The sequence below is a fragment of the Typopeltis vanoorti genome, chromosome 25 (assembly GCF_054136105.1).
Source record: "Typopeltis vanoorti isolate ZY-2024b chromosome 25, IOZ_Tvanoo_1.0, whole genome shotgun sequence".
NCBI lineage: Eukaryota > Metazoa > Arthropoda > Arachnida > Uropygi > Thelyphonidae > Typopeltis > Typopeltis vanoorti.
In genome coordinates this window covers 37,850,521-38,138,878 of record NC_143573.1, presented here as the reverse complement: position 1 = coordinate 38,138,878, position 288,358 = coordinate 37,850,521, and the positions used below count along the sequence as shown (strand labels likewise).

At 35.8% G+C, this 288,358-nt stretch overlaps 3 protein-coding genes across 15 annotated transcripts in view; 2 read left to right on the top strand and 1 right to left on the bottom strand.

Annotated features, from left to right (window-relative positions):
- Nucleotides 1-35,704, top strand: part of LOC150092673 (liprin-alpha-1-like) — a 778,236-nt gene extending 742,532 nt beyond the window's left edge. For 7 of the 10 annotated variants that reach the window (XM_090414522.1, XM_090414524.1, XM_090414523.1 and 4 more), the window contains 3 exons: nt 3,585-3,760; nt 20,007-20,075; nt 33,904-35,704. In XM_090414522.1, coding sequence (XP_090270648.1) covers nt 3,585-3,760; nt 20,007-20,075; nt 33,904-33,969 — 311 coding nt within the window. In that variant the 3' untranslated portion in view covers nt 33,970-35,704. Of the gene's footprint in view, nt 1-3,584; nt 3,761-20,006; nt 20,076-33,657 lie in introns of those variants that run through there. The other 3 variants (XM_090414518.1, XM_090414519.1, XM_090414526.1) reach the window with 3 other exon arrangements.
- Nucleotides 35,705-116,980: 81,276 nt separating this feature from the next.
- Nucleotides 116,981-171,286, bottom strand: LOC150092672 (FGFR1 oncogene partner 2 homolog). Of its 4 annotated transcripts, none has more exons than XM_090414501.1 (4): nt 171,135-171,286; nt 158,931-159,088; nt 137,606-137,854; nt 116,981-119,708 (listed from the first exon to the last, which is right to left on the bottom strand). In XM_090414501.1, the coding sequence occupies exons 2-4, from the start codon at nt 159,063-159,065 to the stop codon at nt 119,475-119,477; spliced, it is 618 nt and encodes a 205-aa protein (XP_090270627.1). In that variant the 5' UTR covers nt 159,066-159,088; nt 171,135-171,286; the 3' UTR covers nt 116,981-119,474. The 4 variants fall into 4 exon arrangements, with proteins under 4 accessions (XP_090270627.1, XP_090270629.1, XP_090270626.1 ...); XM_090414503.1 differs by having other exon boundaries at nt 158,931-159,085; nt 171,135-171,282; XM_090414500.1 differs by lacking the exon at nt 171,135-171,286 and adding an exon at nt 170,856-171,087.
- Nucleotides 171,287-179,534: 8,248 nt separating this feature from the next.
- LOC150092671 (nurim homolog) lies at nt 179,535-273,435 on the top strand. Its single transcript, XM_090414668.1, has 4 exons — nt 179,535-179,780; nt 206,225-206,385; nt 256,927-257,097; nt 273,116-273,435. The coding sequence occupies exons 1-4, from the start codon at nt 179,579-179,581 to the stop codon at nt 273,392-273,394; spliced, it is 813 nt and encodes a 270-aa protein (XP_090270794.1). The 5' UTR covers nt 179,535-179,578; the 3' UTR covers nt 273,395-273,435.
- The last annotated feature ends 14,923 nt before the right edge of the window (nt 273,436-288,358 follow it).

Genomic DNA, 288,358 nt, shown 5'->3' with positions numbered 1-288,358 from the left:
CTTGAGGGGTAACAATTTCCCAAACTTTAGGTATGGTAAAGCATTAGGATTAAGGTTTGGTCAATGAAGTAGGGCTTCAGCGTTTTCTTTGAATAAATATTCATACTTATACGTATTTCTTCATATTTATTTAGTAATAGTTTGATATTTTCCCATTAGATCCCATGACTAGTGTTTTCAATTTCATGTTGTGCGAGACCAGATTTCAGCAGTTTAATAAGTTGAATATGATCTTGATGTTTAGAAACATGTTTATTGACTGATCTTGTTTGTCTGTAGTAAAATAAGTTGCTGAACATATACTTGGTATTCACCAAGTAACATCATTGGCGAGTTAGTCCTTTGGAGAAGATAACAGATTGTGAATTTAGTTGGTGAGTTTATATATTTTCATAATCTTTTCCACATATCTAGAGATGCCTTTAATATGTAGGAATCTTGTAGATTTCTTTTTCTTCTCTGGGATGCTGTATACAAAAGGGTGGTTAATTGTTTTTTGTGTTATTCTTGGTATCCATTTAGTAAAGCTGTTTATTTGACCGTTTTCAGTTCTTATTTGAGTGATAATCCTTCTGAGAAACAAGTTTTATGTGTTCTAGACACTAATGGTTTTATAATACTGTACTTTTGAGATGGATAATGAGCTGATGTATTATCAATATAGCTGTAAAAGTTGGTTTTCAGTAGACAGAAGTAGAGAATGATCCATCAGGTTTCAGTTTGATTTTTACTTCTAGAAAGGAAATTCCTCTTGGCAATTGTTTTTCCTAATGTAAATTTAATTCAGAAATGTAAATTGTTGATTTTTATAGAAATGAATGAAGTTCATCTCTGTGTGATTCTAAAAAACATCATCTATGTAGTATAGCTAAATAGATAGGTCAAGAAAAAATATTATTTCCAGGTGTTTTAGAATCATCTAATCTAGCTAACTTTTATCTAGAACATCTGAAAAAAAAAGAATAATAAATAAAAAGAATCCTCTCTCTCTCTCTCTCTCTCTCTCAACTCAAACTGGTTATTTGACTATGGTACAGAAATGACATTTTTACAATTTAGAATCACATAGAGTTCTGACTCTATGTGATTTCAAATTGCAAAAATGCATCATCTGTGCAGCATAGCAAAATAGGCAGTTTGGGGTCGAGAGAGAGACAGAGAAAAGATTCTTTTTTTTTTTTTTTTTTTTTTTTCAGGGATTCTGGATAAAAGTTACTAGGTTAGATGATCTATTACACTTGGCAGAAAGAATCTTCTTTCTTGACTCAGAACTTCGTTCATTTTTACAAAACAAAATCAAGAAGAATAAATCCACAGGACTCCCCTTATATTAAAGGCATCTCTGGATATGTTCCAAAGATTATGAAAATATACAAACCCATTGCTTCCTTCAAACCCATCAACCAAATTCACAATCTTTCCTTCTTCAAATGACAAACTCACCAATGATGTTACTTGATGTGTGTACCAAATACAATGTGTGTGCAACTTGTCTTACTGCATACATACAGGAAGATCAATCAATAAATGCATTTCTGAACATGAAGACCATATCTGGCTTTTCAAACTGCACAAATCTGGCCTGGCACAACATGGAATTGAAAACATTAGCCATGAAATCAAGTGGGAAAACACCAAACTATTACGTATATCTATGTATAAATATTAACATTTATTCAAAGAAAGTGCTTGAAGCTTTACTTCATCAACCAAATAATCTGTGCATAGCAAAATAGGCAGTTTGGGATCGAGAGAGACGGAGAAGATTCTTTTTTTTTTTTTTTCAGGGATTCTGGATAAAAGTTACTAGGTTAGATGATCTATTACACTTGGCAGAAAGAATCTTCTTTCTCGACTCAGAACTTTATTCATTTGTACAAAACAAAATCAAGAAGAATAAATCCACAGGACTCCTCTCCCTTATATTAAAGGCATCTCTGGATATGTTCCAAAGATTATGAAAATATACAAACCCATCAACCAAATTCACAATCTTTCCTTCTTCAAATGACAAACTCACCAATGATGTTACTTGGTGTGTGTACCAAATACAATGTGTGTGCAACTTGTCTTACTGCAGACATACAGGAAGATCAATCAATAAATGCATTTCTGAACATGAAGACCATATCTGGCTTATCAAACTGCACAAATCTGGCCTGGCACAACATGGAATTGAAAACATTAGCCATGAAATCAAATGGGAAAACACCAAACTATTACATATATCTATGTATAATTTTAATTTTATTTTATTTTAGGCCCAATAGTGTGTTTAATTTAATGAATGCATGCACTCTATTGTTTCTTTTGTTAAAATTCCTCACTGATGATTTATTATGTGTAAGACGAAACATTATAGTATAATAAATTATTTTACTGTGGTAAATGTGTGATTTTGTAGTTATGGAAACTTTGCATGTCTTGTTATACAAAAAAAAATTTCTGATTTGTAGCTCTATTATCTAATATTGTTGGATAATTCATATACTGTTGTTTTATGTTTAACTTGGAATATTTAATAACTACTATAGTTGAGATCTAATGTCATCAAAAAATTGAAGGTTTCATCTCTTTTTATATGTACAAAAGAATTTTCAGTTGATTTTTGACCTCATGTATTTTGACTTCATTTACCATCACTTTCTGTCTAATAAGATAGTGATAAAATGTGGAATCTGGCATGATGCAATGCCTTTCATTTCCTGCAAACTTCTTTCAAGTCCACATGAATTAAAGAATAAAATCATTTTTGTTTTGTATTTGGTCACTTAAACATTAAAACTTGAGCTTTTTCTTGGTTTTATTTGTTGACCAGATATTTGTAAATGATATGCACGAATTGTCAACAAGTTTCACCAGCTATTCTGTCTGGCTTCTTCAGGATAAGTATAACAGTACACACTAACGTTTACTAGTAAAAAAGAAGAATGGAGTAACACAGTCAAATAAATTAAAACTGACGCGTAACATCATAAGCATGTAATGTGGTGTATCAGCTTACCAGAATTTCATTTCACTAAAAACTATATAACGCGCTCAATAAATAATGACTGATACTCCAAGTTCCATGCTTATGATGTTATGCATCAGTTTTAATTTATTTGACTGTGTTACTCCATTCTTCTTTTTTACTAGTAAACGTTAGTGTATGCTGTTATACTTGTCCCGAAGAAGCCAGACAGAATAGCTGGTTAAACTTGTTGACAATTCGTGCATATCATTTACAAATATCTGGTCAACGAATAAAACCAAGAAAAAGCTCAAGTTTTAAAGAATAAAATCATGGTTGTTAAAGTTTATTTTATGGAAGTTGAATTAGTACAGTTGTTGCATGATGTATACACAATTTTGCAGTTATTCTGAAGGAGTTACACACACTCTCTTTAGTATTCAAATTTATTAAAATGTGGAAGTAATAGTTTTATACAAAGTTTATTTCTTAAATAATGCAGAAAGTTATAAATTGTAATTTTATTTTTTTAAGAAAATAGTAAAAACTTTAATATGAAGAAATAAAATTGTCTCAGAATGTTCATAACTATGCAATTATTCTTTAATATATAAATTTTTAAATCTTGCAGATGTGCTGGTGTGGTCCAATGATAGGGTTATCAAATGGTTAGATGCAATAGGTTTAAAAGAATATTCAATTAATCTTCAAGAATCTGGAGTTCATGGTTCAGTCATTGCTCTAGATGAAAGTTTTGACCATAGTGCCATGGCTTTGGCCCTTCAAATACCAAATCAGAATACTCAGGTATGTATCAGTGTCTGAGCTATTATAGTACTTTTTTGGTAGCTTTTCTAATTTTAATAAATTCCTCCTTTTCTTTGGAATTATCTTTGTTACATGTTATGTGAGGGAAAGGGGATGTATATACTGGATGTGCAGTTCTTGTGCATGCATGTAATAAAGATAATTCCAAAGAAAAGTAGAAATTTATTAAAATGTCAGAATCTTACATCAACATCATTATCTCAGCATCTTATTATTATCATTCTAGGACCCCATGGAGTCAAAGACTCATCTAGAAGGTCCCTTTGTCACACACACACAGCTTATCCTACTGTGCCTTTAACACATTCAAATTCTCTGCAGATGCCATGCTCTCAGACAATGCATTCCAATTATTCACAACTCTCCATACATAAAACCTGCTTCTCAACCCTTGCTCACATCCTCTTTATACAGCTTCAGGGATGACCTCTTGTTCTATCCCAATCTCCCACCATTTTATGAAAAACCTCTTTCAACATTAATCCTGTAACAACCCCTTACTAACTTGTATGTCTCTATCATATCACCTCTTCCTCTGTCCATTAGACTCTGTAAATTGCATCTTTTCAACCTTTCTTTACATTCGACATTCCAGAGATCAGAAACTATTTTGTCAATTGCCTCTGGACCTTCTCCAACATCTCATCCTTGTGAAAACAAGGCGACCAAATCTGTGCACAGTAGTCCATATGTGGCCTTATACAATATAACCAGAATCTCCTTACTTTTAAAAGTCAGTCCTCTGCATCATTGTCAGAATTCATTGTGTTGCCCTCACAGTTATTGCAATATGTCCTCTAAATTTTAGATCCTTATCTACCATCACCCCAAGATCTCTTATTTTCTCCATCTCCAACAATATATCCCTACCAAGCATAAATTCTACATCCCATCTTTCTTTCCCAAATTTTAAAACCTTACATTTTTCAACATTGAACTGGCATCCTCACCCCTATACCCATTCACTCAGTTTATTCAAGTCTTCTTGTAAGGTCACATCTGATCTACTCCTCATAGTTCATCCCAACTTTGAATCATCTGCAAACAACTGTATATCACCATTCAGATCTTCTCCAATATCAACAACAGTAATGGCCCCAAAATAGACCCCCTGAGGTACACCACTAGTGACTTTCCTCTTCTTAGATATTGTCTTCCCCCCCCCCCATACACAACTTGCTGATACTATCAGATAGCCAATCTCCAATCTGATTCACTAGTCTAATATTCAACCCCATCCGCTTCCAGTCTAATTATCATGCAGTTATTGTAGGGGAGTTGAAAGGCAGGTTTTTTTTGTGCAGTGTTGTAAATGATTGGAATGCCTTGCCTGAGAGTGTGGTGTCTGCAGGGAGTTTGAATGTGTTCAAAGCATGGTATGCTGAGCTCTGTGTGTGTGTGTGTGTGTGTGTGTGTGTGTGTGTGTGTGTGTGTGTGTGTGTGTGTGTGTGTGTGTGTGTGTGTGTGTGTGTGTGTGTGATAAAAGGACCTCTCAGATGAGTCTTTGACTCCATGAGGTCTTGGGTAGTAATAATAATAATAATAATCTATCAAAAGCCTTTGCAAAATCTAAGAGTACTACAATGCATCCATCTCCCTTGTCCAATGAAGCTGTCACCTTATTGTAATAAATAAGCAGATTACTAAAACATGACCTCCCTTTAGAAAATCCATGCTGTCCATCAGAGATAATACCACTGTTATCAACCCAATTCTGGATTGTGGTTCTCACCAGCCTCTCCAACACTTTAACCACAACATCTGACACACAGATTGGCTTATAATTTGATGTTTGAGTTCTGTCACCTCTTTTATGAAGTGGGATGTAAGACTCATATTAAACATATTGACAATATCTGTCAAGGCAGATGTCAGTTCCCAGCACATTCCTTCAAAATATTCAGTGATATACAAGGTGGTATCAAAAAGTTTCGAGACTAGTTTTGTAACACACCAACAGATGGCAGCACAAGGCTGCATGCACAGTCACAGAGAGCACCGACCTTCATAAGTCAGTGTGCCAAAAGACATCGTCCTATGCACATCGGGAGCTGTGCAGCTGGTGCTATTCTGACCACGTGCATTACCACGTCTGCGATTTCATCATGGACAGCAAGTTAGAACAAAGAGTGAACATGAAATTCTGCGTGAAACTGGGCAAATCTGCCACAGAGACATTTGACATCATTCGGCAAGTTTACGGCAATTCTGCAATGAGTCGTTCGAGGTTTTTGAATGGCACACGTGCTTCAAGAGTGGAAAAACATCACTGGAAGATGATGAGAGATCAAGAAGACCTTCAACAAGCTCAATCCCTGAAAATGTCGAAACCATTTGGCAACTTGTGCATGAGGATCGTCGGAAAACACTCCACAACATTGCTGCTATTGTCAGTGTGTCATGCAGAACAGTCCAGGCAATCCTCATGTGTAATTTGGACATGTGCCATGTTGCTGCCAAGTTCATCCCCAGGCTGCTGTCCCAGGAGCAGAAGGAACACCACATTGAAGTCTGCCAAGAACTCCATCAGCATGCCGTGGATGACCCGTCCTTCATGTCGAGGATCATTACCAGTGACGAAACTTGGGTGTACTGGTACGACCCTGAGATGAAGCAACAGTCTTCACAGTGGAAGAGCCCATCATCTCCACGACCAAAAAAAGGGAGGCAGGTCTGCAGCTTGACCAAGTGCATGCTCATCGTCATTTTCAACATTCGCAACATTGTGCATCAAGAATTCATCCCCAGAGGCCAGACCATCAATAGCGAGTTCTACTTCCAAGTTTTAAGGCTTCTGAAGGAGGACATTCTGTGAAAGCGACCAGATCTATGGCACGCAAAAAACTGGATGTTCCACAACGAAAATGCACCCTGTCACTGAGCTCTCCTCACACATGAGTTTCTCACCAGAAACAACATCATCTCACTTCCGCACCCACCTACTCTCCAGATTTAGCTCCTGCGGACTTCACTCTCTTCCCGAAAATGAAGATCCAGCTCAAAAGTAGTTGTTTTGACACCATTGTGGCGATCCAGCGCGAATCGCAGAAGGTGCTTGACACACTTCGAAAAGAAGACTTCCAGGACACATTCCAGAAGTGGCAGGAAATGCTGGGAGCACTGTATTGCTATGCAATGGAACTGTTTTGAAGGTGATAGTGTGTAAACATAGATAAATAAAGTAATTTCTCGTAAACAGAGCTAGTCTCGAAACTTTTTGATACCACCTCGTATCATTAAGTCCCACAGCCTTATTAACATAAAGCTTACTCAAATTCCCATATACCTCATGCTCACTCATAGTCTCTCCTCCTCATCATCATCCACTCCTCTCATGTTCTCCATGATGTGATGGATGAAAAAAAGGTCATAAAGGTCTTGCACAAGGATGAAAGACCTTTATGACCTGCTCATTAAATATCTCAACTTTGTTCTCTGCAGCAGTTGTCCTTATACCATTTTTTCAAATCAATGTCATCCTACCATAATCTTTTTTTCTTTTTTTTTTTTGCTGGTTACATATCAAAAGAACTTCATAGAATTTTTCCTTTTTTGACTTCATTAGCTAACTGCTGCACTTTTGTTACCCACACCAACCAAGTCACCCTCCTAGCCTGTTCTTTGTACTCTTCATGGAATTGATTAATTACTACTCATCTTATATTTCATCCATAATGCCTTCATTTTTTGTATTGCATGCTTAATCTCTTCATTCTTCCATTTCACACCTACCTTATTTAACCTTCTGACCATTGAATACATTTAGATATTGCTTCTACTAGATAGTTCTTGAATATCACCCAAGCAGGATTGATCTCCTTTTCACCCAACTCCTCATTCCATACATACATTATTACTGTGAGTATTACTTACAGTATACAGTAATACTTATAGTATATAATATTCTTTAAGTATAGTAATACTTACAGAATATTATAATATATATAGTATTATAGTATAAATTAAAGATTCCAAGAAATTATTTGTAAGAAACAAAGTTTACACATGAAGTAACTTCATGACTAGGCATCTCGTATATAGAGGCTAATGACTTCACATCACTTGCCTTAGTATCCCATATTGCAAAGCATAATGCATAACCTTACGGACATGTATAATGCTATGCATTATGGAAGGGTCATTACCCAGACCAGTTTTGACCTATATTGAGGTCTCATGAGTGGGAACAAGAATACAATTTCTTGGCATCTTTAATTTAAAATATAATCAAATGGAAAAACTTTCAACATCTATATCTAACCAAGACTATTTTAGTATGACACCTTTTGGCTACTTGTATATGGAAATATGACTTCTGCATTATTTCAACCTTGGTATCATTTCTGGGTCTGGTTCCCACTAATGAAACCTCAACAAAGAAGTATGGAGGATTTGGGCTTCCAGTTTTAAAATTCTACTGTTTAAGCAATACAGTTTCAAAAATCTATAAAATATTGCTGACTAATCACACATGTGCAGACCTTCTCCTGTACTACCTAGGTTTTTCATCTTCCCCTGTTTGGAGTTAATGATTATAAAGTTCCAAAAGCTGAAATTGTTCCTGAATATTACATCACCTTGTGCTTAACTTTAAGACTGCTAAAACAATCTAGCATTGACATTCTTTCCATTAAAAAAAGTAAAATTCAGTATAAAGAAATCTTTCATCTCTTTCGCCACAAAATTCCACAGTTGGGTACTGACAACAATACTTTGTTTCACAATTTGTGGAAGTTCCAAGGATACCCTAACAGAAGGGAACTTACTTGGAGAATTGCATATGGCTGCCTTCCAGTCAACACCATCAAATGGAGATATTTCAACATTGGAGATCCAATCTGACATCTATTACCAGTTGGAAACAGTAAAACATGCATTCTACGGCTGCCCTCTTGCCCTGCGTATTTGGAACAGATTATGTAATGTATTGGGCATTTTCCATTACTTACAACAGAACAGGTTATTTTTTTGTAATATCCACCACCTGTAAGCAATGGGAAAAGAATTTTGATTTTTATAATTAATGAATTAAAATACCATTTATGGATGGTTAGAAAGAAATATGGATTTGAAAACCAGCAATATGACATCCAAATGCTTTATAATATTGTATTGTATTGTAGAAATTTTATTGTTCAGTCAGACAATTTTTGTATTTAGAAAGAAGCATTCTGGGAAATATCAAATTTATGACTAGATGGTGTAGACCACCCACATTATGCAATGTTCACGAATATTGCATAATGATAAAATTCTGAGAGGTTTTTTAAATAGTTCCATCTTCTTTACTCAATGTGGTCTTATAGTCAGTTGCAGGGATGACTGGAGAGAAATCCCAGACAGAGAAGGCCAACTCGAGGCAGTTAACTCAGATGGGGCTAACTACCTGGGTATCAGTTCATCCTTGCACTTTAGTTTCAATTAGTCTTTTTGTTGTTCATCTATATGAAATTGGTTATTTATTTATTTATTTTGTGTGTGAAATACAGAAAATGTATGATCATACATATAAATGATTAAAAGCATACATTTAAAGAAATATGCATTAAAAGAATATGGATTAAAAGCATACATTTAAAGAAATATGCATTAAAAGAATATGGATTAAAAGCATACATTTAAAGAACTAGACATTAAAAGAATATGGATTAAAAGCATACATTTAAAGAAATAGACATTAAAAGAATTTGGATTAAAAGCATACATTAAGAGACAAAAATGCCACTTGCATAAAATATTACACAAAAACATAAAATGTCAAATTTCACTCATCCAGTGATTATGGCCACATACAGGGTGGCCATAAAATAACTTTCCCTCTTTGGAGGCATCTGTAGCTAAAACCAATAAACGGAATGAGACCAAATTTTATATTGAGACTTTTGAGGGCATGGGGAGATGATTTCCACGAAAAAAGATTATTATTATTATTACCACCCCAAGACCTCATGGAGTCAAAGACTCATCTGGGAGGTCCTTTTATCACACATACATCTCATCATACCATGTCTTAAACACACTCCAACTCCTTGCAGACACCACACTCTCAGGCAAGGCATTCCAATCATTCACAACTCTGCACGAAAAAAACCTGCCTCTCACCCCCCTAATCATACCCTCTTTATACACTTTCCAGAGATGACCTCTGGTTCTCCCCTGATCTCCCACTATTCTCTGTAAAACTTCTCCAGCATTGATCCTATAACAACCCCTTACCAACTTGTAGGTCTCTATCATATCTCCCTCTTCCTCCTGTCCACCAGACTCTGTAAATTACATCTTTTCAATCTTTCCTCATACTCGACATTCCAGAGGTCAGAAACTACCTTAGTCAGTCTCCTTTGGACCCTTTCCAACATCTCTTCATCATTCTGAAAACCCAGTGACGAAATCTGGGCACAATAGTCCATGTGTGGCCTAATCAAAGCCTTATACAACGGAACAAGAATCTTCCTACTTCTACACGTCAGTGTCCTCTGCATCATTCCCAGAAGCCTTTGTGTTGTCTTCACAATTTTGGCGATGTGTCCCCTAAATTTTAGATCCTTATCCACTATCACCCCCAGATCTCTTATTTCCTCTACCTCCAACAATATATTCTCACCAAGCATAAATTCTGCATCCCATCTTTGTTTTCCAAATTTTAAAACCTTACATTTTGCAACATTGAACTCACATCCCCATTTCCGTGCCCAATCACTCAGTCTATTCAAGTCTTCCTGTAAGGCTGCAGCATCTTCACTACACTTCATGGTTCGTCCCAACTTTGCATCATCTGCAAACAACTGAATATCTCCATCCAAATCTTCACCTATATCATTAATATACAAGTTAAACTGCAATGGACCTAAAACAGATCCCTGAGGCACTCCACTAGTGACTTTCCTTTTCCTGGATATCGCTCCCCCAAAACAACTTGTTGATACCTATCGGATAGCCAGTCTCCAATCCAATGCACCAATCTAATATCCAACCCCATCTGCTCTAGTTTGACTGTCAACCTATCATGAGGTACTCTTTCAAAAGCCTTTGCGAAATCCAAGTATATTACTGTGTATCCTTTTCCTCTGTCCAAAGAAGCAGTCACTTTATTGTAATAAGTAAGAAGATTACTAAAACATGACCTCCCTTTAGCAAAGCCATGCTGTCCATCAAAGATTCCCAGAATTGTATCCAACCCCATCTGCTTTAGTGAGAACTAGGATCCAGAGTTGGGTTGATAACCATTGTTATCAACCCAACTCTGGATCCTAGTTCTCACAAGCTTCTCCAACAACTTAACCACAACACCTGCCATACAGATAGGCCTATAGTTCGATGCTTGAGTTCAATCACCTCCTTTATCAAGTGGTACAATCTTGCCCTCCTTCCGCTCCTTAGGAACTTGACCAAGTGCAAGACTCGTATTAAAAAAATATGTCAAGGCAGGTGTCAACTCTCTGGCACATTCTTTCAGAATACGTGGTGATATATTATCAAGTCCCACAGCCTTATTAACATCTAGTTTACTCAACTCCCCATACACCTCTTGCTCACCTACAGTCAATCTCTCCTCCCCATCATCAGCTGCTCTCAATCCCTCCATGAAGTCACATTCACAAGATTGAAAGATCTTTATGAACTGCTCATTAAGTATCTTTACCACACATTCTGCGTCAGCTGTCTTTATACCATTTTCTCCAATCAATGTCATCCTTCCATAATTATTCTTTCTTTTGCTGGCTACATATCGAAAGAACTCCTTAGGATTCTTTTTGGCTTTATTAGCCAACTGCTGTTCATACCTCTCTTTAGCTACCCTCACCAACCAAGTCACCCTCCTTGCTTGGTCTTTGTAGACCTCATGGAATTGGTTATTTCCACTTCTCTTATGCTGCTTCCACAATGCCCTTTTTCTCTGTATCGTATGCTTAATCTCTTTATTCATCCATCTCACACTCACCTTATTTAACCTTCTCACCCTTGGAATACATTTAGACATTGCATCGTACTAAATAGTTTTTGAAAATCCCCCAAGCTGCATTGATCTCTTTTTCCAGCTAACTCCTCATTCCATGCTACATCTGCAAGATGTCTCCTGAGCTTTTCATAATCCCCCCCCCCCCTTGTAGTTCCACATATACCCTTTTCTCACAGAGGTCCTCGCACTGCTGGCAATCACCCAAGTAATCACCTCATAGTCACTCTCACCAATTGGTGGATGATTTGACACCTCATTTACAATTACATCCTCTGATGAGATGACCAAATCCAAGACCCTCAATCCTCGTTAGTATCAAAGTCGCCAATAGGGGAAATTTTGGCGCTGGCAGAGCCGAAAACAAGCAGATAATTACATTAAAGGCAGATAAAATGGAATAATAACATTTCGACGGTGTGAGCGACAGCCACGTCGCTCATTCCAGCTGGATATGTGGCATGTTACAATGATAATAATAATAATAATTAAACTAAAACAACAACTTGCGAGAGAGACAGAAATTAATGAACTCACAGTAAATAATGTTTTATTCATCAGAATCAGGATCCCCTGGACCACATACACGATTTTCAATGTGCTGACCTTTCTTGTGTACAACAAATTGCATCCAGTGTGCGACATGCTCTACAGCTGAGTGTTTATTTATTTATTTATTCATATGGAGTTTCTTCCCTTTTTTCTTCCCCGTCCCTATTGGGGCGAGTTGAGCCCCCTCATGGGGGGGGGTTAAGTATTTATGGCTGTAGATCCATGTGTGTTCACGGGCCGGTTTGCCTGCTTGCAGGATGAAAAACGACAGATAAACTGGCTAAAAAACCCTACTGCCTGCACCCAAGACTGGCTAATTTGGCTATGGCTGAGGAAGGTCCTCAACGTCTTTGACGGGAATCGAACCTGGGACACTCCTTCCCCAGTCATATGGTTACGAAGCGCACAGCCACTAGGCTAACCGTGCAGACAGCTGAGCATAAGGAGTTGGATTGGATGTTCATAACAGCCTGTTTTTGTTCTCTTTCAAGACATGCAAGTTGGAAATGCCACCAGTATACACAATGGATTTCACATACACCCCCCCCCCCCCCAGTCAAAAGTCACATGGAGTGATGTCAGGGAATCGAGGCGGCCATGGTATAACACACTACTAGTTTCAGCTTTTGACAGCCTTCTTCAGGTGTTTTTTAAAAATGAAAAACAGCAATAAAAACACTGAAGCTTAAAAAAACTGAGAAACACAGGAAAAAATTGCAGTACATAATTAACATGAAAAAATGTTGTGGTTACATTTAAGTTGTTCTTTCAATCGCGGCGTTGTTTGGTGAATGCGTACTTGCAGTCTCTCGTGAATGCCAGTACTGAACAACAGCCGAATGGCTATCTGGGAGGTTGTAGCTCAAATTGTTATTTAAATGTTCATGATTAAGGATGATTTCTCTGGACTCCACAATTTTTCTTTCAAACTCATCATGGCAACGAAATATGTTTTTGGATCTATCCCAGCAGATTGAATGACCCTGGTGTTCATCATCAGGATTGTTCGAGAAAAGAACATGAGTAGACAAGGCACTGGCGTGTGTTCTTTTGTAAGAGATGTCTCTCCTATGCTCCTCTATACGTAATTCAATATATTAATTTGTTTGACTAAAATAAGGGATATTACAGTCACACCATATCTTGTACATATCTTATATATATATATATATATATTTTTTTTTTTATAAGTCAGCAATCTGAAGAGGAACAATTTACTCTTCCTGCTGTGGCTCAGCTTTATGTTGTTGTAGGCAAAAAAATGAGAGAATTGGGAAAGCATTTTATGTGAACCTTACAAAATACGGGATCCTAACCTTATTCTTTAATTTATTACAGTTCAAGTTCATTACACAAAATGCCTAACATCCTATTAGATTCATTTTGTCTGTCAATCTATCACTGCATATAAAACTAGCCATTGAACTATTGTCCTTACTATATTTCTCTCAGAATTGATTAAGGTCAACAGTCAACATATTCACCACCTGGAGACCCATCAGTTAATTAGTAAGCACTAGTATTAATTCAGTCACTCTGAGTATACAGATGGTCTCCTAACTGACATTACCCACTCTTGAAATACAGACTATGAAAAAGGTTTGAAGAAACTTCTATGGTTATTCTTGACAGAGAATTTGATTGGACCTGATATAGAGGTCAACTTAACCAGGCACCATCTGATGGTCAGTCTACCACTTTTTCAAATTGGATTGCTGAATTCCCTTCTGGGGAAACTGGTTATTTGTTGTATGTCTCCTTTCCTTAGATTTCTCCACCCTGGCTGTGAATTTATTGAATCTGGAGGTATTCCAGGTTCCATGGGCATCTGCAGAGGGGGCAAACGGGGCACTTTCCCCCACTGGGATCGAGTAAATAATTCCACAAATTATAATCGTAAAAGTGATTGAGATATGTAACCCTTACACCCTCAACAATGGGACACTTTGTCTGTCTTAAAATTTTATTACGAGTTGGCCGGTTTCAGCTGTTAGATCCTAAATGACGGAATCTTGGAAAGAAATCATTCATTTAGAACCTAACATATAAAACTTGCTGGCAAAGAGAAATACTTGCACATTAGTTGTAATTAAAAGTGAAACTTCTTCACTTTATGTAAAATTTGTATTCTTTATTTTAAGTACCTTATATTTAAGCTGATTATATTAAGATTTCATTTTAAAGTATGTCTAAAAAGAGAGATAATCTGATTTAAATTTAAGCCTCACTTAAGCTATGTAAAATTTACTGTGAGTCCTCTAAAAAGTTGCTAAGTAATAATTCCTGGAAGGCATAAAGCTACACGTGTACAGCGTAATGCTAGCGGCTATAGCTTACTCAGAAAATTACATTGCCATGTATTCTGTGAATCCAAGTATAACAGCGTCGTAAAAGCGAAGGATGAACCCAAAGGGAGGAAAGATAAGGGCCGTGTGCAAAAAGGGGACTGAGAAAAGAGGGCGCTCTATAGAAGAATATAAGGGATTGAGCCCATATCGGAAGACTCTCTCTGGTCGTAATGTTTTCCTGTTTTGGTGGTTCGGAAGTTAGCGGGCAGTTTCACGTAAGGGGGGGAGTGAAGTCTCTGATAAGATGTCGGACTGCAAGCGTTCTTGAAATGAAGTAGGATTCTATGCAAAGCTGAAGAAAAAATTACAGTCCTAGCAGAATCAAGCCGTCGCTGAAAAGTCCCATCGAGTTGTTCCTGAAACGCAAAGATTTGAGTCCGTTTTCAGCAGAAGGAATGAAGATAGCATAATCCCTACATTGGCATATGGACAGGCAATAGATGAGAAGTATCCAGATATACACGTGCAGAACGACCCGGAAAAAGCTCGGTAAGGTGCAGTTACTCTAATTTTGTGTGAAAGTTCATTAGAAGAGAGAAGACTGTTTACGAATGTCCTTTGAGGGTAAGAAGAATTGTTTGGAAGAGATCTTTTGTAATTTTGTGTGATAGGATTAACTTGATGCAATAAGAATAGTAGAATTTAGTATCTCAGTAACATTAGAATGTTTGTTAGTTTTCTCTTGCGAATAATACTACTGAAAGATATTTAGCTTAACTTCATATCATTTGCTATCTATCTTAATATGCAGTTACTGTGTTTAACATGCTTTATAGATTTAATTAATTTAGAAAGTGTTAACCTCTTAATTCGAGTTTTATTTAGTATTGAGCATGATTGAGTGTATGAATTTTGTATTGTGTTTTAGATATTCCAATAAACATCATATTTACCTGAACCTGAGTCATGCCTGATTACAATTCCAACTTACCACTTATAAAAATAGAACCTATTTTGGCGGGTAGGATTTTGAGAGTGAATATAATAATAGATTTATGTCACGACTGCAATAATCTGAATCTATACGGCAATTTAAATAAGATATTGTGTAGGAAAGCTAAGAATCTAGTATTGTCCCCCTGAGTAAGGATCTTTTCTACTATAGGATACTGGCTGGTGCAGCAAAATATAAATTTGCCAGTATCCGAAGAGGAAACAATCCTAGATATAAAAATAAGATTAAAGTAAGTGAATAAAGAGAAGAAAGAAAAAATAACAAAAAGTAAATATATAACAATAGAGCAGCTAATAGGATTTTGATTGTATAAGGCTTTAGGTAAGAAAGGATAGATTTAAGAAAACAACTAATTAAGCATAAACCATATAGAAACAACATTTTAACACAGCCCTTGGCAGGGTAACCATAGAACATGTGTTTCATCTATTGCAGCAGTAAAACACATGTTACTGTTTTTGGTTCATCTTTTTCTGATTTGTAAAAAAATGCTCATTACTTTTTTAGATTCTTTAATTTCATCCTTAAAATCAAGATTTTCCTTGGATAAAAGTAGCATTTTCAGTGTTTCAGTTTCAGCCCAAGAATATTCTAAAAATAGATAAAATAAAGTTCCAAAACAACATCAAAAGAGCAAGCAAAAAATACAATTTACAGTATTTAGAAATAGAGGCAACAAAGTGGTATGAAAAATGGACAAATTTTCCTTCGACTGATATTCCCCAAACTTTACCAGAAGTTTTGGAACATTGTGACTATTTCTCTTCTATTAATTCAGCAATAATTATTGGTATGACATTACCTGTTACGAACTGTACCATTGAAAGAAGTTTCAGCACCTTGAGATGTGTGAAAACTGGTTAAGGTCTACTATCTCAGAAACACGCTTATCAGGTTTATGTATGCACACTAATCAGGAAGAAACTAAAAGAGGAAGCAGTAAAGAAGAAATTTATTGAAAATGTCATCAATAGGTTGCAAGTGATAGACGGAGAATTCAATTCTTATACAATACATGATTATTGAAATTATCTATCTATCTATATATATGTATATATATATATATATATATATTAATTCTTGTTTCCTTTATATTGTAAATTTATATGCATTATGTATATGTTTTTGTATTGATGCAGTACTGTATTCTATAATCTACTTGTGAAAAAAAAACTTAAATAATTAAATAAAATTTATGAATATAATTATTTGTCTCCAAGCTTTGCCCCCCCCCCCTTTCCCCTGGAAAATTTTCTGCAGACGCCCATGCCAGGTTTCATACTTTCCTGTCTCTTCTTTTACATAAATGACTTTCTTTTATTCTTCTCAAATCTTATCCATTGTTTTATTGATATAGCATGCTCCATTTCTTTTTCTCCTTTGACAAACTCTATAGTGTGCAAACATTCCAAGCTTCCATAGATCTACCATAACATTAAACACAGATTTTGTTAGCATTTTTCCAGTGGATGAGGACAACTTCGTCAACTTCAGTGCTACCAAAGTTCAGTCATCCTATTTTTCACAAAAGTTTCAGTCTAAAAGATCTCAATTATAATATTAGATGCACGTTAACCATGATGATGAAAAGATGTATCATGGCATATTACAGAAAAGACCTGGCCCATAGAACCAGTGCTATTTAAGCTTACTATTGCAAACAGTAAAAGCACAAAATCTTCATGATCACAGATTGAATTTCCTCACAAATGGCATCACAAAATACAGCTGTTGGGAGTAATCCTATGTACTACATAAAATGTTCCCATTTCATATTAAAACCAGCAAATAAAAAACAGAGTAAACTATACTTGAAGTCAGTAAATAAAGGAAATGGCATGAAACAGAACAAAGGAAATGGCTGGAAATCATATACTGATAAGAGAAACAGAAAGGGCAGGAATCATAGATAAAGCACACAAAATGGTAACGGGGTGGGGGGATAAATGCAACCAATAATGGGAGACATAAGAAAAAATGGAACGAGAATGGTACAAAATTATAAAAATTAAAATCCAGAATTAATATTTTAGATAACTTAGTCCCGAAGGTGTGGAAAGAGGGGAAAATAGTTTCACTGCATAAAGGAGGATCCAAGACTATGGTTGCAAATCACCGACCGATCAGCATATCAGGCGTTATTGTCAAGGTCTTGGAGAAAGTAGTCAAGGGAAAAATACAGGAATGGATTGATGAAAATGAGATACTGTATGGGGGACAACATGGCTTTGTGAAGGCTGGATCATGCCTCAGTAACTTGCTCAAGTTTTATAACAAGGTGACGGCTGAACTAGATAAGGGTAATGGGTTTACAGTGATACTGCTGGACCTGGCAAAGGCATTTGACAGGATACCACATGGAATTCTAATCCATAAACTACAACATATGGGAATGGATAGAGGGTTGGTGAGATGGATAGGTGGGTGGTCGATGGAGAGATATCAGAGAGTAGTTTATTCAGGAGTAGAGTCCAAAAGATGGCCTGTGACTAGTGGTGTGCTGCAGGGTTCTGTTCTTGGACCACTGCTGTTTAATTTGTTCATTAACGACATAGGGAAGGATCCAAGAGGAACAGTTCATTTGTTCGCTGATGATGCAAAGTTAGGTAGGGCAATAGTGAATGCAGAAGATGTCAAAATCTTGCAGGATGACTTGGATAGATTGGAGTTCTGGGCTAAGGAGAATGGATGTCAATTTAATGTGATAAAATGTAAGGTGATGCATTTTGGGGTGAAAAGATTAGCAGCAGTATACCACATTGGTGGAACTGTACTCCAGGAGATTGATGAGGCCAGGAACTTGGGAGTGTTGGTGGATAGGAAGATGAAGTTTAGGGGACACATTGCAAAAGTGGCTAAATCAGCTCATCAACTCACTTGGTTGTTGAAAAATACCTTGACGAGCAGAGACAAGCAAGTTATTATACCTCTGTACAGAGCCTTGATAAGACCTCATCTCGACTACTGTGCCCAGATTTGGTCACCTAGGTTCTTTCTTGATGGGGAGGAGGTGGAGAGGATCCAGAGGTGAGTGACTAAGATGATACCAGGTCTATGGAATGAACCATATGAGAACAGGTTGAAGATTTGTGGATTGCAGAAACTAGTTGATAGGCAGAAAAGGGAAGATATGATTGAGCCATTCAAATTGTAAAAAGGGATTCTATAGGATTAATTCAGAGGATATTTTTGAGATCAGGACAGGTGGTGGGAGAACTAGGGGATACCTATGGAAGCTGGGCAAGAGTGTGGTTAGCAGGGGTGTTAGAGCTGGGTTCTTTACTTTTAGAGTGGCAAATAAGTGGAATAAGCTGCCAGAGTCTGTTGTGGGTGCTATGACGGTGAACGAGTTCAAGGCAAGGTATAATAGATACTGTGAGAATGTCGTATAGTTGTGTGGACATGATGTTTAGGGCCTCCCTCAATGAGTCTAAGGACTCCCTGGAGTTGCCCATAATAATAATAATTTCAAAATGTTACTTTAACTTAATGTTGCTTACTTGAAAACTACATAATGAACTAAATATGTGTAAATCAAAAATAACCAGAAAACATAAGCATTCAGTCAACTTTATTAATTGGTCACCTCCAGTTACAAAAATGAAACGGACACCAAGTGATGAATAGCTGGTCTGCATTATTCAACCTAATGGGTGAGAAAAAATGGTTGGCACAGCTGTTATGAAGAAGTGAACCTACTAATTGGAGACCTAATTTACCATTAGGTTGATCCCAAATCAGTTTTGATTAAGCATGATAACTAATTTAAGAGGGCAAAGAGAGATTACATGCAAGAAGAATAGAAGTGAGAGAAGGTCATGAAAATGAGAGGAGGCAAAAGAATTTTTGATTTAATAAATTATACCTTCATTATTCAGAAAAAAAATCACTTCTCTTTCCCCCTTACCCTATTTGGCTCAGTAACATATCAAACTAAGTTACTTTTCTTCATTTAAATCTAATTGGTGCTCATATAGGTAATCTCACTCTATGAAGAGTGAAATTATGCGTGGCGATTCAGAGTGTGCAGAGTTGAATCTTAATCTCCCAACCAGCTGAAATGGAAATGAAATACTCAGACTCGAAAGTTGCACCTGCGATTACAACACTCTAGCGGTCAAAACTATAAACGTGTTTGTTGCTTTTATTCTCTTGTAAAAAAATCAAAATCATTACTTAACAGACACACTGTATGTATTTGTCTTGTTCATCAATTTTAGAAATCATACAGGAACCCTATTATAAATTATCACTGCACATTTTGCAGTTTCATTTAAATCTTTTCAAGAATTTTCAAAAAATATGCTGTCATATCAAGGTCAATATTTTGGGATTAATAAATGTTTATAATATGAGAAGGAATTATGGTTTGTGGATTCTGCTTATAAATCAGTAATATCATGTATTTCATAGGCAAGGCAAATTCTAGAACGAGAATTTAACAATCTCCTTTTGAAGGGAACAGAAAGAAGACCAGATGAGGTAAGTATATAATCAACTATTTTTTTAAACCCTGAAGTAGAATTCAGATTAATGTTCAATCTTGGGACTGTCTACTGTGAGAATGTGCTCTCTCTCTCTCTCTCTCTCTCTCAGTTCATATTTATTTATTCATAAATGACAAAAACAGATAGCTTTTGATTGATTAACATTAACATGTTGACTGCCATCCACCAATGCCACACAGTTGTTAGCATTTTCTCCTCAAAATTTATGACTGTTCATACATTTTTCACTTTGTCACTGTAAGTTCAAACCGTTTTTTTGCAGTAAAAAAAAGTTTTCAGAGCTTATATGATTATGATGTTGGTTCTAAGATTCTAAGGAAGGGATTTTTGTATTGAATATTCTAATATTCAATACAAAAAATACAACACATCATCACATAGTTTGCAGTCAGTGTGTTAAACTGCTCCTTCAAAATTAATCACTTCTTTCCATCATACTTGTTTGTGAACATGCAATTAAAAAAAAAAAAGTTATGATTTTCATTGATATCTGAGTTAAGGGGAAAGATTATCTTATAACTATTAAGCTTTTTTTTTTTCCATTTTCAAATTTATTAATCTCAGAATCAAAGGTCAACAAATCACTGACCCTTTGATCTTGAGTTTCATAATAGTTCGTGGTTAGCAGGTTCGAATTCCACCATGAGCATGGATGTTTATGATTGTACTACTAACCAATTACATGTACTGCTGTGACCTCTGATGTCTTTGTGCCATAAAAAATCATAATAGTTCAGATAACTGGAAAGTTCACCTCTGTTTATGAAAGCAGAAGAATTTTGTATTGAACAGAAAATTCAATTACACAGTCAGGAAGTTAGAGAATTAAGAAACAGAAGATAAGTGTATATCTGATTTAATAAATGATACTGTCATTATTCAGAAGAAAAAAAAAAAAAATTGCTTTTCTTTCCCTCCTTACCATGTTTGACTCAATAACATATCTGAACCAAGTTACTTTTCTTCATTTAAACCTAATCGATACTCATATAGGACAGTTAATCCTGCCTGGATAATCTGCTATATCTGTCAATTTCATGTATTTTCGGGTCAGTTTGCCTGTTTTGCAGGCTGAACAACCCAAATTTTTGAGAGTGGAAAACCCTTCACCTTTTCATCTTCAGATGAAAAGCCCATGTAAAATTTCTTCATGTCCTAAGCAGGATTCCAATGGAGTCTTTTTAACCAAAGGGCATTATTGTTAAAACTGAGCTATGAAGAAGAAAAAAAAATTACTGTTGTTGCTGTTTACAGCACTAAGTTGTGAGAGACACTTTAGCCCATATCATCCCTTATCATGCCTCTCCAAGAAGTTATTTACTGAAGAATTCACCATACATGATGAGAAACACCTGTATCTCACATCCTTACCGCAATTTAACTCTGCCTTTAAGGATGACCTCTTGTTCTCTCTCAGTAATCCAGGTCAATCAACACTTGTATATCTCTATATGTATTCTCTTTCCTTTGTGTAGTTTACCAAACTTTGAAGTCTGCTTTCTTTCAACTAGTCCCTCATAATTAACATTCTATGAGGCCATTATTTTCTTCATTAGCTGTCTCCGAACCTTCTCCACTATCGTTTCGTCATCACAGAATCCAGGTAATCAAACAGACAGAGTAATATTTATTATTAATATTATTATTTTTGTTGTTGTTGTTGTACGGGCACCTCCATGAAGTCAGAACACTCATCAAAGGAAATCCAAACTCTTGCAATCCATTCAACTCATTCACTGCTCTCAGCAAAAAATCTAATCCTCACACCCCTACTAACCACACTTTTATTCAACAACTTCCAGGGATGACCCCTTGTTCTGGTCGCTCTAGCCAAGTACTAAAACATTTCCCTTGCATCTATCTTATAAAACCCTTTAAGCAACTTAAATGTTTCTATCATATTCCCTTTTTTTCTCCTATCAACCAACTTCTGCAATCCACACAACCTCAATCTATCTTCATAGGAAAATTTCCACAGACCACTCACCATCTTGATATCACTCACATCTGAATCTTCTCCATCACTTCCTCATTCCCAAGAAATCCAGGAGACCAGACTTGAGCACTGTAATCCAAATGTGAACATATCAAGGCCTTATAAAGAGGAATAACTTCCTTATGTCTACTTGTTAATGTGTTTTTCAATAGCCAAATAATCTTATGAGGTACCTTAGCAATATGTCCTCTAAACTTTAACTTTCTGTCTACCACCACCACTCCTAAATCTCTAGCTTCATCTATTTCCTGGAGTACAGTGCCATCAATGTGATACATGGCTTGTAATCTATTTATCCCAAAATGCATAACTTGACATTTTTTGACATTAAATTGACACCCATTAACTTTTGACCATACTGACAGCCTATTTAAATAATCCTGCAAGCTCTCCACATTGCCTTGATTAGCTATTACCCTAACTAATTTCACATCATCAGCAGACAATTGAATATTTCCTTTCTTATATCATTTATGTACAAATTAAACAGGCAATGGTCTCAGCACCGAACCTTGTGGCATATCACTAGTCACCTGTTTTCATCTCGATTCTGCCCCTCCATATACCACTTTTTGATATCTGTCTAGCAGCTACCCTCTTATCCCCTAACCAGTGTGATATCCATCCCCATTTGTTCTAATTTGCATAATGCAGTTTCATGTGGTATTCTATCAAATGCCTTTGCAAAATCCAGCAGAATCCATTTCTGTTATCCAACTTTCCTGTTAATTTACCATAAAAAGGCAGTAAATTACTAAGGCATGACTCTTCACAAAGCCATGTTGTCCCTCATATACAGTATCATATTTTTATCCACCTATTCTTGAATTATTTTTTTGACCAATTTTTTCAGTACTTTTACCACCATGCCTGAGATACTGATTGGTCTATAATTTGCTGCTGAAGTCCCTTATGCAAGGAAATTATTTTGGTCTCTTTCCACTCCCTTGTAACTCTACCAGAGCTGAGATTTAATTTAAACAGCCTAGTCAGAAGCATTACCAGTTCCCTTGCACATTTTCACAAAACCCCAACTGATATTCCATCTAATCCCATAGCTGTATTTACATTGAGATTCTGCAATATCCTAAGAACCTCCAATTCATCCACCTCTGTTCCTGCATCATTTGTACCAACCTAATCTCTTGCTGCTTCTGCAGTTTTTAAGTTTTGCACTTTGTCCTGTGTAGATAACATTCAAGTGCACTGTTTCTTTATTAATGTCGATTTTGTTCTCCTCTATTTTCGTGGCTGCACATTTAGCATTAATAACATTTTCTATCCTACCATCGGTACTGTCCACTCTAATAACATTTGCTGCATTATCACCACCTAATAGACACTCACTTTTGAAACATTTAGTACACACACAGGTTCACTTTCCTTCCACATATCCTTTAATTTTTCGACGAATACATTTCACACATACTGCACTGCACAATCATCAGATTCCTGCCATGTACCCTCGAGGGGGTACAGGATACGATAGTACTACATGAAAAATTTACATTGTTACTAACTTCCTATCTATAATTTTCCTCTAAATCAATCTGTTACCTGTCAAGACTCCAACATTATCAGATCTTATATTTCTATCTTCTAAGGCACTTTTTACTATATCAATCCACCTATATCTTGGTCTTCCTCTGGGTCTTTTTTCTGCCAACCTGGCAGAGAACACTTGTTTTGCCAGTGAATATCATATTTAAACAAAAAAAAAAAAAATACTAGGTTTGCTTACAAAATAAATAGCTCATTCAATCACACACTTTTTTAAAACAAAAACTACAATAACTTAACCTAATATTTTTAACTGAAATATGAAAAAGTTGGTCGTATCTACATTTCCATACGACCTGTAAGCAAGGTGATATGGATAGAGTATCCCCTCATTCATTCAAGTTGATATAAGAACTCTTCACTACAGTAATATACTGTGGTAAACCATTTCTTTTGTTGACAGTTTTCTCTTTAACATAAAATGTAAGCAGACTGCTAAGTCAAGACATATTCCTAACAAAGTAAAACTCTACTCTATAGAGTATCATATTCATTCATTCATTTTTGAATATAGGACTTGCAGTGACAGCACAATGGTAGGAAACATTCAATAGGAATGCAATCAATTTTCTACCTATAGTATATATTAATACTATAGGTAGAAAAGCCATGAATAATCTGATATGTGGAAATGTTCCTGGAGTAGATGATATTTAACCAGAAATGCTCACGTGTGGAAGTATTAAACTTTTACAGTGGCTATACTGCATAATTCAAGACAGCCTAGTTAGAGGGTTGAATTACAGATGATTGGAGTAGAACTCTCATAGTCCCCATCTCTAAAAAGAGAAATGAAACTAAATGTGAGAATGACAGAGGAATTTCCTTATTGTTACTGGTAAGATTTATGCAAGCATGCTTGAGAAAAGATTAAGAAAAATTGTAGAAAGGAAACTTAGAGAAAATTTTCTCTATTTGGCCTAAACTCGGTTTAGGCCAAATAGAGATGACCAGGATCAGATTTTCAACTTAACACAAATAGTTGAGAAATCATGGAAATATAATAAGGATCTGTGTTTAAGTTTTGTGCATATGGAAAAGACATATAACAAGGAACCAAGAGAAAAATTGTTCAAAACATTGCAAATTGTATAATGTAAGTGGGACGTTATTATTAAGCAAGTTTATATGTGACTTGTTAAGCCAGCAGTTACAATTGAAGTGTGTGTTGGGGGGGGGGGGGGATGTTAAATCAAGTATAAGATAAGGGCACACATTATCTCTACTGTTAGTCATCATATGCAGGGGCCTGGTTGGCCGAGTGGTTAGCGTATCCGCTCTCCAGCCAAAAGGCTACGAATTTGAATCCCGCTGTGGGCATGGATGTTTGTGATTGTCTATGAAAATACTAGTGGTAGTTGTGGTTGGCAGTAGATGACATTGATGTAAAAAATGTAGTTTGTGGATTGAGTTGTGAAGTGGGTGCCCTCCCTTGATGAATCTTTGGACTTCTTGGAGGTGTCACATAATAATAATAATATGTGGATCACGTTATGAAGGAAAGTGTCATTAAATTTGATATCAAAATTGGGGATGTTAATCTCAGCTCTTTACTTTATGTAGATAATGCTGTATTCTGAAATAAATCCAGTATAAGTCTGCAGGAATCCCTAACTAAATTGAAGAACTGCTGTTATAAATTTGGTAAAGACAAAGACTATGAAAATAAGCAGAAAGAATACTGAAAACATCAACTGCATCCTGAATGGAGAACCTGTAAAACATTTCAGCTATTTAGAAATATATGGCAAAATTAGCAAAGCTAGTATGGTAGGAAGTTAGTTGAAAAAAACTCTTGCTCATAGGAATAAGAAAGAAATTAGCCAGAACACTAAACTAGCAATATTGAAAGTCAGTTTTAAAGCACCATGCTTCCTGCAGTATCTAGAGCGCTCCTGTTGACCCATGAAAATGAGGGGGGGGGGATAATTTTCATGCCAGACCATACCCATATCCACAGCAGGTCTCCAAGGTGAACAATCTTTAGTTAATATAGTAATGGAGATGGATTTATAATCTCAGGACAAGAATTGGCTATGAGGACTATAATGGTTAGGCTGGGGTCCAAAGTGGGTATGGGCGTACCAGATGGCCTGTCTGGAACAAACCAGGGGAATCCGACCGTCTAATTAAAGCAAATCATTGCAATGGCCATTGAGAGCTGTTGACACCATGTGGTCCCTGCTCATTGTTGTGAATGCTTAAGTGAAAGCATATCGATCATAATCTTGATTGATATTTTTTATTGATTTTGAGAGTGAACATGACTCTCATTGAGGCAGATGTGCAAGAGACATTGGATGGAGCTCTGCTACTGTTGGTCAAATAAGATAGCCTGTGTTTAAAACTCCTGTTGGAAGGGCAAGTCTGGCACGCCTTTCTTTATATAGAGGTTCCCATAGAGAGAATGCTGAGTGCTACTCTTAGAAACGTGGAGTTGGTCACCTGTCCTGGAGTATCTGTGTGCTGATCACAAGAAGACTACTGTTGATGACATTGTTATAGTTGGAGAAGATGGGAGTGCCCATAAAGGCTCTCACCATGCCTCTACACATGCATTTGTAAAGATTTACTTTTTGACTCTCACTAATGATCGTGGACTCGATGGGATGACCAACTGTAATAATAGCTACCAGTTATACGTTGCAAATAAGATCCCAAATAGGGCTAGTCTGGGAACATAGTATTAGAAATAAGATAGTTTAAGTTAGATATAAGGCATATGTAAGTCAGAATAAGCTACGTTAAGGGATCAGTGACCATGTGCTTGGTCACATCAATAATCAGATAAAGGTGAGCATTTGACTGGCTGAATCTGTGGCAGCCTTGACCTGGCATAAGTAAGGTGTTGGACTCCATCACTGCACACATATGGCTGGATGGCCATACATTGGCTAGATGCATGGCTGTGTCATGCTTTGCATGCATTAAGCTGAATGTATTTTTAGGTCTTAACATAGAATTATGACTGAATGCCTCTGTCAGAATCTTATCTGGCCACTGCAGTGATACCATTCGTGCCTCACTTGTTGAAAGGCAATGCCAGCTGGAGTTGCTTTCATATTGCTATGATGTGATCATTCTAGTGATGAGGCTGCTAGAATTAGAGTACTGATTCTAGCAGCCTCAGAGCATCAGTACTCTGTTGAGACTATGTGGCCACTGCCTCCTATGCCACACCATTCAAGTGTGACATGCAGGCACCAAATCATTTAGAGATGACACACTGGTCTGGGTGTCATGCTTAGAAGAGTAACCAACATACTGTGATTTATTGAGACTCATCCTCTGACTGAGGATCCTGTTTTATTTCTAACCTATCTCTCAGAAGTTCTGAAAAGAATTAGGAGAGTAAACATATGGCATCAATGTCAGAATCATATTAAAAATGAGGATGTTAGGAAGGTATCTGACATTGTTAGTATTCTTCAGAAATGTGTGAACATATTTAATCTCAAGTGGTATAGTCACTATGGTCAACAGAATGTGAGAGGAAAGGTTAGCAAAACAAGTTTTTTTGCATTATGATAGCAGGAAAAAAGACCAATAGGAAGACCATAAGTGGATTGCAGTAAGAATTGTCTTAATGTAAAATCTGATAATATTGGAGTCCTAACAGGTAGATTAATTTGCAGAAAAATTGTCAATAGGAAGTTAGTAATGATGCTTTTCACATAGTACTATTATAATTTCCTACACATCCCAGAAGATACATATCAGGAATTTGGTGATGGTAATAAGGTCTTAGTAGCATCTTCAGTACTAATTGCATTGCATCTGTCTTACCTCTGTCCTTTTGGAGTAAAGCTTTCCTGAATTTCTTCTATTCCTTTTGGATTTTGTTAACACTTATATTCATGTCAGGCATATATTGTTAATTCTCTTGTTCACTCCTTTAACATTTGATTTGCAGTATTTTTAGCATCCATACTTTTCTTCCTGCTCATTTTTTTTCCTAGCACAATATCTTGAATATAACCATAATAGTTCAGCTTGCATTGTATATCCTGGCAAAATCACCAATAATAATATCACTGTTTCTACTGCAACTTTTCTGCATCAGTACTCATTGAAGTTATTCCTTCATTATCTTCCTTCCTTTTACTTGCCATATAGCCAAAGAATACTTCAGGATTTAATGGCTAACTTGTTTTCATATCAGACTTTATCTTCCTTACTATGAACTGTCTTCGTAGTTTGGGCTTTCTGCTACTCCTCTATCAACTCAACAATTCTTTTAAAATTCCTTACAAAATATTTTATTTTTAAGTAGCTCCTGCTTTATGATTTCACTCATCCATTTAACTTTTATGCATCTTCTCATCATAAATTAGGGAAAGCTTTAAAAAAATACTTTTTTTTAAGTTTCCACATCTAACATCTGAAGTTCTATTTTCATATTTCAGTTTGTTGTTAAATTCAGTCAAGTTTGCTAGGTGTAAAAGAATGAAAAGAAATACTTAAATTTTATTTCATTTTATTTTTATCTTTTTCAGGCATATAGTAAAATCATATTTCAAAAATTAATGCTAGACAGCAACATACTGATAAAATTTTAATTTGACATAAAATAGCATTTACATTACCTTACATTTTCTGTGTAAATTTCATCCATCACAGGTGTTCCATATTAGACAATTCAAAGTTTATTATACCATTCCTTAAACTGATTCACCATCTGCACATTTACCACCCTTTAAGGCAATGAATTCGTGGTCCACCCTTAACACAAAAAAGCTACTTATCACACTCCCACTCACCACTTCATTTTCATTTAACAACTTTCAGGAATGGCTTCTTGTCCATGTTCCTTCCCAGTATTACACATAATATGAAAAACAATCTCACTACTGTCAATCTTGTAAATACATCTCATCAGTTTAAATGTCTTCTATCCACCCCACTCTATAATTTGCATGCCCTCAGTCTATCCTCATAACTAACATTGTACAGTCTTGATATAGTTTTTTGTTATCTGATCTATACCTTTTCCAAGGTTAATTTATCCCGTTCATTTCCTGGTGACCAGATCTGAGTACAGTAATCCAGATGTGGTCTTAATTAGGGTTTTATAGTCCTTAATATTGCTTATGCAGCAATCTCTGGGTTACTTCACCATCTTCACAGTATGTGCTCTAAACTTCAAAGTTTTATTGACTGTAATGCCAAAATCTCTTGTCTCCTCCATTTCTTCTAGTATAGTTCCACCAATACAGTATGCAGCCTCCCACTGGTGAATTTCAAATTTCAAGATCTTACATTTATTTGCGTTAAACTCCATCCCAATTCATTTGCCATATGTCCAGCTTATTCAAATCCTCCTGTGAAGGGCAACTATATTGATTCTGTTACTAATAACCATTTCAAGCTTCACATCATATGCAAACAATTTAATATCTCTCTCTACAATTCATTGATAATATCATTATCATAAAGGTTGAAAAAAGCAAAGGTCTCAGTGCTGATCCTGGTGGAACCCCACTTGTGATCTTCCTTTTCCTTGATACTACTCTCCTGTACACAACTCTCTGTCAGCCAATACTTCATTTCACTAACTTGATGTCTAACGCCATGTTGTGCAACTCAAATATCAACTTACCATATTGAACCCTATTAAATGCCTTAAAAAAATGGTATTATATGCACATCTCACTAATTTTTCCAAAATGTTAACAATTTCAGAAGAAATACAAACTGGTCTATAGTTTGATGCATCATTCTACTACCACCTTTTTGTAATGGTACTGCGTTATCCTCCGTCCAGTCATTGGGTACTTTCCCAGTAGCTAGACTTTCAATGAATAGCTAGGTCAAACTAGGTGAAAATATAACCCCCCTTAGCACATTCTCTTAAAACATGTAGTGAAATCTATCCTGTCCCACTCTTTGACTTCCAAAGTACTTGGTATTTGAAACACATTCTCCTCATACACTTCTAAAATTTCTTTTCTTATGATGAAATGCATTGACTTTTTACTAGTTTAATTAGAGATATGTTACATAGTTTGAGTTGATGTGAATTTCTTAAAGTTTTCTGTACTCAGCATGCTACTGGTCTTTATGCCACACTTTAGCCTACACTAGTGTAATACTTTTGTATATGGAGTACAACCTTAATAATGTAGTCTCTTTCACCAAATTAAATATGAAATGGTAGAATAAAAATGAAAGATTAAAATTATTTACACGTTAGGTGAGCCAGTCATTTCAGAGCCAAAAAGACAGAATTTTCTGGAAAATATCACTTTTGGATATATATTTTTTAATCAGGGCATGTTTTTGGTGGTTCCAGCAAAAGAACTTAATACCATAATCATCATCACTTTCCTGTTATGTAACCTGAAGGGAGCATACAAATAGTATGATAGTATCACATAATTAAGTTGACATTATTGCCAGCTTCCTACCAATAATTTTCTTCCTAATTAATCTGTTATTCTTCAAATCTAAGATTATCAGATATTATGTTTCAGTCTTCTAAAGCTTACTAACTGCATCAACTCATCTAGATCTTGGTCTTCCTGTTTTTTTCCCTGCTATCCTAGCATCAAATACCTGTTCTTCTATTCTGTTTAAATAATCACACTGTCTCAAATTAGCTCTACTCACACATTCTTGAATGCTAACAAACAATGTGAAGTCCTTTTTTAATAGCTTCATTTTTAATATGAGTCTACCATTGATACCATCTGTTTTTTCCCCTAATTTTTTTCAACAGTATTATATCGATGGTCTCTGATCATCTATGGTAATCAATGTGGAGGATTTTGTTTGTTGCCATGCTGCTTGATGTTTTGTTTCTATTGTATGTGCTGTCAGCCCTGAATTGTATCCTGTTTTATTTCTAACCCAAGTTTCACATCTGTAAGTGAAAAGTTTAATGGTTTGACTAATTTCTCTCTTATTCCTTTGCTTATTCTGTTATCTATTTCCATATTTAATTTGCTATATGTGCTAAGAATTATGCCTAAATAGCAGAAATGTTTTATATTTTATAGGTTCTCTGTTGAGAATGCAGCTAATGTTTTTCTGTGTTCGTATTTTCATACTTATTTGTCTTTTTATTTTAAGTTCTTTTAAAACTTTCTTGCCCATAATTTTACACATGATATGGTGGTCTTACAAAACTTAAATAGAAATCCTTGTCATCTTCCTATGGTCTTCCAGTCTTAAAATTAAAATGTAGTCCTGTAAAGTCTCTTATGACCTGAACCCAGCTTATTCTTTTCAAAGTTCCTCTTCTAATTTTTCCTCCTCTTTTCAAGTATGCTTGAATAAAAAATGATGGAAGATTCTAGGAATATGTTATCCAGTATTTTTTTTTTACAAAATAAAAAAAAAATTCACAAAGAAACTATTTTTTATTTTCTCGACTAGTTTTGTGAAAATTCTTTTGTTTCACTTCCTCAAGATAATTACATGAATAAATTAGAAAACAGGTAATAACAGTTAACAACTCTAATGAAAATATTTGAACATGATTAAACAAAGGAAAGCATGCATTCGCTATTACTCTGGCTGCTGATTTGTGGGTTGCTGTATACTATTGGCAGATATGAGTATATCATGATGAATTAATGAAGACCAAACTTGATATAAAATCATCGCTTGTATTTCATTGCACTATAGAGGATGCCCCTTCATCATTTCAGCTACTCTTTGAATGCTCTTGAGAAAAAATGGTAATCTATGTGGAGTATTTTGTTTGTTGCCATGCTGCTTGCTGTTTTGTTTCTGTTATATGTGCTGTCAGCCCTGACTTGTGTCCTATTTTATTTTCAGCATCTATGAAGTGTTCCAATCGGCATACCTTTCCAGATCTGCCTGTCTCTCTCCTATGTAGTGTAAATCATAACTACAACTGATCTTGTAGACACCTAGTTTTTTAAGTGGTAGATGTGGAGATTTAGGAGGATTCAGGTGATTAGAAATCACCTTTAAAAAGCGGCCTTTAAGTTTTGTTGGTGAAGCAACATTGCTATTTTATCTGTGACTGATTATTTATATACATTTATATATATATACACACGTATATATACGGGGAAAATAACTGCTCCTGTAAAGTTTTGGTTTTCTTGTTTATCTGATTGTTTTGGAGATTGAAATTGAATTTTTCTTTTTTTATTAATGTTCTGTTGTAGCTCTTGGTTCCTTTTATCTATGTTGGTAGAAATTCTGTAGACCCTATCATGTAAGGAACAGATGTTGACTATTTTTTGTGCTGAATGGTGATGAGATGTGGCATGTAGGGAACATCCTGTGCTTGTTGGCTTTCTATAGACTGAGAAGTTAAGCGCATTTTTTTGAATACTTCAGCTAGTGTATCCAAAAATAGTCAAGACCTGTTTGTTTCCAATTCAACAGTGAATTTAATTTGAGGATGTATATTGTTGAAGTAGGTGATGAAATCTTTTAATTGGATAATAGTACAGGCCAGATAATAAAAATATCATCAACATATCTTCCCTAAATTTTTTGTTCTGTTGCTTGATACCGGAGGACTATTTTTTTTCAAACCATTCCATGAATAGGTTAGCTAACAACTGAGAGAGGAGCCTATTGCTGGTTCTTTTTTCTCTTCAAAATAATCTTGAAATTTAAAAAATGTATACTATTGATGTAGTGTTTAAAGAGATCCACTGTGTCTAGTGGCAGGATGTCTTGTAGTAGCTGTTGTATGGTTTCTGCTCTTGGAATGTTGGTTAAAAGATTTACTATGTCCAGGCTTGCAATTATATCATTAGGAACCATTGTGATGTCTTTGAAGTTTTCTATGAAGTGTATGGTGTTTTTTACATAAGAGGATGTTTGCCTGGTGTAAGGTCTTAGTAGGTTTGCTAGATATTTTGATAGCAAAGAAGTTGGAGAGTATCTTGTATCAACAATTGATTTCAATGGCAAGTCTTGTTTGTGCAGTTTAGGGACTCCATATATCATAGACGCATTTAAATTCAAGGAATTTTTTTGTTTCTTCAGACCACTTCAACATGTATTTTTATTAAGTTGTTGGTCTTGTTATGGAAATATCCTGTGGGGTTGTGATCCTACTTTTCATAGGTGCTGATGTCTTCTAGAGGTGATTTCATTTTTTCTATGTATTCTACTGGAGTAATTCCTTGTTTTTTTTTAAGGTTGCACCAGCAATTCACCATGAAACATGCTTCAACATTTTCATTGTACAGAGCTATAGCAGAAGAAAGATTTATAGGATTGATTTTAGTCAAACTACTAGAGGAACACTTTTTTCTAGGCTTTTTTTTTTCTCTCTCCAACTGGTTCTGAAGTTGTGCTAGTCAATCTCTAGCACAGTAAGTAGTTTTCCTGCCAAGACAAACTTGGATTTTTGACACAATAATCAGTCTTAGAAACCACAATATATGCACAGTAATGTTAGCCCAAATTAGAAAAATGAGATGGTATCAACTGTGTGCCATATTTTTGTGTCACTTTTCACCTAGCACACCAATGATGATTCATTGGCTACTAATTTCCAAAATATATGTCTAAAAGAGTGCTGTGCACCTGTTCTTAGCATGTTTACATCATATATTTGCATTTCAATAACTGTTTTACTTAAATGAATGAATAAATGTGTGAATGAGTTTTATGAAGTTGTTTTGCCATATATTTAATAAATTTTATTGTTGAATATTAACTTTGAATTAAAAGGTTCAAATAGATTTCTATTGCAAAATTTCTTATTTTATTATATTTCCTTTTATGTTAGCATTTTCCCAGCTAACTTGCTTATTTAACAGCTCTGCTCTGTACATGTAACACTTTTTTTTTTCCTTTTTCTTTCTTTTTTCTTTTTTTATAAGTAGCTTGTTATAGTATTAGTGCATACAATTCTTTTTAAACATTCCTTTGTGTTTAGCAAAAGAGTATGTATTTGTATAGAGATCTAAAATGCTTTTTTGTTTCATAAGCAATGTGTTTAAGCTGTTCTGTTTTCAAAATTCTCACTTCTGCATGGCCCATACATCTTTGGCTTTTCCAGGCAAGACGGTCCCCACACTCTTGATAGTTAATCTGCTGCTCTGTTCCTTGTGTGCCAGTGTTATCAAGTCACCCCTTTTTAGATGCAAGGGTCCTCTGCTGCCAGCCTGTATGCTGAATTTATTCGCTTAAGTCCCCTTACTTTTATTTTAGCCTTTTTTTAAAAATTTTAGTTTTTATACTACCCCATTGCATGACTAAAGAAGTCCTTGCTAATCAGACATGAAAGTGAAGTGTTGATTTTCAGGCTGTCAAGCACCCTGCTCATACTGTTGCTGCTCATCACAGTGTCCAGGGTGATCGACTGGTTTGAAGATAGTTATATCAGGAAACGTGGAGCAGCTACTGCAGGATCAGAACTAAGGAACAGCACCCTGCCACTCAGTTCTTACTGGGGCAGCAGTGCCGCCACTCTCCACAGAGCCAACTCAGGTGCCATGAACCGTAAGGTCAGATAGTCATCCACTTTAGGCTGAACCACTGGTGGCCAAGTTTAAAAGGAATCCAGATAAGAGGGAGGGAAGGAAGTAAGCCCAGTGATTTACTAAATTAAGTGATGCAAGAAAGTCTACACAAGTTGCCAAACCAAAGAAATGTAAAATAACTTCTTGTTTTACAGGCAAATATGCACATAGTTTTTGTTATGACTATGTTGTATGCTGTTAAAGCAAAAAAAAAAAAAAAAAAAAAAAAAAGTCCAGTTTGCCTGACATCATTGACTCAGCTGTATAAATACAAAGAAAAATGCCTTTTAGTATGTTTACAGCTTTATTATAATAACTGGATGCTATTTGTTATTACAAAATTGTTGGAAAGTTTAATGAAGATTTATTTGTAGAATAGTTAATTTTACTGGTGCTGCTATTTTAAGATTCATTTGTAAAATTTACAACTTCATAATTATTTGTCATTTAATTAGAGTACATAATTCCTATTTATAGAAGTTTATTATTATTATGTGTTTGTGTATAGTAAATGTCAAGAATTCAACTTTAACAAAGGTTTTACAAACCTACAGACTGGCTGTTGTTATTTTATGTCACCACAGATGTTATTTAATTTAACAAGAGATGCTTATGTGAAAAGATCCATCCTAGTACTTTAAATAAATTAATTTCAGTTTATTTAGTTACAAGTTTGCTATATTTGTTTGAAATGCATAAAAAATGTTCAGTTTGCTTTTCTGGAGATTTCAGCTAAAAAGCAAAAAATATTCATATCAGAAAATAAATCAAATTGTTATGTTTCAAAAAGAATAAAAAAAGAAAGCACCTGTTGCTGCTATTGTTACTCTGTTCGTTCATATGCCAGTATCAATATGTATATTAAGTAGTCATATTTGCTGTGGCATTCAAACCAAGCATAAACTAGCCACTGCCATTGTTTTCATGATCTGTCTCTCTGCTTGTATTGTGTGTGTGTGTATGTATGTATGTATGTATATATTCTGTAAAAATTTGACTGCGTTATTTAATTTGTGTTAAAGTTTGTGTGAACAATCAGTTGTAAACTAAAAAGTTTGTCCATATTTCTCTCTCTTTTTTTTTTTCTTTATAGTGGCATAATGTAGATACATCTAAGTCAGTGTGTGTTCACTAGCAGGGAGGGTTATGCTCAAATTCAGTAATTAGCTAAACATGTGGCACATTCTTTAAGATAATACCAACAAATTACTTGTGATCATGTGTGTGCATGCACACCAATATCCATAATTCTAGTTTCAGTATTTGAAAAGTTCCTCCCCGTCTCATATTTTCCTCGAACATTCACAAATGTTGGTACTTCTGATGTCTTCATTATTTAACTATATTATTTAAAGCACTATATTGAGATATAGATGAACTGAAAGAGATATTTATCTGTGAAAAATAGAAGACAGTGTTTCATATTACTATGTATTTACATAGTACATAATTTTAACTTAGTACTAAATTTGTGATTATGTTGGATATTGTAATAAATAATGTACAAAGTTTATTTTTTTAAATTACAAGTTTATTGTACTTTTGTAGTTAAATAAAGAAAAAATGTCATTTAAGAAAAAATTACCTCTTTGGTAATTGTGATTGACTAAACTTTAAATTTTGGGAATTCCATTTTAATTCCAAAATGATACAAGGGTATTAAACTGAGATTAAATAAAAAAATCTAAGAAGTAATTACGATTATCATCTTATATATATTTTTTGTAATTCTTTTTTTTCAAGAAAAAAATAAATGAAATAAGACAACTTAAAGTTATTCTGAAGAAACAAGAAATACTTTTATATTTGAATAATTAGATAAAGCACAAATAGTGCATGATGATAATGGATATGCCTATCTCAGAATCTGCTGCAAAAATTTTAACTATCAATTTGCATGTTTAGTTGCCTTTTTTGTACCTGGATTTCTTCATTTCTACACTAGGGTTCTTTTCATCTCCTTTTAGGTAACATAAAATAATTAATGGTAATACAAAAATAATATGAAATGAATTGAAGGAAAAGAAATACGGAGGTACTGAATACAACATTAAGAGAAGGTGAGGTTAGATTATATGAAACTAATACAAAATAATTAAAATAAGATAATTTAAAAGTAATAGGAAATAAATAATTTGAAATTACTAAAGTGGGGGAAGTCTGAAACTTCAGTGAAATTTTATTTCATTTTATCAATTCAAATTCCCACTTCCTTGTTCATTTTCTAGTGGTATTTTAAGTATTTGTCATCTGATCACTGTAAACAGTAACTTCTGTGCTATCATATTGAAGTTTAACAGAAAAAAAAAGTCTAGAGATAATTACTAACTAAATTTATTTAATAAATTACGTATGCCATTATTTCATCAGTTTACCCACACACAGCACCATCATGTCATAGATATTGGAACCTCTTGTGGTTGGGACTCATATAAAAAAAAAATAAAAAAATTCACTTTGGTCACCATGGCATCTTCGTAAGCACAAAGAAATAACCATGCAGGATCCTACAGGCCCAACTAGCACCCTCTAAGAGTATAGTGATGGATGTCTCTAAATTTGTTTGGATTTGGTGAATGCTGTAATGTTATGACAGATTCTAGAAATGACCTCTTCATTTTGTATCTGTTCTTATATAAAAGGGTGGTTTTTTCCTATTGGAACTGGTGATTTGATATCCATGGATGTCTCTAAATTTGTTTGGATTTGGTGAATGCTGTAATGTTATGACAGATTCTAGAAATAACCTCTTCATTTTGTATCTGTTCTTATATAAAAGAGTGGTTTTTTCCTATTGGAACTGGTGATTGATATCATTAATGGGCATGGTTTCTACGTTCAGACATTTCCGAATGTAGAAATGCATTACTGACTCTTCCAGGAATGCATAGCATTATACATCATATCTGTAAGGATATGTGCTTTACCATTATGGGATACCAAGGCAAGGTGGTTCATGGTTCTTCCTGTTTGTCCAAAACGAGAAAGTTTGCAGGAGTAAAGGATGCTGTATCCCAGGATGACTATAATATCAATATCTATAAGGATCAAGTCTGATGAGCAAGATTTGAAGTGCACAGAGTTTTTAATGTTGGAGGAAGAAGTGTGTCCTGTTAATGAAAGAGAGCTCTTTGGCTGTGTTTGGCTACTTTATAAGTAGGAAACCCAATATTGTCTACTATGAGTCCGAAGAGTGTGTTCTGTTTTTGTATTTTTGATTGTCCATAAATCTGGGGAGACCTGGGATTATAAGGTTTAAGTTGAAAGATTTCCACTTGGTTATAATATAAATTAAAAATGCAAAGAAATTATATTCTTGGTTTAATCCTTTATCCAAGTGTAGACAAAGTTTGCACATGAAGTAACTTCATGACTGGCAAACTCATATATAGAACTTAATGACTTCACATTACTTTCCTTAGTATCCCATAATGCTATGCATTTATGGGAAGGGTCACTACCCAGAACTGGTTTTGACCTTTATTGAGGTCTCATCAGTGGGAGCTAGACCCAGAAGTGATACCAAGGTTGAAGTAATGCAGAAGTCACACCTTATTACTAAAATACTCTGGACAAGTGGAAAAACTTTCAGCATCTATCTCTAATCCAGAGTATTTTGACTACTTGTATATGGAAAAATGACTTCTGCATTACTTCAGCCTTGGTATCACTTCTGGGTCTGGCTCCCACTGATGAGACCTCAATAAAGGTTGAAACCGGTCTGGGTAGTGACCCTTCCAGTAATGCATGGCATTATACATGTCTGTAAGGATGTGTGCTTTACATTATGGGATACTAAGGCAAGGTGAAGTCATTAGCCTCTATATACCAGTTGTGAAGTTGCTTCATGTGCAAACTTTGTTTGCTTACAATTGGATAAATTAAAGATGCTAAGAATGTAATTTCTTGGCATCTTTAATTTATAAGATTATAAATTAAACGTAGGCCAGGATATAACTTTTAGATGAAGTTATATACTGGCCTCCTGAAATCTAAGTTTTTGAGTGCTTTTGTGTGTGTGTGTGTGTGGTTAAACAGGAAGTAGATCAATCTCTGAGTAAGATCAATGTTTTTTGATCATATCCGGAGTGATTAAATACTACTATAGAATTGCCCTTATCAGCTTTGTTGATGATGGTATTCTGTACCATCATCACCAAAGCTGATAAGGGCAATACATCTGTTCTGATGTAGCTTTTTTTAGTGCAGTGAGCTCCACACAAATTCAGATCCTCTTTCCCTGATAGTAGCCTTATTCACTTTGACCATGAACTCTGGCTATCTTATGTGAAATGGAAAAACCTATGTGCAGATTGAAGGCACAGCTTCCCCTGTCCCTCTCTCCCTTCCTCTCACCAATCTTTCCATGGAACATCTTGAAAACAGAGTCCTAAACTCAGCCTTCTCTCAAAGCCACAATACGGCTATGCTACATGGATGATGTATTCTTCATTTGGCTACATAACAGGAATATGTTGGAAATGTTTTTAATACATTTCGACAGCCAATACCTGAAGATCTTTTTCACCATTGAAAAGGAAAACAGTAGTTCACGTGTTAAGGCTTAAGTGCTGGGAGAAATTCATGTTAGAAGTTTAATGGAGTGAAACAGCACTAGGAAAGGATTGAGAAGAAAGTTTGTCTTTAGTGGAGTGGATAAGGATAGCTATTTCTTTAAGATTCTGGCTATTTTTTTTGATGTGCCTCAGACATATGGGATGGTGATGGCATTAAATGCATGGAAAGGCTTATGTGTTGGTAGTATGTTAATTTATTTTCACGGTATTGATTACAACACAGAATGATAAGAAAATAATTAATATTTATTTACTTATTAGGTGATATTTCCTATTATATCCAGCATCTTCAGAGCACAAGAACAGTTTGTCACAGTACACGAAGCAATAACAATTTGTTATAACAGTTGGACTAGTTTAAAAAATTGTAACGGACAACACAAGGAACTCAAGTCCTAAATAGGTGCCATCTAAGTTGGAAAGAGAGAGAAAACAAGTATTAATTAGATCTTAAAATGACTGTCACCCAACTTTTTGATAAATTTATACAGCCATATTTGTTGAGGTTTGGAGTATATTTTAAAGCTTCTGTTGATTCCAAAAAGAAGACACAATGGCAGATAAAGAATTCATAAAAGTCAAAAACTGCAACAGAAAAAAATTTGAAATCCTCCAATTGTAGTGCTATGAAACAACCACACTTATAACAAGATTACACTGTGGATGTATTGTGAATTTATCATCGGTAGCCCTAATGGAGAAAGCTGTTAGTGTGTTAAGTCAAGGACATAACTTTGCCATTACTTCCAAACAAGTTCCAAAAGCCAAAATAATGACTTCCGTTGAACGGGGAATATACGACCTGCCTCCAGCAATAGCCAGTAACATTTGTTTTGATGCTTCCAACATCTTAATTCATTCCAAGCCTCCCAAAAAAGGAAATCAGTGCTTTAAAAGAGCTATACAATAATAACAATATTGTTATAACTAAAGCAAACAATGGTAATGCAGCTGTGGTGATGAATTGAGCTGAATATGAAAGCAAAATGCACATACTCTTACAATATCAGTGTACATATCAAATCACAGATCATGATCCTACTAACTCTCAAAAGAATCAAGTTTGCAAATTATTGAAAAAAGTCACTTCCTGGCCAAAAGAAACAGTTAACAAACTCAATCCTTTTCATGTTAAAACACTCAGAATATATATATGGACTACCTAAAATTCACAAACAAGGTACATCCCCAATGCCCTATTGTGGACAGTATAAACAGTCCCCCATACAAATTTGCTAAATCTTCATAAATAATTCTCCCGTCAAAATTCTGTTCACCTAAAAAGTATTTTAGAAAACCATATCTTAAAAAGTTCAGACATAATGATTAGTTTTGACATTACTTCACTATTCACCAATGTACCATTAATTGAAACCCTTGATTTGCTAAAGTCACATTTCCTCCAAGATATATTTGAACTATTTAAATTTACATGCTGGTTATTTTGCATGGAAAGGAAAGATATACAAACAACTAGATGGGACAGCAATGGGCTCTTCCCCCCTTTTTCCCCTTTAGCCAATTTCTACATAGAACACTTGGAAAAGCTAGCTATGAATATAGCCACTCTCAAACCGGTGGTTTGGCTACTCTATATTGATGATGTGTTTGTTAGTTTCCCACATGGTCCAGACACGTTAGATATATTTTTAGTGCATTTAAATAAACAGCACCTTAAAATCCACTTTACAATAGAACAGGAAGCTAATGACTGTCTGCCCTTCCTGGACGCACTAATCACACGGCTTACAGATGGTTCCTTATCTTTTTCTGTTTATAGAAGACCCCCACCATATCTACCTACATACAGGGAGATATTTGCACAGTCACACCATCATCCAGCTCAACAATATGGTATCCTAAAAACACTAATTCAGAGCTAGAGCAGTCTGTTCCGATGACAATGCTCTTACCACTGAACTCGCTCACTTGCATCACACTTTCTTAGCCAATGGCTATAATCCCCATAGGATAGAAAAAATACTAAATGCTCCCCAGAAATCCCCTCCATTGCCTATCACACAAGACTACTACAGCAAAACTGTTACCATCCCATACATTCAGAACACATCTCAAAAGATACTTAAATTATATGTCAAATTAGTAACTCTCATCCGTTGTAGCAAGTGGGACCTTGCCATAACAATAGTGCAGACCATGCCTTGCATACCCCTTCACACAGGATCAGATGTAAGAAAACAAAAGTGCTAACACAGAAGTCATAAGTAAGAAAGATTGTTTTTGGAATCAACAGTAGCTTTAAAACATACTCCAAGCCTCAACAAATATGGCTGCATAAATTTACCAAAAATCTTTGTTAAGTTTGTGACTGTATCTGTCTATGTGAGTAGGTTTCCTGTATACTGAAAAGGATAGATTACCATTAGGTAGGCAGGTGACCAAAGTGTCTAGAAAGACCAGACTATTATTAGTTTCCTTTTCCATTGTAAATTGGATTCTAGGGTGAAGACTATTGAGGTGACATAGAAAAGTATCTAATGTGTCTGGGCATGAGACTAAATAGAAAAGACATCATCTACATATCACAACCAGATAGAAGGTTTGAGAGGAGCTGAGTCAAGTGTATGTTTTTCAAAATCTTCCATAAAAAAAAAAATTGGCAAGAGGTGGTTAGAGGGGAGACCCCATAGACTGTATCTGTTTATAAATTTGTTCTTTCAAGAGAAATAACTAGAATGGATAGCAAAGTAAAGGAGGTCTATCAAGAGGAAAAACTTTTTTTAAAAGCAATGAGGTGTCATTTAAGGGAGTAGGATGTCAGTATCGTTAACAATTTGATTTTCAGTAGAACTTTTAAGATGGGAAGAGTTTTTTAATATATGATGTGATTATGACCAGTAATGGGGGGGGGGGGGGGTCAAGAGATTTCGTGCTAGTTGCTTGGATAATTAAGAGCAGGAAGAATTGCTATCTACTATGGGTCCTGGGAGTAATTGGGTTGTAAGCCATATATCTGGTGTGGGGGGGGGGGGAGAATGAGCAACTGAAGGGTTAAGTTTTTTATGATGTCAGAGGCCAGGAAAATACTTTTTTTGGCTTTTTAATTTCTCATTCAATTTCAATTTGTTATTTGGTGGGATCATAATCTAAAGGTCTGTAGGTGGAGCAGTCTCTAAGAATGATGTCCATTTTTTTATTGTATTCACTGGCATTAAGGATAATGGTAGCACTTTCCTTGTCAGCCCTGGTGATGACACAATGCAATCTGAGTGCATTGTGCTGGCAAGAGGATAGATTTCTTTTAGGAGCAGATCTAGAAAGTGAACATGCCAAGTCAAGCTTAGTGTTGTTGGTTATCTATGGAGCTAAGATGCCACATTCGATGTTGAGCATTAGGTCTAATGCTGGTACTTGTTTAGGTGCAATGGCAAAATTGTTGTGGCCGAGACTCGGGTTGCTAATGGCAGCTTCATTAAGCCTTTTTGACAACAGGTTAACTTCCGTATGAAGAGGTTGAACTTGAGAAATGGGTTTAGAATCAGCTACCCTTATCTGCTCCGTTAAAGACAAACTTCTTCCTCCTCTCTCAGTTCCAGGTGTGTGTGTGTGTGTGTGTGTGTGTGTGTGTGTGTGTGTGTGTGTGTGTGTGTGGAGAGAGAGAGAGAGAGAGAGAGAGAGAGAGAGTTTCTTGTTCTTGCAAGTTGGCTTACTATGGACAGACAGGAAAATCAACTACCATCTGCATGGAAGAACATAAAAAATACATCTGCAGTCATGAGTATGGTCAATCTAGCCTTGCAGACCATGCTTTGGATACAGCACACAGAATCAATTGAAAAAGAACCACCATGCTCCATCACAACAAATTTAGAAGAGAAAGACTGTTTATAGAATCTGCTGTTACTCTTAAACATCAGCCTAATTTGAATAATATGGTTGCATAAAACTTACCAAAATATGGAAAACACTAATACTTCGAGATCCCAGTTTACATTCTAGGCTGCCAATAGGTATCCATAGAGGGTGCCATTTTCTTATTATATTCACTGGCATTAAGGATAATGATAGCACTTCCTTGTCAGCCCTGGTGGTGATCATATTGTCTGTTATCTTTATGTCGTCTTTTGTCCACACATTTCCTTTAATTTTGTGTTGCCTTTGTGTGTATTCTTTGTATGTGATTGCATGTGTATCTGTTCATGTATAAAGGAACAGATATAAATTGGAGAGATTATTTCTAGAATCTTCCACATGGTCAACATTACAGCATTCACCAAATCTAAACAAATTTGGCTACCTCACTTTATCTAGAATATGGGAGACCATTATATTGAGACTTTCAGCAAGTTTCCTTCTGTACCCGTGAAGTTACCCATAGAGGATGCCAGTTAGGATTCTATAGGATTCTGCTTGCATGCATTTGCTTAGCTGTATTTCTTTGTGCCCATGAAGATACCTTAGTGACCAAAGTGAAATACTGGCATAGTAATTTATTAGCCAAATTACTAACTCAATTTACTTGGCTAATAAATTACTATGCCAGTATTTCACCTTGGTCACTAAGGTATCTTCATGGGCACAAAGAAATACAACCAAGCAAATGCATGAAAACACAGTTATTATGGCTAGATATGGTTTCCCCATTAATTTTCAGGCAGCACCATTTCAGTTGAACTACTTCAGTACAGTGATCTGTCTCAAGTTATCTAGCCTTCCATTAACCAACCTTTGAATGGATTAGTGTTTCAGTCGATGCTTCTGGTACAGAACTGTGTAATTCTTCAGTTATCCAACCACTAAATTGCTCTCTTGCTGCGATTGGATAATAGAAAGATTATTGTATGAATATATTTCGAATAAAGATATTATTTCTGGAAATTTTTCCATGTTAATGCTGTCAATATTCATTTTAAAATATATTTAAGCCATAAATTATCATGTAATGTATAACAGGGTCTAAATGTAACATCATTATGTAGATTACATATTTAATATCACTTCGAACATGCTATTTTATTTTTTTTTCCCCTAAGACTCAAGTATGGGGTATTTAGGCCAATCCATAAAGATTATGCATAAAGAAAAGATCTAAAATTTTCCTAAGATTATGTGATTTTAGTTTCTGATCTTGAAGGCTATCACCAACATAGACCAGTCTATTCCAATATCATACTTTATGGATTTGAGATGACCAGTTCTTGGTCTTGACACTAGCATGGAATCATTTATAAAGAGATAGAAGCCCCATGATTTCTCCTAGTTTGGTGATACAGTACCAAGTTTAGTATGAGAGCTGACTAACTTGCCAATCTTCTGTGACAAACTGGTCAGCTCTCATTTTCAGGTATGCCTACATGAGTTGATATCCACTGAAATGTGATCCCTTTGTTCTTATGCAAGCTTTTTAGTTTGAGATTGTGATGCTGAACCAGTTTTTGAGAGCAAGAAAGTAAGCTCCTGAATTAGAGAGGTCTGGAACAGAATGTTGATTTAGTGCTTCAAGAACAATGAATATTTCAGCTCATAGACTAAAAGAAACCCACAGGATTCATCTCAGTAACAATGAGGATCTGTCATCTTTGATATTAGAACTGGATTCATCGATGTTTTAGTTATGATTCCAGTAGGAAGAACATCTTCTTCCGGGCAAGGTGGTCCAGGTGTTGTTCGTGGATTGTAGGAATCTTTCTGGATCTGTGTAAAATACAGTAGACATCCACTTAATGTTATTCCACGTACCATACATCTGCATTACTGTGAGATTTCTTTTGGAATGCAGTAAAACAATCAGTCAAATCTGGTTGACTGTGGTTTTACAAGGCATGAGAATATTATTTTTTTTCATCTTATTTTTTCAGTTGAAACAAGTTTAGTTTCATACTGCCTATCAGCAGTATTGGAATAAAGTACTAAACTCACAAGATGTCATGCCATAAAATATTAATTTCATAATTATTGATGTATTTTTCCCATCCACCAAATTTTGAGCCACTTTTTGTGTATTTATTATTATTATTATATGGTATCTCCATGGAATCAAAAGACATCACAGGAAACCCATGCCTAACCATTATTCACACAATACCTATCCTTAAACTCATTCCCCATCAGGGCACTCACAACTACCTCTGGCAATTCATTTTACTCATTCATCACTCTCTAAGCAAAAAATCTAGTCTGCACATCCTTACTTAACCACACAACTTTCAAGGGTGACCTTTTGTTTTGTCATATATTGAAAATTTCTTTTAGGTTTCTATCATGTCCTCTCTCCTCTGCCTTTTAACTAAACTCTGCAACTCACACACACCTTCACATTTATGTAATAGACATCTGTTTTTGTTTCCAGTTAGTCAGAGAGAAAGAACATATCTGCAGTTTTTCATCTGGTCTCTTGCAAAATAAAAAAAATATATCATGGATAATACCAACATGAAGAAGAGATGCATAAAATATTCTAAGGTCATGCAACATTCTCAGTGAAATGATTCCATTCAGAGTACAAATAGACAGGTGGCATCAACTGTGAAACACATCATTGGTAATAAGGACTTGCAAAAGCATGCAGAAAACTCCATAAAAGTCGGTAAGCTTAGGAAGGAAATTTTACCACTATATGAAAAGAAACTTCTGAAATGATGTGCATAGACATGAAAAAGATACAGATGTCAAAAAAATTATTTGTGAGAAGAGAATAATTCATTTTGTGGTCACATATTGTACATTACAACATCAAAATTGCAAATAGGTGAGTGTTTTGGAATTCTGGAATATTTGAAGAATTTTTTATCTTTAAAAGTGAGCATGATATTGTGGCCCCAAATGTGTCTGACTTTTGAACACTTTGAACCTACTAAACAATAACAGAAAGAAATTGAAGAAGTGACATGACTTGAAGCAAATCTTGGCTTAAGGTGATATCAGAAGATATGGAGGAGTTTGTCCGGCTCATTTCAAAGATCTCTTTGAAGAAGAAATCCTTGACTTGATAAAGTTGCATCATAACCTGTATATGCAGAGACTAAAAAAAAAATTTTTGTACTCATGATGCCTCATCCATAATTTCCAATCTGATGAAATTACTGATAAGGCAAACAAACTGAAGTCATTTTATTGTCTTCATATGATCATGGCCATGACAGAGCATTCAAGACTTGTTTGGGGATTGATTCTTTTTTTTTAAGAAGAACATGCCTTAACTTAATCCTTCACACTTTCAGAAATATATGTCAATCTTTCCATTCCACATCAGGCATCCTTTTTTATTTTTTTTTTTTTATTGCACACCAATGGTCATGATAATATAAGAACAGGAAAACTCCCTATGTTTTCCTTCCAAAAATGAGAAGCAACTTTGACCCCCCCCCCCCGAAGCAATTATGAATGTGACCAAAGAACTTCGTCCAGTAAAACAAACTTCTCTCATAGGAATACTCATTTCCCAGCTCACCAAAGGTGCAGCACTGCTCACTGAGTTAATGAACTGATTTATTTGATGAGGTTTTGTTTCAGAATAGGTTTCCAAAGAAAATATATTTTCATTTAAATTTTTGTTATAATTTTCAAGTTTTTATTATTATTATTAAAATGTTATGGATAGTGTTCATGTATTAATTGTTTTTTGGGCAAAGAAAAAAATAAATAAACTTACTTGAAAATTTTTTGTTAAATATTTCCTGTTTTTATTTTAACAAATATTATTTTCTTGATAAAGGAAAGATCACAAAAGCATTTTTCTTTATTTAAACACCAGGGGCGCACCATTAGTGTCCGGCACCTGTGTGCAAAACTTTAGTTGGTGCCCCTATTCCCCCCCCCCAATAAAAAATCACTTTAAAAAAACATTTTTTTTTAAGTATTTCCTCCTCTTTGGCGCCTTTACTATCCTGGCGCCTGTGTGCATTGCACATGTTGCTGGCGCTCCCCTGTGAAACACCATCAGTATACTTTATTATTATAATTGCAACTTAATGCAACATTTTTAGATAATTTTATTGGGGGAGGGGGAGGGATCCCTATTACTTGCACATCATAAAATGCACTTACTGCTGTGTATTTTGGTCTCAATTAATCATGATAAGCAGACACCTACTGTATTATGTTTTTTGTTTATCTTGTATCTATTGACATGTAAAACAACAGAATGTGAAAAAGCACTCTAATGCTTTTTCATGGTTTGTGCATTTACTAAACCTCGTTCATATTAAAGAACATGCTTTCATGTTATTATATGTTTGTAATGTATGCTGATTATGTACTGTAGTGAACAGCCCAAACAAGCAATCTGACAATTTGTTGAGTTGCAAATGCTTACTGTTGCTTGTCGCTGAGTCTCATTATTTTGATGATATTATTGGACTTATATCGCTATTATCAGGATCTTTTAGTATTAGTACTGTTCCTAGACCTCTATGAAGTCACTGGACTCATTGTGACCCTCTACAGACCATAATACACTAGCTTTTAATTGATAACATTTAAAAAGGGTGAAATAGATGGCAAAATCAAATTACTCACATTATATCATCACTGGATTCAATTCTGAATATATATATTCAGAATTCTGTAATGTGTCAACCAGCAGATGAAGAACTCACAGAGATGTTAATTCATTCTAAGTAACCTCAACAAATGAAATATTCAAGCTGAATAAAATTTGAACTATATGAAATCAAATGTTTGATCATAGATTTATTTATTTATTTTATTTCATGCAGCACATGTTGTTATTAATGTGATGCATTGTGGCATAAATTCTTTATAATGTCCATGACCACTATCTTTGAGCTTTGCAGATCACCTGTTTTGGCTCCTCCTGCCATCCTAATGTGAAAGAAATGGTCCATCTTATTTTATTTGTTATAATATAAATAATTCACCACTCTAGCTTAAAGATGACTCAAATGTATTTCAAATGTATGATGAATACTAGAAATAAAATCCCAACTTTTTTCATTTTATGTGAATCCCTCCCATGAAAAGACGTAAACCTACTGGACATTAGTATCGTGTGAGCTTAGGATTCAGTGGCTCACCTTTTTCTTTGGGGGGAAGGACCCTGCCTCCCCCTCCCAAAAAAAAATGAAAGAAAAAGGGGAAAAAAAACACTAGAAAATTTTCCAAAAATCTTTTCCTAATTAAAATTCATTTTTTTATTTATGTTGTGTCATGTCTTCTATTTCTATACTGCTTATGAATTATCGATCATTGCAGATGCTCTGTCTTAGGTGGTATGTGATGCGTAGTGTGTATTCTCAAATCGTCTACTCAACTCGTTCCCCCCCACACACACACACAAACATTAAATCCTGAGTGCACTACTGTTAGGGTTAGATGATTCACTATGTCTTTGACAGGTTCCAGGCTAACACAAACAGTAATTTATACTGCTTTATTCACATAAATCTTGCTTTTATCCTCACTTATTTGCATGGAGTGGATTATGGCTGAAGCTACTAAGGCTAAGAGATAGGCATATTATATCTATTAATTGCATAATGAAAATTGCAGATTTCCAAATGGAAATTCCTACTACCTCAATATGAGAAGGGCTAACTCACCTTCAGATGAAAAACCCTTATAAAAGTTCATCCTGAACATTAACATTATTCATAGAGTTGATACTGATAGGTCTGCCTGTTGAAAATTGGAAAGGCCTGGGAAAGGAAGGATCAGTATGATGGTGAAAGAGCTTTTCAATAAAATAATGATGAATGTGGGAATAAGAAATGTATGCTGCAAAAGTTATGTGGACCCAAACATAAATGCATTATCAAAAAATGTAACAATTACAGGAATTAAGCTGATAAGTTACCCATGAAAACAGGAAAAGATTATTGACAGTTGAAGTGAATATAACATAAAATCAGTTTGGCTTTAGGCCAACAAGATTAATGACAGATGTAGTCTCCTTTAAAAAGATTTCTGGAAAAGTACATTATATAGGGTGTCATGAGAATTATTCTAGTGGATCCTGAAGATCTATTCACTTGTCTCCATTACATAAATGAAATGGAGACAAGTGAATGGAATAATATGTGACAGAGGAATGAATGCCTATGAAATTAAAAAGAACAATATAATCAGAATGCTGGAGACAGTAAAGAAATCACAAGAACAGAAGTTACATACAATGGAAATAGAATGTTATAGTGGATGAATGTAACAAGAAAAGAAATTAATGTTTTTCTATCAGTTGCATTCATCAAACAAAATTGAGAGACAGTAGAATAAGATGGTATTGACATATATGGAGGTGACCAGTTGGCTATGTTGTGAATAAAGTATTCGATATATTGAATACTTTATCTATTATCAGATATATCTATTACTGTAGTAATGGAAGAATAAAGACCAATAGAATGATCAAGCAATGGAAATGAAGTGATAATTGAGGACATAGCAAATCTTATCATTGATAGGATAGGCTGGAGAGAGAGAGAGAGAGATGTCTCAAAAAAGCAGACTCCATGTGAAAATGTAAATGCAAAGAATAAGTTAGTAACAGTATTATTTGCACAACCACTCATCTTCTACTATCTACTTACTTAGTATCTAAGTAAGTAGATAGTAGAAGATTGAATACTTTATCTATTATCAGATATATCTATTACTGTAGTAATGGAAGAATAAAGACCAATAGAATGATCAAGCAATGGAAATGAAGTGATAATTGAGGACATAGCAAATCTTATCATTGATAGGATAGGCTGGAGAGAGAGAGAGAGAGAGATGTCTCAAAAAAGCAGACTCCATGTGAAAATGTAAATGCAAAGAATAAGTTAGTAACAGTATTATTTGCACAACCACTCATCTTCTACTATCTACTTACTTAGTATCTTGGGATACTAAGGCAAGTGATGTGGTCATATACCACCTTTACCAATAGTTGTTCCAGTCCTGAAGATACTTCAGGTGCAAACTTTGTTTGCTTACACTTGGATAAAGGATTAAACCAAGTATATAATTTCTTGGTATCTTTAATTTATAGTATAACCAAGTGAAAAAACTTTCAAGAACATTTTGACTTACCAACCTTTAATAATAAAAAATAAATATAAATAATAAATGTATTAATAAAATGTATTTATTCTCCTTGAGTTCTGTTTATTATTCAAAAAGTTTAGAATTATTTTAGATCAGTACTTACCACATCAGGCAAAAAAAAAAAAAAAAAAAAACATTAGGATAATACAATCAAGTTTTGTGCATCTGCTGGTTAATAATATGCAGTAGTAGTAAAGCCATGTATGGTCTGAGAATGGCTTCCTTAATCATTGCTGTTTAATTATTTAGACACAACACACACACACACACACACACATACATATATATATATATATATATATATATATATATATATATATATATATATATATATATATATATATGAAATTTTGATACTGACCATGGTAAAAGCAAAGTATAGATAATTGCCATTGTTATTAGTTTGTGGTGTATTTTAAACTTCAGTTGGTCTTGGGTGTGTGACCTTGCTAGTTAAATTGGAAAAAAAAAAAAACTTCATAAGCCTTCCATTTTCAATTTTTTTTGTTTAACCATAATATTGGACACTGAAATCAACCAAAGATCAGCATCTGAATACTTTAGCAAACTGTGTTTTAGCTTTGCTGATCAAAGTGTGGTCATAGTTTAATTAGTCACAAATGTGGTTTTCTTATTTTGGGGAGATAGCAGAGAGAGAGAGAGAGAAAGAATATATCTTTTGATCTTTTCATTATCTGTTTCACAACCTACGATGAAATAAAAGTTTGGTAATAGTTTCTTTCATCATTACCATTCTTCTAGAAAGTAGTATCAAGGAGTCCAAGTTTTTTGGCTAATTTTTAGTTATGTTAATAAGATGGAAGGCTCAGACTCTTGTTGTTGTTATGATCCCTTGTTTTTAAGATTGATAATGATGGGACTGAGTATGTAAATATTTGTGGGTGTAGATTAGTTTCCTGTATGTTGTAATTTTTAGCCTCTTGAAAGTCTGAAATAGATTTAGATGTCTAGAAAGGTAAGGAAACCATGCATTTCCAATTCCATTGTAAACTTGATTTTAGATTGTTGGTTGTTCAGATGATTTCAAAACTCCTGGAAGATGTTCTGATCATAAGAAAACATAATCAATGTATACCTTTTCCAGAATATTGGTTGTAGTGGATAAGTCTTTGTGGTGCATTCTTCAAATGTTTCCATATAGATATTGGCAAGCACCAGAGATAGATCATCCCCTCTTGCTAGACCTATTTTGTGTATAGATAGTGCTTTTGTATATATAGATTCTCATCTGAATCTGAATTTATGCACTGCTTTGGGAGTGACATCATTCTTCTGGAGATTTTTCTCTCAATAGTGTTATCACTTCCTACTTTCTCAGTGGTAAAAAAAATAAATAAAAATAGCATAACATCAAAGTAGGCATGATTTCACTTTTTATGAGATCAAGGTCTCTCACCATGAATACAGAATGTGTCCATGGTATTTTAAATAGATGAGAAAAAGTTTCATGTTTTAAATATATGGGAAAAAAAAAAAGTTGAGCCTGTCAGTGCTTTTAATGGTTTAGCTAAATATTGAGACAACCTATAAGTAAGCAAGGCAATAGTTATGACGGTTGGTCACAGTGGAGTATTTTCATTATGAATTTTGATTATTCCATATAAATGAAGAATGAGTGAATGAAACAGCCTGAAAATTAGTCTTATTTCTCTTGTGATGCACTGAGTAGATTATTGTTACAATTTTGGGATTTGTGTGTAGGCACTCCTTCAACTCCTTCTTTTCAATAAGTGTTAATATGAAGTAATTGCATCATTTTACAGTTGTAGTCCTCTGTCAAGAATTACAATTGCATTCCATTTACCAGTGGAAGAACTCTATGTCTGTATTCTCTTGTAGCAATTCTTAAGTGCTCTTTGGTCTGCAGGGGTAATGTTATATATCAGTGATCTAGCAGACTATTATAAGAGCAAATACAAGCATAATAAGTTAGCCTCTTTGTTAGCAAAAAAACAGAATTACAGTCCATTCTGTTTTTTGCTAATAAATATTCTTTTGGTATTTTATTTATACAAATAAAAAATCAAATACTTTACTATATATCATCTAACAGAAGAAATGTCTTTTTCTTCTGTTAGGTGATATTTTGGTTTCTTGATCGTTAGTTTGCCCAGAGTTTATGTGCCCTGTGTTCTCTTTAAGTTTAAAATTCTCTAATTAATTTGTTTTTGTTCATGAGATAAGTCTGCCTAGTGTCTGGGTATTGCATGCTTTTAATAATATTATTAATATCCACCTTCCATGGAGTTAGAGACTCATTGTGGAAGGTACACATTATTGCACACAATTCTCATCCAACCATGCCTTAAACTGATTCAGTGTATCTACATTCACAACACACAGTCAGGCAATTCCACTCACCAACCACTCTCCATGCAAAGAACCTGTTCCTCACTTTTCACAACCTCTTTATACAATTTCCAGTGATGTCTTCTTGTTCTACATCCCCTCTTCCATTTTATGAAAAATCTCTTCCATGTCAACCTGATTACAACCCCTGACTAGCTCTCAATCATGTCTCAATCATATCCCCCCCTCCCTTTTCCTCCTATTCACAAGGCTTTGCAATTTACATTCTCTCAATCTGTCCTCATACTCCACATTCCAAAGACCACTGACAACCTTTGTGAATCTTCTCTGGACCCTTTCCAACATATCCTCATCAGCATGAAAACCCAGCGACCAGATCTGTGCACAATAATCCATATGCTGTCATATGTTTCTTAAAATATTTAGCTTTAAGAATTAGCCTTCAGTTATTTAACTGGCCTAATGTATGTTTGATTTTGTATAAGCATTTATTGAAAACCAGACCAGGCTAGTATGTTTTTAGCTCTTTGAATTTAGTTTAAAAACCAAGGAATTTAGAAATTAGTTCATTGGATTTAATTTGTTGATGCAAACTTTCTCAACTGTTAGAAATAGATTTTTGTGTCTATGGCTGATTAAATATATGTATATACAGTTTTTTTTTTTTTTTTTTTTTTTAAATATGTCTTACAGCATTGTCTGTAAGATTTGCAACCCACAAAATCCAAGCCCTTCCTCAAAAGAAAAGCCTTATACTAGGATTAATCCTATCCTCCTCCTCCTCAGTATTTTCTTCAGCATATCAGAATCTCTGCTGTTAGAAATTCCAGAATTACATATTAGTACTCTGAGATGTGATCTTTTTATACAAGGAAATAATTACATCTGTGTTCTACTGTAAAGTTACTACCATTCAGCAAATTCATTTGTAATGAAGAAACTAGATGTGGATAAGTAAACTAGCCACAATCAGCAATTGAGTGAATTAAACAAAACATGGGGAAAAATCTTGGGCAATAAATGGCATTGGTGGGTTGTGTGTAGTAGGAAAGTTAAGTATTAGGGGAGATGATGAGATGTTTGTAGCAGCATGGAATAGAGTGCCCTTCTACAATGAGTCACTGGATTCCTTGGAGCTGTCACATAATAATAATAATAAAATTTAAAAATAGATAGTTTTAGTTCATTGTGATTGCCTTTTGCTTTGCTACTCCTGATTACCTGAGATTTAAAGGTTGCTTTTAGCATATTAAAGGATATTATTGGATATAATGTATTCTTATTGGTTTCTTGCCATTTCCTCATAAATGACTATAATAATGGTAACTTCATGAAGTGTGATAATGATACTGTAATATACTTCAGATCAAAAACCATATTCAAATTAAATCTTACTATGCAGATAATTAAAAAAGATGGAGTGATCAGTTTTATTACTGATCATTGTTAAAGTACCTCATCTATAAGCACTAACAAAGTGAAAAATAAACTTTTGCAAATAATGGCTTATAAATGAAATTTGCCAATAGTTTATGATACAACAGCTATTATAGCTGTTGAAATTAAAAGCAATAAACTGTTATTAAAAAAACAAAAAAAGGGTATTTAAAAGTCATGCTAATATCAGTGCCAAGTTTTTAATCCTAAAATGCATAAAAATATTAATATTATTACCCGAGACCCCATGGAGTCAAAGAGTCGTCTAGGAGGTCCTTTTATGATGCACACAGCTCATTACTGCACTTTAAACACTCAAATTCTTGGCAGACACCACACTCTCAGGCAAGGCATTCCAATCATTCACAACTCTGCATGCAAAAAAACTGCTTCTCACTCCCCTGCTCACACCCTCTTTATACAGTTTCCAGGGATGACCTCTGATTCTCCCCTGATCTCCCACTGTTTTCTGTAGAACTTCTCCAACATTGATCCTATAACAACCCCTTACTAACTTGCAGGTCTCTATCTTATCTTCCCCTCTTCACTAGACTCTATAAATTGCATCTTCTCAATCTTTCCTCACATTCCAGAGGTCAGAAACTGCCTTAGTCAGTCACCTCTGGACAGCCTGGTTGGCCAAGTGGTTAGCATATCCGCTCTCCAGCCAAAAGGCTGCGGATTCAAATCCCGCTGTGGGCATAGATGTTTGTGATACTAGTGGTAGTGGTGGTTGACGGTATATGGCGTTGGTGTAGGTGATGAAGGTAGTTGCAGATGGTGGATTGATGGAGACTGAGAGTTGTAAAGTAGGTGCCCTCCCTCGATGAGTCTTTGGACTCGCTGGAGGTGTTACATAATAATAATAATAATATGACTAGACTAAATAAAGATTTTAGAGGTTGAGAAATCTAAAATCAGTTTTCATGACATATGGAACAGAATAAAATTAAAAACTAATTGGAAAAGAGAGTTTTCTAATTCTACTATCTATTTAAATGCTGTTATTGTCTTATTCAACATTAAAAAAGATGGCAATGCTAAATTTGAGTAGCAAGCATGATGCTTGCTACTTGCATTCTTGATGTTTACTATTGTATACAAACAGTTAAACATTTTGCAGTTTTTAGAGAATTCTATCTTGTAACATTCTCTTAAGTTGCAAGAAACAAATGAGCAGAACCTTCCATTTTAATTTAACTCCTAGTGGGTTGTAAAACAGCCTTTTATTCAAAGTTTTTTTTTCTTGCTGCACATGTTCACAAAATTCCAAGTCAGACTGTGATACTAGTACGTCATAACTTGAAGCTTCATGTTCTATGCACTGCTGCTCTCTGTAAATACAAGTTTCAACATGAATCAGATTATTGCATGTACAAGCATGGTACAAAGCATTTTCAAAGAAACTGGCAAGAAAGAGTGAGATAATGATAAAATTTTAAAAAATAAAATTTTTATACTGAAAAATGTCTGAAAATTTTATCTTTTTTTTTTTAGCCTAGTTGTCACAAAGAGACTGCTCCATTGCCAAAATAGCTTAGCTTTTTTTTTATCCAACTTAGAAAATTTGTATTTTAATTACATATTTCTTTGCATACTTTTGTATAAAATATAGTTTCATCGTTTAAATAAATATTTTTATGTTCTGTATAATACTTTTAACTGCACAAATTTAAAATTCCCATTTCACTTTCTGTTTTTTTTTTTTTTTTTCCCACTGCTTAATAAAATAAAGGCTGAGTTGTACACATTTGCTGTATTGGATAATGCCTTGGTCCTGTTTGATTCTTGATGAATCCATTTGTTGATTATATCGAGATATGTTTATTTAAAAAATGTATTAAAAAATTCTGATACATGTATTTAGGAAAGGTACTAGTGACAGAAGATAGCATTGTGGGGGATGAAATCTTTCATTTCATCCTCCATAGCCAGCCTGGTTGGTTGAGTGGTTAGCGTATCCACTCTCTAGCCAAAAGGCTGCATGTTCGAATCCTGCCATGGGCATGAATGTTTTGTGACTGTCTGTGAAAATACTTTTGGTGTAGGTGATGTGGTTCGCTGTAGTTGGTAGATTGAGTGGTGGAGATGGAAAGTTGTAGAGTAGATGCCCTCCCTTGATGAGTCTTTGGACTCCTTGGAGGTGTCACATAATAATAATAATAATAATAGAGTCAAAAAAAGAGAGAGAGAAAAAAAAACTATTACACTTCACTGAAACAAACCTGATCCATGCCAAAAATATATTTATATGAATACCACAGGAGGTTATAAACCTATCGTACATTAATTGATAATGTAATCTTGATAAAAAGATTAATCTGGAAATTCTTCTCTAGAGAATAAACATGGAATTTTTCAAGCCATTTCAGTAATCAGGATGATAGTTTAGCCAATTTTTTGCTGGACAAAAAAATTTACCTGCCACCTTCAAGGCATTCACAAATATCTGTGCTTATGGTGGCATTCAAATCCACAACCTATTGGTTGGAAAGCAGAGATACTATCCACTCTGCCCTGCTGGTAACAAAAGCTGAATGGAGGGAGGAGTCAATGAAAGAACTGACAAATATAGCAGAAGTAACTGTAAAGAACATCCCTTCTTTAATTTAATTACAGAGAAAAAAATAAATAAAATGGATTCAATAAGATGAAGAAATGAGATTTTTATGTACATCTCATCCCCAAAAATAGCAGTCAACCTATATTACACTACTATTAGCTGTGAGTTGGCTAAGAATCACATATTCTGTAAGTCTTACTCTGTAGACAAACTTTTTCAGGCCCCCCCTAGTAGGTAGGATTGTAGGTGGTCTTACACTATCCTCATCTAAAGATATTCACAAAGCATCCCTGATCACAGCAGGATACAAGCCTACAGTCTATTGGTTGGAGAGCAGATATACTAGCCACTTGGCCAACAAGGATGGAAAAAAGTGCTTTTCAAATAAATAAATCCATCACTTTATATAGCAAGCAGGATTAAGGCATTCTGATAGACAGTTAAAAATATAATATAATAATATGCATATTATGCAGTATGCTATAAACAATAACTAAGTAATCTTTGAAAATTCTAGAAATTGGGCAATGAAAAGAAGATTCATGTCATGAAACTTACAGAATAAGTATTTTGCTCTGATGAAGCTGTTATATACCTATATTGAGCAAAAATGCAAGACTATATGCAGCCATCATAACAGCAAACATTTACAGTGTATCATTATTTACCATTATGTTCAGAATTAATTAGTTTCATCCTAAGCCTAAAATCTGAATAGCATGATAAATTTGAATGGCCAATAAATGAAAGGGTGGTGAAATGGCTGCTAGATATGGTAAGATAGCGGTACTGAAAACTGTAGTGGAAATATTTAGTGAATAGAGTATTTTGTTAATTTAGATGGTAGGCATGAAGTAACATTGAGCTTGACTAATAGAGACAGTCATTCAGTGCGAAATGTATGAAATAATTAAGCAAGCTTGATTATAATAAGTTAATGAATTATCTGAGATATTTCCATGATGTTCAGATGAGCAAATAATGTTCTTTTTTTTTGTCTTACATGATTCAGAGATCATGAGGAATAAAATAAAAATTGCTGTTACATTCAGTTCACATCTCTGCAGTGACAGTGAAAGTTTGGGTGAGGCTTGCTAGAAGAATAACATAGCATGAGTTGATGAGAGGAGTAATTTGAATTTGAGTTACTTTTTTTACTTTAAAAGTGACTTCTATATTGGATAGAGAGGATTTCATACACTGTGAATAGATTGTTATGTATGGAAGAATCTATCCCTCATGAAGAAGATATCCCAGTAAGATTCCTTTTTTTTTTTTTTTCTGTAATTGATCCACTGTTGAGAATCAATTACAGAAAATTACATAGACCTCATCATCAATATGTATATATCGATGATGAGATCTATGATTTGTTTGCAGATGATGCAAAATTTTCTAGACGTATTGGGAAATTCTGCTGTGAATATTCCTTCAGTAGGATTTGAAAAGACTGCTATGGGGACAGCATGTGGATATGAATTCAATGTTCAGGTTTTGTTTTGTTTTTTAATGTGAATCCTACCCATTAAATGCCATAAGTATATTTTATATTACTACTGTGAGCAGGTTAAGGCTTAAATTCTTCAGAAACTCTGCTGTAGAGACCAAACATTTTCAATCCACTTCAGGCCTCCTCTAAGTTTGGTGGGGGTGCACACACCTGCAGTTACTGTATGTGAACTGCACTTTAAGGAAGGGAATCCAGTAATATTATGGATAGGGATTGAGATGGGACACATTTGTAAGAATTGTGAAGACTACTAAGAGAAGCGTTATTATTTAAAGAACAGTACTTCCATAAGAACATGACTGTGCATCTGTTTAAGGTGTTGATTAGGCTTCATCTAGATTACTGTACAAGGATTTAGATTTCTAGATGAAGAAATTCTAGAGGGAAGTAAGGCATATTAGGATTTTGGAATTTTAGTGTGAGGATAGATTCATGGAATGTGAATTGCAGAGTTTTGTCAAACAGGAGGTAGAGAAGAGGAGGTGATATAATTGAAACATAAGTTGGTGAGAGAAAATTATCCAATAGATGATAGATAAATTAGAGGAGCTATTGCACAGAATGGTCAGAGAACATAAAGTCATCTCTGGAACTTAAGTAAGATTGTTATGTATGAGCAAGGAAGTAAGAAGTACACATTTTGTGTGGAGCAGGTGAATGCAAATGAAGTGTAATAGATGGTGGAAAGCTTGGATGGATCTTCCATTATGATTTTTTTTTTCCCTTGCACAAGATGAAGTGGATTTTTTTGTGATCTCGCCCACAAAATGCTCAAACTTTTTAAGCCACTTTAGACCTCAGTAAGCATAAGCATGTGTCTTACACTGGATAGTGAAATTCATCTACCATACAAAATTATTCACAAACATCCATGCCTATAGTGAGATTCAAACCCTTCTAGTTGGAAAGCACACACTCAGCTAATCAGGCTGGTAAAGTGACATGTATTAAGGCTTGGGTACTGGTTTGAACTCATGTTTAATGAAAAGAAAGCAGTACAAAGAAATAATTAAATACAAGTTTAAAAGTCTGTGTGTTATTACAATTTTTTTTTTGTATCACAGAAGATGTCTGTATGACAGAAACAAAATACTGGAATTATTAAACCTGTATTTAATTATTTCCTTGCCTGATTTCTTTCCATTAAACCTAATTATAAGTGACTTTACACATATAATGACATGAACTCCCATTCCAGTCATTATCCAACTTCTAAAATCTTTCATCAGAGACCATTTCACTATTCAACATATTGAATGTTTCATTTGCTATCAAAAATGATATGAATATTTTAGGCCCAGTTGGCCAAGTAGTTAGCTTGTCTGCTCTCCAACCAACAGACTGTAGGTTCAATCCCATCTTGAAAATGGGTGTTGGTGATTGTCTTAATGTGAAACCACCTTATTCGAGACCTGAAGTGGCTTGAAAAAGTTTGATGTTTGGTCACTAGAGTAAGGTTTTCAGATTATATAAAAATAAAAAAAAAAACATAAATATATATTTATGTTTAGGTTTATTATTATTATTATTATTACCACCCCAAGAACTCATGGAGTCAAAGACTCATCTGGGAGGTCCTTTTATGACCTTTATTGGGATGAGAATTACATAAAAAAGCAAATAAAATTGAATTAGCTGGTCTTCTCGGATGGATATAGTAGAGCTTTCTCTTGGGAAAACTTTTTTTTTGACAAAATGAGGTTGTGACTGAAATTTTTAAGTTTTGTTTTCTGACAATGTTTGTTTATCTAGCTATATTCAGGTTAAAATTACTTGGAAATGTTTTTTGAATTGAAGAAAATTTTTCCATACCACAAACAGATTTTGTTTTTATTTTTTTTGGCTTTGTTTATGTTCTAAGATGTGATCTTTAGAACAACTGTTTACAGATAATACACATTATTATTGTTGTTGCTATTATCGTCATCTTTGTTATTCACACAATGCCTATCATTCTTCTACTTCAATTTGTTCACTCACATCCACATGTTGTAATTGTAATGAAAATTTTTTTTACTATAACTACATAATTTCTTTTATGTTTCTATCATTCTGCTTATCAACCAAATATGCAGTCTCTAACATCTCCTTCAATTTATCCTTATAGAGAGAGTACAACACAGAACCATTGGGGACAGTATTGGTCCTCCCTGCTTTTGTACCTTCTCTATCGCTTTCCAAAAGCTCAGATGACCAAATCTATGCACAGTAGTCTCTGTTGTATCAAACCCTCATAAACAGAGACAATAACTTTCTTATTACTACTTATCAAGGTCTTTTATACCATCCATTTTATAGCATCTTTGTGCTGTTTTGTCCGCTTTTGCATATGTACACTAAACTTCAACTCCCTCTCTTCCATTACTCCCAAATCCCTAGCCTCAACAATTAAAACACAGCCTATTTTCTCAGCTCAAATTGCATTACGCTTTGCCATATTAAACTGATGCCTATTATCCTTCCCCCCCCCCATAAATTTATTTAAATGTCTTGCAGGAGCTCTACATCATCTTTCCCAGTATAGCATTATCTTAAAACAACTTGATATTCTCCCTTAAATCATTCCCAGTATCATTAATGTACAAATTAAATAGCAGTATTACAGGTAATGATCCCTGTGACACACCATCTTCCTTTCCTTAATTCTCTTCCACAGTGAGTCTTGTGACTCCATGGATGTCCTGAATAGTAATATACTACTTCTTATCCAAGTTGCCAACTTCATATCCATCCATTTACTATTAACTTACATAACAGATTTCCATGCAGTATGTCTTTGCAAATATGGTGTAGTCATTTCCAGAGCTATGCAAAACTGGCAAATTGTAGCTAAGATTGTTATTCATGTGGGTAGAATCGAGAGTGATTTCTTTTGACTCCAGAATACGTCTTTTAAGTTCATCATAACATTGGTGAATGTTAGAAGTTTGAACCCAGTCTATTTGGTGTTGGCAGCCTTCATCAGAGTTTACAGAGAACAAAACATGGCTGGTGAGGGCACTGGCTTGGATTCTGTTATAAGATATGTCTCTTTTGTGTTCTTCAAGACGGAGAAAGATTGATTGTCCATAGTAAGTTTCTGTAAGGCTCTGCTGTTCAATGCTGGTGTTCTCGCGAGATCACTCGCACGCATGTAAATGTAGCTAGAACTGAAGCGTGGACTCCAATTTGAACTTAACTTTGATAGCGCTGTTGTAAATGTGTAATGTTTCTGTTGGTCTGTTTTGTGTATATATCTTTGTACTTTGATATCTAAAGAAGTTGGCTTACCAACGAAACTAGTTGTGTCTATATATTAAACTTTTATTCTTAATTATCTCAGTGATTATAGTCATTAAAATTACCAAATATGTTCAAAAACCGAGTCGATCTGCTTACAAATATATATATATATATATATATATATATATATATATATATATATATATATATATATATATATATATATATATATATATATATATATATATATTGATTTCATTGTAAGCATGATGTTCAATGTATCGTTTCCATGCTGTCCAATTTTTTTTCCAGCTCAGAGATAGCTGGTCTTTTCTGTTTCTCCTCACAAACACAAAATTGATCTTAAACAACTTTGATAATAGAATTACATGTAACTTAGTAGGCAAGAATAGAAATAATTCATGGAGATTGTGCCATTGCTACTCTCGTGGTAATGTCTCTCTCTCTGAAAGAACAACAATAATCTCTTTATACATAAAAACAGAACTCACATTGTCTGTACTAATGCTTGGGATGATACAGGAAGCACATTACTTCTTGAGCAGTGGCAGATCTATCAAAGATCTGCCACTTCATTAAAATATCATTTTAATGAAGATACAAATAAAATTTGTATCTTTTAATATTTTAATGAAGATACAAACAAAAAAAAAAATGAAGTGCATTATATTAATGAAAGAAAGTATTAAAAAGCCTAATATGTACTTGTCAGTTGCCCACTGCCCTAAATTCTCAATTTTCCACTATCACAATGACCACAGTCTTTTCCTCAAACTTTAGCGTGAAACATGCTTTGGCCTAGAGCTGTAATCGTACTTAATATCTTTTTCCTTTAATGTTACACGATGATCAGCATTCGTTTCAGTAAAATTATGAAGACTACAATTACCCCCCCCCCCCATTGCTAACTTTTATATGGAAGTTTTTGAGCATTGTGCTCTCAATCCCTTTACTTTCAAACCCAAAGGAAACATCTTGCCTATTTCATATTAGACAATCTTCTTAAGGTGCTCTTCTCCCAATAGGTATACATTTGTCCTATAACACAGAAGTGCTGGAGTCCCTGTATTTTGCAATATGAAATTATTTGAGACAAGTTTGCAGCTAGCTATTGCCAGATGTCTTCTTCCTAAAAAAAAAAAAAAAAAAAAAAAAAAAAAAAAAAAAAAAAAAAACCTTACAAATTAACCTATAAGAAGACCAAAGCCACCTTGCAGGTTGACTTTAAGAGCATTTTAATTTTCTGTACAGTAAAGAGTTCACATAACACCATCCCTTTCCATCTTGGCCCTCTCAGGGCGTATGTATATTTCTTATTCCCTCCTCTTATATTGATACCTACAGGAAACCTCAGCTTTCCACTTTATCTGATCAAATATCAATAATTATTATTATTAACATTTAGACTTCCATGGAGTTAAAAGACTCATCATGAGTGGTTGGTCACGTATTTATCTTAAGCAAAGGTGGTTATGAGTGATTGTCTATATACTACCAACACTGGTATTTATCTCTTGTGAAATGTCATGTACAGAAATACAACAGTTGTCCAGAATAAGATTTTCAGCTTTGTTAATGTTCATGTAATTTACTACTGTTCGTGACTATGTGTAGGAGCAACTGCCCATAACTATTTTGGAATACTCAACAGTATATCCCCAAACTATCTTGCAGATCTTTGATGAATACCTGCCAGTTTTTAGCCTCTCACCAGAAAATTGATTACACAGTACTATATATGTATAGCGCTGTGTATGTATGCTGTAAATGCATTTATAGCATACATATGTGATGAATATACTGCATATGAGTATGCAAAAATTCCAAGTCAAATTTGAATCACTTTCATAATGCTGTAGTTGATTTGAAAAAGTAAGGTAAAAGGATATATCTTTCCGGGAAATGAACATTCCTCGGATATGAATTGAAATCTTTCTTTAATCATCCCATTATAGTTTTCTGTCTTATGATTGTGAAATGGTTAGACTAACCATTCCACAATCATAAGACAGAAAACAGAATGGTTAGATTAATTGGATTATGAACATTACACTTGCATTTGTATTGATATATTGAAAAATTCATTTCCCCATGTTCTGCACTAAATCCAATATAGAACAACCTTTTACAAATTATTTATGGAATTTTTAAAATAATTCTGTTTTGTCATTAGAATTATAGAACTTTCATTCTCTTTACAGTATTATTACTACATTTTTTTTCCTGTGGATAATTTCCTGAATATGTATTCATGCAGTTTTTAGAAATCAACTTTACCTTGTTTTCTGCATAATTTAGTTCCAAAGTACAATATATTGTTAGTTTCATCCTTTTCAAATGGGATTTTTCATTTGTGATTTATGATATATTGTATTAAGCTGGTGATTAAATTGGAAAGGATGTTGTTGGATAGTAGATCGATGCACTGAATTGGAGATTGGTTGCCTGATAGATATCAGCAAGTTGTGGGGGCAGGGGGGAGGTATTGTAGAGCACTATCCAAGAAAAAGATAATCACTAGTGGTCTGTTTTGGGACCATTGCTGTTTAACTTGTATGCCAATGATGGTGGTAAATATGCAGGTGTTTGCACATGCTGCAAAGTTGAAAGAACTATGAGGAGTAGAGCAAGAGGACTTGAATAGACTTAGCAGATTGGAAAATTAATGGGGTTGCCAGTTCATTGTTGCAAAGTGTAAGGTTTTAAATTTTGGGAACCATGGATGAAATGCAGCAGACAAGGACTCTGAAGTGTCAGGGACACGATTCTAAAATTGTGAGAACAGCACAGAAGATTATGGCAATGATACAGAGAACACTGACATGTAAAAGTAAGAATATTCTCGTTCCACTGTATAAGACTTTGATCAGGCTACATATGGTGCAAATCTGTGCATAGGTTAGGTTGCCTGGTTTTCAAAAGGATGAAGAGATAGTGTGAAGGGTCCAGAGATGATTGACTTAGGTGGTTGGTGGTTTCTGGAATGTTGGTTATGATTACAGATTGAAGGAATGCAATTTGCAATCTGGTGGAGTAGGGAGGGGATGTAATTGAGACATATAAGCTGGTGAGGGTTATTACCAGATCAGTGTGGATAAGGTTTTTCATAGAATGGAGGGAGAACACAAGAGGATATCCCTGGAAGCTGTATAAGGAAGCATGAGCAGAAGGGAATGAGAAGTAGTATTTTACATGGAGAGTGGTAGGTGGTGAGTGCAGAGAGAGAGAGAGTGAATTCATTTAAGACCCAGTATGATTTGTGTGTGAGGGTGGGACCTTCCATGATGAGTCTTTGGACTCCATTGAGGTCATATGATCATGATAATATTATATCATTGTTACTTTGCATATATGTTAATCTTACATAAATATACAGGAGTCAGGGACTGCTATTGCTTACTTCAAGTAGTGAGCAGGTTTTTAAACTACCCATATATCTCTGTTAGAAAATGAAACATTTAACTATTTTAAAACATTTTGTAGTAAGTAATTTATTACATTTTGATTTTACATTAAGCATGCACAACAGTATAATTAGCTAGGTACTATATTCCACAAGAGAAGTTGATCATTTTTCCACATGGCATATGAGTATAAAAGAACTTTTGTATTTTTGCCTTATACTGGTATTTATTGATTAATCTGTTTAATAGACATGAAAATCCTATAAAAGTAGTATATCAAAAGATGAAATTCAAAAAACTCCTTTATTCTAAATATATATATATATATAAGAATTCTGCCTTTTCATTTCAAACATTTTAACTCCTGCAACACTTTATATCTATTCTATATATATAAAAAGATAAGCCGAAACTTGAAATTTATGTCACGTCTTTTGTCTCTTCATTGTTTTGAAATGTCCAACAAAATGTGTTTGCCTTCATGAGACAAACACATTGTTGTCTTGAGTCATCAGAACTGAAGGAGAACCGGCTTACCAGAGCCTGGGGTTAGGTGCTGGGGGGTGCAGAGAGCCCCCCCCTGTGTGTGTGTGTGTGTGTGTGTGTGTGTGTGTGTGTGTGTGTGTGTGTGTGTGTGTGTGTGTGTGTGTGTGTGTGTGTGTGTGTGTGTGTGTGTGTGTGTGTGTGTAGAGAGTGAAAGTATAATTGGGTGGAGAACTAACAACAGGGTAGGAGATTAATTCCAGGCATAAAAATGATGTTTTGGAGAAAAGGGTAAAGCTAATAATAATGGTAGAAATACTACTTGCTAGATTTCTACTTGTGACAGAGTAATCATTACTAACACCATGTTTCAACACGAAAATGTGCACAAATTCACACAGAGAGAATACATACACAAAACAAGGAATGTCTTACAGGTTTTGTTATTATTGATGTTGATGTCCTAAATTGATCCAAGATCCTTCTCTGTGTACAAAAGATTTTAAAGAGAAAATGATCACCACCTACGTAAACAGACTGAAAATGAGCCACACCGAAAAGGAAAGTGTATATTCACGTTTCAAAAAAAAGAACTACGGTTGAAAAGTCTTGTATGTGAATTTCAAGACTTGAATATACAAGTCTTATTGGCAAAAAATTGAAAAAACACCAAACCTTAGAGTGAGGAACAAAATCTAAAGAAAAAAACAAATTGACTCAGTCAGAAAAGTATACAATGAAGTTGTCTGCAAGGATTAAAAAAATAAGAAATCTGTGATGGATACAGGAAGTTAAAAAACTCCAGTAAAGAAGAAATCATATAAGAAGCATAGTCTGGTAGGGGTCTCTATAGTTTAGTTGGTAATAACAATGCACTTTGGTTGGAAAGGTCTAGGGTTCAAATCCCATTCTAGGGAAAGCCCTAGAATGGGATTTCCATTCTAGGGATCCCATTCAAACCCCATCTGCTCTAATTTAAATGGCAGTTTGGCATGTAGCAATCTGGTAAACGGCTTTGCAAAATCTAAATACACTACTGTATATTTTTCTAAATATTCTTTGACACATCAGCTGCCCTGTTGTAATATATAAATAGATTGCTAAAACACAACCTCTGCTTATCAAACATATGCCAATCATAGTTCTCACTACCCTATCTAACTTTAGTCTAATTCCAGACATGACTGGCCAGTAATTTAGACCTCCAGTCTTGTCGTCCATTGTAAATTGGAACAATTTTACCTCTTTGCTAGGGTCTTGTTAAACAGGCACATTAAGACTGTCATTAACTCCATGGAACATTTCCTTAAAATGTGCTACTGATATGTCATAAAGCTTTAATAATGTTTAGTTTATTTAATTCCATATGTATTTCTTTCTTTCGCTTACTACTCACCTCTTTCAATCAAGTTTTGCATGGTATCACACATGTTAGAGCTTATTGTTCTAGAGGGAAAATACCAAAATGCTCAAAACGTTTTCAGTACTAACCCACGCCTTCTCATGTTGTGCATAGAAAATAATGTGAAATAATAAGAAAATGACAACTAACATTATTTAAAGTTACATTTTTACTTTTCATTTAAAATTGAATAAGAGAAAACCATCCAGACAGAATAAAAGAAGTGAATAGAACTGCTTTAGATTGGTTTAGATTATCAAAAGATCTCCTGAGCAAATTAAACAAATATATATTGCCTTGACTGGTTAACTCATTTTTAATTGAAAAACACGTATAAATATGCCTCCTGTACTACAATGAGAATTGATCCCATATCGTTGTGTCAAAATGCATTCACTGCCTACCAACTACACTAATGCTGTAGAACCATTAACCAACTTAAGATTATATATTTTTCTTGCATTTATTAGATATTAAAAAGAAATTTCTTACATCTAAAAATAAGTCAAATTTTTTTGTATATTTAGATTTATATATTAATTTAGCTAAATGGTATATCTCTAGTCATATTCTGATATGCCTTCAAAAAATAATAAAATAAAATAAAAATAAGTGAACCAAAAAAAAGTATGTGAAATTAGTGTTAAAACTTTATGGGTTGAAATTAGTGAGAAATTTATGCTTGGTATTTTGAATTTCATTAGGTGAAAATAGTTTGATATTTAGAAAAATTCTACTAGCATTCATATTTGTCATTGCTGTGAAAAAAACAAATCATTGTTTATTATAGATAATTATAAGTATCTGTTCAACATTTTGCACTGGACACATTCTTAAGATGTCCCTTGACCTCATCCGACACTCCATTTCATCTCACAGATGTTCAATAGAAGTGAAATCAGGGCTCTCTGGAGACCAGTCATGTGTGGTGACATTCATGTCCACAAACCATACAGTTACAACAGCAGCTTAATGACACAGTGTATTGTCTTGCTGAAGGATACAGTGCTCAGTTCCATAGAAATGCCACAAAGTAGGAAGCAATGCGTTGTCCAGAATGTTCAGATACCTCTTGGAGTTCAGTGTTCATGACACTACAAACAGAAGTCTGAGGCAAAACTAGGAAAAACAGGACCATACCATCACACCGCAACCTCCAAATTTCATAGTTGGGGTTACGCACTTTAGCATGAGATGCTCACCAAGCACCCATCCGTCTGCTCGGTAGAGGGTGTTGTGTGATTTGTCACTCCATGACACAGCTTTCCAAGCTTCCACATTCCACTGTACATGCTCTTTGCACAACAGAAGATGATGCTGCACGTTGGTTCAGGTAATGTGGGTCATGCAGATTCATGTTCCAGTCGATGTCTGGAACTCCACATTCAACAAGTTGGCTGACAAAAGGCGATTTTTACATATTATCCTTCATAGCACCATACAAGCACGATTGGTGTGTGTAGTAGGTTGTCCACTGCAGGTAGCACTTGCAGTTTTAACCTGCATTCCATCTCAGTATCGTATCATTTATTGTTGACAACGACTGACCCAATTTGTCAACAATTTGTTGAACAGATAAGCCTGCAACATGGCATCCTATCCCAATGCCTCTTTTAAACTCCTTCAGTTTCTTTCTCACAGCCACTTCTTCACAGATACAGTTGCACTGACTTGTTAGCATTATATTCCTCCAATTTATACCGGCTACAAACACGACTCATTACATTGCATGCACCTTGCTCATGGGGTGTCTGTTGACCTCTTTCCAAGAAGTGTGTATATATATATATATATATATATATATATATATATATATATATATATATATATATATGTGTGTGTGTGTGTGTGTAAGCTATTGTGATATTAAAAATGCCTAGCAAATAACCAATAATTATAAAATCTGTTAACAGAAAACCTTAATAACTAATTTATTATTTTTATAACAGAGATATAACAAACTTGTTATGCTGTATTTGCATGTCGTTATTCAGGCATTTCTATGGTGTTCTAGATTAGGAAGAAACCACCTGTAATTTACATAATGTTTGCCTTATCCATTCTTAAATTGATTCACTATTCATGCTCTCCTATTCTTTCCCCACTCTGCAAATCCATTCCGTCACTCACCATGAAAAAAATCTAGTCCCTAACCTGTGTTGATGATACACTTGCACAGTAACAAGAATAATCCTATTTCTGTATCTGTCATATAAAATTAATTTATGTGACTCTGTCATATTTCCCCTTTTTAATCCATTTGCAAAATTCTACCAATCTTAATCTACTCTAATGGTCATCCATCCCACAGTCCTATCATCTTGATTGGCTACATTTGCACCACCATCACCTCACCTGCCTTTTCTCTGAAATCTTTACAACCACATCTGAACACATTAGTCTCTAGATGTGGTCATATATTATGGCCTTATAAAGAGGAGCAATAACTTCTTTATCCCTATATGTCAGTGTCCTTCTTAACATTGCAACTGTTACCACTTTTACAATTTTTCTCTTGCTCTACAGCAGGGGTTGTTTTCTGAATTACAACTGAAGCAACTAAGCCAGTGTATTATTCTTCAAATTTTGTCTCTAGCCAGTTTGCTTGTTTTGTAAGCAGAAAAACTCTGCCATCTCTTACAGGTAACCTTTAACCCATCCACAGTACAACTTTTAGAAATTCATGTAAAAAAAAAAAAACTTACATTACACCAGCAAACACATTTGAACCCCCTCCCTTATATATATATATATATATATATATATATATATATATATATATATATATCATATTACATATATGATACATATGCAATATAGATATATAAAAATAAAATAAAAAAATTTCTACTCTCCAAAATATTATTCTCTAAACTCACACTTACAAATAAATGGCTGAAAACATAGTTCATTATCACTGCACAAAAGCTGTGTAAATAGCATGAGTATTTCTTATTATGCATAAATGTTTCCTAAGAGAAAACCCTTAAAATAACAAAGATGTAAGATGGAACTCTTAATGGCACAGGTTCGTATTCATATATCTCTGAAATTAAATCTGCTGTACTTATATCTAAGTTATATTTAGATAACACTGAAGTAAGCAATCTGTGCAGAACTAAATCAAATCTCAATCTTGCTTCAGAATATTAAGTAATTAATATTCTGCAAAAGAATTTGGAGAGTGATATTCTCCAGAAACTTGATTATGGATTTTGGATGAAAGAAGCTGCTTTAATTTATGCGTCTTTTTGTTTCTTCTAAGGGGATATATTGTGAACTTTGTATTGTGCCCTTATAAATTATTATAAAATTTCATACTAATCCTGTCAAATTCTTCACATTAATTAAATCTATCTTGCTTAAAACACATTTTATTTATTCTATAAAGTAATACAATACAGTTGTGATTCCAACATGTAATTTGTGCACTGAAAAGCATATAACAGGAATTGCATGTTAACATAAACACAACTTTTTTTAATTAAAGAATAAATAAATTAGAAAAAAAAATATTGCTTTAAAAGTAGAAATAAAAGTTTATATGAGTTTAAGTATATAAACTCATATATGAGTTCATATACATAAACTCATGTATTTTATACATGTTATTTCAGAAGAATTCTTATTGTATAATTGCCAGTCAGTCAAAAAATTTTATATTATTCTGGGATCCATTTCTATACATTAAACATTTTTATATAAAAAAAGAAAATGCATAATCTATATTTCTCATGCCATCTTTTTTAATATATACATGAAAATTTTGTTTCACATCTGTATCTTTTTGAGAAACATGCATGTCAATCATACTAAAAATATAAATATGAGTAACACATGAAAAAAAAAAAAAGAAGATTTATTGGCTCTTATGCTAGTCCACTTGTTACAAACGGCAACTTGAGAGAGTGCTAAGGAACAGCTAAAGAACACTGAAATGGTGAGACTCTAATGGTAAACACCAAATGCATCCCTTTCTCGATGTTATTTTACTATTCCCTAGCTCTCCCTCTCTGTCTTGCTTTGCACAAAACTGTTATTCATATTTTCAGCATGCTTTATATTGATATAAATATTTTTAAAAAAGTGAGAGATATTATTAAAGAAAAAAAACTGTCTGGAATAATGGGCTTACTTATATATAAAATACTTACTTCATTAACTGAACTCATATTTCTTCACATCAGTATACCGTATATCCAATTGATGCTAACTAATATTACTGTATTTATTATGCCACAACTCTGAATTGCATAACATGTTTTTTTTTAAAAAAATATCCCATTTTTCATTTCCTTTCCTCCCCCTCTAAAAAAAATTGTTAAACTGTCATTATCATAGTCAGACAGTATTATGAAATCACACATATTAGTGATGTTCAGAATTATATAGTAAATGGTCCCAGCTGTTCATGAGCTTTTTTTTTTTTTTTATGTTGTTGTTATGAAATATTGAGCATGATCATGTTTTGTGAAAATCATCTTAGAAATTATGTAGTATGCATTTGTTTTGGTGAAATTTATCTATAAACCACTGAATACATTGATACTGGCTGTGAATGTTCAGAGTTATATATATATTTTTTCCTTTGAAAACAGACCATTAACACTGACATCTCATATAATAGTATGAAGGATAGCTACTTATTGTTTCAATAATGTGCAGCAGTGGCATAACTGCCTTGCAAACAGTAAAAACACTGAGAAAACTAAAGGGAGATAGATCTGAAGGGGGGGGGGGGGGGGGGCTCACAGACAGGTTTTTCTTGGATGAGAGTGATTATAGTTATGCCACTGATATGCAGTCTTAGTGTCAATTATTTTTATAAATAATGCATTTGCTGCATGATAACCAAATGAATTTTCTCACTTTTGGTTATAATTGTAAAAATTACTGTAGATATTTTCCTCTTAGAATTATCATGAATGTGACTTTAAACTGAGAAGTTGGGTTTCCTTTAATTTATGCAAATAAGATTTTAAATTATGTATTTTTTTTTTAATGTTCAGAAATGTGTTATTTAGCAAAAAAAACAAACAAAAATGGTTTAATTCTGGATAGATATTTTCAAATTCTTTTTTCGTACTAATAGTGAAATATTGGATGATGTTACTCAAAATTGTTCTTCATTGTTTTACTGTGGCAGCAAAAAAAAAAAAATATATATATATATATATATATATATATATAATTAGGACTTTGTACTCTAACTTGTGGAATAATAATAAGAAAACTAGACCTATATTAAGTGCTTTAGTATACCAGAGTCACAGTGAGTGGTCCAAGCAGAAGTTGATGACAAACTAGTATTCCTAAAAACATCGTAAAAAGTATCCCATCTTCTCATTAATAAAAACTTTTTACTTTTTTTTTTTACCCTTGTGAACGACAGTGTTGAGGCCTCTCATTCCTTGGAATGCTCTTTTTTACATCATTTTGTGTCCTCTGACTGTTATATATGCACAGCCATCAAGCATATCATCAATACTACTGCTGCTGCCTTTTAACTGACCTGGTGTATTGTATATCCCCATCTTACGTGATCATCATCATCACCACCATCCAAGTGTGACAGTCTCTTCAGTCAAATGTAGCGGAATGCTTGCATATGATGTGTGTGTGTGTATACGTGCGTGCGAAACTGTAAAGTTTGGTTTAGTTGACAGCTGCTGTCTGATAGTCAACCAGTTGCAATCACTGTCACAATCATCATCATTTTTATTGTACATACGGAACTGGAATTGATATGGTCTTGTTGCCATTGTTGTTATTATGGCAGTGTATTATAGGAAGAAATAGAAAAAAATACAGAAATTCATTTATGAGTTTTCTCTTTGTGTGTCATTTTTATGCATTTAAAAAGCAGTGATATGAAATGTAATACAAGTATTATTAGCCATACTTTTATGTGGTAAGTTCTTGTTTCCATGAACTGATGAAAAACATTACAGCAGCAACTACAGCCAACAAGCCTTGGAAGTAATTTCTATCCTATAGACCAGGTAAGACTGTAATGTAAAATACTTTCCATACAATATTTATCTTTCATTAAGAACAAAAATCCCTTCCTCAGAGTTGGCTCAAGGCAGCAGTACATGGAGTGTTATCATGACTCAACAAAAGTTTTCTTTCAATATTTGAGGGGGGGGGGGATATATAAATATATATTCGATTTATTATCATTTAGAGTTGATAAACTACCTAGAGCCAACCCTCTTTATCACTGTATATATGTTTTATTGATATCATTATTATTATTTATTTATTTTTAAAGCTTCTTTACATATGGGGATTAGAAATTAGTGCTGCTTGGACACTGATCAAGGAATATGTAACAACACCAAAGTTAAGATATTCAAATTATGTAGGAGGCTAAAAAGGGTCACTATAAAATGGATGAATGGTGAGATTAAGCAGACATTCTGGCATCTGATAGTAAGAAAGACAATATATGAGAAGTATAAAGAACAGGCTGGAAGGTATTTTGGGATTGAAAGTGAAACCATACAAAACTTGAGTGAGGATAGAATGGAAGAAAGGGCTAGTAGTAAGTTAGCAAGAGGTATAGTGAGAAAGGTAAACTGCCTAGAACAATCCCTAAACATAGCATAATGCCATGTTTAGGGATGGTTCTGGGCAGTTTATAATACCCTTAACTTGCTTGTTTAACAAGAGCCTTGCAAAAGAGAAAGCCCTTAAAAAAGCAGGAGATTAAAATTGTTCCACTGCACAAGCAGGGTGTCAAAATTGCTGTATCACATTACAGGCTGGTCTGTATATTTGATGTGGATGATCGAGAGGTTGGTTAGAGCAAAATTTATTATTATTATTGCACCCTCCATGGAATCTGCAGACTCATCGTGGGAGTCATTCAACTGACAACATATTTATCATATCAAATCATAAAATCCTTAACACTTAATATGTTGCATTAACAACACATTCTGGTAATGCATTCCATTCACTGACAATTCTCCATGTAAAAAAAAAAAACTACTCTTCACCACACTCTTTCATAACGTCCAAGGACGAGCCCTGGTTTTTCCCCCTCTTGCTTTCTACTCTTTTTATAACCTTATCTGGATTAATCCAGTAAAATCCTCTCACCAACTTAAATGTTTCTATCATATCACCTCTTTTCCTCCTATCCACCAAACTCTGCAATCCACATTTTTTCAACCGCTCTCTCTTTCCATAGTTAGCAATTCCAAGTCCCGATATTGTCTTAGTCACTTGCCTCTGGACTCTGTCCAATGTCTCCACATCACACTGAAAACCGGGTGACCAGATATGAGCACAATAGTCCAAGTGTAGGCTAACCATTGCTTTATACAGTGGCACAACCACTTCCTTATCCCTACATGTTAGAGTACTTCTTATCATAGCAGCACTATGATGTGTAGCCGTTGCAACACTAGCAATATGCCTTCTAAACTTCACTCTACTGTCAACCATCACCCCCAAATCTCTAATCTCATCCACTTCCTGCAGTATGGTACCATCAATATACACTCATGAGCAGTTGAATTAGAGATACCTGCCGTGTTGGCGAAGTGGTGCTGTGGTCGCCCCGGCGAATAGATTAGTGCCACGGGGATGTCGTCAGACCTTGTACTGACCATCTAAGTAATAGTCGAGCACAGAATGGGGAAGACTCAAAATCTCAGCGAATTCGATTGCGGCCAGATAGTCGGAGCCAGACATATGGTGCACTCCATCTCCAAAGTTGTGCAGGCACTGGGCTTTTTATGGACCACTGTGTCAAGAGTATACTGTGAGTACATGGAATTGGGTAAAACCACAGCCACCAGGGGAAACTGCCATGGTATACAACATGTCGATGACAGGGGATGCCGTTGGCTAGCTCGGATGGTCACAGCAGATAGACGGACCACAGTGCTGCAGATCACTTGCCAATTCAATGCTGGACAACAACAATGTGTGAGCAGCCACACCATCCAGAACCATCTCCTCGCTATGGGGTACAGAAGCCACAGCCCGACTAGGGTACCTCTGCTCACTGCATGTCACAAGGCACAATGATTAGCATGGGCACAGGAACACTGCCATTGGACCCTCGACACATGGAAAAAGTCATCTGGAGCTCTTCCTGGCCATAGGTTATTGGCATTGGTGAAACATGGCTGACAGAAGATGATATGGTTAGCGGGATAGAATGTGAAGGGTATAGTGTGTTCAGGAGGAACAGAGAGAATAAAATGGGGAAAGGAGTGTTATTGATGTTAGCTGATGAACTGTAGCCAAGGAGAATAGAAGTTAAATTGCAGGATAATGAAATGAGCTTATTTGAGGCTATTTGGTGTGAGATTGAGACTGGCAGAACAAAATATACAGTTGGGTTCTGCTATAGACCAGGTGATGGAATAGATGGTGGAGATAGTATGCATAAACAAATTGATGCAATGAGTGGAAGGAGGGTAATTATTATGGGGAATTTCAACTATGGTAACATTGATTGGAAGGAGAAGAGGACACATGTGAGGAAGGAACTGGATTTTATGCAGTTATTAAGGGATAGCTATCTTAGACAGCATGTAATGGAAAATACAAGGAGTTCGAGAATACTTGACCATGTTGCCACCAATTGGTGAGAGTGATCATAACGTCTTGACCTGGGAGGTGGTTAAATGTATGGAATTTTCAATTAAGACAGGGTACATGTGGAATTACCATGCTCATAAGTATGAAAAGCTTAGGAGATTGCTTGGTTCAGTGCCTTGGCATGTAAAACTGCAAGGGCTGGATGTTGATAGTGCATGGGAAGTGGTCAAGGAGTGTTTGCAGGAGGTTGACTGACTCTATACCTAGAGTCCGAATGTAAAGTTAAATGGATGAATAACACCATTAAGCTTGAGCTGCAAAAAAAGAAACAACTGTGGAGGGAATTTAAGGAGAAAGTGACCTGCAGGCTCACAAACGGTATAAAGCGCAGGCCAGAAGGGTGACGAGTGTGGTGAGACCAGGGATTTGGGAGTGTTGGTGGATAGGTAGTTGAAGTTTGGGGGGAACATTGCAAAAGGGGATTATCAAAGGAAATTAGCCATGCAAGCTAAAGAGAATCCCAAAAGGTTTTTTTGGTATGCTGCAAGAAAGAGAAAAGCTGTACACGGCAGAATGATTTTAAGGAATGCCAATGGTAGGGAGGTCACTGAATCAGTTGATATAGTGGAATTACTGAGCACTTTGCAAGAGTATATCATCCAGGTGGTGACATTGAAGGAATGAAGGAACCATTAGTTTATACGGGAATTGTGGTGAATGAAGTGGAGGTGAATAGTTTATTATAAAACCTTAATGTGAATACATATGTGGGATTGGATGGTATACCTGCACTGGTCTTACGTGAAGCGGCTAAAGAATTGTCAGTGCCCTTGACCATATTGTTCAATCTCAGTCTTGGGTCTGGGTTAGTCCCAAAGGGATGGATCCTGCATAAAGGAGGATCCAAGACAGCTGTTGCAAATTACCAACCGATCAGCATATCAGGAGTCGTTGTCAAGGTCTTGGAGAAAGTAGTCAAGAGTAAAATACAGGAATGGATTGATAAAAATGAGATACCGTATTGGGGACAGAATGGTTTTGTGAAGGGTTGATCATGCCTCAGTAACTTGCTCAAGTTTTATAACATAGTGACGGCTGAATTGGATAGGGGTAATGGTTTACAGTGATACTGCTGGACCTGGCTAAGGCCTCTGACAGGATACCACATGGAATTCTAATCCGTAAACTGCAATATAGTCCAAAAGACGGCCTGTGACTAGTGCTATGCCGCAAGGTTCTGTTCTTGGACCACTACTATTTAATTTGTTCATTAACGATATAGGAAAGGATCTGAGAGGAACAGTTCATTTGTTTGCTGATGATGCAAAGTTGGGTAGGGCAATAGTGAATGCAGATGATGTCAGAATTTTGCAGGATGATTTGGATAGATTGGAGGACTGGGCTAAGGAGAATGGATGTCAATTTAACGTGGCAAAATGTAAGGTTATGCATTTTGGGGTGAAAAGATGAGCAGCAATATACCACATTGGTGGAATGGTACTCCCGGAGATTTATGAGGCCAGGGACTTGGGAGTGTTGGTGGATAGGGAGTTGAAGTTTAGTGGGCACATTGCAAAAGCAGCTAAATCAGCTCATCAAATCACTTGGCTGCTAAAAAATACATTGACAAGCAAGTTATTCCTCTGTATCGAGCCTTGATAAGAATCCCAACTCGACTACTGTACCCAGATTTGGTCGTCTGGGTTTCTTCTAGATGGGGAGGAGGAGGTAGAGAGGATCCAGAGGCAAGTCACCAAGATGATAGCAGGTCTATGGAATGAACCTTATGAGAACAGATTGAAGATTTGTAGGTTGCAGAAATTGGTTGATAGGCAGAAAAGGGAGGATATGATTGAGACATTCAAATTACTAAAGGGTTTTTATAGAATTAATTCAGAGGATATTTTTTGAGAACAGGGCTGGTGGTGGGAGGACTAGGGGCCATCCATGGAAGCTGGGCAAGAGTGTGGTTAGCAAGTGTGTTAGAGCTAGGTTTTTTACTTTTAGAGTGGTGAATGAGTGGAATAAGTTGCCAGAGTCTGTTGTGGGTGCTATGATTGTGAATGTTGAATAGTTGATGAACATGATGTTCAAGGCCTCCCTCGATGAGTCTAGGGACTCCTTGGAGTTGCCTATAATAATAATAATAATAATAATTCTCTGTCTCCACCACTCAATCCACCAACTACAACTAACCACATCTAGACTAATGCCATCCACCGCCAACCACCACCACTAGTCTTTTCACAGACAATCACAAACATCCATGTCCAAGGCAGGATTCGAACCTGTAGGCTGCAGAGCGAATTCACTAACCATTCGTCATGTTGGAGGCTTAATGGATTTTTTACAACACTCACAAAGAATTAAAATAGAATTTAATACTCCTATATTTCGTCCTAGTCACTAGGACATCTACGGGGATTACAAAATCAATTAATGTAACATATGCACAAATAACAAACAATAATAAGCCCAACCATGTGGGTGACACTAAAGTCCTATCTAGGTAGAGCGCCCTCTAAGGGCAGTAGTAGGTGGCCTGGAATGTAAGGTGGGAACTCTGGTGATGAGTGTTTCCCAAATCTTTGGAAGCTTAATGCAACCATATTTATTGAGATTTGGTTGGTTTTTGAGAGCTGCTGCTGCTTCTAAGAAAAGTCTCTCTTTCTTGAATTTGCTGTGGTGGAGCATGGTGGTTTTCTTCCATGATACTCTGTGGGTGGTGTCCAAAGCATGGTCAGCCAAGCCTGAATGGCCATAGTTGTGTTTGAAGATGTAAGACTTGTGTTCCTCTAGACGGATGGATGCTGATCTGCCTGTCTGTCCAAAGTATGCCAGCTTACAGGAACAGGGTACTTTGTAAACTCCAGGCAGAGAGAGAGGAGGGAGCTGATCTTTCGTAGAACGGATAAGGGTAGCCAGTTTGCGGTGGGGCTTATATGCTGTGTGTAGATTGTACTGTTTTAGTATCTTGGCTATTTTTTCAGAAGTGCCACGGATGTAAGGTATGGTGATGGCATTTTTAAAATCTTGTTGACGAGAAGGAAGGGGAATGGGGGAGGAGTTGATTATTTTTTTGATACTGTGATCACTGTAGCCATTAGAGAGGAAAGTGCTGTGTATGTGGTTAAGCTCATTAGTGAGGGCAGTTCCACTGGAACAAAGATTGTGGGCTCTCTTGGTAAGAGTTTTAATAATGCCATATTGTTGGGAGGGGTGGTGGTGGGAGAGTTTGTGAATGTATCTGCCTGTGTGTGTGGGTTTTCTGTATACGGTGAAGGTAAGTGTATCATTAGGCAGGCGTGTGACTAAGGTGTCTAGGAAGGGTAAACAATTGTTCTTTTCCTTTTCCATAGTGAACTGGATTCTTGGATGTAGACTATTGAGATGACTGAGGAAGGAGTCTAACGTGTCTGGGCCATGAGGCCAAATAGAGAACACATCATTTTTCGAAATCTTCCATATAGAAATTGGCAAGGGGGGGTGAGAGGGGGGAACCCATGGCAGTTCCCTCTATCTGCTTATAGATTTTGTTGTTCCAAGAGAAATATCCAGAGTTAATGGCAAAGGAAAAGAGATCTAAGATGTCAGAGGGAAAAACGTTTTCTAAGAGAGATAAGGTGTCAATTAAGGGAATATTGGTAAACAAAGAGGAGATATCAAAGCTTACCAATATGTCTGTCTTCTTCAAGGTTAAATTTTCTGTGAGGGCTTTAAAGTGGGTCGAGTTTTTTATATAGGAAGGGGACCTTCCGGTGAGGGGGATCAGAGTGTTGGCCAGCTGTTTAGATAGTCTATAGCAAGGTGCATTGGTAGCATCCACTATAGGCCTGAGTGGGGAATTGGGTTTGTGGATTTTTGGTAAACCGTATATTCGGGGGGGATGGGAGCTGAAAGGTTTAAGTTTTTTCGTGACATCAGGGGGCCAGGAAGATACTTTTTTGAGTAAAATTTTAAGTTTCTTAACTTTTGTTTTTGTGGGGTCGTGTTCTAGCGGGATGTAGGTAGCGCGATCGCGGAGGATAATGTTCATTTTTCGCTTATATTCAAAATTTAAAAATGCCATCACCATACCTTACATCCGTGGCACTTCTGAAAAAATAGCCAAGATACTAAAACAGTACAATCTACACACAGCATATAAGCCCCACCGCAAACTGGCTACCCTTATCCGTTCTACGAAAGATCAGCTCCCTCCTCTCTCTCTGCCTGGAGTTTACAAAGTACCCTGTTCCTGTAAGCTGGCATACTTTGGACAGACAGGCAGATCAGCATCCATCCGTCTAGAGGAACACAAGTCTTACATCTTCAAACACAACTATGGCCATTCAGGCTTGGCTGACCATGCTTTGGACACCACCCACAGAGTATCATGGAAGAAAACCACCATGCTCCACCACAGCAAATTCAAGAAAGAGAGACTTTTCTTAGAAGCAGCAGCAGCTCTCAAAAACCAACCAAATCTCAATAAATATGGTTGCATTAAGCTTCCAAAAATTTGGGAAACACTCATCACCAGAGTTCCCACCTTACATTCCAGGCCACCTACTACTGCCCTTAGAGGGCGCTCTACCTAGATAGGACTTTAGTGTCACCCACGTGGTTGGGCTTATTATTGTTTGTTATTTGTGCATATGTTACATTAATTGATTTTGTAATCCCCGTAGATGTCCTAGTGACTAGGACGAAATATAGGAGTATTAAATTCTATTTTAATTCTTTGTGAGTGTTGTAAAAAATCCATTAAGCCTCCAACATGATGTCCTCACAGCACTTAAGCCTCTACACACGTACACTAACCATTCGGCCAACTAGGCCGGCACAAGTTCCTATTGCATTTTCTTTAAGGCTGAAATATGTGGCTTTAAATAAACATTATTTATTTCCTTATGTTTTTCAAATGATTGAAAGAAATTCAACAAGTATTCTTTAGATCCTAAGCATACAATGAAATTGTTTGGCAATATATGTTCATTTTTTTTTTTTTTTTTTTTTTTATGTGGTACCCTTCCAAACCATTCCTATATTTTATTGTGGTAACAGCTTGCAATTGAGTTGTTAAATTTAAATTGTAGATGGCACAAATGTTCAGGTCTACTCGCTCTTTTCTGTTTGGTATTAAATTTTGGTGATCATACAGACCTTAAGGATTAAAAAAAAAAGATCTGCAGTATCTGTGCTTAAACTGAACTGGATCTGTCAGTAGTCTGTGATATATTCTCAGCCACAGCTGTGAGGATATTGCAATATTTGCCTTTTTATTGAAAGATCTTGGTTTGAATCACATCTGTGACTTGAGAACCTTTATAAGGGCTTTTCAAATGAAGATCATTTAGAAGGGTTTTTTTTTTCACTTATTTTTTATCTTGCAAAACAGACAAACCAGCCAATTAATAGGCATAATATACTAGTCTTGTAGTCTTAGTTGCTTTACTTTTACTGAAAGACAACTGTGCATTATTCACTCTATATAAGTTACACGTAGACACAGTTTAAAAATTATTTAAGACAGATTAACTACAAATATTTTGATTCACATATCATGGATCATTGTATTGAATTTCTCCTTATGTGCAGTTACGAGATAGCCAGACAAAAACTGATACTATTAGGATCAATTGAAGTGTGCATGCATGTGATTTAAAAAAAAAAAAAAAAAGAAGAAGCATTTATGTACATGTAATATAAGGAGAGATTCCATTCTCATTATATCCTTCATTGTTGTTTAATTTTTTAATTTCCAACTGTATTATACTGGCATGAATCAAAACATTTGTAATTAATCTATATTAGTTAAATAATTTTTCAACTATATCTACATGTAACTTATACAGAATTAGTTACTTTGACTGTGAATTCAATGAACCCAATCATTCAAGGGTCTAGCATTCTGGAGGAAACTGCATAGCACTGAAGAAGTACAGGTAATGTAACAAGGTGACGTGCCTGTGACTCTTAGAATAAAGGTCAAGCTTGTGCAATATTGGATACTAGGTGATAGATAAATTTCCTCGCCCAATCCATCCATTTCTCATCTGTCCAGGATGGGGTAAATCCCTTGATTAGGGGCTTTAGGTAATTTAATGCAGTCATCTTGCCATTTCTCTGCTACGTTCTACAGGTAAGTATTTTTATGTCTATAAAACTGTGTATTCACAGGGCCCATTGCCTGTCTTGAGGGACAAAAAAAAAAAAAAAGAATTTCCAGGAGAAAAAAAATCCCCCTACTTTCGTATGAGACCAGCTAACTCACTATTTGATTGAAAAGACCTGATAAAGGTTCCTCACATCGTAGACAAGATTTGAGCCCAGATCTTTTCTATCAAAGGGCTCATCTGTATCAATGGGGCTATGCAGGCCATCACCCAATGTGATACCATTTTTATTTATTTCAGACTACTGAGTTTATTGATCAAAATCATCTTTAGATTTGAGAAAAGTTCTACCATGCGATGATTTGAATAACTTCTTTCCAGGATTATGATGGACATTATGAACAGTCCCAACACTTAATCCATTTTGAAGATAAAATTTTAAAATAGTTATGTTGATACTGTTCATTATAACAGATCTGTGGATATGACTACCATTATGAATAAAATCATCTTGTGTAAAAACTTAAAATTACAAAGTGGTTTTGTGCAAATAAAAATCATAAGTTAATCCAGTATTGCACTATGTAAACTACAGTAAGACTGACCAAATTCATTTTAACTAGCCTGATATGTCATGACAAATAATAACAATAAAATAAAGGTAAAATTTATTTGGAAATTTCTAGAAACAGTTTTGGAGCTGGATTACAGTTAAAGACAGAGACAAAGACTTTGTTTACAATTATGATGAACAGGTAGTAGACAGTTCAGGATTGTTATTAATCTTATTTATTAGGAAAACAGCAGAATACGATGTGTTATAAATTGGAATGGATGAATTGATGGCATTGAAATTCACTAGATTATCTTCACCCCACTTGAGAATTGTGAGTAGATCAGTGTTTATGATATGGAAGAGGTTGAAGTTGAATCATTTGGGTGCTACAAAGTTTCTCAAATGAAGATGAATGAAGAATACTGTCATCAGCAAAAGTATGGATAGTTGAAGTTTTAGAGACGTGGGGAGAGGGGTGTCATTGATGTACAGTAGGAATGGCATTAGTGGAAGCACAGAACAAGTCCCTAACCACTCGGCCAAGTGGTTAGCATATCCGCTATCCAGCCAAAATGCTACGGGTTTGAATCCCACTGTGGGCATGGATGTTTGTGATTGTCTGTGAAAATGCTAGTGGTGATCGTTGGCGTAGATGATGAAAGTAGTTGCGGTTCATTGTAGTTGGTGGATTGAGTGGTGGAGACAGAGAGGTAGAGTAGGTACCCTCTCTCGATGAGTCTTTGGACTCCCTGGAGGTGCCGTAATAATAATAATAACAAGTGAACAACAGGATACTTCAGCATTGATAATCTAATGAGCAGAAGCCATCAATCATGACATGATGAACAATCATAGAGAAAACCAGCACTCCAATCATGAAGGGCAGAAAGGTGACCTTCTGATGATAACTTGGTATAAAGACCTAAATTTTCCACCACCTCCTTCATAAATGTGGATAAGATTAGTGAGGAAGTCTGCTAAAGAACAAAAATGGTGGAATACACATTGATGATCACTGTTTAACTGATGGATCATCAGGTAGTGAAGAAACTGGTTGTCGATGACTTTCTTCATCACTTTTGAAAGTATTAAAGTGAGGGCAAGGAGCATGATGTTTTGATGGTTGACTTTTTTAAGGGACAGTCTGCATATAAAGGCTTACATCCTTTATTAATCTTACTTCCAAGATTTTAACATAACTGGAGGAGACACCATCTGTGGAAGAGTGGGAGGAGAAGAGTTGGTGGAAAAGAATTGATGCCAAAAAAGCTGTCTGATCTTTAGGAAATGTTACCATTGTTCACTCAGGATGAGCAAGAAGTAGAAACATAGTAGAGCAGAAGTTTTGCACACCAGCATTGACTAGGGACCAGAAGACTCCATTGCAATTTGAGCAAAAGGCAAGCTTAGTGCATTTGGTTCTTACAAAGTCAGTATTATGCTTGCTAATAATTTTTTTTTACAGTTGTTACAGGCTGTAGTGTAACTGAGAGATAGAAGCTGGAATTTTTAACTTGTGCTATATCAGATCTGACAAAAGCATGTGTTCCACTTCATATGAAATGCAACATGCATAATGTTTTTTTGAAAGTTGAGGTGAGTTGTAGTTATAGAGGATATCAGTTGAAGTTCAGTGATGAATAATAAAAGATGAAGTTTGGATGTCTATAAGTGATGGTGCACATCATTAATATATGTATTGAGGTAAGCAAGAAACCAACTACCGTTCGTTTCCGAGAAAAATGTTAATGAAGATGCTTACATGAGAAATGAAATAATTATGAGGAATTACATGAGCAGTGAAGTTTTCATATTGTTTGCATTGTATGAATTTTAAAGATTTAAGGCTATGAGATGGTGGCAGTTGTCTGACATACTTTTTCTCCTTAAAAGCTTCAATTTATTGATAGTTTGGGCTTAAATCAGTAAATGCTTGAAGGATGGAGAGGGGGCTGCCCGCTAGTCTTCATAAGTTAGAGCTAAAAGAGCTTTGCCTACTCCTGTGGAATAAAAATGTTAAAGAATTTATTTCCATATTGTGAATATAGTGAAATATCCAAGGTCCTTGTGTAGCTTCTTAACTTCATTGACACCAATTTAGTCAAAGAAATGACCATTAGAGATTATTCTAGTCCAAGACTAGAGGAACTTTTTCCAGGTCTTCTATCAGTTTCCAAGCTACTCACTCTTTGGCACATAAGTAGGATTTTTTTCTTTCTACGAAACTCATTCTTTAACCCCACAATTCAGAGAGAGAAATTAAGTCTGGCTAAGTGGTAATGATAATGTTTTTGCAAACTTATTACAAAGAGCTTTGACATGATGGATTTAAATTCTGCACCCTAAATCAGTGGCGCACCCAGGGGGGCACCCCCCCAAAGAAAAGGAAAAAACACTAGAAAAATTTCCAAAAATCTTTTCTTAATTAAAATTCCTTTTTTTTATTTATGTTGTGTGCTACTTATGAATTAGCGATCACTGCAGATGCTCAGTTATAGGTCGTATGCGATATGTAGTGTGTATTCGCAAAACGTCTGCTCACCTCGGCCCCCCCAAAGGTTAAATCCTGAGCACTCAGCCCCCTCCAAGATTAAATCCTGAGTAAGCCACTGCCCTAAATACACAATCCATTTGTTTGAAACCTAAATATTCCTTCTTGACCAGTGTAATTATTATTATTAGAGATCACCAGGGAGTCAAGAACTCATTGAAGGAGGCTACTCGTCACCCACACCAGCTGTCATGCTATTTTTTGAATTCATTAACGCTACTTGCACTCACTACCTCAAAAGATAAGCCATTTCAATCACACACCAAAAAAAATTTCGTTTATCAGTATGCTGCATGACCCTTGTAGATCTGTATTGTATCATTCTTCTTTCTACTCTTTACTAGTGTTTGGAATCTGCACAATTGCAGTCTGTCCTCATAATATACCTTCCATGATCCTGATATCATCTTAAACTCCTCCACTGTATTTGTATCACTTTGAAAACCAGTAGACTAGATCCACACAATAACCCAATTCACATCAAGGCTTTTAAAGAGGCAAAATGACTTCCTTATGAGTCCGTGTTTGTTTCAGCATTACTATTATCCTCTGGGTTAAGTCTGTAATCTTTGCTATAGGACCCTTGGACTATAAGCTTCTTATCTATTGAAACTCCAAGATTTCTAACCTGATTGCCTGGGTGGTTCCCAGCAGTGCAAGGACCCCTGTAAGAAAAGGATATATGTGGAACTACAAGGGGGGTGATTATGAAGAGCTCAGGGGACAGCTTGTGGGTGTAGCGTGGAATGAGGAGTTAGCTGGAAAAGAGATCAATGTAGCTTGGGGGATTTTCAAAAACTATCTAGTAGATGCAATGTCTAAATGTATTCCAAGGGTGAGAAGGTTAAATAAGGTAGGTGTGAGATGGATAAATAAAGAAATTAAGCATGCGATACAGAGAAAAAGGGCATTGTGGAGGCAGCATAAGAGAAATGGAAATAACCAATTCCATGAGGTCTACAAAGACCAGGCAAGGAGGGTGACTTGGTTGGTGAGAGTAGCTAAAGAGAGGTATGAACAGCAGGTAGCTAATGAAGCCAAAAAGAATCCTAGGGAGTTCTTTTGATATGTAGCCAGCAAAAGAAAGAATGATTATGGAAGGATGACATTGATTGGAGAAAATGGTATAAAGACAGCTGTTGCAGAATGTGTGGTGGCGATACTTAATGAGCAGTTCATAAAGATCTTTCAATCTTGTGAATGTGACTTCATGGAGGGATTGAGAGCAGTTGATGATGGGGAGGAGAGACTGACTGTAGGTGAGCAAGAGGTGTATGGGGAGTTGAGTAAACTAGATGTTAATAAGGATGTGGGACTTGATAATATATCACCACGTATTCTGAAAGAATGTGCCAGGGAGTTGACATCAGCCTTGTCATATTTTTTTAATACGAGTCTTGCACTCGGTCAAGTTCCTAAGGAGCGGAGGGAGGGAAAGATTGTGCCACTTCATAAAGGAGGTCATCGAACTATAGGCCTATCTCTGTGTCAGATGTTGTGGTTAAGTTGTTGGAGAAGCTTGTGAGAACCAGGATCCAGAGTTGGGTTGACAACAATGGTATTATCTTTGGTGGACAGCATGGATTTGCTAAAGGGAGGTCATGTTTTAGTAATCTACTTATTACAATAAAGTGACTGCTTCCTTAGAGAGAGGACAAGGATACACAGTAATATACTTGGATTTCGCAAAAGCTTTTGATAGAGTACCTCATGATAAGTTGACAGTCAAACTAGAGCAGATGGGGTTGGATATTAGATTAGTGCATTGGATTGGAGACTGGCTATCTGATAGGTATCAACAAGTTGTGCATGGGGGGGGGGGGGGTGATATCCAGGAAACGGAAAGTCACTAGTGGAGTGCCTCAGGGGTCTGTTTTAGGGCCATTACTATTTAACTTGTATATTAATGATATTAGTCAAAATTTGGATGGAGATATTCAGTTGCTTGCAGATGATGCAAAGTTGGGACGAACCATAAAGAGTAGTGAGGATGTTGTGGCCTTGCAAGAAAACTTGAATAAATTGAGTGATTGGGCACAGAAATGGGGATGTGAGTTCAATGTTGCAAAATGTAAGGTTTTAAAATTTGGAAAACAAAGATGGGATGCAGAATTTATGCTTGGTGAGAATATATTGTTGGAGATAGAGGAAATAAGAGATCTGTGGTGATAGTGGATAAGGATCTAAAATTCAGGGGACATATCGCCAAAATTGTGAAGACAACACATAGGTTTCTGGGAATGATGCAGAGGACACTGACGTGTAGAAGTAGGGAGATTCTTGTTCCATTGTATAAGGCTTTGATAAGGCCACACAACGACTATTGTGCCCAGATTTGGTCACCGGGTTTTCAGAAGGATGAAGAGATGTTGGAAAGGATCCAAAGGCGACTGACTAAGGTAGTTTCTGACCTCTGGAATGTTGAGTATGAGGAACAATTGAGAAGATGTAATTTGCAGTCTGGTGGAGAGGAGGAAGAGGGGAGATATGATAGAGACCTACAAGTTGGTAAGGGGTTGTTATAAGATCAATGGTGGAAAAGTTCTACAGAGAATAGTGGGAGATCAGGGGAAAACCAGGGGTCTTCCCTGGAAACTCTATAAAGAGGGTGTGAGTAGGGGAGTGAGAGGCAGGTTTTTTTTTGTGCAGAGTTGTGAATGATTGGAATGCTTTGCCTGAGAGTGTGGTGTCTGCAAGGAGTTTGAGTGTGTTTAAGACATGGTATGATGAGATGTATGTGTGATAAAAGGACCTCCCAGATGAGTCTTTGACTCCATGAGGTCTTGGGGTAATAATAATAATATCAAGGATGTCATCATATACCAAAGTGCATAACTTTATATTTTCTAACATTATATATTTTCTAACTGGCATCCATTTTCCCATGCCCACAGTTCCAGCTTATCCACATCATGGAGACTCATCCCTCTACCCCAGATCAGGGGGAGGCGTACAAGTACGAATATGCACCTAGATTTTTTTTTTTAAATAAATATGCGCATAAAAATTTTGTGGGAAGGGAAACGCATTTTCATCTCACTTACATGAGATAACATTTTGAATCCTCCTAATTTACACTTTTTACCCTGTAGGGAATCGGAACCGAAATCCTACAGAATAGGTTGGTTACTCCTTATTCCTGGAGGTATCCTGTGACTGTAGCCTGTGTGTTCACGGTGCCAAACCGAAAAACCCTGCTGCCTACACCCAAGACCGGCCAACATTCCAGGCATATGGTTGCAAAGCATGTAGCCACTAGGCTAACCGCACTGACACATTTTGGGTAGAAAAATAAAAATAATTTATAGATGAAAAATATATTTATTAAATCTTTTTCGTGTTACAACTTGCAAAGGTGTATAGCTGAGAAGTGGCGCTTGGTCGCTCGAAGATTGACTTAAGTTCAATTCTAGTCACCGACTGGAAGAACTTTTTCTAAGCCTTTCTTCGACCGGTTCCCGAGTTAGTCGATCTCTGGCACGGGCAAGAGGGTTTTTCCTCATGGAAATTCGAATTTTACATCCCATAAACTCAAGAAAATCGACTGTAATACCCACATTATTTCAGACAGTGACATCTTGTTAGGGTTAGGTACCAAGAGATGGCAGCACTTGTTTGCCAGTTCATTGGTGGCTGCTATAATTAGTAATAGACATGGGCCAGCTATCTCTGATTGGCTACCGATGGAGATTGAACTGCCCACTCAGTCACCAAAAGCTACATAGGGTATAAAGGCCTTGCCTACACCCTATAAGAGAATAAAAGGCATTAGCTGATTTATTTATTTATAACTTGCAAAGGCAATTAATGGTATTGTCAGAAATTTTAATGAGGTTCTTCAGCGATTTTAATTTAATATTTATATTAAAAGCGCTATTAATACTTATATTTGTATTCCCTCTCTCTGTGTGTGTGTGTGTGTGTGTAATTTTAGTTTTAATAAAACAAACAGGCGCCTGTGCGATAACACGGTCGCATACTCGGTCCATGCTGTTCATTAACCATTCTCTTATAACCAATCCCATATCCTCCAGCTTATGGAACAGCCTTTCATGCTATATCCTATCAATAGCCTTAGCAAAATCTAGTAATATCACAGTGCATCCATTCCCCTTATCTAACTCAACATTATTATAAAATGTGGGCAATTATGCAAACGGTACTTCCCTTATAAAACCATATTATCACAGTTATCCATTTGTTATGTTACGTTATTGTTATAATTGTTATATTATTCCTGCAGACCTCTTACTTTTACTGCTTGTCTTGTCAGTATAAATCCTGAAATTAAGATTCCTATCAACCAAAATATCTAACTACCTCTTACAGTCATTTGCAACTCTCAAATTTTCCCAAAATACAGACAAGTCAAACAGAACAACATAATTAAGACATGCAGGCTCATAACCTTAATTGCTTCAGTCAGTAACACCAAGCAACCTTCTAAAAAAATAGATCAGACCCAGTGCCGTAATGATGGTGTGGCGAAAGAGGCTTCCGCCACGGATGCAAAACGTAAAAATTGTTAAAAATAAATAATTAGATATAAAAGTCCGCTATTTTATATTGTATTTTTAAATTTCGGCAATACACCGCTTTAGACACACATTCTGCAACTCATTTTGATGGTGTTAATAGTAAGTATTTAACATATTGCACTTAGTAAAATTTAACTTGTTACATTTAATTTTTTTTTTTAACTTTTGTCCTTTTTGGGTTAGGGGGCTCAAGTTAGACACTTGCCACAGGCGTTCATACCCTCGTTACTGTACTGATCAGACTATCATACTACTACATATTTCTTTGATGTTGAAATAATTTTAAACATTAAATTATGCAAGGAGACCTTTAGTATTACCCTTTTTGAATTAAGCCTCACCTCCATTAAACCAGGGTTTCCCAAACTGTTCTGCAAGAAGTTCTGGAATTTGTCATTTTAGATTTCTAAGCATTTTTCATGAATAAATATTTTATAGTGGAAATATTCTGGGGAGAATAATATTCGTGAATATGTCGAAAAAACCCAGATCCAGAACGCTTTATAACATCTGTGTATCGTTAATCTTCACACATCGAAACCTTTCAACAATCGGGAAAGAGAATACTGTTGTTTATGACCAATCATAAAAATTGCCTGCAAGCCAATTACAATAATGTGTGGCATATCCTCTTTTCTCAAAACTGAAAGAAATAACACCTGTGTTGCAAATGTTAGTGACCAATCATCAAGGAAGTATAAAGAAAATTTTTCCATTAACGTTGAAGATTATTATTATTATTTCGAGCAACTCCAAGGAGTAGACAGACTCATCGAGGGAGGCCTTAACATCATGTCAGGAACAACTATTCGACATTCACACAGTATCTATCATACCTCGCTTTGAACTCATTCACGGTCATAGCACCCACAGCAGACTGGAAGCTTATTCCACTCATTTACCACTCTCCAAGTAAAAAACCAAGCTCTAACACCCTTGTTAACCACATTCTTGCCCAGCTTCCATGTATGACCCCTAGTCCTCCCACCACCAGTCCTATTCCTCAAAAATATCTTCTGGATTAATCTTATAGAAACAACCCTTCAATAATTTGAATATCTCAATCATATCACTCCTTTTCTGCCTATCAACCAATTTTTGCAACCCACAAATCTTCAATCTGTTCTCATAATGTTCATTCCACAGATTTGCTACCATCTTGGGCACTCGTCTCTGGATCCTCTCCACCTCCTCCCCATCAAGAAGAAACCCTGGCGCCCATACATATCTGAGCACAGCAGTCCAGATGGAGTCTTATCAGGGCTCGATATAGAGGAACAATAACTTGTTTGTCTCTGCTTTTTAAATTATTTTTCAGTAACCAAGTAATTTGATGAGCTGATTTAGCCACTTTTGCAATGTGCCCCCTAAACTTCAACTCCCTATCCACTAACACTGCCAAATCCCTGGCCTCATCAATCTCCTGGAGTACGGTTCCTCCAATGTGATATACTGCTGCTAATCTTTTCACTCCAAACTGCATAACCTTACATTTTGCCACATTAAATTGACATCCATTGTTCTTAGCCCAGTCCTCCAATCTATCCAAATCATCCTGCAAAATTCTGACATCATCTGCATTCACTAATGCACTACCCAACTTTGCATCATCAGCAAACAAATGAACTGTTCCTATCAGATCCTTTCCTATATCGTTAATGAACAAATTAAATAGTAGTCCAAGAACAGAACCCTGCAGCACACCACTAGTCACAAGCCGGCTTTTGGACTTCACTCCTGAATCAACCACCCTCCTATCCATCCCCATCTGCTCCAGTTTACTGATTAGAGTTCCATGTGGTATCCTATCAAATGCCTTGGCAAGATCCAGTAGAATCACTGTAAACCCATTACCCTTATCCAATTCAGCCATCACTTATAAAACGTGAGCAAGTTACTGAGGCATGATCTACCCTTCACAAAACCATATTGTCCCCCATACAGTATCCCATTTTCATCTATCCAATCCTGTATTCTTCTCTTGACTAGGTTCTCCAAGACCTTGACAACAATTCCTGATATGCCAATCTGTCGGTAATTTACAACAGTAGTGGAACCTCCTTTATGTAGTGGAACTATTTTCCCCTCTTTCCAGCCCCTCGGGACTAACCCAGACCTGAGATTCAGATTAAATAAAATGGTCACGGGTACTGACAAATCTTTAGCTGCTTCACTTACAACACGAGCTGGTATACCATCCAATACCACAGATGTATTGACATTGAGGTTTTGCAAAATACTACTTACCTCCACCTCATTCACCACAAATTCCATACATATAATCTATTGGTTCATTCATTTTTGCAATGTCACCACCTGGATGATATACTCTTGCCAAGTGCTCAATCAGTAATTCTACTATATCAACTGATTCAGTGACCTCCCTGCCATCGGCATTCCTTAAAATCATTCTGTCATGTACAGTTTTTCTCTTTCGTGCAGCATATCGAATAAACTTTTTGGGATTCTCTTTAGCCTGCATGGCCAATGTTCTTTCGTAATCCTTTTTTGCTTTTCTTATCACACTTGTTGCCCTTCTGGCCTGGGCTTTATACTGGTTCTGTGCCTGCCAGTCACCTTTCTCCTTAAATTCCCTCCATAGTTGTTTCTTTTTTTGCAGCTCAAGCTTAATGGTGTTATTCATCCATTTAATCCCTACTTGATTTATTATTCGGACTCTAGGTATACAGTCAGCCATTGCTTCATGCAAACACTTCTTAACACCTCCCATGCACTGTCAACTTCTAGCCCTTGCAGTTGTACATGCCATGGCACTGTACCAATCAATCTCCTAAGCTTGTCATACTTACCAGCCTGATAATTCCACATGTACCTTGTCTTAATTGTAAATTCCACACCTTTAGCTACCTCCCAAGTCAAGACCCCATGATCTCTCTCTCCAATTGGTGGCAACGTGGTCATATTCGTTACAGCCAAATTCTCAGATGCAATTACCAGGTCAAGCACTCTCTGGCTCCTAGTATTTTCCATTACATGCTGTCAGAAATAGTTATCCCTTAATAACCGCATAAAATTCAATTCCCTCCTCCCATGTGTCCTCTCCTCCTGTCAATCAGTGTTACCATAGTTGAAATCTCCCACAATAATTACCCTCCTTCCACTCATTTCTTCTATTTCCTTATGTATACTATCACCACCATCTATTCCATCACCTGGTCTATAGCAGCACCGAACTGTATATTTTGTTCTGCTAGTTTCAATCTCACACCAAATAGCCTCAAATGTGCTCTTTTCTCTATCCTGCAGTTCCACTTTTATTTTCCTTGGCTGTAGCTGATCCGCTATCATCAATAACACAGCTCCCCCCATTTTATTCTCCCTGTCTCTCCTGAACACACCATACCCCTCACATTCAATCCCACTAGCTGTGTCATCTTCTGTCAGCCATGTTTCACTAATGCCAATAGCCTGTGGTCTGGAACTGCCAACCAAGGCGAACAAATCTCTCTGGTTCCTAATACTTCTGGCATTTGTATACATGAATTGCAGATGCCGACTTGTCCCATCTCTATTTTGATGCCTTATAGTAATTATCCCATTCTGATTAGTGGTCTTTCGTACTCGCTTGGGCATATTACACACATTCACACACTCAACTGTCTCCCTAAAATCTGCATATCTACCTTCTCTCCCCCCTTAATAACACTAGTTTCCTTTGTTCTGTACATTCACTTCCACTACATTCGACAACACCTTTCCAAGTCTCCGTACACCAAATCCATTCAAATGTAAACCATACATTTTATATAATTCCTTTCGTCCATCGAACTTATTCCACTCATCAAACATAGTTCATGCATAAAGTCATTGGCAATTATGGCCCTCATATACTCTTCACTGTCATACCGTGGAAAACACTCACCATCCTAACTCTCTGACTCTTTTCTTTTGCTACCTCAAAGAATTCCTTTACATCCTCACTCGTATCCTTTTTGTTTCCTTTCAAATCATTTGTACCCGCTACCACTGTCAATTCCTTCACTCGCTGTTTTTGCGTTCTAATTGATTCGCTTACATTCTTGATGTTCGCACCGGGTTGGTACGATTTTGTTAAACTCTCAACTAACACACCTCTTACTAAGGAATCCCCATACAACATATGCTCTTTCATTTTGTTTACACTCACTTTCATACCCTTATTTTTTCTGTCATATCTATATAAGATCAAGATAGTCTTTATCCGGTTCTCAAATCTTGTAATACTGAATACTTTCTTCGCAAGTTCGTATTGTAGGGTGAAAGTTTCGAAACCGTAGTGCCGTGATTTTTTAAAAGTAATAGGCCTGCAGATTTAAATTTTAATATGAATAAGAGACAAAGGACTTTGTTTAATTTTGGTATTAATAAATCTCTTATTGGAGGTGTGATGCAACAGATAGTGATTCATCTACCACCAGCCTACAAAGCGATATCCAGGATGTACAAAAAGAGGGGGAAACTACCAGTACACAGGAGAAAAAGTCCGCATTCACTCGTAAGTACTTATAATAATATAAATTTTTGGTGATCAGAATGGGATGTCAATGAAAATCAGCACAAATTTATTTAATGATGTGTATGTTTAATTAATAATAAAAAAATCAGCTAAATTAACTATTAATATATTACAAAATAACCTAGGTGTTCCATGAAAATTTCAGGATTTGTGTGAAGTGTTCCATCTTAAGAAAAGTTTGGGAAACTGCATTAAACATTGACCCCAATTTGGAAACAATATCTGCAGCCCTAGTTGAGTGAGTTGTAATGTTGATTCAATTTACAGACTGGGTTTTAATTTCATTGTAGTAGTACCAGAAATACAGGGTGTCCACAAATGTTTACCCTGACTTCAACTGGCTATAATATTAAAATATAAGTGAATCAATGACTTGGGTACTCATAAAGTTTCTATACTGGTATCGTCAGTATACTGCTTTTGCCACCAGGAGCACTGCTGCTATTTTCTTTAAAAATGGCTTAAGTACAGGAAAAACGTCCAATGTGTTCTGTGGCTAGCAGAAACAAAATCTCCAGTTACAGTGCCAACGTTTGCCTACCACAAAAGTCCAAATTGTCCAGGAGATAAAGCCAGATGATCGTCGAAGACGAAGAATTTGGTAACCTCATTTTGAACCGTATCGATTAAGATAATGATTTTTTGCAGCGTGTTTGTTTCTCTGATGAGACAACATTTCACGTGATTGAGTGGAGTAGTCAACAGACACAATGTAAGTATCTGGGGATCTGATAGAGAACACATTCGAGCTAGTCCAAAACTCATTGTGTGGTGTGGACTAATGCATGATCGAGTGATTGGCCGTTTCTTCTTTCTTGAAAAATGAAGTAATGGAAATGTGTACTTAGACATGCTCAATAATTATGCCATTCCCCAGCTACAGGAAATGCAACCAAATGTTATCTTTCAACAGGATGGAGTCCCCTATTGGTCTCGTGATGTTCGCAGTCGTCTTAATCGAGAATTCCCGAATCGCTGAATTGGCAGAGATTGTCCAGCCCCATGGCCCGAGGTCACCGGACATTATACCCCTAGCTAATTTTTTTTTCTATATGTTATGCATTAAAGTCTAACTTTGTGTTCCATTTCAAGTATCCACTGAAGAGTTATAATATATTATAATCAGGGTAAACAATCTTGAAACAACTCAAAAAATCATTAGTCACTTCCCCACACATCAACCTGGACAAGAAGAAGCCCATAGGATTCCCATACCTTAATGCGCCCCGATTAGTGCATCATTTTTTTCGATACCCAAATTCGATTAGTGCGCCTATACTAAGATGTATATCTTAAAAATAAATGTTGCACATTTTAAAACTTTTCTATCTATACATTTTTTATAGCTAACTATTTTAAAAATTCGCTCACCAAAATGAAATAATTTAGTTACTGATTTAAAACATTTTATAAAGTTATTTTTAATGGCATACCTACTTCCATGTACGCTACGTATACTATGTTCCAAATTTTTATCGCCAAAATTTGTTGTCAGCTAATTACATAGCATTTTCCTGATGATATCTCGTACCTACCCTGCAATTATCTTCCTTAAATTTTTTTTTTTAATTTAAAGTATTTTCCCAACCTTTCATCATGAGTAAAAGAATTAGTGAGCAAAAAAGTGCAAGTGTGAAAATGATATATTATAATGATTGAATTAGTGAGACTTCTTTGTACACGGATCGAAGATTGTAACCAAAAACGGATCTTGCTAAGAACTGACCTTATTAAATCAAAAGCATTAAGTCTCTTTGCAACCTTGAAAGAAAGGGCTATCAATGATTGAAAAGAAGAATTCCACGTTAGTGCTGGGGCTTGAGAAATAGCCTGCATAATCACAGGCGAAACTGCAAGTGCCGAATAAGGAGGTGGCCGCAAATTATTCAGAGATTTGAAGAAAATTGTATAGGAAGGGGGCTATTGTGACCGACAAATATTTAATTTCGATGAAACTGTACTTTTTTGCCTTCCAAGACTTTTCTGGCTAAATCAGAGAAATCTCAGCCTGGTTATAAACTCACAAAGTCGAATGAAATTACTGCTATCAATATGCGATCCATTTGGAAGCACATTGTGCAAATTGTTTTAGAGGCTTTTCAAACGAATCTAAGTTAATTAAATCTCATTCTGAGAAACTGAGTGATTCCGACCTGCTAAATTTAGATGCGCAGCGGGAAGAATATGAAGAAAGTTTGATTCTTTAAAGATACTTGTGACATTAGGATTATAAAATATAATCCTTTTATATATAAAATATATAATATCCTTTGGTCCAAGACTCGCCTCCTACACAGATGTCGCTATAAATTTGAACGTTTATTTAAAGAAAGTGTGGGGCCTTACTTCAACGTCGGAATTTGAATCGTAATGACTGTATATCTATCAAAAATTTGGGAAAGTTTATTATTATTATTATTATTATTATTATTTTAACGGTGTCTCCATGGAGTCAAAAGACTCATCGCGGGAGACCCGACATTGACACACTAACCATTATTTACACAATACCTGTCATACCTCTCCTTAAATTCATTCACAGTTGAAGCATTCACAACCAGTTCTGGCAAAGCATTCCACCCATTCACAACCCTCCAAGTAAAAAATCTAGTCCTAACACCCAGGATAAAAGTTTAATCAGGATAACACAATTTTTTTTAATTTCCTATATTAGTCTAATGTTATTTAAGATTATTACATGAATTTCTGAATTAATATCTTTAATTTAATCATGACTGATAAAAAATTTTACTCTTTTAATACTTAGCGATATGACATCACGCGGCTCGTTCTATTTGTGAATGATCAATTGTTCGTATTCCACCTTTTTTTTTCTTTTTCTTTTTTTTTTAACTATTCCTATGTAGCCACTCACTGAAGATGGTCTGTAATATTCAGACTGAAATATTTGGTGGCAAATTAAATAATATTCTTGTGTAAACGTGTATATATTTTATAATAGAATATGAAGAAAATTTAAGCACTGACAAGCCCAAAGAGATTTCACAGAAACAATTTTAAAATATTTTTCGTGCAACCGAAACTTTTAAGTAGCAATGTTTAGAGACTGGCCCTTGTGAAGAGAGAAGCAGGAAAAATTGCAGAAGAGGTAGTTGTATGAAAAAGAAAAAAAAAAAAAAAAGAAACAGAATGCCCGCCAGAATAATAGATTTATATTCTGAATATGTTTTATTGTCTTTCAGCTTCATAGTTTTCCTTTAACTAGGCCCTGAGACATACCATAATTCTTTTATAAAAAAAAAAAAAAACAAGGGTAAAAAATAAATTTGAGGAATGAATTATTCTTTTTTCCATAGGTTAGTGCGTTTTCGATTAATGCGCTTGTTTTAAAGAACGCATTAGGCGCACTAATCGAGGGATTGCTGTATATATATATTATTGAAGCAGTGCAGAGTTTTATAAAAATCGCACACGAAAAAACTTATTTAGCAAGAGTCCTCACCATCATACGTGCAATTGGTGGAGATAAAACATAGACGAAACCACTAAGAAAAAAAGGTATAATATCGAATAGAGAAAGTACATACGAGTAACTAATAAAACGTTGCTTAACAAACTGCCAATAGGTGGCGGTATAATGAACGGTAGATTAGCTAGTTCCTGATACTAAGTGCTATGCTTTGTTGATATGGCGGAAAGACAGAAAGCATGCAGATTTGTCATCATCATCATACTTTTCAAGGATTTTGGCTTACAGTGGCCTGTTCCGTAGCCTTAGAATTCATCGTTGAATCTGTTTAGAGGGTGTCCTAGTTTTCTTTTTCCTGATGGTTTGTAATTTAAAAGTTGTTTTGGTAATCTTTCTGTTTTCATTCTTTCAACGTGTTCCATCCATTTATGTTTATATTTTTTCTATTGCTGATTCCTGCTTTAATTCTTTCATAATTTCTTTTGTGATCGAATAGAGTATGCTTTTGCAGTTTTTCTCATAAACTTCATTTCAGCTGTTATTAAATCTTTGTCTTTTGGTTTTATTGTCCAGATTTCACTTCCATACAATAGAACTGGCTCCCCTATCCGCCACCTAGGGAACGCGCCTTCTAGAGGTTACAGTCTCCTGAAAAATGCAGATTTGTAATAAAGTAAAAACATACGTACGCCAGAGAAACGATTATCACTGATTTCTTTAAAATTATATTTGTGTTGGGGGGAATGGGAATCCAATTGTACTCGTTGCTCAAAATTTATGGTCCGAAAATTATGAAGAAAAAATAATGAAATTAAAAAATTATACGAATTAAAATGCATGAAGCCCTGGGCAGTGGCTTGTAGGTAAATATGGCACTGCAGTGTGGTATGGATGCTAGTAAATGTCTTTTAAGGTGGTGGACTATTTTCATTACCTGGCATAAGACCGCTGTTCTGCTTATTAGCTGCACTGTCTCCATATTAATAAACACTCAAATCCTCCTCCTCCATAATACCATTGAGCATATGTTAATTTGGCCTGACTCCTCTCCACTCCCTTCCTCTCTTCAGTTATATTTCATCTGTTCTAACTGTATTCAATACTTTTCGGATACCTTTCCGATGGTGGCGACCTAGGGGACCCATTCAACCAAAGAGAGGATGGGGATAAAGGTGTGCTGAAATCAACATATATATATATCGATTAGCAGCGCGTGAATCAAGGTAAATAAAGGTATGAATTAAATTCAGTATATAAATTGCTTATGTAGTTGGAAATATATTTGTCAGTGCTGATACTTTTAGTCAAACAGTTGCAGTATAAAAATCGAAAACTGGAGGCTAATACACCTCCGAATCAAAAAATTATAATAATCAAAGAAAATGTGTTGAATGATTTACAATTCTAATTCATTGCATAGAAAATAATTATCAAATATTAATTAGCGTCATCTAAATCTGCGTACTTTGTAGATTATAAAATCATGTAAACACACAAAAATGTAATATAAATTATAAGAAAACTGTTATTTGAAAACTCACAAAATTATAATAATTTTTAACATGGTTCAAAATATTAGAATATTCCAAATTTTTCCAACTGGGTTTGGGGAGAACATTTGCTAAACATGGGTCGAACGAGTGACATATCGGAAGCTAAGAAGTTTCGTATGGTGTCTAAAGTATGTTTTGTGTGTGATCAAATGATGTGTTTGACGTCTAAGTTTCTACACAACGAAATCCAAACTCAACAGTTTATAGCTAAGGAATTGAATCTCAAGCAAACTTGAGTAGAGAATTGAGACAGTATTTTAATAGCCTGAGTTTTCAAAATAATCGCTGCAGTAACGATCGGAAGGTAATAACTACTGAGAGGGATTGAAGAATATGAAGAAAACCGCTTCCGAAGTGTAAGATATTTTCATAGGAGATGGAAAGAACTAAGTGCGAATGTGTCTAAATCTACATCACAAATTGGGTTTTAAATTACGTGTACCTATGATAAAGCCGCCTGACTTCCAAGCAAAAGGCAGCTGGAGTACGATGGTGTAAAAAGTACTCTTATGGGTAAAGAGTATTTTTTGGCGATGAAAGTATGTTTTGTGTGTCATCAAATGATACGTGTTTGGTGTCTTAAGCAAGAAGAATTTGATAAAGAACGCATGAAACCTTCAGTGAAATTTGCAACCTCTTTCATGGTATGGGTTTGTATGATCACAGAGCGTCTAGGTAGGCTGTGTATTGTGTACAAAAGAGTCAATTCCAAAGTGTACCAAGAAATTCTTGAGCACTTTATGTTACTGGCATCGGAAGATTTATGTGATGGTGATTTCCTTTTTCAGTAAGATTCAGCTTGTCACACTTCCAACACCTACTAGATAGCTCAAAGGCAAATGAATGTACTTCCTTGGCCGGCAAACTCACCAGATTTAAACCCCCATTGAGAATTTGTGGGAAATTACTTAGAAAAACGTCTTCAAGAAGTTCCCCAAGAGACAAAAATGAACTTGTTTCTAGTCTGCAGACCATATGGGCATGTTTTCACAAAAAAAAAAAAAAAAAGACTGTGAACCGCTAGTAAATAATATGCCCAACCGTTTACGAACAGTCATAAAAGCTAAGGGGGATGCAACAAAGTACTAATTATCATGTTGTTTCCCTTTGACTGTAATTTTTGTGCATTTAGTTTCGCATTATTCTAATATTTTGAACCATGTTAAAAATTATTCTAATTTTTCGGATGTTTTCAAATAACAGTTTTTCTTATTTATATTACATTTTATGTTTACATGGTTATATAATCTACAAACTACGTAGATTTAGTTGATTTATATTCGGTAATTATTTTTGATGCAATAAATTAGAATTGCAAATCATGCAATACCTTTTCTTTGATTTTTCTAATTTTCTGATTCGGAGGTATACAAGAAATGAGCAATTCAATAGGCCATGGCAATTAATAAGGAAGCTGCCAGTCGTGAATGCATTACTGTTAATCGATGGGATGCATAAATTTAAAGACATCCCTACTAAATGAAATATTTGTGTTAACAAAATTGCTTCCAAATACTTAAAGAATCGTATTGACTTGGTATTCACAGTGCAGCCCACTAAGTTATGCATTTCATCACTGGAGAATGATGGAAATTAACTACCCCATTATTGTCTTGGTAGAGAATTAATTTGCATCTATTGGACTCTGAAAAAGCATTATCACATGTATACTGATATTTTAGACAACTTTTGCTGCACACGGACTCATATTGTGCATATGAGTTCGTGTGCTGCTAACACAAAATGCACCTTATAAAACATCATTTGCAGGTTAGTTTAATTGAAGAAAGAGTAAATTAAAATTGGACAGATTATTTCAAAAAAATGATTTGACTCCTTTCTGCTGTTATGATTATTTGGATATTCAATATTTTAATAGATCCATCGTGATAATTTTCTTCAATGCATTATGTAAATACATATACGGTTAACTCATTTTGTAGTGCTATTCTTTCGAGAAAATTATAGTTATATGTTTCTAATGATGAGATCAATGATTTAAAAACTTATTCCATCATTCTCATAACCATGCTTTCATATATATCCCCATGTATAAAATCGTTTTTTAGAAATGATATTTCCAATAACAATATAACCGTGCTCTCGAGCCCCTCCCCCCCCCTCTCTCTCTCTCTATATATATATATATATATACATATACAGAAAGATATTTGTTTTAAAAGTGATTCCCATCTACATAAGTATGTAAACCTATAGTAGGGCTGTGGGTAGGTTAAGGATTTTATTATAATAAGCTAATGCCTGTTATTCTCTTATAGGAAGTAGGTGAGGCCTTTTAACCCTATCTAGCCTTTGGAGACTGAGCGAGCAGTTGTCTCCACCAGTAGCCAATCAGAAATAGCTTCCCCATGACTATCACTAATTATAGGCAGCAACCAATGAAGAGACTTATAAACAAATGCTGCCATCTCTTGGTACCTGACCCTAACAGGATGTGTTAAGGACTTTATTTATTTTAAATTTTTTTTAATATTTTAATTATTTTGCATAATCTGGTGAGTTGGGAGATAGTCTCGCACTAGAAGATGAAATTCATTACTCATGTAAAGACATTCTCAGACATTAATTCCCACAGTCTATTAGTTGGAGAGGGGGTTATCTAGTCACTGAGCCAACCTTGAGCTCAGTTTGGAGTAGTTCTGTCAAAATAGTTACAGCTGCTCCAATCTTTTTATAAACACTATTTTTTTTATTATATTTCATTGTACTGTTCGCTTATGTGTAGGCACCATTTTATATATTCTAATCTGAGTAAACTTCATTAAAGGTTGATAAACGGACCGAGGTATTTTGCCCCTTTCAGTATAAAGACGGCAGTCGATTCGTGTATTGAAGCTAGATATGTTCTCACTCTCCAACCGACACTGATACTCTTCTGAATAGTGATTTACACGCTTCTATGTATCTAACATAGGCAATACGGTAACTGCTAAAAATGTTAATATAACGTTCATACCCGTTTTCCAGGCACTACGACCTCTTTCCGTTTATTAACTTTTAGTGAAAAGCTTACTCAGAAGAGTGGTAATAACTGAAATCGCGACCTAGATTGCTCAACTACGAGAAAAATCCTCATATCTGTCCTTCACAGAGGGCGGACGATATATGTTCTGGTAAATGACGTACACGCGATACATTTGTCTGGCAGGCACATACACATCCATCTGATATGGAAAAAAAAGAGAGAATGTATCGATTTTTGATTCAATATCACATGGCTACAGATGTAGACGCTGTCAATTAGTTCAGATAGATACACATCGGAAAGAACACGCATTTTCGCCACTCGCCTCCTATCACTTTGTGAAATTATATAGTCTGTAGTCTTTCAATTGATAATTGGATTTCTTTTCACATTTCCATATCTTTAATGGCGTTAGAATTAACATACTACTGTTTGTTTTAGATTTGCGTGTAAAAAAACCCAAATCGTAACAACATGCAGGCTTTTGAAATCAGATCTGAAGGAATAGGGAAGTTAATCCTTATTATTGTAGTCTCCTCAGTCTGTGTTTTTGGTTTGCCTGTTTTCCGGATGAAAACAGCTGGGAACAAAAAAAAACTTTTATTTTTGTATGAAACCAGCTAACTCACCTTCAGTTAAAAAGCCTGATTAAAGTTCATTGTATCCTAGACCAGACTCATATGTAGGTCGTTGAAACCGACGAGCTACGTTGGTTCTGACTTATTACTACTACTCTTAGAAATAACTGGCAACGTAGTGTATAATGCTACGATTATTTAAGCTAGTTTATTTCTAGCACATAATAATACTAAAAGTAAACCTGGAAACGTGGTTTCTTTCTGGTACGTGCCTACATAAATTTTGGAAACATTGTAATATGTCGACCTGGATGGCAGAGTGTTTTGCCTATCTGCTCCCAACCAACAAGGATGTGGATTTGAATCCCACCATGAGTATGTATGTTTGTGATTGTCTTTAGGTGGAAGATGAATTTCAATGCCCGGTGCAATGGTCCAATAAGCAGGGCACTGGTTATTGGACTTCTGAAGGGGCGTGAAAAAGTTCCATGTTTCATCTCTAGAGCAGGGCTTTCGGACTATGCAAAAAAATAAGTACAGTAAAACTAATAAAATAAAATAAAAATTCTTAACCCACTCACAGTACTAATGTACTATAGGCTTACAATACTTTCGTAAGTGGGAACCACATAAAGAAATACATATATAATTGCTCTCATGAAAGGATACAAAACTAGGTTCTGAACCTATGGGTTCTGAAGCTGCTTTGTTACCTGCTGGCAACAAAGCAGCTTCGGAACCCAGTGTAGTATGGGCGTTCATAGAAGTCCTTAGGTAATAGATTATTCAAGTTGCCTAACATGACACCTTTGTCTACTGGAAGCCTGAAGTGTGAAACGTCATATTTGGCCTCTAGAAGCTGGGAACCCCCCCCCCCCCTTGCAAATCAGTCAGAAAACATGTACTACAGATAGAATATGATTAACAATCTTATCATTATTAAAATTAGGTTTATAAGATCAGTTTTAGCAGCCAGAGGTAATTTGGTCTAATACTCCAAGGAGGATGATATGAAATATTTTTATATGAAGAAAAATAATAATACAAAAAAGTACCTTTCGTGGAAATCACTCATCTTAACATCATTTAACTATTAATTAAATAAACAATATAAGAAATGTTACTTTTCGAGTCAATTAATTGCTTGTGGAGTTTTGTCTATCCGGCACACCATCCAAGTATTAAGAAATATATATATCGACTGTTTCAAATAAAGACGAAACCCCATTCATTTGACACTTGTAATGAAATACAAAAGAATAATCAGTTATTTATGACAGTAATTATTTATTTCTAATACACATACAGTAACATAAACTTGTGCGAGATGATTGTAGATAGGTATACCCAAGGTTTCAAGCCACGAGCTATTTTTTCATTGCAGAAAAGCGGAGAAAGGAAGAAGTGCTTCGGTTGCCTTTTTTGTGATAATGGAATATTCACTTTGAAGAGCCCACCAGAATGAAATAGTATCTGTAGATGTCTCTTTATTTTGCTAGGAAACCTTTGCTTGATTTGCCAGTGTTGAATGTTAATTAGAAATTTCTCCGTATTGAAAGGATCCTTATAAAAAAAAAATAATAATAATAATAAATTAACTCTTACCAGTTAAAAGAAAATACGGGTATCACTTGAAATGACTGGTCTCATAACGTTTTAAAAGTGCAGCACTCGTAGTTTTCACTAAATTTCAACACCATTGAAACAACCATACAGATTTACAGAATTGAAACCGATTCGGCTGTGTCGGCGAGAAAAATGCTCAACGATTTCTGTTCACTGATTAAACCTGTCTCGTCTTTATACGACGCCGACGCTACTGTGTAAGTGCAGCGTATGCTATACTTGTCGCACAACTGGAGGAACCCGTAAACATATACAACGATGCATATCTATAGTAAATGTATATTATACCAGTATAATCATAAATGTATTCACTCTTGACAATTCTGTTCGATGCAGTATAAACATTGACTCCTCATATACTTCGTAGGTAAAATGGGCAAAAAAACTTCTTTTAGATCAATTTTTATTTCTTTATATCAAAAACTTGTAGTATGCCTGTGAACCTTTCGCGTCACACCGATTGAAAAGCACTGCTTTGAGCTATTGTAAAATTCCTCTTATATATTTTTTTATTTTTTAGTAATTATTTATCGTAGTTAATATCGTCGTAGTTGCTTGTGCCAGTTCAAACTCTCTATAGACTTCAATTTCTAATACATGCACAAAACTCGCAATTATTCTTAATCCCCCCCCCTCTCAAGGCCGTAAGTATGCTATTTTATGTGCTCGAAATGTAGACTTACGAAAGCTTCTGGCTGGAACCAATTCCTTAATCTACCTTGCTGTATTTCACTTGCATTGATCCCAGTGGCGGCCGGTGAAAATTTTAAGTGGGAGTGCTGCATAATAATAATAAAAAAAATATTAAAAAAAAACTTTTTTTCCTAATCAATAACGAATTTATTAATAAATAAATTTATATTAAAAAAATTGTTTTATTTAAAATATTTCATCCTCACCACGAACAAACACCAATAATAAAAGTTTCGTATCAATAGCAATGACAAGCGCAAACAAATATCGGCGTTAGATCGCAGTGCATTTGTTTCGTGTAACGATAATTGAAAAAATATAATTCTCTTCATATTTTCAATAGTGACACTCGTCATAATTCAGTCTTGTATCTATAATAAATAATTATATGCTATTTTAAGAAAATGAAATAAGATTTACAAAAAATAGTTCACCGCGTGATAATAAGATACACTGCCCAGACAGCAGTGTATCTAATGACGTAACGTGCAATGACAAGCGCAAACGAATATCGGCATTAGATCGCAGTGCATTTGTTTCGTCTAAAGCGTTAATCGAACAAAAGCTCTAACCTTTAACATGTTGTATTGCATTTATATAATGTTGTAAGCATTGTTATTATTATTTATAAACAAACGAAATTTCTTTTTTTCTCCTTTGCAGTGCTTATGTACGAGCCGCCACTGATTGATCCTTAAAAAAAAATTTTTTTTTTCGACTGCACCATTAAGGATCGCGTAAAAGAATTGTTTTTCTTTCCCTTACATACAAGATGAAAATTCAGCTAAGCACAAAAATAGCTCTCAATTTCTCTCCATTTCGAGCAACTCCTATTAATTATTCAGTCAGTCGTAGCTATCACTATTCTTAGGTCACACAGGTTCGATATTTTTATGAGAAAGTGCATTGGCAAAACAAGATCAGGCAAGCTATTAACGAAACAAACATGTTTATTCATTCTAAGACAAAATATATTCAAAATTCAAATAGCACATATCACGTGTCTGGTTCTAACAAACTACAAAAAGCGCAATGGAGAATTAGACACAAATCACATGTCTAATTCTCCACACGATCATTTAAGCATTCTGCTTAAGCTTTAAGACAAAGAAATTATAAGTACACAACTTTTCAGTTCAAGGATAGAACTTAACACAGTTAAACTTCACTCACGTTATGAACAGAAAAAGGCAAAACAAACCACATTCAATTTTAGCATCACACAACATTAGCAAATCTTTAGAACTCTATATACTACTATTCATATTCTAACAGAAGTACAGCTTTCCGACTTCTCTAGTACTTTCTCTGCTAATAGTTCTTCTTCTACGCGTTATTCCCGCTTCCTATGCAGGGTTCGCGTGTTACTTAGATGCGACTTCTTGTTAGTACTACTCCCACCGACCCGTCGCTTGGTCTGCCGCTGGGGGGGACATATTTTTGACTGTAGAGGCGTATGTTCACGGGGCCGGTTTGCGGGATGAAAAACGCCAGATAAACTGGCGGAAAAAACCCTACTGACCTCGCCCAAGACCGGCTAACTTGGCTATGCCTGAGGAAGATCCTCAAATACCTCACGTCTACAACGGGAATCGAACCTGGGACACTCCTTCCCCAGGCATATGGTTGCGAAGCGCAAAGCCACTAGGCTAACCGCGCGGTCCTTTCTCTGCTAATAGATAACAACCAATAATCGTCATTAACTTCACAGTCTAGGATATTACATAAAACATTTTACTTACAATCTTGCTAGTTCATTACACTAGAGATTCTCAACCTATGGTACATCTAATATCTTGAATGAATTAAATATAATGGTACGTCACTGGAAAAGGTTGAGAACCCCTCCATTACACAGTCCTAGATCCTAAAGGCTTACGGGCACGTTCCGCTTCTTCCCAGCAAAATTTCCTATCGAGCACTAGGTTACGGCAGCGATAATTAATTCGCTAGTAGCACTTGAAAGGTTCTACTAGCGAATTTCCCATCTTCATTGGAACTGCTGCTCGTGGAATGCAACTCTCCTCGGAAAAGGCTTGGCCCAGGGACAAAAACTTCGAAGCTAGATCCTTTTGGCTTGTGACTTAAACTGGTGTGATGAAGAACCAAGCCCTTGGCTTTTACTCCCTTTGTCTTGTGTGTCTGTTCTTGGGGGGTGAGTAGTTATTGAGCAAGTGCTCACCCTTTGCGGGCTGTGTGGTTTATAGTTAGCTTTGGAATAGCAGGATTGCGTTGGGGCGTTTGTTTCATTGTGTCGTGTGTTCATTGTATTCTGTTGCTGTCCTTATTAGTTGGTTTGGGTGAGTGGCTGCTTGTGTGAAGTAATTTGTAGCTGTTTGTTGTAAGAAGTTGAGGATTGTCGGTATATTTGCTTCTCGATGGAGTTGTGTGTTTCGTATGAACCACGGGACGTCAAATGACATTCTTCGTGACTCCAGGCTGGTGACATGTATGTTATTATGGGTCTTATTGACTTGTGGATGAGTAGTTTATTGTCTATGCTTAAGCAGCTGCTCCTGTTGGTTAGTGGGTAGGTTTGGGCTATGACTGTTTGCTTTGGCGCATATGTGGGTATTGAAGTGTAATTTTCTGTCAAGTTGTATTCCTAAGTATTTCTTTGTTGTTACCCATGGGATTGTTTTGTTGAATATATTTACTGAGTTGTGGAGGGATTTTTTTCTTGTGAATAGTATTGCTGCACTTTTGTCTCCGTTTACGTCTATCCTCCAGTTTCTGAACCAAAGTTAAAGTTCATTTGCTGTGGTTTGTAGTCGTTTTCTTATCAATTTTGGGCATAGTGATCTGGTTAAAATGGCAGTGTCGTCTGCGTAGTAGGCAGAAAACGTGGTCTTGTGTGGAATATCAGCCATGTAGATGGCAAACAGTAGTGGGGAAAGTAGTGAGCCTTGTGGGACTCCGGCTGTGGCTTTGCATTCAGAGGATATTATTCCTTGTATTTTTACTCGGAATTTTCTGTTTTTTAAGAATGAGCTAATCAGGAGGGCTAGGTATATTTGGTACTTTTGCTGTTAGTAGTTTATGTAGGAGACCGATGTGCCATACTTTGTCGAAAGCTTTGGCTATGTCGAGAGAAATGGCAGTTTGTTGTTTCCAATTGAACAATTGAAACCATGTGTGACAGTGTCGCACCCAGGGAGAGGGCCATGGGGCCTGGCCCCCAAAAGAAAAAAACACTAGAAAATTTTCCTAATTAAAATGCATGTTTTTTTTTTTTTTTAATTTATGTTGTGTCTTCTATTTCTATGCTACTTGTCATGTCATATTGGCGATCACTGCAGATGCTGAGTCATAGGTCGTATGCAATAGGTAGTGTGAATTCGTAAATCGTCTACTCATCTCCCCCCAGATTAAATCCTGAGTGCATCACTGGTGTGTGATATATTCTGTGATTCTTTGTACTTGTACTGTGCTAGATCCTTTTGGCCCTTCGATCTCCCGACCTTGGCCCTTCTTCAATACAAATCACGTGTCTAATTCTCCACACGATGATTTAACCCCCGGATTTACTGGAGGGTTTTCTCCGTCACCCACGCTATCGTTGGGTTTTTGGCTGCCTAATCCTGTCTGAGCTTAAATTTAGTTACAATTCTAGTGGTTCTTATTTAAATATTCTAAAAATTTGTTACCGGATTTATTACCGTACAGTGAGTTATACATTATTTTAATTACAAGTATTTTATGTAATTTAATTGCTCATGTGATAGCGACATAGAAAAAAATACTTCTATTTTTATTCTATACGAGCTTTTACACCATGTTTTTACTTTGATAATTTCTGGCACACGGTTATAAACTTTTTTTGTTTTTGTTTATATACAATTAGGTATACAAACTACTACATTAGCTGGCTTTGTTTTTTGTGTCGATACAAAGTTTTACTGCTGCACCACTCTAAGGTTCAAGGAACTTGGGCATCGAAGTTTGTTATGTGTCAGATTTATTATAATTGCGTTCATCTCCATCTTTACAGAAAACCTGAAGTGGCATAAGAAACTATGTTTATTTGTAGAACAGAGGGTTTGTAGCCTTCATCTGGTTCGCCTATCTGTAGTTTTAATATTATTGCGTGACACCTCCAGGGAGTCACAGGACTCATCGTGGGAGAGCACACTACTCAATTCTGCAACTACGACAATTAACGCCATCTATCGCCCGTTATCACCAACAACTATTTTTTGTCTGTAAATTGCGTGTTCTGAAAGCCGATTTGTACGTGGGAGAAAAACCCTGCAACCACTGTATGAGATCGGCTAACTCACATATATATAGGTTATCAATCTTGGGTAGGTTGCCATTACATACCTAATAAACCAAAATTTTTTAGCTCAGTGGAAGTGCTGTTTGCATCCTCTGCACTTGGTCGCTCGAAGTTAGACTTAAGTTCAAGTCTAGTCGCCGACTGGAGGAACTTTTTCTAAGCCTTTCTTCGACCGGTTCCCGAGTTAGTCGATCTCTGGCACAGGCAAGCGGATTTTTCTTCCTGGAAACTCGACCGTAGTACTCACATTATTTCAGATGGCAGTACTTGTTTGCCAGCCTCTTCATCGGTGGCTGCTATAATTAGTAATAGACTTAGGCCAGCTATCTCTGATTGGCTACCGGTGGAAATTGAACTGCCTATTCAGTCTCCAAAAGCTAGATAGGGTATAAATGTCTCGACTACTCCCTATAAGGGAATATTTATCGTGTTTAACTACTTATTTATCTTGTAAAACGTTTTTTCAGAGTTTTACGCCTGAAGTATCTTTATGACTAGACTACTTGTATATAGAGACTGCTGACTTCACACAGTTGCTTCAGTATCCTATGATTATGCAGAGTATACCTCTTTTCAGACGAGTATATTGCTGCATTCGGGGAAGGGTTACTACCCAGACCAGTTTCCTTTATTGAGATCTCATCAATAGGAACCACACCTATTAAGAAAATACCAAGGTTGGATTAATGCAATGTATAATGTATTGTTATGAATTAAGAAAATAGTAATATTCTATTCAGAATAATGTGGTACACCATTTTCTACTTGTATATGGAAAATATGGCTTCTGTATTAATTCAACTTTGATATCTTCTTGCGTCTGGCTTCTACTGAGACCTCAATAAAGATCGAAACCGTTCTATAATGCGCAGCAGTATACACATTTGAAAGGAACTGTGCTTTGCATTAGAGGATACTGAAGCAATTGATGTGAAGTAAACAGTCTCATATATCGAGTAGTTGGGAGACACTCCACATGTAAACATTGCTTGTTTGCACTTGGGCAAAGGATTAAACAAGAATATAATATGTCTTATGACTACATGGAGGCCATAAGAAATAATTTACTGTAATTTTTTCCCCTTTTCTTATGGTCACAAACGCGTTTGTTTTGAGTCTCTCTCTTTTATTTATTTAAGCTCTGCTGTAGCCATTCTAATGCTCATAAAGAAAAATGGTATGAAATATGTTTATGTGAAAAAAAAAACTTTTCGTGGAACTGATCTTAACACGACTTCTGGCTGTTTTTTGTTTATTTTAATATTATAGAGGGTGTAAAATTTTTGAGGTTTTTTTACAGTTGCTTACACCCCAGTGATTGCAATCTGAAACCACACACAATTTTGTGATTTTTTTTTTACAAAATTCACAAATTTTGTGAAATGATTTACCATAACGCAAACGTAAAATTATACATTCCTTCAAAACAACTGAAGTATATTGTTTTATATAGTCACGAGTAAATAGAAAACTCTGGCAGCATACGTAAACACAACGCTCCAAACTAGGAAAAAGGCGGGAAATACGCGCGAACTTACATTAAGTACAACAGACCACCGCTAAAGGTCAGCAGCTGACAGTGCAACGTTCAGTTACGCTGAAAAACCACCTTCAAAAAGGTGGTTACTCACCGAAACCACTAGAGAAAAAAAAAAGGGTCAGAGCAGGTTCACAACTATGCATTACTGTACACCACGGAATGTGAACCCATGATCTGTTTGATTGCAGACTAGTTCTACTCGCCATTCAGGACATTTTTTTCTGTATTAGCTATCGCATAATTTCTATATTATTTATCATGTTTTATTAAAACAATAACGTGCTTGTAATCTTATTTACTCTCCAATATAAGTTTGTCATTCTCTTTCGACATATATGGAGCCTTTAGCTCCGTTGGTATAGACTAGCCCTTTGGTTGGAAAGACCGGTCTCGAACCCCGTTCATGACGCGAGGAATCTTTATCAATTATTTTCAATGAAATTGTGGGTTAGCCGGTATCATACAGAGGTAAATGATTTTTTTCATCCCTCAGAACAGACAAACCGTACCCGTAAAGATACATATATAATATACTCGTGCAGCTATAAATTCTTGTACTTGGAGGATACAGAAAAGGAGTGACATACCGGCTGCATTAATTCGTCGTGACTAATCAAGGGACTGTATTCCTATTAAAGGACGCATGGGCTGAATAAGATAATATTCAAAAACGACACTCCATTTGCTTGTTAAGTACAACGATGTCTTGGTAGTTGAGTAGTTTCGACAGCACATATCACATGAGTTCATTTCCTTTCTGTTATGGTGTAGGAACTTTACATTCAAGTGGAGCAAGTTAGTTGGTCTTAGGTATTTTTCTTCCTTAAACTGGCTTGTGAGTACTCGCATTTGCACAGACATAGAAGAATGTGAACTAAGTGAAGCTGTCAAAAACCTAATAAATAGGCAGAATATGGCTTCGCTCAACACCTAACTGGTATTACGATCTAAAAAGAATTTTGGTACACCATTTCTGCATCACCGAAAAATTTCCAGTTGCTCGCTTAACTGAAAGAACAACCGAAGTCTTTCCAGACTTCGGTTGTTCTTTCAGTTATTAGCCCCTCTCATAGAGAGATGGAGTTCATCCCATAAAATAGACGCAGTAAACACATATCATGGCCTTAATTGCTTTGGCGTATTCCTAAACAACCACAATCACTTTATTAACTGTCTATTACCAAGCAGCGTTAATAATAACTGTTAATCCACATTAGTCTAAAGGTGCTAATCTCACAAACTAACCAGACTTATTCAGTGACTATTACTAGATCTATTCATTAAAATATTTTTCATAGCGTTTTCCTCGAATAGAATATTAATTCTGTGATGAAAACTGCCTTGCTGTCATTTATTAAAAGTCATAATAGATGGTCTTCATTTAAACTGCATTAGAGAGAGAGAGAATTTCAGTACGTCTGCTTTAAATTGCGTCTTTAAAGAGCATTTCTTATTAAACAAAGCTTGCTAAGGCTAATCTCGGTAACCATTAACATACTACCTAGAAATTCATAATTGCGCGTGCAGTTTCCTGTCTGAAGGAAATTTTTAAATGCTATTACTTTATTGATTTTTACTGCTCCGCTAGGCACACACTATTTATAAACATTCTCTCTTGTGTGTGCGCTTTAAGAATGGAGCGCGTATCTACTCTCCCTAACCTACCTGGCACTGATCCAGTAACAGAACAACGGTTAGGAAATCCTAGCAGATAGCCTGTGATACACGTACAGAAGCGCGTGCACATGTCAATACAAAATTGGCTCTTTTTGTCTATTTTGTGTACTTATTAGTAAATTTAACGACAGTCCTCATGATCACCCTTTTCCTTCGCTGTTGATACAGAGTGGTAGGCTGGGAGACACTCCAATCCATATTCCGGGACTCTTTATGCTTCTTTCTCCCCCCCTTCCATACGTGTCAGCATGTGTAGGAATATCTCCTCTATCAATTTTACAGGAATATTATTTTTCAACAAACAACTGTTTATTTTGTTTAGGCTGCTTTTTCTTAAGATTACCTTACTCAACGCCTGTCAAAGATTTTGTTTCGAACTGTCGTTAACGTAAAAAAGTAACCCTTATCAACAAGCAGGCTGTTTGATAATAGAATTCGTTTATACTTTCGGAGGGGGGGGGGGGGGGTTGTAATTCTCACAAAGGAAAAACCGCAGCTTTTTTTTTTTTTTTTTGGTTGTCCGTTGTTAAAAATTTACCAGCACATTTCTGTATATATAAAATCTCTTTTACCGTAGCCTGTTTAAGTTAGGCTTGAAAGAATATACAGAAGAAATTTGTGATGAACTGGATTCCACTGTATCTACCTACATAATTCCATGACAAACGATCATTTATCCTTTTCGCGGCATCCGTGAAACAAAACGAGTATTCTTAGAGTAGGCTGCGTTTCTAGTTTTGCTTACTAAAATGGAGTTTTATTCCTCATCAGTATCTTTCAAATTTTTTGCTGTAAATTCGCCCGGGAGAAGGTACATAAGTCAGTTGATTATCCTCAGAGACTCTTGTCACAACATAATGAGATCTGCTGCAGATGCTACACTACCAAAACCAACTAGAATCATCATGAAGCTGCATGAGAGTATTATCAGATATCGGATCTGGACATGCATGGAAGAATGAAAGATGGTCATGCGACAGAGATAACAAATGACTCACGTGTGGGTATGGAGAATCCATTCTTAGAGGGGTGGTGAATGAGAAGGCACACAAAGCTTGTTTTTCTGGAGGTGGAATGAGCAGAGCATTGATATGAGGAATAAGCCAGGCAAATGAGTTGGTGGCAGTAATAGCAATGAATGATTTGGATGGGAACAAGGAAAATATCAAATGGGATATTGAGGAGAGAAAGATAAGTATGGTACGAGGTGTGTGTGTTGCCCAGGTATGATAGAGTTGAACTGAGGTGGAGAGTGAAGATTAATAATGCTATGCGAGGAGAAAGGGGTGAGTATGGGAACGTGTGCAACGAATTCAAGAGCTGGATAGAATTGTATAAAGACGATAGGCTGCATTTAAATGGTTTTGGTGCGAGTCAAATGAGAGAGACAGTTGCTGGAAAAAAGGCAATGCCTGTAGGGAATAGAAGATCTGAGAAAGTGCAAGATGATGTGAAAAAGTAAGAAAGCATGGTAGGGAAGCTTGTAAATGGAGAGGTGAGTAACTTGAGTGAAGGAAATGAGAGGGCAGAAACATAACACAGACAGGGATGAAGTGCAGATGCTGGATTAAGAAGTGAATGTGTGAGGAGATAGGAGGGAAACTTTGCGTCAAGGATGGTTCTGGAATTGGTGATAGAAAAAAAGAGACAGGGAAGGTATTCATGAGTCACATCTGAGAAATGATGTCGGTAGGCCTTATAGAATGAGAAATTATTTCTTGTGTTTGTTTAATGTTAGAAGTACTTTAAATAAGAGGAACAAAATTGTTGCATTGATCGAGTTTGTGCCCAAAAATGTTTGAATAAGTGAGACAATGGATGATGACATTCAGAAAGAAATAGAGATGGTTGGATATGATACTTTTCGTCAAGACAGGGAAGGGAATTACCATTGATGATTGATGGGGTGTTATACCCTGAAAACCATTGCTATTTGCAAGGTGCCAATAGAAGCGGTTTTGAGAACAGTATGTTATGTGATGAGATGAAACGTGAAATATTTACAGTAGCTAATAAATTAATCCAAACAAGCAAAATTTTCGTCAGGTTTCGGTTTTAATTCACTATTTTGATCGAGTGCTGCATGTTTAACTTCTCTACGATGTTTATTAAGAGTGTTGTGCATTTTTAATAGTGTAAATAAGTTGAAATTCATCTCCAAGAAAGCATTAAAAAATCTGTACTCTTTCTCAGCACACATCCATGACTCAAAGACAAATTGATAACGAGTATATTGTTAATTTGGGTACTGTTAATGCAATTTTGGAAGTTTTGAAAAAAATGAAGACCTCTGTAAACTGAGTGAAGAAATAATGGGCCTAGCAAACAACCTGAATCTCGAAGTGAATGATGACGACATAATTCAACTCATAGGAAGTGCCCCTGAAGAGTTGACAACGAAGAATTGGTCGAACCGCAAGAACAATGTGTTGCAGAAAAGAAACAAGGAGAGGTAGTTAAACAATTTACAGGAAAGAGTTTTGCAGAAATATTCTCTGCAGTTAGCGATGTTCTCAAAATAGTTGAAGACACGGACCCCAATGCTGAACGCTGCTTACTAGTAGAAAGGAAAGTACTAATGCATATGCTTGCTATAAACAAATTTATGATGAAAAGAAGAGGAGGAATAAGCAAAGCACATTGGACATTTTCATAAAAAAAAAAAAACAACAACAAAGGTTACGTAATGAAGATTTTGGTGATTATTGTCCTGTTTTATAGCGGCAGTAATGCACACACACTTTTATAAGGTTTCAAAATTAAAATAACAGTATACTTATTATGGCCTAAGTCTCAAACTCCTATAAGTCTGTTGATTTAATGTATTGACTTATGTCCTACTTGATGGAACGGAACCCTGACGTAAGTCGAGGGATGACTGTAATACATAACATGTGTGCTGCACAAACACCTGAAGATAATGTATAAAAATAATTTTCATACATACGAAATTTTAAACTACTCATGTGTATTGAAAGGGAATTCAATGGTAAAAAAGTATGCCACTCTTTCCTTAGTGTTTTTTAATAAGAATTATGCTGCTCAAAAAACTCTTGCTGGAATATTTTTGGGTAAACAAGCTCATGGAAATATTGCAGCTTAACTTGAAAGCATAAATCATCTATTAGCATATAGAAATCTGAAGATTTTTGGAACCTAAACTCTGAATATGATATACATAGAAAAAATGTAACAGCTCATTAGAATTGAAGCATTTACCCATGAAATGTATTTCGCTTAGTACAAAGCTCAGTTGAATGCTCAGATAAAAATTATAATTTTTTTTTTTTTTTACTCAGATGTTATTATGCCAAATTGAAAACTTCTAGATATAAAGTGCTAATAAGAATTGAGTTACAGGCAATCATAAATTTTCATAAGCATGTTACAATATCGAGACATTTAAATGAAAAGTTAATGGTGGTTAGCCTTTCAAGCATGCACAGCTTAGAAGTTAATGGACATCATAGTGTGAGGACAAACAGCCATGGCACGTACTTTCCACAAGCATACAATAGCGATCAATGGAAATTTTTGGCCATCCTTTCTATAGGCATGTAATGAAGTACTGAACTGTTGTGGGATAGATGTCCCTTGACTTCACCTGATGTTCCAATTCATCCCAAATGTCAATAGGGTTGTGATCAGGGGTCTGTGGAGGCCAGTCAAATGTGATGATGTTCATATCCACAAACTAGACAATGCACCATGTCATAAGGCTGCTACTGTAACTGCATAGTTTGTGGATATGAAAGAAACAATGGTCACCTTCCATAGAAATGCCACAAAGTAGGAAGCATTGTATTGTGCAGAATGTTCAGATACGTCTGAGTTCAATGTTCATGGCACCACAAACAGAGGTCTAAGGTCAAAAAACAGGACCATGTCATCACACCACTATCTCTGAATTTTGTAGCTGGGGTTATGCATTCAGGTAAGAAATGTTCACCGGGCATCTGCCACACCTGTCCATCTGCTCGGTAGAGGATGTAGTGTGATTCATCACTCCATAATAGCTTTCCAAACTTCCACTGTACACGTTCTTTTCACTACTGAAGACGATATTGCAGTCTTACCATGAAAACCCATGTTATAAGCCTTGGTTCTCAATGTTTTTGTGCAGATTCGTGTTCCAGTCAATGCCTGGAATTCTGCATTAAACATGTCAGCTGACGAATAGCGGTTTTTACATATTATTTTAACATTCGGTGAGTGTGGTGGGTCATCTGCTGTTGGTAGCAATTGACTCACTGTGCTTCCATTTCAGTGATACATATCACTGATTATTGACCTAGGATTGTCCAATTTGCTGAACAGATGGGCCTGCAAATGGCATCATCCTCTCACAGTGTCTTCTTTCAAACTCCATCTGTTCCCTTCTCTCAGCCATTTCATCCTGACCCAGTTACACTGACTTGGGAACATCATATTCCTCCAATTTATAACACCTACAAACATGACTCATTACATGGCACAATGCACCTTGCCCATGGGGGGGGGGGGGGGTCCATCGACTTTTTTCCAGTCTATTTCAGTATGGCCGTAATAATTATGCCACTGAGTTACTTGTATTTTTTTGGTGGAACTTCTAGGAACAATGTTAATGTATTTAAAAAAAAAAAAAAATCACAACTGTCAAATTTATGAATGATTATTTCACAACCAATTTTCAATATTGATTTAGAAGTCTACTGGACATTGTACTGTTATCTTCCTATGTGAAAAGAACACAATGCAAATTTGTGTCAAATATAATGTATACACATATATATAAAAGAAATTTAGTGACTAGAAGATGAGATACCAAAATAGAAAGAAAAAAAAAAAAACTATCATTTGAATGCACAACTAGTTTCGTCTTATAAGACTTCATTGGATGCATACCACGAAAAGAGAAATACAAAAAATATATGCTACAAGAGAATAATATCTATAAATTAACTTGCAAATGTATTTATGATATCTAAAGGAGTTCTGGATACCATAGTATTGTTGGGCACGTTCATGCAGGTCTTGTGTACCCAAAACCTAGACAGCTGAAGAGGACAATCACCCTTCAGCTGAGGAAACTTTCTGTTGATTCCACAATTCTCTCCAGCTCATGACAACATCTTAAAATGTTTTCTGATTTGTTCCAAATCACTGAATGAGTGACAGAATCTTTATCATTAGAGCGAGTATGCACTGGCTCTATTTCTACTATATGTGATGACTCGCGTTCTTCCATATGCAATCCTGAATGCTTTAGGCTGCCATGTTTCAATTTAGGTGTACTGAGTAAGGAACAGATAGAGAAGTCAAAGTACAGATTTTAATTTCTTGATAATTTTAGCTAACTTTATACTGTTTATAGCTGCTGTTTTCTTGTAATTTTCTTTTCATGTTATGCGCCCAATGAAATCTTTAACAAGATGAAACTAGTTGTGCATTCAAATGATAGTTTTTTCTATTTTGATATCTCCCGGCTTCTAGTTATTAAATTTCTTTTATTATGTCATATATATCAAAATACTAATAAATAAAAATCATATAAAATGAGTATAATATAATGAATGGAAAATTTTGCAAACATTATGTGACAAAACCTTTTGGCAGCAAAGTTGACGACTTTCCAAAATGTTCTGTAGATATCACTTTACTATTTAGAATGATCTGTGATTAGAGATTTTAAAAATTCCACAGGAAAACCAAAGTAAATCATTAGACATTAACTTGGCTAGTAAAAGGAAAATATTTTCTTTATTATCTAAAATATGCTAGCCTTGTTGGCTGAGAGTGGATAGCTTCGCCACTCTCCAACCAACAGGCTGTAGATGGTAGACAACATTCATCATTTGGTGTGAGACCATCCTGTCCAAGACCTGAAGTGACTTGAAAAATATCAAATTTGGTCTCCAGGAGATCTGAACTACCCAATTTAAGTGAACCTACAGTGCTAAATTACATATTAAATTAAATTACAGCCTTTCATGAGTATAATGCACATAAAAAATGTCCTTCACAAATAAACTGAGAGTACAACCATACTGTGTCAAAAATAAAATAATGCAACAAAAAGACTCCTGTTTTTAAAGTTATTTAAAATGAAAATAAACTTTTCATATAACTTCAGGGCCTCCATAACTCAGAATGTTCTCTATGCGAGTTCAAATCCTATGATGACATGAACTGTTATAAGAGTTTTTCAAATGGAGGTGGATCAATCATACATAAGTTTTTCCTCTCACAAAACAGCCTAGAGAACATGAAATAGACTGCAGACTATATAATATAATAAGACTGATCACCCTATAACTTTTAAATACAAAGATGTGTGATGTTAAGATATACACAAACATTATGTCAGCAGTCCCAAAATATGGCCTGCAAGAAGGGGGAAAAAAAAACTAATTATGACTACCAAAAGTTGTATTTCCTACATTTTCAAATTATATCTAGGGAGATAACAATGCATCTTTTTTTTTTAATTGGTATTACAAATATCACCAGTTATTTTCTGTCTCAAATGACACTTTACAATGACCTGCAACTGCCCAGTGTGAAAAAACTATCTTGGTTAATGAAGATGTGAAGTGACATAAAAACATTTAATCTCCAGAGAAGGTTTACATGTATGCTTTATATGTTCAACATTTTCAGGGATGGCATTACTGTCAAAATATATATATATACAGTCCACTTCTGAAAGAAAATTTGATATGCTATAACAAAAAACTTTTTTTTTTCAAACGTTAAATTCACTTACCTAAAAAGAATTAATGTGATAACTAATGAAAGTTGAAAAAATAAACAATCTCTACTGCTTACAAAAGGTAACAGTTCAAAGTCCAATGCAGCAAAGGCTTTCAACACAATTCAGTAAAAGGAATATCTACATTGCAAGTGAAGTCAGAAGTTTGTGGACAAGAACTAACAAATGAAATACTTCTCTAAAGAAAAGGATAACCTTTCCTCGTCTTTAGGAATGAAGTAGATAGAAGCTATGCATGGACAAATTTCATGAATGATGATAAAATAACTATTATCCAGAAATCAGAGGAAAGTTGGGGGGGGGGGGGTCTAAAGATGGAATGTTCATATGGCTTACACTCATGGAGAAAACAAAAATAATAGATTTGCTGATTATTAAAAGATACATAAATAAAGCCAGTTGTCAGCTGACAATAGCGGGCAGTGATCTTCAGTAATGGCATGTTTAGAAATTTTGAAAGCATGCCATTTTGCTTATATGAAAAGAACTGTTCTTTTGAGGGAATAAGGGTGATAATTTTTTCTTGGAGATCTGAAAGCATTTCAAGCTATCCGGATATTTGTATCATCATGAAATCTGTTTTAAGATTATGTACCTTTTTTTTTAGTAAATCATTATAACAATAGAGAGATTTATACACAATGACAAGAAGTTCAAAATCATATAAATAATAATTTAAAGCATTTACAACTGTTAGAATCCTAGACAAAAATGCTATTTCTACATGAGCAACTACATGTTAGCTATGTTATTCACAACCAAATTTTCCCAGAAGGCCCTTCCTTATATATACAAATAATTTAGCTACATCAACATAATTGATATTTTTAAATTAATGATGACTTTACACATGAAATGATGAATGCAACTTAAGAGTAATGAATCCCCCCCCCAACTTTAACGACTAGTAATAAGTTATTGTTAAACAATAATCCAAGAATTGCATTAATGTGAATCTGAATAATGCATTTTCATTGTATCCTCTGCTTTAAAGCATGCAAATTTATTACTAAAGCACATGCAACACCAATTATATAATACAAAATTTTCTTTATACCAGATACAGCCGAAGTCCAGCACCAATATAATACAGTAACTGATTAAGTATTTCCAGCATACATGTCAAAAGTTTGGAAAGAACATGCAAGTTATTTCATATTTCAAATAGCAAAAATATAGGCTCTTATATGCAACTTTTATTCTTATAAGTAGGCAAATATATCTGCCTACTTATAAGAATCATAACAAGAATCCTAAAGTAATTTTATAATTTTTAGAATTCTTGTGTTCAACTAATTTGAACAACATGAATCCTTATAAGACTTTCAAATACTTGCAAACATTGATATCCATTCTAAATGGAAAAAATTTAAGAAACCATTACAGTATTTTTATACAATAAACATATTCACATGCCATGTTACCTTCATATATTACACTATTCTTCCTGAAGTTCTGATATGTCATAAATCTGTTTGCACACTTTCATCAGTTCTTTCAACAATAAAATGGAGTCTACTTTGAGACTTACACCCTGAGTTATTACTTATTTCCAATAGCTCCCTTAAGAGTTTGTTTTCTGTAAGAAGTTGCAAAAGCTTCTCTTGTTCCTTGATATAACTACTATCATCAATATCAACAGCTTTTTTCATAATTGCTGCCATTTCACATATTTTATTATTTTTCTGTTGTAATTCCTATATACGAAAAATATAAAAATATTTAAGATTTGAATCAGTAGCTCAACATATAGTTACATAAATAAAATCTGCATAAACATAATTTAAAGGAAAATATAGGGCATAGGGAGAGTGGATGTGTGCATGAAGATGAAGTATATTGTGATGTGGGTGGGGAAGTTGAGACTGAGCAGATATATGTGGTGATAAAGGTGATTAGGCAGGTGTGTTGGTGGTGGTGGTGGTGGGGGGGGGGGGGGGGGGGAATCACAACCAACAGGTGGCTTAGATAGGACTGGTTATAGACCTAAAAACAAATTACAGTAAAACCCCGAAGTCACGGGGTAGGTGGGACCAACAAAAAGCACGCAAGTCGAATTCGCGTAACTTGGGGTATAATTTTGCATGTAATTTACATATAATTAGGACCAAAGGTTTACAAAAACACCTATATTTTTTAAGAAATATAATCATAATTGTAGTTTTTCGTACATAAAAAAAAAAGAAAGTTATTTCGATGTCGATGGTTTCATAAAATCTAATAGATTCATCTGACAGCATAATGTCTTTTTCTTGTCACGCAAAATTTCTTCATAGCAAGCTAATGATTTTTTTATTCCTTGCCTTGTGGCTACAATTCGTTCCTTGTTAGAATCTATGTCCTCCAAAATCTGTAAACCTTTCTTTTATGATTGTTCTTACTGTGGATTCCTGTAGATCAAACTTTGCTAGCTCACAAATTTTCATTCCGCCTTCAAAATCCTTAATAATGTTGAGTTTTGTTAGCTGTAGAAGAATCGGACTTGCTTCTTTTGGATGACATTATTATTTTTTATGTGATAAAATTTTTATCAAGAACATAACATTAAACAATTGCAAGGTTTGTAGACTGAATGGAGCAAAACACGTCAGTGCTTGTGCACGTCACAGCATGGGCAATACTGGCGAATGCGGCCGACGCCTGAAAGATACGACTAGTGGTGAAGCGGGGCAGGAATACGTACATATAAGAAACTGCGTAACTCCGGATTCGCGTAAGTTGGGGTATGACTGTACTGTGTTTGCTTACAAATGCCAGAAGTAACAGAAAAAAGGGAGATGAAATGGTTTCGCTGCTTTAGTTTATTTGCTCCAAAATCATTGGAATAAGTGAAACATGGTTGAATGAAGATGATATTCTAACAGGAATAGAAGTGGAAGGATACGGTATTTTCTGCAAGGATAGAAAGGACAAGAAGGGGGGGGGGAGAGTTTGCTGCTGGTGATAACAGGGGAATTATGTCCACATATGGTAGACATGAAAGGGAAATAGTGGCAATGGTTATGAGGCAGTGTGGTGTAACGTGGAGGTTGATAGGAAGACATATTTAGTTGGATATTGCTATAGGCTAAGAAATGTGGAGGGTAGTGATGAAGAAATGTATATACAACTTTGATTAGCGAACAAAGGAAGGATAATTATTATGGGTGATTTTAATTAGGGCAGTATAGATTGGAAAGAAGAGATAGCATTTGAAAATAAGGAAAATGAATTTCTTGAGTTCTTGAGAGACAACTACCTCAGGCAGCACATGAGGATCGAGCATTCTAGATCTGATCATTTCATCAGAGGGTGTAATTGTGAGAGGGAATTTCACACTTTCCTCCAGCTAGTGAAGGTGATCACCTGGATTGTGGCTAGGCATATGCAGTTTTGTGAGGAAAGGATATATGTGGAATTATAAGGCTGGTGATTATGACAAGCTTAGGGGAGAGAGACAGCTTGGACCTGTAACATGGAATGAGGAGTTGAGCAGTAAGGAAATAAATGCTGCATGGGAACTGCAAAGGAATACATAACAGCATCAATGTGTGAATGTATTCTGAAGGCCAAAATCCTGAATAATATAGGTGTAAAATGGATGAATGTGGAGCTTAAGCATGAAATCTGGAAAAAGTACAAGATGAATAATGGTAATAATCAGTTACATGAGAGTATAAAGAACAAGCCAGGAGAATGACTCAATTAGTAAGGAAAACAAAAGTACAGTATGAGCAGAAATTGGCAAATTGGTTGAAGAAAAATCCTAAAGACCTTTTTAGATATGTGGCAAGTAAAAGGAATATTCATCATGGTAAGATGATGTTAATGGATGAAAGTGGTAAAATGGTAACTGCTGCAGAAGACATTGTTGAGGTATTCAGTGATCAATTTATAAGTGTTTCATCCTGATCAGGATAGAATCATGAGGAACTTAGGAGAGGATGGCTTAATTGTGAGTGAGCAGGAGGTATTTGAGGAAATAAATAAATTTGATGACAGATCACCATGCATTTTAAGGGAATGCTCCAGGGAATTGGCATGCCTGTTTAATAAGTCTTGCAACAGCACAGGTTCCAAGGGAGTGTACCGAGGGTAAAACTGTTCCACTGCATAAAGATGTGGCCTCAAATTATAGGCCAATCTGGAGTTGTGGGAAGGTACTAGACAGATTGGTTGAGAGGTAGAATACAAAAATGGGTGATAACAGCAGTATTCTCTGTGGTTATCAGCATGGGTTTGTTAAAGGGAGATCATGTTTCGCTAACTTACTTATATGCTATAACAAGGTGACAAATACCTTGGACAGGGGAGATGCATATATGGTGGTGTACTTGGATTTTGCAAAAGCTTTTTACAGACTGCCACACAACAAGCTGGTAAATAAATTGAAACAGATGAGATTGGATAACAGACTTCTGAGTTGGATCAGAAAGTTGTATATGGAGGTACAGTATCCCAAAAGAGGAAGGTCACTCAGTTTTGGGACCCTTGTTATTCAATTTGTATGTTAATGATATTGGGATGGGTTTAACTAGTGATATGCAGCTGCTTGCAGATGATGCAAAACTGGGAAGAGCAATGCAGAGTCAAGCAGATGTTATGACCTTAGAAGAGGTAAGTGTAAGGTTTTGAGATTTGGTAAGCAACGATGGGATGTAAAGTATACACTTGGTGGGGAAAGTTTAAAGGAAGTAGAGGAGATGAGAGATTTAGGAGTGATGGTGGACAAGGACCTGAAATTCAGGGCCACATTGTACAAATCGTGAAGACGTCGCATTGTATAATGGAAATGCGGAGGACCCTGACATGCAGAAATAGAGAGGTTATCATGCCCTTGTATAAGGCCTTACTTATTGTGCACAGATTTGCTGCTGGGTTTCATGGTGGCGAGGATATGTTGAAAGGATCCAGAGAAGATTCAGGAAGGTGGTCTTTGGAATGTGGAGTATGAGGACAGATTGAGAGAATGTAAGTTGGAAAGCCTCATGAATGGGGGGGGATATGATTGAGACATATAAACTAGTTAAGGATTGTTATCAGATCGACATGGAAGAGATTTTTCATAGAATCGGAGAGAGGAGGGTAGAACAAGAGGCCATCGCTGGAAATTGTATAAGGAGGGTGTGGAGCAGGTTCTTTGCATGGAGAGTGGTTGGTGAGTGGAATGCATTGCTTGCGTGTGTTGAGTCATCACAAGACATTGAATCAGTTTAAAGCATGGTTGGATGAGCATTGTGTACAAATAGTGTACCTCCCACGATGAGTCTCTGACTCCATGGAGGTCAGATGTTAACAATAAAAAATAAAAATAATAACATCTGATGAGAATTCATATATGCATGGAGTGATTTTTATTTATAAAAGTCATCCTAAGATATCACAGAATGTAATAGCAAGACTTCTAAATTTAATACAAATACATATATTTTAAGCAATACACTTTTAATAAGAATAATGTGATAATATAGAAGCCTGCAAGGGATTTCTGTATTATGACACTGCTAAATTCTGCAAGCATTATTTACCATGGCATAACACTGATATAACAGGACAAGAGTAGTTTCCTTAAAGTAGAAGGGATCTTGACTTTATAGGCCTGCACTCCTATAGTGATCTCTGGTAATTCTGCATCCCACCAAAATTTTTTTTCATAGTTATCAATTTTCAGTTGATAAATGCATATTATATAAAATAAAACACTATAAATCACTTTCAAACAAATGTTTTCTTCAGTTAAAGACACATGAATATAATGACGATAATAAATAAATCCAATAAATTCTTATTGGATTTTTAATTTCAATAAATCACTTTGGCAAAGTAACATTATTTAACTTAAATTAAGGGGATATGAAATCCCACATAGTTTTAAAACCGAATAAGAAACTCAAAGATTGGAATCAGAGAGTTTCTTGCCGAATATAGTAAACTATAAAGTATCGGCGAACAGTACGTAGTACAATAGCATACATTTCCTAGGAAATGTGTTTTTACATTATGGAAAATACCTAAGAATAGCGATCTGAACTTCTTCCTCCTCCTTTGCAACGAGCTGCCCAGTATTGTACTACATACTAGGATCACTTGCATTGGCCGATACTTTATAGTTTACTATATTCGGCAAGAAACTCTCTGATTCCAATCTTTGAGTTTCTTATTCGGTTTTAAAACTATGTGGGATTTCATATCCCCTTAATTTAAGTAATGTTTTCATTGCCGAAATGAAGCTTATTAGCTCTTTATACTTAAGTAACATTATTTAATTTAGGGGATATTAAATCGCACATTATTTCAAAGCCAAATAAGAAACGCAAAGATCGGAATCAAAGAGTTTCATGCCAAATATAGTAAACTAAAAGTTTCGGCAGATTGTATCGTACGCTAAAGCATGTAGTCCATCACCAGGCAACTCGCAGCAAAGGTGAGTAAAGTTCTGATCACTATTCTTGGAATCACCCTTAAATATTTAACTTGTGACAAATTTTAAATTTAATATACACAATTTCAAACATTTCATCAAAAAGAAATATTGTCTTTATAAATCAATATTTTTCTTTATTTTAATGGAACTTATTTCAGTTGCATTAGGTTTCATAGTCACTTTTTTATTTTAATAAGTAGGTGCTATGAATGCAACATTCCTTCTATACCCAGTTAAGAACTCTTGCCTTTAGTAGTAACAAGATTACCAATCAGTGCATAAGATTACAGACAGACCATGGAAATGTATGAAAAAACATTTAGAAACCTGACAGAAACAAATTTTTACATAAATATATAATGACAGAAGGTAATAATGGTACTGGATGATCTTGTGTAACTTAAATACAGATAAAAGTGCATATGCTTGCATGCATGCCTGTCCTCTTGTTTTTCAAAAAAAGCCTGGAGATAATTAAATATTTTATTTAATTATTAAATAAAATATTTAATAAATCCACCTATGCATTTCTCATGAAATATTTCCAACAATTTTTTGAAGAACTTGTAGTTCTTCAAAAAAAAAAAAAAGAAAGAAAGAAAGAAAAATCAAGAAACATCTCAGTTCTCATCTGCATCCCACACAACACTGATGTGCTTATGGGTCTCTTGACTTCTTGTGTATGAGATTAATATATTTAAAAAAAAATAATATATATACATTGTATATACAGCCAATATTTCACCTTAGTCATCACAAGATAAAGGTAAAAATCTTTGTCTGCTTTATAGACAACACATACAAACACTTATACTGTAACTTGATCTATAATAGATCAAGTATGTAATCTATAGATAAGTAAGTACTAAGTTAGTTTTTTTTTTTTTTTCACTGATTATGATGATTAAGTCAATGGCATTGTCTACAACTCCTGACAGCTGTAGTGTATAGATACTGGATGTATTTTTTATGTTCATGAATACAGGAGCAAAGAAAAAAACTTTTTGTACTTTTGTGATACAGTTACTTACTGGATCCTTACCTATTCATATGACTAACTCTATTATTGGGGAGCAAAAATCATTTGTCCAGATCATAATGAAATCAATCAGTGACAATTTTTTAATTAATGGCTTACATAATCCAAAATAAGTATAAATAAATAATAAACTTAACTTTTTGTTGTTCACCCCTTTTAATTCCTCCACCTCTAATCACAAAATCCATTGTTTGCTCTTACATATGGGATGCCTCAAAAAAAGCTGCATAAGTTCTTAGAAGTATAAGATTCAAACACTCTTCAATTTTTTTTTTTTTTTTTTTTTTTTTTTTTTTATTTATTTTTTTTTTTTAAATCAAACATTAGGCCCTTATCCACTCTCCAAAGGACAATGCCATTATTTATTCTGGTGTATATTGTCTACAACTCCACACTCCCAATCCTTGATTTTCAAGTTCAGGAAACCTTTGCTAGATAACAGCTGCACATTATCAAGTTGGAACATACATTAGTGATGAATATACTCAAAATGCTTGACTCAATACAGAGGAGAGCAATCAAACTTATTAATGACCCATCTCTTACCAACTCACTCCCCCACTTTTACACAGACGACTGGTCTTGGCACTATGTGTATTCTACAAATATTTCCATGGAAAATGTTCATCTGAAATAGCATCGATAATTCCCCCACTTAGTACTAAGCTCATTGGAACACGTGTACCTCAAACCCACAGAACAAGTTTCTTCTCTTCCTCCTCCATTCCTGCAACTGCTGTACTATGGAACAATCTTCTCCCTGTTGTATTCCCCAAGGAATACAATATACAGTCACTTAAATCAAATGTGAACAAGTACCTTCTTTCAAAACCCACTACCCATACACAGTACTAATGTACTATAGGTTGATCAACCAACCTCTTGTGTATGGGCTCAATATAAAAAATAAATTAAAAAAAAAAAAACTGTTACAGCTTCCACACACTATCACAATGTTCACAGAATTGCATGGCACTGTGCACAGCCAACATTGGCGTGTTTATCAGTAGAGAGTTGTCTAGATGTACAGGTTAACAGTGGGGAGATTATGTAAACCGTGTAGTTGTAATAGCACTTCACAAGGTTGGAATACAGCCACCTGTTATTTTCAACATGCTAAAACCACTCAGGATCAGTAGGATGCTTGTGTATTGGACATTATAATGATACAGGAGGTATCTGACCAAAGAACAGGTCAATTACACTGCATTAGGATGCAACAGCTTGTGAGGGCTTTTAAGGCACACCTCCACTGTAATCCTGTGAAAATGCAGAAAGTGACATTGCAAGAAATGATTGTTTTGTCTTTCTACTAGACACTTCCTAACACCACAACTTATGCGGCAAAGGGTGATAAAATTAAAGGCACTTCTCTGGCGGTATGCGAACAACAGACACAGAGATATTCTCTTCACAGATGAGAAGATTTTCACACTGAAGAGTTATTTAACCATCTAAATGATTGCGTATATGCCTCAGATGGTTGAAAGTTTATTTTTCACTTGGTCAGACTATAATAAATTGTTTGCACACACTTGGATAAAGGATTAAACTAAATTTATTATAGCCTCAGATGGTTGCATAGACATGCCATAGCACCCAGGATCTAGAGGTCATCACCCCCACATCAGTGACGGTCTGGTGGAGGATGGTATATATTTTGGCAGTTAAACAACTTTTTAGTGTGAAAATCTCATCTGTGAAGAGAATATTTCTGTGTCTGTTGTCGGTTAAGTGACTCTTCTATGGTGAAAATCTTATCTGTGAAGAGGATACCTCTGTGTCTGTATGGGTTAAGATGAAGTGTGGAAATTATGCAAACCATGTAGCTTTAATAGCACTTCACAAGGTTGGAATGCAGCCACCTGTTATTTTCAACATACTTCCTAACATCACAACTTATGTGGCAGAGGGTTCACAGAGTATGCAAACAACGTGAATAAAAAAAACTATGAATGTCAACTTGTTTACAGTATTAAAAACACACAACACTATTAATAAACAACACAGAGACAGTTAAAATATGCAGCACTCAACCAAAATAGTGAACTAAAACCAAACCAAAACCTTGACGAAAATTTGGGTCATTCGGATTAATTTGTGTGCTACTGTATATGCATATTATACACATGGTTTGTATGTGCTGAAAGCTGTAAATGATTTACTGATAGATTAAAAGGTGTACATGTGATATTTATTTCCTTCTCATCTGCTGTCTAGATCATAGGTGGTCAACAGTAGGCCCATGGGGTGCATGTGGCCCATAACGTGATTTTGTACAGCCCGCGGCAGGATAAAACGATATTAAATTATATGTATTATCAATTTAGCTATTAGTTTTGACCTCAGATTTTCTGATCGATACACTAGTTATATTCATTATTTCTAATGACAGAAACAATTTATATTCTCAACACGGAATCAAAATTGCTTTAAAAAGATTACTCAATTTATAAAATCTACTGCTTCTCTGTGCGAGCTGTAGTAGTGGGAGATTTCTATGCACTCCAGAGTAATGCATCATTGAAAGTCACTTGCTCTGCTCTGATTACAGTGATCACTTTCACATTTAACAGTGCTATTATTGCAGTTTGTGTCCCCTGGTCAGTTACTTCAGCCTTTGTGTACTATGAGTAAGAAACGTAAGATCTGTGAAGAAAACAGGTCATTTCAGAAGAAATGGGAAAATGAATTTCTGTTTATAAACAATAATGACAACAAACCACAGTGCCTTGTGTGTTTGCAAGTATTGTCTGTGCACAAGGAATATAACCTCAAACACCACTACATACAGGAACCATGCCACTAAATACCAAGAATATGTTGGACAAGTATGTACAGAAATTATTTTTACTAAACCAACATCAATACAAAAAAAGCTCACTCTTGGCATCGTTTGTTGTAAGTGCAGAGATAACAAAAGGAAAAAAATCATTATCTGATGGTGAATTTGTAAAACACTGTTCTGTGAAAATGGCATGTGCATTGGGGAAGATAAAATTGCCAGTGAGTTCAAAAGCGTCCCACTATCAAAACACACTGTAACAAAAAGAGTTGAGGAAATAGGTTCTCACATATTAGCTCTCACAGAGAAATTAGCTCTGTTTACACATTTCAGAATACTAACAATGCCAAACTCTTTTGTAATATTGAGTGGTTAGTGTATCCACTCCCCAGCCAAAAGGTTGCGGTTTGAATCCCGCCATGAGCATGGATGTTTGTGAATATGTCACTAGAAATACTAGTGGTGGTACACCACTAGTATTTCTAGTGACATATTCCAGAAAATATAGGTGGTGGTACTAGTGGTGGTTGGCGATAGATGGCATTGGTGTAGTTGTGGTCAGTTGGTGGATTGCGAGTGGTGGAGATAGAGTTGTAGAGTGGATGCCCTCCCTCGATGAGACAAATAATAATAATAATATGTAATATTTTTATTTTTAATATGATTCAGCTAATGATGCCATCTGTTCACATCCCTAATTTTTCTCAGAAGAACTCTTATATCTGTCGTCGTCAGTCTTTGATCAACTGTTTTACTTCTAACTCAGCTCTCAAGATTCATTAATTAAAATTGTCTTGTATGCTACTAGTTTAGTGCTGTGGATAATTTATTTCTTATTCCAATATATATTCATTCAGTTGACTCATCACCATACCAGTTCTGCTAATTCTATTGTCTGTTTTCACATTTTAATTTGCCATCTTCACTAAAAACTGTGTCTAAATGTGCTCAATCACAATCTGATTGGCTGCCTAGAAGTCTCAATCTGAATCCGCTGGACTTCAAATTGTGGCAGAGCCTGCAAGAAACAACATCCCAGAATTGCCAGCCTAAAGGTGGATTTTGAGTAAGCAGTGGCAGTGTTTTCATTGGATGTCGTGCATGCTGCCATTGATATTTGGCCTCACAGACTTCGGGTGTGCGTGAAGGCAAGACAAAAAGGGGACATTTTGAACATTGAGTGCTGCTATATGCATGTTATACATGTGGTTTGCACATGCTAAAAGCTGTAAATGATTTACTGATAGATTAAAGGTTTATGCATTATTCAAGTTGTAACAGTATTCATGGGTAGATTAGGTATATAAAGCTGAAAGTGGGAAATGAATTTCATCACCTGGTATGATATAGCCATCCTACTTAAAAGAGGCTTGAAGAAAGCTCTGTTCGGTCTCTAGAGCAGGATTTCCAGAATATTTCAGTATTAGTCCACCCAAGATACTAATATACAATAGGCTTATAACCTTTTGTGGGCGAGATACACACACACAGACTCGGGTCTCTTTTTATGCGGTATTGTACGCCCACAGATATGAGACCTTACGACACTTCTGCACATGTCAACAGAAGGAGAATCCATTCCGATAATAGGGTAATCTAGTGTTTCCCAAACTTTTCCTATGCCAGAACACTTCACAAATCCTGAAATTTTCATGGATGACCTTGGTTATTTTGTAATATATTAATAATTAATTGTTAATTTACCTGATTTATTATTATTAATTAAACAAATAATTTGTGCTGATTTTCATTAACATATCCCATTCTGATCACCAAAAATTTATAATATTATTATAAGTACTGTACTTACGAGTGAATGCAGATTTTTTCTCCTGTGTGCTGATAGTTTTCCCCTCCCTTTGTACATCTTGGAGATTGCTTTGTAGGCTGGAGGTGGATGAATCACTATCTGTTGCATCACAAACACCTTCAATAACAGATTTCTTAACACCAAAATTAAACAAAGTCCCTTGTCTCTTATTCATATTAAAATTTAAATCTGTAGGCCTATTACTTTTAAAAAATCACGGCACTACAGTTTCGAAACAAGCATGTGGATAATGCCTTAAGTGACAATGATATTAATGGAATCGATTAACTTTAGATATCGTTGAAGATCCAGAAAACGATAGTGAAGCGGAAGAAAAACCTCTCCCCCTCACCGCAAATATAATTTAAGGTCTTAAACTGTGCAATAAATTGAAAAATTATTTTCTTGTTAATGACACAAATTCTGAACGAGCCTTTAAATTCCAACGTGAGCTGAAGAACTGTATGTCTGGATATCGCGAGCTGTATAAAAAATGAGTGAAATCATCATTGCAACGTTTAATCACTGATTACATTGTCAGAAGAAAAAAATCAGCACAGAACGAGGGTGAAGCTAATTCTGTTTGCGAAGAACCATTGCCTTTACCATACAGACCTGATGCGCTGACTATCTCTTCTGGTGATGAAAGCGATTTTGCACCAGTTCATAAACACTGCCAAATATTGTCTAATAGCAATGATAATTCTGATGACAAAACGTAAAAAAAAAAAATGTTACTTTTCAATAAAATTAAATGAATAAAGCTTTAAAACAAACTTAGGCATTCTTATTTTCCTGAATTTTCATAAACTTTTTTTTATGTAATTTTAGGTTTATTTTAATTCATTCCTTCGGTTTTATGCAGTTTTAGAAAATTATGGAACATATCCCTAATTTTTCAGTGTAAGTTAGGCCTTTTTTGTGTGATTTTTTATATGTGGTTTTCTGTTTAACGTATCTCCCTCATAAAAAGAGACCTGACTGTATATTTGTATGCCCACACTTCATAGAACCAAGTTTGGCAATGTGCCAAGAATAGTCAATTCATGCTGAAGAGGAGAAACAATTAAAGGATGCACTAATTGATCCAACACGTGAAATCACGTGCTTTATACGTAAATTTTCCAATTGTTGTACAAGCAAAATAGTTACCACTTTAAGAACTAGAATTTTCATAAAAGAAAAGCTAATTTTCCAATGTATAATAATAACCACTCATCTCACAAAACACATTGATTACCCTAACATCGGAATGGATTCTCCTTGTTTTGACATGTGCAGAAGTGTCAAAGAGTCTTGCATCTGTGCACGTACAGTATGTATATATATATATATATATATACTGTACATCCTCTTTAAAGAAACTAACAGTAATCTCCCACCATACCAGCATTCCATTTTCCTTAGTACTTTTACTCCATTAATGTGACATTGTGGTGGAACTATCCAACCTTCTCATCAATCACTGCAGAAGGGATTCCTAGAAAGAAGTTCAGGTGAGAATGAGGAAAATTAATTTTTGGTGACATCCTGGTACTCATTTTGCAGTACCTTGTTATATATTTATCGATGTGTAACCAAAAATTCATTATCAATTTCAGCTTAACTGTTACCCTAACAGTACAATTTCAAAGCTTCTAGTTCTATTTTTAAGCATTTTGAATTATTTGTTTTAATATTTCCCTAATTTAACATCTTTAAGTTTGGCTTTTAGAAGCTTTGGAAATCTTGCAATTAAGCATGGGTGAAGGAAGTATAAAGCTCATGTTTTATGTCCTCTCCTCCTGTGAAGGATATTTGCTTGACATAACATCTGTTGTCCCATAAACATATAGAGCACAATATTTTGTAATTCTTCCTTGCACCATTAGAAGTGAATAGCACACCACTTGGATAGATTTGAAAACATGTCCATTAATTTGGACACAGTTTTAAACCATCTTCGTACTTGTAGCACCTGTCTCTCAATTACAGTTATACAACAAATTGATTTTAAGTTTGTTATGGAAGTTCACAAGCATGTGCTAATCTCTAGATTCATGACTTTCATTTCTCTAGAATAGCCATTTGTATAATAGCATAACAAATGCTATTCATCTCAAAATATAACGCTGGGATTTCAAAAACAAATTTTCATTTCTAGAACTAACAATCTCCATTGCTGAAGATGAGACCCTAGCGTTCTATACTGCTGTTTAGATAAATACAGATCACTGACAGAATCATTTAAATCCCTTCTGCTCAAACAGTTGAGGCTTATTGGCAACCACATACATGATTTCATCTTATCCACAATGAAAGCATAGGATTCATCATGTTTGTGTCAGTACTGCAATAATATTTTGCAAGGATGGTGATATATATATATATATATATATATGTTAAAGATACCAAGCTATTTTATTATACCCAAGGTAAAATACTTTCTATACACACACACACACACACACACACTGAAATATCTGAAGAGTGAGCCACTGGACTAATGATATATTTTAAGTCTGGGCACACTGTCAAATTCTTTTATATGACTCCCAACCACAAAACAACACACAACCTAAGTTCACACCTTTTGTGGTTATAATCACAAAAGGTTGTGAACTTAGTACTTCAGTAGAGGTGGACTTAAGATTTTTTCCATTTTGTATTTTTATTTATTTATTTACATAATCCAGAATTCTTACTCTAGAAACCAAACGTGGAACTTTTTTTTTCAAGTGGCTTCCGGCTTATGATGAACAAAGTGGTGATCTTGCACCAGATGTAATGATTCTTCTCCCACCCAAGATGGATAGCAATGCCTGCTTTTTACCTTGGCTTCTTATTTCATCTCCAAAGCAATGAGAGCATGTGTTACTTACTGGACGAATAACATGCATTAATATGAATAACATTAATTTAAACCCTCATCTACTTTATAAATGTATCCATTTTATTCTCAATCATATTATTATTATTACACTGCACCTCCATTATTACATTACATATCTTTTTTTAATGTATTTAAGAATATATTAAAAAAAAATTGCATTTTTCTGTACCAAACCAATTTATTTTGAAATTTTTTTTGTGACTTCCAATCTGCACTCCTACCCTCCCCACCATATACTTTCTAAATGTATACATTTTATTCTCATGAACAACTAGATATCTTCTTACAAAAAATTAATAACCATCATAAAATAAACTTCACTATGGAACTTGAATCAAATGGAACTATACCTTTCCTTGATGTTCTCATAAAAAGAAAACCAGATGCCTCTTTATGAACATCTATTTTTCATAAACTTTCCTTTTCAGGTTGATATATCCAAACTTCAGCTCACCATCCCTCACAAAAATATGGCATTATTAAATGCCTTCTTTCCAGAGCTTATATTATATAATTATTTCAGAAAGAAATTCCTACAATTAAAGAAACTGCCATTCTCAATGGTTATAACTCCAAAAGAGTAGAGTAGATTATCAACTATTTTTCTCCACTCTCTACTAAAAGAAGACTCACACAAACATCCCAGACATTAAAGGCATTTCAGAACACGCTTCTTGCACCTTAAAGAAATGTAATATTTTCACAACTCTGAAGCCTATAAATTCAATTAGCTCATTGATACATTTCCAAAAGATAAAATTCCATCTCTACAGCAACCTGGAGTTTATTCAGTCCCATGCAACTGCAAGTTATTCAACTTTGAACAAACAGGCTGATCTGTTTCTATATGCTTTTCTGAACATCAAGCCTACATTTCCTCCAAGAAACAGAACAAATCACATCTAGCAGAACATGGGGTGTCACTAATACTATCCACAGAATCCTTTGGAATGATGCCAAATTACTGCATGGAGGTTCCCATAAATATGATAAAAAGCATTGGCATCCCTTAACGATGGACTATCTATGCCAAAAATCTGGGAAATTATTATTAAGAACCATACTGTATAATTATATATATATATAACGATGGACTATCTATGCCAAAAATCTAGGAAATTTTTATTAAGAACCATACTGTATAATTATATATATATATATATATATATATATATATATATATATTATAATCACATGCATGCACACTTCATCTGATCTTAATAGTGCTGTTTTTTTACCTGGATGTCTTGCTACTGCATTTTTAAGGAGAGATTTCATTCTCCATACCTTCACTGTTGTTTAATTTTTTGATTTCAAACTATTTTACACTAACGTTGATCCAAGATATGTGAATGAAATATTTATAATTAATCTATCTTGATTATTTTCAACTGTGCTTACATGTTACTTATTCAGTATAGTGGGTTACTACTTTAAAAAAAAAAATTGAAAGGTTAATAAAACAAGTGTATAATGTCAAGATAGCAAGAAAAAGATCTAGGTGGATTAATATAGTTAATAGTTTCTTAGAAGACCAAAACTTAACACCGAAAAATTTTAGTCTTCACAAGTAAAAGATTAAACCAGAAGAAAACCATTGATAATAATGCAAACATAATTAAGCAGCATTTCAATTGTCATATATACTGACAGAATTTGTTTGATTGTAAGATTTAAGACATGTTAGGAAAACAGCTTGTAAAATGAAGTTGATGGCTAATGAAGTGGTAGGTGTCACGTAATAAAGAGCCTCTTTCCTCAAGTCAATCCTGCCTTCTAGCGGTATGGCCTACCTAATAAGTTCCTGCTGTAAAAGGATACCTTCCTAGTGGGAGAAAATGACCACTACGTAGTAGATGACATCTAGTGAAACCACCAACACTTTGCTTATTAGAGGCCTGAAGTAGAACATAACTCTGCCAGTACATGCCTAGAGGAGAAATCTGAATAGTAGTATATGGGAGGCACTGCTGAGTGTCACATTATGGCAAGGAGACTGGTCACTCTGTGTGGGTGTGATGTCCAGGCATATCATCTCTTACTGCATGTCCCTGCTCTATCCTTACATCAAATATTCAACCTTGCATGTCCAATTACACATTTCATGATTCCTTTTGCCCCAGAAATCATGATTGCCTTACCACATTCAAATGTTGTATTTACTGTTCTCCAAATTCAAATAACTAGGAAGTTCGACCTGCAATCCATCCGAACATTCATCACCATTCTTAGGTGATGAATGTTCGTAACTGCAATTGGCTCCCTTTTCCAACACAAATGAAGAAGCTGGATGGGAAGTAGAAGTTTTTGGTATAAGCAATGACCAAATGTGAATCATATATCTACCTACTAAAATTCCTGGCAACCCTCTCTGCTCTCCCAATACCCCCTTTTTTTTTTTAAACCAGTTATCCTTCCAGATACACCATAGGATCATCTCTCCTCTCGGTACCCCAGATCACAAATCTCATGCAAGTTTATTCTCATAAAATGACATCCCTCCAACGACTCCCAACTTCATGTCCTTTGGCACTACAAAGGTACCAAGTGGAATGACCTCTGCAACTTCAACGCTTCCTTTCTACTGTCTGACCCAAACAACTGCTCTGAGAGCTACAGAAATTATCCTCACCAGTATAATAACTGTCATTCACTTTCCAAGCCCTAGTTCAACAGAAGATGTACCTAAGCAATGAAGAAAACAAACTTGGCTTACAAGTGGGTCTTACATCAAGATATGTTTTGCATTTATTGTGTGCATCAGCAAATCCAAATCTGACTCCATAAAGGCCAATAGCAGAAAACTCTGATAGTAAAGACTATCAGATGCAACTTCTGCTCACCTGTGTTAAAACATCCAAAGATAAAGCTGACCTCCTGTCACATTTTTGCTCGAAATTCTGCAAAGATAACCAAGACAAATTGCTTCCTACTATACCAGAATTTGAGCATCATACGCACCTCCTGTGGTTTTTTGATAAAAAGACATTAGAAGAACACTAAACAACTTGGACCACAGAAAGTCTTCTGTTCCCACTGGTATCTCTCCAAATGTACACAAACACTGTCCTTCAAGATAACACCTATCCATTATCATTTCTGACTAGATGTTTGGAAATGTGTGATAGACATAAACTTGAAAAAACAGTTTAACACATGTAAATGAAATTAGAATTTATTAAAATATATATATTTTTTGCTCACTGTAACATGAGCATCATTCAGGGAGAGAGCAAAAGAACTGGTTACAATATTCAAATATTAACACAGCAGTTAGGAGAAAACACTATTAAAGTTACAGGGATCCAGGTATAGTTATGTAATTTAAAATTAATAAAAATAAAGAAATATTCGTGAACAGCTTATGGCAATTACTTCCCTGCCATTTAAAGATAAACTGCCTGCACTACTATCCTTACCTTAATTTACCCTGTTCATGTCAAATTTACTATCTTGGGCAAACTGGCCATTCTGCTGAGATCAGAATCACAGAACACCAAGATTACATAAAATTTCTAGAATATCAGATGATTCAGACCTTACTTCTCGTGCCATTGACACTACACTACACTACACACATCTCATTTGTATCAGACAAAGATGTCACACTACAGTAGATTTCAATTTGATGGTCTATTCCTTGAAATATGAGAAACATTAATATTTGATTAAGATTAGGGATGATTCTCATTAATCTTACCTAATCTTAATCGAACAGACTGTAAGCCTATCTCTAAGTTTTCGAAAGTAATTGCCATAAACAGTTCATGGATATTTTTTATTATTATTTTTTAATTTTGAATTATACAACTATACCTAGTTCTTGAACAGCAATTTCCATATTCTTCCTTCAACAGGGGTGAGGATAATGTAATCAGTTTCAATGTCAACAAAACAGAATCTTGCCTTTTCTCTCATAAAAGGGATCTCAGCTCACCTTCCCTTACTCTCAGTAGTACATAAATCACTAGCTTTTTCAGCCTCAATTAAACTAGGCTAAGGCATTCTTTACCACTCAAAATGCTATTTTTTTGCTCCACCACCTATACAAATCCCACATCCAGATACCCTTAGAATACCATCCACATGCTTATGTGGACAGTATTCTAAATACTCAATGCTATTCAGGTCCAGAGGTGAGCAATTTGGCTTATAGATGATCTTCCCTTCAGAGACCCACTTCAACCTCTATCTCAGATACTTCCTGTTGGGCCTGTTAAAACAAGAGCAACAGCTGCCCAACATCACTTTTCAGTATAAATGTAAACACACACTGAACATGCTTCTCCTATTCCTGTACTTATATTTTTATCCTCTTGTACAGCCTTTCTATGAAGTGTTCCTAAACCTCCAACTTTTCAAGAAAAATGTCCAACTTCTTTCTCAACTCTCACCTATCAGACATTACACATGCACTGATGTATTATAGGTTCTTCTACTTCTCACGTAAGAATTCAACATGTAACTTGTGGATTTCTGATAGATAATTTAAGTGTCACAGACTTGTAAATAAAAGCATTTGAGATTAGTTTGGCTTACTGTAATTCCAGTCTATATCCATTTACAAACTTAAAATTTTTAGCAGAACTATTCTGAAATTCTAATACGGCAAGTGCAATTACATAATTAAACATTATTACAATTCCAACTAATTATAAAACTTTATTTCAAAAAATCAACATTACCTGAGAATCATCCCTTGATACCCAAGCTTGTTCTGCTTCCTTAGTTTGCACAAGCCTTCTGACCTGTTGTCGGTATTTGGTCATAATTAGCTCAAGAGCAGATTGATGTTCTTCAAGCATGGTACGTAATTCTCTATTTTCCTGTTGCAGTTCTCTAATATGACGATTTTCCTGTTGTATACTAAGAATTAATGCAGATCGTGGTCGCTGATGAGCAACAGCATTTAGTTCAGCTAATTCTTCATGATACTGGATAAAGAATTGATGATAATTAACTTAATGTAATTTAAAAATTATCTCAACATTAAAAAGTTGCCGAGCAAATTTAGTTACTATTATAGATTTGTGGTACATATTTGAAAAATAAACTAAGTATGTACTATTTTATATCAATGAGCAAAACTTCCAAATAAAATCTATGGTTTTCATAACAAAAAAAACAGAAGTAAAATATAATGATGACATATGAGGTAAATACCATCATTCAACTGTACATACATTAGACCAAACAGATTCTTATGGTCTAATAACTGCTTTCATAAGTCTAATATTTTTGCTAGCATAGGATATTAATCCATTTCCATAGTTTGCTCTCCCAACAGCTGTGCGCGCGCATGTGCATGTGTGCTTGCGAGATCGCATCGTGGTTCTACAATACTGTAAACCCCTCCAATTCATTTATCTCAATTCTCACATCAGTCAATGTCACACCTGCCACTGTGATATCGCCACCTGGATGGTACACCATTGCAAAATGATCTCTTAGTAACTCAAATATTTTGTTTGCTTCTGTTACCTCCCTACTGTTAGCACTCGTTAATGTGTCATTCTTCCTTTTAATCACCAAACAACGAAAGTACTCTCTGTGATTGTCTTTTAGCTTTATTAGCTAGCTTCTTCTCATAATTAGATTTGGATTTATTCAGATAACCTACTTGCCTTGCTTTGTACTGTTTACAGACTACTATCATCTTTCTCTTCATACACCTTTCACAAATTTTTCTTTTTTCTGCAACTCCTGCTTAATGATGCTGCTCATTCATGATTAACTCCTACCTGATTCTGGTATACAGGTCTGAGAGTGCTTACTTTGACTATCTTCCATGCACTGTTAACATTTTTATTCTTTTGTTAAGGATTAGACATTTGCCTACTCCAACTTCACTGGTCTTTCTGCCTTGCAGCTTATCTTCCTCTTTTGCTCTTTCCCTTTGATCTGTATTTATTTACTTCTTTTGCAGTCAATATCTTTCTATCCTAAACAAATGCTTTTTTCATTTTCTCTATATTCCTTGATCTTTTCATTTAAGTTGTAAAGAACTAACTCCTCTAATGTTTTTATTTTTTATGTGGTTTGATTTTGCACAAAAATATTATTTCTGCTTCTTGTATTTTACTCCAGTCTTTCCTTTTAACAGTCCTGTTTCTGACCCATATAATAGATTTGGAGAAGCCCTTATCTTTATCAAATTTAAGTTGGGTTACTCTTTTTTTTTTTTAATTCAATGTCCCTTTCAATTGTTCCAAAGATTTTCTGGAATGTATTTTTTCATCTATATATGTCTTTTAGATATGTTATTAGGCAACCCAAATAATTAAACTGTCACCTGTAATTTTATTTGCCTTCTATGACTATTTTGGTTATATGATTAACTCCAAATTAACTTTTTTTTTTAATAATTTGTTTTAAAACATATCTATAATGGTCTTCCACATCTAAAATCATTTTTTTCTTCTAAGAGTACTTTTGCAATATTTCTAAGTCTTTTATTCAAAAATTTTACTGTATATCTTGTAACCTGAACTTAACCTTATTCCTTTGTAATTTTTAGTCATCTCTATCTCCTTTCTTAAATATGGATATAACTTAAGCTTTTGGCTAATCAGATGGAACTTCAAATTTCCTACAACAGCTATTAACTTTCAGAGTCTGATGTAAATATTCTTTACCATACTTCTGAAGTTCTGTATTTATACCATCTAATCCAGTTGATTTTCTATTTTTTGGTACTTATATTGTTTCTTTTAGTTCTTCAAATCTAATTGTTATCAATACTGATTTCCTCTTTATTATGCTGATAAATTTGGATCATACCATAAATTCTTATAGTGCTGCATCCATTATTTCTCTTGTATCATGTTTATTTGTGCTGTATCTCTTTCTCCATTATTTAATTTCCTTAATATTTTGTAGGATGTCTTGTCTATCATATACTGTGTACCTTCTATTTTTTTAAATAAACCTCTCCCAAGAATCTTGGTGAGCTTTCTGTACTATGGTTTTAGCTATATTTCTTTTGTTTTTGTATATTTCTTCTGTTTCCTTTGCTTTTTGGAAGAATGATTTGTATGCTTATTGCATTTTCTATAACTTTATTCCAAATTAAAAAAATTTGGAATGAAATTCCATTCTTCATCTATATCTTCATTAATTTTGGCTTCTTATAAGTAATCTTGATCGTGATTGATATAGTAACTAATGCTTTCTTCTTGTAATAGACATACTTAACATAATTCTATTTCTTGTTTTTTCTTAGTTACTTCCTTTCTCTATTTTGTTAGTATGTCTATTTAGAAACTACTAAATAATCTGAACAGATTTCATTTCCTCTATAAACATGTGCATCTCTTACACTAGTTTCTGACTAATAATGATACAGTCAATTGTAGACCACATTGCTTTGCTATTCCAAGTAGATTTATTTACATTCTTTTTCAAAGAAAGTATTAGTTATTTTAAAATTCTTGAAAATGCAAAAACATAATAGTTCTTGACCATTATTATTTATACAAATTTCTCCATATTTAGCTAAAACTTTGGGGGATGGAATATTTCCAAATCTAGAATTAAGATCCCTGGACATTAAAATAAAGAACTGGTCTTGTAGTTCCTCATAACTGTTTCCTTACCTTCTTTTCTTCTTCAGGGACATAGATTATAATATTTAAATAGTTTGTTTTAATTGATAAATTAAAATTAATTTTGTAAATTGATCATTTACAAAAGTGCATTTCTGTATTGTTTTTCCATTTATTAAAAATTAAAATGACTACTCCACTTGAAGCTCGGATATATTGATCTACTTCACTATACAGCATACAATATCTATATCTTTTGTTCCCTTTAATTTCTTTTTTATTTCTTTTATCACAGTTATATTAGTATTTTTGGTTTTTGTGTGTTTTACTAATTTTAACTCCTTTGTTGTTATATTTTTTTTACACTCCATGTGGTTATCTTTAAAATTTCTGCGATTCCTATTATTTTACTTTTATCCTTTTCTTATCATAATCCATTGTTTCTGATGAATTTTCCAGTTGAAGCATCTAAGTTACATAGAGCTGTCCAAATAGCTACCATTGGCATTGCTCTTGAGGTCACTTGTGTGTGTGCAAGCCTCCTTACATAAAGGAGGTGCTAACATCTTTTCCCTCCAAATTGTTATTCCATGGCACTACTCTTAGTGGACTCCACAGTTTGCCGTAATCACTTTCTTTGTAATTCAACATACGTCCCTTCTTAACTGAAAATTTTGCATGATCCTGATCTCCCAGATCAGGATCACATGATCACTTTCCCTAGTCACAGGTAGTATGGTTCCTACTAAGTTCTCTGATGCTATCACCAGATCCAGACCTCGCTAAACTCAAGTCTCCTTCATGACATGTTTACTCAGGTAATTATCTCTTAGCAAGCTGAATAAATTTGTTATAAAAAATTATGGAAACAACTACTGTGTTATAATAAAACTTCAGTTTAATATAAAGCAAAATAAATCACTCAACGTTTCAACCTTCACATTAAGGTCATGTGGAGTATACACAAAGAAACCAGCTAGATTACAATCTACATGATATGCTAAAGTTGCATTAATTTGGTCAACCATTAAAATTACTGGCCTGACCTCTGGTGGGGGAAAAAAATCAAAAACCAATCACTCGACGTTTCAACCTTCACATCATCTGGAGTATACACACACACACACACACACATATATATACAGGGTGTTCGGGATAAATTTGACATATTTATAATTAATTATATTTTTCCGTAAGTTACATGTATTAACACACACTTCTCTTCATTTAAAAGTTTGGACCCTTCTTCATTCATATACAAGATGTCAGAAAGGATGGATAGCTGGAACCCACCTGAATCATGGAAGAGAATAACTTGTATCATGATGATTCATGCCCGCCATCAAAATAAGGATATTACGACTGCTGCCCAATGCTCCCTGAATACAGTAAAAACAATCAGGCATGAACTAGAGACTTGCAATGGTGACTACGAGGATGTAGCAAGAAGAAAGATCCCTAGCAGTCGATCTGATTGCGTTCGTACAGCAGAATTCCTCGCAAATCTGCAGGAACAGGTGTTGAAGAACCCTGGCATTGGAATTCGGGCTTTGTTCGTGGAGTTGCTAACTGTAGTCAAGCCCTGGATAACAAGGGTAGCCAATGGTAGGCCGTATGTATGGCAGCAGGATTCGGCCCCTTGCCACACCTCTGGGAAAAGTCAAAAATGGTTGTCTGAAAATTTCTACGACTTCACCAGTCCAAATGTTTGGCCTCCAAACTCCCCAGACCTTAACCCCATGGATTATTTTGTATGGGGCGCAGTTGAAAAAGACACCAATCGCACTTCCAGTAATACAAAAGCCCAGTTAATGGATAAAATTAAAACAGTTTTTGCGGCCCTTCCCAGGGAGACTGTAGCATCAGCTTGTTCGAGGTTCCGAAGCAGAATTGAAGCTGTGATCGATGCTAATGGTGGTTATTTTGAGTAAATCTTGTTGATAGTATTGTAATTAACTCTGCCTGTAATGTTTTTTTGTCAATTCATTAAATTTAATAGATACAAAGAAGATTTTCTTTTTCCTTACGAAACTGTCAAATTTATCCCGAACACCCTGTGTATATATATATACAAAGAAACAAGCTAACATTACAATCTACATGGTATGCTAAAGTTACATTAATTTGATCACTGTTAAAACTACTGGCCTGACCTCTGGTGAAAAAAAAATTCCCTCACCACATCAAAGCTACAGTCTCCTCCTGTTATGTTTTTGTCCTGTTTTTTTTCAGAGGCCAGGCCACTAGTTTTAACAGTTGACCAAATTAATGTAACTTTAGCATACCATATAGATTGTAATATAGTTTGTTTCTTTGTATATATGTGTATACTCCAGATGATGACCTTAATGTGAAGGTCTAAATATCAAGTGATTATTTTGGTTTATATTAAACTGAAGTTTTACTATAACGTGGTAGCTGTTTCCACATTTTTTAATAATGAATGGCTGATCATCGAGTAACCATAAAGAAAAGGACTATATAAATTTGATTTCTTTCCCACCCAGTGACCAACCCTCATTCCAATTTATGTCTCCATAGTTAACGACCACATCACAATTACTCATCTTGCACTCATTGAGTTAATTTGCCAATGTATGCCATCCACATTTTCGCTTGCATAACATGGCCAACAGCAGCAACCAACTACATATTTTATTTTGTTGATCTTGTACCAGACAGCCTCACATGAACTGCCTTCTGGATCAGTGTCCTCTTATTCCTTTTGGCTTTAATTCTTGTTTTATCACTAGCAAAATTCCTCACCCCATTCTATAACACGTCCTCTCTGAAAATACCAATACCCCTTGCATTCTATCCCTAAGGCTATATAATCCTCCATCAACCAAGTCTCCCTAATGCCTATCTTTTGGCCAAGTGGAACTAACCAATGACAAAAGCTTCTCTCTCTTATAATGAATACTTCTGCTATTAATATACAAATTGCAATACTTCCTTCATCCCACAATCTTCCTCACACCTTGTGTCGATGACCCTACTAATGTTAAGAACCTGAGAAGGCCACATTCAGCATCATGTGATACTCTCCCACTCACCTGCAATTATCCTCCCCACCCTCCCACCCACCCACCCACACAGAGAGAGAGAGAGAGAGAGAAAAACTTTCTTTTTCTCTGCACTTCTGAATTCTTACTGAACAACACTTTTTCAAGGCACATAACTCCAAATCCATTCAAATGAAAACCATTTGTCCTTCCATTCATCAAACTTACTCCGCATATCCACACCATTCCTCCTGCACATTTCCTGTCTCTCATTTTAATCATGGCTTTGTTCCACAATACCACAGTCTCAAGGCACATAACTCCAAATCCATTCAAATGAAAACCATTTGTCCTTCCATTCATCAAACTTACTCCACATATCCACACCATTCCTCCTGCACATTTCCTGTCTCTCATTTTAATCATGGCTTTGTTCCACAATACCACAGTCTCACAATTTTTATTCTCTCACCCTTATTCACTTATACTAATAACCTACATCTTCTCACTGCACATGTGACTTGTCAGATCACTGGTAATGGCCAAAATCATCATCTCTTTCACGTTACCTCTTTGCATCCTTAGTCTTTGTCCTGGGAAGAGAGTTGTCACATTCTCTTCAAGCACTCTTCTTATAGAGTCTTCATATAAAACTAACTTTATCCTTCCTCTTTCAGACTTCTTCCTTTCTACTGTACCTCTGCAATAACACTTTCCAGGCATATCTCCAACTCTTCTCACATATCCTTTACAGGACAAAATGAGATAGTATGGTTGGAGAAATGCTTTTTGTCCTCCACCACATAAGTGTGCTATCGCTATCCTCTCATTACCACCTGATTCATTCTCTTCATTTTCTGCTGTTTTGTTCTTGCTACTGATCGTACCATGTACATCCTTACTCATTTCCACCACTTACAACATTTACTTGCTTTTCGTTGTTCAGCTCTCCACTGTCATTCTTCTTCTTCCTCCACCCATACTTCTGGCATTCACTCTCTAAATATTTCTGACACAAGTACTCACCAGTTGCACTCTTTCCTCAAATTTTTTCACCCTATGAAGCTAATACGTTTCACACATGCTAAAGCAAGCAATCACGCATATTGAAACTGCTCACTACTGTTGTTACACACACACACGTCCAAAACCTAAGGATGAATACCATTTCTGAAGATTATTGCAAATTCAGACAAGCCAGCTTGTGGCAATTTGCATAACTGATGATTTCCAGTAGAAAGCAGGTACATAATCAAATTTTCTAACTGCACGAGAAGGGGTCATGGTAGCACTCAACAGGATAAAAGGCAAAAGGCTGCACTAAGCAAATTGTGTTTGAAGGAAGCTCTTTTCATGAAAGAATAAAGTTGAAAACTTGGATGTCTTGTAGTGTCTCACTCAAAGACATCATTTAGAGGATTTCATGGGGAAAAGGATTATTGGAAACCATGAAGGCTGCAGAATTACTGATATTGCCAGAGAGTTTAGAATCTCACATAGCATTGTATCCAGGCTCCAGGCAGCATTTCAAACCAAAGGAATGTGTTCCAGAACATATGATCGATGTACCACGGTAGGTCAGCTTGCAAGTAAGCTCTATTCAAGCACAGGTATGTGGATATTTTGACAAGCTGTGGCAAGACGTCTGTGACAAGTAGGCCTATATGCCTGAACACCTGTAGTCTGCATCCCTTTATCCACAGCTCATTGTGGAGCACATTTTCAGTGGTGGTGTTGCATCCATAAAAATTGGACAAGACAACAATGGGCTAATGTACTCTTTACAGGTGAGAGCCGTTTTTTCTCCGATTCTAAACAACACTTGATCTGGTGTGAAAGTGGTACTGCTTACCATTGTGAGAATGTTCCTGAAAGGGATAAACATGGCAGTGCTGGATGACTGGTGAAGGATATTGCAATGAAGCTCTTCAACATTATGTCGATTGTTCGAATGAATTCTTTGCTGCAGGCAAAGAATTCATTTTTATGGATGATAATGCCACACCACATCGTACACAAGCAGTGGAGATACTGCTGAAGACAGAGGATATTAATCGAATCGCATGGCTAGCACATTCCCCAGATCTCAATCCAACAGACATGCTTGGGAGGTGGTAGGGAGATGCAGTGCTGCTCATAATTCTCTTCCAGAAAACAAGGCCTTATTCTTGCTCTGAAGGAGGAGGAGTGGGCCACCTACCCTCAAGAACTATTGAATCACTTGGTGTCAAGCAAGGTATGACATTGTGAGAGCTACATTACAGTTCAGGGTCTCTCCCAGAACTTTCTTACAGAAAATGATGCGGATAGACATCGTACAACTGCATTGCAGTTCGGGGTGGAAATATTCCATACTGAAATGTCTCTCTGCATAGTTTTCTGTAAGCACTGTACATTAATTCCTTAACTATGGCCTTAGGAAATGGGTAACTTTTACCAAAAAAGTATTACAATTTAATTTGTATGAAATTTATAACACATTTTTTGTGTAATATAATTTATTAGTACAAGGGAAATAAATTGATGTCCACATTTGGCCGTATTCATGAAAACTTTTTCATATATAGGTTAAAATGTCTTTTGGAAATGCGTGCGCGCGCACGTGTGTGTGTGTTATACAGTCGATTTTTCTTATAATGAGATCATGGTTGTAATAATGAGCAAAAATCTACAATGATTTTAATTTACGCATATTCCCATACAACTGCTCACTTTTATAAAAAAAACATACTACTTGGGTATAGCGTACAAATTTTGATAACCATGCAAACATTCTTAATTGCCCAGGTAGTTCTTGGAATTGAGAAAAATGACAGGAGTGACTTAACTTTTATGATTACAGACCAGATTATAACCTAATCTTATCCTTGGGAACCATCCCCAGTCTACCTACATCTCCAGTGTCTAGTTGATGGCCTTCTTCCCTCATCTTACCCAAACACTGCCACGACTGTAAAATCAGTTAAAAACGAACCCTTCCATCAAGGAAACATGTCTAGTAAAAAAAAAGTGTCTCTTAGTTCACAAAGTCAAAATTATTCTTAAGTTGGAACGTAGTGGGAATGTTGAAGTGTTTGAAAAAAGTATTCTTTTTCCTTTTCAACAGTATGAACATTGCAGAAGAATAAAGATGTTTACATATTGGCACTGGAAAACAACAAAACTGAAACAAAAAAATTTGGAAAGTCTGTACTTACAAACATTAATGAAGTATTGCTTCAATGGTTCATTCACTGATATAGTGAATAATGGTTGTAATGAGGAATTTTTGTCAGTTCCCTGATGCTTGCTATAACCAAGATCAACCACACACACACAAATATAAATGCTATACATTGCTCCATATTATGGCTTATTTACACAACATAATTGTAGAATTTCTTGGAGCTCTTCTCTTGACACCTTACTGTATCTTTCGGAGATCTACAAAACTTGTATAGTGCCATGATTTCTTAACTGTCTTTTAGCAAAAATCTGCCATAGATAACACATCTGTACTTTCAAAAGTTTCTTTTCTATAAATTTCCACTATATTCACTATCTTTTGCTCCATGTATGATTACGTAAATTTTACCTGGAACACCCAGCAGGGAAATTCCTCTACAATTCTCATATTATTTTATTATTATTTATATACATAATAGCTGTACTTCAAGAGTTCTACTCCAAACATCTGGAATTAAACCCTCTGAATTATGCAGTGCACACACTAAGTTGAGTTATTTTTACACATAGCTTTTTTAGTCCCATTTTCGAGGATTGCTCTAACTTCTTGGGTACTTCTTGGAAGAAATGCAGACAATAACCATGATGAAGATGACTGCATCATACCAAAATATTTAGAAACAAAAAATAGCACCAGGAAAGTAATTTTTGATAATTCAGATAACAATATTCTGATATAGAGAATTGATTACAGTATTCGCATGATATCCAGATATTCAATATCTGGACAGATAAGCAACACAGTTCAATGGTTAAAGAAATACTGCATGTTTATCTGTATAAAATTTAATGTAAAATAATTGAAATTCATTCATTTTGGCATACAAGTGACTCCCACTTCAGCAAATGTCATTAAAGCAAACTACCAAAAATTCTAGAAACACAAACAAAGGAATTCACTATATAACAAGGCTTAACACATTTGGTCAAAAGAATCAAAATATAATTATTGTTTCAGTTTCTTGACTGAAAAGAAAAACAAAGTTCAAGTTTATGTTTCAAAGAAGTAATAATTCACTGGTTAAGAAAATGATGACTTCTGCTAATCAAAAATTCACCGAAGATGCATCTCTTGGCAACTTTCTGCTGTTTAAAAAATAACTAAGGAAATGAGAAATTTGAGGTCTTGCAATTGAAATATTCTTTGAATTAAACTTTGTCATATGATGCTTTTTTTTTTGCAAGATTGAATTCATGTTTCTTCAAGTTACTCTGAGGAATGGAAGAAATCTTTTTATGTAGGAAATAAGGTGTGAAAAAATTTCAAGAAAACTGCTTGTGTAATTATTATTTATTTGTTATCATTTATTTATTTTATGCTATAATCTAAGTTCCACTTCAAACTTTCCTCCTCCTCATTTACTACTTCAAAGATAAAAGAGATCTGGCATATTCTTATTGACAAACTGTCTGATTATAGGGTCATTCTATGTGAAATCAAATTAAAAGTGAGTCATCTGGTTATCCTATCTTTTAGATGGAAGAATTTTCTTGTTTTTTAGATTTTTCCTGGCATCCTATTAATTATGAAGTCCCAAAATGAATACAGAAAAAAATATAAATGTAGCTAAACTAGTCATGGGAAACCTTCAGTAAGAAATATAGAAGATTATCAGGAAGGTGGCAAAATGTTCTGGGGACTATTGAAAAAGGTCAGAAATGGAGGAAAGAATATTATAAAAGGAATCAAAGACGATAAAGGTGACATGAAAACTGAAGATAAGGATATTCTAGATGTCTGGAGTAATGACTTTGAAACACTATTAAGCAAAACAACCAGTGAGAGAACAATAGTAGAAAATTTTCAAGAGGAATACAAATAGGAGTGTATATATATATATATATATATATATATATATATATATATATATACACACACACTTGCAGTAGAGAAGGCAATCAAAAACTTGAAATATGGAAAGATAGCTGGAATAGATGATATTTGACCAGAAATTCTCAAATATGGAGGTATAAATGTTTTGTAGTGGCTACACTGAATAATTCAAAAGGCCTGGTCAGAAAGTCTAATTCCAGATGATTGCAGTAGAGCTCTCATAGTTCTCCCCATAAAAAATGGAATAAAGCTGAACATCAGAATTACAGAAGAATTTCGTTCCAGGTAAGATTTATGAAGCATACTTTAAAAAAAGTTGAGAAAATTTGTGGAAGAGAAACATTGAGAAGCACAAGCTGGGTTCAGGCAGGTTGTCAAGATCAGATTTTCACTTTATGACAAATAGTAGAGAAATCATAGGAATATGACAAGGTGCCCAGAGAAAAGCTTTTCAAAAACTAAAATTATATGAGATAAATGGAACATTATACAGAGCAATGTGTAGTCTATATTTAAGATGTAGGTCATCATCATCAATTTCCTGATTATGTACACTTAAGGGGTGTGATTAAAGGTGTGATACCTGAAGTGGGAGAGGTTTGGGTCTACTACTCCCATGGTGACCCAGTCCATATTAGGAGAGTGTATCTATACTTGGATGAATGAATGTATGAAGGTGGAGGACAATCACAAACATCCATGCCTACGCAGGATTTGAACCTGCAGCCTCTTGGCTGGAGAGAAGATACGCTAACCACTCGGCCAACCAGGCAGGCAAAAAGATATATACTGTTTGATATATTACAAAGAATAAATATATCTAATATTTTACTATATGCAATATTAAATATACATAAAGATAATGAAATAAAAATAAATGAAAAAATGTCTGAAAAACAATCTATAAACCAAGGAGTAAGACAGAGATGCTCTCTGTCTCCAACACTTTTCAATATTTATATTAATGAAATATTAATACAGTGGAACACCTTAAACAATCCAAGTATAGAAATTTTCCGGAATAACAAAATAAATATGCTATTATTTGCAGATGATCAGGTAATAACATCAAATAAGGAAGACAATTTACAAAGAGCAATACATAATTTAAAAATTATAATAGAACAGCTTGGAATGAAAATATCCATAGATAAAACTAAAACAATGACATTTTGTGGACAAACTCTAGTTAGAAGTAAAATAATTATTAATAATAAAATAATAGAACAGATAAATACTTTTACCTATCTTGGATGTGAAATACCAATTGAAGGAGAACTTTACTTAATCTCCCTCTTCTACAATGGTGTTGAGGTTATTCTTAGACTTTGCAACCGCAACCATATTGAGGATAAGATGGTTAGCCCTATGCCTCCCGGTTTGTCCTATGTCTGTAGATGCATGTATTCACAGGGCCGGTTTGCCTGTTCTGGGGGACAAAAAACACAAGTTTCAGGGTGAAAAAAAAAAAAAAACCCTACCTTCGTATGAGACCAGCTAACTAAACTTTTTCGAAAGAGACCAGATAAAGGTTCCTCACGTCACTGACAGGAATCAAACCCAGGTCTTTCTGACCAAAGGGCTTCTTCTATAACGACTGAGCTATGGAGGCTCATGAATGAGAAAAGGACATAAAATTAAAAACTTCAAAATTTTTATAGATTATAGGCCTAATAAGAAGAACACTCGATCAAATATTATTATTATGCAACGAGCCTCCGTAGCCTCCTTCGTCATTATAAACGAAGCCATTTCGTTGGAAAGACCTGGGTTCGATTTCCGACAGTGATGTGAGGAACCTTTATCTGATCTTTTTCGAAAAAAGCTTAGTTAGCCGGTCTCATATGGAGGTAGGGAAGTTTTTTCCTCTAGAAACTCAGGCGTTTCGTCCCCAGAACAGGCAAACTGGTCCCATGAACACACACACATCTACAGACATAGGACACACCAGGAGGCATAGGGCCAACCACCTTATCCTTGAGATGGTTGTGGTTGCAAGGATAAAAAAACCTTGACACTGTAACAGGTAGAAGAGGAGGATTTAAGAAAAAGATTATTTATACAACACCTCCAAGGAGCCCAAAGACTCATTGAGTGACGAGTCTTTGGACAGTGATAGCACCCACTCCAAAACTCTCCATCTCCACCACTGAAATCCACCAACCACAGCTAACTGCAACTATTATCACAGACAATCACAAACATCCATGCTCACAGCAGAATTCAAACCGCAGCCTTTTGGCTGGAGAGTGCATACACTAACCACTCAGGCTGGCCATTTATACAATATTGTACAAAAAAGAAATACAATTGAAAATATACAATACTTTAGCAATGCCCACATTATCACATGGCAGCAAAATTTGGACAATAAACAAAGAATAAAAATAAGTGAAATAGATTCATGAGAAGAACTGCAAAATACACATTAGACCAAAAAAGGAATGAAGATATTTTAAAATCTAAAAATCAATAGAAGAAAAGTCAAACAATTACAAACAAAATTGGATAGAACATAAACCGAATGGTCCACGCCCGATATCCTAAGCAAATAATAAAATATAGACAAATTGGAAAGACAAGACCAGGCAGACCCGAAAAAAGGATATTAGATGAATGGAAAAGACCAGTATGGTCTATATCTGTAATTAGCATTATGATGATAATGAAATAAAGCACTTGATCAGAGGCTAGAGGCCACAGATATGAGAGTAATGAGAAAAATTAGGTAAGTGAACAGATGCCATCAATGGCAGAATCATATTAAAAACAAAAATATTACAGAGGAACTTGATATTGTTAGCATTCAAGAATGTGTAAGCAGAACAAGTGAGAAAAGGTTAGGTCAGGTATTCGATGCCAAGATATAAGGAAATATTAAATTATTCTTGGTTTTTCCTTTATCCAAGCATAAGTCGGCAAAGTTTGCACACAAAGTATATTCACGATTGGGCTACTTGTATACAGAATCTAATGACTTCACATCAAGTTTGCTTATGCTTAGATAAAGGACAAACCAAGAATATAATTTTCTGGCATCTTTAATTTAATTTATAAAGTGAAAAATCTTTCAACAACTAGCTCTAATCCAGAATATTTTAATAATAAAATGTGATACCTTTTCACTACTTGTATATGGGAAATATATAGCTTCTGCATTACTTTAACATCAGGTTCTGGGTTTGGCTCCCATAAAGGTTGAAACTGGTGTGGATAGTAGCCCTTCTCATTATACACATCCTAAATGGAGTGTGATTTGCATTATGGGATACCAAGGCAACTGATGTGAAGTCATTAGCCTCTATATACAAGTAGCCTAGTTGTGAAGATACTCCATGTGCAAACTTTGTTTGCATACACTTGGATAAAAGACAAACCAAGAATATAATTTCTTGGCATCTTCAATAATTTAATTAAAGGCAAGAGACCCAGAGAAAGACCAAGATCTATGTGAATTGATTCATTCAATCAGAAGTGTCTTAGAAGCATGAAATGCTAGATACAATATTGAAGTGCTGACAAGTAATAGACTAATTTGGAGAAAAACTGTTGATAGAGATTAATAATAATAATGTGAACGTAATCATTCAGTGCTATCATAGCAGCTTGAACACCCATTGAGAGTACACATCAGAAAGCAGTGATGATGATAGAAAAGTCAAGTCCTCGTATTCAATATGTTTATTATCAGATAGATATTTATTTGAAAATATGATAAACTAAAATAATTATTTCCTATATTTTGCCAAAGCCAAATTGGCATGTTCAAGAGAACAACATAGAAGTAAAGATATCTGAATATATAGGGACTACATGAGTAAGTGAGACTGCAGAGGGAATAAAAAAAAAATGGAAAGCCCAAAGTCACCCAGTAAGCATGAGTGCTCTTGGCAACTGGACTGAGATGACTTTGAGGTGGATTATATGAGAACCTTTCATATTTATATGCAGCACAGTTTTCCAAACAGAGTGGAATACAGTTCGATTTGAATTCCTTTGTAGGTTAAAATCTGCATGCTATTTAGTATTTTAATAGTTTTTTCCCCAATACTGGATTGATATATCACTTTGTTTCATTATAACAATCCTTCCTCCCCCACCCCATTAAATAGACATGAAAATGATTCACAGCAAAATCAATTTGATGGCTGAAATTTAAACCCATTTATTTTAAATACTTGAAATATAAGTAGGTTAAATAAAGAAAATTTCCATGATGATGATGATGAGGAAGTTGGACATTTTATATGTGCAAGAGACAAGATGGAAGGTGAATTGAAAAAGGTGAAGGAACTGGGAGACGGGTATAAATTGTTCTACTCTGGAGCAAATAAAGAGGGAAAAAATGGTGGCAGAATGAAGGACGAAGTACTGAAAGGGAGTAGGAGGAACAACAGGATCATGCGAATGAAACTGGGTCTTGGAGAAGAGCAAGTGATCATCTTATGTGCATATGCCCTGCAAGTTGGCTGTAGAGCAGAGAAGAAAGATGAGTTCTGGAATGTGCTAAATGAAGAAATGAAAGAACTGGAAGAAAATGAGATGGTGATTGTTGGAAGAGACTTGAATGGACACAGGAAGGCAGAATAGGGACTGTGAAAGGATGCATGGTGGCATTGGAGAGGGAATGATGAACCAGGAAGGAGAGAGGATTGTGGACTTCGCGGTAGCATTTGATCTGACAATTGTGAACTCGTTTTTTTGTAAGAGGGAAGAAAATTTGATAACATTTAGAAGTGGTAACAACAGTTCATGGATTAACTACATTTTGACTAGAAGAACACATCTTAAGGAAGTAACAAATTGTAAGGTAATCCCAACAGATCAAGTGGTGCAACAACACCAGCTGCTGTGTGCAGACTTTAAAATAAGGTCAAATATAAGAACTTTTGAAAGCCATGGCATGAAATTAAGTGTTTCACTTAAAAGAAGAGAGTGTGAGGAACCTTTTTTTAAGGAGAGGGTGTTAGAGAGGATTTCGGATAGACTATAAAGTGAACAAGATTGGTGGAGACATAATTCAAAAGCAATTCTGAGCTGTGAAATCGAGGTACTTGGCAAAACATCTGGAAAGATTAGAGAGCAGAAGGAGGGTTGATGGTGGAATAATAATGTACAAGAAGCAGTGATGGCTAAGAGGAAGGCAAAGCAGAAGTGGGAGGAGTCAAGAGTGGAAGAGGACAAAAAGGAGAGAAAGTGAGAAACCAAGAGAGTTGTTACGAAGGACATGGCATATCAAGATCTTTATGATCAATTAGAAACAAAGAAAGGGTAGAGAAAAATTTATCGACTGGCAAAATGTAGAAATAAGGAATCAAAGGAAATCTCACATGTGAGGCAGTTCAAAGACTCTGGAGGAAGAGTATTAAGGAGGGATGTGGATATAAGAAACAAATGGAGAATATACTTTGAAGGGCTTTTGAATGAAGAAAATGTAAGGACTCACAGAGAAGATGGGGAGCCTTACGAGGGGGATGGTGCAGAACATCAGTAGAGTGGAAGAGAAGGAGGCCATAAAGAGGATGAAGAATGGAAAATCAGTGTGCCCTGACAGGATCCCAGTGGAAGCATAGAAGGCACTGGGGGAAGAGGGAATTGACCTGCTGTGGGACCTGTTCATAAAAGTTTGCTAAAAGGAAAATATACCCAAGGAGTGGAGAGAAAGTACTCTTGTCCCTATCTACAAGGGTAAAGGGGATGCACAAGACTAAGAATTACAGAGGAATAAAGTTGATGTCCCACACAACGAAAATCCTAGAAAGGGGTTCTTGATGGAAGACTGTGGCAGGAGGTGGAGATTGCAAAGGAGCAATTTGGCTTCATGTCTGGTCAATAGAAAACAGATGATGGAAAAGTTTCAAGAGAAACAACAGGAGCTACATCTGGTGTTTATTGATCTGGAGAAACGTGTGGACAGACTTATGTGTTCGTCGTACATGTTGTTTATTTTTTAATGGTATATATTAGAACACGTTAAAACACCTAGGATTTATGGAGCACCAAAAATTCACAAACAAGGTACACCCTTATGCCCAATTGTGGACAGTATAAATAGTCCCACATACAAACTGGCTAGACATTTAGCTAAGCTACTAGTCACTCTCACAAACATTTCTCCCTCCTTTGTCAAAAATTCAGCCCACCTAAAAACATACTGTCCACATCTTACAACACCATAGCCTAAAAAGCTCAGACTTAATAGTAAGCTTTGATATCACCTCACTATTCACAAATGTACCACTAATAAAACCCCTCAATCTACTGAAGTCACACTCCCCCCCCCCCCGATATATTTGAACTATTCAAATTCACAATACGTGCAGGATATTTCACATGGAAAGGGAAAATATACAAACAAATAGATGGGACAGCCATGGGCTCCCCCGCCCCCAGCCAACTTTTACATAGAACACCTGGAAAAACTAGCAATCCATACAGCCACTCTCAAACCAACACTTTGGCTATGCTATGTTGACGATGTGCTTGCTATTTGGCCACATGGCCCAGAGACATTGGAAACATTCTTAGCACATTTAAATAGCCAACATCCAAAAATCCACTTTACAATAGAACCGGAAGCTAATAACTGTCTGCCCTTCCTGGATACACTTATCACACGTCTTCCAGATGGTTCCTTATCATTTTCAGTTTTTAGAAAACTGAATTTACATCACCCTTCTCAACAATATGGCATTTTAAAAACGCTAACCCACAAAGCAAGAGCAATTACAATGCTCTTGCTGCTGAACTGGCTCACTTACGCCACACCTTCTTGGCCAATGGCTATAATCCTCATAAGATAAACAAAATACTAAATGCTCCTAAGAAACCCCTCCCACTATCCACCACAGAGAACTACAACAAAACAGTCACCATCCCATACATTAAAAGGCACATCCAAAAAGATTTCAATAATTCTTAATAAACATGAACTACACACCACATTCAGACCGTGTGGCAAATTAGCAACCCTTATCCGTTCACCCAAGGACAGCATTCCCCCTTTATCACATCCAGGAGTATACGAAGTACCCTGCTCATGTAATCAAGCCTACTACAGTCAAACAGGAAGAACTGCGAACATCCGCATCAGCGAACACAAAAGATACATCCGGCATTATCACTATGGCAAGTTGGGCCTAGCAGACCATGCTCTGGATATCCCTGCACACAGGATCAATTGGAAGAACACAAAAGTACTGCACAGAAGCTCTTACAAATCGGAGAGATTGTTTTTAGAGGCAACAGAAACACACTCCAAATCTCAACAAATATGGCTGTATAAATTTGCATGAAATCTGGGAGACAGTCATCTTAAGAAAAAAATAGTACTGGTTTTTTCTCTGTTTAGGACTCTAGTCTTATGTGATAGCTGCAATTTTTTTTTTTTTTTTTTAAATAGAGGGTGCCAAAATCAGGACTCTAGTCTTTGTGTTGCTGCTACAATTTTGTTTAACTAGTCCGTTGATTACACCATGTTGTTATAGTCTCGCGTATTGTGACAAACTATGTTTTTGTGCTCTGAAGATGCTGGTTATAACACCAGCGAAATATCAGCAATAAGTTAATAAATTAATTATTTACTTATTTTTCTGTGTTCTAATATATACCGTTAAAAAATAAACAACATGATCTGGAGAAAGCATCCAACAGAGTGCCAAGGCAAGAAGTCTGGAGGTGTTTGAGGAAGAAGAAGGCACCAGAGAAATGTGAAGACAAGTTTAGACCTGCCTGGGGGGAGAGAGAAGGTTTTCAAGTGAAAGTTGGTTTGCATCAAGGGCCAGATTTAAATCCGTTCCTGTTTCATATTGTGATGCAGATGACATTTGCTGTGCGCAGAATCAAGAGAAGTGGCAGCTAAACTGGAAAGATGGAGGAAAGTACTGGAAGAGAGAGGTATGAGACTGAGCAAGAGTAAGACAGAGTATATGTGTTGCAAAGTGGATGGCAGCCAAGAGACAGATCTGGAGCTGGAAGGAAATGTCATTAGTAAGGTTAGGGACTTTAGATAATTAGGTTCAACAGTGAAAGAGGATGGAGAAACTGGAGAGATAGATGGCTGGAGTGCTATGCAATAAGAGGGTGCCGATCAATCTAAAAGTCAAATCTACAGGACAGTAGTGAGACCAGCTATTGAAACTGTGGCCCTGAGGAAAAATAACATCAGCAGGATGGAGGTAGCAGAGATGAGAATGCTTAAGCGGATGTGCAGTGTGACCAAGTGTTATATCGTGTTTTGTTATATCTATTTATATACATCCTATCAACTGTGCCATTTGTTATATCGTGTTTCTCTTATATATTTTATCTTTAATTCTTATTTAATTTAATCTTTTATTCTCATATAGCTTTCCTTTTAAACTTTATTCTATACTTATTTCGTTTCTTTTACTTAAATCTCCCCTTTTAAACAAGCAGTTCTTTGGTCTCTCTATAGTTTAAGCATGTGTAGGTTACTTAATGTTTAGGGCTTTGTCCTTGTATGGGACGTGACCATTAACATATCTTCTGAGACTGTCCACCTGATAAGCATTGACAATTTATATTTTAACTGTGCCAGCCAATACCGAGGATAGATGAGACTCTTATCCAGGATGGCTCTCTCAGAATGATAGACAATAATTAAACTATAATAAAATCTAATCTCTGTTCACTAAATTCTTACATGCAGTCATGGTCCGCTTTGTTTAATCATACACGTGGGTTCTTGTCACTAAGTTCGATAGTAATTTTATGAGTGGCTGTTTGAATTCATATTCTAAATCAGATCAGGCACGTATTAAGAAACATATTTATTAATAAAAGAAATTATACAAGCATGCATTGCTACTAAGTAATCTGAATCATTCTCAAGTAAGATCTTTGGTTCAATACTACTAAACAAAATACATGAACAAATTTGCTTGGACCACCTCTATATGCAACTTAACATTAACTTATTAACACTTATCACACTTTCTACACTCACGTGGTCACTAGTTATATTATTTAACACATTACTACTAATTCATACAAATAAAAACATGGCCTTTCTAGGCAGACAGTTCTCAAACAAAATGGGCCTATGCCAAGTTGTAGACAGTTCCTAAAGTTCCATAAAATAAGTCCACTACACAAAACTGTTCCTTAGAAAGCATATAATTCCTCAACTGAAAAATATATCACAAGCGTCTACGTTACCATCACTGGAATGATACTCAATGTTTTCTTCTGCCTTGTCTAGAACATCAAGGCTTCTTCTCAGTCTGCTATCCATCTGGTCACCTACTACAAACTGTACGGCCGGATTCTCCGTGGGAAGGAAGATATGGCTCAGGAGCTTAGCCAGAACGGACGCCATCTACTTGGTTCTTCTGTCGCACGACATAACACAGCTATCCTAGTCCAAGGAAATAGCTAGCCCTACTTGGTACTACGACAGATGCCTTATACCTCCCACGACCACCTGGAACTTCTCCGCAGGTGCGGACTGGACCAACATCCGAGCGATCAGGAAACCGGAACCAAAAAGCCTCGAGTGGGGGTTGCTTGACCCTTTTGTTTTCATTCTCTTCTCAACAATCGCGATGCCCGCCAACGCGGTCACGTGGGTTTACGTCATGGCGTCCAGCTCCCTCTATTACATCGCACGTGCGCTTGTGTTTTTCTTGGAAAGTGCTCTGGTTTCTCTTTCTCATAACTTCTCCCCCCCCCCGGTATACGTAACACTGGACGGTCAAAAGGTGACCCCTTGGACTCTGGCTTACGGGTTTTGCCACCTTCATGAAATGGGGTTCTTAAATAAATTTAACACTTTAATTAATTTCTTTATCTGACCCTGATGCATAACAGGTTAGGTCTTACAATTTTCTTTCATTTGTTATACAATTTCTTACTCCTAATTTAGTGTTATATACATAAAATTACCTTTCCAGTATATAGCCAACACACCACATTCTCTGCCTATATTTAAATAAAGTTGTTCCTGAATAATTCATGTTAAATCTTCCTTCTTAGTTTATTCAGGACACAACACAAGAAAGGATCATCTGAGAAATGACTATGTAAGGGGAATGGTGAAATTTACGAACTTAGGAATGAAGATACAGGAGACAAGGTTGAGATGGTTTGGCCATATGAGGAGAAGGGAGGATGAGTATGTGGGAAGAAAGGTCATGCAAATGGATGTGCAGGGGAGGAGGAAGTGTGGGCAGCCAAAGAAGAGATGGAGGGAACTGGTGGAGGAGGACTTGAGGATGAAAAACTTGGATGTGGTTTCAGCTCTAGACAGAAGGATGTGGAGACTCACTAAAAACAGCAACACTTCTTAAGTGGGGTTAGCTGCAGAAGAAGGAAGGAATTGCTTTATCTAAAAAAAAAGATTTATTTTTAATCAATTTTTGTAAAAAGTCTAAATACAAACCTGTTTCATTGTTTGCACGTTATTATTAACAGACTGAGCCTGAGCTATAAGTGTATCTGCACGACAATCGTGCTCCCGAAGTCGAGTAACAAGGCGCTTAGCATCATTAAGAAGTTGTTGAACTGTCAGAGACATAGCTGACAGTAAAGCCTCAACTTCTATAAGAAAAAAAGGTATGGAAACAAAAAAAAAACAAAACTCGTTAATTTATATAAGTTATTTTAAGAAAGCAATTTCAGATAACTAGCAATATATTGAAGGCATTTTATTATATTAACTAAATAAAGTCAATAACACTGACTGAATTTCTAATTCAGTGAGCATAACATTCAACACATACAAGACTTATGTTGCTCTCTCATGGTAAACTTATTTTGGTTAAACTCAAAACATTCAGAGAAAAGGATTTCTAAACATTAGGTTATTCAAATCTCATATATATGGGATTTAAAAAAAATAATATATAAGGATTTGCATAGCACAGCAAGGACATCACATACAAGATTCATTGGCCAATACAAATCTGCTACAAATCAAAGTACTGCTGAACTGTTTAAAAAAGTTCAGCAGTACTTTGTCATCTAATTTTTGATTTTGAGAGAATGACACAGTATCCCAAAATTTTTTGACAATTACTCAAGAATAATGACTAAAGACTATGCAGAAATAGTTTAATAGTTTCTAGATTCTATTCAAGGTAGTGACGATGATGAATGTTTATCAGAAATCAACATCATCAAATTCCTGCCATGTACCCTTAAGGGGTATACAGGATATGATAGTACTACATGAAAAATTTACATCATTACTAACTTCCTATCTACAATTTTCCTCCAAATCAGTCTATTACTTGTCAAGACTCCAACATTATCAGATCTTATATTTCTATCGTCTAAGGCACTTTGTACCATATCAATCCATCTATATCTTGGTCTTCCTCTGGGTCGTATTCCTGCCACCCTGGCGGAGAACACTTGTTTTGCCAATCTTTCCTCACCCATTCTGTGACATTCTGTCTCATTAAGTGACCATACCACCTGAGATTAGCTCTGCTAACTTATTCCTGGATGCTGACAATGTCAAGTTCATTCCTAATATCCTCATTTTTAATATGATATTGCCATTGATGCCAGCTTTCCATTCGCATTGCCAGGTTCTCCATTCACAACACAGTTGACATTTTCAACAATTCTGCCTATTTTCATTGTCTTTGTATTGCTGACCTTCATACCATATCTATTACAACAGTAATTCAATTTAGTCAGGGAATCTTGCAGACTTGTAGCAGATTTATTCAGAAGTATAACATCGCCTGCATAAAGCAAAGAGCTGACATTAACATCTCCAATTTTGATATCAGGTTTAATACCACTTTCCATACCAGTTTGTTCTTCACCAAGCTTTTCTTCCACAATTCTTCTCAACCGTTTCTCAAGTATACTAGCATAAATCTTACCAGGAACACTCAGTAGGGAAATACCTCTGTAATTCTCACATTCAGTTTATCAGAAATTGATTGTGTTATTACAGTCTTTAAAAAGAGTATATGGATGGTGGACAGTTAAGTAGAGCAATTCTTATGAAACCTACAGAAGAGATACAAGGAAGAAACAATATCTGTGAGAGCAAATGGAATAAATCTCTGAGAGGGAGGATCATCAATTCAGCAAGAAGCCATCTTCTGGATAGGGGAAAATATCTGGAGGAAGGGACTGGTAGAATACCACAAATACATGAATAGTATTACAAGGTTGGGCAGATTTCGAATTTATATAATAACAGTTGCACATGAGGAATGATTAGCTGTATATATATATTTTTTTTTAATATATCTGACCCACACAAGAAAGATCACAAGACCTATAGCAGAGTGCCAAGTGTGGGCAAGAAGATAAGAAGAAAGGAGGAATCCGTTTATCCTTTTTTGAACAAACAACTGAATCGGTCAGTTTCAAGATGGACTGTAAAAGGGTGTTGGATAGCACTGGTTCTTGTTTTTTGGAGGAAAGTGGAGAAATACTAGTGGGCAAAACAGAGGCCATGAAAGTATCTGTAGAAGAGGCATAAACTGAATGTCTATAAGAGAGGGATTGAAGTGGATATGTGAGAGAGGGGAATCATTAACTGGATTGCCCTCTTCTTGATCGAATCAAGCAATCTTAGGGAGGACTTTTGTGCACCAACCCAAATATGAGAGCAACATTCCATGACTGGATGGATTTGAAATTTGTATAGAGTTAGCAGCTGCAAAATAGTGTCTTGTGTGAAAAAATACAAATTTCTGGCAGTTGCAGAGACTATAGTTAAAATGTGTTTGTGCCAGCAAAGGTTGGAGGTATAGGTTAGTCCAAGAAGGGAAATCTGATTGTGTTTGGATATCTGTTTGGTAAGGGGGAGAGTTTGTCAAATGAAAAGGAAGAATGGAGTGTACTGTAATCAGCTAAGCTATAGATAGGATTGGAGGTCTGTGAGATCAGGTCATTTATATACGAGGAAGAGAGTGGGTGAGAGAACAGAACCCTGGGGAACTCCTGCATTGGTGGGGAAATCTAAGGAGAGGACCCTATCCACCATGACACACAATGAGAGACAAGTGAGAAAGTTGACAAACTAGTTGCAGAGTGTGGAAGGTGGACCACAGGATGGAAGATTGAATAAGTAGGCCCATGTGCCAAACAAAATCAAATGCCTTTGAAATGTTGGAGGCAACCACGTGAGTTTTTTTTCCAAATTTTTTCATGGCTTCAGTCTAGAGGTGGGTAGTGAAAGCTAGAAAACTGGCTGTAGATTGTAAGTGGAATCCGTACAGCTGGTCACTGGTTAGTTGGCAAGTCTCTAGGTGGTTCAAGAGTTGATTATTAATGACCTTCTCCATAATTTTAGAAAGAACAGAAGTGAAAGCAACTGGATGGTAATTCATTGGTAGACTTTCATCAATCACCTTTCTTTGAGATGGGTTGGATGTGAGCCCATTATTTCCATTTTGTAGGGTACACGCAGATTGAAGAGACAATACACGATAGCTGTTAGTGATGAGGCACAAGCTTTTAACACAATAGGGGCTTACCATCAGGACCAAATGTCTTGTGTTCAGGTTATTAAGGATTCTTCAGATATTTTTCTGGTGGATGATTATTGGCAACATGGAGAGAGAGCAATTCTTGGCAGAGTGGAGGGAACTTTGTTCAGGTCATCTGTCATTTGGGAGAGTTTACAGTATCTGGCTGTTTCAAAGTCTGATTTGGATTTGGTGATGATTCTTTTACAGCTATTGAGAGCTGCAGTATAGGCAAAATGAGCAACTGGAGTTTTGGTCTTTAGCCATTTGTGGTATGCAGAAGTTTTTTCTTTTACTGCTTTGCAACATTTTTTTGAGAAAAAACAGGATGATGGTTGTGAATTTGGAGTGGAATAAGGGATGAATGCCACAGTTCCTGTGAGAATTATTTCTGTTATTTGGTCTGAGCAGGTGTTTGGATCAGAAGTACTGAAGCAGTATTCAGACAGTGGTAAAGAGGAATATAAGTCAAGGAAGTCATCCCATTTGATACTTTACTAGTGCCAAAGGACATAACTGGGGTGATGTTCTATGGCAAAAGAGACTTGTTTGAGGTTGTGATCTGAGTTACCAAGAAAATTGACATCCTCATCCACTTGGATAAAGATGTCAATTTTCAACTGGATGGTAATTCGTTCGTAGATATTTATCATTGGATGTCAGCCTATTTCTATGTTGTCGGGTGCGTAGATTGAAGAGACAATACACGATAGCTGTTAGTGATGGAGCACAAGCTTTTAACACAATAGGGGCTTACCATCAGGATCAAATGCCTTGTGTTCAGGCTATTAAGGATTCTTCAGATATTTTTCTGGTGAAAGATTATTAGTGACATGGAGAAAGCACTCGGAAGACCCCGTAACCTCTAGAGAGCGCATCCCCTGGATGGCAGATAGGAGAGCCCACCCGATATGGTGGAGTGGTCCGAATATGTTGAATAAGGACTCGTGAACCAACAGGGCTATCATCTTGATAGCAAGGGCAGTGGCTTTCCCATGGTCCCCCTAGCTGGGTCTATTCTCTCTCTTCCCTCTTCTTTGTGGTAGGCCCCCTTGCTCTTTAATCTTTCCTATATGGCATTCCTCGCCCAACTCTTGTAACTCACAACCCTAATGCTATTAGAGTAATCAAGGGCTATGGATCATTCTATTTCTATCTCTGTGTCTTCTCTTTAAAATTCCTTCCTACCACTTTCAGGCCTCAAGATGGCAGCCCCATCACCAAGCTAGACTGCAGATGGCCAGTAACCCTCTAAGTCAAAATTTTAACCCACTAAAAAGACTCATGAAGACAGTAAACAGACAGACTTTTTTGGTAACAAACCAGCTTGGAATAAGGATTCGAGAAGAAAATTATCGAAAAAAAAAAAAAAAAAGCAGAAATACACCTATTGGAATATAGCTTCCTGGAATGTGAGAGGTATCCACCAGAAAATCATAGAACTGGACCAAGCACTAGAAGAAAGAAATGTAAAAATAGCAGTATTACAGAATCTAAAAAAAAGCAAAGAGGAACAGACGAAACTGAAAATTACATCTATATATACAGTGGGGTAAAAGCAGAAGAGAGAGCTAAATCTGGTGTAATTATCTTTCTGCATAAATCTCTTAGAAACAATATAATCCATTACAACTTTTGAAGTGATAGAATAATAGAAATAAGAATTAAAATAGACAGAGGCTATATGACAGTAATTGGAACTTATGCACCTGAAGAAGGAAAAGAGGACTCAGAAAACTTCTACATCCAACTGCAGAACATATTAAATAAGACATATTAAATAATAAGATCACATTTTGGTAATAGGAGATCTCAATGCAAGAATTGGCAATAAACCATATAAACCAAACATAGGAATCTGAGAACTTAACTGTAATAGAAATGGAAATAAATTAAAAGATTTTACTATAAGCAATAACCTTAAAATAATGAACACCTTCTTCAAACATAAAGACATCCACAGTTACACCTAGGAAGCAAGAGACACAAGAAGCATTATTGATTACATAATCGGCAATATCAAAATGTCAGAAATTATAATAGATACAAGAGTATACAGAGGATCTGAAATAGAATCAGATCATTACATTTTAATTGGAAAAATAAAATGGGAACCAAGATGGAAAACAACAAAAAAGCACAAGGAAAATCTAAATTTTGAATCCTTCACAGTTAGACTTTTGGATGACAATAGTATTAAAGACTTGTACCAAAAAAGAATAAAGAACTGGATGACAAGTATAAAACAAAATCAGAACAGAAGAAGAATAGTCAAACCTAAAAACCATAATGACAAAAGCTGCAAAAGAAAGTTTAGGAACAAAGAAAAAGTTGAAAAGAAAAAGAGGCCTTAGGGACTGGGATGATGAAATTAAATGCATTAAAGAAAAGAAAAAACATATAAAAACTGGCTCAACTTAAAAACAATAGAATCAAAAATCGAATATAGCAGAAAAAAAAAATAATAGCAAAAGCAGCATGCAGGAGAATAAACAGAAACAGATGGAACAATTTTGTAACAAAATTAGAGAGAGACTGTATGTTCAAAAGACCTAATGCATATAAAATCCTCAAAGATATAAGCAATGAAACTAGAGATAAAGCAGATATTAATACCATTAAAATAGAAACATGGCAAAATTATTACCAAGATCTATGGTATGATGAAAATAGAAAATTACCCTTTGTAAACATCTCAGATAACTTGGAAAACATCACTCTAGAAGAATTAACAGAAACATTAACCCAAAACAAAACAGGAAAAGCTCCAGGAGAAGACAATATAAAACTTGGAACTTATCAAATATGCAAGACTTGAATTCTCATTCAGGTTACTTAACTTTTATAATATGATCTGGAAAGAAGGAAAATGCCCACAAGATTGGACTAAAGCAATAGTTATCCCCATCTACAAAAAAGGACATAAATCTGATTGTAACAATTATCGTGGAATCAGCTTACTTAGTACCTGTTATAAAGTATATGCAAAAATCTTAGCATATAAACTTAAACATATAGTAGACCTAAAATTAATAGAACAAAATGGATTCAGAAAAGGCAGGTCTTGCATAGACTCTGCATTTACGTTAAAATTATTAATTGAAAAACACAGAGAAATGAACATAGAAACACACACAGCGTTTATAGATTACACCAAAGTATTTGATAAAATTATCAGAGAAAAACTATGGGAAATCTTAGAAGAATGTGAAATACCAAACCAACTCTCTTTAGAGCCTTATATAATATATATCAAGATAATAAAATATCTGTGAAGTACAATAATTCAACATCAAGCTAGAAACCAATAAATACAGGAATACATCAGGGTTGCCCTCTCTCACTGGTTTTATTTAATATATACATAGATAAAATCATAAAAGAATGGAAGATAGTTGGTTATTAATAACCATCTCCATAATCTTAGAGAGAACAGAAAACATAATTGGATGAGTTGGATGTGAGCCAATTTCCATTTTGTAGGGTACATGCAGATTGAATAGGATAGATTGAAGAGACAATACACGATAGCTGTTAGTGATGGGGGCACAAACTTTTAACACAATAGGGGCTTACCATCAGGACCAAATGTCTTGTGTTCAGGTTATTAAGGATTCTTCAGATATTTTTCTGGTGGATGATTATTGGCAACATGGAGAGAGAACAATTCTTGGTGGAGTGGAGGGAACTTTGTTCAGGTCATCAATGCAGAAATTGAAAGAGAAGATGTGATGCCAGTAAGTCAGACCTCTCTTTAGCTGAGGAGAGTGTAGTACCATTCAGATGCAAGATAGTGGTGAAAACCTGGATAGGCAAAATCTGCACCAAATGGCCTTGGCACGATAGCAGAGAGAGAGAGTGACTGTCATTTGGAGAGTTTACAGCAGCTGGCTCTTTTTAAGTCTGATTTGGATTTGGTGATGATTCTTTTACAGCTATTGAGAGCTGCAGTATAGGCAAAATGAGCAACTGGAGTTTTGGTCTTCAGCCATTTATGGTATGCAGAAGTTTTTCCTTTTACTGCTTTGCCACATTGTTTTGAGAAAAAACAGGATAGTGGTTGTGAATTTGGAGTGGAATAAGGGATGAATGCCACAGTTCCTGTGAGAATTATTTCTGTTATTTGGTCTGAGCAGGTGTTTGGATCAGAAGTACTGAGGCAGTATTCAGACAGTGGTAAAGAGGAATAGAAGTCATGGAGGTCATCCCATTTGAACTTTACTAGTGCCGAAGGATGTGCCAGTGGATGGTGATGTTACCAATTATATATTTGGTTTAATCCTTTATACAAGCATAAGCTTGCAAGTGAAGTATTTTCAGAACTGGGGCAACTCATGGCAAAGATGTTCTCATCACTTGCCTTAGTATCCCATAATGCAAAGCACATCTCCTTGCAGACATGTATAATGCTATGCATTAAGGGAAGGGTCACTACCCAGACCAGTTTCCCTGTTTAAGTGCTGGGTTACCTCTCCAAAAACTCGTGAGATCACCCCACTTGCTAGGTGGTGGGCTCACCCCACCACCACCAAGCAGAGCCACTCATATTTCATCTCAGTGGAGGAAACAGCAACAGCCGTGCCTCAGTTAACTTCATGGGCTACAGCATTGCCATTCGTTACCCTTCCCCTTCCCTCCAGGACCTAGGTGACAGCAATAGCCGAGCCTCAGTTAAAACTTCATGGGCTACAGCATTACCATTCATCACCCAAGCTTCCAACCGGTTTCGAGCTTTATTGCGGTCTCATCAGTGGGAGTCAGAACCAGAGGTGGTGAAACTAAGGTGGAAGTAATGGAGAAGTCACATTTCCCTATATGAGTTGCCAAAAGGTGTCATATCTTATTATTAAAATTCTCTGGATTAGAGATAAGTTTTTATTATTATTATTATTATTATTATTATTTGACACCTCCAGGGAGTCCAAGACTCATTGAGGGAGGGCACCTACTCTCCAACTACACCACTCAATCTCATCCGCCCATCATCCACCAATCGCATCCTCTACACCATCTACTGTCCACCACCAATATTTTCACAGACAATCACAAACATCCATGCCCACGGCAGGATTCAAACCCACAGCCTTTTAGCTGGAGAGCGGATACGCTAACCACTCGGCCAACGAGGCCGGCTTGTTGATGGAAGTTTTTTCACTTGGCTATGCTACTAATTATATATTTGGTTTAATCCTTTATCCAAGTGTAAACAAACAAAGTTTTCACCTGAAGTATTTTCAGGACTGGGACAACTCGTGGCAAAGGTGGCATAAATTCTCATCACTTCTGTGGCAAAAGAGACTGGTATGAGGTTGTGATGTGAGTTCCTAAGAAAATTGACATCCTCATCCACTTGGAAGGGAAGCATGTTAGGAAAAAGATCAGATGTGCTGGCAAATTGGAGGAGGTTGTCAGGTATTATGTTAGTGAGATTAATGATCTGTAGTTGGTCAAACAAGCAGAGATACCGAGGTGTTTAAAACTGGAGAAGGGAAGTTAATTTGAGTTGTTCACATTGAAGTCCCCAAGAAAGGTGATCTATTAGGTTATTCCAAATATAGAAAGTCCAACTTTAGTGATAGTTGAAGAGGTTGGAGTTGTTAACAAAGTTTGGAGAGAGTTTAGTAGAGAAATTTTCACCTGGGATTCTAATTAGAATAGTAATTCTGGTTTAGATAAGTGTAGGTGATGGTGCACATCATTTTCAACATGGAGAGAACTGCTGTTTAGGCTTTGGATGTTGGTGACATGGATGTGAAAACTTTTTTTTTTTTTTGGTACACCATCACCTACATTTATCATTGGTGGGTTGTTTCAGCGTTTTTCATATTAGTTTTGTCGTTCATGATATTTTGAGGTTTCTTTTGTGTTTTGCAGTTTTCTGTTGGATTTTTTTTTGTTTTTTGTGGTTTTGGGAAAGAATTTTTTTTTTATATTCATGGTTTTGGAATGGATTTTTTTTTTTAATGATTTTCAAAATGGATTTATTTTTATTATTTTTGAAATGGTTTTTTTTTTTATTTTTATGATTTCTGGAATGGATTTTTTTTTGTTTATTTATAATTTTCTGGGTTGGATTTTTATTGTTTTTTTATGCTTTTTGGATGGATTTTTTTGTTTTATGTTTTTCAGGTTTGATTTTTTTGTTTTATGTTTTTCAGGTTTGATTTTTTTTCTGATTTTTGGATTGGATTTTTATTTTTATTTTTGAGGGTGTTTGTTTGATTTTATGATTTTCTAGGTTGAATTTTTTTTACTTTTTTTTTGCTGAATTTCTTGTATTTTTTATTTTTTTGATGAAATTTTGTGTACTGTTTTTGTGTGAGAATTTTTGTCATAGTAAAATTGCATTTTTTTAGGTTATGATCCACTGTATGTGGTGAGGATGAGAAAAAAGGAAATAGGGCATGCAATGAGGGGTAACAGATTTGCAGACATACTGGCCATGCAGAGAGAACCTGGTTTCCTTTATATGTGACCTCAACAATTCCCCCCCCCCAGCAGCAACTGTACTTCGTCTCCCTCTAGTCATGAACTAGCAAAATAAAGTGGCTGTAGGATTCGACACTAGGTGATTGGGCAAAGTAGAATGGATATCAATTTAATATGGCAAAAGTGTGAGGTTATGCATTGAGAGATAAAAAGATTACTAGTTGTGCTGCATATTGATAGAACTATACTGCAGGAAATTGATTCATCTATCAATTGATTTGAGGTGTTGGAAAGAGTTGAAGTTTAGAGAGCCTACTGCAAAAATGGCTAAAATAGCACATTGGTTTACTTGGTTACCCAAGAACACCTGATCAGATTAAGCAGGTTATTGTACTTCTTTATAAGGTCTTGGTGAGATCCCATCTTGAATACTGTGCATAGATCTGGTCGCCTGGGTTTTTTATGGATGAGGTGGAGAGGTTCTGGAGCCAAGATGGTGGCAGGTCTATGGAATACAACTTATGAGGATAGGTTGAAGATTTCTGGCTTAAAGAAATTTGACAGACATCAAATGAGTGGCATGATTGAGACATACAAATTATTGAAAGATTTTTACAAGATTAATGCGGAGAAAATTTTTCCAAACAGGTCTGCTGGTGAGAGAACAAGTGTGCACCCTTGAATATTAAGAAGAGTATAGTTACAGGTGTGTGAGGACTATATTATTTACTTGGAGAGTGGTGAATGAGTGGAATAAGTTACCAAATCAAATTTTGTTGCGAGTGCCTTGACTGTGAATGAATTCAAAACAGAGTATGATACATATTGCACAAATGTTGGATAGTGCTTTGCCTAATGTCTAGGGCCTCCTGTGATGAGTAAGGACTCCGTGGAGTTGTCCATGTAGTAATAATAATCTTTAATAATAACTCCACATCCAATATAACTTATAGTTGAGGGAAAAAACGTTTTAGTTTGTTTAGTTCTTAATCATGTTATATTCCTTATGTATTTATTAAAATGCCTATCAACTAATAAGTTACACAAGCTTCTCTGAGGAAAAAAAAAATCTTCTATAAACAGTTCCATGCCTTACACAGGATTTCAAATCCATGGTCGTTGCAGTAAGCAAGCAATACTTCTGCCAATTAAGCCACTGGGACAGATGGTTTTTAACATTTTTCTGCTTACCCATCATACACATTTCCCAAGTGCACTTTTATGTGGACTTAGCAAACTACTTGCATTTAAATCAAAATCATCTATATGCAACATACCAACTCAAACTCTTTATACCTAGATACATTGCATTTAGTCCTATGAACTGACCTGCTTGTGAACATATTTTTATATAATTATTAACATGCCAGTAACTAGGTAAGCTTTCAAATCCTACTGAAAGGTTTGTTTACGATGATTATTATTTCTCAATAAGTATAAAAAGTTATAGGGGCAAAACTAATTGACTACAGACATTCAATTTTTATGAAATGAAAAATTAGTTAATTCTCAGAAATTATTTCATGAACATATTCCAGATGTATACATTTAAACAACTGTTGTTAAAAACATATTCCCAGGCAATCATCAATTATAATAAACATGAAATAATGTCATGAACAATATGTTTCAATTAACTTATCTGGCTGGCTACTAACATATTTGCTATGTATTTGGTTAAAGATGTCAACAGTCTAGGGGAAAAAAATAATAAAATTTTACTACTACTTACAATATATGTATCACAATCAGTAACAGTCAGTATCACATTTCATTATTCAATGCTGAATATTTGCAACAAATTCTAACTGGCAGAGAGTCTGTAATTCAACTTTCAACAAGTCATCATCATCATCACACCTTTCATGTAGCTTGCTGAATTCCTAATTACAAATGTTGAACCATAACTCACCATGACACTAAGAGAATTTCTGTGACACAATTTCTGAATGCATATTAACAGACATTAACTAGATGCACTTCAATCAGTTCCTTGATGTCATTTGTATTTCGATTATTAATGCTTTAGCATGCAGTATAAACTGGACCTTCCATAACAGTTCGTTATAAACTAGTGGCACAACTTTTAGAAAAGTAGTCTTATGAGATTTTATACTAAAGCAAATACAATTTTAGAAACATTATCTGAAAAAAAAATCTTTTTGAAAGAAATGGTTTAAAAAAAAAGCAAAAGATTTTGGAGAAACATATGTATCAAGAAAAATAATTCGAATAAAAAAAAAACGGTATGCATTCCTTCAAATATATTTTCAAATATTAATTTAAAACCCCTCTTCCATAAGTAGTGTTTTCACAGATTTATCTTTAGGGAAAACAGTTCTTATTTTGGATATATATATATATATATATTTTTTTTCTTTTTTTCTAAGAACTTTATCTGAAACACAATCGGAGATCGTATCACACTGCACACTTACTATTTGCTAAAAAGAATAAAAATTCCATGCCTTTTGCAGATCTATACATGAAAGATGCGACACTGTTTAAACCATCCAAATTATTAGGCTTAAAGTTTACATTATTAGTTATACCCTCTTGTGACAGTTTGTGCAGCAAAAATTTTTGCATTCAGCCTTTTTTTCGCCTTTTTACATTTAATAGAATGCAATTGTGCATATTACTTTACTATTAATATTAAATTATAAAGCATAAACTCAGTAAGAACTGTAAAAATATTTATTTAAGTAGAACCTCACCAAAGTAGTAGAAGCATCAGCTGGAAGAACGGTAGCAGGTCACACACGGTCTTTCACCTTTCCATAGATAACTCAGCACATGACAGCAAACCTGCAAGTTAGGCAAAACTGACTGCACGATCAAATTTCCAAGTTATTACAGTACGCCTAGTTTCTAAATTTGCTTATTGGATAAAATTGATAAATTGATTGATAAGAAATAGCTTTATTTTCATTTGATAATTATTTACCTAAAGAGTACCATACTCCTATTGGGGAACAACATAGGCGTTAGCTGATTTTTTTTTTTTTTTTTTTTTTTGGAAGAGTACCATACTTTTCTAAAACAATTTGTAAAAACTTAAAGTGAAAAATAACCAAATTACCAAATGAATAACATTTCCATACATTTATATTAATTTCAGAACACTTGCAAAGATAAACATAAATAACCATATAACCACCAAAGAAAAAAAGACAAAAAACTACTTCGTGCTACTTAAAATATTTTACTTAAGTTCACCACTTGTTATATATATATATATGTTAAAGATACCAAGCTATTTTAAACCTGGTTTTACTCCATTTCCCAAGTAAGCAAACAGACAAATAAGTCAAGTTTGCGCCTGCACGTAATGCAAGTCTAGCTGACCCTACAGGTAGTGCAAGACCAAGATAACTCATGGTAAAAGTAGAATAAGCTCTGATCACTAATCTTAATATTTACCCCTAATGCAAACCACATCTCCTGGAGGAGATGTATGATGCTTTGTATTAAAGGCAAGGGGCCACTACCCAGACCGGTTTCGACCTTTATTGAGGTCTCATCGGTGGGAGCCAGGCTAGAAATATCAAGATTTTAGTAATACAGAGCTTATAAGTATTTTACCAGAACGAGTTACCATAAGGTGTTTTAACCTGATTAAATAAAAATCTCAGGAGGAGATATAAATGTAGAAAGTGTTTTACCTTGGGTATAATAAATGTTAAAGGTAGTGGCCCCTTGCCTTTAATACAAAGCATCATACATCTCCTCCAGGAGATGTGCTTTGCATTATGGGTAAATATTAAGATTAGTGATCAGAGCTTATTCTACTTTTACCATGAATTATCTTGGTCTAGCACTACCTGTAGGGTCAGCTAGACTTGCATTACGTGCAGGCGCAAACTTGACTTATTTGTATGTTTGCTTACTTGGGAAATGGAGTAAAACCAGGTTTAAAATAGCTTGGTATCTTTAACATTTATTATACCCAAAGTAAAATACTTTTTACATGTGTGTGTGTGTGTGTGTGTGTGTGTGTGTGTGTGTGTGTGTGTGTGTGTGTGTGTGTGTGTGTGTGTGTGTGTGTGTGATAATCGGCTTTTACTCGGTTGTTGTGATACATTTTAAAAAACATAGATTTAATGACTAAAAACAGAGATTATTATTATTATTATTATTATTATTATTATTATTATTATTATTATTATTATTATTATTATTATTATTATTATTATTATTTGACACCTCCAGGGAGTCCAAAGACTCATCGAGGGAGAGTGTGCCAACAGCATCGAACGATTGGCCCCCTTTCAACTACTAACCGATAACTTATAAAGATTTTAATAAGAATAATACAACTAGTTTCGGCGTATAACAGCCTTCCTCAGGTATTCTTAAAGGAAAAGAATAGCAATGAACATTGAAGTATCTAAACAAACTGGAAATTACAGGTAAAAATTCCCACACATAATTGATACATAAAAAACGTAGTATTTTTTAAAGTTATTCTAACAGGCGTGCCATTGTTTATTGCAAGTGTGCGTGCAGGCTCGAACGCCGATATTGAATAACTGCAGTATGGCTATCTGGGATGTTATAACTCAAATTGTTGTTTAAGTGGACAAAGTTCAGCAGGATTTCCCTTGATTCTACAATTTTTCTCTCAAACTCATCATCACAGCAAAAGATATTATATATATATATATATATATATATATATATATATATATATATATATATATATATATATATATATATATATATATATATATATATGTGTGTGTGTGTGTGTGTGTGCGTGTGTTGGAAGTTTTTTCTCACTTGGTTAGACTATAATAAATTTAGTTTAATCCTTTATCTGAGTGTAAGCAAACAAAGTTTGCACCTGAAGTATCTTCAGGACTGAGGCAACTCGTGGTAAAGGTAGTCCAAGCTCTCATCACTACTTCTCTTAGTATCTTCCATAATGCAAAGCACATCTCCTCGCGGACATGTATAATGCTATGCATTAAGGGAAGGGCCACTACCCAGACCGGTTTCGACCTTTATTGAGGTCTCGTCAGTGGGAGACAGACCCAGAGTGGTGATACTAAGGTGGAAGTAATGTAGAAATTGCCAAACGTTGTCTCACCTGATTATTAAATTACTCAGCATTTAGAGAAAGATGTTGGAAGATTTTTTCACTTAGTTAGAATATGAAAAATTTAGTTTTATCCTTATATATATATATATATATATATATATATATATATATATATATATATATATATATATATATATATATATATATATATATATATATATATATATATATATATATATATATATATATATATACTAGGGGGATCTTTCCCACTGGCGCCTACGGCACACAACCCCACCGCCCAAGCACCGGGCTGGTAAGCCGGTTCTCCATTGTTTTGAAACGTCCAACAAATTGTTGTCCCATGAAGGCAAACACATTGTTGGACAGTTGAAAGATTTTTTCACTTGGTCAGACTATAATAAATTTAGTTTAATCCTTTATCCAAGTGTGTGCAAACAAAGTTTGCACCTGAAAGTATCTTCAGGACTGGGGTAAAGTGGTATAACACCGGGCGACTCCTTGCAAAGGTGGAGCAAGCTACCAACACCCCTATTTAAGTATCTCCCATAATGCAAAACACATCTCCTTGCGGATATATATAATGTTATGCATTAAGGGAAGGGCCTCTACCCAGACTAGTTTCGACCTTTATTGAGGTCTCTTCAGTGGGATCCAGGCCCAAGTGGAGATACCAAGCTTGCTCCACCTTTGCAAGGAGTCGCCCGGTGTTGTACCACTTTACCGCAGTCCTGAAGATACTTTCAGGCGCAAACTTTGTTTGCACACACTTGGATAAAGGATTAAACTAAATTTATTATAGTCTGACCAAGTGAAAAATAAACTTTGAACATCTTTCTCTAAATCCAGAGTAATTTAATAAAAAGGTAGCACACCGTTTGGCAGCTCCTATAGGAGGAGATGACCTTGCTAATGCTTCTGCCTTGTTATCTCCACTTGGGCCTGGCTCCCACTGAAGAGACTTCAATAAAGCCGCAAGGCCTGTAGTCTGCGTCCATCTATCCACAGCTCATCGTCGAGGACGTTTTTTACTCTATAAAGATGAGAGTCGTTTTAGTCTTTCCTCCGAATCTAGACAACACTTGATCTGCCATGAAAGTGTCATTGCTTACCATCGCGAGAATGGTCTTGAAAGGGAGAAATATGACCGTGCTGGGGTTATGGTGTGGGGAGACATTATGCTTAATGTACGCAATGAACTACAAGTGCTGCAAAAAAACCAAGACTTGTGAACGATATTGCAACGCAATTATTCAACGTCATGTTCGATTGTTCCATGGTGTTGTAGGCGAAGAATTCATTTTTATAGATGACAATGCCATAGCATATCGTACATGAACAGTGGAGATTCTTCTGGAGAGAGGGGATAATAATCAAATCGAGTGGCCAGTCCGCTCCCTCAATCTAGAACCTATAGAACACGTTTGTGACTCAATAGGGAGATGAGCAGCTGCTCGAAAATCCCTTTAGAAAGCAAAGGCTTTATCCTTTCTCTGAAGGAGAAGTGGGTCACCTGCATCAAGAACTACTGAATCACTTTGTAACAAGCAGTGGTGAGCTATGGAAATTTTAACAAAGGGCTCGCATCGTGGAGAAAAAAAAACCGGTCTAACTTAGTCATTGTAGAGCTTCTGACAGATATGATAATTCCTGTAGGATATCAATCATTAATGCTAGATCTTTTAAAAATTCCAAATTGAGATGTCGGTTTAAAAAACCCTTATATTTATTGTTCGATGCAAAATGTTTGCATAAAGCTGGGTAATTTCTCCACAAAGCAAGAGCGGTTAGTAAACTGCAAGCTGCTCATCGTGGTCCAAACGCACGGCCAATCTTTAAAATTTCGAATACCGAGGTCTTTTGCAATTGTATTTAATTCTCGTTGATTTTTTGGTGATGATTGATGAAAGTTATATAATTTATCCAAAAATATTTCAAAATGATTTATTTCTTTAATGTTTTTTATCGAATTGTCTAATGCTAAGTGTGAACGATGAGCGCAATGCCAAATCACAACGTTGGGAAATTTTTGTAGAAGTTTGATTGCAACACCTGATTTGTTTCCTAACATTACACTAGTTCCATCAGAACAAAATGCAATGAAATGATTTTTTATATAGTTATCAGAAAATCCATATGAATTTAAAGTAGCAATTATAATAGAATGTATACATTCCACGGGTATTTTCTAGTTCTACAAGATTATTAAACAAGAAGAACAAGGGGCTCGGAAATTTGAGAAAAATTTAACAAGGGCTCGCGCGAGTCCCTTATAGCTCACCACGGGTAAGAAGCATGGTATGACGCTACTTGAGCTACATTACAGTTCAGAGTGGGCATATTCCATACTGAAACGTCTCTCCATATAGTGTTCGCAAGCACTGTTTATTAATTCCTTAAATACCTTCTTAAGGAATTTGTATCTTTTGCCAAAAACGCATTGTAATTTAATTTACACGCAATTTGTAACAAATATTTTATGTAATATAATTAATTAGTATGCTGGGAAAAAAATTGTGTCCACCTTTGGCTGTAATCTTTTTTTTTTTTTTTTTCATATACAGGTCAAAATGTAGTTCGTCCTTAGGTTTTGGCCACCAGTTTATTTTTGGTGTTTGGAAATTTAGCATCTATCTTCTGACATATGCTAAGCACCATCGACTCTGTCATTAAGTGTATCCATATAATGACATTCTCTCTCACTTCCCCGATCCAATGCCCTGAGTGATACATCTAGTGGAGTGATCCTATAGTGTCTCTTTTTCTGGTTGTTATTATGATCATGCACCCATATGCTGATTGATTGCATTTTTTTCGCCTGAGAGCAATCTCTCTAATTTCTATCATTATGACTCTCATGCAGTTCTCTTATACGATGTGCTTTTCTATATATATGCAGTCATCCCTCGACTTACGTCCAGGTTCAGTTCCATCTGGCACGATTTTGTGATAGGAACTGAGAATGTGCATGAAATTGTGTTTTCTTTCGGGTAAAACTGCAGCTAAAACTAGTGATAGGCTTCGGCAAGCCTTTAATCCAACGGTTTAAGTAAAACCAGGTCTGTGAGTGGTTTTCTCGTTTCAAAAATGAGAATATATCAGTTGAAAAGCAACCACGATGTGACCGAGCCTCGAGAAGCAGAAATGATAAAATCATCGAAAAGGTGTAGCAGGCAATGAATGAAATCGTCAAAAGAGCATTTAGCAAGTTTTTAAAAAGTTGAATTTGTCATGGTCTTCGTGCCAGCGAACAGAAGTTTGCAAATGAACGTGCGAACATTAACTTTTTGTCTGGTTTACTCACAGAGGATAAAAAATCGTGTGAATGTGCCTTTTTTTTTATTCCCACGGAAAAATAAAAGTATGAAGAAGCAGCAATTTATTGATCTGAACGAAGTGAAAGAGAAATCGCTGTCGTCGTAAACAGTTTTTCAGTTGAACAGTTCCACAACTGTTTTCAGCAGTGGATAAAACGTTGGGACAACTGCATCGACTCACATAACCTTGAAAGAGACTAGAATATGGTATAATAAACTTCAATAATTTTTTTGAACAAATTCTGAATGTCTTTGGGTACATATACTGTATATATATATATATATATATATATATATATATATATATATATATATATATATATATATATATATATATATATATATATATATATATATATATATATATATATATATATATATATATATATATATATATATATATATTAGTTATATATATCTTTCATATCTTTTAATTATCTTTGGTTAGATAGGGCTAAACGGCCTTGCCTACTTCCTATACGAGATTAAAAAGGCATTAGCTGATTTTTTTTTTAAAATTATCTTTCGGTACATATATACTCGTATATATAATGATTGTTACTAAATATACTCATATTCAGTAACAAATGGGAAATATATAGACCTGCAATGCAGATTATTCCAGCATACCATGTACCTTCCAGGCTACTGTGTGTGTGTGTGTGTGTGTGTGTGTGTGTGTGTGTGTGTGTGTGTGTGTGTGTGTGTGTGTGTGTGTGTGTGTGTGTGTGTGTGTGTGTGTGTGTGTGTGTGTGTGTGTGTGTGTGTGTGTGTGTGTGTGTGTGTGTGTGTGTGTGTGTGTGTGTGTGTGATCATTAGTCTCTCTCTCCTACTCCGTATAGGGAGTAGGAGAGAGAGACTTTTAAACCCTATCTAGCTTTTGGAGACTGAGTGGGCAGTTCAAACTCCACCATTAGCAGAAAGCTGGCCCATGTCGCTAATTAATTGGTTCGAATCCCGTCTTTGGCATGGATATCTGTGAAAGTACTAGTGGTGGTAGTCGGCGATAAATGGCGCTAGTGATAGATGATGAAGGTTGTTGGAGTAATGAGACAAACAGTTGTAGAGTAGATACCCTCCCTCGATGAGTGTTTGGACTCCCTGGAGATATGATGTAATAATAATAACAATAATAATAATAATAACAATTATAGGCGGCACCGATTAAGAGAATGGCAAACAAGTGCTGCCATCTCTTGATACCTAACTCTAACAGGATTCGTTACTGTCTGAAGCAATCTGGTTCTATGGTAGATTTTCTTGTCCTCACGGGACGAAAAACCGGAGTTTCCGGTAGTATAAACCCGTTTGCTTTCATAATCCTTGCAATCACATTTGTTTTGCTAGTACAACTTAAAAGACAAAAGTTCTAACCAGAGTCCACATATTTGCCTTTTATCAGTACATTAGTTAGGTGTCACTTTTTTTTTTTTTTTTTTACATTGGGCGATGAAATAACAGCAACTTTATTATTTTCCATTTTTTTTCTTAATTTATAACAGCCGAAATCAAGCCGTTTAGGCTCTTTTTCAATATAGTTTTTTGCTATAGTTTTAAACAGAGGATTTGCTCTCTTAATGTTTCTTGAAGGCCCGTGTAGTTCACTAGATGTGGCGTTTGTTTCCTCAATGCCAGGCTGCCAGAAATAAAAATCTAGGCACAATTCTAGTGGTCCACTTGAGGAACTTTGTATAAACATTTCTTCGACTGGTTCAGGAGTTAGTCGTTAGTAGAGTGTTGTTTTAAATCGGAAATTCGAGTTTTCGTCCCTTAAACGCTTAGTCTTCTGACTCCTTGGAGGTGTCACGAATAATAATAAACTAAAAAAAATCGACTGTAGAAGCCACACTATTTCAGACAGAGACATATCGTTTTACGCTAGGGAACACGAGATAACAGTACGTGTTTGCAATCTCCTCACTGGATGCCGCTTAAAATTAGTGATAGTCTTGTGTCAGATATCTGTGCATAGCTACCGGTGGAGATTGAACTCCCTACTCAGTCTCCAAAACTTAGATACGACTAAAAGACTTCGCTTACTCCCTATAGGGAATAAAAGGCGTTAGCGAACTTATTTGTTTATTTCTGTTTCTTTCTGGCCCCTGATGACAACCAACTATTCGAAATAGCTGTGACGCCTGTGAATCCTAATAAACGGCAAATATACTGGTTCTTCCTGGATAGAGCTAGTATCTTTTATCTAGTACAAGCAAATGAACACTGATGCCGAGATGGTATTTCCATACGTTTTCTTGTCTAGTTTCGAAACTTTCCTGAAATATATATATACATTCGACTATGGATTAAAGTCGTTTATAATATTCTCTATTTCTATTAATTTAGAATAGCCGTATTGAAGTATTTTAAGCTCTTGAATACTATTTATTTTAATTTTATCCAATTCCCTCTTTTTTGTCCACCAATTGAAACTAACAAATCTGTAAGCAAGAAATCTTCAGCCTATCTTCATTGTGGGGACTGCACTAATCAAGAATGTAACCACTGTTGAAAAAAAATGCCATTGTAAATATTATTTTCATAGCTTTTGACTCTGCTTTTTTTTTTTTTTTTTTTTACTATTGATAGCTTGAATTCTCTTCAATTAGTAAGCAATGTCAGTTAATTGTGACTTGGTCGTCCAATCAATACAAAGGACAGTCTAAACTTAGAGAATTATAGATTAATAAAAACGTAACTACCGCCAGGGAGAGGTAACAGAATCAGTTTCCGCGTTGTTTACGAAAGTTGTTTTGGTTACGTGTATGTATATTATGTTTAGATGGCATCAAATATTTTTACTGGAGTGGTTGCGGCTAGTGTATTTGTTTTTTGCTTTGTTACTGTCTTTCATTTCATAATTTTTTTATCAAGTCACAATTATGGTCACTTTACTGAACGTGGAGACAGTAATCGTCTTCCTATAAAAGGATATACTTATGTTCAAGTGAAACCTGAAGTAGAATATGAAAAGGATATACAAGGTGAGTAATGTAATAAATGTAATTAAAACAGCTAAAATGGAAACAAAACAAAAATAATCTAAAATTCTTTTAATAAAGTTACAGATTAGATTGCGAAACCTAACTTCATTTTTGATATGGATTGTCATAAAATCTATCATGAATTTTTTCATATTTGGTCTTGAGTGAATTCCAGAATAGCAATTTTTTTTTTTTTTTTTTTTTTTTTGTACATCACTGTGTTTTGTTTGTTCACACTTCACTAGTCGTAGCTTTAACTTGTGATTTTACTTCCCATTTCTTAGGTGTCATTTGATGTAATCTTTCTCGAGAAGAAAGTGTTTCATTTCTATATAAAGGAAAAGCAGTATCAACCAATTTACCACCATCATTTAATTGTCAAAATATGATTTTATTTTTATTTGTTTACGAGACCTTTATTTAGTGACGACTCACTGCAGGAGATCTGCAGTGAGTCGTCACTAAATAAAGCTTCATACCCAGCTGTAAATATTTTACAGTCTACATTCCCTCTGTCGGTGTTCCATGCGTCTTAAAAAAACTGTTTATTCTCTTACAATTCTTCGGCAATATCCAGAGATGTCCCTTTCCCATGGTCTCCTATTTGAAAAATCTCACTTATGTTCATCCAGTATATATTTTTCAAGAACTCCGTTATGTTACTCCTTTACTTTCTACATACAAACATACATCCTTCTGATTACTTTATATTCTGCCATCAGACTATAATGTTCATCATGAGAAAGAGGATTTAGATAACAAAAGTTATTATTAAGTCACTCTCTATAATTTTGTTTATAGAGAGTGGTAATATTACAGTAATATTAAATTTGGATCTGATATCATGGCCATTTTCTCCCACATTCCCAAGTTTGGCTATTTTGTTTGGCAAAGTAGGAAGGAGAAAGAAAGAGTGAATGAGAAAAGCATAAAAGTGTGAGAAAATGGGAGAAAAGAAAGCATTGTAGGGGGATTCAATGATAAGAGGTATACTTAAGGAGAAAGTGATGAAAGCATGTTTCCCAGGTGTGAAGATGAAGGATGTTAGTGAAGCTGTAAGTTTGCAAAAGAAAGAAGTAAACGGGTCAATTGTTTTGGCAGGCATAAATGATTTGGAAGGCAAGAAATATGCAATGAGAGAGGATATGAAGGAGTTATTGGAAGAAGCAAAAATGAGGAGTAAGAAAGTAAAGATTTTGTCTGCTGCCATGGTATAATAAGACAGAATTGAGAATAATGGTAAAAGGGGAGAAAAGAAAACATTGTATGGGGATTCAATGATAAGAGGCATACTTGTCATTGAATTGCTAATTCAATGATAAGTATACTTGGCCTTGATTACTAATGAGTCAATGAGAAGATTGTTCAGGAGAAATGGTATGCAGCTTGTAGATGGGTGGAGTGAATTTGACAAATGAAAGGACCTGTGTATGCGTGATGAGGACTGGACTTGAATGGTTTTGGAGTTAGATGCTTGGAGAAATTGTTGTTCAGGAAGTGGGGAGAGCAGTCAAGCATGTGTCTAGCCATCCCTGGGACAAATGAGTGTGAGTTTAGGAATGCTGTGCAGGAACAGCCACCCCTGGGATAGATGAGTATGAGTGCAGGAATGATTGTGAAGAGCTGGGTGCAGATTCCCAGGTTTCAAATCTGAATGGGCAGGTAATGACATTATACAAGGGTAACATTATGCTGTGGGCCCAAGAGGATGTTAAAATGCATATACACGAATGCCTGAATTATTGGAAATAAAGGAGAGGAGTTTTTGGCATTGATCAGCTCAACTTTGCCAAAATTACTGACATCAGCAAAACCTGGTTGACAGAGAATGAAATGGTTACAGGTATAGAATGTAACAGATATTGTATTTTCAGAGAACTGGCATTACTGTAAAAGATGGATGTTTGATCAGAAGATTCAGTTGTCTGTGCTGGACTAGACAAATATTGACACTGCAGAAGAAACAAATCTCCTTCAAAAAAACTATTCCTAATTTTTAAAAGAAAAAGATAAAAGATTAATCACAATATACAACTCATGCCAGAATCTCCACAATAAATACTCAATTTCACATCCAGTTTATTAGCATCTTTGGCATAAGCATCAACATAAGGACAATGGCAGAAAACTTGCCTGTTCTGTTCACAGCTTTGTTGTAGACATCTGGGAGTTTTTTTTTTTTTTTTTTAATAGAGGATGTAGAGCTGATATTCTTGTAGCTTCTTTTCATATAAATAAAAAGACCTGTTTGCCCAAAGTATGAGAGTGGATAATCACAAGGAATCTGCTAAACACTTAGGAGCAAAAGAGGAGTTGTTTATCATTGGTGAAAGGTGACACATTTAAAAATCTTTGAAATTGATTTAGATATTCTTGCAGTGGTTAGGGGAGAGGGTGGGGATTGGAATTCTACATACAGATAGGAGTTTTTAGGAACTGACTCATATGTATCATTGTTAGGCTGGATCTTTATATTACTTCATGTTACCTTTTACCAAGGATAAGTAGTATCTTTTTTCTATTTTTTTCCCCTTCTTTTTTTGCTTCCAGGTGTTTACAAGGTTTTTATGCTTTGGACAAACAGTGTTCAGTCGAGAAGAAGCTGCAAGTCCTACATGTTCTATAGTACCTCCAAAGTCTAGTGCAGTGGTTTTTAACCTTTTTACTGGCCCGTACCCCAGTGAACTTCAGTTTACATTCTCGCACCCCCTTGAAAAATGTGTTTTTTATTTGTTAGAAAATAAAATTAATTTGTTAAAAAGAAAATTTATTGCAAAACAATTTATGAAAAATACATATACATATATGTATCAACATAAAATCAAAATAACATATCAATTTTTAGTGACTAATTTGTTGTTGCTTTTTCATAATAATATTTTGAAAGCGAGGTTCCTTTTTCAAAAGGGCTACGTGCATATCATCACTTGCATTTAAGCAATTTCAGGTTTTTGTTTTTATTGCAAAAGTGATGAAAATCCCATTTCGCAAAGATAGGTAGTAGCAAATGGTAGAAGTGTCTGCTATGCTGCCTTTGCCAGTAGTGGAAATGGTTCTAACTGAGTACACCAGAATTGTTCTAAATCTAATTTTTCAAATTCCATTTGAATACATGCACTGGCTCGCATTTCAATAAGATCATCATTTATTAAATTACCGTCGTTTATAGAATTAAGATCAAAAAGAAATGTATCCAGTATCCACCTCTGCTCTTTGCCAATATCCATGAAAAGTATCAATCAATTGTTGCAAATGTATTACAATTTCAGGTAAAATTATGATTTTTTCATTTTCCAGAACAATTTCATCAAGCAAGTGAAAGTTTGCAAAATTACTATTTTCAACTCAACGTATCCAAATTTTTAGTTTTTCAATAAAAGCAAATAATTTTTCACTAAATGTTATCATGTTCTTACCATACCCTTGCATTGATATATTTAATTCATTTAGGTGAGTGAAAATATCTGCTAAGTAGGCCAATCGAATTAATGCATCTCTTCTTTCAAAGTCTTTAACTAAATTACAATTCTGGTTAGTAAGAAACTGAATAATCTCCTTGTGCATTTCAAAAACCCTGCTAAGCATATATCCCTTGGAGAGCCATGTTATGTCAGTGTGATGAAGAAGCACACTATGGTTTCTTTTTTTCTTTGTAAATGAAAGATACGATGATTAAGCGCCTGTCCTCGAACATAATTTACTATTTGTAGGTGTCTATGGTTTAGCAGTTCAAAAGAAAGCTTCCAGTATTGCGAGCACATATTTAGATAAATAAAAATAAACAAACCTGATAAGTTTCGTATATCATTTGACTTACATCTTCAGGGGTTAAAGGTAACTAAAAGTTTAAACACAAGAAATGAGAAATTACTCAAAATAGTCCATTCTATGATGTTATGGCCATCTAACTGTTCATTAAATTAAAAAATCCAAATGCATAATCTGTGCATGCTAAGTCTGAACAATGCTGGATGTTGTCACCTTCTGTTGTTCACGTTCACACTGTCCTAGGTCTAACTTAGGTATATTTTTTATCAATGCTGACCAAATTTGGTGTAGAATTAGGCCCGGGTTTTTGTTGCATTGTGTTGGGATTATTATTATTATTATTATTCGTGACACCTCCAAGGAGTCCGAAGACTTATCGCGGGAGGACACCCACTGTACAACTGTCTGTCTCAACTACTACACAGAACTGCTACTACCAATCACCTACATCAATGCCATCTACTGCCCACCACCACCACAGCTAGTATTTTTTGTCTGTAAATTGCATGTGTTCTGAAGGGTCGTTTTGTCTGTATGCGGGATGAAAACCTGAGTTTCCAGGAGGAAAACCCTGCTACCTCCGTATGTGATCGGCTAACTAACCTTCAATTGAAAAAGTCTATATAAAGATTCCTCACATCATGATGAGAATCGAGGGCCTTTTAATTTAGGCAGCTTCTTTAAATTTTCTTGTGAAACAATTTTTTTCAATATAGAACATGTTCGTTTTATGCCAGAGTACATTATGGCTGGTGGAAGTTGTGTGGAATGCTAGGCTTGATTTGTGTTCTCTCTTTTTTTGCACATCTTTTTGGTGTTCGTTCATACGAATTTCTCCTGATCGTTCAGTCTGGCCTATGTAGCAGATGCCACAGAAACAATGAATTTTATGTACACCTGGTTTTTTTAAAGGGTGATGTGTTGAGGGTGTGTTGAGGATTTTCTTGATTATCTTAGGTTCAAAACCATTTTTTTTTTTTTTTGAGGATCTGTGTTAAATAATGTAATTCTTCATTTCTCTTTTTTTCTGTGCTGGAAATATTCTGATCTCTATCCATCCAAATCCGACACGAAACTTGTCGGGTTTGTTTATTTTTATTTATCTTAATAAACATGTGGTCACAATACCGGAATCTTTCTTTTGAATAATTTACTATGTTTACTGCTGTAGCTAAATATTTTTCAAATTCTCTGGCAAAGTTTTTGATGCAATGTGTTATTGTAACTTGCAGTACTTCATTTTTGATATAGGCAAAAAAAACAGAATTATTGTCTAACATCGCAGGTGCACCATCAGTACATATTGAGCTAATCACATCCATTGGTATTTGATGTTTCAAGAAAAAGTTTTTAATGTGATTAAAAACATCAATTCCTTTTGCCATTAGTTTCAGTTCATCACAAAATAAAAATTCTTCCAGAATTTCCTTTTCCTTCATATATATCGCACAAATACTAATAACTCACTGCAATTATCAACTTCAGTTGACTCATCCAATTGAATACACACTTTCAGAGGACTGGTTTTAATATCTTGTACTACTTGCAGTAAAATATCCTGACTGATGTGTTGAATGTGCGTGATCAAATCACATCATTTGATAATGGAATCTGCTGAATTTTCTTATGTGCTTCAGAACCTAATACAATTTTCGCAATTTCCAATGCACATAGTTTCACCAATATTCTTCAGCTATTGTACGAGGTTTTTTCTTTACACACACAAATATGCTACCTCATAAGAAGCTTCTAGCAAAGGTTTCTGAACTACCACAGAGTCAAATTTTGTAATGGTACCACTGCTATCGAATTGTGCCTTCTTAGACTTGAAGATGTTAAGTGTATGTCCTGCAGCTTTATCACTATGCTGATTGTTGAAATGTTCTAACAACTTTGACGGTTTAAGATTGGAGTTTGAAAATACAGGTAACCCTCATATAATGCGATGTTAGGTTCCATAAAAATGCCGCGTTATATAAATCGTATTATGCAAGACTTAGATCACATAGAAAAAGTAGGGTTAGGTTCCGAAATCATTTTTTTTTTAAATTATATAAATAACAATGACATATCCAACAAAAACAATATTTTTATTTAATTCATACTTCAGGGGGCTTAAGGGTCAAAGCTGTATAACTGAGAGGAGACCTCCACATAGCCTTTAAAGGAATGCGGAGAACCGACCAGGGCTTCTGACCTAATGTCCAATCCTCACCTTCTCGTGGTGCACCCTGTTGGGTATCTACTTGGATACTGAACGGACGAGGATGGGCTGGCAATTTGGGATTTAGCCGACCAAATTGTATTCTTATTGGTTAAACCAAAATATAGAATGATGGTACAACATGACAAAATTTCATGCCGGCTGGGGCGTCGCCCGGTTAAACAAGGCCCCCGTTGTTTTCGCCAGGGAACCAGGGCGAACAGCGAAAAGTCAGCTACTGGAACAAATCTGAAAATAAACCCAAACTCAACATCACCAGAGTTAAAGATCGGTACTATCAACGTAAGAAGCCTGAATGGCAAAGAAATGGAGCTAGCTGAGGAATTAGATAAGTACCAGATCGACATAATAGGGGTGACTGAAACAAAAAAGACCAAAACTGGTGAGGTCTTTCTGAGCAATCAATACAAAATGTTATATTCAGGCAATGACAATCAAGAAAAAGAAGGAGTAGCCATAGTATTCAACACAAAATACGAGGCTAATCTTCTTGAATGGCAGTCAGTCTCAAGTAGAGTAATGTGGGCAAATATGAGAATGGGGAACTGGAGAATGAGACTTATTTGTGCCTATGGTCCCACAGAAGGTTCTACTAAGGTAGAAGTGGAGGAATTTTTTGAGGCTTTAGAAAAAGCAACTGACACAATGAAAAATGAAAAGTTGGTCCTTGTTGGGGATCTAAATAGCAGAGTAGGAAATGATTGTGAGACACAAAAATATTTTGGGAAAATTTAGAGAAAAGAGTAAAGCTAATAATAATGGCAAATATCTGTTGGATTTCTGCTCAGGACATGGACTGGTTATTACTAACACCATGTTCCAACATAAAAATGTGCACAAATTCACATGGAGAGAAGAGGCTAGGAATAACAAAAGTGTCATTGACTATGTTATTGTTGAAAGTGATGTTTTCTCCCTGGTGCAGGACACCAGAGTGTACAGAGGATTTGAAATCGGAAGTGATCACTATTTAGTCTTGAGCAGGATAAAATTGAATTTCATATTGAAAAGAATAACATGTAAGAAAGTTTTAAAGCGAATAAAAGTTGAGCAGCTCTCAGATGTGAGCTGTAGACTAAAATACACAAAGATTATTGAAGGAAAAATGAAAGAGTTTGAGAACAGGAATCAAACCTTGGAGATTCAGTGGCAAACTCTGAAGAAAACATTGATTGATTCTGCCAGAGAGGCATGTGGTGAGGTTGTTTATAAGGATAAAAAAATCAGAACTCCCTGGTGGACACAGGAGCTTAAAGAGGCAGTGAAGGAAAAGAAGAAAGCATACCAAAAGTTCCTGTCAAATAAGTCAGCTTGTGCTCTTAGAGAATATAGAGACAAATGCAAGAATGCTAAACACTGTGTAAAACTAGCTAAACAAAAGTCATGGGAGGACTTTGGCAAGAATATAGAAAATAAATATCAAGAAGGTGGCAAAATATTCTGGAGGTTGTTGAAGAAGCTTAAGAATGGAGGAAAGAGTGCTATAAAAGGAATTAGAGATGATAAAGGTGACATGAAAACGGGAGAAAAAGATATCCTTGAAGTATGGAGTAATTACTTTGAAAAACTGCTAAATGAAACAAGCAGTGATGACAGCACAGTGGTAAAAAACACTGACCAGGCATGCAGTCAGGAATACATATCCATACTTGAAGTAGAAAAAGCCATCAAAGGCTTGAAATGTGGAAAGGCAGCAGGAGTAGATGATATTCGACCAGAAATGCTGAAGTATGGTGGTATAAGAGTCTTACAGTGGCTGCACTGCATAGTTCAGAAAGCCTGGACAGAGGGACGAATTCCCGATGACTGGAGTAGAGCTCTCATAGTACCCATATATAAAAAGGGAAATAAAACTGCATGTGAGAATTACAGAGGTATCTCCCTACTGAGTGTTCCTGGCAAGATCTATGCAAGTATACTTGAGAAACGGTTGAGAAGAATTGTGGAAGAAAAGCTTGGTGAAGAACAAGCTGGATTCAGACCAAATAGAGGCTGTCAGGATCAGATCTTCACTTTACGACAAATAGTCGAGAAAGCATGGGAATATAACAAAGATCTGTATTTAAGTTTTGTCGACCTGGAAAAGGCATATGACAAGGTGCCAAGAGAAAAGCTATTCAATACACTGCAGTTATATGGTGTCAATGGGACTAAGTATTGCTTATATCAAGCAATACTTAGTCTTTATTTGAGTTGTAAGTCAGCAGTTAGAATTGAAGGAAGTACAGGAAGATGGTTTAATGTGACAAGATAATATGATCCATATAGATAATTCATTATCTATATGGATCACATTATGAAGGAAAGTGGTATTAAACATGATATCAAAATTGGAGATGTTAATGTCAGCTCTTTGCTTTATGCGGATGATGTTATACTTCTAAATAAATCCGCTACAAGTCTGCAAGATTCTCTGACTAAATTGAATAGCTCTTGTAATAGATATGGTATGAAGGTCAGCAATAAAATGACAAAGACAATGAAAATAGGCAGAATCATTGAAAATGTCAACTGTGTTGTGAATGGAGAACCTGTGGAACAAGTAAAACATTTCAGCTATTTAGACACGATTTTTTCTGAAAATAGACAACAGAATCAGCAAAGCTGGTATGGTGGGAAGTCAATTGAATAAATTCATATGGAATAAGAGAGAAATTAGTCGGAACACTAAATTAGCTGTATATATACAACGCAGTGTTCAAACCAGTTTTAACTTTTGGATCTGAGAGCTGGGTCAGAAGTAAAACACTTGACCAAAGTCTAGAGACTTCAGATATGAAAGTCCTGAGAAAGATTATAGGTGTGAACAGATGTCATCAATGGCAGTATCATATTAAAAACGAGGATATTAGGAAAGAACTTGACATTGTTAGCATCCAGGAATGCGTTAGCAGAGCTAATCTCAGGTGGTATGGTCACTTAAACAGAATGGGCGAGGAAAGATTAGCAAAACAAGTGTTCTCTGCCAGGTTGGCAGGAAAACGACCGAGAAGAAGACCAAGATATAGGTGGATTGATACGGTACAAATTGCTTTAGACGATAGAAATATAAGATCTGATAATATTGGTGTGTTGACAAGTAACAGACTGATTTGGAGGAAAATTGTAGTTAGGAAATTAATAATGATGTATTTTTTTTCATGTAGTACTATCATATCCTGTACACCCCTTGAGGGTACATGGCAGGAATTTGATGATGATGATTATTTAATTCAGGTAATTCATGCAAGTTAAGAAAACAAACTATGAGACAAATACATAGTATAAAATTATTTACAAATTGTACATAAATTTCATTACAAATAATGCATAAATGTTTTAGACACAGTAAAATAAAGCGCATATTTTAATCGTCATCACTGTCTTCAGAAATAACATTTCGTAGATGTTCTTTAAGTGGCCAGAGATCATCACCACTTGATATCTCTTGGACATCATTTGTATAATTCTCATTGCATACTTAGGCTGGTTTAGTCATCAAGAAGTCAGTAATAAGACTTTGCTTTCCACTATGCTGCAATTTTTTATTAAGTTGATAATATGGCGTTAAGCAAATATCCAATTGTCTTGTGAATTTTCTTGAGCGCTCCATTGAGGGATCATTATTCATAAAATAACTTCCTAACTTTCTTGTGAAGCCCATTTTGCTAATTTCTTTAAACTGAATTCTTTAACGGATTCATCACAATCAGAATCTTCGGCAGAACTTTTCCAAATGAGAGATTTCTTCTGGAGAATCTTGATCAAGTTCTTTTAAATATTTATAAACTTTTGAGAGCTTTTTGCTTAATAAGGTGTCCATCCAAAGAAATTTTTCGAGTGCAATCTTCTATCCAAATCATTAGAGATTTCCACATTTTTTCTATTAGAATATCGTGAACACGAGCAAAGCGCTTTGCACTTACTGTCGACCCAGCAATAACACTTTCTCAGATTTTATGTTCATTTTGTTTGATTGTTCAAATTGTTGATTCATTTAAATTCAGAGTACTTGCAACAACTCCTGGTTTTTCTTCACTTTTCAACCGATCCAAGATTTTAATTTTTTCTTCGAGAGAAATGAATTTCTTCTTCACTGTTGGTTTTTTTCCTTTCATTGCAGTTTTAGTGGCCATTACAATAAAAATAAACTTTTACATAAAAAAAAAAAAAAGCATTACATATGTATGTAACACACCAGAAAATAAACTGCTCAGCTTGAGAATAAACACACTTATGATTTTTTGCGCTTTCCTGGCAGAAAAATGAAGACAATTTTCAACAATAAACACTTTATACAGCAAACCCTAGATGGCGAACCTGCGGCACTCGTGCCAGAGGTGGCACGTCTGAGAATTTTGTTGGCATGTCAACGATTTACAGGTGATATTCTTTCATATGCTTATAAATTATTCAACTTTTTTTTTTTAATTATTACAATACGTACAAGCTGAATTTTGTTTTACACAAGAGAACAGCTATAAAGACGTGCATATGATTGGTGCGGTATTAACTAAAGATCGCGCTACCCAAAGACAAAGGCAACCACAAGTGTTGAATTGAAATGCTTATTCTCTTCAGTCAAATTCCATAACATCTGAAACTGTCATAACAACATTCACTATTAGTTTTAATACATTCACATCAGGGTGTCATTTATCGTTCTGATGGAACTTCTCATTACTGATTGGCTCAACTCACACAAACGTTTCAACCCTTGGTTGAATTTTATGGCTTCTTGTTTGCGTTTGAGGTGCAGGTGAACTCATACATTCATTATATGGCATGTTTCAATTCTTGGTAGAATTTTATTTTAAGTTAACCTTTGTGATCTATCATAGTGACATTGAGAATTTCAAATGCAATAAAACAAACACTTATTTCATAATTGAAAAATTGGACAATAGTTTTTAGTTAGATACTGTGTTTCGGTGCAACATATGGTTTTGCTTGAGTCTATACAGCATAGTTTCTGTGAGAGGGGACGTGATTTATTAGTTAGCGCCGTTTTTATTCCCTCTGTCTCTAATTGCACTATTTGTTGAGAATGACACAGACTGCAAAAGCCTCTTTACGATACCTTATTCAAGGATACAATAAAACTAAATTCGATACTTTTAACTACTTGAGCGATACAGGCAGACACAAATTTAACGAAGATAAAATTTGATTTTTAAGGCCCGCAGTGAAAAATATGTGAAAAAAAAAATAAAGGGTTACTAGAAATTGTAGACCGCGTTATATCGAAACCGCGTTGAACAAGGGATACTACAATTTGTACGCGTTGTATAAGTACCGCGTTATACGAGGGTTACCTGTATTTTGCAACATAAAATGCATTGTGGTCTTTGAGTACCGTGCTTCTCTATTGCACAAGTAAATCCGAAAGTAACATAATTGTCGTTCCGTTGGCATCTTTTTTGACATTGCAAGGATTACTACAAATAATAAATTAATATTTACATATTATTTAACTGTGCATTTGGCCATGGTTCCTTAAGAAAATTATAAAATAACATGTAAGCAAAAATTTATTTTAGTTCTTAATAAACTTTTCAAAATTCAGGAGAAAAAATTTAATCAATTGTTCTTTACTAACTGATTACTTTCGGTAAAACAAAAAAAATAGTGTTCGTTTGTCACTTGATCCACTTTGTTGACATTTGTACACAATGAAATGACGTGTCTCATGACAGTGGTGAGTGTATGAGCAGCAAGTATCCAGCGTTCAGCTTGGGTGCATGTGTCAGCGTTTGTGAGCGGAAGTACATTCGGGGATATTTTTTGAATATAGTAGTTTTTAATTTCTTAAAATGTAACAAATAAAAAATATGTATAACTTATATTTAATGGTTCTTGGTGAAATAGAATAATTCTGTATGGGTTGAAAGATTAGATATCTTAAATATAATTTAGTTTGCATAACTTTTTCCTCTTGTAGAAAAAGCAAATGTGATTTAAATAATTAGTCAATATATTTTCCAGCTTATCGCACCCCTAGGAATGCTTTCTCGCACCCCTGGTTAAGAAACAGTGGTCTAGTGCAATGCCCATTTTAAATTATTCAAGGAAAGTGCTTAAGTACCACTAACTCATGCTAACTTGAACTGGAACAGCTGTGCTCCTTTAATAGAACTTAAAGTCAGATCATCATTAAATGTAAACAATGTTTTTAATAGCGTACATGTATATAGTAATCACTGAATTATCCAACCGCAGAGAAAACTATTTACTGGTCACTTAAGTGAAGGTAGAATTACATAGTGCTGTACCAGAAGTGTATGTACAGGTTTCAAGAAATCTACTCACTTTAGGCAAACTATCTGAAAGAGGTAGTGAGTGAATTTTTTGTCTTGTTCTAAATGCATTCAAAGTATATTTCCTGTATATTTTCTTATAATCACATAACTTGCACATTTTTTTTTTTCCTTTTAAAGCATCATCTTATTCGCTGTCAACTTATTTGATCATGGGTGGCCACCAGATTATTAAACATTTTTAATAAATAAGATACTATCTCCTGATTTTTCTGATCAGGAGGTAGTAACCTATGTCATAAGTTATTTCCTTTGTAGACTGTCCCTTGCTTCAAGTTAGTTTGTACAGAGATACTCTCAGAGATGTGCTTTGCTGTTACTAGTTCTGGAAGGTAAAATAATTCTAGTCTTTAAGTGTACGTGGCTTTTGCAGGTTAATTTTGAAATAATGACTCAAGAATTCTCAAATGATGTTGTATTTTACATAACTTACAAGTCATCATTATTCTTTAATAAATTTTCTGGGTAGAGACGAGGAGTGATGAGAGCTTGGTCCACCTTTGCTGCGAATTGCCAAGGGATGTACCACCTTACCTCAGTCCTGAAGATATTTTCAGGTGCAAACTTTGTTTGCTTACACTTGGATAAAGGATTAAACTAAATTTATTATAGTCTAACCAAGTGCAAAATAAACTTCCAACATCATTATTCTTCTTACAAAAATCAAAGATACCATTAAACAAAATAAATTAAATTTATATTTGTATTCTTCCAGCACTCTCTTTAATCCTTATGCAGGTACACAGTTTGTAATATAGTATTGGCATAAGCTTATTTTTCACAATTGGCAACATGAATTAACCTTGTGTGCTTGAACATTTTACATAATGAAAAGTTTTTGTAATACCATAATATAGATCTTGCAAAAATGGGTTGGAGCACGGTTTCCCAAATTGTGTTCCATGAAACACTGGTGTTAATAAGTATTCCGTGATGTCAGTGACCAAGCCATGTATTTTTAAACATGGACGTAATTCAGGAAAGGGAATACCGCTGTTTATGACCGGTCATAAAAATTGCCTGCAAGCCAGTTACAACAATGGGTAGTGTATCCTCTGTTCTCAAAACTGAACGAAATAACATCTGTGTTGCAAATCTCAGTGACCAAGCCGCATATTTTTAAACATGGAAATATTCATGAATTATTGTTAATTTTCACACATCGAAATCTTTCAACATTTGGGAAAGGGAATACTACTGTTTATGACAGTCATAAAAATTGCCTGCAAGCTAATTACAGCAATGGGCGGCATATCCTCTGTTCTCAAAACTGAACGAAATAACATCTGTGTTGCAAATGTGAGTGACCAATCAGCAAGGAAGTATAAAGAAAATTTTTCCATTGAAATTGAAGATCAAGGTAGTCTGTATCTGGTTCTCAAATCTAGTAATACCGAAAACGTTCTTTGCAAGTTCATATTGTAGGGTGAAAGTGCTTGTTTCAAAACCATAGTGCCATGATATTTTTAAAAGTAAAATGCCTACAGATTTTAATTTTAATATGAATAAGAGACAAGGGACTTTGTTTAATTTTGGTGTCAAGAAATCTCTTATTGAAGGTGTTTGTGATGCAACAGGTAGTGATTCATCCATCTCCAGGATGTACAAAAGGAGGAGAAACCTACCAGCACACAGGAGAAAAAGTCTGCATTCTCTCGTAAGTATTTATAATAATATTATAAATTTTTGGTGATCAGAATGGGATATGTCAATGAAAATCAGCTCAAATTAATTTAATGATGTTGGCCTGAGGAAACTACAATATGTTACAAGATTTCATTAGTCCAGATTGATAACTGATTTAAATGTAATTTTATATTTGTCAACATGTCACACCATATATGTAAGTGTACTAATACTCTTATGATTATGCCATAATTAATTATTAATACATTACAAATTAACCAAAGTGTTCCGTGAAAATTTCAAGATTTTTGAAGTGTTCCGTCGTAGGAAAAATTTGGGAAATGCTGGGTTTGGAGAATGGATTATGTGATTGATTTCACCATGAAAATTGAGCCTGGTTTCTCAGCGAATATTAACTGCTTTCTTGTTTCTGTAAATTTTATTATTTGCCTTTCCTGTTAAATTACTGTTTCTGGATAAGTTGCATAAATTCATTCTGTTTATTAGGAACAATAAATGAAAGGAAATCCAACTACTCTTTTTAGTTCTGTGAAAAATGGTGCAGAATAATCAAAGGCAAAAGTAACAGACCAGTCAGAATGTTGAGTACACTGCTGTAAAGAGTTCTTATGTATCATCAAGTAAAAATAGTCAAGTATGATGTGCTTCGTAAGACTAATTCAAAGCATTCAAGTAATTGGGTTATGAATATGAAGTTTCATTTTGTAATGTATGTAAAAATATCCTGGGGCTGCTGATAGTAACTACATTGCTAAGGTTTTCAAGGGCCTTTTAAAGTAGAGATATTTGGGGTTGTGGTATTCATTTCTTGCAACAAACTACCACGAAACAGACTTGGCCAGAAATCACTCAGCAAACATACCTCTATGTGTCTGCCAAAGAATGAGGTGGATTCTAAATCATACACTTTGGTGCCATTTTATTCTATTTATATATATACACTGAATAAACTATTTACTGACTTTAAAAACTTAATAGCCTGCTAAATAAGTGTGATTGGAGATATGTCTAAACCCACTAGTCAAATGGTAACCAAAATTGTTGGAAATTTTTCCGCTTGGTTATATTATAAATTAAAGATACCAAGAAGTTATATACTTGGTTTAATCCTTTATTCAAGTGCAAAATGCATAGCATTATATATGTCCGCAATATGGGATACCAAGGCAATTGATGTGTAGTCATTAGCTTCTATATACGAGTTGCCCTAGTCATGAAAATACTTCAGGCTCAAACTTTATTACATGTGGACAAAGAATTAAACCAAGTGTATAATTTCTTGGTATCTTTAATTTGTAACCAAAATTACATAAAATGTAAAGAATTTGTCAGTTATTGCTTTGTTGTTAAACTAGAATTAGTTAAGGAAATCACGTTGCATAAAGTGAGTTATATGTTTCTGCAGAAAGATTTTTGGAATGAGGAGGAATTTGTCATTTATAAGAGATAAAAATTTGAAACTGAAAAAAGGCATTTGCTTCCATAATTCCACGCTAAAACTCAACAGTTGCAGGATACTTGATATGTTAGAATGTGACATGTATCAAGTACCCACTCTTCCATGGCAAGTTATTCTTGCTCTGGAAAACTGGCAATGCCTACCAACAATGGGATAACACAATAGGCTAGTGAATGCCAGATCTTAAATAAACACACTGGATTGCACATAATTTGAATCTGGCTGTTTTAAATTCTGTTAGAAATACAATATTCACTTTGTTACTGAAATTAAAATGGTGGTTAAAAAAAAGTAATAAAAAAAATTTCTTTTACCATAATTCACAAAAAGGACTCGGAGAATTTGGAAAAATAGCAGCCATGTTACAAACAAAAATCCTGAAGTTCGGGTATCTGCTTTTAGAAATTTGGCTGTTTAGTTATTATTATTATTATTAAGAGAGACCTCCAGGAAATCAACGAGGTAGGCCATTACTATTCGCACCAGCTGTCGTAACTTTTCTTGAATTTATTCATACTACTTGCCAGTGGCATATTTAGGTATAGACTGTATAGGCCTGGGCCTAGAGCAGCAAATTTTGAGGGGTGGCGGAAATTTCCAGGCTCTCATTTTTTAGTTATAACATGTTCCTTATATGCCGCATCTACTCACAAGTAGAGAAATATTTTTCTTTTCCTCGTTGTAAGTTTAGTCTGCAAGCATATTGGCATGTAATCAGATTCTGCATAACTATACAGACCGAGACATGTGCATGGAAAGCTACTGTATTGTTGTCGGTAACTTGACACAAAGGCACTGAGGATTAGTGAATTTGATCCCTTTCTTGCTGAGCACATTGCCAAAATCGGGGAAAAAAAGAAAAAAGTTTCATTTCCTATCTTTTCTTTGCCACGCATGAGGAATTTATTAAAATAACGGGCGAGAAAGTAATCAAATTTATTGTAGAAGAACTTAAAATAGCGTAGTACTATTCCATAAGTGTTGACTCAACACTAGACTTGTCTCATGTTGATCAGCTGTCCTTCATGGTACGATATGTGAAAGAACATGGAACTTCTCTGGAGCGTTTCATTCCTAACATAAGTCACAAATCTGAAGAGTTACAAGAGGCAGTATTAACTTCACTAAACGAGCTTGGAATTGATGTAGCAAATTGCAGAGGGCAGGCATATGATAATGCTAGTAACATGTCAGGCAAGTACACAAGACAGCAAGCAAGAATTCTTGAAATAAATCCATTGGCAGAATTCATACCATGCGCTGGATATTCTCTGTCTCAAATTGGTACTTGCACCTGCCGAATCCTGTCCATACTCTTCTGCATTTTTTGATGTCCTTCAGAAACTGTACGTATTTTTCACATCTTAAACACATCGGTGGAGTGTTCTAAGAAAGCACCTGGAGACTTGCAAAAGTAATCAAACGTCCTTCGCCCACTTGTTGGTCAGCTTGTGACAGTGCCTGTCGGAGTCTTCGTGAGGGATGGACAGAAATAATTTCCACTTTGTCCGAAATTGAAAATGACACCAACCAGAAGAAAGTTGCATGATGTGAAGCAAGTGGGATTCTATAGCAACTTCAGTCACTGGAGGTTGGGATCATGACCTGCCTATGGGCAGGTCATGAGGGGCGTCACTTTCTGCGGGCCTATGGGTGGCAGATACCTAAATACACCACTGCTACTTGCACACACCACATTCAATGGCCATTCCAATCTCACACCACTCTATGAGAGAAAAATATAGCCCTCACCTCTTCTTGACAACATTTATTCTCAAATTCCAAGGATGCCTTCACATCCTATCCCCACTCTCCATAAAATGGAAAATTCCATGTTACTGAAATCTTGTTTGACTCTTTCAGAAGTTTGTAAGCCTCAATCATATCACCCCTCTTTCTTCAGTTTCCTAGTGTACGCAGTCTACAAATTGTCAGTCTGTCTTCATAAATTATAAATCATAAATCTGTCAAAAATGATATCAGTATTCTACAATCCTGATATCATTTTTGATGCTCTTCTCAAGGCCTTGACATATAAAGATAAGAAGTTATTTTGCTGTGTAAAGAGACAAAATGATTTCTTATATTTACACGTTAAGGTTCGTTTTAGCATTGCAATTATTCTGTAAGTTGTATTTACAATCTGTGCTATATGACCCTTGAACTTCAACTTCCTGTCTACTAAAACTCCAAGATCCCTAGACTGATCAGTTTCTTCTAGCATAATCTCACCAGTATAATATGACATTGGATATCTAATCACACCACAGTACATGACCTTTCATTTATTAACATTGAACTGTTAGCCATTTTCACATGCCCACAATTCTTGGCTATTCAAATCATTCCAAGTACTGCATATCAGCAGCACTCCTGATTGCCTACCTATCTTTGCATCATCAGCAAATAGCTGTATATCACATGTTAAATCGTTCCCAATGTCATTAAGGTACAAATTGAATAACAATGGACCAAGGACTGATCCTTGAGGCATACCATCGGTTACCTTGAATCTTGCAGACATCATATACGATATCTACCAGTCAGCCATCTTCTTTTCCATGCCAGTAGTTTATAATCTTATCCCATATTCTCAAATTTATGCAAGTCTTCCATGCTGTACTACTCTATCAAAAGCCTTACAAAATCCAAAAATATCATGCTGTATCTGTTCCCCTTGTCTAACTCAGTGGTAATATTATTATAGAATGAGCTGCTAAAACATGACCTTGCCTTCGTCAACCCATGCCATTCATTGCAAAGTAGAGATTCTCTTTCAACCCATTTCTTAATGCAAGCCCTGACCAACTTTTCCAGAATCTTCACCACCACTTTTTTAAATACTGATTGGTCAATACCAATGTATCCGACTATTGGTCAATAGTCGGATACATTGGTCTTTGCAATGGGATTGCCATACATTTTTTCCACTCCTGTGGAATCTTCTCTGTTCTGAGACTCAAATTATATAGCCTAGTCAAAGGAATAGCCAGCTCAGTTGAATACTCTTTTAGCATCCATGCTGATGTCCCATCAGTTCCTATTGCAGAATTCTTATTCAGTTTGTGCAACAGCTCTCTACACGAGCATCTACACTTCATACACGAGTTTCTTCATGTGTATGAGGCGCTGCTAGCATGCGAAGACAGATGCAATGTGTGACATGAGCTATTAAAAACAGATAAGCATTATTAAGTAAGAAAACATATTGTGTTTATTTTGTGACAGTACTGGTTTTTAAGTTTTCATTATTCAAAATCAGATTTTTTTTTTGTATTATTGTGTGGTATTTTGTTAGATTTTTACTGTCTCAGTATTATCTCCACATGTATCAATTGTATTCAACATGGTAGCTACCAGTTTTACTACTGCACCTATTTCCCCACATTTCAAGACAACATTATTTGTATCCTAGTTGATGATTTTGTAGCTTGCTATGCATGTGGTACGTATGCATATTGTTGTTTAAAAGTGTGCCAAATGTGAGACATAAATGTGTGTCACATTTGGCATAAGTGTCTTGATCTCAGGATTTAGCAGCAGTGGAGATAGTGCTTTGGAAACAGATGATTTTCATTTTGTGGATGCTAGTAGTGTTGGAGGATGGTGAGAATGTTAAAAGACTTACATATCAATTTAGCCTTGCACAGTTCAGTAAACAGATGATTTGTCTGATGGGCGTGCTTGTGAAATGAAAACAGAATGCAAGGAGAGAAAGAAATAGAACGCCTGAGAAAGGAGATGGAAGGAATGAAGACTTAAGTGGAAGATAGAGAGGTTGGCTAGTGTGAGAGGAACAAGAATAGGTGTAAGAATACAGCATCAGAATGCAAGGGAGAGAGGAAGGCAAGAGAATGGGAGAGACAAGGGAAGAGAGGAAATTGCAGAAATATGAGAGTGTGTGAAAGCAATGCATAGAGAGGAAGGAGGGAGAGTGGGTGAGAAAGGAGAGAGAGAGAGAGAAGTTAGAAGCCGTCAGGGATGCCAGCGAGAAAAGGATGAATGAATCTGTTCAGAGTGTCGTGTGGAGATTTGATGATTCGAGGTGTGCAGAATAGAGTGCCAGAGGAGTGCTTGCCTGGTGGAATGATAGTGTGTGTGGCAATGGTAGTGAAGAGGGGTGAAAGTGTGGAGGAGATAATAGTAATTTATTTCATATGAGGTTCCTCCCCCATCCCTAGGGCGGATTGAGCTCTTCTAATGAGGGATTAAGTATCTATTTTATGACTGTAGATCTGTGTGTTCACAGGGCCAGTTTGCTTGTTCTGAGGGATGAAAAACCCATGTTTCCGGGCAAAAAACCCTCTTCCTCCGTATGAGACTGGCTTATTCACCTTTAGTAGAAAGAGACCAGATAAAGGTTCTTCATGGCATGGACAGTGGTTAAACCCAGATCTTTTTGACCAAAGGGCTTCATAAAGGGAATGAGTGTGGCATTGATTGATTCAATCTCTCCAAAGGTTATTGGCATTAGTAAAACTTGGTTAACTGAGGGGGATGTTTTATACCGACTGAGCTACAGAGACTCATAATAGTAATGGTTGGGATGGACCTGAGAGGTAGTGTGAATCATGTAGCACAAGATGTGAGGTTGATGTTAGACATAGTGCAACAGAAATATGTCCGAGGAAAGATAGTGAGTATGTTGCCAATTGAAGAGTGGAGGAGAAGAGCAGTGATGATGAATGAGATGGCGAGAATGTGTGGGAAAAGAAGTCTGGATATGTGGGTGCGTGGAGTACATTTGAGGATAGAAGAGAGTTGTATGCAAGAGATAGATTACATTTGAATGCAGAAGAGTGCAGGCTTTTGGAGAGACTGCGTTGTTTTCTGTGCAAGTGAGTATATCAGAGCAGGGAAACTAGAGTTACACAGTTGGAGAATAGTGGCTTGAGAAATGAGGGGATTTTCTGGATGTGCACTATATTACAGTGCACATCCAGGTACAGAGCCAGCTGGAGTAGGAGGGAAGTAATAATGGCTATAAGAGTACCAGCAATACACTGTTTTTTTTTTTGTATACGAATGCCTAGGAGCATTAGGAATAAATTAGGAATGTTCTAACAGGAATAGAAATCAAAGGGTATAGCATATTTTGGCAGGATAGGGAATATAAACGTGGTGGTGGAGTGTTACTCAAGAGCTGCATTGAGTGCTCTCAGTGGAAATAACACTAATGGGTTTGAGAGTATATGATGTGAGATGGATATTTATAAAAAAAGATATTTAGGGGGATGTTGCTACCAACCAGAGAATATAGATGATGAGCAGGAAATGTTTAGGCAAATTAGTTTGGCAAGTGAAAAGTGAGCAGTCACTGGGGAGAGGGGGGACTTCAACTATAGTGATATAAACTAGACAGTGGAGACAGTATGCAGTAATAAGGGAACTGAATTTTTGGATTTCTTGAAGGACAACCATCTTAGGCAGCATGTGGTGGAGGGAACACACAAGGATCAAGAGTTTTGGATTTGGTCATAGCATCAGAAGATCTGATTGTGACTGAGATAACATGCGAGGTAGGTTCCAAAAGTTTCCAGCTTGACATACAAAATTTGTGCCAATTTTAAAATGCTGTGCATGACAGATAGTACCATTTATGGGGAGCTCACTATACCAGTTTCAACTTCATACCTGCATCATTCAGTTGGGGCATTTGTTTGACTAACAAGTGCCCCCAATGTGGCATGCAAGTGGCTGTAATGTTAAAAATTGAGTACCGCACTGTGATAAAGTTTTTCACCAAAGAAGGGCTTTCTCCAAGTGCTATCAAATAGCGATTTGTTGTTTAGGGGAAGTTTCTCCTTCATATTCCACCATGAAGGAATGGGCTAAACAGTTTTGCCTAGGAAGAGAGAGCATTGAAGATGATCCTTGTGATACTCAGCCTGTGAAGTGATGACTGAGGAAAATGTCTCTCTAGTTGAGGAGGAACTGCCGAATAACAGACAGCTGAAGCTTAAAGAAATCTCGGCAAGGTCGGAACTTTCTATAACAACCGTCTATTGCATCATTCATGAGAAGCTTCACATGACGAAAGTCAGTGCAAGTTGGGTGTTCTTCAATTCAGAAGGAACATTGTGTGACCTGTTCCGACAAGTTTTTAGAGCTTTGCCAAGGTAATCAGAGAGAATTGCTGGAATCCATTTTCACCGGGGATGAAACCCTGGCCCTTTATTATAATCCTCTTTCCAAAAGGGAATCCATGGAGTGGTGCAAAGAATAATATATACCACTGTATATATTATTCTGTATGTATTATACAAGAACATAATTAGCAAAATATGCATCAACGGCAACCTCTCTGAAGACAGCAACATAATACGAGGTGTAAGGCAAGGCTGCCCTGTTTCACCAGCTCTATACATAACACAAATTGAGTTGCTTGCAAAAATGATCAGACAGAACTCAGAAATTAAAGGATTTATAACCCCAACAAAGAAACATGAAATAAAATGTGTTTTACATGCTGATCATGTCACTTGCATCATAACCAACAACACTGCCCTTAAGACTCTCTTCCAGACAACAGAAAAGTACAACAGATCTCAGATCAACAAATCAAAAACAAAAATAAAAGTATTAGGAGCTGGTGCAACATAACATCCAGCACCAATCACCATACTAGGAATTCCTTTCAGCCACCTAGGCCAACTTGAAAACGAAGAAGAAACAATTAAAAAAATCAGCTGTATAAAAGAAACCTGGCAATCTGTACTCCTAACTGCCACTGGAAAAGCACAAATCATCAAACAGTTAATGATCCCCTTGATAAAATACTATACAACTCCATTTCCACTCAGCAAATTACAAACTAAAAGACTGGAAGACATTATCTACAGCTTTTTCTGGAACAATAAAAAGGCAAAGGTTAGTAAAGACAAATTGGCCCAAAGAAAGGAACAAGGGGATCGACCATCCCGAGAATAACAGATGCTTTCAGTAGAGAAAATTATGCAGGTAATTAAGATTATGCAAACTGCACACCCCTCCCATGAAATGTGCCAGTACTGGCTAGGAGCAAAGTACGAAATGTTCACAGGCCAAACCCACATTGGTGAAAAGGCAAAAATTTCATCAGAATACTACAGAACCATATCTAGACAAGCAAGAATTATCACCACAAAGAAGAACAAACAACATCTTCAAGAACTAAAAAAAGAGGACATATTACAGGCAATTAGTGACATTCCAACAGACACGCTCCCCCAAGAAAAGGAAAAATGGAAACACCTACCCATCCAGACACAATTTTAACTGGAGGATGTTACACAACATTTTACCAGTAAACACAAAACTCCTGAAATGGAGAATACTTCAAAGTGCAAATTGTGCCTTTTGCACCCTACAAGAAACCCAAGAACACCTGTTTTATGAATGCACAGTGGCAACACAAATATGGGCTAATGTAAGCAGCACCTTCAACATCCCCACACTCAGAAAGGAAGCTTGAAAAATCAACTACTCTACCTACTAATTGAAATTAAATATCACATTTGGAAAATCAGGAATATTGTAACATATGAAAAACAAAAGAAAACAATAGAGGATATTAAAAGAAGTTCAAGAGCCTCAATCAAAAACTACCTGAGACTATAGTTAGCAGAACTGGGACCAAATCTTTTCAGGAAAAGATGGAGTTCCCTACCTGCATTATGCTACCTATCTGAAGGCAACATCATTCTGAAACTCCCATGACCAATTCCAAGAAAAGTAAACAAAATGGCCACAACAACCCTTTTTTTTTTCTTTTTTTTATTTATTTTATTTTTTTTATCCCCAAAAATTCTTACTTTTACAATTGATTATAATTTAATCCTAAACAGATCTTTATGTTAGCCTGGCCCCCATGCTCAGGTTTAATCAACCTTTTAGGCTCTTTATAATAAATTTAGTTTAATCCTTTATCCAAGTGTGAGCAAACAAAGTTTGCGCCTGAAAGTATCTTCAGGACTGGGTTAAGGTGGTACACACCAGGGCAACTCGTTGCAAAGGTGGAGCAAGCTACCAACACTCCTATCCTAGTATCTCCTAATGCTTCTGCCTGATATCTCAACTTGGGCCTGGCTCCCACTGAAGAGACCTCAATAAAGGTCGAAACCGGTCTGGGTAGTGGCCCTTCCCTTAATGCATAACAATAGACATATCCGCAAGGAGATGTGTTTTGCATTATAGGAGATACTAGGATAGGAGTGTTGGTAGCTTGCTCCACCTTTGCAACGAGTTGCCCTGGTGTGTACCACCTTAACCCAGTCCTGAAGATACTTTCAGGCGCAAACTTTGTTTGCTCACACTTGGATAAAGGATTAAACTAAATTTATTATACTCTAACCAAGTGGAAAATAAACTTTCAACATCTTTCTCTAAATCCAGAGTAATTTATTAAAAAAGGGTGGCACACCAATTGGCAATTCCTATAGGTGGAGATGACCTGCTAATGCTTCTGCCTGATATCTCGACTTGGGCCTGGCTCCCACTGAAGAGACCTCAATAAAGGTCGAAACCGGTCTGGGTAGTGGCCCTTCCCTTAATGCATAACAATAGACATATCCGCAAGGAGATGTGTTTTGCATTATAGGAGATACTAGGATAGGAGTGTTGGTAGCTTGCTCCACCTTTGCAACGAGTTGCCCTGGTGTGTACCACCTTAACCCAGTCCTGAAGATACTTTCAGGCGCAAACTTTGTTTGCTCACACTTGGATAAAGGATTAAACTAAATTTATTATACTCTAACCAAGTGGAAAATAAACTTTCAACATCTTTTAGGCTCTTTATTTACTTAAAGCCTATGGTACTAGGCTAATAAGCACACCAATATCTCTATCACTTTCAGAGAAGTGTTCTCCCCAAGCCTCTGACATACACCTAGTAACCAATGTGAATGCAGAGGTATGGGAATGAAAATAATTATTCAAAATTCCCTAATAACCAACACCTGAGCAACTCTCTGGATGCAGAGAAGAAAAGCTAGTTATCATTATCCCTTAACCAAAAAATAATTATTAAATGAATAATTAAATAAATAATTAAATAAAAATAAAAAATAAATATAAAGGAAAATAAATTAAAATAACTTAAAATAAAATTATATAACAGGAAAAAACTCTAACAGTAAGGAAAAACACCAAACAAAATTTAAAAGACAATACTGTCTAGTCCATTGAGTTGCCAGAATCCACTTTTGGGAAACTGTCCCCAAAAACTGGAGAGAGTCCCGTAAAAGTAAAATTAAATAGGAAACTCCTATATGATCTGTAATTATTCAACCCCCCCCCCCATCTCCTTCAGGACAGACCACTCACTTCATCTTTCCTGTCTTCTTCTCTCTTAATGCCATAGCTTCATAAGAGACTGTCAACCCTGCCACAGGAGCAAAAGACCTGTTCCTGTAAGAGTTGATTACAACCTGAAAAATATGCAGACAATGTCAGTACTCAAGAAACAAGATGGCAAGCAACTAAGATACAAGTGATAGATAGAGTGACGGAAAGTTGCTGAAACCATTCTACTTATGACCTTGTAATGAATACAACCTTCTCTGGTTTTGGTGGATGAAAGTCCAATACCACTAACAAGAAGGCACTAATTATGTAATTAGTAAAACAGAGATCTGGTATTCAAACAGGCAGTTTGGAAGCACATGCAAGAAGCGGGAGACCCAAAAAAACTATTGCAGTTGTGCATGAGGTCGAACACAAGGCCGACACACAATCGGCAGATTCCACACATGGGGAATGCAGTGCGCGTGAAATTTCAAGACGAACTGGCATTTTGTATGGGACTGTGTGGCAATCACTCAGGATCATCCTCAAGAGATATCCTTACAGAATCCAACACATACAGGAACTGAAACCAACTGATTTCGAGAGACGTCATGAATTTGCAAATTGGGCTTTTCAACAGATGGAAAACAATGCAGACTGGCTGTCAAATGTCCTGTGGACTGACGAGGCGCACTTTTCACTTAATGGAAGTGTAAATGCGCACAACTGCCACATCTGGGCAAGAGAGAACCCACACACACAATTGTGGAAACCCCTTTGCATCAGCCAAAGGTGACAGCATGGTGTGGGTTCACTGCATCATTAATTATCGGCCCCTTTTTCTTTGAGGAGGTCCACAGCGGTACATTTTGAACTCTTTCTGTCACAGGCGAGCATTTTGCAGTGCTTTTAAGAGACAGCATTATTCCCTCCTTGCAAGAGAAGCAAGTGCTCCATAGTGTAACATTCATGCAGGATGGAGCACCTCTGCACATCACAGGTCCTGTCCAGCACCAGCTGCGATCGACATTTGGCGATGACCGTGTCCTCAGTCACTCTTTCCCACACGAATAACCTCCAAGATCTCCAGACCTTACACCTTGTGACTTTTGGTTATGGGGCTACTTGAAGTCACAGGTGTACAGAGGTTGGCCAACGTCATTTTCCATGTTGAAAGAAGCTATTCGCCATCATGTGACAGGAATTACAGCTGAAACCCTCTTCGATGCTGTGCAGGGTGTTGTGCCACGTCTGACATTCATTCTCATGAATGACGGCCGTCACATTTGTAACTTTGTATGAGGGAATTGTGCTCTTTTTTATAAGTAGTATCACACTTGTAAAAAAAATAGGTAGTTTGATTAGCTGGAAGACAGAATGGCACTTCATTTCGTTTCCTTTGGCAGTCTATTATAAGAGTATATATAATTTCTGCATGTAAATGCTATTTCTGTTTCTGTGGTTGGAGTTTCTCGATCAGTGTTTTTCTCATGTTGTATAATATATATATATATATATATGATGATGATGATGACAGAAGTATATTGCACTTCACATGCCCAGTCTGTAGTGTAACATATTTTTCCTTCCTCTCCCCTTTCTTTTTTCAACTTACATTTTCATGTGGTTTCTATGAAGCCACTAAAATTTATTTATAAGATATGTATTTCTCTATTCTTTTTGCAATTCTTATTATTACTACTAATACTTTTATTAAATTTCAATATAAATGATGACCAATATGCAAGTTTACATAAGCATTTAATAATTCCATTGTTTTTTTTAGATGTACATTTTGGATTTCTCATGGATCTCAGCCTATTATTCTTATTTATTCTCCAACACAGTGGAATGACAAAATCAAAAATAATAACTTATTTGTTACCCAGAGGACTTGAGGTACTTCATCGCACCGTATATATAATTTTTACATGCATCAGTTTGCAGGTTTGTAATTTGTTTGATTAATTTCGTTATTATAGAAATTTTGATTGCTTTAAAACTGATATAATCATAATGTTTTCTGCCTTATAGCATAGAAGTATATATTATTGTTATTATGACAGCAACCTCTCCAGACCTTCTCCAATGTGTTCATCACATTGAGAAACCATCATGATAAATACTGTTCTTTAATGAATGACTGTTGGTGTTGAAAAATATTTTCTTATTGTAAATTATAGCTATTTGCACCTAACATAGATTAATACATCATTTGTCAATCTCTGAGAATGAACAATTTTGATTATGATTTGACTGTTAGGCAGTCATAGAAAATGTGATCATTCCACATCAGTATGAACTCTCCTCACCTTTTGCAGACATCTATGAATTTTTATTGAAATTGTCAGAGCCTAGTTTACATTGAACTATAGCCATCATTTAGTGTTTCATAAAGCATTTCTGTACCATTTTAGTATTAGTCTTGTTTAACGTATTAATGAATTGTAATATGTAGTGCAAATAAAAATAAAAAAGTTACCTATATGAACATGGAGGAATAAATCTCAAATTAGGCAAGCTATAACATATTTGCTTATTGCCATTCCTCTGTGGTATATTTGTTACACATTCTGATGAAGCCACATTCCTTCTGTTATAGTGGAATACATCATGTAAATCTGTAAAGGAGAGGAGAGTTTTTTCTCTTATGTGATGATAAGAATTCATAATGTATTCATTTCTTATGTGCTGTTCACATTGGGTCAGATTTTTAAGCAGTTCATCCATTCTGTAATCAAGTCCATTTTAATTATATTGTAACAGCAAGAGACACTTGTATTAAACTGGCTTATTTTCTGTTGTATATCCCTCAACGGGATATACCAGATATTTATAATTGTCCAACATAGTTACTGTTTTAAGAACTAGTTTCTTATCTCGTTTCTTCCAGGTTGCATTATATGTCAGGTGTCTGATTTGATCAGCTTCCACTAACTACATCACTTAATTGTAGTATCTTGATTTTCTCTGGATCTTTTTTTCTCCTATTTTTGCTTAATTTCTTGTTTTACTAAATGTTCAACTCTTGTTCTGTTCAAGTGATCAACACCACCCTCAACACTTCTTCACATACACTTTTGAATATATTAATGATGTTGAGTTCTTTTCTAATATCTTCATTTTTAATATGGTTTTGCCATTAATGCCACCTATTCATTCCTGTAATATTTCTCTCAACTCACATATGTTGTTGAACTAATGACTGGTTTAACAGTGAAAATTACTGCATTTCATCCTACTCATTTGACAAATAGACATTAGCTCAGTAGCTTTTATGTCTATTGTTTACTTAGAGTGCAGTTTTGAAATTGTTCAGAGTTGTAGTGACAAACCTGAAGTACCTGATGCCATACTTCATGTAACGTGCATCTGTTATATTATCTGTAGACTGGTCATTCCCCTTCCTTCCTTTACTTCTTGCTCCTTCTCCTGAACCTTCAACACCACCTTCAATCACTTCTTCACATACGCTTTTGAATATATTAATGATGTTGAGTTCTTTTCTAATATCAATATCTTCATTTTTGTTATTAGTGTATTTGAGGGCTAGGGGTGGATCTTATCTATTTTGCTATTTCATTTTGTCTTATGCAGTTGGAGTGTGCCTTCTCTCCTAGGTATTTGCATCACCTAGTAGGCTGAAGTCAAAATTCACCTGGCCAACGTGGGATGAAATGGGACCAAAACCTCCTAGATATGTGGAAAGTGAGGACTCTGCAACCCTACAACATTTTTTTTTTTTTTCAGTAACTTTACTCCAAAATGCTAATATGTTTGTGCCTTATAATGCATCCCATGCTGTATCAGCTGTCACGTGGAATAATCAGTCATGTTCAGTGCTTAGGCAGAGGTTGTTCCTGTTAAAGAAGTATATTACAGTTTCCAACAAAAGTCAGTAATATTGTGAAAAAGGAATACAAAAGGTATGAGATTAATCTTATAGGGAAACTTTACATAGGCACATGGAATGTATGGGGTCTAGAGATAGGCACTCTTGATGTTATCTGTAAAAAGATGGAGAGGTTACAATTGACATCATGGGAATTACAGAGACTAGATGGAATGGAAGAAGGTCATTTCAAAATACAGGATGGTAAACTGGTTGTTTATTCAGGAGCTGACTCAGAGCATTATGGAGTAGCTGTTATACTGAAGACAGTTCGGTCAAGAGCCCATCTTGGTTATAATCCTATTAATGACAGGATGCTTTGTCTTTGTCTATTAATAACTTATGGCTCATCCTACCAATGTATCAATCATAGTAGTTTATGATTGACACACTCCACACAGATAAGCCTGATGAAGAGAGTGAGGAAGTCTATGAAAACCTATAGGCTTACCAAGGAGAGATGTACTTTGCATCTTTAGGGATGTTAATTATTATTATTACGGGCGACTCCAGAGAGTCCTTAGAGGTAGGCCCTAAACATCATGTCCGCACAACTATACGACATTCTCACAGTATCTATCATACCTTGCCTTGAACTTACTCACCGTCATAGCACCCACAACAGACTCTGGCAGCTTATTTCACTCATTTACCACTCTAAAAGTAAAGAACCCAGCTCTAACACCCTTGCTAACCACACTCTTGCCCAGCTTCCATAGGTGTCCCCTAGTTCTCCCACCACCAGTCCTGATCTCAAAAATATTCTCTGAATTAATCCTATCGAAACCCTTTAGCAATTTGAATGTCTCAATCATATCTCCCCTTTTCCGCTTATCAACTAATTTCTGCAACCCACAAATCTTCAACCTGTTCTCATAAGGTTCATTTCATAGACCTGCTATCATCTTAGTCACTCACCTCTGGATCCTCTCCACCTCCTCCCCATCAAGAAGAAACCTAGGTGACCAAATCTGGGCACAGTAGTCGAGATGAGGTCTTATCAAGCAAGTTATTGTCCAGAGATACAATAACTTCCTTGTCTCTGTTCGTCAAAGTATTTTTCAACAACCAAGTGAGTTGATGAGCCGATTTGCCACTTTTGCAATGTGCCTCCTAAACTTCATCTCCCTATCCACCAACACTCCCAAGTCCCTGGCTTCATCAGTCTCCTGGAGTACATTTCCACCAGTGTGGTATACTGCTGCTAATCTTTTCACCCCAAAATAACCTTACATTTTGTCACATTAAATTGACATTCATTCTCCTTAGCCCAGAACTATAATCTATCCAAGTCGTCCTGCAAGATTTTGACATCTTCTGCATTCACTATTGCCCTACCCAACTTTGCATCATCAGCGAACAAATGAACTGTTCCTCTTAGATCTTTCATTATTTCGTTAATGAACAAATTAAACAGCAGTGGTCCAAGAACAGAACCCTGCAGCACACCACTAGTCACAGGCCGTCTTTTGGACTCTACTCCTGAATAAACTACTCTCTGATATCTCTCCATCAACCACCCACCTATCCATCTCACCAACCCTATATCCATTCCTATATCTTGTAGTTTACAGATTAGAATTCCATGTGGTATCCTGTCAAATGCCTTAGCCAGGTCCGGCATTATCACTGTAAACTCATTACCCTTATCCAGTTCAGCCATCGCTGTGTTATAAAACTTGAGCAAGTTGCTGAGGCATGACCTACCCTTCAAAAAGCCATGCTGTCCCTCGTACAGAATCTCATTTTCATCAATCCATTCCTGTATTTTTCCCTTGACTACTTTCTCCAAGACCTTGACAACGACTCCTGATATGCTGATCAGTCAGTAATTTGCAACAGTAGTCTTGGATCCTCCTTTATGCAGTGGAACTATTTTCCCCTCTTTCCACACCTTTGGAACTAAACCAGACCCGTGACTCAGATTAAACACCAAGTCAAGGGCACTGATAATTCTTTAGCCACTTCACGTAAGACCCATACTGGTATACCATCCAATCCCACAGATGTATTCACATTAAGGTTCTGTAATTGACTATTCACCTCCACTTCATTCATCACAATTCCCGTATAAACTAATGGTTCCTTCATTTTCTCAATGTCACTACCTGGATGATATACTCTTGCAAAGTGCTTGCTCAGTAATTCCACTATATCGACTGATTCAGTGATCTCCTTACCATCGTCATTCCTTAAAATCATTCTGCGGTGTACTTTTTTTGCCTGCACCATATTGAAAGAACTGTTTGGGATTCTCTTTAGCTTGCATAGCTAGTTTCCTTTCATAATCCGCTTTTGCTTTTTTTACCACACTCGTTACCCTTCTGGCCTGTGCTTTATACAGTTCATGTGCCTGCAGGTCACCTTTCTTTTTAAATTCTCTCCACAGTTGTTTCTTTTTTTGCAGCTCAAGCTTAACACGTTCATTGCCAATCACGCAATATCGCACGATGCGAGTTCTCACCGAACGGCCGATCACGCGTTATCGCGTGGACGTCACTATCAAGTAAAAAAAAAATTTGGCCACCACACGAAATTCCAATTTTCAGCTTGGCAATGAACGTGTTAATGGTGTTATTCATCCATTTAATCCCTACTTGTTTTACTGTTCGGACCCTAGGTATACTATCAGCCATAACCACCTGTAAATGCTTTTTGACCACTTCTGTCGACATCCAGCTCTTGCAGTTTTACATGCCATGGCATTGATCCAAGCAATCTACTAGGCTTGTCAAACTTGCCAGAATGGTAATTCCACATATACCCTGTCTTAATTGAAAATTCCACATCTTTAGCCACCTCCCAGGTCAAGTCCTTATGATCAACCTTATGATCACTCTCACCAATAGGTGGCAACATGGTCATATTCATTACAGTCAAATTCTCAGATGCTATTACCAGGTCAAGCACTCTCACACCCCTATTTTCAATTACATGCTGTGTCAGATAGTTATCCCTTAATAATTGAATAAAATCCATTTCCTTCCTCACATGTGTCCTGTCCTCCTTCCAATCAATGTTACCATAGTTGAATTCCCCCATAATAATTACCCTCCTTCCACTCATTTCATCAATTTGTTAATGCATACTATCTCCACCATCTATTCCATCACCTGGTCTATAGTAGCACCCAACTGTATATTTTATTCTGCCAGTCTCAATCTCACACCAAATAGCCTCAAATGAGCTCTTTTCACTATCCTGCAGTACAACTTCAATTCTCCTTGGCTGAAGTTCATCAGCTATCATCAATAACACTCCTCCCCCCATTTTAGATTTAGATGATATAGTTAGTGGGATACATTCTATCCCACTAACTATATCATCTTCTGTCAGCTATGTTTCACTAATGCCAATAACCTGTGGCCAGGAAGAGCCAATCAAGGCCAAAAATTCTTACTTCTTGTTCCTAATACTGCTGACATTAGTATACATGAAATGCAGAGGTCCCTTTATCCCACCCCTATCTTGATGCGTTATTCTAACTATCCCATTCCAATTTCTTGTCCTTAGTACTGGCTCGGGTACATTATATATGTTCTTACACTCAACTGTCTCACCGATGTCTGCATATCCGCCCCCCCCCCCTCCTTGGTAGTTCTAGTTCCCCTGGTTCTGCACATCCATTTTCACTTCATTCAGCAACACTTTTTCCAGTCTCCACTCACCAAATCCATTCAAATGCAGGCCATCCATCTTGTATAAATCCTTTCACACATCAAGCTCATTCCACATGTCCACAAATTCCACACCACACCGTCTGCATAACCTGCGCATAAAGTGATTTGCGATTATGGCCCTCTTTCAAAACTCCTCTCTGTCGTACCGCGGCAACAGACTCACCTACCTAACTCTGTCACTCTTTTCTTTCGCTAACTTTAACAGTACTTTGAAGTCCTCTCTCATAAAAAAATTTATCTCCTTTCAATTCATACGTACCCGCCACAACTATCAATTCTTTCAGCCTCTGTTTTTGCGCTCAGATACTCTCACTTACATCCTTAAATTTCGCTCCTGGTAAGTACGATTTAGTTAAACCCATCTATCACTCCTCTTAATAACAAGTCACCATACAATACTCTTTTTTCTTCATTTCATGAACTCCCACTGTTACGCTTATTTATCCTTTCAAACACTTGTTTATTTCTGTTAGCCAAGGCACTCTGGAAAGAGTTTTGCAGGTACTCCAACCACTGCTGTGCACCGTGTATCACTGCGTGCAACCTAGCGATCTCACTCCCTACAAATAACTCCTCATTTTTTTCATCATTTAAATCATTTTCTCTCTCTTTATAGTTGCTTTCACTCTCTCTTCAATCACTGCTCTCATTGCCATCTTGTACAACATCGCAATTCCCTATCAAGCCACTATTTTCACTCACATTCTGGCTTTCTTCAACCATAACTATCTCACGACCTGTCACATAGTTCAATTCCTCACTTTGCTTACACTTTCTGCACATTCTCCCACCACTATCACTTTCCATCCAAACTCCAGCCTCCTTCGGGAATGCATATATCCTATACACATCACATTGGACAAACTCCCTCACATTACAGTTTTTGAACAAAGGCATCGTATTTTTGGATGCCATTATCTTACGTCGCATTGGCACCATGTGCTATTCTATGAAACATATCGTTAAAATACTAAGTTAAATAAAATGGAATTCACACCAAAATCACACAGACACAACAAGCTACCAAAAATAAACAATACTATGTTAAGATTTAAACCAGTATTCCAATTTTCACTCAAAATTATACTTAGCTTTAGGGAGCTCTCTGAAAACACTACACACCATGTAGCCCTCTAGCGGCAAGTCCTCTCTCATAAAAAATTTATCTCCTTTCATTTCATTCGTACCCGCCACAACTATCAATTCTTTCACCCTCTGTTCCACTAATTCAAAAGTGGAAAAGAGTACGAGAGTTAGGCCTGAGTGTAGCATGTTTGGTTGGGTGAACGTAACACCCATGGTGAAAGACTGTTGGAATTTGCCCAAGCTAACAGATTACTTATTACCAATACCTGCTTCCAGATATGCCCGCAATGGACCTATACTGGTGGCATCTAACATTGATAGGTCAAGGCCCTAGATTGATTACATTCTTACTCTCCAACGGTGGAAGACAAGCATCTCTGTGCATACTTGTCCTGGAGCAGGCTGTGGTATAAATCTTTTATCACAGGCACTCTCAGAATAGAAAAATGAATCATCTCCTTAACTCTCAACACACTTATTTTAGGTTACAATTTCTCCTTTGCTCTCACAAAAGTACCAGAATTGTGAGAATAATGACTAGCGTGGAATGTGGTGTGATCCCTCATGCACAGTGAGGGATCACTTGAATTCAAACTTGAGGCTCTTAACATTTCCTGACCACAACTATGGCAAGAATGCATAGTGGTGAATCTTTCATCACAGGCACTCACAGAAAACATTCTGAGCACACTTATTTGAGGTTACAATTTCCCCATCACTCCCACAAAAGTACCAGTTTTGTAAATAATGACTAGCGTGGAATATGGTATGTGCGATCTCTCGCACACAGTATAAGGAATCATACATAACTTTCATCTTAGTGTGACCAGTATTCTGACTAAATCCAAACCTCCCAACAATAACATTCTACTTTCTCGTGGAAAGGCTTAGACATTGGTTATGCATTTTTTACTAAATAATTTAAGGAAATTACAACGTCAACTAGGATATACATTAAAATAAATTTTAATATACTTTAATATTTCGGCAATGTCACATTGCCATTTTCAAGAAACTTGAGAACAAGATATGTGCACGCAGGCACAACAGATAGTAAGTGAGGAAGAAGCAGGAAGCTATTATTTCTCCTAAAGTCCTGATGGTGTCCCCTAGTGGGCAATGTTGGTATTCTTGGGCAATTGGGCTGAAGGTCTTCTGATGTAGGTTTCCCAAATTTGAGGCAGTCTCATGCAGCCAAATTTCATATTTGTATTTGTATATACCAAAGCTAAACCACCAAAAGCCAACATGCCCAGTAAGGAAATTAAATCTCTACTAGAATTAAAGAAAAACAATAAAATAATAATCACCAAAACTGATAAAGGGAATGCCACAGTATTGCTCAACCAAAAGGATTACACAGGTAAGCTGAAAGCTCTATTGTTAGATCAGGCTACTTACCTCCCTATCGAGTACAATCCCACCAACTCACAAATTAGAAAACTCCACAGGATCATTAAGAAGGTCACTTCTTGGCCTGTGGAAATCACTAACAAATTAAAACCATTTAACTCCATACCCCCCGGTATTTATGGACTCCCAAACATGCATAAGGAAAATGTGCCATTACATCCCATAGTGGATGGCATTGATTCCCCCACATACAAACTAGCTAAACATTTGGCCAAAGCTCTCTCACACTATACTGGCAACACACCTTCACACACAAAAAACTCAGCCCGCTTCAAAGCCAGCATAGAAAACCTTGCACTCAAACACACTAACATAATGGTCAGTTTTGATGTCTCCTCCTTATTCACAAATGTCCCACTCAAAGAATCCTTAGAGCTAATCCAAGATAAATTTCCTCCCGATATCACAGCCCTATTTCAGTTCACAATGAACTCAGGCTATTTTGTTTGGCAAGGAAAATTCTACAAACAAATAGAGGGGACAGCCATGGGTTCTCCACTCTCCCCACCCTTGGCCAACTTTTATATGGAGACTTTTGAAGAGAAAGCCTTAAACTCTGCTCCACAAAAACCAACCATTTCGCTTTGCTAAGTTAATGATGTGTTAGCTATTTGGCCACATGGCTCTGATGCACTCCTCTCCTTCCTAACACACTTAAACAACCAACACCCCAGAATCAAATTCACCCTGGAAGAAGAAAAAAACAACTGCCTTCCTTTCTTAGACACACTAGTCACCCGCCAGCCTGATGGAACCTTGGTTTTCTCAGTCTATAGAAAACCCACCCATACAGGCAGATACATTCACCAACAATCCCACCACCCCTCCTCGCAACAATATGGAATCATTAAGACACCACACAACAGGGCTAAACTTATCTGTTCAAATGACAATGCCCTAACCACAGAACTAAACCACATTCTCAACACGTTCTCAGCCAATGGCTACCCCCCCCCCCCAAAAAAAATCCAAAAAATATTGAAACCAGTACCCCCCCCTCCCTTCTCAGAACAAGGATTATTCTAAATCCATCACCATACTCTATATCCAAGGCACCTCGGAAAAAATTACAAAAATCCTAAAAAACTTGACTTAACTTCTTGTTACAGACCATATAAAAAATTGGCATCCCTTATCCGCTCTATTAAAGACCTACCTGGTGTATACCATGTCCCTTGCAGCTGTAAGCTGTTCTACTTTGGCCAAACAGGCAGGACAGCAAATATCAGAATTTCAGAACACAAGGACTACATCTGGTTTCACCAATACAGCCACTCTAGTCTTGCTGACCATGCACTGGATACCTGCCATAGAATACGGTGGGAAAAAGCCACTATAATACACCATAATAAATACAAATATGAAAGGCTTTTCATGGAATCAGCTTCAGCCCTAAGAAACAATCCAAACCTCAACAAATTTGGCTGCACGAGACTGCCTCAAATTTGGGAAACCTACATCAGAAGACCTTCAGTCCAATCGCCCAAGAATACCAACATTGCCCACTACGGGGCGCCATCAGGACTTTAGGAGAAATAATTGCTTCCTGCTTCTTCCTCACTTACTGTTTGTTGTGCCTGCGTGCACGTGTCTTGTTCTCAAGTTTCTTGAAAATGGCAACGTGATGTTGCCGAAATACTAACGTATATTAAAATTTATTTTAATGTATATCCTAGTTGACATTGTAATTTCCTTAAATTATTTAGTAAAAAATAACATTTCACCTAAAGAAATATCACTTAAAAAGTTATACAGGAAAAATTATAACCAAACTTGACTAGGACAATTCTACTGTTATTATGGACCAAACTGATTATAATAGAAAAATGAATCATCTCCTTAAGGAATCCCCTATTTATCATATTTGTCCGGAAACCCTACTCTAGAGACCAAAAATGGAACTTTTTCAGCCACTTCAGGTCTCCAATAAGCAGGAAGGCGATGAAATTCATCTTCCATCTAAAGACAATCACAAACATTCATGCCCATGGCAGGATTCAAACTCATGACCTGTGGGTTGGAGAGTGGGTACGCTAACCACTCAGCCAACCAGCTGGCAAAACTTTCGCCCTCTGGTGAAAGTTTTGGTGGGCTTGAACCACCAACCTTTCGGTTAACAGCCAAACATGCTAGCCAATTTAATATAAACTATTAAAAAGTTACATTTTGGCTCAAAGAAATTAACAATGAACTTAAACTTTTTCATTTCAAACCATTCAGAATATATGGGATCCTTGAACCTAATAACCTCCTTCGTCCAATAGTTAACAGCATAGACAACCTCACCTACAAACTCACCAAATATTTTATCCAAATCTCCCCTCCCTCAGATAACTCTCCCTCTTTAATTGTCAACGTTTAATAAAAAGATTAACCTTGACAGATTCAGTCATCATGACGAGCCTTGACATTCCTTCACTGTTCACCAGTCAGTGTACCTTTTTGCAGAGACCCTTGACTTTATTAAGCCCTATTTTCTTTCTGATATAAAGTTTTTTATTTCTTATGGAAAGAAAAAATATATAGATGGCAGGATGGGACTATGGTTCTCCCCCCCCCCCCCCCCCACTGGCCAACTTCTGCATGGAACATTTTGAAAACCAAGCACTTAACACAGCTACACTCAAACCAATTATATGGCTGCACTCTGTTGATGTTTTTGCCATTTGGCCCCATGGTCCAGACACATAATAAACATATTAGCACATCTCAACAGCCAGCATCCAAAAATTAAGTTCACCATAGAAAAAGAACGTAACAGTTGTCTCCTCTTTCTGGATACACTAGTGACAAGACTTCCTAATGATTCATTGTCCTTTTCCATTTACAGAAACCACACATACAGGAATACTTAAAAAGTAGTCAATGCCACCATCTATTCCAACAGATTAGCATCCTCAGAACACTTATTCACAGAACCAAGACTACTTGTTCAAACAGCGCACTCCTTAAAACTGAGGTCAGGGACCTTCATCACACCACTTTTCTTACTCAGTGACAATGGCCCATGCAAAAACAGGTAAAATAATACATGACCCCCCCCCCATCCTCTCTTACAACTAACACACCGGATCACAGTAAAACTAAACTATTCCTATCCCAATATATTAAGGGCACATCGAAAAGATATCTGAAGGTCTCTCCAAATATGATCTCCATGCCACTTTTAAACCACTTATGTAGCTAGCCACCTTCCTCCATCCTCCTAAAGATTAACTTCATCCTTTTGCACATCCTAGAGTGTATAAAGTTTCTTGTGCCTATAGTTTGGTCTGCTTTGGGCCGACTGATACATCAGTTAATATCCACCTTGAAGAACACAAAAATTACATCTGTAGTCTCATCTTTATGGAAAGTCAGGACTAACAGACAATGCTGTGGATACTCCTTCAAATAGGATTAAATGGACATCGGTTTTATGCAGAAGTCAGTATAGGTCTAAAAGACTATCTTTAGAATTAGCATTGTTATGAAACATCACTCCCCACCCACCCTCAAAAAGTATGATTTCTTTAATTTGCCAAAGGACTGGAAGACAGTCATTATGATACTCCAAATGAACTTTTATGGTTAATTAGTTCATAGAGGGCAACTTTTAGGACATTAGTTCTCTCCAGTTATAACTTGAATTATTTCTAATGTTTATAGTGTAGTGCTTGTCACAATTATAATTTGGGCTCTGATGATGCTGGGTAGAAAACCAGTGAAATATTAGTAAGTTCAATACATTAATTTATTTTTTCATTTATTGATGGCATTTATACTGTGAAGCATTAATATGAATGCTTTAGAGATATCAAGAGGCAATCATTTGATTTTCCCAAACCTATTCAATGACGTATTTCAAAACAAGCATAATACTGTATATGCAAAAAGATGGCCAGTTGATCAAACATGATTAACTAGGATGATCACATTTATTATTTGAAAGGATTCAAGGATATATATATAATTCTTGCTACTTTCTTTCATAATGTGATCCATATAGATGATGAATAAGAGTGGGGATAATGTGCACCCATGTTTTAACCCTGATTTTACATCAAATCATCTTCCTGTGTTTTCCTTCAATTCTAGCTGCTGGCTTATAACTTAAATATAGAGTGTACTGCTGTCTATAATGTTCCATTTTAATCATATAGTTATAGCATTTTGAAAAGCTTTTCTCTGGACACTGTCATATGCCTTTTCCAGATCTACAAAGTATAAATCCTTGTTATATTTCCATCATTTCTCAATTATTTGTTGTGAAGTGAAAATCTGATCTTGACAGCCTCTATTTGCTTGAGCCCAACTTGTTCTTCCCCAGGTTTCTCTTCCACAATCTTTCTCAACTTCTTTTCAAGCATGCTAGCATAAATCTCATCTGGAGTACTTAGTAGGAATACTACTCCAATCATCTGGAATTAGACCTTCTGACCAGGCCCTGTGAATTATGCATTATAGCTACTGTGAAACTTTTATACCTCCATATTTAAGAATTTCTGGTTGGGTATTATCTGCTCCAGTTGCCCTTTCATGTTTCAAGTTTTTGATGGCTTTTTCTACCTACACTATTGATATGTACTCCTGTTTGCATTCCTCTTGAACATTTTATACTATTGTTAAGTCTTTCCAAGTAATTATTCTAGATATTTTAGATATCATTATCTTCAGTTATCTCACATTTATTATTTCTGACTCTTTTTACAGTACTCTTTCCCCTATTTATAAGCCTTTTGAATTGCATCCAGAACATTCCACCACCTTCCTGATATTTATTTTCTATATTCTTACCAAAGTTTTCTCATGACTTGTTTAACTACTTTTACATATAGCTCTCTTGCATTTTTCTCTGTATTCTTTTAGGGTATCTGCATATTATTTGCTAGGAACTTTCAGTATGCTTCCTTCTTCTTGTCCAGGACTGTTTCTGTAACATCTTGACACATCTCCCTAGCTGAATCAGTGTTTTCTTCCGAGTTTGCTAGTGAGACTCCAAGGTTTTGTTCTTGTTTGCAAACTGTTGAGTTTTTATTCAATAATGTTTGTGTATTCAAGTCTACAGTTTACCTGTAAAAGCTGCTCAATTTAATTATTTTAAAAATTTTCTTACATACTGTTCTTTTCATCATTTTTATCCTATATAGAACTAAATGATGGTCACTTCCATTTTCAAATCCTCTGTACATTCTTTTATCTTGAACCAGCTAAAGTTACCATTATCAACAATGACATAAATTAGGCTTTTCTTATTTTTCATGTGTCCTTGCCATGTGAACTTGTGCACATCTTTATGTTGGAAAATAATGTTAGTAATGAGTAGTCCATATCCTGAGCAAAAATTCAGGAAATACTTACCATTAGTATTAGCTTTGCCCTTTTCTCCAAATTTTTCCTAAACATTCCTATATGCCTAGTGGGATTCATTTCCTACTTTACTGCTTAGATCCCCAACAGGGATAACTTTTTTTGTTTTCTTCATATCATCTGCCTGCTCTAATGACTTGATAAATTTCTCCACTTCTTCCTTAGGAGAACCTTCTGTGAGACCATAGGCACAAATAAGATTCATTGTCCATTTCCCTATTTCGAAGTTTCACCACATAACTTTACTTGACACTACCTTCCAATGAAGAATGATATCTTCATGTTTGGTGCTGAATGCTGCTGCTACTCCTTCCTTTGTTTGATCATTATTATTATTAAGAGAGATCTTCAGGAAGTCAGAGACTCGTCGAGGGAGGCCACATACTACACGCACCAGCTATCATACTTATTCTTGAATTCATTCACACTGCTTGCAATCACAACATCCAATGGCAATCCATTGCAATCACGCACCACCTTATGAGAGAAAAATCTAGCCCTCACCCCCTTCTTAGCGACATTCATTCTCATCTTCAAAGGATGCATGCTTCCTGTCCTTTCCCCATCTTCCATAAATTGAAAAATTCGATCAATTGAAATTCTGTATGAACCTTTCAGAAGTTTGTAAGTCTCAATCGTACCCCCCCCCCCCTTTCTCCTGTTTGCTAGTGTCTGCAGTATACAAATTCTCAATCTGTCTTCATAATCAGTATTCCATAATCCTGATATAATTTTTAACACTCTCTTTTGCACTCTCTCCAATATATCAGAATCACAACAGAAACCAGGACCTGTACACAATAGTCCAAGTGAGGTCTTATCAAGGCGTTGCAAAGAGACAAAATGACATCCTTATCTTTATATGTGAACGTTTGTTTCAGCATTGCAGTTATCTTTTGAGTTGTATTTGCAATCTTTACTACATGGCCCCTGAACTTCAACTTCCTATCTTCTAACACTCCAAGATACCTAGCCTCATCAATTTCTTCAAGCATAATCCCACTGACATTGAACTGACATCCATTTTTCCGTGCCCACAATTCCAGCCTATTCAAATCATGCTGCAAGTACTGCATATCAACAGCATTCCTGATTACCCTACCTATCTTTGTATCATTAGCAAATAACTGTGTGTCACTTGTCAAATCCTTCCCAGTATCATTAATGTATAGATTGAAAACAATGGATCAAGCACCAATCCTTGTGGTACACCACTAGTCACCTTAAATCTTGCAGACTCACATCCCCCGTATACCACTTTTTGATATCTGCCAGGTCAGCCATCCTCTTATTCATGCTAATATTCTATAATTCAAACCCATATTCTCCAATTTATGCCACAGTCTAGCATACTGTAGTCTGTCAAAAGCTGTAGCAAAATCCAAAAGTATCATGGTGTATCCATTACCCTTGTCTATTTCAATGGTAACATTGTTATGGAATGTGAGCAAGTTGCTAAAACATGATCTTCCCTTAGTAAACCGGTTTTGTTCATTGTAAAGAAGAGATTCACTGTCAATCCATTTCTGAATGCGAGCCCTAACCAATATTTCCAAAATCTTCACCACCACTCTTGAGATATTAATTGGTTGATGGTTGGATACATCGGTCTTTGCGCCACCATTATGCAATGGAATTATCATACATTCTTTCCATTCCTGTGGAATCTTCCCTGTTCTGAGACTCATATTGAACAGCCTGGTCAAAGGAATAGCCAGTTCAGCTGAACACTCTTTTAGCACACATGCTGACTGATATGCCATCAGTTCCTGTTGCTGAATTCTTATTCAGATTGTACAACAGCTCTAATACCTTGTCCTCTTACACCTGAATTTCTTCATCGAGTGAAGAGGTAGCAGTAAGCTTAATATCGTGTACACCAGTTGATAGCTTTAACAAAATGGACACTAGTTAGTTGAACAACCTCTTCTGCATCCGTAACCCTCATGCCATCTACATTTAGAAGAGTTATTCTTTCATGTTCATTCTTTCTTTTACTTGCAGCATATTGATAGAATTCTTGTGGGTTGTCTTTAGCACCCAGAGCCAGTTTCTTTTCATACTCAGACTTTGCTTTCCATACAACAGTTGTGACTATTCTAGCTTGCTGTTTATAATTTTCATAATGCACATCATCCTTATGCACACAGCATTCCTTCCACATCATCCTTTTCTTACGAATCTTTTGCTTAATAAGATTACACATCCATTTGTCTCCTGCACTATTTATTCTTCGAACTCTTTGGACACACTCAGATATTGCATTATTTAAGTGTTGTTTAAATGCTTCCGATGCGCTGCTGATATTCTTCCGATCCATCAACTGATCCCATTCTACTGAACTCAGTATACTCCTCAGTTGGTCATAATTTCCTGTTTTGTAGTTCAGCATGTAACCTTTTCTTAATGGAACATTCATAAACTTAGTCACTTTCCAAGTGAGTAGTACTGCATGATTACTGAAACGCCCTCTGACACTATAATGAAATCTAATACTCTTTGACCTTGAGTTCCTTCTGTCACATGTTGCTTGAGGAAGCTGTCCTGCAACATCTCAGTAAATGCATTTTCATTCTTCTCATGTGATTCTACTGCTACCCAATCAGTATTTGGATAATTAAAGTCTTCCATTATAATTACTCTTTTCGCATGTATCTTGTCTATTTGGTGATGCATTTCTTCATCACTAGCAACTGATCCACCAGGTATGTAACAACACCCCACTATGTAATTGATCTTGTTAGATTCCACCTCACACCAGATGGCTTCAAACTCACTGTCACATGAAATACTGTTAGTAGTACTCCTACTACAATCATGGGTCTCAACTCTAACTGCATTCAAGTCATCCTATATCATTAAGAGCACACCCCCTCTTCTCCTATCCTTCCTAAAAATAGTGTAACCTTTACACTCGATACCAGTTAGACCTGATTCTGATAGTCAGGTCTCACTAATGCCTACAATCTGAGGTCCCAACATATTGACTAAGGCAACAAACTCTACCCCTTTGTTTCTGATACTCCTAGCATTCATGTACAGACATAATAATCTACCTGCATCTTCTTTTGTATATTTTTGTCTGCAGTCTGCATGACACAGTTGGACAACTTGCAGATCTCTATTGTTCTTTAGTGTCTACATATACATGTAGACATCTTTGCAGATGTTTGATGGGTCCGAACCAAACAAACACAAAGTCTAAATCATTCTCTCCTCGTCAACATTTCCATGACAAAGCCCATTCCCGTCATTAACACAGTTATATAACGTTGTCGCTCTTACGCTCATATTCTCACCATTCTTCCCTTTATAATTTAGTTTCCTTGACTCTCTGTATTAGGTCTCATACCAGTTATTAGTTTATCTAGACTCCTGATACCATTATATAGCATGATTATTGCCCAAATCTAACATCTTATACTTATTATTTAGTAAAATCTCACCTGTTTTTGTCTTCTTTGTCTTGGTAATGCTGGTTATGCCCATCTGGTATTTTTCCAGTTTTTTTGCAAGTTCAGTTTTCTTTCCATTAATACTCCTTATATTGATGGTTCCTATCTTCAGTTCTTTTGACATTGGATTTATTCTTCTTTTTCTGGATGTTGAAACTTGTTCCAGTAGCTGACTTTTCATTGTTCGTCCTGGTTCCTTGATGGAAACAGTGGGTAGCTTTGTTTAATTGGACAACACCCTCAGCTGGCATGAAATCTCATCATGTTGCACCATCATATGCATTTATGGTTTAAAGCAGTAGAAAGTGCAATTTGGTTGGCTAGTCCCAAATTGCCAGCCCATCCTTGTTTGTTCAGTGCCTAGTAGATGCCTACTAATGGAGTGCACCACATGAAGGTGAAGATTGGACATTAGGTTAGAAGTCTCAGTTGATTTTCTGCATTCCTGGAAGTCGACGTGGAGATCGCCTTCCGGTTATTATGCTTTGACTCTTAGGTGACCCTGTGCTAATATAACAGTAATAAATTTGTTTCCAGGGAATATTAACATCTTTACCTTCATCTAGTACAGAAATTTAAAAAAAATGAATATATATATTTTTTTCTATTATCAAAGCTTTAATTTGATTGCATCAAGAGTTGAACTCAACTGATTAGACACTTTGCAATATTCTTCAGTTACTATGTGGAAGGGCTCCAACACATTACTTAGCGGGATGTTGATTTCTCCACTTCCGTCTTCGAGCCATATCAAACAATTCTGAATTTATATGCTTTTGGATTCCTTTTGGACTGGTAAGGTCATGAATAGGATTTCTTTTTCCATAAGGAAGTGGATGAGCTCTTTTCATATATTTCACTATCAGACACAGACCTTTCCTTTTCCAGCTTGCATGCAATTTTTTTTAAATTTTTTCTTGTACAACATCGCAATTCCCTTGTACAAGGGAATTGCGATGTTGTACAAGATGGCAATGAGAGCGGTGATCAAAGAGAGAGTGAAAGCAATTATACAGAGAGAGAAATTGGTTTAAGTGATGAAAAAAATGAGAAATTATTTGTAGGAAGCGAGATCGCTAGGTTGCACACAGTGATACAAAATGCGCAGCGGCAATTAGAGCACCTGCAAAACTCTTTCTGGAGTGCCTTGGCTAATGGAAATAAACAAGTGTTTGAAAGGAAAAATAAGTGTAAGAGTGGGAGAGTTTCTGAAATGAAGGAAAGAGTGTTGTATGGTGACTCATTATTAAGAGGAGTGATAGATGGGAGTTTAACTAAATCATACTTACTGGGTGCGAAGTTCAAGGATGTAAGTGAGAGTATTAGAGCGCAAAAACTGAGGGTGAAAGAATTGATAGTTGTGGCGGGTACGAATGAATTGATATGAGATAAATTTTTTATGAGAGAGGACTTGAAAGTATTGTTAAAGGTAGCGAAAGAAAAGAGTGACAGAGTTAGGTAGGTGAGTCTGTTGCTGTGGTATGACAGAGAGGAGTTTAGAAGGAGGGCCATAATCGCAAATGACTTTATGCGCAGGTTATGCAGACGGTGTGATGTGGAATTTGTGGACGTGTGGAATGAGCTTGATGTGCGAAAGGATTTATACAAGCTGGATGGCCTGCATTTGAATGGATTTGGTGTGCAGAGACTGGAAAAAGTGTTGCTGAATGAAGTGAAAATGGATGTGCAGAACCAGGGAAACTAGAACTACCAAGGAGGGAGGCGGTATGCAGACATCAGTGAGACAGTTGAGTGTAAGAATGTATATAATGTACCCGAGCCAGTACTAAGGACAAGAAATCGGAATGGAATAATTAGAATAACACATCAAGATAGGGATGGGACAAAGGTACCTCTGCATTTCATGTATACTAATGCCAGGAGTATTAGGAACAAGAAGTAAGAATTTTTGGTCTTGATTGGCTCTTCCTGGCCACAGGTTGTTGGCATTAGTGAAACATGGCTGACAGAAGATGATATAGTTAGTGGGATAGAATGTGTAGGTTATAGTGTGTTTAGGAGGGACAGAGAGAATAAAATGGAGGGAGGAGTGTTATTGATGATAGCTGATGAACTGCAACCAAGGAGAATTGAAGTTGTATCGTGTGGATAGTGAAAAGAGCTCATTTGAGGGTATTTGGTGTGAGATTGAGACTGGCAGAACAAAATATACAGGTGGATGTTGCTATAGGCCAGGTGATGAAATAGATGGTGGAGATAGTATGCATAAACAAATTGATGAAATGAGTGGAAGGAGGGTAATTATTATGGTAACATTGATTGGAAGGAGGAGAGGACACATGTGAGGAAGGAAATGGATTTTATTCAATTATCAAGGGATAACTATCTGAGACAGCATGTAATTGAAAATACTAGGGGTGTGAGAGTGCTTGACCTGGTAATAGCATCTGAGAATTTGACTGTAATGAATATGACCACGTTGCCACCTATTGGTGAGAGTGATCATAAGGTCTTGACCTGAGAGGTGGCTAAATGTGTGGAATTTTCGATTAAGACAGGCTATATGTGGAATTACCATGCTGGCAAGTATGACAAGATTAGGAGATTGCTTGGATCAGTGCTATGGCATGTACAACTGCAAGGGCTGAATGTCGATAGAGCATGGGAAGTGGCCAAGGAACATTTACAGGAGGTTATGGCTGATTGTATACTTAGGGTCCAAATAGTAAAACAAGTAGGGGTTAAATGGATGAATAACATCATTAGGCTTGAGCTGCAAAAAAAAAGAAACAACTGTGGATGGAATTTAAAGAACGAGGTGACCTGCAGGCACACGAACGGTATAAAGTGCAGGCCAGAAGGGTAACGAGTGTCTTAAAAAAAAGCAAAAGCGGATTATGAAAGGAAACTAGCTATGCAAGCTAAAGAGAATCCCAAACAGTTCTTTCAATATGCTGCAAGCAAAAAAAAAAAAAAAAAACTGTACACGGCAAAATAATTTTAAGGAATGATGATGGTAAGGAGATCACTGAATCAGTCGATATAGTGGAATTACTGAGCGAGCACTTTGCAAGAGTATATCATCCAGGTGGTGACATTGAGAAAATGAAGGAACCATTAGTTTATATAGGAATTGTGATGAACGAAGTGGAGGTGAATAGTCTATTACAGAACCTTAATGTGAACACATCTGTGGGATTGGATGGTATACCAGTATGGGTCTTACGTGAAGTGGCTAAAGAATTATCAGTGCCCTTGACTTGTTGTTTAATCTGAGTCACGGGTCTGATTTAGTCCCAAACGTGTGGAAAGAGGGGAAAATAGTTCCACTGCATAAAGGAGGATCCAAGACTACTGTTGCAAATTACCGACCGATCAGCATATCAGGAGTCGTTGTCAAGGTCTTGGAGAAAGTAGTCAAGGGAAAAATACAGGAATGGATTGATGAAAATGAGATACTGTTTAGGGGGACAGCGTGAAGGGTAGATCATGCCTCAGTAACTTTGTCAAGTTTTATAACTCAGTGACGGCTGAACTGGATAAGGGTAATGGGTTTACAGTGATACTGCCGACCTGGCTAAGGCATTTGACAGGATACCACATGGAATTCTAATCATAAACTACAACATATGGGAATGGATAGGTGAGTGGTTGATGGAGAGATATCAGAGAGTAGTTTATTCAGGAGTAGAGTCCAAAAGATGGCCTGTGACTAGTGGTGTGCTGCAGGGTTCTGTTCTTGGACCACTGCTGTTTAATTTGTTCATTAACGATATAGGGAAGGATCTAAGAAGAACAATTCATTTGTTCGCTGATGATGCAAAGTTGGTTACGGCAATAGTGAATGCAGAAGATGTCAAAATCTTGCAGGACAACTTGGATAGATTGGAGATCTGGGTTAGGGAAAATGGATGTCAATTTAATGTGGCAAAGGGTAAGGTTATGCATTTTGGAGTGAAAAGATTAGCAGCAGTATATCACATTGGTGGAACTATACTCCAGGAGATTGGTGAAGCCAGGGACTTGGGAGTGTTGATGGATAGGGAGATGAAGTTTAGGGGGCACATTGCAAAAGTGGCTAAATCAGCTCATCGTCTCACTTGGTTGTTGAAAAATACTTTGATAAGCAGAGACAAGCAAGTTATTGTACCTCTGTACAATAACTTGCTTGATAAGACCTCATCTCGACTACTGTGCCCAGATTTGGTCACCTAGGTTTCTTATTGATGGGGAGGAGGTGGAGAGGATCCAGAGATGAGTGACTAAGATGATAGCAGGTCTATGGAATGAACCTTATGAGAACAGGTTGAAGATTTGTGGGTTGCAGAAATTAGTTGATAGGCGGAAAAGGGGAGATGTGATTGAGACATACAAATTGCTAAAGGGTTTCTATAGGATTAATTCAGAGGATATTTTTGAGATCAGGACTGGTGGTGGGAGAACTAGGGGACACCCATGGAAGCTGGGCAAGAGTGTGGTTAGCAAGGGTGTTAGAGCTGGGTTCTTTACTTTTAGAGTGGTAAATGAGTGGAATAAGCTGCCAGAGTCTATTGTGGGTGCTATGACGGTGAGTGCGTTCAAGGCAAGGTATGATAGATACTGTGAGAATGTCGTGTAGTTGTGTGGACATGATGTTTAGGGCCTCCCTCGATGAGTCTAAGGACTTCCTGGAGTCGCCTGTAATAATAATAATAAACTTGAGTTTCTTCCTTTCATATGCCAGTTATGAGATAAGTGCCCTAAATTAATGAACATCCTTTCCACCCTATGTTCTATTTCTTGGGATGCTGATATATGTTCTTTGCTTTAATTATATCATGTAGTGATCAGATTGATCTAGTCCCTGTGATGGTTTGACCTTAGCCATTAGAATTTGCAACCGGAGCATTTTGTACCTCACTGATCCCAAGTGTATATGTTGAGGCAAATGAACCATTTTTGTTGCTTCAGTGCCAATAGCTGGCTCTGCTTTATGCTGCCAAAAGAAAATCCTTACTGGACTGTTTCATGTGATAACTGGTTTTTACTTGAGGTGGGAGAATGTATAACACTCATCAGACTGCCTTGATACCCTACATGGACCAGATGCCATTAAACACATTAGTACTGATGTGGCAGTCATTTATATCACCATGCAACTCTTCTTTCTGCAGGCTACCCAAACATTACACCTCTCCTGTTGTCTACCACAATTCTTTCAAGCACATAGAATGGAATACTCTGTTGTCTATACAGAAGATGGTCCAAAATCAGAGGTTCTGGGGATGGGGTTGGAGATCTTCTGCTGTCTTCCAAGACAGCATATCTGCTCAGATCACACTGGAATGTAGCAACTTCACTGCTGAGCTGAAGGCAGTAGAGCTTTAAACTAGCTTCAAACTACATAACACTGCAATGCTACCAAAGTTACGTTATACACAGTGTTGCCATAAATATGAGGGTTTTTTGAAAACTTTGGTAAATTTCCAATTAACTGTGACACAATTCGCTCATTCATGATGATACATGCTGACACTGGTTGTGTCGGCATGTATCATCTTTTTCATAATCTCTGCTAAAATTTTAGCCCCATGCAATGTGTAGTTCTCATTTGGCAAACATTTAAAATGACTGTGTTCACATTTTTCATAGAAATGGAGAAAAACGAGTTTTCTGCAGTGATAAAACACTATTATTTGAAGAAATGGATGGCCGTGCAGTTCATGGGGACTCTGCACCAGCATTAAAGACTATTTATTTGAGTTGAGTAGATGATTTGAGAATACACACTACACATCACATATGACCTATGACTGAGCATCTGCAATGATTGCTAATTCATAAGTAGTATAGAGATAGAAGACATGACACAACAGAAATTTAAAAAAAAAAAAAAGAATTTTAATTAGGAAAATATTTTTTTTTAATTTTCTAGTGTTTTTTCCCTTTTTCATTTTTGAGGGGGCAGGGCCCTTGCCCCCCCTTCTGGGTGCATCACTGGACATATCAAACATTGAGTACTACTAAATGCACGTTATATGTGCGGTTTGTATGTGCTGAAAGCTGTAAATGATACACTGATAGATTAAAGGTTTATGCACTGTTCAAGTTGTAACAGTATTTATGGCTAGACAAGTATATACAAATTCACAAAGTTCTTTACAAGGTGCCTAGAGCTGCAAAAATATCTGGGATCTCCTGTATCCAACACGTCCTCTCTCAGTTATGGAAACTACATTGTGACATGTGCTTCTGGTAGATCCCAATCTACACCGGGATTAATGGAAATGCAGTTGCAGATACTGCTGCTAGATCATCTTTTTGCTCAAGCTTCAACATCTACTTATCCCTTACATGCAGATCATAAGACAGAAACCTTTATCCCAGTGACAATCATCATGGAACAGATACAAAAAACAACAAGTTCCATCAAATCACACCTGAAATCAAATATTGGCAGTCAGCCTATGTAGGAACTGTAAAGAGGAAATTGTTCTCGCTCAGATCCCTATAGGTCAGTCATCTTACACGTTGCCTTCCTGTTGAAGGGTGACAACATGCCAATGTGTGAGTTGTGTGATACCAAACTAACTATCATTCATATTCTAATTGACTGAAAGTCACTGAGTGCAGTCCCTATTTTAGTCATATTCATAATCTGTGTGTGTGCCCTATACTATATGATGAATCTAATAACATCTACTCAGATAAAATCTGAGTAGATGTTATTAGATTCATCAAATATTATTTCCAATTTAAAATTTTTAGAGCATTAATATTTATCGCTTTATATAAATTATGTACATATTGTATATATTGTAGTTCAAGTTAGTGTATATAAGCTTTTAACACCTGGTTTTTATATATGTTTTATGCATTTTTTTTTTTTTTTACACACTTGTTTCTATACACCTTCTGTACATTTGTCTTTATATGCTGATTTTTATACCTGTTTATGCTCTTTAAAAAAAAAAAAAGAGAGACATTTGGAGGATGTCTTTTTAAAGATCAGAACCCATAATAACATCATACAAAAACTGGTTCTGCATGGGGGTTCTTCTGCTACTACACCGTGATGCTCCATGTTGGGTCTAGTTTACTCTGCAGCCGAATATTGTTCACCAGTATGTCTAAACAGTCCTTATATCAAGAAAATTGACATGCAAATAAATGCAGCAATGAGGACAATAACAGGCTGTATCAAATCCACTCCCCTCTACTGGCTTCCAACTTTGAGCAGCATTGCACCACCGAACTCACGCAGACAAGATGCTCTCATAAAAGAGTACAGAAAATAAATAGCAATCCCCTGTTATCAATACATGAAGACCTCCCACAAATAAGTATAAATCACTTTAAATCCTGATGGCTTCCACAAATATTGGCTGAAGAACTAGTAAATATAGATTTCAGCGTTAATTCAAAATGTCTAGAAACTTGGAAAGAAAAATCGCCACCAGACTTAAACAAGTATATCCTTACGCCAACAAAAATCCAAAAGGGATTGAGCTTCCATGCCATCTATGGAAAAGCTTAAATAGGATATGCACAAGACATGGTATCTGCACAGACAGCTTTCACAAGTGGGGAAGATCATCTACACCCCAATGTGACTGGGGCCATAAACCAAATCATCTGGCACATTGTGGAGGACTACAGCATAAGAGCCTACACTGGTAACCTGAGAGACTTTTTTGAGGCAGATCCTTTAGCTCTTGAATGGCTATGTGAACTAGACTTAAAATAAGTGCAAAAGTGAGGACAATAACAGGCTGTGTCTGTCATATGTCTCATTTATATTATCACTACCTGTCTCATTTATATTACTACACAAATATGTATTTATATATTTTGATGTCATGTGTCTTTTTTTTATTATGCCATATGCTAAATAAATAAATATGTATTTGCTACTGTATGAGACTTGTATTGGTGCAGTATTACCTTAGCTCTCCTTGCACCATTAAAACCAAACTGAACCAAGCTGCATAAGACATTGGATATCAAGTTCTAGTTTGAGATCATGATAATTGGAGAAAATAATGAGTTCTAATCAGCAAAGTTTGATGCTCATTTTTTAAGAAATAATGTGCCAAATCTCGCTACATTTAATGACAAATGAAGATAAGTTTACAAGAAACAGAAGTAGACAGTACACAAGAAGGAGTGGATTAGGAGGATATCCAAGAAGGCTAATTTTCTGAAACCATGGAAGTTAATGTAGGTTGGTATAGGCCAGGGATGTTCAGCCCGTCGATCGCGGAGCAATTTTTGGTCGATCTCTTGTGTATTCCTCCTTACCTACAAATTTAATTAAAACTGAAAACATAATATTTGATTTATCATTATTTTGTATTATTTTTAATTCGCTTTAAGTGTATTGCTATTGTTTATTTATTTTTTGTTAAAATTGTCAAATCAGTAATTTTTTTATAAGTCTGGGTAAATGAATTAATTTGGATCAGTGGAAGTCAAACAGCGAGCTGAGTGAATAGGATTATAAGCAAAGTGTAAAAACTTGATTGTAGCTTAAATATTAAATATTCCAAAGCACATTACATCGATTTTTTACTTAGGTTAAGTCCCATGTGAATATTGTAAAAAAATAAACTTTGTTTGTCTCGGTATAGTTTGTATTAGATGTTTTTGTAAATAACTCTTTAGAAGTTAACTGTATATACTGCTTTAATAAGAATATGTTAGAGTGTTAAAAACAAAGGCAATGTTTTTGTTGCCAAAGCTGTACATGGTGGCATTAGAAAGATTGTTATTGAAACTTGTATGCATAAGAAAGGCTTGCAGGCAAGTGTAAACATCTCCGAAGGCAGTCAGAAAGAGTTCAAACAACTTTCCTATGGCCGGCAACTTACGATCAAAAGAAAGCAGAGGAGAACAAAAGGCGTACTGAACTTGAAACTTAAGATGAAAAACTCATACCAATTCTTTGGGGGGTTGCCAAACTTCATGCGAGGCCTAAAGAGTCCCGGTTCCAGAATTGCTGTCAAAGAGGAGACTGCCCGGATCCATGTTGCTTGAGAGAGGAGTTTCCTGCTTCCAGAAAGGAGCTTCTCGGTTCGAGACGTCGCTAGAGAGAGAGAGAGAGACTACTTCTAGGCCACAGACAAAGTTTCAAATTGCCGAAACGAAGAGTTCCAATTGCCGGAGAAAAGTTTCCAGGCCAGGTTAATGTCAGACATTCACCAGTGTGTTGCGTTTTCATTACATTTGATGAATTAAATGACTTCACTGATATTGCTCAGTTAATGGTATTTATTTGCATGGTATTTCAAGATTATTCAAGTAAAGAAGAACTTTTAAAAATTATACCATTATTGGAAAGGACTAGGGGAGAAGACTTTTTTTGGCATTTGATGAATTTGTGAAACAACACAAACTTCCGCTTTTTAAACTTGTGTCTATTGCTACTGACAGTGCTCCTGCAACGATAGGTAATAAATCAGGCTTCGTTTCATTATGTAAAAATGATGACAAATATCCAGATTTTTTAATGTACAACTGTATTATTCACCAACAAATACTGTGTAGTAAAAGATTAAACACAAAAGATGTTTTGGATATTACATTTAAAATGTAAATTCTGTTTGAGGAAAAGCCCTGCAACGGCGGTTATTTAAATTACAGGCAGATGATGATAGGGAACTTCTGTTATACAATAATGTTCGCTGGCTCAGCAGAAGTTAATTTTTAGAAATATTTTTTGTATTAATTAACGATATAAAAATTTTTCTTGATGATAAAGGAGATATTTATCCACAATTGAGTGATAAAAGATGGTTGTTACACTTATCATTTTTAGTAGATTTCTGTACGAAATTAAGCAATTTAAATTTAGAGTTACAAGGTAGAGATAAAAATTTAATTGACATGTTAAGTTCATTAAAAACTTTCCAACAATACTTACTTTTATTAAAGAAAAATATAAATGATCCCAAATTTAGACATCTCCCATATTTATTAAAATTTTTTGAACAAAATCAAGAAATGCTTCACTATGATTTAAAACAATTTATTCGTGAAATAGAATTAGTTGAGGAAGAAATAAATTCAAGATTTAAAGATTTTAATAAAAACTGAAATGATTGTATCTTTTATCAATAATCCATTTCAAGAAAACTTGAACATCACAGAAATTTCAAATAAAATTTAGTGGGCTGTTGGATATAAACCAAGCTGAAGTAGAACTTGAGATAATAAACATTCAAAATAGTTTACATTTAAAATCAATAAACAATGAAGTCATTTGGAAGTATGCACATGAAAAATTCCCAATATTACCTGATATTGCGCGAAAAATTCTGTCATGTTTCGGATCAACATACTGGTCAGAATCCACTTTTTCAAATATGACCGTCCTAAAAAATCAATTAAGAAACCAAATTACAAATGATCATTTGGATGATTGTCTGTGATTGTTCACTTCTTCATATCAACTTGACTATGAAAATATTGCGAGGTCCAAACAATGCCAAATTTCACACTAACTTTTTTTTTTTTTTTTTAATCAACCAGCATTTCCTGTAACTTGTGAGTTTGTAATCAATCTGTTGTTTTTTCTAACTTTGGTTTTCCAAAATAGAGAAATAAATATTTTATTCCAATAGGACCAGATAGAATACCAGCAGAAATAGTAAAGTTATTAGAAGGTGACAACATTAACATATTAGTAAAGCTATTTAATAAGATCTGCGATACAGGTATAATCCCTCAAGACTGGTTACAGTCGACCTTCATCATGCTACCTCTTCTTCTTCTTCTTCTTCCTAACATGGAATATAGGCCATGTGGCCTGTTCCGGTCTCATGCCATCTCTTTCTTGGTCTTCCGATGCTCAACCTAAAAAAATAAATGCGAAAACTTGTAATGACTATAGAATGATCAGCCTAATGAGTCACGTTCTCAAAATGTTTCTGAAAATAATTCAAAAAAGAATATACAGAAAATGTGAAGACACCATCAGTGATACCCAATTCGGCTTTAGAAACGGCTTGGGAACAAGAGAGGCCCTTTTCTGTTCTCAGATCTTATTTCAAAAATGGATTGACCAAAACAAGGTAATATTCATTTGCTTCATCGACTTCGAGAAAGCATTTGACAAAGTCCAACATGCTAAAATGATTGTACTATTAAAAAGAATTGGATTAGATGGTAAAGACATCAGGATCATTGAAAACTTATATTGGAACCAAAAGGCATCTGTTCAAGTTGATGACATTATTACAGACTCCATTAACATCAAACAAGGAGTAAGGCAAGGATGTGTGCTGTCACCTCTTCTTTTTAACATCTACTCAGAAGCCATATTTCAAAAAGCCTTGGAAGGAAGAAAGGAAGGGATTAGTGTAAATGGTGAAATCATCAGTAACATCCGATATGCCGATGATATAGCTCTTCTGGCTGACAATATTCAGGATCTTCAAAATCTTTTTGGAGCTAATAAATGCAGAGAGTGAAAAAATGGGATTAAAAATAAATATCACCAAAACTAAATTCATGGTCATAAGTAAGAAACCAATTCTTAATTTAGCACTTTCTTTAAATAGGAAACAAATAGAAAAAGTGGCAAAGTTTAAATATCTCGGATGCTGGTTAAATGAAGATTGCAATCCAGAAATGGAAATAAAAGTTAGAATTGAAATGGCAAGAAAAAATTTTCTCTTGATGAAATCAACACTGTGTAACCGCAGTTTAAACTTAGAACTTAGAGTACGCATGGTTAAATGCTATGTATGGTCTGTACTGTGCAGAAACTTGGACCTTGAAGACAACATCAATAAATAGACTTGAAGCCTTTGAGATGTGGTTATACAGATGAATGTTAAAAATCCCATGGACAGCAAAAACGTCCAATCAGGAAGTACTGGAACAAATGGGGAAATCACGTGAACTTTTAGATACCATAAAAAGAAGGAAAACTGCATATCTCGGTCACCTACTTCGTAATGAATAATATAAGATACTTCAATGGATTATAAAAGGGAAGATAAATGGAAGAAGAGGATAAGGAAGACGAAGAAAATCTTGGCTGGCAGATATCAGACAGTGGACTGGTATGAACTCTGAGAGACTGCTCAGAATAGCTGAGAATCGCTCAAAATTTGCCAAGGTGGTCGCTGACCTCCGATAGGAGATGGCACTCAAAGAAGAAGAAGATTCCAATATATTTGTTTGTTTGTTTTTTTTTGTTGTATTAAAAGTGATAAATAAATTTTTAAATACACAAATAAAGTTTTTAGTTGTTTATTTGTGCATAACCAGTCGTTTATTTTTAGTTGTTTATTTGTGCATAACCAGTCGTTTATTTTTAGTTGTTTATTTGTGCATAATCAGATATCAGGTTGGAGGAACGTGATCTATATAAGAGAGTAGATTGCCGAATAACTTATAAGAGAGTAGATCGCCAAATAACTTTTTTTAGAAAAGTAGCTCGCGTAGTAAAAAAGGTTGAACACCACTGGTATAGGCTGTTGATTTTTGTTAAGAAAGATGATGGAGCATCTTCAGGATGAGGCCATATGGCAAAAACATCATCCACTTGGCAGATCTGAAGAAGTGGGTAAGGTTGTATGGAGTATAAGATGTCTTCTAGATTCTCAAGATGAAAATTAGCTAAGGCTAGAGAAAGAGGACTCCCATGGTGGAAGTGCCTTCATATCTGCCTGTAGAGTTTATTTTTGCATACAAAATGACCTGAGTGAATGACAAAATAAAAACTCATCAGTAGGCTATAAGTCTGAGTTTTTATTTTGGTCAAGTAATCTAAAGAGTTTTTTTTTTATATAAAAGAGCAAGATTGGCCAATCAGAGTGTGTTTGCTGAGCAGCAAGTAGAAGATCCAATGAACGATGAGTCTAAGAGGAATATCTTCTTTATGGATTTTTTGGCAAGCCACAGAAATGATGGGTTGTGCCAAAATTAATCTTAATTTTTCTCATAATAACTTCATCCATCCACCAGAGAATTCAGTTTGTTGATCTGGCTGTTAGGGAGGTTGTGATCAATTTCTTGGTAGGTAGGACATTTTTCTGTTATAATCTCAGGTGTTCATAATTATAATGCAATAGTTAAATGGTTGTTGCATTAGATGCTTTCAAAGCTTTAAACCCAGCTGAATAGATGTTGAAAGTTTATTTTACACTTGGTTAGACTATATAATAAATTTAGTTTAATCCTTTATCCAGGTGTGAGCAAACGAAGTTTGCTCCTGAAAGTATCTTCAGGACTGGAGTAAGGTGGTACAACACCGGGCAACTCGTTGCAAAGGTGGAGCAAGCTAACATCACTCCTATCTCAGTATCTCCCATAATACAAAACACATCTCCTTCCAGATATGTATAATGTTATGCATTAAGGCAAGGGCCACTACCCAGACTAGTTTTGCCCTTTATTGAGGTCTCTTCAGTGGGAGCTAGGCCCAAGTGGAGATACCAGGCAGAAGCATTAGCAAGGTCATCTCTACCTATAGGAGTTGCCAAACGGTGTGCCACCTTTTTATTAAATTACTCTGGATTTAGAGAAAGATGTTGAAAGTTTATTTTTCACTTGGTCAGACTATAATAAATTTAGTTTAATCCTTTATCCAAGTGTGAGCAAACAAAGTTTGCACCTGAAAGTATCTTCAGGACTGGGGTAAGGTGGTTCAACACCGGGCAACTCGTTGTAAAAGTGGAGCAAGCTAACATCACTCCTATCTCAGTATTTCCCATAATGCAAAAAACATCTCCTTGTGGATATGTATAATGTTATGCATTAAGGGAAGGGCCACCGTTTGGTAACTCCTATAGGTAGAGATGACCTTGCTAATGCTTCTGCCTGATATCTCCACTTGGACCTGGCTCCCACTGAAGAGACCTCAATAAAGGTCGAAACTAGTCTGGGTAGTGGCCCTTCCCTTAATGCATAACATTATACATATCTGCAAGGAGATGTGTTTTGCATTATGGGAGATACTGAGATAGGAGTGATGTTAGCTTGCTCCACTTTTAGAGATGAATAGAGATGTTAGAAGGAAGTGTGTGGGGGTGGGGGAATGTTTAGCCTTGAGTATTACAGAAAAATCTACTGTACTACACTACTCAAAACAGTTATAGGATATTTTAGTTTAATAAAGTGTTAACCTCTTGTGTTTACTTGTTTCATTGTTGTATATTACTAGTTAAGTGTTTTGACTAATTCCTCTCTTAATCCATATAAATTTATTCATATAAATAACAACCTATACAAGAAGCAAAACATCTGAAATGTTTTGCTTCTTATATAGGTTCTCATTGAGAATGCAGAGAGTTTTCCACGTTCTTGCCTAGTTTTATAGTTTTTGCCTTTTTATTGCTGATTTTCATATCAAGTTTGTTACAGTGTTTATTCAGTTTAGTCCTGTTTCCCGAGTCAGTGCATAGTGTTGTGGCAATGAATTGCGTGTTCTTCTGTCCAGTTTTCCTGTCTTGTGAGATGAAAATCCTGAATTTTTCATTTCACAGCAAGTTTTTGAGATGAAACTCCATTTTGAGACTGGCTAACTGATCTTCATTTGAAAAGTGCCCTGATAAATGTTGTTTGTGTGCTAGAACTAATTTGAACTTGGGGTCTTTCCAACCAGAGGGCATTGGCAAAATTAGCTGGAGGTACAGAGTCTCAGAGTTTAATATCTTTGATTTTAATAAAAGTTTAATGCACATAATTTGGTCTGTATAGATGGATAACAGTGAAGATAGTATGGACCCTTTTCTTGCACTTGACCTCAAGCAACTATGTTCTTGTCATCATCAAATTCCTGGCATATACCCTTAAGATCCTGTACACTACCCTTAGGGAGTGTACAGAATCTTATGATAGCACTACATGAACAGTTACATCATTACTAACTTCCTATCAACAATTTTTCTTCGGATTAGTCTGTTATCTGTCAACATTCCACTATTATCAGATCTTATTTGTCTTCTAAGACACTTTTTGCTATATCAATCCACCTACATCTTGGTGTAGGTAGATTGATAGGTCTTTTTCCTGCCATCCTGATAAAGAACACTTCTTTAGCTAATCTTTCCTCTCTCATTCTGTTTAAGTGGCCTTACCACCTGAGATTAGCTCTGCTAACACATTCTTGAATGCTAACAATTTCAAGATCTTTCCGAATATCCTCATTTTTTTTTTTTTTTTTTAATATGATACTGCCATTGATGTCCTCTAATCTTTCTCAGGACTCCCATACCTGTGGTCTCTAGTCTTTGATCAAAAGTTTTATTTCTAATCCAGCTCTCAAATCCCTAAGTTAAATTTGGTGTGAACACTGTCTTGTATACATCTAGTTTAGTGTTTTGACTAATCTCTCTTATAATTCCATATAAATTTATTCACTGACTTCCTACCATATCAGCTTTGCTAATTTTGCTGCTGGTTTCCAAATTTAATTTTCCAATCTTCACTAAAAAATCATGCCTAAATAGCTGAAATATTTTACTTGTTCTGTGGGTTCTCCATTCAGGATGCAGTTGATGTTTTTACTGTTTCTGCCTATTTTCAGTGCTGATTTTCATACCAAATTTATTATAGCAGTTATTCAATTTTGGTCAGGGAATTCTGCATACTTGTCCTGGATTTATTTTGGAGTATAACGTCATGTGCATAAAGTAAAGAGCTGAGATTAATATCTCCAATTTTGATATTAGGTTTAATACAGCTTCCTTCGTAATATGATCCATATAGATGATGAATAACAGTGGAGATAATGTACATCCTTGTCGCACACCTGACTGAACGTTAAACCATCTTCCTGTACCTCCTTCACTTCTAACTGCCGATTTACAACTCAAATACAGATTATGTATTTGACCATGTTCTTATCATGATGTGATCTGATCCTGTGACTTCCTCTCTTTGAGAGGGTTGCAGCTGATTACTAGGGAGATAGTGATGCAAGGTGGTTTCCCGTTGCCTTCCTTGCCGTATTTTTATGACTGTAGCTGTATGTTCACGGGTCTGGTTTGCCTGCTTGCAGGATGAAAAAACCCAGCTGTCCATGCCCAAGACCGGCTAACTTGGCTGTGTCTGAGGAAGATCCTTAAGCTCCTCAAGTTGTCGACGGGAATCGAACTCAGGACACTCCTTCCCCAGGCGTATGGTTGCGATCCGCAAAGCCACTAGGCTAACCGCGCAGACCATGTTCTTATATATCCTGCAATTATAAAAGTGCAGTTGTGCTTTAATCTAAAGTACAGGTTATATGTTTACTTAAAACTAAAGTACAGGTTATATGTTTACTTAAAACTAAAGTACAGGTTTATGGTATAAAATGTTCCATTTACACTATAAAACTATAGTGTTTAGAACAACTTTTCTTTCTCTTTATTGGATATGTAAAATAATGAGACATTATTTGATTGGTGTGAAATGGTCCTGACAACTCCTTTTTGGCCTAAACGGAAGCTTGTTTTTATTCAAGTTTCTCCTTAATTTTTCTTAACCACTTTTCAAGTATGCTTGCATAAATTTTGAATACCCAGTAGGGAAATTCCTCAAACTTCACATTGTTTTATTTCCCTAATAAATGGATAGCTGGAGAGTTCAACTCCAATACCCACTTATATGCTTCCCTGATTGAGTCATTCGATGTTTTCCTCATATTTTACTACCGTGTGATTATGTATAATTACTTGATAAAGATCCCTGAAATTAAATGGAAACCAGATCACCAAATGAATAAACTATAATTTTATTACAGTTATTATAGACTATAGAATACTACAGTCTAACATAGTGAATACTCAATAACAGTGATCTCTCCCTCTTAAAGATAGGAAGCAACATCCACATGTTTACGTAAACATTCACTGCAACTGATTTAATGATCTGTTCTCAGTTTCTCTTCCTTCTTAAGTGGAAAGTCAAAAACATCATCTAAAGCATATCTATACTTAAAAATTATTCCACGTTAGATCTTCTAGTTTAATTGGAAACATCTATCAAATGTGCTTTCCTAAAACTATGAATACTAATTATCAATTTTCTTTGATATAGAAAAACTATATGACAACTTGGAGGTTTGATATACTTAGACTTGCACAGCTTTAGTCTTATAAAGGATCTCTTTTTTAACAAAAATTTTCTATCTAATTGAATCTTCCAAGTCTGATTGGGATTTACTCTCTCCCAATCCTTTCTTTGAGAGAAAGGAGTCCCACCTCTTCATTAAATATCATACTATTTGTCAGAGGGTAACTCAGTAACAGAACAAATAGTTACAATCAACAGAACAATAGACCAAAAAAGTATTCTTGTGATATGAGGGGTCATAGACGAAGCAGTAGCAAACTATCTTTCCATCTGTATGCTTTGCAGATGGATTTAGATTTACATCACAAAGACTTTATGTGCATTTTTGTAGGACTAGAAGAACAGAACTTATGTTTATACACCAATGCAGGGTGTATTAGGAATGAGTGGGCAGTGGTTGTTGCTCTTGGATAAAATTAAGTGATCTACAAATAATTCGTGTTGGTTAGACATGATGAGTGTAGCACTTTTTGAAAAGACAGAAGGGATGAATTATTGGTGGTAGCAATACACAAGATGATTACGTTATGATATGGTATGTCGTGTTTGTGGATAGCTCCTGAACAGATAAGTGATATTTTGAGTAAAATTTGATGAATTTGCATAGTATTGTTTACTTTTAGTATTTTAGCGAGTCTGGGTGATTTTTGTGTATTTTTTGAGTATTTTAATAGTAAATTGATAGATACGATTATCTGTGCACATGGCTCCCATAAAGAGGAATACAAAGATGGCGTCCAAGTTGCCATATTTGTCTAAAAATCTTAACTTAAAGGATTTCATTCAGTGTACCGTTTGCGAAATGTATGCATTGAGGAGAGCGGTTGGAGTCTGGTTAAACAATGATAGTGGAGTGAATGTGTGCAAAAAGTGTAAAGAATGTGAGGATTTAAAGAGTGCTTCAGGTCGTGTGAGTGGTATCGTTGATGAAAGTGAGAATCTAGATAACGGTAATATTCGAGGTGTGAATGGTGATATTTGCTAGGTAGTACCTGATAGCTGTGAGAGTGGCATTGAAAGTGAGAATGAAGGTAAACATACAGAACGATTGAATGAATCATCGGAGAATAAAAATGAAGACACTGATGCAATGAGTGAGATCACTTTATTATGCAGAGCGATACATAAGGTAAATCGGCAGCTGGAGCGTTGGCAAAAATGTTTACCAAGCGTACCGACTAATAATCGGCAAAAGATGATAGAAAAAATAAGGGTATGATAGTGAGTGTAAACAAAATGAAAGAGTGTGTATTGTATGGAGATTCCTTAGTAAGAGGCATGTTAGTTGAGAGTTTAACAAAATCGTACCAACCCGGTGCGAACGTAAAGAATGTAAGCAAGTCAATTAAAATGCAAAAGCAACAGGTGAAAGAATTGATAGTGGTGGCAGGTACAAATGATTTGAAAGGAAACAAAAAGGCTATGAGTGAGGATGTGAAGGAATTGCTTGAAGTAGCAAAAAAGAAGAGTGAGAGAGTTAGGTTGGTGAGTCTGTTGCCGTGGTACGACAGTGAAGAGTATAGAAGGAGGGCCATAATTGCTAATGACTTTATGCGTGAATTATGTTTGATGAGTGGTGTGGAATTTGTGGATGTGTGGAATGAGTTCGATGGACGAAAGGATTTATATAAAATGGATGGTTTACGTTTGAATGGATTTGGTGTACGGAGACTTGAAAAGGTGTTGTCGAATGTAGTGGAAGTGAATGTGCAGCATCAAGGAAACTAGAGTTATTGGGGTGGGGGTAGATATGCGGATTTTAAGGAGACAGTTGAGTATGTGAATGTGTGTAATATGCCCAAGCGAGTAGGAAAGACCACGAATCAGAATGAGATAGTTAGTATAAGGCATCAAAATAGGGATGGGACAAATTGGCTTCTGCAATTCATGTATACAAATGCCAGAAGTATTAGGAACAAGAAGGAAGAATTTTTGGCCTTGGTTGGCACTTCCAGACTGCAGGTTATTGGCATTAGTGAAACTTGGTTGACAGAAGATGACACAGCTAGTAGATTGAATGTGAGGGGTATGGTGTGTTCAGGAGTGACAGGGAGAATAAAATGGGGGGAGGAGTGTTATTGATGATAGCTGATGAGCTACAGCCAAGACGAATAGAAGTGGAACTGCAGGATAGAGAAAAGAGCACATTTGAGGCTATTTAGTGTGAGATTGAAACTAGCAGAACTAAATATACAGTTGGGTGCTGCTATAGACCAGGTGATGGAATAGATGGTGGAGATAGTATGCATAAGCAAATAGAAGAAATGAGTGGAAGGAGGGTAATTATTATGGGAGATTTCAACTATGGTAACATTGATTGGAAAGAGGAGAGGACACATGGGAGGAAGGAATTGAATTTTATGCGGTTATTAAGGATAACTATCTGCGACAGCATGTAATGGAAAATACTAGGAGTTAGAGAGTGCTTGACCTGGTAATTGCATCTGAGAATTTGGCTGTAATGAATATGACCACGTTGCCACCAACTGGAGCGAATGATCATGAGGTCTTGACTTGGGAGGTAGCTAAAGGTGTGGAATTTACAATTAAGACAGGGTACATGTGGAATTATCGAGCTGGTATGACAAGCTTAGGAGATTGATTGGTTCAGTGCCATGGCATGTACAACTGCAAGGGCTAGAAGTTGATAGTGCATGGGAGGTGTTAAGAAGTGTTTGCATGAAGCAGTGGCTGACTGTATACCTAGACTCCGAATAATAAAGCAAGTAGGGGTTAAAATGGATGAATAACACCATTAAGCTTGAGCTGCAAAAAAAGAAACAACTATTTAGGGAATTTAAGGAGAAAGTTGACCGACAGGCACATGAACAGTAAAAAGCGCAGACCAGAAGGGTAACGAGTGTGGTAAGAAAAGCAAAAAAGGATTACGAAAGAACATTGACCATGAAGGCTAAAGAGAATCCTAAACAGTTTTTTCGATATGTTGCAAGTAAAACAAAAAATGTATATGGCAGAATGATTTTAAAGAATGCCGATGGTAGGGAAGTAATCGAATCATTTGATATTGCTGAGCGAGCCCTTTGCAAGAATATATCTTCCAGGTGGTGACATTGCAGAAATGAATGAACCAATAGATTATACGGGAATTGTGGTGAATGAAGTGGAGGTGAGTAGTCTATTGCAAAACCTCAATGTCAATACATCTGTGAGATTGGATGGTATACCAGCTCGTGTCGTATGTGAAGCGGCTGAAGAATTGTCATTACCCTTGACCATTTTGTTTAATCTGAGTCTCGGGTCTGGGTTAGTCCTGAGGGGGTGGAAAGAGGGGGGAAAATAGTTCCACTGCATAAAGGAGGTTCCAAGACTGCTGTTGTAAATTACCGACTAATTAGCATATCAGGAATTGTTGTCAAGGTCTTGGAGAAATTAGTCAAGAGAAGAATACAGGATTGGATTGATGAAAATAGGGTACTGTATGGGGGACAACATGGTTTTGTGAGGGGTAGATCATGCCTCAGTAACTTGCTCACGTTTTATAACACAGTGACAGCTGAACTGGATAAGGGTAATAGGTTTACAGTGATTCTACTGACCTTGCCAAGGCCTTTGACAGGATACCACATGGAACTCTAATCAGTAAACTGGAGCAGATGGGGTTGGATATAGGGTTGGTGAGATGGATAGCAGGGTGATTGATGGAGAGATACCAGAGAGTGGTTTATTCAGTAGTGGAGTCAAAAAGATGGCTTGTGACTAGTGGTGTGCCACAGGCTTCTGTTCTTGGACCACTACTTTTCAATTTGTTCATTAACGATATAGGAAAGGATCTGAGAGGAAGTGTTCACTTGTTTGCTGATGATGCAATGTTGGGTAGAGCAATTGTGAGTGCACATGATGTCAAAATTTTGCATTTAGATTTGGATAGTTTGGAGGACTGGGCTAGGGAAAATGGATGTCAATTTAATGTGGCAAAGTGTAAGGTTATGCATTTTGAAGTGAAAAGATTAGCAGCAGTATATCACATTGATGGAACCGTACTCGAGGAGATTGATGAGGCCAGGGATTTGGGAGTGTTGGTGGATAGGGAATTGAAGTTTAGGGGGACACATTGCATAAGTGTCTAAATCAGCTCATCAAATCACTTGGTTGCTGAAAAATATTTTAACAAGCAGAGACAAACAAGGTATTGTTCTACTATATCAAGCCTTGATAAGACCCCATCTAGACTACTGTGCCCAGATATGGGTGCCAGGGTTTCTCCTTGATGGGGAGGAGGTGGAGAAGATCCAGAGACGAGTGACCAAGATGTTAGCAGGTCTGTGGAATGAACCTTATGAGAACAGGTTGAAGATTTGTGGATTGCAAAAATTAGTTGATAGGCGGAAAAGGGGTGATATGATTGAGACATTCAAATTACTGAATCCTATATTTCTATAGGATTAATCCAGAAGTAAATTTTGAGAATAGGACTGGTGGTGGGAGGATTGGGCCTATACATGGATGCTGCACAAGAATGTGGTTAGCAGGGGTGTTAGAACTAGGTTTTTTACTTGGAGAGTGATGAATGAGTGGGGTAAGCTGCCAGAGTCTGTTGTGGGTGCTATGACCATGAATGAGTTCAAGGCGAGGTATGATAGATACTGTGTGAATGTCGAATAGTTGTTCTTGACATGATGTTAGGGCCTCCCTCGATGAGTCTGTCGACTCCTTGGAATTGCCCGAAATAATAATAATAATAATGATGTATGAGTAGATGATTGAAAAAATGATAATAGAATTACTGTATACTATCATGTGATGAAAGGAATCATGTAATTGATACGGAAGATAGCTGGTGAGATGCAAGTTTTTTCAAAACAAAAGAGATGTATATAATTAGAGCAGGAGACTGACAAACTATGGAAACAGACTGGTGACCCATTGTAGTTTGATCATTTGAAGGGAAGAGAAATCAGTAGTGCCCTAGGAGTGGGGTCAAAATCGGTCAACGATGGCATTATCAAATTGTATTCTTAAGGATAGGAGGATAAATAGTGGAGATGAAATATGTGAATCATGAGATAATGCAAGAGTTTTGGAGGAAGGATTGCAGTTAGTACAAAGGAAAGAGTACTCATCAGAAATTGATGAGGGAGGGAGGAGGAATTCACATATTGACTTAAAAAAAAAAAAGAAAGAAAGAAACAACTATGGAGGGAATTTAAGGAGAAAGGTCACCGGCAGGCACATGAACAGTATAAAGCCCAGGCCAGAAGGATAACGAGTGTGGTAAGAAAAGCAAAAAAGGATTACGAAAGAACATTGGCCATGCAGGCTAAAGAGAATCCTAAACAGTTTTTCGATATGCTGCAAGAAAGAGAAAAACTGTATACGACAGAATGATTTTAAGGAATGCCGATGGCAAGGAGGTCACCGAATCAGTTGATATAGTTGATTACTGAGCGAGCACTTTGCAAGAGTATATCATCCAGGTGGTGACATTGCAGAAATGAATGAACAAATAGATTATACGGGAATTGTGGTGAATGAGGTGGAGGTGAGTAGTCTATTGCAAAAACTCAATGTCAGTACATCTGTGGGATGTATTGAACAGATTGAAGATTTGTGGGTTGCAAAAATTAGTTGATAGGCGGAAAAGGGGTGATATGATTGAGACATTCAAATTACTGAAGGGTTTCTATAAGATCAATCCAGAAGATATTTTTGAGAATAGGACTATGGGTGGGAGAACTAGGGCCATACATGGAAGCTGGGCAAGAATGTGGTTAACAAGGGTGTTTGAGCTTGGTTTTTTATTTGGAGAGTGGTAAATGAGTGGAATAAGCTGCCAGAGTCTGTTGTGGGTGCTATGACCATGAATGAGTTCAAGGTGAGGTATGATAGATACTGTGTGAATGTCGAATAGTTGTTCTTGACATGATGTTAGGGCCTCCCTCGATGAGTCTGTCGACTCCTTGGAGTTGCCCGAAATAATAATAATAATAATAATAAAAAGGAGATTGATTGATTGAGCAAGCAAATCCCACCACAGAAATTTCTTTCTATGCTAGCTACATAACTAGAGAATTCTACAGCTAATTCTTGAGGTTTAGAAAACATAGTATTGGTAAAATGTATGAACCATGAAATTATGCAGGAGCTGTGGTAAGAGGAGGTTTTGGAGGAGGTACAATGAACAGGGTACTAATCAATGGCACAAGAAGTGCAAGACACAGGCTTGGAAACGAGTGTAGTGAGGAAGAAAAAATTGGCATTGTAAAGAGATGAAACTGGCTGAGGCAGCACAGTAAAATCCTAAATAATTCTGCAGTTAAGTAGCTAGTATAAGAAATGGTGAATAAGGCTGTGGGGACTGAGTGGGATATTTCCATGTATGTTAAGGAAATGTGCAAATGATTTGACAATACCCTTTGCTTGTTTGTACAACAGGAAGAATCCCAAAAGAGTGGACAGAGAGAATAATAGTGCTGCTGAACAGAGAAGAATCCAAGTCAGCAGTGTCAAATTGAAGCAACATCAAAGATATATTGGATACAGAATACAAACTTGGTTGATGAAAATAGAAATTTCATAGAGAGTAGCATGAATTTGTTAACAGCAAGTCTTGCTTCAGTAACCCAGTTACATTTTATAATAAAGCAATATGTGTACTGAACAGAGGATATTTGTATATCGTAATTTTTAAAATTTTTCTAGCTTTTGGAAATGAATTTAATAGAATACCACTTCACAAACTACTGTTGAAATCAAGAATAGGAATAGATAGCGGGTTGGTATGTTAGGTACAAAAATGTTTGGCTAATGGGAGCCAGCAAGTTATGTATGAGGAAGTAATGTCTCGAAACAAGAAAGTAACAAGCAGAGTACCATAGGATTCTGTTCTGGGACTGCTATTTTTTACATTTATATATTGACAATAGTTCTAGTTTTCAATATTCATTATTGCTCTTCGATTGGGGAGAATGATATCAGAAAGTTGTGATATCATATGAAAAGCATAAAAAGACTAGTAAATGCAAATTGAAAGGAACATAAAAAAAACGTTGTAAACAATCTAGTAGCTAAGATTACACGTTCGCGATACAGAGACTGAGAGGACTTATTGTTCTTATACATTATCACGCATGTGTGTTTGTTGTAAATGCGTAATGTGATTACTGGCTAGCTGTAATTCAGATGGATTTAGAGAGAGGATCAGGTTTTTCCACGAACTGTTCAGAATAGTACCCTGATTTCTGTTGGGGTTTCCGCCGGTTATTAATACTATTGTAGCTTCCTTGAATAAACGATGTCTGTAGTCGTCATCCAAATATGGCATGGAGCTGTTTTGCCGCTCTATTGTGTGGTTAGACGTACAGCAATTATGTGCTAAGCCAGAAGAAATACTTCTCTTGTGGTTTACATCACCAACATGTTCTTTTTGTCTGGTCTCTAAACTCCGTGAAGTTTGTCTGATGCTGGTGGTTGGTTTGAAGACTACTCTGATGTTGTAGGCTCTTAGTATTCTGGCTATTTGATAAGAAATTGACCTGATGAAAGGGATCACAGCAGTAGAAATGTGCTGGGAGCTTGATTCTTCTTGTATAGATATTTTTTGATGATGTTCGGAGGATATCCATTTTTTGATAATGTGTTGGCTATTAGTGAGAGTTCAGTCTGTGTATCCTCCTCTTCTGATATAAACCGCCATGCTCTATTTTTTAACATGTGGATAATGTTCAGTTTGTGTGTCCTGTGATGGTTTGAAGTATAACGAAGATATCTTCCAGTGTCTGTAGGCTTTCTGTAAATAGATAATTTGACACTATTTGATTGTCTCTTTATCAAGATGTCTAAAAAATGCAGTTGGCTGTTGTTTTCTACTTCCAGAGTGAATTTTATCTTGTTATGTATTGAGTTGATTTTAGGTTTTCTAAGCTGTCTTGTCTTATAATGAAAATATATGGCAAGACAACTCTACTTATATGATCCTAGAAAGAGACCCCACTATAAAAAATCATAATGAAACAAACCAACTAATCAGAAATTGTAGCATTTGGCCAGAAGAAGTGAAGAGAGCACTCATATCCTCACATCCCATCACTCCCAGACTATATGGGACACCTAAAATACATAAAAAGGATATACCTCTTCGTCCAATCGTTGATGGAAGATCATCCCCAACTTACTTTTTGGCCAAACATTAGCAAATTTATTAAATAATAAAATAAGATCAACAGAATCCTATATCAAGAATAGTCAGCACTTTGTAAATAAACTGCAAGCCATTAAGATTGCACCAACAGACATGCTAGCCAGTCTAAATGTTGTATCCCTTTTCACCAATGTACCAGTAGAAGAGGTAATAAACATCATTCAAGACCTCTTTCCTCTAGACATCACACAGATGTTTAAACACTGCCTTCGGTCTAATTTCTTTAAGGTTAACAACACTATATAACAACAATTAGAAGGCCTAGCAATGGGAAGCCCGCTATCACCATCTTGTGCAGACCTTTTCATGGAAAAACTTGAAAAAGAAATTCTCTCCACAATCTCCCCTAGACCATCTATATGGTGGAGATATGTAGATGATATTTTCATTATATGGCAAGACAGGTTAGAAAACCTAAAATCGTTTGTGAATAAAATCAACTCAATACATAACAAGATAAAATTCACTCTGGAAGTAGAAAACAACAGCTAATTGCATTTTTTAGACATCTTGATAAAGAGACAATCAAATAGTGTCAAATTATCTATTTATAGAAAGCCTACAGACACTGGAAGATATCTTCATTAGAGCCCGACAGTTTATATCAGAAGAGGAGGATACACAGACTGAACTCTCACTAATAGCCAACACATTATCAAAAAATGGATATCCTCCGAACATCATCAAAAAATATCTATACGGTGTCAACCCCAGACAAGAAGAATCAAGCTCCCAGTACATTTCTACTGTTGTGATCCCTTTCATCAGGTCAATTTCTTATCAGATAGCCAGAATACTAAGAGCCTACAACATAAGAGTAGTCTTCAAACCAACCACCAGCATCAGACAGGTTTTAGGATCCCCAAAAGATAAGGTGCCATTCTACAAATATCCAGGAGTATATTACATTCTTTGCTCCTGTAGTCTTGCCTACATCGGACAAACTTCATGGAGTTTAGAGACCAGACAAAAAGAACATGTTGGTGATGTAAACCACACGAGAAGTATTTCTTCCAGCTTAGCACATCGTTGCTGTACATCTAACCACACAATAGAGTGGCAAAACAGCTCCATGTCATATTTGGATGACGACTACAGACATCGTTTATTCAAGGAAGCTACAATAGTGTTAATAACCGGCGGAAACCTCAACAGAAATGAAGGTACTATTCCGAACAGTTCGTGGAAAAACCTGATCCTCTCTCTAAATCCATCTGAACTACAGCTAAGCAGTAATCACATCATGCATTTACAACAAGCACGCATGCATGATAATATATAAGAACAATAAGTCCTCTCGGTCTCTGTCATGCGAACATGTAACCCTAGCTACTAGATTGTTTACAACGTTTTTTATGTTCCTTTCAATTTGCATTTACTAGTCTTTTTATGCTTTTCCGTCAACGCCTTGGAAAAGCTAGACAGTTTGCTAGTGAAACTGGTAGGCAAAGAATGTAAGATGTTTGTATGCATTACATATGGTCAGTATTAAAACAATAAGTTTGTATGTTTAATTTAAACAGATGTGAGAGATTTCGGAGTGTTGGTGGATAGGGAATTGAAGTTTAGGGAAAATCCAGAAAAATTCCTGCTTTATACGAAGAACGGTGACAGGGATAAGGCACTAATCAAGTCATATATTACCTGGATATTTTAGGTCAGTGGTGGCGAACCTTTTTATGTGCGCGTGCCAATTATTTATAAATCGAGTTGCTGGCGTGTGCCAAAAATGTACCAATCGAGTTGCTGACGTGCCAGGAAGTTTTTAATAGGGGAAAAATTAAGAGAAAATTAATCTAACTTAATTAATTTATTTATTCATAAATTTATAATATATATATTTTTTATAATATTTTATAAATAATATTTTATATTATAATATTTATTTATTTATATAATTTAAAATATTCAGTGTAAAATTGATTTTAATGATGTTGGTTTGAAAGGAAAAAAAAACAGTAGTGAGAAAAATATTTGTGCGTCGTAACTCACCATCAAAGTTAGCTGAGCAGGAGAAGCATCAGAAGGATGTCAACTTGTCGGCAAAACGCTTACCATATTTACTCGAAAATGACTCGCCCTTGCGTATAACTGGCATCCCTGATTTAAATGTCTTTAAGAAAAAAGACAAAAATTAATAAGTATTGCATATGCCTCGCACACGAAAAATGTTTAAACGTGTTCACTTCGAAGCGATAGTAACTCACTCCCTGCGGTTAATAACATGCCCTCCCCAACAGCCATTATACTGCAGATGCAAGAAAAACAAGTTTTATTGTATTCCTGAAAGGTATAGAGCCTTTTGCAGTCTGTGTAATATATTTCTCAATAAATAGTACAATTATAGACCGCTGGAATAAAAATGGCATTAACTAATGAATCGCATGTCCCCTCTCACAGAAACGATGCTGTATACTGTAGGCAAAGCAAAACCATATGTTGCATCGAAAACACAGTATCTAACTAAAAGCTATTGTCTAATTTTTCAATTACATGAAATAAGTGTTTGTTTGATTGCATTTGAAATTCTCGATATCATTATGACAGATCACAAAGGCTAACTTCAAATAAAATTCTACCACGAATTGAAACATGCTATATAATGCATGTGTGAGTTCCCCTGCCATCTTGAACACAAACAAGCAGCAATAAAATTCAACCAAGGGTTGAAACTTTGTGAATTGAGCTCGCCGGTAATGAGAAGTTCCCTCAGAACGATAAACGACACCCCTTTGAGAATGTGTTAAAACTAAGAATAATATGCTGAATGTTGTTATGACAGTTTTAGATGTTATAAAATTCAGTTGAAAAGAATTAGCATTTCAACTCAACAATTGTCAGTTGTCTTTGTGTCGCATGATCTTTTGTTAATACTGCACCAATCAAATGCACATCTTCATGGCTGCTCTCTGGTGTAAAACAAAATTTAACTGGTACGTATTGTCACAATTTAAAAAAAATGGTTGAATAATTTATATGTATATAAAAGGATGTCACCTGTAAATCGTTGATGTGCCAGCAAAATTCTCGGACGTGCCACAAGTTTGCCATCTATGTTTTAGGTGATGAGGAAACATTAAAGTACAGAGGCAAGTTACTAAGACTGTTGGAGGACTCTGAAATGTTCAGTACAAGGACATTTAGGAGAAGATGCTATGTAGAGCTTGGATAGATGAAAAGGTGGTATGACTGACAGTTCATGTGAGGAACATATCAAATAAATATAAGGGAAATATTGCATAGTATAATAGATGATGGGAGAATAAGAAGTCATCCCTGGAAACTATAAGCAGTGAGTAAGAAAGGAAAAAAAAAATTTTTTTTTTTTTTGTATGAATGGTGATTCGATTAGAAGGTTTATTATCCATATACATTGCTAAAGAGGATGGTGAATGCCTGAATACTTCAATGTTTTCAAGGCAAAAAAATTATGATATGTATTAGTAGAGAAGTTGCTTTGTCCATTGAGTTTTAATTCCACAGAGTCCTGGAAATAATACTAATACCATATCCCATCATTCCCAAACTTATAGGAACAAAGTCTACCAAATGCTGGATCCTGTTGATTCAACTTCATACCGCATAGTATCAAAGCCATTGTTGGTCTTCAGGCATCTCTGCTCTTACAGGATATCATTTATCTGCTATCACAAAGAGCAAATTCCTCTTAATTTCTACCCTTCCTGAAAATGCTAGACCTTCCAAATTCTGTTCCTGTTAACTCATCTTCCTGTTTCAGCCATGTCAGTTAAGTCTAAAACCTTGGATCTGCCCAACTCTCAGGAGTTTGTTGCAGGTGGAACAAACTCCTTGCCCTTATTCTTGGCATTTGTAAACAAAATATAATAATCCCTGACCTCCAGATTTATATGCTAAAGAACCAATAATGTCCTTAGATCATTAGCGTTAGTTAAACTATCTAACCTCAACTGTGTCTCTCATTTTACATAAGTTATTCATGGTTGCTAAGACTTTATATTTTCCTCTCACCCAACAGCAGTCACTCCGTTCTCTCATATGATCCATTTCACCCAGCTGCATTCCATCATATGATTCTCTTTTCCTCACAGATTTATCCCTCTTTTGCTACATGTTCTAGTCATATTATTCAACCTTGAAAAGATTTTCACTTGATTATACTATAAATTAAAGATGCCAAGAAATTATATTCTTGGTTTCATCCTTTATCCAAGTGTAAGCAAACAAATTTGCTCATGAAGTCACTTCACAACTGGGCTACTTTTTATATAGAGGCTAATGACTTCACATCAATTGTCTTAGTATCCCATAATGCAAAGAACATATCCTTATAGACATGTATAATGCTATGCAATATGGGAAGTGCCACTACCTAGGCTGATTTTGACCTTTATTGATGTCTCATCAGTGGGAGTCAGAGCCAGAAGTGATACCGAGGTTGAAGTAATGCAGAAGTTATATTTCCATATACATATTTCCAGTTAGTATCCCAGGAGTAGTAGTAGTTAAGGTATTGGAAAAGTTGGTTAAAAGTAGAATTTAGGAATGAGTGGATAAGAATATGATAATCTATGGTTTCAATGGCTACACCATGACTGTTGTATTTTTCAATGGCATTTGACAGAATACTACACACAAAACTATTACATAAGTTGAAGCAAATAGGAATGGATACTAAGTTGGTAACATGGATGAGGGAAAGGCTGAACAACAGACACCAGAGTAGTATCTGGTGGAATAGAATCGAGAAGAATGGGCACAGCTAATGGAGTGCCTCAGGGTTCAGTACAAAAACTAGTACTGTTTAATTTGCATATTAATAACATAAGGGAATGATTTTTTTAAATCTTACACATGAGAGTACAAGAGCCTGTAGCACATCAGTTCTGTGTGTGTGAGGTGCAGGTAAGAATTGAGAAGGGAGAAATCTATTGACACTTCTTAAAGAGCTGTAAGTTGAAGTTGGGAAACACATTATGAGGAAGAGTGTTCCAGAAGAAGAGGTGAAGCAAGTTCGATGAGTTTGCAGTCTGCTGAAAAGGGATGTTGGTAGCTGCTCTTGTTGTAACAGACCCAAAAGCAAGTGAAAGAATGATGTTTGCCAATTCACTGGAGCAGTACCTGTAGAAGAGACACAGAGCTGAAACATTGCATCCGTAATAAATTTAGTTTAATCCTTTATCCAAGTGTGTGCAAACAAAGTTTGCGCCTGAAAGTATCTTCAGGACTCGGGTAAAGTGGTACAACAAAGGATTAAACTAAATTTATTATAGTCTGACCAAGTGAAAAATAAACTTTCAACATCTTTCTCTAAATCCAGAGTAATTTAATAAAAAGGTGGCACACCGTTTGTCAGCTCCTATAGGAGGAGATGACCTTGCTAATGCTTCTGCCTTGGTATCTCCACTTGGGCCTGGCTCCCACTGAAGAGACCTCAATAAAGGTTGAAACTAGTCTGGGTAGTGGCCCTTCCCTTAATGCTTAACATTATACATATTCGCAAGGAGATGTGTTTTGCATTAAGGGAGATACTGAGATAGGAGTGTTCGTAGCTTGCTCCACCTTTGCAAGGAGTCGCCCGGTGTTGTACCACTTTACCCCAGTCCTGAAGATATTTTCAGGCGCAAACTTTGTTTGCACACACTTGGATAAAGGATTAAACTAAATTTATTATAGTCTGACCAAGTGAAAAATAAACTTTCAACATCAAAAAAATTGCATCTGTAAGATAGAGGTTGAAGGGTAATCTCTGAGTCATATTGCTCTCTTCCAGACAGCATCAAGAATTTTTAGAAAGATTTCAGGTGCACCACCCAAAATGTATGAACAGTATTCTAAGGATTGGGTGGATTTGGGATTTATATAGGGTTAGTAGTTGGATGGGTATAAAATAGTTTCTTGGCCAGAAAAGAATGCCTAGTTTTTTTTTAGAGGCTGAGGAAGCTATTGATGTGATTTATTTATGCCAGAAGAGCTCAGAGATAAAATGTCAGTCCAAAGAGAGGGATATGATTCTGTCTGGTGGTGTGTGCATGTACATGTGTGTATTTGGTCAGTAGTTGGAGAGTAGACTTTTCTCTTTTTTTTTTTTTTTGGAATGGATTGGGTATATGCTTCCTTCCATGTGTTGGATAGGTGCCAACTTGAGTATAGATGATATAATTGATTTAAGAGAAGGATTTATTTGCTGATGATGCAAAACTGAGGAAGACAATAATTAATAAAGGTGATAGAGATCTACAGGATGATTCAAATAAATTGGCAGTGTGGACAAAGGATAATGGTTGTCAGTTTAATGTGGCAAAGTGTAGAAATGAAAAGATTACATACTGTGCATTCTATTGATGGTACTGAATTGCAGGAATTTTATGAGACTAGGTATTTTTGGGGATGATGGTGGACAGAGAGCTGAAGTTCAGATGGCATATTATAAAAGTTGCTAAAATAGGCTAAAACTCAATAAACATCCACCAACCCTACCTAATCTCCAAGAGTTGGAAACTCCATAACATAAAAATTAGGTCACAACTCCAACCAATAGGAAATAACACAAGCACACCAAAGACAGAAACACCAAGCCAACTTGACATAGCCTCCACTACCCCCCCCCCCCCCCACGAATTCCGAAGATGATGCACTGTCGAAATGGCTCGCATCCTGTTACTCCCACTTCTGACCTTTTCCCATCAATCCTTCCTCTTCCCCAAAAAATAGTTTCTAATTCAGATCCTTCTCTCACCCCCCCCCCTCCCAAAGCTCTCTCTGCCCACTCTTAATAATAATAATAATATTATTATACAAAAATCCAGGTTTTTTTCAAATAATTCTCCCACATTGCTTTACCCCCACTTTTCCCAAACCCCTTTCCTTTAACCGCAGATTAATGTATATTGCCAGGATAAGGAGACAGCCAACAGCATCCAAAAAAGGTATGTCCGAATTTTCCTCCTATATTATTCTTCATATATCTGTTTTTATAACACATCAGTAATTAATGCCCTATGATTTTGAGTAAAAAGGGACACTCCTAAACGAAAGTAGGCTATATAGCCATAAAAATAATAAATTAAAAGATTACTTTGATGTTGAAGAATGCATTTAAAAGCAGAGATAGAAAGTTATTATCACTCTTTATAAGGCTATATAACAATTGTGTACAAATTTGATCACCTGGGTTTCTTGGAGATGAAGAAATAGAGAGGACCCACAGACCTGCCATCATCTTGGTCACTTATCTAATGAGGACAGATTGAAGGTGTGCAAAGTATAGTTGATAGATGGGATGTGATAGAAACAAGTTACTAAAGGGGCTCTAAAAGATTGATTCAAATAAATTTTCCAACATATGATGAGCAGGAACAGAACCTAGAGATTACACCTGGAATTTGTATAAGAGTGTGGTTAGTAAAAATATAGAGACTAGATTCTTTGCTTGGAAAGTGGTGAATTACTAGAATGAATTGCCAAAGGTGAGTGTGAGTGCTTTGATGGTGAATCAGTTTAAAGAAAGGTTTTGATAGATATTGGGTGAATAGCAGTTAGTATAAGTCTTCTAAGCCCATAATAATTATAATAATAGTACATTCGTGTATATTTTAAATTCCATAAATTGTAACTACTGTATTTTCCGGTGTATAAGACGCACCCAAGAAATTTAATACAATTTTCTGGAAAAAACCTAAAACCTAACACAAAATATCTCAAGACATCAACTCAATACTGATAAACATCGTTAACTGATTACTCGGATAAGATATTATGAAACTTGAATAGGGACTCCCCGTTCTTATCCAATGACACACTAGAAGTCACGTGAAGGTCATGCATCAATTTGATTGCACCATTTACCGCCTACAAAGATCTTGGAACATACAAGGGAGTGCGTATGACTTTGAAAAGAGGAAACAATCTTTACTCTCATTATATAAGATGCACCCCATTTTTAAGATGAATTTTTAAGGTAAAAAAGTGCATCTTATACACCGGAAAATACGGTACATTAATAAGATTCTGGACATGTCCAGTTCAGACAAAAAGAGGCATTACTTTTGTAGATTCCCAAACCTGATCTTCTTAGTATAATGTCAAGGCACAGTCAGATATATAACAAAACTTATTTTAGTACATTTATGGCCTTAGCTCTTGGTATGTCAAGAATTGTTGATCAACTAAATAGTCCCACACACACACCACCTTTTTTTATGCAGTTTTGTAGATAAGCTTTCAGTGGAATAAATAATTTTATTTTAATACCATATTTTATTATCATTCATAATTATTTAGCAAGCAATCATGAGTCTAAAATGACCATTTAACTTTGTGTTAAAAAGTATTGAGGATTAATTTCTTACTTGAGGAATATAACATATATGAGATGATTAAATCATATGAATGTTTTCTATGCTACATCTAGATTTTACTTCTACAAATTTTTAGCATATCTATAATGAATGTAATGATTATTTTAAGGTATTGATGAGATACTGGATTCCAATCCATCATTTTTCATTGTGGGAGATCAATACAGCTCAAAAGCCTATTTGGTGGTGGGTATTTGTTGTTATCCATTTGCTGTGTTGGGTCATTATTTATGCTGGATTTCTTGTGATGGATTTGGCAGAAATGATAGGAATCAAACAGGTAAGATCTTATTGCATTTTTTAAATATTTTTTATTAAGTATTCTCATAGTTGTTAAAAATCTTGTAATATACCATATTTTTTTATGAAGTAACTTACTATACAAAAATACTATCATAGTCTTCAAAACTTTGTCATAATTAATTGACTTATGTCCAACTAATTGAATATTCACATTTGTACTGTATATAGTGAATATAAGAGTTATTTCATTTTCACCATTTTAAGTATATTATTAAATCACGATATATATTCATATTGATAAGTTAAAAGGTAACTTATAAATTATTTAACAGAAGAAGTGAGAGAAGTTAATATTTTTTTAAGCAGGATAACGTCAACATTTGTTTTACTCGTTTCTCTTTGAAAATTAATTAAATGCAAACCCACTGCATTTGCTTTTCTGATAAAAAAAAAGAATTTTTATTTGATTTCAACTAAACATATAGCATTAAAAACCATATATTAAGTGTCCTTGTCTCTGGATTATTTAAAAATATGCAATTTCATATTTGTAAGTTGTTTTGAAATCTAGTTCAGGAAATATATATAGCTAGAAAATTAAGTTCTGTAAGATTTATGGTTCTTTCAAATGAAACAGCATTATGATTGATGCTATTTTATCTGCTGCACTGACTTAATATAATAAAGAAAATTGTGAACAAGGGAAATTTGTCACCACAGTTTAAAACAAGCAACTACGCATACCAAAGATATATTCGAAAGACTATTTATGGAATCGGGGTGCTTAAGGGTTAAAGCTGTATAACTGAGAGGAGACCTCCACATAGCCTTTAAAGGAATGTGGAGAACCGACCAGGGCTTCTGACCTCACCTTCTCGTGGTGCACCCTGTTGGGTATCTACCTGGATACTGAACGAACGAGGATGGGCTGGCAATTTGGGATTTAGCTGACCAAATTGTATTCTTATTGGCTTAAACCAATATATAAAACGATGGTACAACATGACAAAATTTCATGCTGGCTGGGGCGTCGCCTGGTTAAACAAGGCCCCCGTTGTTTTTGCCAGTGAACCAGGGCGAACAGCGAAAATACAGCTACTGGAACAAATCTGAAAGCACACTCCCAACTCAACATCACCAGAGTTAAAGATTGGTACTATCAACATAAGAAGCCTGAATGACAAAGAAATGGAGCTAGCTGAAGAATTAGATAAGTACCAGATCGACGTAATAGGGGTGACCTGAAACAAAAAAGACAAAAACTGGTGAGATCTCTCTCTGAGCAATAAATACAAAATGTTATATTCGGGAAATGACAATCAAGGAAAAGAAGGAGTAGCCATAGTATTCCACACAAAATACGAGGCTAATCTTCTTGAATGGCAGGCAGTCTCAAGTAGAGTGATGTGGGCAAATATCAGAATGGGGAATTGGACAATGAGACTTATTTATGCCTATGGTCCCACAGAAGGTTCTACTAAGGTAGAAGTGGAGGAATTTTTTGATGCTTTAGAAAAACAAATTAAACAATGAAAAAGGAAAAGTTGGTCCTTGTTGGGGATCTAAATAGCAGAGTAGGAAATGATTGTCAGACATACAAAAATATTTTGGGAAAATTTGAAGAAAAGAGCAAAGCTAATAATAATGGCAAATATCTGTTGGATTTCTGCTCAGGACATGGACTGATTATTACTAACACCATGTTCCAACATAAAAATGTGCACAAATTCACATGGAGAGAAGAGGCAAAGAATAAGAAAAGTCTCATTGACTATGTTATTGTTGATAGTGATGTTTTCTCCCTGGTGCAGGACACCAGAGTGTACAGAGGATTTGAAATTGGAAGCGATCACTATTTAGTCTTGAGCAGGATAAAATTGAATTTCATATTGAAAAGAATAACATGTAAGAAAGTTTTAAAGCGAATAAAAGTTGATCAGCTCTCAGATGTGAAATGTAGACTAAAATACACAAAGATTATTGAAGAAAAAATAAAAGAGTTTGAGAACAGGAACCAAACCTTGGAGATTCAGTGGCAAGCCTTGAAGAAAACACTGATTCATTCAGCCAGAGAGGCATGTCGTGAGGTTGTTTGCAAGGATAGAAAAATCAGAACTTCATGGTGGACACAAAAAGTTAAAGAGGAGGTGAAGGAAAAAAAGAAAGCATATCCAAAGTTCCTGGCAAATAAATCAGCTTGTGCTCTTAGAGAATACAGAGACAAATGTAAGAAAGCTAAACACTTTGTAAAACTAGCTAAACAAAAGTCATGGGAGGACTTTGGCAAGAACATAGAACATTTAACTTTTAATATCAAGAAGGTGATAAGATATTCTGGAATATGTTGAAGAAGCTTAGAAATGGAGGAAAGAGTGCTGTTAAAGGAATTAGAGATTATAAAGGTGACATGAAAACAGGAGAAAAAGATATCCTTGAAGTATGGAGTAATTACTTCGAAAAATTGCTAAATGAAACAAGCAGTGAGAGCACAGTGGTAAAAAACACTCAACAGGCATACAGTCAGGAATACATATCTATACTTGAAGTAGAAAAAGCCATCAAAGCCTTGAAATGTGGAAAGGCAGCAGGAGTAGATGATATTCGACCAGAAATGTTGAAGTATGGTGGTATAAAAATCTTACGGTGGCTGCACTGCATAGTTCAGAAGACCTGGACAGAGAGGCAAATTCCTGATGATTGGAGTAGAGCTCTCATAGTACCCATATATAAAAAGGGAAATAAAACTGAATGTGAGAATTACAGAGGTATTTCCCTACTGAGTGTTCCGGATAAGATTTATGCCAGTATACTTGAGAAACGGTTGAGAAGAATTGTGGAAGAAAAGCTTGGTGAAGAACAAGCTGGATTCAGGCCGAATAGAGGCTGTCAGGATCAGATCCTCTGGAATTTGATTATTAAATTATTTCAGGAATTTACAACGTATACCATCATCATCATCATCAAATTCCTGCCATGTACCCTCAAGGGGTGTACAGGTATGATAGCACTACATGAAAAAATTACATCATTACTAACTTCCTATCTACAATTTTCCTCCAAATCAGTCTGTTACTTGTCAAGACTCCAACATTATCAGATCTTATATTTCTATCGTCTACGGCACTTTGTACCGTATCAATCCACCTATATCTTGGTCTTCCTCTGGGTCATTTTCCTGCCATCCTGGCAGAGAACACTTGTTTTGCTAATCTTTTCTCTCCCATGCTATTTAAGTGACCATACCACCTGAGATTAGCTCTGCTAACGCATTCCTGGATGCTGACAATGTCAAGTTCTTTCCTAATATCCTCGTTTTTAATATGATATTGCCATTGATGCTATCTGTTCACGCCTCTAATCTTTCTCAGGACTCTCATATCTGCGGTCTCTAGTCTTTGGTCAAGTGTTTTACTTCTGACCCAGCTCTCAGATCCATAAGTTAAAACTGGTTTGAACACCGTTTTGTATACGGCTAATTTAGTGTTCCGACTAATTTCTCTCTTATTCCATATGAATTTATTCAATTGACTGCCTACAATACCAGCTTTGTTGATTCTGTTGTCTATTTCCATATTTAATTTACCATCTTCACTAAAAATCATGCCTAAGTAGCTGAAATGTTTTACTTGTTCCACAGGTTCCCCCGTTCACAATGCAGTTAACATTTTCAACGATTCTGCCTATTTTCATTGTCTTTGTCTTTTTATTGCTGACCTTCATACCATATCTATTACAACAGCTATTCAGTTTAGTCAGAGAATCTTGCAGACTTGTAGCAGATTTATTTAGAAGTATAACATCATCCACATAAAGCAAAGAGCCGACATTAACATCTCCAATTTTGATATCAAATCAGTATACAATGTATACTGATTTGATATCAAATCAGTATACATTGTACAGTATACATTATATATATATATAATGTATATTATACAGTATACATTGGCATATTAATTAAAAGAAACTTTAATAAATACTTCCTATGTTTCGGCAATGTCATATCGCCATCTTCATGGGAACATAATAGACAGAGGAATTTCTTCACTATGTGTTTCAACTAAGATTTATGCCAGCATACTTGAAAAGAAGTTGAGAAAAATTGTGGAAGAGAAACGTGGAGAAAAACAAGCTGGGTTCAGGCCAAATAAAGGTTGTCAAGATCAGATTTCCAATTCATGGAAATATAACAAGGATCTGTACTTCAATTTTATAGATCTGGAAAAGGCATATGACAAAATGCCCAGAGCAAAGCTTTTCAAAAGACTGTAGTTATATAGAGTAAATGGAACATTACTGAAGGAAATAGAGGAAAATGGTGTGATTTTATAAAATCTAAAATCAGTATGCACCTTTTGTCTTACATTTATCTCTAATATTATTGATAATCTATATGGATTATGAAAGAAAGTGGCACTAAACCTGATATTAGAACTGGAGATATCAAACTTAGCTCTCTGCTTTATTCAGATGATGTATTCCTAAACACATCCATTGCAAGGCTTCAGGATTCTCTAACTAAACTGAATAATAACTATAACAAATTTCAGATGAAAAGCAGCAATAAATAGACCAAACTATGAAAATAGGCAATAACATAAAACACTTAGCTACATTCTCAATGGAGAACCTATAGAAGTAAACATGGAAGATGGAATAAACAAAGCTGGTATGGTAGGGAGCCAGTTGATTGATAGGGTGATTTATTGGCACAAGGATAGCAAAAGTCATACTCTACCACATCAGAGGTTATAGAGGTACACAAAGTAATAATAAATAGTAATAAAGAGATAATTTTTTTGTACATAAGATGTTATTTACTAATTTAAGTTAAACAGTGTAATATCTACACAAAAATAGAATTTATAATCAAATATGTTTATATAAGTTAATTCTTTGTAAAAAGTTAAAAACATTATGCAGTTTGTCCAAGAATGATAAGATCTTCCTGAGTGTATACTTTTTTGGTTCAGCCAGATAAGTAAAAATTTAATCTCTCTCACGTGAAGTACTGGCACTCTACTAGAATGTGACAAATGGTATGGTGTTTGTTGCATTTTTCATATGCCCAGATGGCTCAGTCAGTAGAGCATTAGGGTTTTAACCTAATGGTCCAAAGTTCGAGTTTCTGTTCGGGTAGCTTTCTTTTTGCCGGCCTGGTTAGCTTATCTGCTCTTCAGCCAAAAGGCTGTGGGTTCGAATCCCCCCATGGGCATGGATGTTCGTGATTGTCTGTGAAAATACTAGTGGTGAGCAGTAGATAGCATTGGTGTAGATGATGTGGTTCGCTGTAGTTTGGGGATTATTGGTGGAGACTCAGAGCTGTAGAGTAGGTGTCCTCTCTGGATGAATCTTTGGACTCCATGGAGGTGTTATGTAATAATAATAATAATAATATGCAGGTTGGTTATCAGCCTTCAGTAAATAAGAATGCCTAAGATGACTGTGATGTATGCAGAGCCTAGCACGAACAGTTTCTCTCTTCGGTTTCTACATTGACTAGACTGCCAGTGCTTAATTTCAGACTTAATCTCATGCAATTTGTCAATGCTTCCTGCTATGATAACTGCCATTGGGTAATTAGCTTTGATCTTATAAACTGTCTGTAGTCTGTATATGGGACTGTCAAACAGTGTGTGGAAAAAGTATGAACTGATCTAGCAGCTGCGGGCTCATTTCCCTTGATTTCAATGTGGCTGGAAATCCAGCACAAGCGAACATCAAAATTAAGGGTCTTCATTTTGTACAAGACTTGTATAACCTCACAAAGCACTGGATGTGGACTTACACACAGGTGATGAGATGGTCTGTAAAGAACTCGATGAGAGCATAAATTATATGCTTTTAGTAGCAGTTTTCTTTTATATGCACAAATGCAAGCTGAATGGCATATAATTCTGCTGTATATTTACTGTAATCAAGTGGAATCTGATTGGATATTGTAAGGTTTTGGTAACACAGTAGCACAACCAACAATCTCAAATCTTGAACTTTTGGTATAGATGGGCAAGAATTCAGAGTGGGCTGCTTTGTTCACATTAAACAATTGCATGTTGAAAGTTTATTTTTCACTTGGTTAGAGTATAATAAATTTAGTTTAATCCTTTATCCAAGTGTGAGCAAACAAAGTTTGTGCCTGAAAGTATCTTCAGGACTGGGGTAAGGTGGTACAACACCCCCAGTCCTGAAGATACTTTCAGGCGCAAACTTTGTTTGCTCACACTTGGATAAAGGATTAAACTAAATTTATTATAAACAATTGCAGTTATCAAATGCTGATAACGTCAACGTTTATTATTATTTATTTATTTATTTTAATGTTGAGCCCATACATGAGAGGTTGGTTTGATCAACCTATAGTACATTAGTAAATATATGGGTACTGGGTTGAGAAAGGAGAAACTTGTTTACATTTGATTTAAAAGCTTGTATATTGTATTCCTTGGGAAATACATCGGGGGAAGACTCCCCAGTACATCAGTAGCAGGTATGAAGGAGGAGGAAAAGAAACTTGTTCTGCAGGTTTCAAGGTGTATTGTGAAAGGATGTTGGGCAGTAACTATACATGTTCCAATGAGCTTAGTACTGAGTGTGTATGTGGGGGGGGGGATTATTGACACTATTTCAAATGAACATGTCATCATCATCTTCCTTATACCCTCTTTTACCTTGCAGTGTCGAGGGTCCATTGATCATCAGACCTCGCTCCGCTTACAGGATAAGGTGGTCAGCCTTATGCCCCGGTGTATCCTATGGCCTGTAGTGTTGAGTTCTCAATGCCAGTTTGCCTGCTTTGCGGGATGAAAAACCCCAGAATAAACTGGGGATAAAACCCTGCTGTCCATGCCCAAGACTGGCTAACTTGGCTATGGCTGAGGAAGATCCTTCAGCTCCTCACGTCACCGACGGGAATTGAACCTAGGACACTCCTTCCCCAGGTATATGGTTGCGAAGCGCATAGCTACTAGGCTAACCGTGCAGACTCAAATGAACATTTGCCATGGAAATATTTATAGAATAAGTTGCAGAGACCAAACATCTGTGTAAAAGTGTGTGTGGGGGGGGGGGTAAGAGATGGGTCCTTAATCAATCTAATTGCTCTCTTCTATATCGATTCAAGCATTTTGAGACAGCTCTTAGGTGTCCCACTCCAAATGTGAAAGCAGTATTCAATAGCAGGGTGGATTTGTGATTTGTATACGGTTAACAGCTGTTCAAAGGTGGAAGTAATGTCTTGAACAAAAGAGAAATCCTAGTTTTTTTGGAAGCTGAAGATGCAGTCGTTGTGATGTGTTTATACTAGGAGAGGCTTGATGTCAGGATACTTCCAAAAGAGAAATCTCATCTTGTCTAGAAATTTGAGTGTTATCAAAAATAATACTGGGAGAAAATGGTTCTTTTTTGTGAGAAATAAGTCAGAACTGGGTTTTATTAGCATTGAAACTGACAAGGTTATCTGAGCCCCGTTGGAGGATGGCTTGGAGATCAGAATTGAGGGCAATGCTGGTTGATGTTCTGTAGGTTGAGGTAAGTTATATAGAGTAAGGTTTATCAAATGAAAGGGAGGAGTGCAGTGTGCTGTTGTCTGCAAAACTGTGTATTGGGGTGGAGGTCAACTGAAGAAGGTCATTCATATACAGAAGGAAAAGGGTTGATGAGAGAACAGAACCTTGTGGAACCCCAGTATTAGTTGGATAGTGAGAGGATAAGGAACTGTTTACTATCACACATAGTGTGTGTCCAGACAGAAAGCTGGCAATCCAATTGCAGAAATCCTGAGACAATCCAAATGATAGAGGTCTGCTTAGCAGGCCTTTCTGCCAGACCCAGTCTGGTAGTGCATCCATTTGAGATTCGCCAAATTTCTCCATGGCATTTGTCCAGAGATGGGTGATATGGGAGTAGATGTCCTGTTGATTGGCAGCAATGGAATCCATACTGGTGGTCACTTAATAGCTGGGTGCTTTCAAGGTAGTGTAGGAGTTGGGAATTGATGGCTTTCTTGAGAAACATCAGTTTCTCGAGAAAGGACTGAGGTGAGTGAGATAGGGCAGTAGTTAGATGGCAGTGATTTGTAGCCCTTTTTTTTTGGAATACATTGAATATAGGCCAATTTCCAAGCTGTGTAATAGATACCAGTATGTACAGGCAGCATAGAATAGGAGTCAGTTCTGGTGCACAAACCTTCAATACAATTGGAGGAATGCCATACAATCCCTTTTGCATGCACACCAAAGGGATGCATGACAGTTTGATATGTATAATTCTGAGGCTTCCCAACATAGATAAAAAAAATTATTTTCCATATTGGATGTTCTGGAAGAGACTTTATTTTTAAGGCATAATTAAGAGAACTGTTTTCTTCGAAGCAAAAGCAGTTTCATTTTCTTTGACGTAAAGATTTTGAATGGACGATATGTGAAAAGCAGCGGTAACCATTTGTATACCCTCATAATGGATAGGACCCATTAGAGTGCTCTTCTTTGCAGAACCATAAACCTAGGACCCATAATCAAGCTCTGACTGTAAAGCATGATAAAGTCGGAACAAGGAATATCAATCTGCAACCCCATTCTGTAGAGCACAGAATGTGAAGAATGTTCAGTGCTCTTTTGTATTTTTTTTTAAGTTGATGAATGTGTGTAAGAAATGTAAGCTTTCTGTCAAAGATGACACCCAAGAATTTGGCATCTGGTGCTACTTTGAATAATACTTGGGCCCATTCTTAAATCAGGATCTGGGTGCAGAATACCTTTTTTGGCAGAAGTGGCAGAACTTTTTCCTGAAAACTTTGACCCATTACTAAGAGTCCATGAAAAGAGAACATGATCGATTGCTTGTTGAAGTTGTGTTTCAGTTATCCTCATATTGCTAGTGTCAGAAGACTTGACTGAACGGAAACTTTTTAATAAAAACAGGAAATTGTTCATTGAGACCAAGATTAAAGAGTTCTTTTAAACATGCCATATCTCCAGGCTGTATCACAAGCATTTTTTCCCCATGTTAAAGAACTCTGAAACCAGGTTATTGTTGTTTCAGGAAAGTCTCTTATACCTGTTTCTAAACAGACAAATGGTTCAACATTGAATGGTGTCTACAAAAACTATGTTATGTTAAAGCTATATTATAATAACTTCTCTGTTATTATTTTGTCAATAATAACAGAGAAGAAAAATCAGGGTTAGCTTTTCATTTCTGAAGAACGAACCATACCATAGAGTGGGATAGAAGCACAATTCCTTACATGGAGGAGGACTTCCGCTCCCGAATTTTTAAAGAGGCCACAACAGTTGCCCGCTGTATACAAAACCTTAACAGGAACCAGGGACTAATCTTACCCGTGATCTGGAAGACCCTTATTAGATCTCTCAACTCGCCAGAACTGAATTACAGTTCCAACTATAGAACGTTCCTAAATAACAACAAGTGAGATCATGCACACTCTTTGCATATATTGTACGTGCTCTGTTCTTTGTTTAATATAATTGGAATCAGTTGATTATAGTTTGTAATCAACCGATTTTTTACTTTTTTTTATAGTTTTTTACTTTTTAGTGCCTTACATCAGTTATGTACCCTGAAGATGCCAACAGCCAAAGTTGGTAGTTGGTATAACATAGTTGTTTATTATATGCACTTGATCAATATAATCCCATTAAAAGTTCATTCCAGCTATATTATGTGTTGAGAAGAAGTTTATTACTTTCTAAGTACCAGACAATCTCTCATTTACAATTTTCTCCAATATCTTACAAAGACAGATGGGTAGTGTGATAGGTCGTTACTTGATTGCTTGTCTTGAATCCTTTCCTGGTTTTGAAATGCTAATCACAATTGACTTATGCCAGAAATCAATGTTGTACAGTAAGAGAAGGAGATCCAGAGAAGGTGATGGAAGATGTTTTATAATCTCATAATGGATGTCATCAGATCTTACTGCACTGGGACGAGAGACTAATAGTGCCCTTTTCAGTTCCTCCTTAACAAATGGCTAGTTATTTTTCAGGAAACAGTTTATACTAAAATATTAATTATAAAAACTTTAATTAATATTTTCCCCAAAAAATATTGAAACCCTATAACTGCAACAACTCTCCCCCTTCAGAGCAGAGCTTACTCAAGATCTATCACCATTCCATATATCTGAGGCACATCTGAAAATTTGACAAAAATCCAAAGGAAATACAACCTTACAACCACTTACACACCACATGAAAAATTGGCATCTCTTATCTGCTCCACCAAAGACCAGCCACATTCCCTAGACCTACCAGGTTCCTTGCAGTTATAAACTACTCTACTATGGCCAAACAGGCATGCCAGCCAATATCAGAATTTCTGAATACAAGGACTACATTCAGTTTTCTACCAGTATTGCCACTCAGGACTTGACCATGCTTTGAACACCCACTACAAGATACGCTGGAAGAAGGCCACTCTATTACACTGCAGCAAGTACAAATATGAAAGGCTATTCCTTAAATCTGCCTCTGTCCTGAAAAACCTTTCGAACATCAACAAATTTGGGTGCATGAGACTGCCCCAAATTTGGGAAGCACTGATACTCAGATCTTCAGTCCAACAGCCCAATTTAGCCCACTAGGGAGTGCTGTTTTGACTCTAGGCCTGACTTTGGTTGCCTTTCTTTAACCTCATTAGCCCAGCATTAGTGCTCTCATGTATATCTTGTTTTTTGTGAACCCTGATGAAGGCAATGTAATGTTGCCGAAATATAGGAAAGTATTAATTAAAGTTTTTATAATTAATATTTTAATATACTTATTTCCTGAAAAATAAGTAATGAGTAACCAACTTATAAGTTTATCTACCAGAAAATGGCTAGTTGTAGGGTCCATTTGTAGAGAAGTTTAGCCACTGTATTTTTCTTTCAGGATGATATGAAGACATTGCTGACATTTTAGCAAAATTTTCTCCCAAAATGTTGGTGGTGGCTTTTGATTCAATAACAATACATCCATTATGATGCAAGGTAGATGGTGTGTTCTATATCTTGCTCTCATTTTCCAAATTTTTTCCCATAAAGTTTTTGAACCTGTTTGATTAATAGATGAAGTAAATAAACTGGATTCAAGACGGTTTTGCTTTGGTCTGAGCATGTTTGAAAGCATCAATATTTGATGCGATAGGGTACCTACAAAATATACTCCATGCTTTATCCTGATCTCTTTTAGCTGCTTAGCACTCATGATTCTACCAAGATGTTTATTAGGAATTGCAGATATTGCTTCCTGGACAATGGACAATACAATCTATTACATACTTCACTGTTTCACTGACTGCATCAAAATTAAAATTTTGCAAGATGGGAAAACGTATTCTATTCAGCCTGGTCTGTTTTCCACATGTGCATTTGTGTTGGAGAACATGTTCCTCTGAGGATGTAGTGCAAATAACATAACAGAAAAATGATTGCTTATATGTTCTCTACATCCCACATGAGCAGTGGAAAACTGGGAGTGCAGATTGTAAGATCTTGCAGAATATGAGCTGGTAGGAATATGGAAGAAAGTATTGAGTCTATTATTCAGAAGGGAGAAGACATTATTGTCAAGCATTTGCTCAATGATGTGACCTTATCTATTTGTATTGGCACTATTCCATAGAGTGATTTGCATATTAGTCACCCATAAGAAGTATGGGCTCAGGCATTTGCAAGATAAGGTTATCAAGATTGATTTCATTTAACTCAGTACCCAGTGGTAAATAAATTGAACATACTATAATAAGAAATCGCACAGGCAAATTGCTACTGCATCCAGAGCAGTATTAAGCTGGACTTGTTGGAAAGGAGTATGATTAGCTACCCTAGTAGGCACTCTATCACAAGCAGGATCTTATCTTGTTCTGTCTACAAATAATATACGGGGTTCTCACTGGGTTTTAAATGTTTCCTGCAGACAGAAACAGAATAGTGTGTTTCTTCTATAGCAGAATCTTCATTGCTATTTTGGAAAAAACTATGACATTGTATTCCATTGTATTTTATTTTATTTTATTATTTTTTTAATTTTGGCTTTATAGACTTGTCCAATTTCTGAGAGGTTGAGAGCTTACCTTTATCAGATTTATATTTATTCATGTATATCTTGCGCCCCTGATTTTACTTTACGAAAAAAGAAATGAAAGTTTTGCATATACCTAGCACATGATTGTGCTAGGTATATGCAACATTCACTATCTATTTCTTAAAGTTTAAAACTTAAGAAATAGATGGTGAATGTTGTTTTAGAGCTTGGGACATGATTTTGCCTGAAATAATTGCCAAGAGTTTTTTTTAAAAACTGGCATCTGTAATGCCCTGGATGGGAGCAAAGATGACACTATTTGGGTAGATGCCAATGCATACAAAATAACCACTCTTGAGATGGAAGTAGCCATAGTGAATAGTGATCTTATGATAAATCATGGTGATCTTATGATTCCAAAATGATAAAAGGACAAGCAGTGATGAAACTATTTGTTTTAATTTAATTACAGAAGCATTCTCACTAGATTCAAATATATCACATGATGAAAGTGAGCGGCTGATTGCATAAATAATGTTGATAATTAAAATTTACATGCATTCATTTTATAAATAATGTGAGCAATTATAAATCATAATGAATGCTCAGAATGTAATTATAAATAATTTATTTATTTTTTCTGAAAAACTTTAGTTTCTGAAAATCTCCACATATATCTTGCACCACAACTTTTTACCTTTAATTTTTGGGAAAAAAGTGTGAATTATATTCGAGTAAATACAGTATTATTTAATTTTGTGAAGTATGGAAGACCAGCGTCCATCTCTTCCTCCAGAAAAAAAAAATCAGTACATCATCTCATATGCTTCAGTATAATTTGTTAAAATTTAATTTATAAGTATATTTTTTATGTGGGAGGTGTCTGGTGTTTTATCTTTCAGTGATATCCTTGCTACAATTTTTTGACGAATGGTTTCTCTTCAAATGAAACCATTTTTGGAGTTATGTCAGGAGCACTCACAATCATAAAGTTCAAGTATGGTGGAATAGACATAAAAGTTTGAGTTGCTGTTGATATTTTCTTAATCGCCACCTTCTCAGCATAAGGGGATTTCAAGATGTGTGATGGTGACTAACTTCCGTTTAGCATTCTGATATGATATATTTTGTTCGGTTTTAATCTTTTGTATTCCTTTTCATCCTTCCACCACCAGCATGCACATGAATAGGCTGGATGATCTTCCTGATAGGTGATACATTTAGCTTCATTGGGAAAGCATGATTTATTATATTTTTTACTGCCTGATCAGGCACAGATAGTAGTGCCACAACAGGCAGTTTGGGCATGCCCATATTTCTGACTTTTAAAGAATCTCAGGGGAATAGGAGTGTACAGCCTAACAGAGTAATCCAGATACCCTGCTTTTACAGATGCTGGTTAGATGTGTCGGAAGTGAAGATGATATTCCTGGTAGGAAGCAGGTGACCATCCTTACATATCAGAATGTGCCACATACCTGTCACTCCATCTTTATCAAGGGGTGACATTGAGATCTCATTCTAATATCACTCCTCTAAAAAAGTTCAGTGTTTTATGAGGTGCTACTATGATTGGTATCCTATCCATTGATATTGCTTTCAGCAGTTTCTCAGAATGTTACTGACATGATGTTTTCACAAAGATATCACCAGAATGTAATTTCTTAACAGTTGAGAGATCCTGCCAATCCTTCTAAACCCTTTGGAATAAAGAAGGGTAGTATAATTCCCTATTGGCTTTTCATCGGTACATTGATACTGGTATCAGATATCTTTCACTTTTTACTTATCAAATGATGTATCTACTTGTTTTGGATCTTGTGAGTACTTTTGAAATGTTTGAGAAGGAATCACAGTGAATGGATTTTTTTGTCTGCTGCCAGAGCTCCTCACCCACTACAGAGCCACACATGAATGCCCACTAACTGGCAAGCAATAAATGTGTTCTGAAATGAAATGTCATAGTTACCTAATCAGGTGAGTTTACAAGCAAGCTTATTAGCCAGTTGATCCTGGGCAGACTCTTCCAGGATTGTCTGTCTTGCTGAAGCAGAGACCAAAATAGTGCATGACTACTGGCATCCCCCTTTCTGGTGTCCTTGACACCATGTTTTCCATGGTGCCAGGATGTTGAATCCTAGTGATGGTGGTATAAAAGACAGGATAGTAAAAAAAAAAAAAAAAAAAAAAGGAAGAATGAAAAGGGCCAATAGCATTATTGAGAGTTCCCCTCCACCTTGAACAGGTGCCCGACAAGGAGGGAATGCCTGTTGAATAAATTTGTGTAATAAAGGAGAAATTAGCCAACTACTAACAGTATATTCAAACCAATATTCATAGTTTAAGTTATGGATCTGAGAGTTGATTAGAAATAAAGCGGTTGATCAAAGATTGGAGACCACAAATGTGAAAGATTAAGAGAGTGAGTGAACAGATGGCATCAGTAGTAGACTCATCAAAAATAAAGATATTATGAAGGAACTTGACATTGTTAGCTTTCGAGAATAAGTGAGCAAGTCTAATCTAAGGTGACATAGGTACTTAAACAGAATGAGAAAGGAAAGGTTAACAAAACTAGTGTTTGATGCCAACTTGGCAGAAGAAAAATGAAAATCAAGGTGCATGGATTCAATCAGAAGTGCCTGGACGACTGAAATGTTAGATATGACAATATTGGAGTGCTGACAAATAATAGACTAACCGGGAGGAAAATTGGTGATAGATTGGTAATAATGTAATACTCTCATATTCGATATAGCAGGTTAACATCTTTTGTTTCAATGGAAACAGTAGCAATATTAACAACAGTAAAATAAAATATGTTATAAACAATTTATAACTCATAGCAAAACACCAAAATGCAAAAAGATGTAGTGAGCAATGATGTTGTAACAAACAGTTAGTTCACAAAACTTGCACATCGGTTGATTCGCAAGAGCATCATGTTGGTAAAACCATTGTATGATCAAATGCAGCATTGTATAATTGGGTATTGATCATATTTGAAAAGTGTTCGAGCAGATCATCATTGCAAGGTACAGTACTTATCAGGAAATTGATGATAAAAAGAATAAAAGCCTGTAGTATTACTATAATGTTAGAGCATCATAATTTAATTAGTAATTTTAAATTATCAGATTTATTAGCCTTGTGAGTTGGTAATAATATTGGTCTTCCATTTCTCTGAGTTTTCTTATTGAATGAGAAAGAACAACAAATTTTATCCCCTTCTCATAAAAAAAAAGTCCATAATTCAGTTCAAGATCAAGGATATTACTATCCATTCTGTTTGGCTGGAAAGAAAAATAATGTTTCATTTGAGATCATAAATCAGTTTCTCCTGAAAAATGCTTCAATTTTCAAACTGCAAAACTTTCTTTCAATGGCCAGCACTTGACACTTTTTCAGTGTTAGCATTCAATTTATTTTTTAGAATAGCATGAATGAATTTTTAATTTTAAATGTCAGCTTAAATTAAAATGCAAATGTATATTTAATCCTTATCAATATGCTGCCCATATGCTATCACACTTGGCACACTCAAAACAATGATGTTGTCCTTTGATTGGATAATCGGTTTCGAATCCTTTTCAGGACATGGAACATAAGGGCTTTTCAGCTGAAGGTGTGAGTTAATCTCATAAAGGTAGCAGATTTTTCTTCCAAGAAATTCAGCCCCCTGCCTCCATAAAACAGATAATTTAAATCATCAAGCAGTTAATACAACTCATGGTCATAATTCAGTATATTTCTAGCTGGTTCCATTTGCATGAGATTCTGTAAACAACACCACTATACCAATTCTTGGCCCTTACAACTTTTTAGTTATTTATGTGATTACAAAATAACTTTTAATTATATGCATTCTGCAGCTCTTGTAAAACTCAACCCATAGTTCATTAGAGAAATTACAGTTATGTATTATGCTTAGCTTGCTAATTTGAATCACCTTATATTGTATGTAAAGCTTTTCTTAAAATGTTTTTGTTACATAAATACATTGAAATATAACTCTTGAATGTATTTCAGGTTTATTATGAAATGCAAGGCCTTGCGGATCCTCTTGCATTTAAGTCAGAAAGGTTACGTAGATTGTATAATCACATGCGCCATCCAAGCTTCACAGCAATATCTATAATTCTTTGGTTCTATCCAGTGATGTGTTTGGACAGGCTGCTGTTGTCTTCAGTGCTCACTCTTTATATGTTATTTGGCTTCCAGATTGATATAGATGATCATCTCTATCATAAAAAACAGTTATTAAGGAAAGATAGTGAATTTAAAGTAGCATACTGCTATTCCACATAAATGCATTTTATTGAAAATAAAAAAAAATTCTCAAAAGATGGTATTTTGATTTTTCATCTCTTAAGTGAATATTCATTCAAATATTTAAAATTTTTGAATTATGAAATTTGCTTTTTATAATCACCTGTCATATTAAAAAAAAATAATAGCCAAAAGTAGCCAAATATTTAGTATTATTCTACATTGCTGAGAGTTACAAGATCCAGTGTAAGAAGAACAAGATCTTAACAAGCACAGCACTTATGGTTTTTTTTTTTTTTTTTTAATCTTACAAGTAGATAACATCTCTTCTCCCCAGCTAACAGATTGATTTTACATCCCACTTTGGTGGATGTTTGGGAAATATCATTAGGTGAATCATGAATTCAATGTGAGACCATTACTATATTTATTAATATTAATAGGAAGTCTGAAGTGGTACCTCAGGCACCTAATGTATTAGAAGCTTACAAACTTTATGATTTTATTTCTTTTTAGAACTGCATAAGAAGTATTGCACAGGAAATAAAAATGCAATTTAGCTTTGTATTAAAAAAAAAAACTCCCTGTGTTGAATTTATAGTAATAAATTATGTAATATTAGCCATGGGTGTCCTAAAGTCTGTGGGCCAGGGTTGTGAGTTTTTTTGTTTTGTTTTTTTAAAACAAAAATTGGCAGAAAGGAGGATTTATGTATATGCATGCTAACAATTATTATTATGTATATGCATGCCCTGGTAATGACATACTTTTCAGTATGTCATTACCAGGGCCAGTGGAAACGGGCATGCGGGCGGCGCTACAAAGAGGGCGGTGCCGCCGGGGCATGGTTCATAAGTTCATTTTTAAGAAACAAAATTTTTATCATAAAAACAAAAATTTCTTAGAATGATCAATATTAAAATAAATAAGGCCAGATACACCGAATAAAAATTAAAAAAAATTGTATATTGCCGCCTCTTCGATCAGCCGGCTGTTTACAATTTTGCAGCGAGAGCAGGCTAAATGCTTGCCTGCAGAATGTTGTATCTACTGCAGTCTATCTAAAGTGAAACGGTGAACAGTTTTTATGCGCAGAAACGAATTTTCGTACAAAACATTTGTTGCTAGTTAACCAGTCATACGGTATCATCTCAGTAGGCTACTGACAGTAGCGCAGTGTGGACTATTATTTCCTCTCTATGTTGTGTTGTGTAATAATTTCTTATGGGTATAAAATAGAAATGGAATCAAAAATTTAAAAAAAAGTTATTCGGTGCACAAAATCGCAAGCATCATGCTGCAAAAGAAGCAGATATTAAGAAACAAACTGGGGTATTTAAGAAATTTGTTAAAATATTAAAATATCCTGTGTTATGTCCCGCCTCGTGTCACTTTTGCTTTTTCTCTTATATCATGTTATTCTATATAACTATTATTTATCTCTCATGCATATCAGTTATTTCATTGCTGACAAATTTATATTTTGTTTAGAACGACTGCACCAGCCAGCAACTAAATTCTGATACTCAAATAAATAACACTAAACAACAAAGGGATCACGTGATGTGCAGTCATGGCTCCCCCCTTTTCTTTCTTACGTAAATTGCTTCCCCCTTCACTTATGCAGGTCCGAAAGTTTTATAAGTGGTAATTCAATCTCAGAGACAACAGACTCATGAACTTTGATATAAAGAAATACATTTATTATAAACACTTGCATAGATACACTGTAATAATTTCAATGCTAGAGAGTCTGAACTCCCTTTCCTCCCATCTTTAGGTTAAGATATCCAAAATTTCAAATCTTATGTTTAAATGAAACAATCCTATATCTCTGTTACATTATTATGTTCAGACTCGATTATTCCATACAGGGTTACTCAATGGCCACTTCTGAGCACAATTATATACAAACTTTATACAAAATATGTCAGACGCATTCCGTCTTGTATTTTAACATGGAAAAATAATCTAATTCGTGCTCAAGCTCTATCCCCCACAACTTAATTAAAATTCAGGCTAATATCTAACATTATATCATATAGCTTCTTCCTGACAAACAGTTCGAAGGTTAGGTTCCTTTCTCAGCACAAGCTTAGAGTGGCACCAGCTTATTTGACACAGACAGATCAGTCCAAGCAGTCTTTTAGGCACTATGGGTAAGTTAATGTGTGGAGCTCCTTAAATCCTTGGTTCCTATTCCTTTTACGATTACAATTCTATAATGAGTATGAAAAATTGTACATTACCACCTTGTTCCTTTCATGGAGTTTCCGTGACTTCCCTCCACGCTTTCACTTTCGATATGCAAGACTTCCGTATTTTCTCACCACGTGTTTCTGTGGCATCAGCGACTTACTTCCACTATGTTTCAGGTCAGGACAAACTCCTTTATTACGGCCTAGAACATTGGAGCACTGATCATAAATGTAAAGGATTCATTTGGTTATTGAGAATGAGAATATCATTTTGGCTTCTAGAACTCCAAACATTCTCTTCATAGATCACAGAAAAATACTGGCAAATGGTTAATGGTTTGATACACTTTTGAGTGAACATATGTACAACACTCTCTTAACCCTGTCTCTGGAGGCATAAGCATGTCCTTATCCTTAGGTCTAATTGTCGTTGTGTGTTGGATCGGAAACAAGATGGCTTACAAATAGTGAGTCAGCTCTTTTTCTGACACAACACCTAATGCAGATTGTAACTTCCACTATCTTCGAAGGTTGCCCTTCGCTGACTTCACATTGGCATAGCTTACCAACGGCTCTTTACTGGAATTCTGACTTCATTCCTTTGGTGGCTTTATTCGACTCGGTACAACAGCAACTGGGAGATTGTTGCTGGGCACCGGTGACAAGCTTCCATAGCTATCCAGGATTGGACGGGAACACAGGAACAGAAAATGAGAGAGCGTTTGAGTCTCGCGCCGTGCCTTATATTACCAATGTGAGCATCCTCTCTCGGTGACTACATCATACTCTTAGCCACGGCCGAGTGGTCACCCCAACTCCGAACTGTTTTGACATAGTTCTAAGATCTCTTATGCACATTTAATAATGACAATTTCGGTCCTGAGCCACAATTTCCCTATGCTTATTTTACACAGACATTATCAATTCTAAATAAGATTTCCTAGGTTTACTTAATATTAACAATCTCAGTCGGTTTGATACACTTTTGAGTGAACATATGTACAACACTCTCTTAGCCCTGTCTCTGGAGGCATAAGCATGTCCTTATCCTTAGGTCTAATTGTCGCTGTGTGTTGGATCGGAAACAAGATGGCTTACAAATAGTGAGTCAGCTCTTTTTCTGACACAACACCTGATGCAGATTGTAACCAACTCGATACATCAGAAATCAGAGTTGAAGAACTGTGCACATCATCCAGTTTGCATGAAAGTACTATTGCAACTATTGAACAAGATAACAAGATGCATGATTTAAGTGAAAAACAGTTAGGAGAAGATTTAGTTGTAGTTGACCACGAAACTAACACATTGTTAGTCTCTGTAAATTTAGAAGATCCAAGTGAGTGGGGAAATACTGACGAAAAATTACAAGTTGTTTTAATTGAAATGGGGGCCTGTTCAAAAGAAAAATATAATATATCCCAAAGATACATATTGTCGTAAATTTGGCGACACGTATTATAATAAAAAAATGGAAAACGGGGAGCTCGTGCCAAGAACATGGCTCATTTATTCTGAAACTTTAAATTCTGTTTTCTGTGACAATAGAATTGTCAAGATCAGGGAAAACTTTTTAGGTTTTGCAGATATCCGATTCCACAGGATGTGGTTTATGTGCAACAATAAAGGAACATTCCCATTGAAGACATGCGAGGTCAAGGGGATGACAATGGGACAAATATGAAAGGGAAAAAATATGGACTCCAAAATTTGCTTTTGAACAAAAATCCTCGAACTTTTTACGCACCATATGCTGCTCATACTCTAAATTTAATCATTAACGATGCAGCCAAAGTGAATACAGATACAATTAGGTTCTTTGCAATTATTCAAGAAATATACAATTTCTTTTCATTTTCTCACAAATGTTGGGCAATCCTTTTAAAGTTTATAAAAAAAATTAACATTGAAACAGCCATCAGAAAAGCAATGGGAAAGTAAAATTAAATCCGCCCTCTACGATATCAGTTAGGAGAAATTTATGATGCACTTTTTGAAATTTTAAATAATGAAAATTTTAATAAAGAAACTCAGCATGAAGCACAAACATTATGTGCTAAAATAAAGGACTACAAATTTATTTGCTCTCTTATAACTTGGCATGATTTACTTAACAGAATAAACCCTGTGGGTAAAATGCTTCAAGACAAAAATATGAACATTACACTTGCTTTAGAATCTATCGAAAACTTAAAAATATTCTTACAAGAGTGTCGATCCGATACAAATTTTAAAGAAGTTCTAAAAACGGCAAAAGAACTGAGTGAAGAGATGGATGGAGAACAAGAATTTAAAACTGGTATGGAAGTTCGACGACGAAAGAAGACACGACAATTTGACTACGAGGATTATGATGAAACGTCACAATTGGCAGAAGATAAATTTAGAGTGAATGTGTTTTATACACTTCTAGACGTTGCAATGTGTTCGTTAATAGAACATTTTGAACAACTAAAAACATATTATGATAATTTCAATTTCTTGTATAGATTACTACAAATTAATAACGAAGATTTATGAAAAATTGTGACGATTTAGAGATTCTCTTGAAGGATGGCGACAATAAAGACATAAATGCAGTAGAACTACATGATGAGTTATGTGCTTTCCTGGATATTTTTCAGAAGGATAATTTAAATATTCAAAACTCTTTCGATATTCTTAATTTTATTGTGTCCAATAATTTATCTTTCCCTAACTTTTCAATTGCTTTAAGAATACTATTAACCTTACACTGTTAGTGTATCGAGCGGTGAACGTTCCTTTTCCAAGTTGAAATTGATTAAAACCTACTTAAGAATAAGTATGTCACAAAAAAGGCTTGTTAGTTTGGCATTAATAGCTATTGAAAATGATATATGTGCGGAATTAGATGTTAAGACCATTATTTCTAATTTTGTGAATATGAAATCAAAAACCCTAAAATTTTAATTTAAAAAATTTCAAGTATATTTTATGTAATTTAATTTATTTTCTGTTCTTCTGTAAAGATGTTATTTTTTTGAATACTTATATTAAATGTTCTAATTATTTCTGAATTATTTTCTCATCTATCTTGAGTTTCTTTTATTTTCCTAAAAGATAGTTCCAGTTATAAAAATTATTAAAAAATTTTTACAAGTTATTAAGAATTTAGTAACTTGTAAAATGTAAGAATTTTTTAAACTTTAGTTCAAATAAATTTTAACTTTAATTAAAATTCATTTTAATTTTGTTAGCGATTCGGGTTGGTGAGAAGGCTATAATCCCTGTATCATTATATTCAACGATTAAAGTGAAGTGGCTTTATCAAAATTTGCTTTAACTTTTGAGAATTTTTTGAATATTTGAGTTTTTAACGATTATCCTGCCTTGTCAACACCCCCAGTTCGTTACATTTAGCGAACCAACATGTGGCTGTTCTGTCAAAATTTATTTAAGAAATTTCAAATAATTTAAATTTTTATTATCATAAAAGAACCACACACACCTGAATCGTTACAGGGGCGCTTAGATAGAAATTGCATGCGAGCGGCAAAGACCCTAGCACCGGTTCTGGTCATTACAATAGAGGTGTTTATCTATAAAAACATTAAATATCCTTAAACTCATCACACTAAACTAGAAAAGCACGTGGCATAATAGGGAGTAGGTAGCATGAGCCACACAGATAATTTGCAATCTGTGCTAGGCATGGAGCATTCCAATGATCAGTTGAACTCTGCATATTCATGAGTGTAGTCCTGTTTGTAATATGAATTTATGCTTTGTGCATTTCTGCAAATAATACATATATATTTATGTATGTATTATTTGCAGAAATAATATATACATAAATATGTATGTATTATTTCTGCATTTTTTTTTAAATGCCTTTTTTTAAATGTTATACCCTAAATATCAAACTAAAGGGCAATTCTATAAAAGCTTATAGAATTGCCTCCAGTTTGATACACATATGTGCCACTAATTATAAAAACCTAAAATTGTGGCCATTTTTGAGCACAAAATCTGACCTGTGGACCTGAAAAGATTGCCCATCTTACAGGTACAATGCTGTGCTAAAAGGAATTCACTATAATAAACCATTCCTATGGTCCTTATGAGTATACTCTAGTGAGAGTTGACTGTATTTAAAATGATGGTACAGTAACTTGCACATTATTCAATTATGTATTTTTCCATTTTACCCCTCAAACAAATCCTTGTGGCACTTTATAATTCTTTTCCAGATCTACAAAACTTAAATTTTTGTTTAAGTATTTATTTATAGTTATAAAACTGAAGTAGAAATCCTTGTTTATATTCCTTGAATATGTAGCTCCGTCACATGAATTTTTAATTTGGTGTCTTTTTAAAATATGAGAGTGGTCTGAAAAGTTCTCGGCCTAACAATGAAAAAACAAATTTATAATTTCAAAATTATTTTTATTTTTCAACATAATCTCCCTTATCCTGTCCCTGTAGTGGTTTTGCAGATCTCAGTAAGATCTGCAAAAATACTCCTCTAGAGCTGCAATTACCTCTTGATTCGAAGAAAAACGCTGACCAGGAGGAAGAGTTTTAGTTTTGGGAAGAGATAGAAGTCAGAAGGAGCCAAATCTGGGGAATAGGGTGGACGTTCAAACAATTCATAGTGCAGATCCCTTAATTTTCCCATTGCTAAAACATCTTTGTGAGCAATTATATCGTCCTGGTGAAAGATGATTTTTTTTTTCTTTTGCAAACCGGGTCTTTTCTCACGAATTTTTTCATCTAGTGTGGTTAAAAGATCGGAATAATATTCCCTGGTTATTGTTTTATCTTTTTCAAGATAATTAATAAAGAAAATGCCTTTAGCATCCCAAAACACCAATGCCATGATCTTTCCTGCTGATGGAACCAACTTTGTCTTCTTTGGTGCTGAACATGCTATTTGGATTCTGGTGTATAATGGTGAATCCAAGTCTCATCCATATTAAAATTGATGCACAAAATCAGTTTTATTCTTGTTAAAATGCTCCAAGCACTGTTCAGAGATTTTCATGCAAGTGTGTTTTTTATCTGTTGTGAGTAAGCGCAGCACCCATCTTGCGCAAAGCTTTTTCATTTGCAATTCTTCATGTAAAATATATATATGTTCTTTTGAAATGCCTATCGTCTCAGCAATTTCACACACTTTGACTCACCAGTCATCCAGTACCATATCGTGCACTTGATCAATGATTTCTGGTGGTGTTATGCTTTTTGGATGTCCTTCACATGGATTACCTTCAAGGCTGGTACGGCCATGTTTAAACTCAGCAGCCCATTTCTTAATTGTTGAAAATGAAGGAGAAGAGTGCCCATAAACTTTCATGAACTTCAAATGAATTTCTTTTGTCGTTAAACCTTCTTTTACAAAGAATTTTAACCACACAATACTCAATTTTATCCATTTCAAGGGATACAGACAACACTTTTGCTTCAGATAACTGTATAAAACAAAATACTTGATAGGATGCTTATGACAGATGTACTAACTTAGAGAAAAAAAAACTTGCTGATAGTATTGCCATCTATGGTTGAGGCCAAAAACTTTTCAGACCACCCCATAAGTGACTTTCAATAGTATATAATTATTAGGAACATGACAGCTAAGTTAGTGTTCAAAATTAACACCTCAGCCAAATTACTAAATTGGGTAATTTTAATGCTGTCTTTTGGAACATTAGTAACTAATGAACTTTTCTCTCTTAATCAGAGTTAATTTCAATTCAGTATTGAAATTTATTCTATATGTAAAGTCAGTTAATTCATTATGGTCACATTCTGCATGACTTGAATCAAGTTGTTCATAGTACTATCTGTAAAAAAAAGGGGGAGAGTAAATAAAACAGTGTGAGAATTAGAGAAATCAAAGGAATATAAAGTAGATTTGTATTTACGTTTTGCAATTCTGGCAAAGAATTATAAGATGCCAAAAGAAAATCTGTTCAAAACATTATACAATTGTGTTTTGTAAATCGAAAACATTATATAGAATAATAATAAATTTAGTTTAATCCTTTATCCAAGTGTAAGCAAACAGTTTGCACCTGAAGTATCTTCAGGACTGAGGCAACTCGTAGTGAAGGTGGACCAAGTGCTCATCACTCCTTGTCTCAGTATCTCCCATAATGCAAAGCACATCTCCTAGCGGTCATGTATAATACTATGCATTAAGGGAAGGGCAACTACCGGTTTTGACCTTTATTGAATGTTTAAGTACAGGTCAAACTCTAAAAACTCAGTGTTGTTCCCCTCAGTAGCAGGCTTGCCCTGCCACTGAGAACTCTCAGAACTGGTTGGCTCTCCCCCACCAATGAGCACAGCAGCTCATTTGCTCATATCTCACCTGAGGGGTAACAGCAACGGCCGTGCTTCAGTTAACTTCAAGGGCTTGCCGTTCATTACATCCCCCCCCCCACACACACACTCAGGACCTGGGTGACAGCCGAGCCTTAGTTAAAACTTCCAACTGGTTTCGACCTTTATTGAGAACTCATCAGTGGGAGCCAGACCCAGAAGTGGTGATACTAAGGCAGAAGCAATGGAGAAGTCATATTTACCTATACGAGTTGACAAAAGGTGCATCACCTTATTATTAAATTACTCTGGATTTAGAGAAAGATGGAAGTTTTTTTCCATTTGGTTAAACTATAATAAATTTAGTTTAATCCTTTATCCAAGTGTAAGCAAACAAAGTTTGTGCCTGAAGTATCTTCAGGATTGAAACAACTCGTGATAAAGGTGGACCAAACTCTCATTACTCCTTGTCTCAGTATCTCCCATAATGTGAAGCACATTACACATCTCCTTGCGGACATGTATAATGCTATGCATTAAGGGAAGGGCCATTACCCAGACCAGTACCACTACTGGTCTGGGTAGTGGTCCTTCCCTTAATGCATAGCATTATGCATGTCCACAAGGAGATGTACTTTGCATTATGGGAGATATTTGAGACAAGGAGTGATGAGAGCTTGATCCACCTTTACCAGTCCTGACGATACTTCAGGTGCAAACTTTGTTTGCTTACACTTGGATAAAGGATTAAACTAAATTTATTATAGTCTAACCAAGTAGGAAAAAACTTCCAACATTATATAGAATAACACAGCCTATATGTAAGTCAGCAGTTGCAATTGAAGAATATATAGGAAGGCAGTATGGTGTAAAATCGGGTTAAATACGAGCATTCTCCCCTACTGTCATTCGTTTTATATATATATATATGGGGGGGGGTTACATGTTGAAAGAGTCATTAATCTTGATATGAAAATCAGATATGATTTAATATATATAATAATTTAAAAATTTAAATCAAGCTCTTTATTTTATGCAGATATTATACTTCAAAAAACATAATACTTCAAGATTCTTTAAATTAAAAAACTGCTGTAACAGATTTTATATGAAAATCAGCAATAAGAGAAAAGCTGGGAAAATAGGCAGGAACATGGAAAGTATCAACTGTATTTTCAGTGGAGAAACTTATAGAACAAGTAAAAGATTTTTGCTGTTTAGGTGCAGTTTTAATGACGCTAGCAGATTAAATATGGAAATGGATAAAAGAATAAGCAAAGCTTTTTTGTAAATGTATTTGTATCAGGGTCAGGCTAAGGTGTTTTTTTTCCCACTTTTATATGTTTTTTTCCTGTTTATTATTAGTTATTTTGCAGGGTTTCACACTGGGGAACAGAATTCATCTCGAACCTAAAGAGTCACAGATAACCATGCCCATGGTGGAATTGAGCCTACAGCCTGTCATTTTTGGAGAGTGGTTATGCTAACTGCTTAGCCAACCAGGCCAGCAACCATGGTTGGGAGCCAGTTGAATAAATTTATATGGAATGAGAGGGGGGGGGGGGAGACTGAATGGGCAGTTTCTGAGAAAAGCTTTTTTAAACTAGTTTTAATTAATTTCTTTCATTCCGGGAGCATATGAAACCATTTTAGCCCCATATAACTTTTTTGGAGACTGAGGTAACAGTTCAATCTCTACTGGAAGCTAATTAGATATAGCTGGTCCAAGAATATCCAGCATCTGGCAAAGAGAGGTGGCTGACAAGTGGCGCTATCTCGTGGTCCCTAAACCTAACACCATATATTTGTCTGAGATAGTGTAGGTTCTACGGTCAATTTTTTTGAGTTTACAGGAGAAAAAAAAACATTTGCCCATGCTACAGATCGACTAACTCAGGAACCTGTCAAAGAAAGGATTAAAAAATGTTCCTCTAGTTAGCGATTATATTTGAACCTATCTTCCTTCAGTGCTGTGTAGTGCAAACACCATTTCTAATAAGCTACACAGGTTCCTGACAGTTGATCCAACTAGAGACTACAGATAAAGTTTTGAAAAAACTTAGGGAAAGAACATATTGGCATCAGTGTCAGAATCACATTAGAAATGAAATAGCGCAATGCCATGAAAGATGATTAGAGGCAGATATACAGGGTGTTCGGGATAAATTTGACAGTTTCGTAAGGAAAAAGAAAATCTTCTTTGTATCTATTAAATTTAATGAATTGACAAAAAACATTACAGGCAGAGTTAATTACAATACTATCAACAAGATTTACTCAAAATAACCACCATTAGCATCGATCACAGCTTCAATCCTGCTTCGGAACCTCGAACAAGCTGATGCTACAGTCTCCCTGGGAAGGGCCGCAAAAACTGTTTTAATTTTATCCATTAACTGGGCTTTTGTATTACTGGAAGTGCGATTGGTGTCTTTTTCAACTGCGCCCCATACAAAATAATCCATGGGGTTAAGGTCTGGGGAGTTTGGAGGCCAAACATTTGGACTGGTGAAGTCGTAGAAATTTTCAGACAACCATTTTTGACTTTTCCCAGAGGTGTGGCAAGGGGCCGAATCCTGCTGCCATACATACGGCCTACCATTGGCTACCCTTGTTATCCAGGGCTTGACTACAGTGTTTAGCAACTCCACGTAGCCATCTGAAGTCAACCTGAGGTCCTCTTGGAAAAAATGCGGAGGCATCACATTGCCTTCAGAGGATACACATCCGAAAACCATCACAGTTTGGGGAAATTTAGTCTGCATTACACGAGGAATGTCCTTTGTACTGTATGCAAGCCATCTGTTATTCTGCGTGTTGTGTTTTTGATCCTGGCAAAAGTTTTTCTCATCGGAAAAGAACCAGATTGTTTGTGGTTCCGCAGGATGTTTCACTCTGCTTAGAAGTTTCTTCGCGTTTATCAAACGTTTTTCACGGGCCTTTTCTGTAAGCAGCTGACCTTTGCGGTGCTTGTATGAGTAGTAGCGGAGGTCTTCATTGAGTGCAAGCTTCATAGTAGAGGCTGCAACATTCATTTCACGTGACAAAGCCCGAATTCCAATGCCAGGGTTCTTCAACACCTGTTCCTGCAGATTTGCGAGGAATTCTGCTGTACGAACGCAATCAGATCGTCTGCTAGGGATCTTTCTTCTTGCTACATCCTCGTAGTCACCATTGCAAGTCTCTAGTTCATGCCTGATTGTTTTTACTGTATTCAGGGAGCATTGGGCAGCAGTCGAAATATCCTTATTTTGATGGCCGGCACGAATCATCATGATACAAGTTATTCTCTTCCATGATTCAGGTGGGTTCCAGCTATCCATCCTTTCTGACATCTTGTATATGAATGAAGAAGGGTCCAACCTTTTAAATGAAGAGAAGTGTGTGTTAATACATGTAACTTACGGAAAAATATAATTAATTATAAATATGTCAAATTTATCCCGAACACCCTGTAGGTGGATTGATGCAGTTACTAGTTCCTTAAAAAATTGAAATGGCAACTTGGGCAAATTAATTCGAAAGGAAATTGTTGACAGGAACCTAGTACCATATTTTTCGATAGATAATGTGCATGTTATCTATACAAAAAAGTCTAAATTCGTTAAAAATGAACATGCGTGGTATACATCATTAGAAAGGTATGAGAGGTAAATCAAATGTAATAACAAAACTAAGGTAGAAGTATTACTTAATATTTATTGAACATTACACTTCAATTCCAAAAAATTCTTCATCAGACTCAATATTGAAAGAATCAATTGCATTAAAAATTTCATTTGTTATTTCTTCAACTTCATAATCATTGTCACTGGACACCACTGCATTCCCTTGTGCTTTAATGAAACTATTTCTAACACAGTTTTCACTTACAGCAGCCCAACTTTCTACAAACTATGTAACTATATCTTTATATGACGTTCTTTTCATCTGCCCTGTTTTGTTATATTCATGGATGCCGTTCATCGTCCAGTCTTCTCACTTAGCCTGCAAATTGTCTTCGAACGATTTATTTACTGCAAGATCAAGGGGTTGGAGTTTTTTTTTTTGTTAAACCACTTGGAATGATAGTCAATTTGGAATACTTACAATTGTTTTAACTTCTGCTGTTGTGTGTGCCCTACACGAATCCAACACTAACAAAGATTTTGGGTTGAAAAATGCCATTTTTCTCTTTCGCCACACATTCTCCAACCAAAATTTCATAACCTCAGAATTTATCCAACCTTTATCTTTGGAATCACAACCTTTTGGAACAGTCTTGATTTTGAAAATCCCCATCGGTGGCAGTTTGGAACCATCTGCAGTTATGCAGAGAACCACAGTAAAGTTAGACCTTTTGTGCCCTGTTGTAGCCTTTTGCCATTCACGAACACTACTTTCTCCACCACTGAACAATCTACCATCTTCACGATTCTCTTTTCCATTGCTATTTCTACCACTTCAAGCTTGAACTGCACTGTGTAGGATTTTCTCCGAGAAGTACTTCTGTCTTCCATGGGTAATTCAGATCTAATAAAATATAAACAAATAATGATTTACTTTATGAAATATTTTTAAACAGGATGTAAGGAATATTCGACCACTGCTACTAGCAACGCACGTGCTTTTAAAGAATTCCTTCATCCTCTGTCTGTACTTCTTAACTCTACCACTAGTTGGCGCATGCGCGTTATCTATACATCAAAAGGAGCGATGAAAATGTTGGGGGTGCGCGTTATCTATCGAGAAATATGGTAATATTGTAAACTTAATTAGGTACTACTATTATATTATCCTGTACATATTTTGAAAGTGCTTGTCAGAAAATGATTATATTCTTAAAAACAAGACTAAAGTCCGTGAAATCACATAATTAAAGTAACTCTGATGCAGTTTTTTCACTTTATAAATATATTGTTTTTGATTTTATTAGAATGAATTTTCTCTGACTTTATTGTAAGTTTTTGTTATTTTATTTTTTTGATTGCATAGAATATTTTTTACATGCATAAGGAAACGTTTTTCATGCATCTTTCAATTTTTGAAACCATTGCAGAGTTTTGCATTACAAGTCAACATGAGTTGCTTCTTTAAATCATGATTGATAAACCAACAGCCCTTTTATAATCCTCAGATGTTACACAGCAAATATAGGCTTATAGTTTATTCAACTTATTTCCTTGGAGTCGGTTGCTTGGGAGTGCAGCCTTAAGCGAGTAGTAAACTCCACCTAAAGCTAAATACGTCTGTGAGACCGATAGCAAACAAGTACCGCGAGGGAAAGTTGCAAAGAACTTTGAAGGGAGAGTTCAAGCAGTGTAAATCGAGTGGCGGGAGATTTGAGATTCATGCTTGAGGTTGTACAAAAGAAAACACAGAGAGAAAAGATAGTGTTTGTGTTACCCAGGTATGACTAATGAGGAGCTTAGCAGAAGAGCATAATAGCCAGAATGTGTCAGAAGAGAGGACTGAAATATGTGGATGCTTGGAGGGCATTTGAGGAGAAAGGAACTGTATGCTAGAGACCACTTGCATTTGAATGAGGAAGGACGTAGACATCTGGAGAGATTGCTGCTTTCTGAATGAGTCGTTTGTCAATGCAGGGAAACTAGAGTTCCCAGGCTGGATGGTAGCAGGGGTGGCCTCTTGGGGGAAGGGGGACAATATTAGGTAACACCGAGTACTGCTTATGATAAGTGATGACTTATGTCCTCGAGTGGAGGCTTTGAAAGACAGTGACACTAATGGTTTTGAAAGCATATGGTGTGAGTAGAGGTGGATAGGACAGGATATTTAGTGGGGTGTTGCTACAAGCCAAGGAGTAGAGGTGGGGAGCAGGAGATGTTTAGGCAGTTGAGTGGAAAGTGTAAGAAGAATGATTGTTATGGGAAATTTTAACTACAGCAGTATATGCTGGGAAGAGGAAAATGCATCTAGTAATAAGGAATGGAATTTCTTGAATTTTTGACAAATGTCATAGGCAACATGTAATAGAGGAAACAAGAGGTTCAAGAGTTTTGGATTTGGTTATAGCATCAGAAGAGCTGATAATAACTGAGATGACATCTCTCCTCCCAGTCAGAGAGTGACCATATGGTTTTGACATGGAAGATGAATAGATATACAGGAGAATCAAAGAAAAGGGAACATGATATTATAAGGTGGGTGTTTATAATAGTCTTAGATATCAACTTGGGGCAGTTCCATGGAGGGCAGAATTGGAAGGCCAGGATATCATTAGTGCTTGGGAAATGGTAAAGGAATATTTGTTAGCAGCAATAGTAAGCTGTATTCCACGAGTGAAGAAGTAGACAAAATTTGGTGTAAAGTGGATGATAAACAATATCAAACAGGAACTGTAGGTGAAAAAGAGATTATGGAAGAGATATAAGGAGATGGGTGGAGAGCAGATGCATAAAGAGTTTGCCTTCCTCACCATACTAGTTACTCTCCTGAGAGTGACTAGTATGGTGAGGAAGGCAAAACTGGAATATGAGAAGAGATTGGCACTAAGATCCAAAGAAAATCCTAGGGAATA

Coding starts and splice junctions, on each gene's coding strand:
- LOC150092671 (XM_090414668.1), top strand. CDS start 179,579: ATGGCATCAAATATTTTTACTGGAGTGGTTGCGGCTAGTGTATTTGTT. Junction 206,386..256,926: donor TTACATGCATCAGTTTGCAG/GTTTGTAATTTG, acceptor GATTATTTTAAG/GTATTGATGAGATACTGGAT. Junction 257,098..273,115: donor AAATGATAGGAATCAAACAG/GTAAGATCTTAT, acceptor AATGTATTTCAG/GTTTATTATGAAATGCAAGG.
- LOC150092672 (XM_090414500.1), bottom strand. CDS start 171,006: ATGCAAAAATTTTTGCTGCACAAACTGTCACAAGAGGGTATAACTAAT. Junction 159,089..170,855: donor TTTATTCTTTTTAGCAAATA/GTAAGTGTGCAG, acceptor TTTTTCTTATAG/AAGTTGAGGCTTTACTGTCA. Junction 137,855..158,930: donor ACGTGCAAACAATGAAACAG/GTTTGTATTTAG, acceptor TTCTTTATCCAG/TATCATGAAGAATTAGCTGA.